The 287,591-nt window shown below is 31.5% G+C and overlaps 14 protein-coding genes and 1 long non-coding RNA gene across 78 annotated transcripts; 8 read left to right on the top strand and 7 right to left on the bottom strand.

Moving 5' to 3' along the window:
* Positions 1 to 9,676: 9,676 nt before the first annotated feature.
* Positions 9,677 to 37,237, bottom strand: LOC145329536 (uncharacterized). Its single transcript, XM_080173800.1, has 18 exons — positions 36,888 to 37,237; positions 36,153 to 36,226; positions 35,176 to 35,239; positions 34,737 to 34,808; positions 20,377 to 20,441; positions 20,098 to 20,182; positions 19,618 to 19,709; positions 19,012 to 19,129; positions 17,933 to 18,044; positions 17,497 to 17,660; positions 17,082 to 17,167; positions 16,704 to 16,766; positions 16,441 to 16,508; positions 15,923 to 16,011; positions 15,712 to 15,812; positions 11,568 to 11,679; positions 10,509 to 10,800; positions 9,677 to 9,790 (listed from the first exon to the last, which is right to left on the bottom strand). Exons 1-17 carry the CDS (start codon positions 36,978 to 36,980, stop codon positions 10,699 to 10,701), a joined length of 1,560 nt encoding a protein of 519 aa, XP_080029926.1. The 5' UTR covers positions 36,981 to 37,237; the 3' UTR covers positions 9,677 to 9,790; positions 10,509 to 10,698.
* An 11,725-nt stretch (positions 37,238 to 48,962) lies between these two features.
* LOC145329527 (polyamine-transporting ATPase 13A3-like) lies at positions 48,963 to 92,610 on the top strand. Of its 7 annotated transcripts, none has more exons than XR_013882953.1 (48): positions 48,963 to 49,062; positions 55,567 to 55,652; positions 55,962 to 56,085; positions 57,144 to 57,263; positions 57,830 to 57,896; positions 58,178 to 58,254; positions 58,652 to 58,733; positions 65,226 to 65,259; positions 66,000 to 66,069; positions 66,567 to 66,645; positions 67,546 to 67,574; positions 67,822 to 67,899; positions 68,375 to 68,459; positions 68,958 to 69,020; positions 69,197 to 69,331; positions 69,591 to 69,657; positions 69,978 to 70,132; positions 70,687 to 70,822; positions 71,537 to 71,694; positions 71,845 to 71,958; positions 72,235 to 72,309; positions 73,404 to 73,472; positions 76,558 to 76,698; positions 77,069 to 77,146; positions 77,560 to 77,665; positions 77,853 to 77,957; positions 78,201 to 78,283; positions 79,453 to 79,575; positions 80,142 to 80,206; positions 80,586 to 80,633; positions 81,322 to 81,400; positions 81,612 to 81,727; positions 82,132 to 82,200; positions 82,543 to 82,607; positions 82,739 to 82,826; positions 85,541 to 85,637; positions 85,833 to 85,954; positions 86,339 to 86,440; positions 88,968 to 89,119; positions 89,597 to 89,657; positions 90,010 to 90,121; positions 90,368 to 90,429; positions 90,565 to 90,656; positions 91,088 to 91,149; positions 91,642 to 91,755; positions 91,859 to 91,910; positions 92,368 to 92,449; positions 92,560 to 92,610. XR_013882953.1 is itself a non-coding variant. In XM_080173750.1 (48 exons), the coding sequence occupies exons 5-48, from the start codon at positions 57,879 to 57,881 to the stop codon at positions 92,604 to 92,606; spliced, it is 3,852 nt and encodes a 1,283-aa protein (XP_080029876.1). In that variant the 5' UTR covers positions 48,963 to 49,062; positions 55,567 to 55,652; positions 55,973 to 56,085; positions 57,144 to 57,263; positions 57,830 to 57,878; the 3' UTR covers positions 92,607 to 92,610. The 7 variants fall into 7 exon arrangements, 6 of the variants coding, with proteins under 6 accessions (XP_080029876.1, XP_080029873.1, XP_080029872.1 ...); XM_080173750.1 differs by having other exon boundaries at positions 55,973 to 56,085; positions 91,637 to 91,755; XM_080173747.1 differs by having other exon boundaries at positions 58,178 to 58,251; positions 58,649 to 58,733; positions 91,637 to 91,755.
* A 2,821-nt stretch (positions 92,611 to 95,431) lies between these two features.
* Hacd1 (3-hydroxyacyl-CoA dehydratase 1) lies at positions 95,432 to 100,095 on the bottom strand. The gene is made up of 8 exons (XM_080173745.1): positions 99,988 to 100,095; positions 99,490 to 99,588; positions 99,211 to 99,278; positions 98,408 to 98,509; positions 97,918 to 98,018; positions 97,411 to 97,458; positions 96,733 to 96,859; positions 95,432 to 95,860 (listed from the first exon to the last, which is right to left on the bottom strand). The coding sequence occupies exons 1-8, from the start codon at positions 100,060 to 100,062 to the stop codon at positions 95,824 to 95,826; spliced, it is 657 nt and encodes a 218-aa protein (XP_080029871.1). The 5' UTR covers positions 100,063 to 100,095; the 3' UTR covers positions 95,432 to 95,823.
* A 958-nt stretch (positions 100,096 to 101,053) lies between these two features.
* On the top strand, positions 101,054 to 108,829 carry LOC145329532 (glucose-induced degradation protein 4 homolog). Of its 43 annotated transcripts, none has more exons than XM_080173797.1 (11): positions 101,054 to 101,307; positions 101,890 to 101,985; positions 102,417 to 102,584; positions 104,044 to 104,115; positions 104,516 to 104,578; positions 104,911 to 105,008; positions 105,377 to 105,514; positions 105,739 to 106,313; positions 106,776 to 106,888; positions 107,025 to 107,107; positions 108,342 to 108,829. In XM_080173797.1, exons 1-7 carry the CDS (start codon positions 101,248 to 101,250, stop codon positions 105,438 to 105,440), a joined length of 621 nt encoding a protein of 206 aa, XP_080029923.1. In that variant the 5' UTR covers positions 101,054 to 101,247; the 3' UTR covers positions 105,441 to 105,514; positions 105,739 to 106,313; positions 106,776 to 106,888; positions 107,025 to 107,107; positions 108,342 to 108,829. The 43 variants fall into 43 exon arrangements, with proteins under 43 accessions (XP_080029923.1, XP_080029924.1, XP_080029921.1 ...); XM_080173798.1 differs by having other exon boundaries at positions 106,776 to 106,897; positions 107,041 to 107,111; XM_080173795.1 differs by having other exon boundaries at positions 106,776 to 106,913; positions 107,038 to 107,111.
* Positions 108,830 to 113,272: 4,443 nt separating this feature from the next.
* Positions 113,273 to 165,573, top strand: kuz (zinc-dependent metalloprotease kuz). Its single transcript, XM_080173752.1, has 27 exons — positions 113,273 to 113,759; positions 117,723 to 117,922; positions 118,248 to 118,666; positions 124,692 to 124,784; positions 128,972 to 129,080; positions 144,507 to 144,548; positions 147,280 to 147,391; positions 147,610 to 147,730; positions 149,293 to 149,432; positions 149,690 to 149,824; positions 150,158 to 150,234; positions 150,713 to 150,769; positions 151,168 to 151,305; positions 151,841 to 151,998; positions 152,707 to 152,764; positions 153,173 to 153,268; positions 153,558 to 153,645; positions 154,895 to 154,980; positions 156,514 to 156,597; positions 156,942 to 157,033; positions 158,100 to 158,172; positions 159,639 to 159,770; positions 161,631 to 161,745; positions 161,983 to 162,214; positions 162,672 to 162,964; positions 163,202 to 164,988; positions 165,395 to 165,573. The coding sequence occupies exons 1-25, from the start codon at positions 113,696 to 113,698 to the stop codon at positions 162,706 to 162,708; spliced, it is 2,958 nt and encodes a 985-aa protein (XP_080029878.1). The 5' UTR covers positions 113,273 to 113,695; the 3' UTR covers positions 162,709 to 162,964; positions 163,202 to 164,988; positions 165,395 to 165,573.
* Positions 165,574 to 165,697: 124 nt separating this feature from the next.
* Positions 165,698 to 171,626, bottom strand: LOC145329531 (uncharacterized). The gene is made up of 7 exons (XM_080173753.1): positions 171,516 to 171,626; positions 171,057 to 171,093; positions 170,380 to 170,436; positions 170,063 to 170,121; positions 169,599 to 169,647; positions 169,297 to 169,374; positions 165,698 to 165,861 (listed from the first exon to the last, which is right to left on the bottom strand). Exons 1-7 carry the CDS (start codon positions 171,550 to 171,552, stop codon positions 165,801 to 165,803), a joined length of 378 nt encoding a protein of 125 aa, XP_080029879.1. The 5' UTR covers positions 171,553 to 171,626; the 3' UTR covers positions 165,698 to 165,800.
* LOC145330451 (uncharacterized) lies at positions 171,564 to 183,025 on the bottom strand. The gene is made up of 13 exons (XM_080175085.1): positions 182,890 to 183,025; positions 182,769 to 182,810; positions 180,724 to 180,774; positions 176,440 to 176,496; positions 175,658 to 175,736; positions 175,237 to 175,292; positions 174,614 to 174,675; positions 173,601 to 173,628; positions 173,428 to 173,518; positions 173,107 to 173,159; positions 172,418 to 172,453; positions 171,892 to 172,001; positions 171,564 to 171,575 (listed from the first exon to the last, which is right to left on the bottom strand). Exons 1-13 carry the CDS (start codon positions 183,023 to 183,025, stop codon positions 171,564 to 171,566), a joined length of 813 nt encoding a protein of 270 aa, XP_080031211.1.
* A 4,849-nt stretch (positions 183,026 to 187,874) lies between these two features.
* Positions 187,875 to 220,700, bottom strand: LOC145329522 (synaptic vesicle glycoprotein 2A-like). 4 transcript variants are annotated; one of them, XM_080173740.1, is made up of 19 exons: positions 220,558 to 220,700; positions 219,919 to 220,281; positions 199,507 to 199,616; positions 199,046 to 199,139; positions 198,719 to 198,809; positions 198,265 to 198,336; positions 197,598 to 197,697; positions 197,039 to 197,093; positions 196,493 to 196,577; positions 196,217 to 196,283; positions 195,984 to 196,046; positions 194,379 to 194,494; positions 194,000 to 194,093; positions 192,607 to 192,738; positions 192,381 to 192,454; positions 191,949 to 192,019; positions 190,267 to 190,350; positions 189,696 to 189,851; positions 187,875 to 188,799 (listed from the first exon to the last, which is right to left on the bottom strand). In XM_080173740.1, the coding sequence occupies exons 2-19, from the start codon at positions 220,034 to 220,036 to the stop codon at positions 188,744 to 188,746; spliced, it is 1,638 nt and encodes a 545-aa protein (XP_080029866.1). In that variant the 5' UTR covers positions 220,037 to 220,281; positions 220,558 to 220,700; the 3' UTR covers positions 187,875 to 188,743. The 4 variants fall into 4 exon arrangements, with proteins under 4 accessions (XP_080029866.1, XP_080029867.1, XP_080029865.1 ...); XM_080173741.1 differs by having other exon boundaries at positions 219,919 to 220,294; positions 220,558 to 220,685; XM_080173739.1 differs by lacking the exons at positions 219,919 to 220,281; positions 220,558 to 220,700 and adding exons at positions 203,127 to 203,236; positions 203,704 to 203,750.
* Gip (hydroxypyruvate isomerase-like protein Gip) lies at positions 209,393 to 219,090 on the top strand. The gene is made up of 14 exons (XM_080173743.1): positions 209,393 to 209,593; positions 210,099 to 210,165; positions 210,630 to 210,707; positions 210,877 to 210,989; positions 213,208 to 213,231; positions 214,015 to 214,042; positions 214,365 to 214,428; positions 216,334 to 216,421; positions 216,725 to 216,785; positions 217,159 to 217,221; positions 217,592 to 217,622; positions 218,062 to 218,114; positions 218,396 to 218,442; positions 218,965 to 219,090. Exons 1-14 carry the CDS (start codon positions 209,559 to 209,561, stop codon positions 218,999 to 219,001), a joined length of 789 nt encoding a protein of 262 aa, XP_080029869.1. The 5' UTR covers positions 209,393 to 209,558; the 3' UTR covers positions 219,002 to 219,090.
* Positions 220,701 to 220,706: 6 nt separating the features above from the next.
* noi (splicing factor 3a subunit 3 noi) lies at positions 220,707 to 228,126 on the bottom strand. Its single transcript, XM_080173742.1, has 16 exons — positions 227,990 to 228,126; positions 227,554 to 227,627; positions 227,140 to 227,253; positions 226,557 to 226,685; positions 226,229 to 226,295; positions 225,794 to 225,859; positions 225,284 to 225,354; positions 224,913 to 224,986; positions 224,464 to 224,578; positions 223,533 to 223,614; positions 223,063 to 223,150; positions 222,821 to 222,881; positions 222,458 to 222,587; positions 221,969 to 222,076; positions 221,500 to 221,673; positions 220,707 to 221,164 (listed from the first exon to the last, which is right to left on the bottom strand). The coding sequence occupies exons 1-16, from the start codon at positions 228,059 to 228,061 to the stop codon at positions 221,084 to 221,086; spliced, it is 1,506 nt and encodes a 501-aa protein (XP_080029868.1). The 5' UTR covers positions 228,062 to 228,126; the 3' UTR covers positions 220,707 to 221,083.
* Cip4 (formin-binding protein 1-like Cip4) lies at positions 228,083 to 244,841 on the bottom strand. Of its 13 annotated transcripts, XM_080173735.1 has the most exons (14): positions 244,640 to 244,841; positions 243,427 to 243,667; positions 242,291 to 243,205; positions 241,932 to 242,035; positions 241,565 to 241,619; positions 239,569 to 239,649; positions 238,934 to 239,041; positions 238,179 to 238,251; positions 237,517 to 237,849; positions 236,071 to 236,147; positions 235,638 to 235,710; positions 229,563 to 229,679; positions 228,508 to 229,311; positions 228,083 to 228,235 (listed from the first exon to the last, which is right to left on the bottom strand). In XM_080173735.1, the coding sequence occupies exons 1-9, from the start codon at positions 244,741 to 244,743 to the stop codon at positions 237,764 to 237,766; spliced, it is 1,767 nt and encodes a 588-aa protein (XP_080029861.1). In that variant the 5' UTR covers positions 244,744 to 244,841; the 3' UTR covers positions 228,083 to 228,235; positions 228,508 to 229,311; positions 229,563 to 229,679; positions 235,638 to 235,710; positions 236,071 to 236,147; positions 237,517 to 237,763. The 13 variants fall into 13 exon arrangements, with proteins under 13 accessions (XP_080029861.1, XP_080029854.1, XP_080029853.1 ...); XM_080173728.1 differs by having other exon boundaries at positions 228,508 to 228,679; positions 229,241 to 229,311; positions 235,638 to 237,849; XM_080173727.1 differs by having other exon boundaries at positions 236,071 to 237,849.
* A 1,591-nt stretch (positions 244,842 to 246,432) lies between these two features.
* Positions 246,433 to 248,720, top strand: LOC145329517 (thiol S-methyltransferase TMT1A-like). Its single transcript, XM_080173722.1, has one exon. The coding sequence runs from the start codon at positions 247,492 to 247,494 to the stop codon at positions 248,269 to 248,271; it is 780 nt and encodes a 259-aa protein (XP_080029848.1). The 5' UTR covers positions 246,433 to 247,491; the 3' UTR covers positions 248,272 to 248,720.
* On the top strand, positions 248,697 to 249,295 carry UQCR-Q (Ubiquinol-cytochrome c reductase ubiquinone-binding protein). The gene is made up of 2 exons (XM_080173723.1): positions 248,697 to 248,849; positions 249,042 to 249,295. Exons 1-2 carry the CDS (start codon positions 248,727 to 248,729, stop codon positions 249,189 to 249,191), a joined length of 273 nt encoding a protein of 90 aa, XP_080029849.1. The 5' UTR covers positions 248,697 to 248,726; the 3' UTR covers positions 249,192 to 249,295.
* Positions 249,293 to 273,015, top strand: LOC145330450 (uncharacterized). The gene is made up of 35 exons (XM_080175084.1): positions 249,293 to 249,418; positions 250,007 to 250,090; positions 250,352 to 250,421; positions 250,741 to 250,817; positions 258,279 to 258,389; positions 258,786 to 258,868; positions 259,233 to 259,335; positions 259,698 to 259,974; positions 260,054 to 260,113; positions 260,538 to 260,637; positions 261,173 to 261,219; positions 261,485 to 261,595; positions 261,921 to 261,993; positions 262,371 to 262,464; positions 262,634 to 262,698; positions 262,951 to 262,998; positions 263,322 to 263,413; positions 263,909 to 263,986; positions 264,377 to 264,469; positions 264,783 to 264,871; positions 265,132 to 265,242; positions 265,747 to 265,844; positions 266,238 to 266,310; positions 266,640 to 266,704; positions 266,942 to 267,047; positions 267,997 to 268,076; positions 268,377 to 268,495; positions 268,888 to 269,031; positions 269,471 to 269,549; positions 270,158 to 270,302; positions 270,992 to 271,068; positions 271,423 to 271,530; positions 271,836 to 271,921; positions 272,228 to 272,396; positions 272,861 to 273,015. The coding sequence occupies exons 1-35, from the start codon at positions 249,365 to 249,367 to the stop codon at positions 272,997 to 272,999; spliced, it is 3,408 nt and encodes a 1,135-aa protein (XP_080031210.1). The 5' UTR covers positions 249,293 to 249,364; the 3' UTR covers positions 273,000 to 273,015.
* A 1,907-nt stretch (positions 273,016 to 274,922) lies between these two features.
* Positions 274,923 to 278,128, top strand: LOC145329519 (uncharacterized). Its single transcript, XR_013882952.1, has 2 exons — positions 274,923 to 275,451; positions 275,564 to 278,128. It is a non-coding gene; the product is annotated as an uncharacterized LOC145329519 (long non-coding RNA).
* Positions 278,129 to 287,591: the final 9,463 nt, after the last annotated feature.

The following is a 287,591-nucleotide window of genomic DNA, read 5'->3' as shown; positions in this document are numbered from 1 at the left end:
TTGCACAAGGGGAAGGTAGACACACCAACCACTGGGGAGAGAATTAACGGGAAGATCATGGGATGTGAAAAGGAAAAAATAGGTGAAAATACGTAGCGCGCTTTCAACCCCCCACCCCCCCCCCCCCCCCCATCCCCAATCCAACACTCTTCACTTCCTTATGTGTCGTCCCAGACAAATTAGATTTGACCAAATTAAATAGAGTAAGCAAATCTCGCAAAGTTTGTTAAAAAATTGTCATTTTTGATTTAAGGATTTTTAAAGTTAAATTTTGCAGTTTTATCAATAAATTTTCAGAGTGCAGATAATCAGTTGCAAGTCTTATAAGGATAAATAATAAAAGAGAAGATGACGCTTTCACGCTATGAACCTTGCTGAGGACTGATTAAAACCCACAAACTTCCATAGTTTTCAAATAAATTGGGAGGGGGTGGAGGATTGTTTTCAATACTTTAGGGCGTAATAAGGTAATGTTATAATAGGTACAGGGTAGCCACGCAAGGGTAGGGCGTAGGTCCAATTTCCCTTAATATAAGATTTTCCAATTTTGAAATGATCACTCTATTAAACTCAAATGTTATGTACATGTGTATATTAACATGGTTCACATATATGGGGAGACACTATTAGATTAGAATTATTGTTGGAGTATAATTTTGTGTTCTAATGTCCTATTTTTTTCAACCTTTTCAAGGCAAAAATAACGGACGGACCAACCTAATATGTAGAAAAGTTTCGCTTTAAAAAAATATATCATATAACACACAGAAAAGTTGTAATTTATATGAATAAGGTTAATGGCATTTGTCATGTATCCTTACCGTTAGGGGAGGAGGTTGACCAACTATTCTCAAATAGCTTAAAACCATCCTATGACATAAAATATGCTAGCCTTAAAATCAGTCCAAGGGTTGGCGAGTTCTTTTACATTGGTTAAATCAGTCGCATGCAAATGTGAAAAAAGGGAAGACATCCCTTACTCGACTTCTTATTTGGTTTGTTTTATGCTATTTCAATGACAGTCTTCGCGCTTCCCTATTATCTAGGTACGAAGCAAATAGTATCTACTAAATTAAAAGAAATAATTTTAACTTTTCCCAGCTGTGTGAAGAAAAAGTGAAATTTTTAATAATTTTCTTTCATGTAAATACTTCTGTTTGGAAATACCTAAAATTTACTGACTCATGCTCTAAATATTTTTAGAAATTACAAAAATGTATCTAGCGTCGAGCAATGATGGTGAAGGAAAGTTCCATTGGCATACGTGTTCATGGTAACATCCTTCCCTGGGAAGATGTCGGGTTTAAGTATGCACCCCACTAGATTATGCTAGAAACATCACAGATGGTATCTAATGTTGATATGTCTTGCGCGTGACACTGATGATTATGTTTATACAAGAGCTGTTTTTGAATAATAATAAATGTTTCGTTTTAAAGTTGCTTTGCTTCAACCTTAAAATTTACATTAACAAAGATAAAATTATCCTAATCTTAGTTGTAGAGTAGCTGTATTATTATTATGATCATTATGACCTTTTTGTGCCTAGCAAGAACATTACTACCCACCCTTTCCGGCCTCCTCTCTATCCTATTATATAAAGTAATAAGCTTTTTTTTGTCTGTTGGATTTTTTTAGTTGCGAAGCTACTTTATAATTCACTTCGTCTCTCCATTCGTCCGTCAGTGAATCCGTAACTCTATGGGGGAAATATGATTTTCTCAACTGCTATTTAATATAGTAGGTTGATTTTTATGTGAAGATTCCCTATACTAATAAGCATCCAGTTATAGTTTACCTTATCCGTCAGTCTGTAGGTTATACTACAAAATATAAATATTACTGATATGATAAAACGTGAGAAATGTTTTGTGATTTTTCTCCAATATATTTTTATTATTGATATTAACAAATAATCTTTAAATCTTTTCGCCTGTATTCCTGTTCATGATTTGTTTGTGCTTCGCTATTAATGGATGTTCTCATCCTTGTTTTTCCTAATGCCTAACACTTGCGGGGTTATCCTGTACCCATTACCCAATATGATCTGACTTAAAGTAGACATTTTCAATTTATTTCAAAATATAGAATGTGGGAAAAGGGGGGGGGGAGGGTTCTGGGTTTGACTGGGCTATTTCAGAAAAACCTCAGCAAAAACATTTATACAGTATATAAATTTTTATTTTGTACTTTCAAATGTCAAGAAAAAACAATTAATGTTTGACTAAGCTCGACAAAAATTGTTTTATAATCCCAAAATGTCATCGTATTTCACTGTACTTTTCAATTATATGTAAACATTATGTAAAGTAACTCTTTTTCATAACACGTTATTAGTATTATAAAATAATCCAGTTCTCTTGTTGAAAAAAGACTAAATGTAAAACTAAATGCATAAATAAATGTTTGGAATCTTTTTTACATATCTTTTAAACAAGTACAATTATGATAGAAGAACAAATCCTATGTTATTAATAGGAAAGCAATGTTTTTCTTCAAAGGAAGAGTGACCAATTGCTAAAATCTAGTGAAGTTTACTCAAAAACGTGATTAGAACGCTAAAATTACTTGTTTTAATGAGGAACGATGTAAACTGTGAAGAAACGGGGCTGAGGTGTATTCACCGAATAATTTCTTCTATTTCTTGCCATAATTTACAATGTTGAATCATTTTAGACATTTTAACAATGTTATGTATGAAATGTTCACGTGATTAGCATATTTGCTTTTTCCTATTTTACACTCTATTTAATGTCCTTTTTATATTACACCCCTCTAATGCTCACACCACCTCGATTATTGTTTAATTGGCGTCTGAAACCGTAAGAAGGGTCGAATTTTTTAGTGCGCTTCGCATCTCTATACCCTAATCCTAATAAAAAAAGAAATAAAGTGTAGAGTAGCTATTTCTATATGTGTTAATATTTATATTCAGAATCCATACATAATCACTGTGACATACAAACAGTTCAAAATTTAAGCTAACTTTAATGCCAAAAGAACAGCCTATTAGACAGATTTTTTAAAGTGTGCTTTAAATTAAATCATGATTTGGCCTAAAAATGGCTTTTATAATTTGTTTTTTAAAAGCGAAGCTTTTCTATAATTAGGTTCTGTCCGTCCTTCAGTAACGGTTAGCTCTTTTTGTTTATTTCTAACAGAAAATCTTCAGTTACAAAACAATCTGAAATTTTTCTTTATGTAATAATTTTACAATCAACTTGCTTTGTTTTCTGGCACACAGTGAAATATATTAAAATACATCTATCTGTTATGTATAAGGTTGTGTAATCCTTCACATCTAATTTGATAGTATGTATTTTATATAAAAAAAAGTATTCCTACCAATTCTTTGAATAGTCAGAGATAAACTGAAAAGAAAAAATAACAATAATGACATTATCCATTAAGCGAAGCAAAAATCATGAGTGGACAAAGTGAGTTATATAGCAGATACTCAGTGGTCATAGAAATCTAAACAAGAAATTTCGGTTGAATTATATTTTATATCAGCTCAGAAAAAAAAAATATTTTTAAAATTGAAATTTGATGTGCTCAAACCGTTATGTACAGACAAAGTAAGTTGTATAAAGGATTATGTCCGCCATCTATCTCTAATTGCAACTGAACAAAACACATTACATGTCTTGACATTTTGTGTCAATTGACCATACACTGACAGACCAAGCTAGTTAAAATGGAAAATAAATTTTTGCTTTGTTTTTTTCCTACTGGTAAGTGATATCAAATCCAAATAAAAGCAAAGACTGAATTGAAGCTGCTCTAAATCTCTAAATTATTCAACTTATCCTAGAGAAAAGCTACGAGAAAGAGATGATTTGGAGATTTTTGATTCATGTAAAAGTTTTTAACAAATTTTATAAAATTTTCTTTTGTTGCTATTTTGTGTAAGCTATCGTACTTGTAAAACAGATTTCAGGAATTGAACCTTTTCTCTGAATTCCACACTATTGTATTGAAGGTCGTCGTAGGATATTTTTTTCTAAAATAATTAGCTTTATTTGGTTACCTCTTAATTACCTATTGATCGATAAATAAAAAAAGTTTGACTTAAGTACTGTGTTTGATGAAATAAAGGGAAGTAAATAAAAGACCTTTTTTATATGATAGACTATTTGATTACTATGGTTAATATCTAGTTTTGTCAGCCTATTCTGACAATATAATGAAATAAAAAACTTAAACATAGTTTAAGGGGGGGGGGGGACAATGATTTTTATAATCTGATTTTGAGAGCGAAATACTATTATTCCATAGAAGGTTTATAACTATTTAGGATGAGGATCCCATGAGAAATACCCTGCCTATACAAAAAAAAAATATTTTTCTTTAAAATCTGAAATGGTAAGTGGAGGATCAACTTACTTCTTCTCCCCTCTAGGGTCGTAGCTGAATAAAAAACTAAATTACCAGGGAGGAAAGGAGGGGACAATGGATCTAAAATTCACATTTCTGACAGTCTTGGACTTTGGGTACCAAAACACATGCAACTTTTATTATTTTGGCAAATTTCAAAGACTTTGGGTACCAGCGCAAAGAATGCCGCTAAAACTGACCTAACCAATAAAGATAACAGCAGACCATTTGAAAAAATTTCAAAACAAGTTTATTTTGGTTTTTAAACGAAATAGTTTTCTTCTAAGAATGGGTGGGATAAACCAGAAATTCTACTGTGATACTTCTGTAACTATCCATTCTAATCAACCCCTTGTCAAATATGAAAACAACCCCCAATTATGGTGCCAATACTAAGGTCATACCTCGTATGATAAATTACAGACTATTTAAAGGAAAATAAGACAGGATAACCTAATGTTAAATACTTTTCTTTCGGTGTTTAATAATTTCTTACTATACAAATCTAAAAAAGACTGCGCTATCTAAATTTTTGGAATTTTCCAGATATATCTGGTTTTGAAGATATTGAGTTAAAACTCTAAAATTGAATTAATTGCCCATTGTCCCCTCCCTTCCTCCCTGCTAAATTACACAATTATCAGAGAAGGTCTGTATTGGACAGGGAAGTTAGAGAATGGAAGATGATTAAGGTCCCTACACAGATTAGGACGTCATACGATAGAATAACTAATGAGAGGCCAGTATACACTGTAATTGACCAATAGTAAAATTTATGCTGGCATCTTATTGGTTATTCTATCGTATGACGTCATAATCTGTGGAGGCCAACCACCATGCATTTATTTTCAAAAATAAACAAAATTGGTTAGATTTATGTTTTCATCTGTTTTATCTCCATAGCTTTACTTGAGGGTAGAGTCGCAGCCGTGTTGTTTTTTATATAAAGATAACATATTTGTTATTGTTTCTTATTTTTGTATGGATCCCGCCAAAAAAATAATGAATTTCGCGTCCCTTGACAATTTTAGGGTATGGATATATTTAGAGAAATTTAGGGACAAGAAAATTTGCTAATTTACTGAATATATTCTCAGATTTTCTATATTATTACTGTAGAATTCTGTGTATATTTACTGTTTACTCTATAATTTGATTTTGATATTGCTGCCCTACTTATAAACATTGATCAAAACTATGTCAGAGCCATAAGGAAAATACATGTATCGTAATGAATCACAGATAATTTTATAAAAAATACAAAAACAAAAAACATAGAATTGGTCTTTGTTGGGTTGGCCCAGAACATCGGAGCCTTAGAGCCAACAAAACAGGAATGAATTTCTAAAATTTTACATTTTCCCTATCAGATGCGATAATTCTTTTATCTTAATAATGTGTAATGAGAATCAGAAAAGAGAAAACTTCATTTAGAAATTATTCAGAATACTTATACTGTTTGAATTTGAAAAGCATGTTTTCATTGTATGAAAACAATATTGCCGTCTTTAACTTTAAATTTCCATTGTTGTACATTTATTCCCTCTTAATAGATCCTCTTATATTTTTGGTCTACGAAAATAATAATAGAATAAACATATGGAATAATAAACGACAACATTCATAAGTAGCGAAGCACACAAATCGAGCAATACAGACGAAAAGACATACAACATTATTTTTTTGGAACTTCAAATAAAATTGAGCCGTCTATCTTAAATATTGGCAAATAAGTTTTTTTTCCCTTATTAAGTCCAATTTCCTCGAAAGTATTACAGAGAAGCTACCGAAAACATGAGACTAGACATTCATTGGTAAGGAAGAATTTTTTCAACAAAAAAAATTTGCAATTTTTACAATTTTCCATAAAAAAAAGACAGATAAAAATGATTCAAATATTTGTCGATTATCGATATGATAAGATTTGTATAAAAAAAAAATAAGCCGTTCTTTAAAGTTGCTGAAAAAATCCCATTTCTTCTACAGACAGAGGTAAAAAGTGAGATAAAGAGTAGCTTCGCTACCAAACAAAAAAAACACGAAAGTCATAATATTAGTAAACACATCAATTTGGGGAATTATCAATTATTAATTGATTATTATTGATTCCTTTGCACATTATAATTTTTGCTGTTATTCTATCAACATAAAACCACAATAAAATAGGCCAATGTAAAGCTTTTACGAACGTAATATCTAAGCGTTTTCAAGATGTAACTAAACAACCAGCACACAGACAGCTTTCGTGATTGGTTATTTTAGATAACCCCTATAGTGGACTGAATACTCAATCATCCAAAACTCTTAAAGTTCTAACCGTAATGGTAATTAGTTACTTCTGTAATAAGTCAAGACCCACCCCTAGCTCTGACCATCAATATAGTGCCTCTGTCGTCTGAGTTTGAAGCCACAGCATATATAACATTTATAAAAAAAAATAATATTTCATTTTTTATACTTTTTTCCTTTCTCTATCATTCATGATTTTTTATTTCCTTTTAATCATAAAACTAAACTAAAACAATAAAAGCTGGAGACACAATACAATCTGTCCCGATTTTGTATTACTTTTGCGGAACATTTTTCCAGTTACGTCATATTTTTCTTTCCCGAAAAAGGGAAGGGGGGAAGAAAATCTCTTCAAAAGAGATGGGGAAAACGCCCTTTTCTCCCATATCTTTTTTCTTCCCCCCTTCCCTTTTTTTCCCCATTCCCTTTTTCGGGAAAGAAAAATATGACGCAACTGGAAAAATGTTCCGCAAAAGTAATACAAAATCGGGACAGATTGTATTGTGTCAAAGCTGGACTCACAAATAATATAAATTATAGAGTAGTTGCTCAACAAGTAATGCATTTACTTGAACTGTAAGTATGTTAATTTTATGAAAAAAGAAGCCCAACAAAATAAGATAATCTATATTAATACCAGTGCTTGACAACCGCTGCTTTTACAGTCTAGCTTGGTGGCGGTTTTTTTTTAAAGGTTTTTATTTGTAGGTTCTTAAGGCAAGGTGGCACGGTTTTAATTACTAACCCTTCTTTCAACATATGATAATGTGTTAAAAATGCGCGAACTTCCCTAAAATGCTAAAGTTGTTTTCCGCAATAGTTTTTAAACAGCATTGCTGCTTATGAAGGCATTCTAGCTTATTTTTATATGGATTTTAGAATTGGAGATTGGAGATGTTACAGGTACGGATACAAATCACGTGACCGGAGGTTAATTATGATTCTTTTCTTTGGCAGGTGAATAACAAAAAAAATGCGCCTTAATTTGATATATAAAAAAAGCTGCGGCTGAATAGTCCTGATCTAAATACACTTCTTTTAGTATTAACAAGGATAACATTCTTCAATGCGTAGCTCTCAAATGAACAAATCTCTGCATGAATATTTGGCATTGGTTATAGTGTATCTACTCTCCTATATAATTAGTCAATACGATCTTCATGTGTAACGTAATATCAGCTTAAAAGTTGTGTGCATCCAGTAGGACCTCATAAACGGCTGAACTGATAACTCTATGATTTTTTGGGAAGCTTAATACTGGCCATGGTAAGGTGGGGTTAGGAACCTCATTCTCCTATTTGAGTCTCTCAAGGCAAGGGGCAAAGAAAGTAAAAACTAAATAAACTACAGTAGTTAAATTTTTTTTATCTGTTCCTTGAGATTTCTGAAACATTTATCATTTAAAATTAACAAATTAAATAGAATTACTGCAGAAAATTTGTTTTTTTTTCTCAACAATTTGATGTATCAAAGTTTTTAAATCATTTTAAAAGCTTATAATTTTTTTAAAGTAACTTTTCATTTTTAAAGAGTAATTATTTCTTTTTTAAATAATAAAATAAAACATATAGGACCTATTTAAATCTTTTTCGTGCAAGTTTAAGATGCCATAAAAATGCATGGAGAATATAAAAATCTACAACAGAAGGGGGAAATGAAACTAAGAAATTCGTATTACATAACAGAGGTTTTGGATCATGCTGAATCGGAAGACAAGGTCTTTTTACACTTTAAAAGGCGATTAGCTTCCAGACGGCGGAGTAAAAAAAACATAAGTTTGTTTATTGAGATAAACCTTATATTAGGGCTATATAAAAAAAATCCTATTACATAAAATAGTAATTTTTTTGTCTATAGCTTAAAATTTCGATAACTACTGAAGATTGGGTTCTCCTTTTTAGGGAAGTATCCGGGCTGGTTTGAAGCTATTTATATTTAAGCTTCAAGATGGTTAGCCTCACGGCCCATTTTCTACCCACTTCATAAACCTTTGAATGTAGAGCCCCTATATGGAAGGGGCATGGACGATAGTATGTAAATATTGTAGACTCAACCGCGTGCACTCAGCCTATTTATAGAACTTTGCAATAACAATCTACTTTTATGACGGCTAGTGTAAAAAAATTTGGACAAAAAAATATTCCTTTCCATTTTCTAACATGATCCGAGATTTGATTTTACATAAAATTATATTATATTAGATATGATATTTTACATACATATATCCGCATGTAAATTTTATTAATTGTAATTCAATTATGGAATTGGAATTACGTTTATATTGGAAAAGAAGAATAATTATGTAAAACTTCAAAACTAAGGTAGGATTATTTGCATATAATCCGCTCGTCGTCGTCGGGAAGCTAAAAGGTTCGAATCTCGACCCTACATAGCTGCTATATCAGGTGTGCAACATAAATAGTGTGAGTGTGAGTAATGCCTGGGCCCATAAACAGGCGCAATTCATTATCATTTACTTTTAGGACTTCTCAGACAAAGGTCGTGCAATCAAAGGGTTAGTTGTCTGTCGGATGTTACCTAACCTAATATCCACTAGTTGGCGTTTGAGTATTGCATTCAATTACAATGATGCTCTTGGGTTCTCTAGATGAGATATGCTACTTAAAATTGACAGAGAATTTTTGAATTTTAATGTCTTGCATTTCTTTGTTCCTGTAATTTTATCAATGTTAAAGGCTTTATAAAAGTCAAGATTTTCCATTTATTATTCCTGGAGTTTGTGGCTGCCACAAAATAAAAATTAGAACTTATGTCTATCCATCCTTCATGATGAAACTCTGATGGAGAGACAGTTGGACAACATTATACTTTTCGTTCATTACCAGAGGCTCCGTATTCTGAGAGTTAAGAAAAGGTAGAAAAAGCTAAAACACATTCTAAAACTCCCAAAATTGGGGGGCACTATCGGTTCAATGGTTAGCGAGATTTTAATTGACAAAAAAACTTACTACTTTTCATATAAGAACGAGAAGAAGAAAAAACTTTAAAGTACCTTAAATCTATCTATTGAAAGCTACAACGAAAGCAATATAAATTGATTTACTATAACAAGTTGATTGTGATCCAAACAGATATAACTGACACAGATGTTAAGTGTGTATGCCTGAAAAAAATATTAATACAGATTATGATGAAGCGTAGTAATTTTATTAAGAACTAAAGACCTCTAGTGGCAATTGAGAGGGGGGGGTGTTGAATTAGATAACCCATTTTTAAAAAAGAAAAAGTAAAAAAAAGTTTTTTGAGATGGGTAATTCAGCGGTTAGCGAGATCCTTCGGTTCAGACACATACACAGAGATCCTGTTTAAAAGGATTAATTGTATCAGCTTTGTTAGAATTAGATATACTTGATAAAGCTTATATTAGATACCTGACCCTTTAGAGGATTCCTAATAGCTAAAAGAAGCAAACCTATCATAAATAAAAGTAATTTCCTTTTTTGGTTATGGGCGTTATATAGTTTGATAACTTTTAAAAGTTATTGTACTAACCCTTAAATCGAATGTTTCAATAACATGTCCCTACAATGCAATGGATCAAAAAGTTTAAATATATTTCTCGTATTCATTCGAATCCGGTGGATAGGAACCGGTTCTCATCCATACGAAAAAACTATGTCTAGCATCGAATTATATCCAGCTTTCTACGAATATAAAAGTGTACAATCATAAGATTAAAACTAGTTTTTTTAGCCCTGAGGTGCCGAAGGCACCGGCTAATTGTACATTCTATATCCGCGAAAAGCCGTTTATAATACGATGCGAGAAATAACTATTAACAATAATTAACCCCATTCTGATAATTTTCTATAAAAGATTACCTTTCCATAAAATTTGATGAGAGGGGAATATAATCTTTAAAAACATGCTTTCAATCAATTCTTACATAGAAAATTGTACAATTAAAAAAAAATTTTTTTTGCTAATTGAACAATTGGCTATTTAAAACGCACATTTTAAAGAAATGATTCAAAGATATTTATAAGATTTTGTGCCCCAATACCAGCTGATTTATCTAAGCTTGGACTCATATTCATTCATCACTTTGTCCCTCATCTCTCCGAAGGTGAAGTCAGTGTTTGGGAAGAAGTTGCCCACCTCACCATTCTCATCCTAAATTAAAAATATTCTTTTCCAGTATGAGATTGAAATCCACTGCATCAGAACCGGTTCTCAGCCATACTGAATTTACAGACAATTTTTCATGATATATCAAATGAAAAACATAAAATTAGTACCAATTAATATAAGCTATTGTCAGCCATACTGAATAATCATGTTAACATCGTATAACATAGAAAATTTTCCACGAATAATAAAATAGAAGATATAAAATATTCAATACCTTCAGCCCCTCGGAGTTAGCAAAATTGGTGCAAACCTTTAATTTTTCATTTTAATATCCACGGAAAGTTGTCTATGATACGATTACGATACGATGAATAACTATTAATTATTCCGTATCAAAACTGGTTTGCTCCTGGAGTATTTTCGTATTTGGGGCTGATTGGCATGATAGAATGGCTGCCTGCATAAAGATCTAACTTAATTACTGATCCCTATTTTGAAGCAGCTTATGTCCAATGATAGGCAAGTATACATTTTACCATTGCTTAATTATAATGGCCGATAATTGGCCATTTGTATTGCATGACGTCATTTTTATTAAGGCTCTATAAGCTGCTTCCAGTAATATCCATGAGAAATATTTGTACCAAATAGACAGGGCAGTTTCAGTTCATCATATTTTAAGGAAGGAACAATGTTTTTAAATTAAATATGATGCGTTTTTGGCAAGACTCGAACCATTTACCTCACTGACAAACAAAAAATATTTAACCACTTTAAGTCAAGTTGTTGGTTAAATAAAATCAACTTACATTGACAAAATCGAATTGATTCCATTGAATGTTGTCATTATCATCATATCTGTAGCATTGTACTGTGGCACAGTAATCATTAGATACATTTCTCAGCTGATGGGTCTGGTACCTGTAATATTATATTAGATACATTTCTCAGCTGATGGGTCTGGTACCTGTAATATTTTATTAGATACATTTCTCAGCTGATGGGTCTGTTACCTGTAATATTATATTAGATACATTTCTCAGCTGATGGGTCTGGTACCTGTAATATTATATTAGATACATTTCTCAGCTGATGGGTCTGGTACCTGTAATATTATATTAGATACATTTCTCAGCTGATGGGTCTGGTACCTGTAATATTATATTAGATACATTTCTCAGCTGATGGGTCTGGTACCTGTAATATTATACTAGATACATTTCTCAGTTGATGGGTCTGATACCTGTAATATTATATTAGATACATTTTTAAGTTGATGGGTCTGGTACCTGTAATATTATATTAGATACATTTCTCAGTTGATGGGTCTGGTACCTGTAATATTATATTAGATACATTTCTCAGTTGATGGGTCTGGTACCTGTAATATTATATTAGATACATTTCTCAGTTGATGGGTCTGGTACCTGTAATATTATATTAGATACATTTCTCAGCTGATGGGTCTGGTACCTGTAATATTATAATAGATACATTTCTCAGCTTATGGGTCTGGTACCTGTAATATTATATTAGATACATTTCTCAGCTTATGGGTCTGGTACCTGTAATATTATATTAGATACATTTCTCAGCTTATGGGTCTGGTACCTGTAATATTATATTAGATACATTTCTCAGCTGATGGGTCTGGTACCTGTAATATTATGATAGATACATTTCTCAGCTTATGGGTCTGGTACCTGTAATATTATATTAGATACATTTCTCAGCTGATGGGTCTGGTACCTGTAATATTATATTAGATACATTTCTCAGCTGATGGGTCTGTTACCTGTAATATTATATTAGATACATTTCTCAGCTGATGGGTCTGGTACCTGTAATATTATATTAGATACATTTCTCAGCTGATGGGTCTGGTACCTGTAATATTATATTAGATACATTTCTCAGCTGATGGGTCTGGTACCTGTAATATTATATTAGATACATTTCTCAGCTGATGGGTCTGGTACCTGTAATATTATACTAGATACATTTCTCAGTTGATGGGTCTGATACCTGTAATATTATATTAGATACATTTTTAAGTTGATGGGTCTGGTACCTGTAATATTATATTAGATACATTTCTCAGTTGATGGGTCTGGTACCTGTAATATTATATTAGATACATTTCTCAGTTGATGGGTCTGGTACCTGTAATATTATATTAGATACATTTCTCAGTTGATGGGTCTGGTACCTGTAATATTATATTAGATACATTTCTCAGCTGATGGGTCTGGTACCTGTAATATTATAATAGATACATTTCTCAGCTTATGGGTCTGGTACCTGTAATATTATATTAGATACATTTCTCAGCTTATGGGTCTGGTACCTGTAATATTATATTAGATACATTTCTCAGCTTATGGGTCTGGTACCTGTAATATTATATTAGATACATTTCTCAGCTGATGGGTCTGGTACCTGTAATATTATGATAGATACATTTCTCAGCTTATGGGTCTGGTACCTGTAATATTATATTAGATACATTTCTCAGCTGATGGGTCTGGTACCTGTAATATTATATTAGATACATTTCTCAGCTGATGGGTCTGTTACCTGTAATATTATATTAGATACATTTCTCAGCTGATGGGTCTGGTACCTGTAATATTATATTAGATACATTTCTCAGCTGATGGGTCTGGTACCTGTAATATTATATTAGATACATTTCTCAGCTGATGGGTCTGGTACCTGTAATATTATATTAGATACATTTCTCAGCTGATGGGTCTGGTACCTGTAATATTATACTAGATACATTTCTCAGTTGATGGGTCTGATACCTGTAATATTATATTAGATACATTTCTAAGTTGATGGGTCTGGTACCTGTAATATTATATTAGATACATTTCTCAGTTGATGGGTCTGGTACCTGTAATATTATATTAGATACATTTCTCAGTTGATGGGTCTGGTACCTGTAATATTATATTAGATACATTTCTCAGTTGATGGGTCTGGTACCTGTAATATTATATTAGATACATTTCTCAGCTGATGGGTCTGGTACCTGTAATATTATAATAGATACATTTCTCAGCTTATGGGTCTGGTACCTGTAATATTATATTAGATACATTTCTCAGCTTATGGGTCTGGTACCTGTAATATTATATTAGATACATTTCTCAGCTTATGGGTCTGGTACCTGTAATATTATATTAGATACATTTCTCAGCTGATGGGTCTGGTACCTGTAATATTATGATAGATACATTTCTCAGCTTATGGGTCTGGTACCTGTAATATTATATTAGATACATTTCTCAGCTGATGGGTCTGGTACCTGTAATATTATATTAGATACATTTCTCAGCTGATGGGTCTGTTACCTGTAATATTATATTAGATACATTTCTCAGCTGATGGGTCTGGTACCTGTAATATTATATTAGATACATTTCTCAGCTGATGGGTCTGATACCTGTAATATTATATTAGATACATTTCTCAGTTGATGGGTCTGGTACCTGTAATATTATATTAGATACATTTCTCAGCTGATGGGTCTGGTACCTGTAATATTATACTAGATACATTTCTCAGTTGATGGGTCTGATACCTGTAATATTATATTAGATACATTTCTAAGTTGATGGGTCTGGTACCTGTAATATTATATTAGGTACATTTCTCAGTTGATGGGTCTGGTACCTGTAATATTATATTAGATACATTTCTCAGTTGATGGGTCTGGTACCTGTAATATTATATTAGATACATTTCTCAGTTGATGGGTCTGGTACCTGTAATATTATATCAGATACATTTCTCAGCTGATGGGTCTGGTACCTGTAATATTATAATAGATACATTTCTCAGCTTATGGGTCTGGTACCTGTAATATTATATTAGATACATTTCTAAGCTTATGGGTCTGGTACCTGTAATATTATATTAGATACATTTCTCAGCTTATGGGTCTGGTACCTGTAATATTATATTAGATACATTTCTCAGCTGATGGGTCTGGTACCTGTAATATTATGATAGATACATTTCTCAGCTTATGGGTCTGGTACCTGTAATATTATATTAGATACATTTCTCAGCTGATGGGTCTGGTACCTGTAATATTATATTAGATACATTTCTCAGCTGATGGGTCTGTTACCTGTAATATTATATTAGATACATTTCTCAGCTGATGGGTCTGGTACCTGTAATATTATATTAGATACATTTCTCAGCTGATGGGTCTGATACCTGTAATATTATATTAGATACATTTCTCAGCTGATGGGTCTGGTACCTGTAATATTATATTAGATTCATTTCTCAGCTGATGGGTCTGGTACCTGTAATATTATATTAGATACATTTCTCAGCTGATGGGTCTGATACCTGTAATATTATATTAGATACATTTCTCAGCTTATGGGTCTGGTACCTGTAATATTATATTAGATACATTTCTCAGCTTATGGGTCTGGTACCTGTAATATTATATTAGATACATTTCTCAGCTGATGGGTCTGGTACCTGTAATATTATGGGTCTGGTACCTGTAATAATTGTTTGTGTATAAAAGTATATTGTAGTCTGTATGTCATTATGTCTGTTTGTATCAAAGCATCTCTTCATAAATAATTATAATATAGAAACTGGAGTCTTGATATGCAGCCATTTATAATCGCTATAAAAGAATAACAGAATGTCTGTGTGTCTGTCAGTAGCTTAAGATCTCACTAAATGCTGGACCGACATTGTTTCCAATTACAGTGAAGCTTTTTATAGTTCCAGAGAAGGTTTATAATTATTTCGGGGAAGGACTCAACCCCCCTTTCTTCAAGTGCTCCTAGTTCTAGGAGTTCTAGGAGCGTAGCTATTAGCTCTATTAAAAATAAAAGCAGTATTTTGCATTGAGTTCATTGATAGGTAAGAAAAGAATTATTTTTACTAAAAATAAAAAAATGTAAAACATACCATTCAGGACTCATCCATGTGACTTCATCTTTGAAGCAATTGAATTTAAGCAACTCCTGTGGTCTAAATTTTCCCTTCTCATCGATAACTGAACTTGTCACCTACAAAAAGAAAAGGATTTGATGATTGGAAATTTCAAATGTCAAAATATTTGCGCCACTTGTCTGTACACAGAACTTGGAACATTTTAATTGATATAAATATATTTTACCTTGTTATAGATACCAGACTGGATGGTTCCATACAGAACTTTTATAACCGCACATACAGCCCCGTGATTGTGGATTGGACTACGGGCTCCTAAATATTCAGCTTTAATCAGGGATCTTAAGGGGATAGACAATTGATGATAAATTGAAGTATATCCATAATGATGATACATTATCATCTCTTTTGTAGATTTGTGTAGATTTTGGTGGCTGAACGGTTGGACACTGCTAGTTTTAGCCAACCAATTAAGATTTAGCAATAACGAATGAGTGAACAGGTTTTTATAGTAATACAATATCAATAAATACAGCCTCATAGTTAGAGAATAGGGGGAATTTGTCTTGGCAAGCAATTAAAGAATGGGAAAGACTGATCAGGTAAAAAAAATTATTTCATGCTTTGAGAACCTAAAAATAATCTTTCCAAAATTTAAATGTTGGATGGAAAATTAAACTTGAAGAAATAATCTACTTTAAGGAGCTGTTAAAACTGAATTTTCATCTAAAATTTTCTCAATACCTTTTGGCCAGATCTCCAGAACATATGGAATTCCAGGGGATTGTCCCAGACCTTTTCCCATTGTAATCCTAACAAAATAATTCATCAATATGGTGAAATTAAAAAAAGTTTTTAGACTTATTTTACTTTTTGTGTATTAAAATAGCATAAAACCTGTCATGATGGACAAGCAGTTTCTTATATTATTTTAGGCTTGCAGACGCACTCATAACAAATATCTATGGAATTGCAACTTTTATAATATTACGAAAATGTAAATTTACCTAAGATAGGCTTTTGTCTTTAGGATCTTGTTTAGAAGAGCTCCTTCTGTTTCTATGCTATACCTGAAATATTATGAACAAATCATAGATTAGAATAACAAGGATGATAGATAATCCACAGATAATAAAATAAAAATAATTCTCACCAAATAAATTTAATAAGCCTGGGTATTTAAAAATCTGAAATCTATATTAGCTTAGCACCTAATTATTGTCAAAAAAAAGTACAAAGCATTCTTATAGTCAACCTTGGTTTTATACACCTACTCAAAGGTCAAAGACATATATATGCAGAAGTTGAGAGCTGTATGATTATTAGGGTAGACAACCATAGTTATTTAGCAATGGCTTTCTATTACAACAAAAATAAAAATATACCTAATTGCATCACTTAGCTTGGATTTAGAGAACCCCACATTAAACTCCATGTCCAAATCACAATTTTTCACAGTATCATACAAAACCTGTAAAAATAATCAGCAGCAATAGAAATTATTCCATAAAGTTAAATTACAATAGTAATTCTATAATTAGGTCTATGTATAGATAGACAATAGACAACAACTAACACATATTTTATCAAATTTAATTAAAAACAAGAATTCACCTAAGAAAGTTACTATAATCAAAATTAACCATCTTATAGTGGCGTTAAACAATTTTCATCTTTTTGCATGTCATTAAAACAATCTTTAGACTATCTATTATGCAATTCAAAAATGAACAATACAAAGCTTTTTCATTCTTTTTATAATCCCTTACTTTCAGTACATAGGATTGTACAGGTACCTACCTTACAAGCTGGAGGCAACTCCGAGGAGAAAATGTACATTCCCTTGTCAATAGTATTGAGTGTAGAGGCAGCAGAGTCCATGACAAATGGTGAAGGATTTACACTCAATGGCTCCTTCCTTACTTCAATTACACTCTCCATGTTGATGAAACCAGCAACTTCATCTAGATATTGAATTATCAGGTGCTAATTCAAATAATTATAAAATGGAAACTCAAACAAATAATCCCTCATGAGGATTAAAATACTAAACAATTATTTCAATAGACATTCACTTTATTTTGTATCAATCAATGAATCAGACTGTTTTCATAAGTACCAACCTGACTAAAACCAGGCTACAACATAACCAAACATAAACTGTTCTAAGAGCACAGATTAGAAAATACTGTAAGACAAATGAAGCCCTAATTTCAGAGTAGATTTATGATAATACCTGATCTTACAGACTTAACAGATCCCTTCTGAATATCACTTTCAGTTCTGTAAAGTAGGATACTGATATCTTTGGGACGTGTCTCATCATACATTGCAAACAGTTTGCTCCACTAAAAAATAAGAATATATTTAAAATATTATGCAGTGCAGATATTCTAGATTTGTTGTAAGATATCTTCTCTAATGAGGTTGACTTCTAAAGGTGATGTCAGCTGTTTGACTGAAAGCTGACTTGATATATCTGTTTTGCTGATTTTTGTGTGATAAACATTAAACAAACTAAAAAATCGCATACTGTTAGGTAATTTGCATTTTATTAACCCTTACAGATCGAGTTTTTTCAATCTCATTTTTTTTGTAGATAAGTTGGAGAGCTGTAACTTCATGACTTTTTAAGTTTAGTAATTATATGTCGGCAAGAGTTGATTTTATTAGGATATCTTGTCTGTGTCGGTCGTGGTGTCCGGTCAAAGTCGGTTGGGTAGCAAAAAAAAATAGAAAAAATTCTATATAAATCTTAATTTCTACATTATGACTTTTGTGTATAAGGTAGAAACCTAAAATTTTTTTGGTGAATTCTTAGATATCAATGACCTTCTGAGAAAAGTGGTGTTATGACCGTTTGACCGCTCCCTGACCGACTTTATGACCGATTTTTGTCCGGCCTTTACTACAGACATATATCATGAATATCGTGGCTTCTATAACAGCTAGAGACCTATAATTTTTTTTGGTAAATCCTTGAGCAATAATAAACAGATACAAATATTAATTTGCGCCGCCAACCGCCGTTTTACCGCCGTAACCGCCGAAAATAACGGTTTCCGTTATTTGCCGTTTTTCGGCGATGATCAGAAATAGTAATTCCCCCCGATCTATTAAGGTGGGAATTGGGGCCCGATCTGTAAGGGTTAACATGGATTGTTTCCATAATTGTGAACACAAACCTACAACTTTAAAAGGAGACAATAATTTCAACACTGCAATGAGATATATGACAAAAAGTAAATAAAAAAAAATTGAAACTTTAAAGGTTTTTTATAAAATTGTAGATAATTAATGAAAAATTCTACTTACTCTCTTCCTCTTCTTAGCAAGTTGTTCTTTAGTGGTAGCTCCATCAGAAAGATCACAGATGAGAAGAGTTGTTTCTGTCATGGCATAGCCCTTTCCATACTTGATAGTTAAGTTGTCTCTAAAATTAGCAAATATGTTGACATTTATTGTAATTATTGGCTACTCCCCCAGCCTCTAGGAACTTCGTCCTAATATGTAACATAAAGCTTTTTCTTCATTTTTAAATGAATGATTTTGGATTAGGGACTATTTTTCTCTTGGTCCAATATCATTAAACATTCCCTGGGCCAATAGAAAACTCCCCTTAGAATTGAAGACCAACCTGGCTTGATGATAAATAAGATTTTAGCAGACATACATATAAATTCGTGTTTTCCTCTTAGGAAAGCTTGCCATAGGCAAATGGGTTTGTTAATAATTAATTATGACTGCCAGCTAGAGATTGATTAAACATTATTTGTTTAACTTATCGACAGTCTTTTTTCCTTTTAAAAATTATGAAATAACCATTCTGATAACTGCAACTGAAGATTGTCTCAAATGAGGCTGGCCTGTTGTCAGTTGAGGTTATGGTAATTATGATAGCAGTCCATTCTAAATTACTACCTGTCATAACTGATCCAGTAAGTTTGGATTGTGTCAGGATCAAGTCCCAGGTCAATGTTGGAGACCACTTGATCTGTCTCCAGATCCTTCTCCTAAAATAAAAATAAAGGCTATTGATTTAAATTAAAAATATCTCTAACTTCAAGGATTCCCGACCCCATATTTAGAACTAGCCTCTAGGGTTCCCTTTGCTCGAAGGGGACACAAAAATAGCCTAAAACTATACCAAGACTTTTTTTATAAAAAATAAAAAGCCTTAAAACATCTCAGGGCCTATAGGAAGCTTCACTGTAAAAGGGAACCATGTAGGTTCATTAATAGTGAGCGTATTCATTCCCTACAGACAAAAAAGCCTACTATTTCTTATAATAGGATTTTTAAAAAAAGATTATGATGCTACTTTTGGCAAGGTACCCCGCAGAGTAAGTGATACCCGCAAGGGCTAAATGTTAGAATAATATTTAAAAGATATTTAAATACCTGATTGCTGGTGATTTTTTCAGTAAACCAAGCATTGTCCTTGCTAACATGCAGAGCAAAGTAGGAGTCATACTTGGTGTAGTCACTTAATTAAAATAAGAAATATAAGAATAAGATAAGACAATTACATTTAGATATTAGGACTTTCCCTCCAAATGCCGAGCATGCAAATTACACCCCTCCCACTTATCTATTAACCTATAACCTAACTAACCTGACCTAATTTGAGGGAAACCAGAGAAATATTTAAATTTCAAGTATTGTTTTCATATTACTAACCTGTCATAATCTGGGTTTCTCTGGCCAAAGTTGATAAGCAAAGTAAAAGGTTCTGTCATTCTACCCTAGAATTAAAAATTATTTACAGCATCAAAACATAAAAAATATAATAACGTACCTTGTCGGTTTTTATCTGATTGATCTGATTTTTGGAATACTGTTTAAGCAGTTTTTCAACAAATTTACTTACAATTTTATTTCGACTTTTATACATTTATATTCTGATTATCTAGTTTTGACACTATTCAATTGTTAAAGTTCGTTTGTCCTACTGTTTTAGAGCTTCGCTTTTATGGATTTTGTCATCCTTGTTAAAAATTATTTTTAAGTTCTGTAAAATCTTATGTTTAACTAAAATATTAACTTACAGTTTAATACTGAAATAATTACAAATACATTCTAAAACTTGGGTATAGTCCTTTCCATGACATCGCTCCATATGGGGCGATGATTTTCTATAGCTCCTTCAAGGAGCTATAGCATAGCCTCTTATCATATGGAGCGATGTGAAAGCCCCTTTTAAGGAGCGTTCATATCGCCCCTTATGATAAGAGGCTATGCTATAGCTCCTTCATGGCCTCTTAATAGCTCCTTTGAAGGGGCGTTAATATCGCCTCTTATGATAAGAGGCTATACTATAGCCCCATGATGGCTCCTTCATAGCCTCTCCATCGCCCCTCCGTAGTCCCTTACCTTAATTTATATAACATCCCACTTGATGGCCCCTACATCGCTCCTCCATCGCCCCTTCTCCAAATTTATATTACATTGTACTTTGATGGCCCCTACATCGCTCCTACATCGCCCCTTCATCGCTCCTACATCGCTCCTTCATCGCTCCTTCTCCAAATTTATATTAAATTGTACTGTGATGGCCCCTACATCGCTCCTACATCGCTCCTTCATCGCTCCTACATCGCCCCTCCATCGCTCCTCCATCGCTCCTTCATCGCTCCTTCTCCAAATTTATATTAAATTGTACTGTGATGGCCCCTACATCGCTCCTACATCGCTCCTTCATCGCTCCTACATCGCCCCTTCATCGCTCCTTCTCCAAATTTATATTACATTGTACTTTGATGGCCCCTACATCGCCCCTCCATCGCTCCTACATCGCCCCTCCATCGCTCCTTCATCGCTCCATCTCCAAATTTATATTACATTGTACTTTGATGGCCCCTACATCGCCCCTCCATCGCTCCTACATCGCTCCTTCTCCAAATTTATATTAAATTGTACTGTGATGGCCCCTACATCGCTCCTTCATCGCTCCTTCATCGCTCCTACATCGCCCCTTCATCGCTCCTTCTCCAAATTTATATTACATTGTACTTTGATGGCCCCTACATCGCCCCTCCATCGCTCCTACATCGCCCCTCCATCGCTCCTACATCGCTCCTTCATCGCTCCTTCTCCAAATTTATATTAAATTGTACTGTGATGGCCCCTACATCGCTCCTACATCGCTCCTTCATCGCTCCTACATCGCCCCTTCATCGCTCCTTCTCCAAATTTATATTACATTGCAACTTGATGGCCCCTACATCGCTCCTCCATCGCTCCTTCATCGCTCCTACATCGCCCCTTCATCGCTACTTCTCCAAATTTATATTACATTGCAACTTGATGGCCCCTACGTCGCTCCTCCATCGCCCCTTAATAGCCCCTTACCTTAATTTATATAACTAAGCTCCTATATGGCCTCTCTATCGCCCCTTAATAGCCACTTACCTTAATTTATATAACATAGCCCTACATAGCCTCTCCATCGCCCCTTAATAGCCCCTTACCTTAATTTATATAGCATAGCCCCTACATAGCCTCTCCATCGCCCCTTAATAGCCCCTTACCCTAATCTATATAACATAGCCCCTACATAGCCCCTTCATCGCTCCTTCTCCAAATTTATATTACATTGTACTTTGATGGCCCCTACATCGCCCCTACATCGCTCCTCCATCGCTCCTTCATCGCTCCTACATCGCCCCTTAATAGCCCCTTACCTAAATTTATATAACAAAGCTCCTATATAGCCTCTCCATCGCCCCTTAATAGCCCCTTACCTTAATTTATATAACATAGCCCCTACATAGCCTCTCAATCGCCCCTTAATAGCCCCTTACCTTAATTTATATAACATAGCCCTACATAGCCTCTCCATCGCCCCTTAATAGCCCCTTACCTTAATTTATATAGCATAGCCCCTACATAGCCTCTCCATCGCCCCTTAATAGCCCCTTACCCTAATCTATATAACATAGCCCCTACATAGCCCCTTCATCGCTCCTTCTCCAAATTTATATTACATTGTACTTTGATGGCCCCTACATCGCCCCTACATCGCTCCTCCATCGCTCCTTCATCGCTCCTACATCGCCCCTTAATAGCCCCTTACCTTAATTTATATAAAAAAGCCCCTACATAGCCTCTCCATCGCCCCTTAATAGCTCCTTACCTTAATTTATATAACATAGCCCCTACATAGCCTCTCCATCGCCCCTTAATAGCCCCTTACCTTAATTTATATAACAAAGCCCCTACATAGCCTCTCCATCGCCCCTTAATAGCCCCTTACCTTAATTTATATAGCATAGCCCCTACATAGCCTCTCCATCGCCCCTTAATAGCCCCTTACCCTAATCTATATAACATAGCCCCTACATAGCCTCTCCATCGCCCCTTAATAGCCCCTTACCTAAATTTATATAACAAAGCTCCTATATAGCCTCTCCATCGCCCCTTAATAGCCCCTTACCTTAATTTATATAACATAGCCCCTACATAGCCTCTCAATCGCCCCTTAATAGCCCCTTACCTTAATTTATATAACATAGCCCTACATAGCCTCTCCATCGCCCCTTAATAGCCCCTTACCTTAATTTATATAGCATAGCCCCTACATAGCCTCTCCATCGCCCCTTAATAGCCCCTTACCCTAATCTATATAACATAGCCCCTACATAGCCTCTCCATCGCCCCTTAATAGCCCCTTACCTAAATTTATATAACAAAGCTCCTATATAGCCTCTCCATCGCCCCTTAATAGCCCCTTACCTTAATTTATATAACATAGCCCCTACATAGCCTCTCAATCGCCCCTTAATAGCCCCTTACCTTAATTTATATAACATAGCCCTACATAGCCTCTCCATCGCCCCTTAATAGCCCCTTACCTTAATTTATATAGCATAGCCCCTACATAGCCTCTCCATCGCCCCTTAATAGCCCCTTACCTTAATTTATATAGCATAGCCCCTACATAGCCTCTCCATCGCCCCTTAATAGCCCCTTACCCTAATCTATATAACATAGCCCCTACATAGCCTCTCCATCGCCCCTTAATAGCCCCTTACCTAAATTTATATAACAAAGCTCCTATATAGCCTCTCCATCGACCCTTAATAGCCCCTTACCTTAATTTATATAACATAGCCCCTACATAGCCTCTCAATCGCCCCTTAATAGCCCCTTACCTTAATTTATATAACATAGCCCTACATAGCCTCTCCATCGCCCCTTAATAGCCCCTTACCTTAATTTATATAGCATAGCCCCTACATAGCCTCTCCATCGCCCCTTAATAGCCCCTTACCCTAATCTATATAACATAGCCCCTACATAGCCTCTCCATCGCCCCTTAATAGCCCCTTACCTAAATTTATATAACAAAGCTCCTATATAGCCTCTCCATCGCCCCTTAATAGCCCCTTACCTTAATTTATATAACATAGCCCCTACATAGCCTCTCAATCGCCCCTTAATAGCCCCTTACCTTAATTTATATAACATAGCCCTACATAGCCTCTCCATCGCCCCTTAATAGCCCCTTACCTTAATTTATATAGCATAGCCCCTACATAGCCTCTCCATCGCCCCTTAATAGCCCCTTACCTTAATTTATATAGCATAGCCCCTACATAGCCTCTCCATCGCCCCTTAATAGCCCCTTACCCTAATCTATATAACATAGCCCCTACATAGCCTCTCCATCGCCCCTTAATAGCCCCTTACCTAAATTTATATAACAAAGCTCCTATATAGCCTCTCCATCGCCCCTTAATAGCCCCTTACCTTAATTTATATAACATAGCCCCTACATAGCCTCTCAATCGCCCCTTAATAGCCCCTTACCTTAATTTATATAACATAGCCCTACATAGCCTCTCCATCGCCCCTTAATAGCCCCTTACCTTAATTTATATAACATAGCCCTACATAGCCTCTCCATCGCCCCTTAATAGCCCCTTACCTTAATTTATATAGCATAGCCCCTACATAGCCTCTCCATCGCCCCTTAATAGCCTCTTACCTTAATTTATATAATCCTTACCTTAATATATATAACATAGCCCCTACATAGCCTCTCCATCGTCCCTAAATAGCCCCTTACCCTAATTTATATAACATAGCCCCTACATAGCCTCTCCATCGCCCCTTAATAGCCTCTTACCTTAATTTATATAACATAGGCCCTACAAAGCATCTCCATCGCCCCTTACCTTAATTATATAACATAGCCCCTACATAGCCTCTCCATCGCCCCTTAATAGCCTCTTACCTTAATTTATATAACATAGCCCCTTCATAGCCTCTTCATCGCCCCTTACCTTAATTTATATAACATAGGCCCTTTATGGCTCCTGTACAGCCTCTGTAATTGTATTGCCCCTTCATTATAGAAGGTAGGGCATTAAGGTAAGGAAGGAATGTGACCCTCTACAGTTTTAAATTTAAGTTTTAAAAGGATGACAAGGATGACAACATTTATAAAAGCAAAGCTCTGAAACGGTAGAAAAAAGTTTAATGAACATTAATAATGTAGAATGTCAGAACTGAATAGTCAGAACATAAATTTAAAATTCGAAACAAAATTGTAAGTAAATTTATTGAGAAATTGCTTACATGCAGGAAAATGCTTAAGGACGTACTCACATTTTTTGGACTTGTTTATAGATATGATTCGCTTATAACATTCTATTTTGTTGTCCTAGGAATCAGTATCCCAGAAATCAGATTAATCGGATAATTTTGATACATAAAAATTTGTTGTAAGTTAATAATTAGTATGCTTAAAATGGACGTACGGATATTCTGATAATGATTATAGACTTTCTAAATCGTACCTTTCTACTACAGGAATCACATGCCTAAATTAACGAAAATAGCTAACCGTTACGGACGTACGGACTGATCCTTAATATAGAAAAGCTTTGCTTTTAAAAAGTTAAAAAGATTTTTTGAGGGGATGGGGTAATATTTTTCTTGGGGTGAATTTTCTGGGAGGGTGGAGATACCCTCCCTCGAAATAATTATAAACCCTCTATGAACTTAAAAGAAGCTTCACTGTAAAGGAGAACCATATAGGTTCAGCGGTTAGCTTTTCTGCAGACAAAAAAACATACAAAGTAGAATGATGTCTGTCCATCCGTCTGTCTGTCTGTTTGTCCGTCTGTCTGTCAGTCCCTTAAGATCTCGGTAACCACTGAACCGATTATATTCTACTATTCAGGGATTATACCTACTGGTCCTGTGGTGGTTTTAGGCTATTTTCTTGGGGGGTGGGATACCCCCAACCCCCCCAAAAACAAAAAAATCCCCCCCCATTTTTTTTTTGCTGAAGATTTTCTTGGTCCTATTACGAATTTCGCCAAAAAAATTTTTTATCACCTCTTGGGGTAAAGCCCCTAGAGGCTAGGGGCGAATCTGCTAGTATAGAATATAGTAAAAGGGCATAATTTTATTTTTAGTATTTGATTATAATACTAAACCTTGTTGTCCTAAGAAACATTACTCCAAAACCCAGATGAATGGGACAATGATATTATACAAAAAAAATGGACGTACATACTTTCTAGTAATGAATATAGTATTGTACCCAACTGTTATAGAAATCATTCTGCAAAGTTTGAAATCGATAGGATATTTATAACATGTCTAAATTAAAGAAAATGTCGTCTAACCGTTTGGACGTACGGACAAACCAATCCTTACTATAGAAAAGTTTCGCATTTAAAAAGGAAAATTATAATGAAAATATAATGAATTAATAAAATAAATATAAATAATATAATAACATAATGAAATAAAGAAAAAAAAATAAACTAAGAGAATGAAATTTTTTAGTTAAATAGAATATTGAATAAGGATCATATAATGGACAAACAGACAAAGTAAGTTATAGAGCAGACTTTAAGAGAATATGCTATTACTCAAAGATTATCACGAAACCTAAGTCTTTTGAAGCATAATTGAGAGACAGACAAAATAATTTATAGACTGGATATACATATGTCATGGGAATATTCACTAAAAATCTCAACAGTCTATCTTTAACAATAGCAGAGAAAACCACATGCTTAACTTAATGAGAAGAGCAATGACGAAAGGACTAACCCTAATTGTAGAAAAGTTTCTCTTTTAACAAAAAAAGTATTTTTTTTGGTCTGAAGCTTAAAAATTTCATAAACTGACTAAATTCTCCATTTAAGGGAAGCTTCACATAGGTCATGGGATGGTTTTTTGCTATTTCATTTTCAGATTTAAGCCCCTAATTGGTTTAGGCTATTTTTTCTGCCTCCTTACATTAAAAAGAGCGCAGCTGCAAGTGAATAAGAAAAGAGAAATATAAAAGAAGAATACATATTATCCTATTATATAAAGTAGTAAAACATAAACAAACGTTGGAGTGGACAAACCTAGGAATGGGACAATCGTCGGAGTGGACATTGCTTATGTAAAACGCAGGAGTGTCTTTAATTTTATTTATAAGATAAAAATCTTTCAAAACAAAAAAAAAATCTTGAATATCTTTTCTCACAGACTGAAATTTTAAAATCAGTCTGACAGTTTTCCAAAGTAGGTAAGTTCTATCGAAAGGCAAAGGTTTGAAACAGATAGAACATTTCATTAAACTAAAACATATTTTTTTCTCACATTGTTTACAACTGTCAAATATGTTTTTTTATATGCCTAACCCCTGCAGGGGGCTTATTTGTATATTTATATCTTAACCTAACCTAACCTGTGTAGAAATAACTAAACAAATGTTGTTGAAACCTAATTTTTAAGATATTATAGACACTTCTGCGTTTTACTTATATAATGTCCACTCCGACATTTGTCCGAAATATCCTGCGTTTGTCCACGTTAGTAAGGCTTTCTGTTCTGAAACTTAAGATCTCAATAACTACTAAACAGATTGCGCTTTCTATTTCAGGTAAGCTTAATATTTGTCTTGTAATGGCTTTAGGCTATTTTATTTTAAGTCGAGGGATGGTTTTAGGCTATTCTATTTTAAGTCCTGGGAAGGTTTTAGGCTTTTATTCATTCCCCTTTGAATACAGAGCCAATAGATGCTGGGGGCGTAGCCGCTAGTCGATATACAAAGTTTTTTTTTGTCTGTAGCAAAGGATCTCGTTTGCTCCTAAACCGATATGATGTATGTCTGTCTGTCTATATCGTAGGATCTTGCTAACCGCTGAGTCCTGAGATGATTTTAAGATAGTTTATTTTTTTTCCTTATAATAAAATAACAGGATATTTGTCCATAAAAAGCGAAGCAATATCTTAATTTTTGTTGTTGGAACTGTTATTCAGTTGATTATACCGAGGATCTAAAGGAATAAGACAATGGCCGATAAATTTTTATCCTTCCCTAATAACGATACACAAAATTGCAACACTACAACCAAAATATGACAAAAGTCCCCAAAGTTTTGAGCCAACGAATAAGAAAACTTCATTATAAAACTTTGGAGACTATTGTAAAAATTGCCTAATGTTTCCTTTCTCCCTGAGATTATACAGACTATCCTTAAACTAATATTTACATTAAAGTAACAGGATGTTTATCAGTATCAACTGAACCGATATGCTTCTCCTTTACATTGAAGCTTATTTTACTCGCAGGAAAAGTTTTCATTTTGGGGAGGGGACCAACACTTTCAGCCCCCGGAAGGTATCACTTCCCTTAAATTCTTAACCTTCCCCCTCCCCCCCCCTCTCCACCACATCTATTCATTAAAGTACTCCTAGGGTCATCTATGGGATTAGCCGTTAGTGACTTAAAAATAATTCAAGTGCAATGATATATTTACCAAATTAATACGATAATTTTGTATACATTTTTTATGAAAAAAAATTATTTTGCCAAAGGCAGCCAAAAAATAAGCAGCAAATATTTCAAAAATGCTCTGATAATCAGAGATCTACAGGGATAAGACGAGTGTCGATAAAATGATATATATACATATATACAGTGTGTTTTTTTATGAGAACTTTTTTGAAAGCAATTTTACCTTACTTATAGTTATCAGAATTTAATGATTAATGGCTTATTCTCTTCTTTTTTTATAACCTTTAATAGAAAAGCAAAAAATATTTCAGTTTTTATTCAAAAAGTACAGTAAATTAAAAAATTTAAATCTTAGGTGTCAACATCTAAAAATGGTTTTAGTGCATTTTTCTTATAATCTACCTTTGCAAGAATGGCTGCAAAACGCTTCAAAGTTGAGATATAGAGCTAAAAATTTATATAGATACTATTTGTGACATGTACTAGAACATTTTGAAATTTGAAGGCCATATCTCAACCAGGGAGGGAATACTGGCCCCCCAATGTACTCCCTCCATTCTTGGAAAGGGTAGAAGATTTGAGCATTAGAAAAATGCGCTAAAACCATTTCTCGTATTCATTTGAATCCGGTGGATAGGAACCGGTTCTCATCCATACGAAAAAACTATGTCTAGCATCGTATTATATCCAGCTTTCTACGAATATAGATATGTACAATCATAAGATTAAACCCAGTTTTTTTAGCCGGTGCCTTCGGCACCTCGGGGCTAAAAAAACTAGTTTTAATCTCATAATTGTACTTTCTATATCCGCGGAAAGCCGTTTATAATACGATGCGAGAAATAACTATTTTAGATGTTGACACCCATGTTTTGAAATTTTGAATTTACTGTACTTTTTAAATAAAAACTGAAATATTTTTTTGCTTTTCTGTTAATGGTTATAAAAAACGAAGAGAATAAGCCATTAAATTCTGATAACTATAAGTAGGGTAAAATTGCTTTCAAAAATGTTCTCATAAAAAAAACACTTTATATATATGTATGTTTATATATTAATTATTCCCATTGATGATTCACAAAATTACCCCTTCTTTAGTTTAGAATTAGTGGTTGAAACATTTAGACACTCAACTTAATGAACTAAACAATCACTAAACAATAAAAAGTCCCCAAGGTTGTTAATCTAACGAATAAGAAAACGGTATTATAAAACTTTGGAGACTAGACAGCACTCTTGGATAAGCCAACTTATAACACTTTGGGAACTATCCCAATCCTCCCTGGCGAAATGACAATGAGATTTTTTGGTAAATTTGTGGCAAACTTTATTCTTAATAAATTAGCACTTGCCAAAATTATACTGGAGAGATATTTCATTGAAGAATAAATCTTTTTTTTTGCCCAAACTTTTCGTCAGCCAATAATAACAGATAAGTTAAACATTGTAAAAATAATATAGTAACTTAACTCGAGTTGTCGAGAAATTAGGTCCTGAGATGGTTTTAGGCCTGGAAAGGTTTATAACAATTTTATCTGTATTTCTTAAAATAAATTAACAGAATCTTTGTCTGTATGTATGAATGTCTGTCTGTACCGAAGGATCTTGCTAACCGCTAAACCAATATGGTTCTCCTTTACAGTGAAGATTCCTATAGGTCCTGAGATCGTTCTCCTTAATAGGGTAGCTTCTCATAGGTCCTGGGGAGGTTAATAACTATTTTATTTTAATCCTTATAATAAAGTAACAGGATCTTTGTCTGTATGTATGTCTGTCTGTACCTTGCTAACCACTAAACCGACATGGTTCTCCTTTACAGTGAAGCTTCCTATGGGTAATGAGATGGCTTTAGGCCATTTTATTTTTAATCCTTATAAAAAGTAACAGGATCATTGTCTGTATGTATCAAAGAAGATCGCTAACTGCAGAACCGATATGGTTCTCCTTTATAGGGTAGCTTCCAATAGATCCTGGGAAGGTGTATAACTGTTTTGAAGGAGGATATAAGGGGCTATTAAGGGGCGATGGAGAGGCTATATAGAGGCTATGTTATATAAATTAAGGTAAGGGGCTTTTAAGTGGCGATGGAGGGCTATTAAGGGGCGATGGAGAGGCTATGTTATATAAATTAAGGTAAGGAGCTATTAAGGGGCGATGGAGAGGCTATGTAGCTGCTATGTTATATAAATTGGCTATTAAGGGGCGATGGAGAGGCTATATAGGGGCTATTTTATATAAATTAAGGTAAAGGACTATTAAGGGGCGATGGAGAGGCTATATAGGGGCTATGCTATATAAATTAAGGTAAGGGGCTATTAAGGGGCTATGTTATATAAATTCGGGTAAGGGGCTATTAAGGGGCGATGGGGAGGCTATGTAGGAGCTATGTTATATAATTAAGGTAAGGGGATATTAAGGGGCGATGGAGAGGCTATGTAGGGGCTATGTTACATAATTAAGGTAAGAGGCTATTATGGGGCGATGGAGAGGCTATGTAGGAGCTTTGTTATATAGATTAAGGTAAGGGGCTATTAAGGGGCGATGGAGAGGCTTTGTAGGGGCTATGTTATATAGATTAGGGTAAGGGGCTATTAAGGGGCGATGGAGAGGCTATGTAGGGGCTATGCTATATAAATTAAGGTAAGGGGCTATTAAGGGGCGATGGAGAGGCTATGTAGGGCTATGTTATATAAATTAAGGTAAGGGGCTATTAAGGGGCGATTGAGAGGCTATGTAGGGGCTATGTTATATAAATTAAGGTAAGGGGCTATTAAGGGGCGATGGAGAGGCTATATAGGAGCTTTGTTATATAAATTTAGGTAAGGGGCTATTAAGGGGCGATGGAGAGGCTATGTAGGGGCTATGTTATATAGATTAGGGTAAGGGGCTATTAAGGGGCGATGGAGAGGCTATGTAGGGGCTATGCTATATAAATTAAGGTAAGGGGCTATTAAGGGGCGATGGAGAGGCTATGTAGGGCTATGTTATATAAATTAAGGTAAGGGGCTATTAAGGGGCGATTGAGAGGCTATGTAGGGGCTATGTTATATAAATTAAGGTAAGGGGCTATTAAGGGGCGATGGAGAGGCTATATAGGAGCTTTGTTATATAAATTTAGGTAAGGGGCTATTAAGGGGCGATGTAGGAGCGATGAAGGAGCGATGGAGGAGCGATGTAGGGGCGATGTAGGGGCCATCAAAGTACAATGTAATATAAATTTGGAGAAGGAGCGATGAAGGGGCTATGTAGGGGCTATGTTATATAGATTAGGGTAAGGGGCTATTAAGGGGCGATGGAGAGGCTATGTAGGGGCTATGCTATATAAATTAAGGTAAGGGGCTATTAAGGGGCGATGGAGAGGCTATGTAGGGCTATGTTATATAAATTAAGGTAAGGGGCTATTAAGGGGCGATTGAGAGGCTATGTAGGGGCTATGTTATATAAATTAAGGTAAGGGGCTATTAAGGGGCGATGGAGAGGCTATATAGGAGCTTTGTTATATAAATTTAGGTAAGGGGCTATTAAGGGGCGATGGAGAGGCTATGTAGGGGCTATGTTATATAGATTAGGGTAAGGGGCTATTAAGGGGCGATGGAGAGGCTATGTAGGGGCTATGCTATATAAATTAAGGTAAGGGGCTATTAAGGGGCGATGGAGAGGCTATGTAGGGCTATGTTATATAAATTAAGGTAAGGGGCTATTAAGGGGCGATTGAGAGGCTATGTAGGGGCTATGTTATATAAATTAAGGTAAGGGGCTATTAAGGGGCGATGGAGAGGCTATATAGGAGCTTTGTTATATAAATTTAGGTAAGGGGCTATTAAGGGGCGATGGAGAGGCTATGTAGGGGCTATGTTATATAGATTAGGGTAAGGGGCTATTAAGGGGCGATGGAGAGGCTATGTAGGGGCTATGCTATATAAATTAAGGTAAGGGGCTATTAAGGGGCGATGGAGAGGCTATGTAGGGCTATGTTATATAAATTAAGGTAAGGGGCTATTAAGGGGCGATTGAGAGGCTATGTAGGGGCTATGTTATATAAATTAAGGTAAGGGGCTATTAAGGGGCGATGGAGAGGCTATATAGGAGCTTTGTTATATAAATTTAGGTAAGGGGCTATTAAGGGGCGATGTAGGAGCGATGAAGGAGCGATGGAGGAGCGATGTAGGGGCGATGTAGGGGCCATCAAAGTACAATGTAATATAAATTTGGAGAAGGAGCGATGAAGGGGCTATGTAGGGGCTATGTTATATAGATTAGGGTAAGGGGCTATTAAGGGGCGATGGAGAGGCTATGTAGGGGCTATGCTATATAAATTAAGGTAAGGGGCTATTAAGGGGCGATGGAGAGGCTATGTAGGGCTATGTTATATAAATTAAGGTAAGGGGCTATTAAGGGGCGATTGAGAGGCTATGTAGGGGCTATGTTATATAAATTAAGGTAAGGGGCTATTAAGGGGCGATGGAGAGGCTATATAGGAGCTTTGTTATATAAATTTAGGTAAGGGGCTATTAAGGGGCGATGGAGAGGCTATGTAGGGGCTATGTTATATAGATTAGGGTAAGGGGCTATTAAGGGGCGATGGAGAGGCTATGTAGGGGCTATGCTATATAAATTAAGGTAAGGGGCTATTAAGGGGCGATGGAGAGGCTATGTAGGGCTATGTTATATAAATTAAGGTAAGGGGCTATTAAGGGGCGATTGAGAGGCTATGTAGGGGCTATGTTATATAAATTAAGGTAAGGGGCTATTAAGGGGCGATGGAGAGGCTATATAGGAGCTTTGTTATATAAATTTAGGTAAGGGGCTATTAAGGGGCGATGTAGGAGCGATGAAGGAGCGATGGAGGAGCGATGTAGGGGCGATGTAGGGGCCATCAAAGTACAATGTAATATAAATTTGGAGAAGGAGCGATGAAGGGGCTATGTAGGGGCTATGTTATATAGATTAGGGTAAGGGGCTATTAAGGGGCGATGGAGAGGCTATGTAGGGGCTATGCTATATAAATTAAGGTAAGGGGCTATTAAGGGGCGATGGAGAGGCTATGTAGGGCTATGTTATATAAATTAAGGTAAGGGGCTATTAAGGGGCGATTGAGAGGCTATGTAGGGGCTATGTTATATAAATTAAGGTAAGTGGCTATTAAGGGGCGATAGAGAGGCCATATAGGAGCTTTGTTATATAAATTAAGGTAAGGGGCTATTAAGGGGCGATGGAGGAGCGATGTAGGGGCCATCAAGTTGCAATGTAATATAAATTTGGAGAAGTAGCGATGAAGGGGCGATGTAGGAGCGATGAAGGAGCGATGGAGGAGCGATGTAGGGGCCATCAAGTTGCAATGTAATATAAATTTGGAGAAGGAGCGATGAAGGGGCGATGTAGGAGCGATGAAGGAGCGATGTAGGAGCGATGTAGGGGCCATCACAGTACAATTTAATATAAATTTGGAGAAGGAGCGATGAAGGAGCGATGAAGGAGCGATGGAGGGGCGATGTAGGAGCGATGTAGCAGCGATGTAGGGGCCATCAAGTTGCAATGTAATATAAATTTGGAGAAGGAGCGATGAAGGGGCGATGTAGGAGCGATGAAGGAGCGATGTAGGAGCGATGTAGGGGCCATCACAGTACAATGTAATATAAATTTGAAGAAGGAGCGATGAAGGGGCGATGTAGGAGCGATGGAGGGGCGATGTAGGAGCGATGGAGGGGCGATGTAGGGGCCATCAAAGTACAATGTAATATAAATTTGAAGAAGGAGCGATGAAGGGGCGATGTAGAAGCGATGGAGGGGCAATGTAGGGGCCATCAAAGTACAATCTAATATAAATTTGGAGAAGGAGCGATGGAGGAGCGATGTAGGAGCGATGTAGGGGCCATCAAGGGACTAAGATATATATAATAGTGAAGGGGCCATGAAGAGGCGATATTTAATTAAATAGCCCCTTGGGATAAGAGGACATATCATCTCCTCTTTAGAAGGGGCGATAAAGGAGCGATAAAGGATCATTTAATCGCCTCTTAGGGCAAGGGGCTATTAAATCGCTCCTTTCAAGGAGTCATAACATCGCCTCTTGTTATATGGGGCTATTAAATCGCTCCTTTCAAGGAGCCAATACATCGCCCCTTGTCATAAGAGGCGATCAATTAAAATCATCGCTCCATATGGAGCGATGTCATGGAAAGGACTATACCCTAAAACTTTTATCAGGCAAATTATTTCCTTTTTTAGCAAAGTCAAAATGTGCAAACTTGAATTATATTCAATTTTTTTTAAGGGTTTATGTTACCTGAACATCAATGATACCCTTGAGGTATGCTTTAAATTTATCCTCAGCAAAAAATATTTGCTTCTGGGAATTCTAAAATAAAGAAAATTAAAGTAAAGTTAAGAAATTATTAACTTAGAACTCTACAGCTAGTTTAGAGCTAACAAACATGATATTAAGGTTTACTAAGCTGACAAGGACTGGGTTGTAAAGTCTTTAAATACTACTATAGATTTTTCTGAAGATTAAGATTTAACTAACTACTGAACTAATTGAGTTATCCTCTTTAGGAAAGCTTCAAATAAGTTTAGGCATGGTTTTAGGCTAGTGTTACATGTAAACATTGGGATGGTATTGGACGATATTTCTGCCCCTATCTTACCCCTTTAAATACAGAGCCCCTATATACTAGGGGTACAGCCACAAGTTAGAATTAACTAACTAAATAACTAAAGATTACCTTATTAGAGTCCATGACAAATTTTTGGGTCCTTCGCATTGTTGTTGGTCTTTTTCTCGAGAATCTTCACAAAAAAGTTATCAATATGTTTTTTCTGTTATGTATATAACCTTATTTATTAATATTGGTCTATTCTTACAATTTAAAGAAACTGGCACTTTTATATTACTAATATTAATAGAATATAGCTTATACCAACAACGAAATTAATACAAAAATCACCAAACCTATACATGATTTTTAGTTGTCGTTGGGTGGTAACACTTGGCGACCTTTTTATCCGCCCCCCAAATATTATTTCAGATTTATTTCGCTTTTTTGGCTATACCTTATTCCTGAATAGAATATAGTCTATTCTATAGATATGTCTAACTTTTGACAATTTAAAGATTGAAGTCATCTTTTATAAAAAAAAAAATCATTACTTCCAACAATATTATGAATCTAGCCCTATAAATACACTTTTAGAATCTGGTCTGTTTTATTAATATTCCTTCCAACTGACATTATTAATTAAGCAATTACACTGTAGAGATACTTGAAGTAAATGATATGAAAGAAAGTAAATTATAAACAAATATATCTAAATTAAGGTCCCAGGACGATAATTATAACTATTTTCCTACAACTTGGATTATATCAGGGCGTACTTTATGTACACCTTTGTGAGCAAAGCTTTTCTACAAATAAGGTAGTACATCAGTAAACCCAAACAAACATCAGTCGGTTTAGTACATTTTCTTGAATGATTAGTCTCCAACTATTAATGTAGCAAGTATGAGAGGATGCGTTCACATGAAAATTCATTGGGAAAGTTATTCATCTCAGGGACAATAAACAAAATTTTCTCCTATATCTTTATTTTAGTTTTAGCAGAAAGCTGGCTACTGGCTAATCATTTTTCTGTATTGCTCAGAACCGGTTTTAATCAGCGGAAAGTAACCGGTTTCTGAGCCATACTGAGAAAAAACACTTACCCCGAGGCACCAGAACCGCCATCCAGAAGGCTTTGCTCATTCTTTATTCTTGTCATATTTCCGTCCATAAATGCCTAAAACATTCATTTTTTGACACAAAAAGTTCTTTACCTGTCTCACTATTTTGAACCCAAGTATATGTCCATCTTTCCATTAATTTCCTATACATTATCTGTTTCCAGCTATACATTTCTTCAAAATTGTCCAGTCCATCTATCCATTTATCGTAGCTCAGTGATAACGCACTGAGTTACGGTGATGAGAGTTCGAGTTCTAGTCCCCATGTGACAACTCGAATTTCTCAGTTGAATACATTCACGCAACTTCCCCTGGTTGTGTAAGAAGGGGATTATTGAGTAAGTTTGGATACTTAATAGTCAAGTACATAATATCAGTACTACCCTTATCCCAAGTTCCTCTGCGGAGAGCGTCATTCATTACGGTGACTTAATTTGGGACACCTGCCATACTCGGCGAGGGTGAGGTAATAATGAGTAGCTCTCATGAGATAGCGGGTCAAGTCATAATGTGCTTGAACGTGGAGCTTGATAGCCCTAGTGGCTATACAAAAGTGTCTCAGCCTACTCCATGACTAAGTACTTAGGTCCAAACCCTAAGAAACTATGGCTAATCAATCAATCAATTATTTGTCTGATCTGTCATCTTCCTAACTATTTATCTATCTATCTATCTATCTATCTACCTATCCAACTATCTAACTATCTATCTGTATACCTCAAGAGTGTCAGCTGCCTCTTCCTGAGTCATAGAGTCTCTAGTGGCGGAGGTCCTAGCTCCGGTTTTTTTCTTCAACCTTAATCCATTCATTTTGCTTTCTTCTGAACAAGAAAAATAATTTCATCTATGCATTTACTCAAGTTAAACAAAGTCTATGGCTAACCAAGCCTAGCTATAAGACCTTGATCTTTATAATGACTCATTTTGTTTTAAAAATTGTCTAAGTTGTTCTTAAAACCTTATCTTCCCTCCCTCCGTAGGGCTGTAAAACTAATTCTAATAAGTGCTAATAAAGAAATACTAATTTGAAATAACTTTCTAAGTTCTTGCTTTCCAAATATAAGTTTATATACTGAAATAAATATCATTTTCTGCTATCAATGTTAAATTTCCTGCTTTGATAATAATTTTTATAATCAATTTAAAAAAAAACAGGGAAAAGGGAATGATATTCTGATAAACAATTCTAAAGGAAAATTTCCCCACAACCCCCTTCCCCTTTTCCTCCCCTACTTACCCACACCTCATCATTTACATGAAGAAACAAAATATAGCACAACCATACTTTAAAAGGTTTCGTGATTTTTTGTAAAATTAATTGCTAGAATAGCTACCCCTTTTCTTTTAAAACTATATAATTACATTTGTAATGTGTCCGTTAGTTTTAATAAAGAATTAATTTTTATTTAAAATTTTTTTAGAACAAGACATTTTTAGCTCCTGCGGATGTTCCTATTCTATGGGGCTCATCTCAACTTTTCTTAACCTAACATAACTCAAATATGCATCCTTATAATTATTGAAACATTAATTGATTGTCAACTTTCTTAACCCTGGGGTTAATCAATAAACAGGAAGAGATTATTATTATGCTTGATTAAAAAGCAAAATTTATATTCATTTAGGATTGTAATAATTTCAAAATTTAATGATAAACTCGATATAGAATTAAGAAGAGTCTTTTTCAATTAGGTTAGATAAAGACAAAACTAAAATTTTTAGCATTGTAGCTAGATTATCGATAATGACAATAAAATAGAGTAGAATAACAATAATATGTAATATTTGTTTTATGGAACATTATATATTGTATCGTAAGACAGGGATGGATGGTTAATGCCGGTTAATTTAATTTACAACTCTTTCCTCCCCCAATTATCATATCCTACTAAGGTATATTTTAACTTTATGATAAGTTTGTAAATGATTAATTTATGATCTATTTTCCTATCCGAGGATACCTGTATTCGTTTCCTCTGAGTGGTGGAAAAACTGACCAATTGTGGTTAGGTTAATGGATATATTATTACTTGAATCATACACCAGATTTTCATGGTGTCTAATAAAGTTTAACACGCAGCGGGCTAAAATAGCGATTATTCCCCATCACCCCCTTTACACCATCCCCTCCTTTACTAATGGATGAAGGAACTAATCAATACACGAGTTTAATGTTAGCAAGCTAAGTTGACGACAATTTTCCCCTGTCATAATATCCACGTATACTATTTTTTAAGAAACAATTTAAAGAAGAGGCGCTAATAAAAAAGTTACTGTAAAAATCATTGTAAATTTTTTATTTAATTCACACTTCTAAAAAGTTTTTCATTTTTTTATATTGTATAATGTCGTCCAGAGAGGGTAAACTTTAAAAATCATACTCTTTCATTTTTGTAAAATTTAAACTAAAATAAATCCGCTAGGTGATGGTTGATTTGTTTTATCCTTTTTTAAAATTTATTTACTTCTACGCTGTATTAAAAACAAATTTAATAAAAAATGTCTAAAGTTATTATTTTTAAAATAGAAAATTTTAAGAAAAACAAATTTTTTACCACAGGTATTTGAAAAAATATAAAAAGTTTAATAATTATTATTAATTATCTTTAGAAATATTTGATTGATGACATGTATGTGTGAAAATGAAGTTTACTCAATATATGGATGGAAGCCATAATGGCCTTACTGTATCTATCAGAGGACGTTGCTTGTGAGGTATGGCTACTCCTTTAGCTAACATGACTAATCTACACTCCTGGCCACTTATTTATAACGTTGTATTATGAATAGCTTTTATTTATTTATATCTGATGACTGGTTGTAATCCAAAGGATATTTACTTGGTTCCAAAGCCAAACTGGTTACAAATGGGAATGTTTCAGTTTGCAGTAAGCGTATTATCAATGTTACTTGTAAATGGTGTGTAAAATCTGACCATCACCTCCGCGCCTGGTGCACCATGGATAACCATCTGACGATGGCCGTATTGCTGTGATGGGTTTAGCAAGCCAGCTGTTGATAAATACATGCTCAGCCTCGAAAAAATGGACAAAACCACTAGACTACGACCTCGGACGGGAAAAAGACCTTCTGCCAGATGGACAGTAGTCTACCTGGGATACTGATGATAAAAAAATGATAAAATGGCTACAGATTGCCAGGATTGATGCATGAATAAGGTATGTTGAGCCTCAGCGACAGGTCAAAATCACGTATAGGTTTTGTAATTTTTTTTCGAATCAATTTCGTTGTTGGTATAAGCTGGGATTGATAAATGAAAAAAAAGGAAAATTTGTATATTTGTGCTATTAGCAGTAAGGGGACATTGGACTGTATTTATTCTGGTACCCAAAGTTTTTCTCCCCCCTTCTTACCTCTTTGAAAACAGAGTCCCCATATGCTAGGGGAAAAGCTACAAATAATTATTATTTCATTATAATACACTAGCGGCTTCGCCCCTAGCCTCTAGGGGCTTTGCCCCAAGAGGTTTGATCAACCTAATTTTTAGTATTTTAGATTGAAAAAGAAAAAGTAAAAAATGTTTTTGGGGAGGGTTATTTTTCATTTTTTGGGGGGGTTGGGGGTGTCCCATCCCCCAAGAAAATAGCTTAAAACCATCACAGGACCAGTAGGTATATTCCCTGAAGAGTAGAGCCCAATCGGTTCAGTGGTTACTGAGATCTTAAGCTTCAGACGGACAGACAGACGGACAGACGGACAGACAGACAGACAGACATCGTTCTACTTTGTATTATAGATACATAATAATTGATTGGTTGATAATAAGCTAAATTTCTTAGATCTCCTTATTTTTTTAAAAATACATATCAAGTTCTAAATAGCTTAGCTTCCGTCTCTCTTTTGTTCAATAGATGTTTAAACATTTCTGTTATTTCCTTTAGCCTATTATAAAGGAGTAAGGTTTTATTAAAGTTTTGATAAGTTTGATAAGTTTAGGTCATTTATTGTTACTCTAGTTTCCATTTGTATTTAGGGTTTCCAAGGATCTAAAGGGATAAGACGATGGCCGATAATTCGATGTACATCCCCAATGATGATACACAAAATTGCCCGTTCTGTAGATTAAAATTTGTAGTTTCAACTGGACACTCAACTAAATTAACCGACCAATCAAAATTTACTCAAGTCCATAAAGTTATAAACTCAACGAATGAGAAAACGTTATCATAAAACTTTGGGAACTAGTGAAATTAACAGCCCATTGTCTCTTCTCTCTCTCTGGGGTTACCACAATGCTAAGGGGCTAGAATACAATTCGTGGGTTCAATCCTGTGTGGGTGGAATTCTAATAAATACATCCTTCATGATTTAATATCTATTTTGTAGCTAAGAAGAGAATATTATCATTAAAATATTAAAAATCAATTTAAAGTTCAAAATGTTAAACCACTGTAAAAATATGATAAACTTGCTCCATTGTGTCTTAAATTTAAACACAGATAAGATTTAATTTTAGAGAGTATTATTTTTCAATTAAAAATTAAACGGCTCATAGATAATGCATCTTATAAAAAGGGAAATTCATTTTTTAGAAAGAAAACTTTTATGTTCCCTAGGGAACATCTTTTAAGGATGGATTTTCACAAATATTGCTAGAATAAGTTCGATATTAATCAATCACTTTTAATTTAAATGGTAAAAGAAGTCGATTAACCAGAGACGTGCCGAAGGGGTTGGAGGTTGTTATGTAATTGTATTCACCTCTCTGACAGAAATGAGTGGGTGGATATTCGCCCCCCCCCCCCCCACAAAAAAACCTCTCAGCCTCCCTTCACAAGGGTCTACTACAGTCCCCCTCCCCTCGCTAAATAAGCCAGTCTCCCACTCAAGGTAAAAAAAAATCACACCTCAAATTTAAGAATATGAGAATAAGAATGCGCACTTTTAACGTCAAATTTACAATAATGTGTTTATAACATTTAAGAATCCTGATTATCTAGGGGACACGAAAGCAAATAAAGAGGTGGTGTCCCTTTTTTTTATTAAGCTATTACAATAGCTTATGTATTTTTATTCTTATGCTAATTTCATACAAAACTTGTTAACCTTATCTGTTTTTAATAACAAAAACTTTCTTATAATCTTTTTCAATTTAAATGGCTTAGTCCATATTTTAGTAGTGCATGCTACTCTATAACCAGGGCCATTCCGTCCGTTCGAGTGCATTGACAAAAATAGATTTACTCAGATAATTCAAAAGATAGATGTCTTATTTTTCTATCTCTTAACTATGGGACATGTTTGATACATTTTATTTTATAACATTAGCAGCCAGACTGCTTTTTAGCCTGTATGAAATTTGGCATTTTCTTTAACATTTCTGAACTTGTTCTTTTGAAAATATAAAATGAACTGTGATAACGAAGCCTGACATATTAAGTATTTGCTTTAAATTCTATCCTGTTTTAATCACTTACAGGGTTTCTTTCCTAACCTTCTTCTAAAACGAACGTAAATACCAAGTTAAAGGGTGGCTGCACATGTAAAAATAACAAAATCTTAAGGTGTATTGACCTTCCATTGAAGGTTATTGATTTTACTGTTTTTTTTATATTTTATTTAGTTTCCATGGTTCAATAAATTTAAGAGAGCAAGGAATAGGCCATGTTAAGAAATTTTCGCTGACGTTAATCAATAAGTTGGAAACTTGAACGTCATCATGTTGAAATTTAGAAGTTTCTCATAAATGGTGTGCTAGCCTTCAACCTTTAACCTTTCTGCCTGTTAAATAAAGATAATTATACAGAACTAATAGAGAAAGAAAACAATATTTCAAAGGAAGTATTTATCTAACTAGCGGAATACTCAGAGGCGAGTTAGCTTTATGGTAAAGCTTAAAGAATTGCTATGCTATCTAAATAATGTCTAAGTGATAAATTCATCAAGAAATAATTGAAATAGATAGGATGATTCTAGCATGTCTGAATTAACGATAAGAGCTTTCTGACCCAATTTGTAAAAAAAGCTTCGGCTTAAAAGAAAACTGAAAAAAAAATATTGCTCAAATACTATTCTTTTATTCCCCTAAACAAATTCTAATGAAGATAATAATTGATTTTTAATAAATTTCATTTAAATAAATGATTTCACAGTTTTTAATCATAACATGTATTAAATTCACAAAAAAAAAACGTTTTTACAGGGTAAGACCAATGCAATAATTCCCTGAAAATGAAATACAATAAATTCCAGGGATTTCAAAGATCTTACAGAAGAGAAACTAGAACCTGATTTTATAGAATTTAAAGTTGATATCTAATCATAAAATCAATTATATATAGGATCAATAATCTATAAAATTCTCTCTCCTTATTTACTCCGTTACTCCATTTTGCGAGTGTGGATTCAAAACAGCAAAATATTCATTTGGTCGAATTTAGCCAACATTTTTAGTCAGCTGCAACAGTAAAATGTTACTGCTATATGCTAAAATTTAACCGTAGCAGCTCAAGTTTTAATTCAACCACAGCCATTTTCGGTGTTGAACAGTCTATATTTGAAAAAGTTTTCGCATTAGAAATTTTGCGGCTGCCCCCCTAGTGTGTCAAAAGGGTAGTCTTAAATTATTCAGAGTCTTAAAAATTATGGAATAGTCTAAAACCCTCACGGGAAGCATGCATTGCATTCCCGAAATTGAGTAGTTATTCCTCAAAGGTTAGTAGGATCTTAACGGACAAATAAAAAAAGAAAACACTTCCCCCTTTTTTAAATTTTCCATTGAAAAATTTGAAAGATAATACCAGACGCTTGATCTTGGGGGATGAGATTATGGATGATATGTAAATGTACATCCAAGAACGCCCAAGGAGGGGGGAGTGGTGAATATCCTCCCTACCCCCAAAAAAAAACTCAATTAACCATCCTATGGAAATTTTACATCCCCCCCCCCCAAAAAAAAAAAAAAATCTTGGACGGTCGTCAATGCAAGTTTAAACCAACTAATCAAAATCTAAGTACTTAGATTACTTTCTACACAACATAAATATTTTTTTTTCTTTAGCTAAAATAAGAAAACTGGTTGAAATATGTAAATATTTTTAATGTATTGAAATAATTAGTAATTTACCAGATATGAAGAGCAATTTTTAGAGCATTCTTTATTCAGTTGAGAAGAAAGAATGAAAGTGTTCAGGTTCTGGTATATACCTGTTCTCGTAGGTAAAATATTTTTCATTATGACTTCAAAACCGATTAATATCCGGTGGACTAGAACCTGTTCTCAGCTATACTGAAAAATTATGTATAGCATCAAATTATATTACGAACAAAGATAACATGCGAAATATATCTAAAATGATATTTGGGGGGCAGATGTAAAGGTTGTCAATTCTACGAAGTTTTGGTCCCCAACGAAAGCTGAAATTACGTATAGGTTTCGTGATTTTTTATCTTGAATTAATTTCGTTGTTGGTATAATCACTGCTCATGGAACTAAAAAAAAATGGAAATTTTATAATTGTACATTTTTATATCTGCAGAAAGCTGTTTATAATACGATTCAATAAATGACTATTCCAGTATGGCCTCGATTATTATAAGCTAGAAAAGAATAAGTTCTGAGTCATACTAAGAAATGATGTACTTCATCGTATTAGAGAATTTTTCCACACAAAATGAATAAAAAATTTGAATTAATTAATTAATAAATTAATTATTCGCAAAAAAAATTTTCCTCTAATTTATATTATCCGCTGATAAATAACTATTCTCAACTATCAAGAAGGGAAAACATTTTAAAAATTGACCAAGAAGGTTTTAAAACCGAACTCAAATCCGGGGTAAATTGTTTTTGAGTCCATATAAAAATTATATCATCTCGCGCAAGATGAATCCGTAATTTTTTGTCTGTATGATAAGATTAGTTATACATTCATTTCTTAATATTTGTAGGCAAAAACACTACGTTTGTAAAAAAAATGTAGTTAAAAGTTTCAAAAGATGTTAGTTTATTATGAAAAAAGGCACATGCTTTTACCTTTTCCACCAATTGAAACAATTATTGAATGCTTTCTCGTCATTTGTATGGACCTTAAAACCTCCAAAACAATGGTTTCCAAAAGATTTTCTTTTTGTGTATCTGTGTGTTTCTTTTTAAATTAGTGATCCTTTTGTATATTTCTTCTAGCATATTAATGTTTGTTTGATTATTTTAGTATATTTGATATTGATCCTGTTAACAGATGAAGCTCCTAGCTATACGTCTTACCTCATCAAAACTATATTTACAGTTTTATCCCTCGCCACTACAGGTAACAATTATGGAAAGGTAGGAGCTAGTTATGGAAAGGCTACGCTTTTCTGCATTTTAAGAATTGCTTTTAGAGATGATATTATAAGTCAAATTATCCTTAGAATCAATTTTTCAAAAATCAAGTGAATTTGATAATTATATCATATTAAAAAAATTTAATGATTATGAAGTTCCAACAGTCTCTAAATGTTACTCTTACAGGATTCATCATACCAAGGATTAAATCCTTAAGTAATTTCTAATTTGCCTAAATTAATGAAAGGCTTATATTATAATTATTTTCTATGACACCTAATGTATCAGCTAAGCTGTCAGCCAGTCCAACATAAATATGCTCTGAACTATTATAATTATTTTCTATGACACCTAATGTATCAGCTAAACTATCAGCCAGTCCAACATAAATATGCTCTGAACTATTATAATTATTTTCTATGACACCTAATGTATCAGCTAAGCTGTCAGCCAGTCCAACATAAATATGCTCTGAACTATTATAATTATTTTCTATGACACCTAATGTATCAGCTAAACTATCAGCCAGTCCAACATAAATATGCTCGGAACTATTATAATTATTTTCTAGGACTTCTAATGTATCAGCTAAACTGTCTGCCAGTCCAACATAAACACGCCATGAACTGGATGCTGAGAATATTTCTTGTGGCTCAGGTTCTCTTTACTGTGAGGTAATAACATTTATATCTTAAAGAAGGGCAGCATAACTTATTTAATTATGGATAACCTCAGAAAATGGCTACAATTGTCATATTAATATCACAGTTTATAATGACTGTATATATAAATATAACAGATTGTATGACTGTCTTTCTTTAGTTCATATCTCTCTAACTGCTGGACTGAGACTGTTCACCTTTAAAGACAAGCTCCTTAGGTCCAGGGAAGATTTATATATATTAGGAGACGGTTTATTCACCCTCCTTAGATAAGGTGACCATAGAATATAAAAATAATTCTGTGATATTATATGTTGGCTAAAAAACTTGGGATTAAAATTTAATTGGTTGGTTTTAATCTACAGAAGGGGTATTTTTTCTATTCTTCATTAGCTCGTTCTTTAAGATCTCTATTATATTCAATATCTCATTTCCTTATATTTTCAGGGTAGCTGTAGTCCATATTGGAGGTATATTATTGAAATATTACCTCCCTGTATGGGATGATCAACACTGGATTCTACATTATGTTCTGACTGCCAGAGGTGTTGGTCTTATTTACACCTTCTCCTTCATATTGTTCAGCTTAACTAAGGTAAAAATTTAATGTTTCCATGTACAAAGGAATAGTTTAGTGAGGTTAAGAAAAGAAAATTAGCTGTCTATCTTTAATAGCAGCCCAAAAATGACTTTGTGCCAAAAAAATTCTTAATATTACAATATTTCTTTGGGCATAAAAAGTTTTTTTGGTTCTGGGAATGTTTTTTATAATTGCATTAAAATATTAATATTATAGTCCATGGACAAGGAACCAGAATTCTTTAAAGCAATTCTAAGTGTAATCCACCCGCCCCTCTCTACCCCCCAAAAAAACTTCGTTTACCCCCAAAATTACCCCCAAGAAAAAGATTCAAATTTTTGGCTTCAAATTTGCTGTGAATTTCGGCCCCTTATTATTGGCATTAGATAAAAAAAAGTTTTTTTATCTTGAAGATATCCAATATTGTTATAAACTATTTATATTTCCAAAAACTGTTGTATATTATTTGCAGGCAGTATTCTTAATCAACCCAGGACTGGTCATAAATCTGAAGCTCAAGTTTGTTCTACCAACTGTAGCGGTAGTAATGCTTGCAATGATTGCTAGTGACATCTTAGCTTTCAGTTTGGTTTGCAGGTTTGTCTTTTGGTGCAGTTACTCTGAACAATTGTTTGTTTATTTGTTCGTCCGTTCGATCTTGATAAAAGATAAATAGTAATACAGGTTGACTCATTATATACTACCTAGGGCCTTTTCACATTCTATGCTGATTATATCGTCTGTCCTTACGGCCATAATAGCTCTTATCGTTGATTTAGGCATGTTAAAATTGCCTTATCTATTTCAAACTTTGCTTGGTGATTTCTGTTACAGTAATGTATGATTTAGATAGCGTAGCAACTCCATGATCGTTACCAGAAAATTAGTACGTACATTCAATCCAAGTTATCTGTTAACTTTGATGACAATACATTTTTGTATGGAAACAATTATCCTATTCATCTGATGATAATAATTCCTAGAAAATTAAAGTTATTATTAGCAGAGTATCTTTAAAATGACACACTAAAACTGTAAGACTATCCTTAAACAGTATTCTGTATTTGAGCAGTTTTGCAACAAATGTACATACAATTTCATTTAGATTTAAACATTTAAATTCTTTATTCCTACCGTTCTCCTTTTAGAAATGTTGTCATCTTTGCTTTAATATAAAATTATTTATTTTAGATATTCAAGTCAAGTTTATGAAGTTGATAAGAGGTTTCAAGTAGCTGCTGGTTATATTCTAGAGAAAGAAGACTTAGAAAATCCAGTAAATACCATGAGTATGCCATTGTGTACTCCAGTCAGCTACTTAGGAATACCTCTAATCCTTCTGGAGATAATCAAAACAGCCACAGTTCTTTACAAGTTCTTTAATAAGAATAAAAAGAAATACATGAATGAAAGAAAGCGGAAGCAAGTTGCGGAGTTAATGGTTCAACTATATCAAAACAGAGAAAATAATAAAATTAGTCAAGTCAAAAATAATTTTCAAAGATCAAATTCATTGACAGTATCAACCTATTCTGAGCCAATACCAAACCAAGATTTAAACCCTAAGAAATTAAGAAAATTATCACTTCAGCTAACAATAAGAAATATAAGCCAAGAAAAAGAAATCCCAGAATCGAAAACAGTGCCCACAATGATTATAGCTCTTATTACCATGAAAGACTATATTATTAGATCAAATTTTATATTTGTATTTGTAGTGACTGTTATTGCTGTCAGCAAATGGACTTCTGATGGCTCTGCTGTCAGTGTTGCTTTTAAAACTGAAATGATTGGCGCTTTTTATGTTCCTATATTTTTATTTCTCACACAAGCTAAAATAATTAATAATGTCATGAGATTGTTTCCAATTAATACATAGAATATGTGTCTATATGTTCTTGATTAATTGAAATACCCTAAAGAAAGTATAATTTAATGTTTTGTTATATCTTTGTAGTATTAAAATTCTAGTCGAAATTTAATTAAAATTGTTTTTAATTATTTAATGTTTAATGTAAAAAAAGTCATTTAAGGGGTGTGGGAAAATAAATTAGTAATTTATCATGACAGGACGTTTTTGACTTTTGACGATTTTGATTATGTAGAGGATTGACACTAAAATAACACCCTTCTTGTTGTCTAAATATCTTATAAAATGTAATAAATCAACCCTGTTTTAAACTTATTCTGGCAGCCATGGTTTCTTCCCCCCAAGAAGTTTGGTAAATGGGAAGGTTTTATCTCCCAAGAGAATTTAATACTCCCCTTTTCTAAATTCCTTTACACCCAATATACACATATTTGGTTAATGTAGAAAAGAATGAACATGAATAATATAAATAGGCCATTTTCTCCTCTGGATTGAAGAACAGTACCCCTCGAACCTTGTAAAAGGGGCTGACTCAGATTATGACGTCAAAAATATAAACCAATGAGAGGCCACTAAAAATTTTACCATTGGTCAATTACAGTGTATACTGGCCTCTCATTGGCTAATTTTTTTACGTCATAATCAGAGCCAGACACTTTTACTAGGTTATATGATGTGATGTTTCCATTTAATATCTGTACCTGCTCTGTGTACTTTTTAGGGATGCCTTTATATTTTTTTATTATCTTTTTGTCTCCTCTTTTTTTTGTTACTCTGTGGTTGTTTAACCTTGTATTCGGAAGATTACGCGCGCAAATTTTGATCCAGTCTTTATCTCCCAGCTTTCCCACAATTTGTGTCCGACCAATCCAATACAAGTGTTTAGACAAAACTAAAAATATGTAGATTATATGTATAACAAATCTTTTAAAGTAAAAAACATAAACTATATGTAAACCTCGTTTACTTGTTTTAACAAAAACATTTTTATCAAAGCCAAATTGTAATCCACTGATAAAACAGAAAATATTAATGTTCAATATGTAACCTTGTTTATTGTTTTGTAAGACCAATAAATATTTCTTAGATGGTAAATATTAAATAAAGATTGCTTAGATACTGTAAAATTTCGGATACTTCAGACTTTGTACAGAGTTACAATTGTTAAAATAAATTGCGCTCTTCCTTAAAAAACATGAAAATAATTACAAAACGATGGTTAGCTTCAGTCAATTATTTGGCAAAATTTCTTGAATAACTACTCTACATAGAAGTTATTTTATCTTAGCTAAAGCAAACTTTTGATAGTTTTATTAAAACACTGTTATAAAATCTGGTAACAGTATGTAAGAGGGGGTTAAGGGGAGGAGGGGCCGGGACTCCGCGGGATCTCGTCAGCCTCACTTACAGACCTCCAGACCGTTGGTCAGAGTCTGACAGGACCCGAGGGGGGCTCACAAGGCCCCCCATAACGCTTCCAGTCATCGTACAAGGTAGATATCCTTTCAATACTTTACAAATTATTGTAAGACTAGCAAATCAAATTTTAACCTCTCAATTTTAGAAATTTTAAAGTTTCTAAAGTCTAAATCTGTAGAATTTTAAACTTATAAAAATTTAACAGTTTCAGGTAATTAAAACTTTTTAAAAAACATCATTGCAGAAAGTTCTATGATAGTTGAATTTCGCTTTTTAAACTTAAGATTTCAATCTAATCTTTATATATTAATGTCTCCGTCGAAAATAACCATGATCAAATCAAGTTTTTTTTTCTTTATCAACCCTGTATGAGGATTCCTATAACTATTAAGTACATTTGTATAATCTTGAAATCTTAACATAATGAACATAAACATGTTGATTTTTTGACCATTTTGACTTAAATATCTTGTTCTTGAATCTATGATGATTTGCTATAAGTACGAGCTTTTATTTATTTATACATATTATTATCGTGTTAATTCAATCAAATAACAATTTCTATTCAATAAATAAAAAATAAAATAAGGAAGTAATAAGCATGATAAGGCAATTTTAAGGCAAGTTTTTAAAAAATACTTTTTAATTTAGATTTATATGACATTTACATAAATTTTTTGCCCAAATGATGCATTTAAGTGTTGAAAAATGAGCAATGCATTATTTAGTTGTTTTTCGTTTAAAATTTACCAAACACCCTTTCCTTTCAATATTATCTCTTGAGTACATCAAAGCAAAATGTAACAGAATTAAAAATTGTTATGGTGTTTATATTTAAACTTGATTGGGTTGTATGTACATTAGTAGCCTAAAACATGTCCTAGGCCAATGCAATTAACTTTCCTAAAAACTGTTTACAAGATTTTACTGGATGAAAATACATTTATGCTTCATAAAATTGGCTTGTTTTAATTTGAACTTTTATGTTGTATTTTTGTAAACATGTTACATACATTAATTTTGATATATAATTATAGAATATTCAACATTGTGTCATAAAACAAGTCATTTTTAAAATAAAACCTTAACCCATTTCCTTAACAAAATTGTAATTAAACTTGTTGAAACTGCTTAAATACACGATAATGTTTAAAGACATATTACATTTTTAGGACTTGATTATAGAGATGCTTTGCTTATTATATTGTACTTCTTGCCCTAGAAATCAGTATTCCAAAAATCAGATCAAACTGATAACATGTTTAAAATGAACGCACGCACATTTTTAACTTTTATAGAGTTGCTACGCTTTCAAAATCGTACCTAAATACTACATGAATCACCATACATAGTTTAAAATCGATAGTAAATCTAACATGACTAAACTAACGAAAAGAGCTAACCGTAACACTTACAGAGCCAAACGTTCCGTATGTACGGATTATGGCAAACGATTCATCCCCCTTCTTCCCTTTGTTTGCATATCCTGAAAAAAGGTTTTATCCCAAATTTTCGGCAATTCAACGTTGAATTTATCTGCTGATAGACTTGATAAGACTATCCTACAAAGTTCATTATTGTAATGTTATAGCACTATGTCTGCCGAGCCCAGCTTTAAACAATAAAAACCTAATAGGATAAAATTTTGAGGGTCTACATCAAATATTGTTGGGTAAAAGTAAGTCTTAGTTAGACCTGAGTTCATCCATGATCCGCTCGATAGGATTTGAATCATGGCCCTAGCCACGTTATAACTAAAGACTTAAAAAGTTCTACCTTCTTCTGCTATGTTAGAAGCTATAGTAAGAGTAGGGGGGACAACAGTCACAATTCTCTACAAAGCAACCGTCCCCAGAGGTAACAAAAGTATATTCTTTTCTTAAATTTAATACTCTTAATCTCTTCTCCTTGATTTTTAAAGTGTAGCTGCTCTATGCTTGTGATTATTAATGTCTGTATGTTCTTTTAAAGCAAAGCTTTTCTATAATTAAAGTCGGTCCGTCTGTCAGGAACGGATAACTTTTTTGTTAATTTAGGCATGTTAGAATTTTCCCATCGATTTCAAACTTTGCAGGGTGATTCCTGTAGTAGTTAGGTACGAATTATAAAGCGTAGCAGCTCTATAATCGTTACCAAAAAGTTCGTACGTTCATTTAAAGCATGTTGATTTTTAACAAAAAAAATAATTTGATATAATTATCGATTGATCTGAATTTTGAAACACTGATTCCTGATTTGAGCAGGTATGCAACAAATTTATTTACAATTTTGTTTATACTTATAAATTAGGATTGTCCCAACGATTTCAAACTTTGCATGGAGATTCCTGTAGTAGTTAGGTACGATTTAGAAAGAGTAGCAACTATATAATCGTTACCAGAATGTCCGTATGTCTATTTTAAACATGTTAATTTTAAGTTTTCTAACAACAAATTTTTATTTGATATAATAATCCGATTGGTCTAATTTTTGGAATACTGATTCCTAAGACAACAAAGTAAGTGTTATAAGCGAAGCATCTCTATAATCAAGTACTAAACATGTAAGTATGTCCTTAAACATTAATCTGTATTTAAGCAGTGTTTGTTCTACCGATTCAGAGCTTCGCTTTTATGGATGGTGTCATCCTTGTCATTGGACATTTAGGCTTCTATACTAGTATGTTAAAATTGTTATTTCTGTATACATGTTTTATAAATATACACATGTAAAATTATTAGTTGTTGACAGTACGTCAGAAGATATACACTTTAAATTTAAGATAAGTTACATATAATATAAAAAAATCCTAATTATTAAATTATCAAGGGAGGGGGGGTTAATGCAACCTTCTCGTAATCAGTGAGCAAAAGGCACTTAGAATTCTAATTTTAATCTGAAATTTTGCATGAGTAATCCTTGGTAGGTCTATTTTTCCTTAATCAAACAAAAAGTTGAAAAAGTAACGGCTAACGGCTCAACCGTTTAGCCGTTTTTTTTTGGCTATTTTTAGGGCAAATCTGCCATAAATTATGTAGGAATCAACTTTTTGAAACATATTTTGATTTAAATCATGTGAAATGATACAAAAAAAAACATTTTTAGATTTCTAGTACCAGCAACTAGCAACTAGCAAGTACCATTTGCTCACTGATTACGAGATGGTTGCATTAACCCCCCCCCCCCCTTAATAAGGGTTGAGTGAAACAAACTTTGCTAATGAACCATCCATAACCCAGGAATCTTAAAGGATGAGACATCGGACAACTTTTTGATTATAAACACAATTTTCCCTTCTATAGATTACAAGTATTGGTTGAAAAGTTTGGACATTACTAGTTTCAAACTAACCAATTACAATTAAATAAAAGTTTTTGAGAAAACGAACAAGATAATGTGATTATAAAACTTTGGGTACTATTATGATTTATAGTTCAATAACCCCTCCCTCCCCATCCATAAAGAATCTAAAGCAGTAGGTGGCTATTTAATACTATGAGTACTAACTAAAACTATAAGCAACGCTTATACCTCCTATCAAATATAACCAAACCAAAAAATTAAAACATTTCCTGAGATTGAAAATGTCATAGGTGGATACTTAATCTATAAGATTGATTAATTGTAGGTAGATATTGTCTATAAATCACTCCATATAACAGTTTGTTGTATGTCTAATTTAATCAAACAATTTGAATGTTAAAATCCATCTATAAACAAGGAAATCTGTCATTTATTGAACTTACTTTCACGTATGAAAAACACTTATTTACATAGTAGATGCGCTACTATTAAATTAATTAATATATAAAATTTGAAAATGTGTATTAAATGATTAGATGCATAGATGATGAACTTTGTCTCTTTATGATTAATTACATATTTATTTATTTTGATTATATTTGTCAATAATAATGTCATATGCAATTAATTTCTTATATTTAATTTATTTGATTGTTTACATTTTACTACTTCGCCCAAAGCTGCAAGGGTGTTTTCTTAACGAGGAGTTCCAATTTCTTAACTTCTTCGTTAAAAAAAAAACAGGTGGAGGGCAATAAGGACAAATTAAAATGAGGGAGATGGGGTTGGGGGAGTTTGACATATACTTTTAAGGGGAAAAAAGAAATAGAAGCTTTTATTAAAATCTTTTTCTAGGGTTAATTTCTCTTGGAAGGTGGAAGTACTCTCTCCCATAATAGACAAAAATCTTACTGAAAGACATAGCCATAAAAGTTAGCGGTTATTTCGCTTCAAACACACAGACAAAGTCAGAGATACATAAATAGAAAGACACACATCCTGTTATTTTCGTTTAGAAATGTTAAAATAATAAAATACTAGTTAAACGACGTTCTAAAGTCAAAGGTGAATTTAAAATTTCAATTTGTAAAAAAAAAAATGTATTTTTATTTTACGACGTTAATACATTAACACATACGAATACAGTCTCTACACTACATTAGCATTACTTTGTCCCAAATATTGTTATATGCCTTTTGCTACTTTATGACAAATTTGTTTACTTAAAAGTGATTTTCCCTTAACATTTTTCAAAATACTTTTCATTTTCTAAATATGTTTAGAATAAAGGAGAGAAAAGTGTTAAAGATAATTAATCTAGACTTCTCACTTTTTATAAAAATAATTGATATATGATATTATATATACTGATGTATAATATCATGTATTAATATATATTGATCAAGTCGGGAACACAAAGAATGGTCTATTTTTCTGTAACTTTTAAGACAAACATCTGACCAAACAGCCTAAGCTCTCATATGAATTACTAAGGTGGCAAAAATAAATAATGCACAAGTTGCGCACAATCTGCCAACAAAATTCTTTAGCTAGTTGCTGACAGTTTTTTATTGATTATGTGTGATGTTTGCAGATTTTATAGTATCGTAATAAAAATGTTATATATTTATTACATTTAGATGGTCAACTTAAATTTCCTTCCATTTTTCCTAAAGTTTGTTCCTATTGGTCTAATTATGGGATATACCATCTACACTTGCAATAATTAATAAAAATACCTTTATTTGTATGTTCTACCTAATCCAATATATATTGATATATGATACAAATTATAAACCTTTAACTTTATACCTCACCAGAATTTCCTTACCTAACAAACAACAAGGAAGAGTCTGTCTATAGTTAGCACAGTAAATTCTGTGGTTTTTATAAAATTACATATGGACAACAAACTAACTAAATTTTGCTCCTTTAATAACAGGTTAAGGTAGGCATAGGTATGGGAACCCGACAGGGATAGTAACCTCTCGGGATAAGGCTCTGCAGGGCCCAACATAAAATTTAAAAAAATAGCTAAAATGATAAAATAAAGGTCAAAAATATTGGCATCATGTTATAACAAGGCTACTAATAGATATAATTGTTCATATTAGGTTTAAAAATTTTCTATTAAATGATAAAAGAGTATTCAATAAGTTTGGTTTAAAGGGTTTTAATTAAGATTAGGCAAGAAAAAGAAAAGTTTAATTTATCACATTATATAAAGTAGTTAAGTCTTTTGGTCTGAAGCTTATGATTTTTACTGCTAAACTGATTGAGTTCACCTTTTTGAGAAGCTTCACTTAGGTCTCTGGATAGCTTTTTGCTATTTTCTTCTTTGAATACAGAGTCCCGAGATGGTAAGGGTCCAGACACTTATATGTATTAGACAAAGTGACTTTTAGCTAAGCTAAAGACAAACATTTGATATTATAATTTTATTATTTATCTAGAAAAAGGAAATAGATATATTTACATTATAATTTGTGTGGAGAAATGTAAACAATACTATTAGTTTTACATGATTATTTTATTCTTAGACACTGAGCCTCATTACATAAAAGAACAAGGATGACAATATCCTTTAAAGACAAGTTTCTCAAACGTTCAGTCGTATAAACAGTCATCAGCAAACATAGATTAAAAGTGGTTTTAGCAGGAATAAACTGATATAGCAAACCCTTATTATGGAAGCATTTTTGTTTCAATTATGTTGATTAAATCATTAATCACAAAAAAATGCACCAATTAAAAACAAATTTTTCATTTGAAGAAAAAAAATTGAATAAAAACGAAAATATTTTCTGGTAATGATCATGCAGTTGATTCGCTTTTTAGCAAGGTTGGATAAAAAATTAAAATGACTCCAATGTAAGATTAGGGCATCATCATAGCCTATAGGCATCTAATTTCACTACTACTTAATAAATATCTCATAACACATGTTAGAGCTCTTTCGCATGTCGACTTTATCGCATCTGCATTTGGCAGAAGTGGTCATAACTTATTGCCTCCCCATGTTTGTCAAAACCATCGTCATTCTATTAATATGAAATTTCAGTTGTTTATGTGGACTATAAGGCTTAAATAAAAAGTGGTCATAGCTGACATATTATCGATAGTCTATTGACATCATACCTATCTATGTATATATTTATTTTGACTAATATCTCATTATATTGACAGGGACTATCGACTGTCGAGGTTCAAAATTAAGCATACAAATTTCTTTTAAAATTATTTTTATCTTAGATTGTTGAAATAACAGCATAAAACAAACAAAAAATCTATTTCAGATACGTAGTATCTTAACGCTGACTGGCCCAGGGTAGACTGTAGAACAACAACCAGCCAGAAAACTGGCTACAATCATCTGGTCAAGGTAAGATAAACACTTTTAGAAGCGAAACTACTCTTTAACTTTAGGATTTCCTGTACCGATAAGCATTTAAAATGTAATTTATGTAATATCATTATGTATTCATACTATTATCCTGTTATAAAGTTTTTTTTGTTTTTTCGTTTCAGCAGTTAGCGAGAACCTTTGTTACAGACAAAATAAAGCTTACTACTTTATATAAAAGGATAAAAGATAATAGTAAAAATAATCAATAATACATACGTTTTAATTAAGAATGTATGTTTTTGTCAACTCTAAATGTCAATCTTATTGTTGTACCTGTAAATTCAGGCCTGTACCAGATCCAGGTCCAGGTAGCTGCCAGATTTCTGGATCTGCAGATAAACCTGGCCATCCTGGCATAGACCAGGGACTCATACAGTGGAAGCCTGATCAAAACAACATAATAATGAAGGTAATAACCTAATAACCTCTCTAGTCAAAAACACCCAAATGTGGCATGGTGCCTTCTTCATTCAAGTTTATGCATTTCCATCCCTGTCCACATTCCTATACTTCTCTAGCTGAGTCAGACCTCCACTTATAACCGCCATTATACTCCATCCTGCTGTGTTGAGGGACTAGTTGATTCTATGTAGGCCTTGTGTGAACATTTCACCACCAGCTTACATTTGGTAGACTGTATACCTATATGCTAGGTTGTCGACAGTCTTAGTTCCATATTCCTGTGCACGTGGTTTTCTGTCCTGTACAGAAAACGAGACGTCCAAGCTTTTAATTGATATCATATTTAAATATATCCAATAAATAATCATCCCATTAATCTGCCTATTCTAACCAGTTTATTTACTTAATAAATCTTGTATTTTTTAGAAATACCTTTGTTATATTATTAATATATAATTGCGCCGAAGCTACTCTATACTCGTATTCCGGTCTGTCTGTACATCCCCTCATACGTCACAAAGTTCTTAATTTGGTGTACATTAACCCAGGGAGGGAGGGGACATAGACGTCCAAGGGGGGGGGGGTAAAGGGGTGAGTACTCCCCCCCCCCAAATAAAAAAGGTTGGACGCCCCTGGGAGGGGACATTGGACTAGTCCCCAAATTTTATCATAACGTTTCTTATTCGTTGGCGTAACAACCTTGGGGACTTTTATTAAATTCTTGAAGGTTATTTAATTCAGTTGAGTGTCTGCACGTTTTGTAATCTACAGAAGTGGTAATTTTGTGTAACATCAATGGGGATTTACGTCCATTTATCGGCCATTGTCTTATATCCCTTTAGATCCCTGGCATTAACCGTATATTGTACAATATAGTAAATGACCATGCGCCTGTCGAACAGGGCAGTAAATAATTGCAGCAAACTCCAAGGAATCTTAAGGGATAAGACAATGGATTTACATCCCCAATGATGATAAAAAATTACCTTTCTGCAGAATAGAATTATTGGTTACAAGATAAAGGTCATTATCAAAACTTATTATCAAAATAAATATTATTTTTAGGTTTGATAGTCAAGATGCAAACATCTAAGCCTGATATAATCTATAAATGTAAAAACATCAAGATTTTGATTCACTACTAATTCAACAGCAAATACACATATATATATTAATATTTTAAAGGTTTATATTTTTTAAAGCAGCTCTTCTATGACTTGGGTAATTCCGTTAGTCTGACCATTGTTTGTGAAATTAAATTACGTATTTATTGTGAGTAGTACTATGATTTTTTGATTTTTTTTAGCGAAATAATTCAAATTTTGAAAAAAATTAAGACGTTTATTATAATAATGAGCGCAACATTATCAAGCAAACAACTTCAAATCTAAGAAATACAGAAATAAAAAATTATATGTCTTTAGAAACTTTACTTTTAAGCAATTCACATTTTAATATTCCAATTTATGTAACTGAACAATAGACAGAAGACTTGACTAAGATATAAATCATTTGCGCTACAAATATTAGCATGTAGAATATATGCATCATAAAATGCCCGCGGATGGGAAAAAAAGAATTAAGAATATGATTTTCTTTTTTTATAGACAATTTTTAGAAAAGCCATGCGCTATGTGTTTTTTCATCAATGCATTGTTCAGAACCGGATCTTATCCAGCGGATACTATTCGGATTCAGAGCCTTGGTGGAATGTCTGATTATATGTTTTGTTTAATATGATTATGTTTTAGTAACGAGATTAGATTGGTAGAAAGTTAGAAAAACAAATTAGAACCAACAATGAGACATAAGAGAAAGGTTAGGAGAACATTTTCACTTTTTAGTAGCGCAGCTTCTCTATAACTATGTTATATGTTGTGTATATCTATCTGACTGTCTGATGTTTTGTCATTAACTAAATAATAGGGTAATTTTTCATTGGTTTGTTCATTACTTTAGGTCTGGTTAGATCAGGTTATATTGGATACTGGGTAGTCTCGCAGGGGTTTCAAACAGGAGGAAAAAATACTACCTTTCCCAACCTTATATGCAAATTATCTTATTTCATAACATAAATGACATAAATTACTAATTTTCAGGATTCGTTGACCGACAGCATGGACGAGCTTGAGAGTGGGGTGGGAGGAGGAGGGGGAGTGGGAGCTGGCACCAACAGGAATGTTCCATACATTTATCAACCAATAGTATATCATTTACTTTAAGAAGATACGGAAAGTTTCATGTGTGACGTCATAAAAATCCATCTCTTTTTAGGGGTTTCCTTTCCCACTTCCCCTCCCCTTTTTATACTTATTTTTTTGACATCACACATGACACTTTCCGTATCTTACTTTATAAACAGGGTAGATAAATACGTTCGTCCTTCTTTCCACTGTTACTGAAAAAGCTTTCTAAAAAAGGCTGTTTTTTTTAACTGAGTGACATTTTAAAACAAAAAACAAAAAATTATATAATGTTACATCTGATTTTAAATTAGAAATAATGTTTATTAAGAGAGTAGCCACTCTATCATTTTACCCTAAAAGTTCTGTCTGTATGAACATGTATGCTAGACGGCCAACTACATTAAATAACAAGAACAGAAAGAGATGCAAAGTAGAGAAAACGGTTAATGTCGGAGAACCAGATGAAATGGTGAGTCAATTTTATGTATATTTCCTTTTTAATACAAATATGTAATCTAGCATGTTGGTTTGTTTATATTTTTTAGTTTTCTTATTTCATGAAATTATTTATCACTGGTTTCATTTTTTACATAGTTCTACTTATTAGTTATTTTTTATTAAAACCTAGTGTTTGAAGGTAAGAACAGGTAAAAACAACACTAAAAAACACATGGGGCTTCCAGTAAAACACAATTTTATCAGAAACGTAATTTCAACAATAAATGTTCAAATAAATTAAACACATTATTATTGAAATATATTTTTTCTTCTTTTTCGTCTCTAAAGCAGTGGCGTGCGAAGCACTTTGTCTAGGGGGGGGCATTTTGAAGATTTTGTAAAATTTTGCCCCCCCCCTAAATCAAAGTGCCCCGGGGGGGGCACTTTGCTTTAGGGGGGGGCATTTTGATTATATATACTAATTTTAAATAAGGGCGTTTTAAGGGGTGGGATTATTTGATTATGGGCCTTCTAGTCCTTATCCCTTTACCCCATCCCTTCCCCCATCCCTATTTCCCATTTATACCCCCCATCTCTTCCCCCCCCATCTCTTCTCCCCCATCCCATCTCCCCATCCTGCAATGATCGAAGGGAAGGAAGCTAGAAAGCATCTTCGAAAAAAAAGAACAGAAGATAATTTAACCTCCCCCCCCCGCACCACAAAACATTTTTTATGGGTGGAAGGGGATGTTATAAAATCTCAGCAGGAAGGATGAATAACCCCATTAAAAAAAAATTTTGGGGGGGGGAGATAAAAACACTCCTTTTGGAAATAATTTACCAAAAATTAACCTAATATGTAAAACTGATTTTAAATATTTCTTTATTGTATGACAACAAGGATGACAACATCTTTAAGTAGCAAAGCACAAAAAATCATTAATAAGAATACAGACAAGTAGATTTAAAGAGCATCTGTTGAAATAAATATATATTTTAGGTAGAAAAAGTCACAAATCCTGTATGTTGTGTGATGACAGTCAAAGTAAATTACATACTGGATGTTCGAAACAGCAAGAAATTTTATTTTTTTTAATATTATAATCCACAAAAAAATTTATCGTACCATAAAAACCAAAGATATAAAGAACTATGTAAAAATAAAAAAAAATTACTTGTCCTTTCATCTACAGATATAAAAATCTCTTAGAAATATGGAAAACTTTAGGGTATAGTCCCTTTTGTGGCAACGCCTCTTAAGGGGCATTTCGTCGTATTTTCATAGTAGCTTTTACTAGGTTCTTCTAGGTTAAGTTAGGTCAGGTGATTTCCCCGCAGGGTTAGGCAATTGGCCCCGCAGGAGCTATAAATAGGGGAAAAGCTACTGTGAAAATACGACGAAATGCACCTTAAGAGGCAATGTTACAAAAGGGACTATACCCGAAATTTAAAAGATATAAAAATAGCCAAAAACGTCCTGAAAAGCAGTCCCACTCCATGAATTTTTACTAGTTAATTATACTCCATAATGATGGGAATGTTTTTTGTTTTAAAATGATATATTTCAACTTTAGGAAAAGATATCATACATATTAAAATAAAAATCATGAACATTCTACATATATATAAAATTACTGTGTAATCATAATTACTATTTTAATACAACACAAAATATTAAATAGCAAAATTGTTATAATTATGAGTTATTATACAGGTTAATGTTAACGACATACGTATGCCATTTAAGAACAGGATTAATACCTTCTCATTGTTAAAAATAGATAAGATACCCACAGTGGGAAAAACATTGGACACAATGTTATAATATAGTTAAAAATCATGATAGCACATATAATGCAAATTTAGATAAAACAGTGAATAATATAATCACTACAATAATGATAAAACATCAATAATATTCAACTGTTAGGTGTGTTATGTAGATTGATAATATTTCGATTCGCAGATATATTTTATACTTTGTAGTCTGATACAGTTTTACTTAATATCTTAGATAGATATTCACTAAATTGAAACATTGATTGAAGAGGTTTAAACCATTGCTTTGCTATTGTTTCTATTTACAGTTTGTACAATGCTGTTTTCATCTGTCATACTGTTTTGGCGGAAAAATTAAAATGAAAATGCCAGAAACGATAACATGTCGTCTGCAGCTCGACGCAACACATCCAATGAAGGATGCCTTTAACTCATTTTAATAACTGGTAGATACCAACAGCCTGAGTAATAGCCAGAGGATAAACATTGAGCAGCAACCAACAAATCTGATCCTCAGCATGATTTGTTTAGTTCCGAGATATTCCCATTGTGCATGTGTGGTGTGTAAAACAGCGGTCGTCTGTGTCACCTTACATCTTGGGGATGAGGAGAAGGAAGGGGTGAAGGACCAGATCGGATCGTATAACAAGCGCACATTATAACTTGACTGATTTTTTTTTTGCAGAAGAAAAAAAAGGTGGCTTCACTGTTTTCGATGAAGAAGGCAGATTTATTTTTGATGGTACATGTTAACAACACATGAATTAGTATGGGTACCCATACAATTTTCAACCCATGTTTTCGAAGAGCTGACTGTAAGGGTAAGATTGAAAAAATTCAATCTACACAGGATTGAATATGAAGACGTCTGCTCGCCTCCATTGTCTGTTTGCTACTGATGATGGGAATGTTAACATTAAGTTTTAGCCTTCTATCTTTAATTGCAGTTGAAAAATCACATTTCCCCCTTAGCATTACGTACTGACAGCCATAGAGAATTATAGAGAAGCTAAAAAGTTATATCAACATATCCTACCCTCTTTAAATGGCACTTTAAAACTCTGTTAATTTTTCATTAAGTGGTGTTTCCAAGGATTTATAAGGGCGGTGCGTTAAGCGCACCTACAAATATTTACTCCCCCCTTTGAACTAAAATCAATTAAAGACAACAAGAGTGGCGTATTTTATCAAGTTAGGAATATAGAGTGTAGTTAGTTTTAAGGGTTTTTAATGAAAATTGCCATAAAAAAACATGTCTTTCTGTAAGCGTATGTACACAAAAAAAATGATAAACTTATCCTGAAAATAATATGACATCATATATAGTTATTCATTTAGACAGACATACAGTGTTGAGAAAAAGGCTTAGATAAATATCAATGCTGTTTTTTTTATATAAAATAACTTTGTGATTAAATATTTGTTGTTTTTATAGAATTAAAAACAAAATATACAATATGATAAAAAGCAGAAACCATTAGGAAGGGCGCAAAGCGTAAATTTTTTTCTTCAAATATGTAGGAAGGGAGGGGTTTTTGGGCTATTTATTACACTAGTGACTAGTCCCCAATATTTCATATAAAATGTTCTTATTTGTTGGCTCAACAACTTTGGGGACTGTAATGGAATTTTGATTGGTTGGTTAATTAAGTCGAGTTTCCATACATTTCATCCACTAATTGTAATCTATATAAGGGGTAATTTTGTGTATCATTATTGGGGCTGTAAAAAATTTCTTTGGTAAAAAGTTTATATTATACAAAATAAAATACTTCCTATTACCTGGTTTGTTATGTTTAGTGAAAAAAGATTATAACCTAATTTCTACACTAATTAAAAATTTGGTAAGGTTAAATGAATAGTAACTGTCTGATTGGCGCGAAGCGCCAGAAATTTTTTTTGGAGTATTTCTTGATCTTTTTTTTGGAAACTGGGATAGTTTTGCTTTTTGTAGGGTAGGGGGCAAAAAGGGGCATTTTTGTTGACCAGGGGGGGGCAAAATGGGGCATTTTTCAACATTTAGGGGGGGGCAGGGGGGGCGGTGGCTAGGGGGGGGCAGGGGGGGGCGTTTTGGTCGCTAGGGGGGGGCGATTGCCCCAAATGCCCCCTTCGGTTCGCACGCCACTGCTAAAGACTAAGCCCAAGTTATTCCTTCTTTAGCATTGAACACCTCTGAACCAATTGATATGGCCTAACAATTGTTTTGCCATCAACTTTTTGACTCCTTAACTTTGTATCTTTTCTATATTTTACTGTGTACAAGCAAAGTTATTAATTTTCTAATTGTACTTTAGTTATGATTAAAAATAACATAAAATTGGTTAGGGTAATAATACTTAATTTTTTTCTCAATATTTTGTAAAACATAGAAATTATTATTCTGGGTATTCACTTTCTTAGAATGTGAAGGTATTGTTTCCTAAACAAATTATGTTAACCAGGAATCGCTAGCCGTAATTATTAATTCTTCTTGCAGGCAGACAAATGATAATTAGATGCCAAAGCCTAAAAAAAATTCTCAGCCTGTTGTCAGCCGCTTAATTTTAAAACAACATGCAAAAGAAGGCGGCTGAATCGCATTTCTTTAATATATCACAGTTGCAGCTAAATACCCACAATTAAACGGCTGCAGAGCCCTGATATAAACACCAATATGTGTTGAGTTCGGCCACTCAATTTTTCAATATTACAAAAAGATTTCACATAATATACTCAAAACATAATTTTTCTTTTCTCTTTAGACATTTTAGTTAGAAGTTTTTGGAGTAACAAATAAAATGAAATTTTACCATCATTTATGGAATCATATAAATTATTGAATAGTCCCACCTAATTTAAAGGCCCTAAACATTTGTTTAATGGGTACAAGATACGATAATATAAGCGTAGCCACTCATAAATAGTTTTCGCTTTTACAGTCATAAATTTTTATCTCAGATAACTTTAAAATAAAGTAATAAACCTAGTACTAGTCAATATAAGAAAAAAATTGTCCTAATAATCTTCAAATATATTTCATAGTAGAGAACAGATGTATAGTAAATTTTAGTTTATTTTCATATTCTTGAATATATTTTCCTTGTTTATAGTTCGGCTTCATAGTATTTTCACCTTTTTTGAGTGAAACAAAAAGTGTAAGTATAAAAACATACATATATTAAATAATTATGTAAATGTACTTTATAGGGCAAATTTGGGGTATTTTCTTTATTATTTGTATGCATTTCTTAAGTTTGTGTGTTTTTTTAAAAGATAGATTGAAATGCATAATTTGCCGCCAATCCGAAAAACATTCTTACTAATAAGGGTCCAGAGAATAATAACATGTTGCTTTTATTTTCAACTGTATTTTAGACTAAAATATAGCAATTGATGTATAACAAATACCTTGTTATTAAACTGTATATAAATTAGTGAAGTGGGGGGAGGGGGGATTATTGTGTAGATCTTGTAACTTCCAAATATAAAGAGCACTATTCACTGTATATCTTCAGATATTTATCTTTCGAGAAACAGGTATAAGGAGGTACAATTAAACAATGTGAATAATAAACAAAACAATGCAATGACTTGCACAGAAATCTACCAGCCTTAATGCATGGATGAAAAGAAAAATTCTGGCTTATAATTCATTTTAAGGGTGTGATAAATATCATTCTTCCCCCACCCATTACAGAAAAACAAAAGAAAAAATTAATGGAGAAACTTTTATCCTAATAATTTTTAAAAATTATTAACTGGTTTTTAGACACACCTTAAGGTTAATGTATTATATAAAAAGTTAAAATGGTTTATAATAATAAAGTATATAACATAACCTGAAATCTGTCAATAAACACTTCTCAATGTGTGGTCGAGATATTGCTATTTTTTCTTTTTCTCTAACTTACTTTCTCTCCCTCAATAATACCCTGTCTTGTTTTTAGATGCGTAGCCTCTCTATAAGTATTCGCTTCTCTCACTTGCTAAGAAATATTGTATACCACTATTAGAGTAGATTTGATAGATTATATTTACTATTTTGTACTTTTTAACAGGTTACACTATAAAACCATTAGCTTACTTTTGTATTTTTAAAATGTTCTTGGAGGGATAGGGTAACAAAAATTAAATTTATATAACCCCTCCAACTCTTTTTCTTTCTCCTTTTTGTTCCTCATATTCAATAAATGTTATTTTTTCTATGTTAACTTAGTTATACATCTTCGCATCTATGATCATTTTTAGTCCTGTTATTCTCACTTTCCCATAAATCTGTCTATCTTTACTTTTGCTATGGATTTCACCTTTCATTTATATGTGTACTTTTAATATAAGGAACAAGGACAATTGCCTACATTGTTGGTAGCAAACTTATGAAACTGGACAGAGCAATTTGATTTAAACTAGCGGTTGCGCACCTAGCTTCTGTGGATTTAAATTATATAAAAGGGACAGAAAAATAGCTTCAAACAATCAAATGACTCAAATTTAAAAATGTAATGGCCTAAACCGCCAAAAGATATATGTGAAGCCTTCCTAAAATGGAAAAATCAATCGCCACAGTGGTTAGCAAAATCTTGACAGACAAACATGAAAAATCTTACTACTTTATGCAATACAATATTGAATATGGCTTATTTAAATACTTTAGTGTTAAAAAAAATAATTATATTTATTCTTATATACCTTGAAGTTTAGAATGCCCCCTTTCCTTGTTTAAATACTTCAAATCTAATAATATTCTAATTATAATTATTTTCAGACAATCAAAGGATACAAACTGTCATATGCAAAGGAACACAGCCAAACTTGATAAATATAATAAGTGGCAAAGCTACTTCATAACCAATCGATTTAGTACGTCTGTTCTTAAAATGGAATGGAACAAAAAAGCATTTACAAAAATGTAAATAATATTCTATAATGCGATATGATATTTAGGCTATTCCTGTTCTTGCAACGATACTTTTGGAAATTATTGACCTTGCTTATACGTTTTTATTACCCTTAATAAATAGCTTTTTTATCAAGACGGAAATAAGGAAAAAAATTGAATGTTTTTGTATTATTTGTAACCAATTGCATATTTTCTGATACTTAATCAAATAAACAAAAATCTTATTATTATATCTAGATCAGGAATTTAGGGATAGAAATATGGAAATTATGTGAACCTATCCACAAAGATTTTAAATTTTGCCTTTGTTAATTGAAAAAGTTGGTTTACTTATGGGTTATTAATTATTCAAACTGGCACTGTCCCCTTCATCCCTGTATAAATAGATAAAAGCAAAATAAAGAGGGAAAAACGCAAAATTTATTCTAAACCTTCTGAAAAAATACGGTACTTTAAAATCTATCTAATGATTGATATGATAGGGAGAATTGTCCGTCTGATGCAATACTATGAAGCGAGGCAAAAAAAAATAACTAATAAACACTAGGAGCAATCATATTTTTCATACAAAAATGATTTTAAATTGAAAATAAAGTTCAAGGATGTAATTTTACAAAGAAGTATGGCTGTGTTTGTAGGTAGCCCTAATATCTCTGCTGGTTATCTGTACTGGTGGCTTGGCTATAGTTCTTATCACTTGGAGAAAGGAAAATAATCCATCAAATTATTTATCAAGGCCATTTAGGACAATTTTCAAATTTGCGAAAGTTTTACTGTGGAATAAATTAATTTTCCTTATAATAAAAAGAAATTATTTATAAATTGATACGGGTATTGTCGGTTTCGTGACATCGCCTCTTAAGGGGCGTTTTGTCGTATTTTCACAGTAGCTTTTAAGAGGTTATTTTATGTTAGGTTAGGTAAATGTTAATGATTTCCTGCAGTATCAGAGCCCCCTGCAGGGGCTATAAATAGGATAAAAATACGACGAAACGCCCCTTAAGAGGCAATGCCACGAAACCGACAATACCAATTGATACTTACAATTTCCCTTTTGGAATCACATTTAAAAAAAAGAACTAAATGTTAACTTCAAAAATAATGTCATAGGTGGGTTTAAATTGTTTTCGCTTCTGTGGACTTGTGTATTTCAATAAACAGATTTTCGGCAAGTTACAAGTAAAACATGGATATTTTATGATAGGATTTAAAAATGAAAAGTATATATAAACAAGTTCCTTTGAGTTCAGCTGATAAAGTCCTCCTACAGGATAACTTTGAACAGGTAATATTATGTACTTAGAGAGTGATTAACAAGACCATTTATCGAAGCAAAGTTTTCCATAGGGTATTTTGTCTATAAGAAGCGATTAAATAACAATTTAAATACATTTGATATAAAGAAAGAATAAACTACTTTATAGTAGTCAAATCTCCATCGTGTATTTTCTTCCAGATATTTTTACAGCTTTATTGTTGAAATTGAAATTTTTACCTCGCTGTCACGTACAGGCGGACAGACATACCCTAGTCATGAAAGTCAGGATCCAGAAAAATGGAGCATGTGTAAAAAATGTGTAACTCAAAGATGTCTGTTACCGCTGATTTACCTCAATAAAATCTCTGCAGAAATCTTGTGTCTTAAAAATCAGCCATTACGTCTTAAAAATGAGTGAGATAAGAGGAGAAGTGGGAAAAGAAACCCCTAAAAAAGAGATGGATAATCCCTCATTTTTATGACGTCACATGGCTGATTTTTCAGACACTTTGTGCAGCTACGAAATCTTTAATGAAGACATTCACATATTTTTAAAATATTTGCTCATTCAAATTTAAGATTGGTTTTCTTTACATTAAATTATTTTGGTTTCAAATATCATCAAATTAAATTTTGTTAAATAATTCGATCTTCATGAATTAAATTTGTATTTTTTGTTTTCTGTCTTAGTCAAAAGAATTTATTCTTTGAGTTTTATCACGTAGAAAGTAGACTTAAATCGGTCATGTGGTGGCAAAAATGAACAATCAAACCTAAATTTCCCTAACAAAAAAGGATTAGTCATAATATCCTAAACATTAAATCATCTCTATTCTTAGGTTTACTAGATCAAATATCTAAAATAGCCTATTTCATTTTGCTTTAATATCTTCATCTTAGTAATACAAATTTATTTTCATTTTAAAGGTGTTTGAAGAAGAAGTAATATGGAACAGGTATATTTATTATAAATACTTTACATAGACTACAGCTGATGATCATGCTATATTTCGTGCTATTCATGCTATCAACTTGAAAATATTGAACTTGATAATGATTTTATACATAGTTGTATAATTTTGTGGCAAAACAATAATAATATTAGGTTTTAAGTTATTATATTCTAAGGGTTTGTTGAAAAAAAGACGTAGGGCTACCACCGAAATGAAAAGAGCTTTCTTCGATCATATTGTTCAATTTCAGGAATCGTCCATTGTATTTTATCAATAAGAAGATCAAATATGTGTGGGATGCCTCCTTGCAAACTTTTGAAAAATTAAGGTTTGTTACATTTAGTTACTATAAGAAACCAGGCATTTCATTCCAAGTACCTTGATGAGCATTGAAAGCCCAACACCCTCTTTCTTATTTTGAAAAAAAAATGAAAATAAGGAGGAGATAGTTTCATTTGTTTGTTAATTACCTACTTTAGGTCAGATTAAGAATTAGGTTTAGGCATAAGAATCAAACGCCTGTCCCTTATTTTCAATTTATTTTCAAGCTCCAGAAATCCTAATATGTTTAGGGGGAGGGGGCATTAGAACCCTCACATCAATAGTTTATTAATTACTTTTATGTAATGAGCCAGATGGTTAATAGATAAAACAGCGCTGGAATTTTATTATTTAAATCTTTGAAGTTCAAAGTATGATCCTGTTAACCAAGATCGTATATAAAACAGCATTTAAAAGAAATTAAATTTCATTGTTTTTGTTGGACATGTTAAGAAGTGTGAAACATTAAAATGTTATTTCAGAAACCTTGACCAAGGGATGAAGCAAGCAGATTTTTACAAACTACAAGAAGGACTTTCCAGATCTCAAGTAGTTCAGAGAAATTTGGTAAAAATATTTTTTTTTGCATTGATTAATTTAAAAGAACATTAAGCAGAAAAATTCAACTGTTGATAAATTCCATAAAAAAATGTGCATTGTTCAATCAAATAATATCAAACTTCCTTTTTGATATAAAAATGTAGAGTTTTATCAATATTAAAAGCGTGTACATTATAATGAATATAGAATTCTACATAGCTAATAATGTCACATTTTTGAAAATTATCATTACTACTTGATAGCCTTCAGCATTTAAATGATTATAAGTTTCTTGTTCAGGGGCGAATTTTTAAAAGTAAAGAAACTGCCTACACATGAATAAAGCTTTCTATCCAGAGAGAATCAGCTTATAGTGCATAATAAAAAATGACGTTATATAATACAAATGACCAATGATAGGCCAGTATATACCGTAATTGACCAATGGTAAAATGTATACTTGACTATCATTGGTCATTTGTATTGCTTCAATCAGAGACAATGCTTTTACTTTGCTTTTTTCAGACTTTTGGTGAAAATCTAATAAAAATCAGCGTTCCTCCTGTTCTCTACCTTGTAATTCATGAGGTAAGAGATTTGTGTCGATTATATGACATTTATATGAGTGGTCATATCTGATATTTATCAATTTTTGTTTTATGAGATTATTTACTTTACCAACAATATCACCATAATAACATATTGGGGGAAAATCCATATTACATCAATGATAATTAAGAATAACTAACTTGTTTTAATTCTAGGGCTTGAATCCATTTTATCTGTTCCAAGCCTACACTGTCATCCTATGGTCTCTACAATATTACTGGAAATTCGCGGTCATTATTGCGGTCACATCGGTCATTTCGGTCACGGTCTCTGTCTGGGAAACTAGAAGGGTAATAGTTTTATAAATTATTTATGTTTTTTATTAGTTCTAAGCTTTTTCTTCAAGTGAAATTCTTGCTAAAAGCTAAAAAGACTTTTTACATATAAAAATTTTGCTTGACATTTAAGATGCAAAACTTAGCAAAATACTTCCATTCACTATATTAAGTTTCAAAGCAAAGATAAGATCAATTATTTAGGTGATTAAATAAACCATTATTGCAGGCTCTAAAAAATTAAAATCATAATTTCATAAGATCTATTTTTTAGCAAAATCGAAATCTGCGAGACACAATGAAATCTGAGTCCAAAGTTCGAGTAGTCAGAGACGGAAAAGGTAAGTTTTATTTTCCTTAGTATAATAGTAACCTATATCTACAATGGAAAAAGAAAAAGATACATTGTAATATCTGAAACCCTATGCGATGGAAAAAATAAGCTGAAATAATTATATTATTTCTTTTCTTGTGTTTTTTCTTAAACTATCTATTTATCTACTTTCTATTTTCTACATATCTCATATAACAATCACACTATCAAGTATCTAGCCAGAGCTATGTGATCTAGTAAGTATAGAACTGTATTATCTATCTATAAATCAAGTATCCAGCTAGTGCTAGGAGATCTAGTAAGTATAACACTCTATTATGTATCTAGAAATCACACTGTCAAGTATCCAGCTAGTACCAGGAGATGTAGTCCTGTTGCCAACAACTGGTGGGTACACAGTCGAATGTGATGCTGTTCTTGTTGACGGAGGCGCTGTTGTTAATGAAAGCATGCTCACTGGAGAATCTATACCTGTCACCAAGGTTACCAATTTATGATTAACTAAAAGTATTCCAAGTATAGTAACATGAAAAAATTTTAGGATTTGTTCCTGGTTTGTTGGCCAAGAGGGACCGAAGACCTCTGCTTACAAAATAGGGATTAATCCTATTATTTTATAGGTTACTAGCGGCTTCGCCCTTGGCCTCTAGGGGCTTTGCCCCAAGAGGTGATCAAAAAAATTAAGGTGAAAATCGTAAAAGGACCAGGGAAATCTTCAGAAGAAAAAAAGGACCAAGGAAATCTTCTGCAAAAAAAAGGACAAAGGAATTTTCTGCAAAAAAAAGGACTAGTGAAATCTTCTGCAAAAAAAAAATGGGGGGGGTAATTTTCATTTTTGGGGGGGTTGTGGGTGTCCCACCCCCCAAGAAAATAGCTTAAAACCACCAGCTCTACCCTGAAGAGTAGAATCCAATCGGTTCAGTGGTTACCGAGATCTTAAGCTTCAGACGGACGGACAGACAGACAGATACCATAGCTTTTAGGAATCGGATCTTAATCAGATAGAAAGATTCTAACATTCTAAATTGTTTTTTAGGTTGCAGTACCGGATGAGGTGGCTGTTGATTTTAACTATGACTATCAGAGACAATATATCCTGTACTCTGGTACAGAGGTGATGCAGGGCAAGGTCAAGGCTGGTCAGCACATCAAGGCTGTGGTCATCCGTACAGGTACATACTAGGAATAAAGTATAGCCAACAAGCAAAATAAATCAAAAATAATATTTGCGGGGCAGATGAAAATGTCGTCAATTTTTCTAAGTGTTTCTTCCCAACGACAGCTGAAAATCACTTATAGGTTTGATGAAAACATAAAATTTCGCCCACTGGTGATTTAACAAACCAAATAAGTTAGATTTTTTAAATGCTTATTTTTGCCTTAGATATGTAATTTGATTATGACATCAATTATCAATTTTTTTAAAATACCTCATGGTTGTCGCAAACTGTAAAAATTTAATGTAAATGAATGTTTCATCAACTTAACTATAAATAAAGATGAACAACTCCATCTCATCGTTAATTCTTTATCAACTAATATCTTATCATTTTTAAAGGAAATTGATATTGTTATCAAAACACTTTGTGAAAGTTCTAGAATAACAATTTGAAAATTATTATTATTTTCCTTTAAAGTTCATATTGAGCACTTTTTTAAGTTAAAAAAAGAAGGTTGTTCTTTTTTTCCTATGCCTAACCACTGCTTGAACCCAGAAGTGACCTGTGGGTCTACCCAATACAACCTAATCTAAATAATATACAAACAAACGAAAAATAATATGTATAGACTAAAAAAGTTAGGTATGCCAATATCAAAAGATGGCTTAATACATTTCACTATTTAAACATTTGATCTTGAAGTATAGATTGTATAATTATTTTTAGGTTTTATGACCACAAAGGGCGAGCTTGTGAGAGCAATTCTATTTCCACCCCCATTGGACTTCAAGTTCTTCAGTGATTTCCTCAAGTCTGTCTATGTTTTCCTAACTCTGGGTCTTATTGGCATGGCCTACTCACTAACAATGTGGATTAGAAATGGGGTAAGTGTTCTTTGTAAACTCTTGCGAAGAATAAATTGAAGTCGGAGTAAATCTAAATAAAAAATTAAAGAATCAATTTGCCAAATTCTTGTGCAAAGCTAATTTGCACAAATAGTAAAAAATATTTTTTACATGTTTTGTTTTAACTAGGGTACAATTTCTGAGATCTTATTGAACAGTTTGGACATCCTGACCTTTGTTGTTCCTCCCATTTTACCAGCTGCACTAACAGCCAACAATGCATTTGCTCAAAGAAGGCTTCAGGTACATAATGAAGTTCAGCTGCTACATAATTAGGTCATCTCTCTATGTCAAACAGTCTGTATGTCTGTAACTTAAATATCATTTAGACGATTTTGGATAACTGTCACTTATGATTCTCACAAAGCATATTTGAAATAAAATAGAAAATTCACAAACAAACAATCAAAAAAATTATTTGACAGGATACTGTACAAATATAACAATCAAAACTTTTTCCTAAAAAATACAATGCTACTGTTTTGTGCTATAAGTCTAATTTTGATGTTATTTTTGTAGAAGAGAGGAATATTTTGTCTACATACCAAGCACATCAGTTTGTGTGGAGGCATTGATGTTGTTGCTTTTGATAAGGTATGACAATTTTGTTAATCATTAGATAAATCTTATCTTCTTGCTATTTAAATATAATAAAAGGATGACACATAATTTTATCAAATTACTTTTATTTAAAAAGTATTTATTTGTGATTTGAATTTTTTCGTATTTCCAATATTAATATTGTTATTTTACACATGTATTCTTCTTTTATTTTTACATATATGTAACACTTGTTTTTTTTACTTTATTGTTTAAAAACTGTAAATTTAATGACACATGAACTTCTACACACTGAATAAAGAGTAATAAGAGTAATCATTGTACTATTAGCTGTATCCACTAGCTTGTCATGATCAGATGAAAAATCTTAAAACTTGATGTTATTGTTAGCTTGCTCAACTGCCATCAATAAAATCAACTTTGATGTTGATTTTGGCTGGCTCTACTATTATTTGGTGTTTTTATACTACAAGAATCTCCTCCTTATCAGTGATTATATTTTGCTGCAATGACCAGCAGTGCTAATGAACAGCTGCAATAATCAGCAATAATAATTAGATCCTGTTAGCTTGCTCAATTATTATGTAGTGATGGCTAACTATTTCAACTTAATGGTGCCCTTGTTCAACTATCATATGATGATGATCCACTATAACATACTTAATGGTGCTCTTGGCTTGCTCAACTATCATATGACGATGATAAACTATAACATACTTGATGGTGCTGTTTGCTTGCTCAACTATCATATGATGATGATCAACTATAACATACTTAATAGTGCTGTTAGCTTGCTCTACTATCATATGATTATGACCAACAATTACATACTTGATGGTGCTGTTAGCTTGCTCAACTAGCTTGTGATGATCAGATTTGAGAATCTCACAACCTCCTTGAGTGAGTTAACATTGCCATTCAATCAACATATTCATCAACTTTCCAACATCAGAAGAAAAAGAATTCACCATCCAAAGAAATGTCAAATTTTGTAATCTTTTGATGTAAACTTGTAACGTTAAACTATTTGATATTGGAGCATTTTACAATTGCCATAACATGTGTAGTGTAGATGTATGTTATCTATAATTTAAATCTACTTTTATTTAACATGTTTTCATTTTTAGACTGGCACATTAACTGAGGGAGACCTGGATTTAGCTGGTGTATGTGAAATTAAAAACCATCAATTTCAAGTAAGTTTCATTTTTTCTATATTTTATACTTGCATACTGGGGGTAAATTTAAAAAAATCTGGTGGGGGATGACTTTAAGGGCGATTTATCTTGAGAAATACCCTTCCCCAAAATAGCTTGTCCCTTTTCTGAACCCTTAAGAAACTTTACGGCAAAGAAGAACCATATCGGTACAGCGGTCAGCGAGATCTTAAACTACAGACATACAAACAAAAATGCATGTATTTTATTTATTTAGAATTTTGTTTAACTTATTTAATAGTAAATACTGAGTATTTATTAATTTGTAAGTTTACAACTTTCTCCCTTTAAAGTTTCAAGTGTCTTTATTATACTCTATCTCTCCCACACATATGCACTAACGCTTACAGACAAAATTAACATCAAATTTTGATTTGTAATTCATTATTTTAAACTTTTTTGTAACAAAATGATTTAAAATAGTTACATACACACACACAGACAAATGCACAAACATTCCCCATAGACTTGAACTTCTACAGTGTCCAGACTAGTGTACAAACATCTGACTACCCAGACTAGTACAAACACACACACAAACATGCCCAGTGGCCAGACTAGTGTACAAACACCTGACTACCCAGACTGGTACAAACACACACACAAACATGCCCAGTGTCCAGACTAGTGTACAAACATCTGACTACCCAGACTGGTACAAACACACACACAAACATGCCCAGTGTCCAGACTAGTGTACAAACATCTGACTACCCAGACTGGTACAAACACACACACAAAAATGCCCAGTGTCCAGACTAGTGTACAAACATCTGACTACCCAGACTAGTACAAACACATACACAAACATGCCCAGTGTCCAGACTAGTGTACAAACATCAGCCTGTCCAGACTGGTACAAACACACACACAAACATGCCCAGTGTCCAGACTAGTGTACAAACATCTGACTACCCAGACTAGTACAAACACATACACAAACATGCCCAGTGTCCACACTAGTGTACAAACATCAGCCTGTCCAGACTGGTACAAACACACACACAAACATGCCCAGTGTCCAGACTAGTGTACAAACATCTGACTACCCAGACTAGTACAAACACATACACAAACATGCCCAGTGTCCACACTAGTGTACAAACATCAGCCTGTCCAGACTGGTACAAACACACACACAAACATGCCCAGTGTCCAGACTAGTGTACAAACATCTGACTATCCAGAAGGGTACAAACACACACACTCACAAACATGCCCAGTGTCCAGGCTAGTCTACAAACATCTGACTACAGTTCTTGACTTTTTGCTTTATAAACCTTAAGTTTCTTATTGTGCCTAAAGTTAGCTTTATTATTTCTAATTACAGTCAAATGCTTCTCATTGCAGCGCTACATTTTAAGAAAATTGTCCTTAATATTATATTTTTAAAATCAAAGTAGCAGTTTAAGGATATTTTGAGTTATAAGCTGAATAAAAACTTTCCTTTTGTTATAATGGAGCTTGTTACACCTATGTCTTTTCAATTACTTAAGATGAAAGAAGCAATGATAATTCAGTGAGGGGTACAATTAAATACAATGTTATTTACAAAGGAGGAGAAATAAGCTGGACTCATAGCATGTATCTATCTACCTATTGGCCAAATAGAAAACTCATAAGAAATATTGCAGCTGAAACCTGCACGATAAAAAATAAAATTATCCTTATAAAAAAGTAACAGAATGTCTGTTAGTATGTATCTTAAGATATCGCCAACCACTAAATCGCTATGATTCTCCTGTACAGTGAAGCTTATCATACATCCAGGGAAGGTTTAGATAATTTAGGGGAGGATACAGCAACTCCCTCCCTCCCCCCAATTTTTGTCAATTTTTCTTTTTGAAACCAAACTTAAAAGTGGAGGATACTCTTCCCTTCTACATTCTCTCTATTGCCCCTAGAAGGCCTTAGGGTAGTAGCCATATCCCCTTGTTTCCACCTGTATATGAAATCTTGACTAATTAAAATAACACTTACAATACAATACAATACATACAACATTAAAGTAACCATTGTAGAAATGGCCACTTTAACAAATGGAAATCTTCTAGGATAGAACGTCAAATACAATTTGTTTATTAGTAGCAAAGCTACTCTAAAGTCTTGTATGTTAGTCGGTAGAAAATATGCTCATATCTTAAATTACATTATTAGAGATTTATAGGTGTACTACTTATTGGCCAATAGTGGAGGAGAGTCGAACATTTATCTCATTTTTAGCAAATGAGGTGTTAACACTTTACCATTTAAAACTATAAAATTATAATAATTTTTATCACGTAAGCGTCATATTAAACATTAAACATTTTACATTGTTCTTACTAAGATACTATTAAACATATTTGTTCGTGTTAAATGATTTGTCTTTGTAAATGACCTAGAAATATTATACTTATTCCATGGATTTAAAATATGGCACTTTTATGGTTTCTTTGTATATAATTCAGGATTCTGCAGCCGCATTTTCTGACACATTCAGCCGAATAAAAAAAGATTTCGTAGCAAATATTTGGAGACCAGATGCCAGAAATAAAATGCATCCTTCCACTTTTTTGTCAGAAACTTTCTTCAGCAACAGTTACCTTTTTAAAAATTCAGTATTAAGTCAGCCATTTTAAGGTCAGTCGCAGCAAACTTTAATGCAAAAACCTGGCGGCTACACAGCCGTGATTAAGATTATATACACTGTTTTATTTCACAACATATTCTGTTATATAATAAACATTTTTACGCTTCATTTTATATCTTCGTTTACAAAAAAAGATAACTTCTTAAATTTTTCAATTAACGTTGAATATTTTTAAACATCACGCTAGTATAATATGGTTGATTTATTGATTATAGTTACTCTATTAAAACTATAATCTACAGGAACTTCCTTGAACTTCACAAATACACAAGCTTAATTGAAGCAAATGTATCTATAAGATATGTTTTTTTCTGAAAAATAAACTGTTTTTCATACCCAAACTGTTGATAGTGTATTGCTTCCTTTATTTATTTATTGAGATAAAGCAAGCTCAATTCTAAATTGGTATTTTAATTTGAAATATTTCTAAAGGAAAGTGAATCTGACCCCTCACGGCTGCCAACCGACAGCCTGCTGGTCCAGACCATGGCATCCTGTCACTCCCTCATCAAGATCAATGGGGAGTTAACTGGCTATCCTATGGATATCAAGCTTTTTGAAGCCATTGAATGGGTAACATTTTATATTCTTTCTTAAAAGATAAACAAAAAGAAAAACAACGTCAGTTTTAGCTGTAATTTATAAACCAACGTCTATAATAAATACGCCTCAAAGGGAAATGGGTGAAGGTTAAGCCGACAATTCACTTTTCATTTTCGGGTTAAAACGAAAAAGTAAAAGATTTGGGGATGGGAATTTTCTTCTCAGTACGATTATTTAAATGACCTTTATGAAGCTTTAACCATCTGGGTGGAGCTGTTAGCGAGATCATTAACTACAGTCACAAACAAAAAAGCAAACATCCTGTTATAATTATATCATATATTATATATAAAAATTAAAGGTTATAGATTGTGGTGTGACTATCTATTTCTATTTACAGAATTTGACGGAGAACGCTGGAGTGACAATAAATCCTGATTATGGAATTGCCACCCCGACATTAGTCTCACCTAGAAAGGTAAATCTTGTAAGAACATTTTATATTTTTAAGTACAATTTTCCAGGATACAATATACACAATAAAGAAAAGGACGATAATCACATTTCATAGCGCTGCAAAATTGTAAATCTAATTATGCAGTTTTGGTTTGTGATAATAACATGATGGTCAACATTAAGGTCACCTGTCTCTGGGGGGTTTATAAATAATATTATATTCAGAATACTCGCCAAGACGGGCAACATGGAGGTCACCTGTTTCTGGGAGGTTTATAAATAATATTATATTCAGAATACTCGCCAAGACGGGCAACATGGAGGTCACCTATCTCTGGGGGGTTTATAAATAATATTATATTCAGAATACTCGCCAAGACGGGCAACATGGAGGTCACCTGTCTCTGGGGGGTTTATAAATAATATTATATTCAGAATACTCGCCAAGACGGGCAACATGGAGGTCACCTGTCTCTGGGAGGTTTTGCTCCCTCAAATCTTGAAATAGCATTGCTCAAACAATATCCTTTTGATTCTGCAGGTATGCTCTTCTTATGAAATAAGTTATCTTTGATATTTTACGTTCTTAATTTTGAAAATCATTATTATTCGCTTTAAGAAAAATTGTCATGAATCGGAGTAAAATTTGAAGGCAAATAATATTTTTTCGTGTTGTAATTGGTTCATAGCTTATCAAAATTGAAATTACCAATGATATTATAATTCAGTACAAAGAATGACAGTTGTAGCCAAGAGAAAAGGAACACAGTGTTTCAGTGTATTTATCAAGGGGGCTCCAGAAAAAGTGGCTGGCCTATGTAAACCAGAAACAAGTAAGTGTTATTTTATAGAGGAAAATTAAGATTTCTAGCAAAATATTATATTCTTTTATTTAAACTGATATTAAAAAGCACAAAATGCCGGTTGTTTAAAATTCAGTGATATATTTAATTTAACAATACTTTGACTTGTTCGTTGAACCTATCTGTTGGTTTTTGATGATATAATCTGATTTTTAACACTTAGACTTTCTCATAGCATTTGATACAATTAACCTAGTTTTTTTTTTCTTTTAGTACCCTCTGAGTTCACACGACTGTTACAGTACTATACACAACAAGGGTTCAGAGTAATAGGGGCTGCTTCTAAGGATTTAAAGGTATATTGTGTTTTTACATAAGCTAAGCTTTTCAGCTATAATATTAATTTATGCGTTTGAGAAAACTTATGAAATTAAAATAATGTTTTCATTTTTTATTTGACGAATTACATCAAAAATCATATTCAAAAATATTTTATTTTTTCTTGGCTTGAAAATCTTGTAATTTTAACTGTTGAATTTATTCATAAAAGATCTAAAAGATTTTAGAGGTTAATGAATAATTTTCTTATGAAATTGAAGCCCTACTACTTAGTAATTATAATAGGATTTGAATAAAGTTTTAAACTATAGGAAAATTGTAGAGGTATAATTTTATTTTATATTTTACTTATGATTTTTGTCTTTCCTTTTTAATATATCTAATTCTTATAATTTCCTATGAAAAGAAAACCTTAAAAAAAATTTCTTCTAATTTTGAATGGCTTGCTGGCAAGAGTTGTTGATATTAAATAAGAGATTACTCACAGTTAAATCTTCAGCATTCCACACCATGAACGATCATTTACACCCTTTATTAAACTTATTCAAACATTAGATTGGTGGGGGATGAAAATCTTTCAAACAATTTTGGATTATCCGTGCCCCTTGGCAATTTTTTCTGACTGCACCTGCTATACAGAACAAATTTGTTAAGTAAATTTGATTGTGTAATATTATAACTCCTTCAAACTTATTATTAACAGTATGTGTATATTCACAATTAGTATATGTTACTTAGTATTAATATTTAGTATCCCTTTTCTCAATAACATGTGGTATTTCTATCTAATACTAGTAGCTACGCTTATAGAGGTCTCTAGGGGTACTTAGGGGAAGGAGGGTCGACTCTCCATTTTACATTTAGTTTTAAAATAAAATTTAAATTTTTTTTGGAAGGGGGGGAATTGGTTAACCAAGGGTGATTTCTGTTGGAAAGTGTTATAGACCTGTGAGAAGCTTCAGAAAACCATATCTGTACAGCGGTTAGCGAGATCCTTCAGTAAAAACACACAGACAGAAAGAAACATAGACATCCTATTACTTTAATATTTAAATTAAATGCATTTACATTCTACGAATCTACATATTCCGAAGTTGCTATTTGTATTACAGTTTTTTTTGTTGATGCAACCCTATGATATAATTGTCCTTGATCTTACACAAAAAGCTACAATTCTAACTTTTAGCCTGGTCTGAGTTGGACAGATGTTGATGGGTTGTCCAGAAGTCACCTGGAGGAAAAATCCTCCTTCCTGGGACTTATCATTATGCAGAACCTAGTAAAGAAACAAACCTATGGGGCAATTAAGGTATTATTTTAACGTTTCTGACAGGTAAATGTAGCTTATCATATAAGATATTTTTATTGAATATTACAGCATGTACATATTCAACATTAACTTCTATAATTATATCTGGCGGGCTTTTTTTCAAACACGATTTGAAAAAAGTTGTTCTGATAGATTCACAGTTTTTTTTATTTAAATGAAATTTAATAGGCCACAATTTAAATTTTTGCACTAGTGGATTATATTAAAACGGAAAGAATGTTGGCGGAAACATTTTAAAATACAAAGTTTAAATTAGACATTCAATACCATAAATAACTTTTTGTTTTAAATATATTATTTGATTATTTACTTGAAACCTTATCTTTATTTACAATTGTTTATTTTTACTTCCATATTTAACTAATTTTAGAAATTTACCTAAAATTTAAATCTGTCTTAATTATATAAAATCTGTTATGTGCAAATTCTTTGAAGGTACTTTTGATCCACGTAAACATGAATGAATTATTTTTATGTTTAGGAGTTACATGAAGCAGACATCAATACAGTGATGGTCACTGGTGATAACATATTTTTATGTTTAGGAGTTACATGAAGCAGACATCAATACAGTGATGGTCACTGGTGATAACATACTAACAGCTATAAGGTACTTCATCATTAAGACGTTAAGAAACGATTAAATGCAGCCAAGAACTAGTTCAATCATGTTAGCTTTTAAGAAGTCGCTAAAGTCCAAGTGTTAAAAACAAAAAGCTTCAGAATTAGTATCTCATATCTCTTAATGTTTAAGATATAATTTGATTAGGATATAGTTTTTATTGTATCAAAATAGATGATTAGATGTCTTTTCCACATAAGTTTAGTAGGAATGGTAACGGTAGAATTTATTTATTTCTTGTTTAAAAACATACAGACATTTTAAGACTCTTAAATTATCATACTTGTTTGTATAATATAGAATGAGGTGCACCCTCTACTTAACATATAAATTTACAATTTTTATTTTAATAATTGAATATTTGTAGTGTTGGACGAGATTGTGAGCTTGTACAGCCAGACCAGACTATCATAAGGAATAGATACAGTTATATTTAAAAGCTAAACTTTTCTATAATTATGTATTTTTTTGTGGTTCCTATAAAGCGTAGCGACTAATAACAGTTAACAGAAAGTCCGTGCGTTTATTTGAAACCCGCTGATTATTTTTTTTTAATTTTTACTTTTTCTGTACTATATAATTATCCTATCGATATTATTTTTGGCATAATGATTTCTAGGACATGTTATTAGAGAGGCATACTTATAATCATGTTCTAAGAATGTAATTATATCTCTGAACAAATCCTGTTTCTTACCAGTAATAAATTTACAATTATGATAAGAAATATAAATTATTACTTTGCTTATAAAGTTCTCCCACTTTACAGGTATTTATTCATTTGTCCCTTAGTCTGATTTTAGAGCTTCACTTTTAAGGATGTTGTCATCCTTTTTCAACTAACCTTTATTGGCCTACCAAAAAATACAGACAACCAACCCTTTAATTCCAAAAATCTGGAAGACCAAAATATTAAGTTTTAATTGACCAAGGTCAACGCTCCTACTATTACAATTCTGTCTCATGCATTTGTTATAGCAAAGTTTGCATACAATTTCTAATGTCTTGAGATAAGAAGATGCCATTTTTAAAATTCAAAAAATTACCTCCCCAACAACTGGCAATATTATTTTTTTTGTATATAAAAGTTGTATCTAAACCAGAGTAACAATTGATGACACAGCAAATAATTTCAAAGTCAACTATACTCTTCCTGAATCTGAAAATGCAAAAATAATACAGGTTAGCATTAAAACTATTAATTCATTAGATAAAACTTGTTTAGACTTTGGCAAAGTGTTAGATTAATTTATTTTTGTAAAACAACAAAATAATTTTTGACGAAAAAATAACTAAATTTAAATTTAAACATTAGTTATAGAGTGAGAAACAGACTGGCCTAATTCTTCATAGTATGATCCAAGTCACCAGAAAAATCAAATTATATTTTTAGGATAACAGACAATTCAACGCTCTGACGAATGATACGTACGTATTTGCTTGTGATGGACCAACATTTAACACAATCATGAATAAAGATCCAGAATTATTCAAGAAAATTGTACATAGGTTAGTTGCATTGTTATCTAGGCTAACCAGCGTTATGGAGCCGGAGCCGTCATCCTCACAGACGGCTCCGCGGAGCCGGAGTCGCATCAAAATCAAACCCCTCCGCAACGCTGAGGCTAACTATATTAAATCTGAAATAACCCAACTTAACCTAATCTAATCTGTAAATTGGTTACTTTGCAAATCAGGCAATTGCTTATTATCTATAATATTGTGCAAAATCAGGTTTAGGGACATCAAAATTTAATAATTGTTGTATGTATGTATTGTACACGTCCTCTAGATGATACCAATTTTACATCATATTAAGAATATCTATTTTTTTATTAATAATTTGAATTTCTTTGAAAAAAATAATCATTTTTATTTAAATTGTCATAGGGTTTATGCCATTTTCGTTTCAGAGGGAAGATATTTGCAAGAATGCTTCCAGAGCAGAAAATTCATCTTATTGAAGCTTTGAAAAATATGGGGTAAGTTATCTTTTTGTTAGTTAAACTTGGACCTTTACAAAGTTTCCTAAAATATGTGCCGTGTGACGTCATAAACATGACGGATTAGAGGAGAAGAGGGAAAGGAAACTCCGTAAAAAGAAATGGATCAATTGACGTCACACAGCTTATTTTTAGGACACTTTCAAGATGAAAAAAAAGAAGTTTTTTAGTGTAGTTGGTAAAATGTCGACTAACTGTCGGGTTCAAGTATGGTTCACATTGCGTCATACTAGAGAAGCTAAAAATGCTTTCAATGGGTTAGTGCTTGGAGAGGTCTAGAACCCGAAGCGACACCAGAAGTCATATCCATCTATATTATAGGAGACAAGTGATAATGTGTGGAGATGGTTGTAATGATTGTGGAGCATTAAAAACTGCACATGCAGGTATTGTCATCAAATCTCTTTTTTACATTCTTAAAAGCTTACACATAATTTAACTTGCACTCCTTAATTTCTTTCAAACTGCAGCCTTAATGTTAACAATCTATAGCAAGATCAACATAAACTTTTTTTAGGAATATCTTTGTCAATGGCAGAGGCCTCAGTAGCAGCTCCGTTCACATCTAGAAATGTTAATATTGCTTGTGTACCATATCTCATAAAGTAAGTGAATAAAATACATAGTTTTAGAATTACAGCTACTTGATAATTAGGATATGTCCAACTAACGGTTCATAGCCGTTATTAAATTTATCTGACTTAATTATCTAAAACAACCAAACGAGAAAATATTAATTAAAAAAGATTGCTAAAATTTAAATATACATATATTTTTATTTTACAGAATAGTGTATTTAAAAAAAAATGTTGAAAATATAATAACTGTAACATAACTAACTTACGAATGCCTTAAATTTATGCAATTGCATTAGCTCAGAACGTGCAAACGCCAGGGATGAGGGTTAATATAACCTCAATTGTAAAATCTTCCAAGAGCTTTGAAACATGTTCACTGGTGTCCTGGATAGAAAACAGGTTTTTTTTGACATACGTCTCACAAGACCTATGTAGTCATGACCGAGAGACAATGACGGTTCAGTACATGACTTTCGTTAAATCACAGCTGATCATTTTTGTGGTTTTTTTTTGAAAATTACTTTTTTATCCAAAATTTCATAGATTTTTAAAAAAAAATCTCAATTTTCTCACATTTGCTGCTTAGTTAGCCTAAATTTACGCAAGAAAAGTATAATAAGTAACAGCTGTACTGAAGATTGTGCTATCACCTATAACAAGATCTTTTAGAATAAATGGAATAAGATTTGTAGTCTAGAAATTGAGTAAGAGTTAATTATTTTGAATTAATGTTCAACAATAAATTTGCACATCAGAACTGCTTCCATAGGCTTTCACCTGGCTTTAACATGATTAAATCTATCTGACTTTGCCTTTGACTCCACAACATAAAGTTATTGCTCTCAAATTTCTTTCACTAAAACATTATCTCCTATCAATCCACATGTTAAACTTCTTGTTTAAAGATGTTAAAGTTACCGTCCCTGTCCTTCAACTTTAACAAGTATGCCTCATAATACTTTCCAATAAACAGGGTACCTCTCTCCACCCTGGTATAGCCAGACCTCTATTCTAGCCAGCTGACATGTTTCACCCAGCCTATAAATCTTGATGGAAGTCAGTTTAGAATTCTGACCTTGTTTGTTAATAAACAATTTCACACACTTTTGACTCTTTCTTTATGGCACTTGTTTGCCATTGAACTTGTGGCTTGACTTTTGCCATGTAAAGGGATAACCTCAAGATTCAGAATAAACTTTCAAGTATTCTTACTTTTTACTTCCTTTGGTTTCCTATGAACCAACTACTGTCATGAGAGATCTTTCCATGAATGAAAGACAAGACTGCCATGCATCTAGCTACATGGTCTTTAAGACTCCCTTGCCTTAGTTACTTCAGCTAAGAGCTCATATCCTCTCATTCTCTATTACTCAGAAATTCACCATGGTTTCCGCCTACTCTGCTGATTGAAAGTCAGGTGGGTCTATGATTCCAAATTTAACACCACTTGATAGACAAACTGCCCTTTATTTTTGCTTTGCTAATCCTACATTTTGGTCTTCCTGTTCAACACCTTCCTAGGTCCCTTTACTACTGGTAGCTTTTAGGAAGGGTAGTATTGATCTGCTTAGGACAAAGAACTTGCCTGTGTTTATTTTCAAATTGGATTTTAAAGGCGCAAATGGAAATCACACTTGAATAAAATCCAGTTATGATCATGTAACCAGTATTCACATTCACTCTAGTAATAAGCTACTATTATTTTCTTCCTGTCAGTTAGCTGCTCTTACGCTATCTTGACTACACTATCTTGCAAATTATTCATCCAGCTTAGAATCCAATATGTATCTATAATCATTCTGTATGTTCACCTATGTAAAACCTTCCATGGTTCTCACTATGATATTTAATCAGTAGTAAAGACAAGCAGTGTGTACAAAAGGCAGAGACTCAATCAAGACCAGCTATAGACTGGTCTTTCCACGGATTCCAAGTTCATGTCAAACACTTACAAGTGATAATCCCACTTGTTAAAAATATTAACCTTCTACTAAGCTTTTTTGAACCAAGGACTGGTTGTATATTCAATTGCAGCCTGGTATATATGGTAATATAGGACTTTAAACATGGCAACTGTGGTTGTGGATATATATGTTATACTCCAAGCAGATATTGTTTTGATGTTGAGACATCAAATCAGCCAGGAACCAATATTGAGCAGGATAACTTGTTAATATTTCAAGGAAACTTGTTTTAAAAATATAATATGTCATGAGGCATGCAATAGGAACATGAAATATTTTTTAAAAAGTTAATTACAAGAGTTGTTTAGACATCAATTCAAATATTTACTTCAAATAACTCTTATTTCATTTCTAGACTACAAATCTTAGATTATTCAAGATTCTTAAAGATTTTGTTATTAATGATAACACAGTCCTTAGTTCAGCTGTATTTATTATACTTTTCTTGTGTAAATTTAAGTTAACTAAGCTGCAAATGTGAGAAAATTGTGATTTTTGAAGGAAAAACTATGAAAATTTGGGTATAAAAGTAATTTTCAAAAAAAACCACAAAAATGATCAGCTGTGATTTAACAAAAGTCATGTACTGAACCGTCATTGTCTCCCGGTCATGACTACATAGGTCTTGTGAGACGTATGTCAAAAAAAACCTGTTTCCTATCCAGGACACCGGTGTGTTGTGCCAAAAACCTTTACTGATTATATAACAAGTATTAATATCTGGACAGCTGTTCAAGCATATAACAAACATAAAATCAAAAAATACCATTTTTGCAGAGAGGGTCGAGCAACTATGGTGTCAGCCTTTGCTTCATTTAAATTTGGAGTTGCCTTCTGCTTTACACAGCTTATCAGTGTCCTCATGGTTTTCTATGTAAGTAGCTTTTTGTTAAAAAATATCATCTCTGAAACATTTCAAACATTAATAGTCCAGAGTTTTTATTATGATAGTTTGTTTTGCATTGAAAAACAGAAATTGTGCATATAAATGCAAGAATATTTATATTATTAGGCTTTAATTTAACATTTTGTACTTCAAACTTTTTCACAATTTAAAATTTTTGTTAAGATTGGTACTGAGCCGAGTGATAACCAGTATCTGGTGGTTGATATAGGTCTGGCTGCTGTGCCTATTCTTATGATTGGAAATACAGCTCCACACACACAGCTTGTCAAAAGAAAACCAACAAGGTGAGAAAATCAACAATTTTTAAAAATGATCATAATAGAGAAACAATCAATGGTATGATAAAAAATTCTCAATTATGTTTAGTAGCAATGAAAGAATATGTATTTGAACTATTTGTTATCACTCTTAAAATAACATTTTTTGGATAACTTAAGTCATCATACAGTGTTTTAAATGATATAAGGGCAAGGCATTTAGTTGTTGTTTTTGAGCTTAACAAGATATTATAACTTCAAGAAAGCATTTGACAGTATACACTCTGCTTTTGCTATTTATTTTGAGAAAACCTAGAAATGAAACGTTAAAAAACTACCCTGAAAAACAAAAATATACAATTTACAAATATAGCCTTTGGGATCTTAACCAATTTATAAATTATTTTCTAGGCATCTGCTATCATTTCTGCCGATGTTCTCTGTTGTCTCCTTCTTATTCTTCCAGACAATCGCCTATATTTTCATCTGGTTCTATGTTCATCAACAAGAATGGTAAGAAATTTCATATTTTCATTGATGGAGTTGTGGTGGCCATAGTTCCATAGGGCTTTGACATAAAACTCACATAGAGACCAAAAACCGTATGTATTGTCATATGGTCCATAATTGCTATAAAGGCTGTTCTGTAATTAAGCAACCAAACTAATCCTTTTTCTGAAGGTAAATTTAAAAAAATATATTTTTTCCTTTTATAACAAAAAGAAAAGTAAAAATTAAAACTTAGATTTTAGTCACATTTTGCAAAAAAAGTAGAAAAAGTACAATTTTAACAGAATGCGTAAAAGGTTATTTGTAAGTAAAAGGGATTTGAATTGGCTTCTGTCAAACAAGAGTACAAAAAGGGAATGGTAGGACTGAAATAAATTGTAAAATCCCTTGCAAATTAAAGAATTTTTTTTATATTGATGCGAGGAAAATATTTTCTTTGATAAGGACATTAAAATTGATAGGGATAATTTTAATAACACAGATTAGATTATACCATCTATAAATCTTTTCAGAAATTAAATTTAAATTTTTACAGGGTTATTAAAATGTAATATATTAAAATTTAAATTTAAATTTTTCTTCTTGACTTAATGTTCTCAATTTTCCAAACAAAAGAATTTATTAAAATAAATTTGGAGGGATGTTAATTTTCCCCAACCAAAATATGTGCTGTGAATATCCACATCATACTATATGTCTCGTATTATCATTGTATAATTAAACCTTAATGTTCGTCAATTTAAACCCTATGACGGCAGATTGCCACATATACATATGCCAAATATGCATATTTAAAAATATCACGTGGAAGCAAAATATACAAAAATGTTTGTGGCACTAATATTTAAAAATTACGAGTTTTTCTTTTATTGGTGTTGTCATCATTGTTTCAAAAAGTTTACATTGTAGAAACATCAAATTTATATTTGAAAAGATAAGACAAATCAGCATAATCCCCTACAAATAGGATTAATATTATTTGAAAAACCTTCTTAAATTCCCCTAATAAAAAATCTTTTCTTGGTTGAAAGGAAATTTTCTCACCTTTTTAAATTTCAATTAGATGGTGAAAAATAAAATCCCCGGATTTAATAAATTTGATTTTAAATGTTATTACGGTGTTCTCACAAAAATAAAATAAATTAAGATGTTTCAATAGAAATAAAATTTTGAATTTTATTTTCAATATTAGTGGCTGCGACCCCACACATAAGGTGTAATTTATAGATAATAGCAGGGTTTCGGATCCGCATTGATTTTTTGCGGATCCGGATCCGGATCCTCCAAATTGGGTCAGTGCGGATCCGGAATCCTTGACAATAAAAATAAAATCACCAAATTTTTCAAAAATATTTATTCTTTAATTCGAAGTCAAAATTACTTTTAATTTTCAAGTCTGACCCTAAACCTTAAAGATTGGCTCTCATCAAGAGAATGTCTGAGATTTTATATAAATTTAGGTAGATTTTTCCATTTTTTCCGCATTTTTTTGAGTCCAAGGATCCGGATCCGGATCCGCATTTTTTTGCGGATCCGGATCCTTGGACCCAAAAATATGCGGATCCTTGCGGATCCGGATCCGGATCCAGATCCGGATCCGGATCCAGATCCGGATCCGAAACCCTGGATAATAGACAACCAAAAGAACAGAAGTCGTGAAATATCTTTTGTAATATGGTGTGTTTTAAAAATAGGTATGTTATTTAATCTAAAATCTTTCAGTACTAGCCCTAAAAGCCTTGTTTTTGCTAAATAATGGTAAAAAAAATCTATTAACATTTAGGAATATTGTTAAAACATATTATAACAAAAGAATAAATTTGTTTAGGTAATCTTGTCCTAAGTTACAAATTTTATTTAAATATATACATTTATACACAGGAAATTAACATTTAAATTTGTCTATTAACACGCAACTTTTTTTTAACAAGACTATGGTTCCCATACTGTATTTAGAGAAGTTGTTGTACAATGTACATTCTCTTTAGCCCTTTAGTTTATTATTTAATTAGTATTTTAAACATAGGCGTGTCGAATGGGTTGAACCAACCTCCTTGCAAAATTAAGGGGTTGAATTCACCCTTACACCCCCTTAAATTTAAAGGGGATGTAAAAAAATTTATCAAGGGACACTTTTTGAACTTTTGAATATGCAGTTTATGTAGGTGGTTGGACACATAGTAAGGTGTATCCACCCCATGACCTGATATAACACCCCTGTCTGTATTAAACCCCCCCCCCCCCCCCAAGCTCATACACCTCTTAATTTCGGTTTAAGGGTTTGGCAAAACTCTGTGCACGTCACTGATCAAAATCAAGGTTGTCTTTGTTGCTTTTATTTTCTCATTTTGATTTGTGGGTGTTTACATCCTTGTCTGAAACATAATTTTTAATGAATGTCTATTAGAAGGAAAAAAAGCTTTATAAATGGAATTAAATACATTTTATTTTTATTATAATATTTTTGTTTACTCATGCCTATTTTTCAATTCAGATAATTAAAGATATTTGTATCAATCTAATTGTTTAGGTTTGAAGCGTATGAGTTTGTACCGAATCTGTGGCCTCCAAACCGGAGCTACGAGCAGACAAATATATTCTTGTATGCCTGTGCAGCCTCGGTTATAGCGGCAATCATATATTCCAAAGGAGCTCCTTATAGAAGACCTCTTTATACTAATTGTAAGTACTATTTTAAAATCAAAAATAAAAACAAATAACCGGCAATTTTTCCTTGAAATGCATATTAATAGTAACACATTATCATTGAAAATTTGTTTAATTTTAGCTTTATAAATTTTAAGCCACAAATTTAAGGCAATTTAGATTTAAATACTAAAACACATTTAAAGACTTACTTAGGAGACTTCTTAAGTGCTTTCAAAAAGTAACTGTTGTTAAGGAAATGCCCCTTCCCCAATTTTTAAAAAAATTGAAAAACAAGGTATTTTTTCTTCTATGTCTAACCCCTTTGGGGCCTATACCTGCGGTCGCTAACCCTGAGAAGCTTCCCAATACATAATATTTCCTAAACTGAACAAAATCTAAAAAAACAAACAAAAATAAAAGAGGGGAGGGGGGTATCAGGGATCATCAAGGTACTTTGTGTGAAAGCGCCATTGATTAACAAATGAATTTGATGGTTGTGTTAAAATTCAGGTATAATGTCTCTGTGGACAGTTGCCGCAGTTTCTACAACTATTTTCATGGCTCTTTATAAGTAAGTGCAATTATTAAATCTATTATTAAATTTTCATTTTGACTTTAAAAATTCGAACATTTTCGAAAATCTAAACCCATCTTATCAACAAAAAATAAACAACAGCATTTAAAACAAATATTGCATTAAATTCATAGTAATTTTAACCTAATTTAATTGCTTAAAAAATTTATCAATTATACTAATGCAAGCATTGTCAGAAAAGCTGTCATATTTAAGATTAAACTACTAAGACGTCGAAGCTCTTATTTTGTTGTGGTAAAATGAGAATATTTGAGGGAGCTAAACACCCCTTTACCTCCTACCATGGAAGTGTACATTAAACTAGAATCTAACAAAATGTAAATTTTAGGAGTGATGATTTTTCTGAGAGGCTAAACTTCAAAATAGCGCCAAGCTTTCAATTTCAAGTGATTGCCGTCATTGGAATGATTGTAAACTTTACTTTTTGTTATATCTGGGAGGTAAGCATAAAGATAATGGTGGAGCAAATTTGTACTTTTCATTAGATGACTTTTTAATTTACTTGTTATATTATCTGAAAGGTATAGCACTAGACCATACATTTATGGAATTTGAACCTAAGCTTAGTAAATCATCTCATATCTAAGTAAATAACAAAAATAAACCAAAAAACAACACCAAGATTCCTTAAATATTAAAGCCTTTTTACAAAAGATTGTACACTCAATGAAATGAATTATTTTTAGATGTACATCCTTGATGGACTATTCTTTCAAAAAGTTCTACCATGGTACAAAGAAAATATCAGGTCAATAATCTTTTAAACTTTTAATCTACAAAATATATTTTTTAGGCTCAAACATAAAGACAAAAGTCTTAGGCACATTAGGCTTTAAGATTTTATCTTTATTTAAATTTACGTTTTGAATAATAAAAATTGCAGAGGTCCACATTTGGAGTTTGAACATCTGGAGCGAGAATTAATGTCCTGTTCCTCTTGGCCACCTCTAGACAAGAATAACGGACGGACGCCAGGTATAATAATATCATTTTTTTAGAAAGATAGAAAAAAGTCAATAAAGATGATACTTCACTGAACATGTGGCGCCTTGTGACGTCTTGGGGGATATTATGACCTCGAATCTCGGCTCGACACTGCTTCCTAACTAAAAGACATAAAAAATAGTTTTCACTGCTGCTATGTTAATTGCGTGACATTAATAAATAGAGAATGAGGAATGCCTTACCACAATTCCTTACCTTGCACAGTTAGGACTTCCAGACAAGGGTCATGTAATCAAAAAGTTTGTTGTCTGTTGTCGGTTGTTTGAACAGAAAAAGAGAAATTGGCTCCCACGGCGAATGAGGTAATTTATTGGTAAAAAAAAGATGATATTTTTTTCTTATAACCTAAAATCTAACAATTTTCCAACAAGATTTAAAATTTTTTGAAAATATTTTTGTAGGAGAGAAATATCCAGGATATCCATTGCCAGATGTGGCCGCTGGAATCACCAGTAAAAATCAGGTAATATAATTCTTTGAGCCAATGTAAGTTTAGATAATAAAAATTTTAAGGTGTGAAGACTGAAAGAGAATAATTAGGGTTTGTAGTAAATGTTTCATACATTTAATCAATCGAAATATTTTTAAAATGTTATTCCAGTATGGCTTCGAACCAATTAAAATCCGCTGAATTAGAACCAGTTCTCAGTTATACTGAAAAAATCATGCATAGCATCGTATTACAGACAATATTCCAAGAATACAAAATTGAAAAATCGTAAAATTAATACCAGTTATGTCAACTGGTTATAATCTTATAATTTTAATATCCGCGGAAAGCTGTCTATAATACGATGCGATAACTAATAAAGGCTTCGAGTTTAATAATAAATATTATTCATAGTTCAGACATCAGCTAACAGAGTCTAGTTCTACACTATAAATATTATTCATAGTTCAGACATCAGCTGACAGAGTCTAGTTCTACACTATAAATATTATATTCATAGTTCAGACATCAGCTGACAGAGACGAGTGCCTCAATGAAGGAAAAGTTTATGCGCGGATCCTCGAAAAACCTGAGAATGAGAAGCTCAGACGATTCTGAAGCTGCTTCAGAACTTCTAAGGTCAGTGGAAATATTTTTATTTTAAATATTTAATTTCTTCTTCAAATGTGAATATTCAAATAGTTTTGGAGTTTCTACATTCATTGATTGTTTAAATATTTAGGGAAACATATGAAAATCCTGAATCAACACCAGTTCATATAACAACAAATCAGGTAGATAAAATAAGTGGGAATAGTCCCTTTCGCAATATCGCCCAATAAGGGGCGATTCGTCGTATTTTTAAACTGCCTTTTTATAGGTTATTTTAGGTTAGGTTAGGTTATATTGGGTTAGGTGATTGCTCCACAGGGTTAAGTAATGGGCCCCGTAGGGCTAGAGCCCCCCGCAGGGGCTAGAAATAGGAGAAAAGCTACTGTGAAAAATACGAAGAATCGCCCCATAAGGTGCGATGTTACGAAAGGGACTATACCCAGTTTTTTGTTCAACTTTAAATAATTATTTTTCTACTTTTAAGATATGCAAAGACTGCAGGATTTCAAAACATTTGCATTTTCTAGACCTGAAATTTAAAGTGTCAGTTAAATTGAATGTCAGCCTATTAAATTTCTTAATTTAAAGACATCTCAAACGCCATAAGAAAACTAGTAACACCATATATCCTATTTTTAGTTTGCCGAGAATGAAGAGATCCACACCTCCATAGGAAAACTAATTACACAATATCCTGACCAAAAGTCCAATCAGCTTTCAGGTAAAAATAATTTATAATTATTGTTTTAGAATTATTAACTAAAGTAAATTGGGAAAATTGTTTTTTTGCCAGATGCATTTTGTTGAAGTTATTTTCTTTTTGTATTTCAGACATAAACAAGGATTATCGAGCCAGAGGCAAAGAGACAGCTTGTTGAAGGACACCATCTTCATGACATTACTGGTCACTGGATAACCGTTTTAGCAGTCTTTATGACAGCTAAGATTCAGTTCGCCGAAAAAAAAGACTTAGTGTCAGTATCTATGACTGATAGAAGTCCAAGGGACCAATATATAAAACTGAGTTTATTAAACATATCAGCCTCTAAGAAAACTTAACATCCATGTAAAGAAGGCAAACACTTTCATTTTCTAATCCAATCTCCAAAAGTTGCTTATTTTCTAAGTTGGAGCAACTTTTGCAATAAGTAAAATACCTAATGTCAGCTCATATAAATTTGTTCTTTCAATCTCTTCTTACTCATTGTTATTTAAATCTAAAATAATTGACATCAGTAACTTTTAATTATAGTTTTTCTTTCTCAAATCAAAATCTCAAAATATCATACCAAGTTTGACTCAAGCACTTACATGTTTTAAATCATCAAAACATTTTATTCTATTATCAGGAACACTTACTTTTAAGCAGCAAATTTTGAAAAGCATTATCTTGCTTTAAAACTTGTAGCTTATTAAGTATTTAGTTTAAGAATTACCAGAGCACAGATTTTATTCTATAAATCTCAACTAAAATATATTTATTGTGTGTTATTAATGGCATATGTACTCTACAAGTTCTTTTTCATGACTTCAAAATTGATATTTTATATACTTTTATTAAACATCAATTCCAGACTTGTGAAAAAGAACTTGTATATTTAGATTCTATTCCTATAAAGTTTAATGTTAAAATTCTACTTATTACAGCATATAATATATAACTTATTGTTAAAGTTTAAGGATGTTAAAAAAGCGCGTTACAACTAAAAAGTGAAGACCTAATGATAAACATATATTTACTGATAAGATATTTATGAATGTTATTATTATAGTATATAAGAATGTTTTAAGAGTTAATATAAATATAAGTTTTCTCTTCTCTAAATTGTATTTTTCTAATCATAATCTAAAAATCAACAATACATAATTCGCTTTCTTGGTGAATTAATATAGTGAGTACCTAACAGAACATAGGTAATGACAATGACATATATCAAACGTGATTTCAAAATCAAAAAATCTTTTTAAAGTTGAAAAAAAATTTGAGAGTTTCAAACAACAAGTTAAAAGTAGCATGTGTCAAAAGCCTTTAGAAGTCAGAAACTTATTTTCTTGTGTCAAAAGCTTTTTAGAAGAAATGAAATTAGTTTTTTTTTATATTAATATCTAGAAAATTCCTTTAAAAGTTGGGGGATAAATATAGAGGTATATCTATGGCCATAGGTAGAATTTAGCAATTGTAAGAGCCATAAGAAAATATGTGTTTTAAACAGTTAGATAATAATACACTATACAAAATGGTTATAAAACCTAAAGAAAATAATATATATTAAATATTATGTCAAATAAAGTCGTTCTACAAAGTTTACAAAATTACGAAATAGAGATTAAGGTGCTTTACCATTGTAGCAGAAAAAAAGTAATTTAAATACTTAATAAATATTTTTTCAAATTCTTAAAAATGTTTTAGTATCATTAATTTACACGACAGTTCAAGCTAGTAATAGCACAAAGATACCAAGAAATAATATTTGGCAACTAGTATCCCTATTGAATAAGTTTAGGGTTTTTATTAATGTTTACTGTTATTTTTGGCTAATATTTTAAATGGAGGTTTTAAGAGAATCTAAAGATTTGTAAGGTTTACAATAATCCATTATAACGCTGACCTAAGCACTTTTACTGAAGCCATATCAATTCTTTTTTTTTCTTTTGACAATACCAAGGACAATTAATTCCAATACTCGAAACAAATATCCAAACTTTTAAAAGAGAAAATTTTCTAAAGATTGATTTCCATCCTTTAGTTGAGTAAGAGGGAGGGGACATTGTACTGCAAATTATAGTTGAATTCAAATTTTCATAAACACAAACAATTGTTGGCCTCCAAACTTTGGGTTCTCTTATTAAAGTTTTATTGGTTAGTTCAAACAAGCAGTGTGAAAAAAAATTTCAAAAAATTATCTACAGAAAGGGCAATTTTTAAAATGCTATGATTCATCTCAATTATCATTATCACTCAAGGTCCTAGCAAAGTTTCATTCTTCAACTGGAAGGTTTTATATCTTGTGTAGGTAGGCTGAGTACCTCAAATTGGTCATTTTAGTAGGGAAACTTCTCATGAATGAGTATGTTCCTTCATACTCAGGGAAAATGTGATATTATTGGTTATTGTAATAATTGCTCCAGGTGTTCTTTCAAATCTGAGGAAACTATACATGAATGTTTAGCTTACAAAACACCGCATTCTACGAGGTCTCCATGTGATAAATGACCCCTCCCCCTCCTCTGACGAATCTGTGATATTTGTCCTTCAATAATATTTAATACAGCATTAGTATTCAGGAATAAGGTTTAATATTACATTAGATCTAAATATATCGTTCAGTATTATATAATCAAAATCAACCATCAGTTTAACAAGGATAAAATCAGGCAGACAAACGGACATTCATATTTAGAGTAACAGCTCCATTTACTATTCAATATATACCATCTAGAAGTCTAACAAAAATTCTAGAAAAATCTATCCAAAAATCATTTGAGTAGGATAATAATATAATATGAAATATTGTATTTAAAGCAATAAATCGACATGTTTAAGTTTCTGATGATGATTATAGAGATGCGACTGCGAAAATCATCATGCCTAGTTTGATAAGATAGGACGTTGCTTAACTTAACTATTAGAGCTAACCGTTGCGGACGAACTAAATTAAAGGAAAGCTTTGCTTATGAAATAATCAAATAAATACTTTAATATATACATTAACATTTTATTTCTGATACAACGAACCTATTAAAAATAACAAAAAAATTGGCTGAGTATTTAACAGATAAGAAGAGGTATTTTAAACTATGACAAAAGCTAATAATTGTGCTAATTTGTAACATTGGAATGCAACGAATTCTAAAATATAATGCATTGTTAAGCTCATTTGTGCAAATTTTGCATATTAATAAAAAATTAGTATTTTATGGCAAATAATATTTTTGTTTGAAAAAATAAAAACCTAATAGAAAAATAAAGTTTTAAAATGGAATGTTTTAAAATAAGGACTTTTACACAGGAAATCAAAGGGCAAGATCAGCAAAAATAATTCACAGGTTAAGGCTTCACAAATAATCCTTTGTATATGTGTTTTATCAGATTTTTTACTCTGTTTTAGTTTCTTTGTTGAGTATCTTCTTTCTAAAATGTAAAAAGATTGTTATGATAAATCTTAATAGAAATCATACGTGTAAATTTCAACAAAATATCTTCCGTTTTCCCATTTTATTTACACACCAAGCGTGGTCTATAAGACAAAGCTTCCCTCACTTCGAGTGTCAGTCTGTGTGTATGTAATGAAATATCTCTGTTAAACACTGTTACACTTTACAGATAACTTCAAAATTGATGAACTTTTCAGTGTTAATTTATTCAGCCATTTTTTACTCAGTAGTGTAAGTGTATTTTGATTTGGGCAAGTTAAGAGTGGGAGGAATGTAGCGTGTAGGGGATGTGTCAGGATAGAAAATATTCAGGGTTATGGTGAAGAGTTTGGAATTATTGCTACATCTTTTATTCCCTGGACAAGAAATATTCGTTCATTGCAAAAATCAGTGATTAAATATAATTCATAATAGTTATTTCTCGCATCGTATTATAAACGGCTTTCCGCGGATATAGATTGTACAATTATAAGATTAAAACTAGTTTTTTTAGCCCCGAGGTGCCGAAGGCACCGGCTAAAAAAATGGTTTTAATCTTATGATTGTACATTTTTATATTCGTAGAAAGCTGGATATAATACGATGCTAGACATAGTTTTTTCGTATGGATGAGAACCGGTTCCTATCAACCGGATTCGAATGAGTACGAGAAAATATTTCATTTACATTTCTTATGCATTGTTTTGATTTTATTAATCATCTTTGTGTTTTATGACCGTATTCGGTCTAGTTTTATTAAAAAGCGATGTGTAGTATTAGTTCAACAAGTGTCCAACCAGTGCATGGTGCATGACCGACAAATGCATCAATGTCTCAACTTTTAGAGTATTAATCATGATAAAAAATAACCTTTGAGCAAACATGTGCAAGTACATGGGTGGGAAGAGTGGAATATAGAGAGCACAGATGACGGCTATGATGGCTGGATAGTAGAAGGTGGCGTTCCATGCGTTGGGCATAGCTACACTTAAAACACCTTAACATATATTTTTTTTCATAATACTTTTATAGACTTTCCAACACGGCTCCGAATTCGATTCTTTCCACTAGATTAAAACCGAATATTCGTATTGAAAACACATGTTTCATAGAAATTGGCCACGGAAAAGAAAATAAAAATTACAAGATTACTAAAGTGAACAATTTAGAAGCAAAAAGTTTTTATTGTTCTTTGATTTTATAGTCCTTGGGTACTTATGTACAATAACAAATTTTAATCTGGTGCAATTGAGGGTAAAATGTTCCTGGTATCGATTATCATAAGTTAAAAATCTAAAAATCTTCAAGGTTTGCTTTCAACCAAAATCTACTAAACGTACTTATTATGTCAACACATCGTTGAGAAGGCAAACAAATAATCTGGAATAGCAAAGATCCAATCATGCACATATAATGGAGCTCCTGGCTAAAGTATACACGCGTAAAATAAGACTTTGTTCGAGCTTTTATGTGCACTAAAAGTTAATTGCTTATTGAGCATTCATATGAGAAACTTTCATGGAAAATAAAACGGAAAATATTTTTAACCTGAGTCCTTGGCCTCCCAAAAACCAGCAAACGAACACAATAATTCTCCTAAGATTAATCAAAGTTTTTTTTACCTACAGAAAGTATTTTTTTGTTTCTCTTGAAGTCTATAACAAATGTCGTCAAATTTTTACAGCTACATAGAAAAGTTTACCTATAGAAAATAACAATAGTATTTTCCTAATGTAATTTCACAAATATTACAAAACAAAATCGAAACATACAAAACACAAAGATTCAAATAAAAGACAAATATACTAAATTTATGCAAAACATATTGTAATTTATACATATCTAACACATTAAACATGTATCTTTGACACTCATAAACATTTGAAAAGGGTAGATTAATTTATTAGGAGGAAATAGGACTATGAACCCTCTTTTATTATCCTAAAATTACATTCAATGTCTAAAAATATGTATACAAAATCATGATTTGTGTGATAAAAATTAAGATTTATTTTGAATGATAAAAAATCGTCGAAATCATTAAAAACTTTGTACCTGAAACTCCGACTGGATATGCCACAATGAAGAATGTGTATCTGAGCCAGGTCAGGAAATAGGGAGGACTTGCCACCAACTGGATTGCATACATTGAGTATCTAAAATTAAGTTTTATCCAGGAACAAGGTATACAAAAGAAGCGAAATAAATCTAAAATAATATTTTGAGGGCAATTGGAAAGATCATCATTATCATGGTGCTGTGCCCCTCAAAATCACGAAACTTTTACAAATATTTTTTTCTTCTGAATTTATACAGTTGTTGGTTACTTTTGAGTTTAGTCATATTTTTCTAGCGCACAGATACCTTATTATTAAGGTGGCACACAGAGACTATACACCACAAATAGCAAAATTCAAATCTTCTTCATACTAACAAATAAAACACTGTAATGACTTTTTTTCATATGCCTAGTACCTACTTAGTTCGCTTGTTTTTAATGCACTACTTGTAGACCTAATTGTGTATTAAAAGATAATTAAGTTACCTAATCATCTCAGTAATAGTCCATGCAAATAGAAGACAGAAAAGGCCAAGAGAAGAACGAGTGGTGGGTAGCAGGTACAGAATTCCCCAAGTAATAAACAGTCTAAACAATAATTACATTACATATAATGAAGATACAAAACTAATCCGGGAAAGAATAGGTAATAAGTTGTCATTTGGAAATATGATTACAGATACTACTGTTTAAAGTTTAATTTTGGATCATATTGCTTTTAAGACCATTGTATAACATGATATGCTAGATATTTCTTTAAAGATATAAAAATAAACATATAATTGATACGTTGTAGAAAAAGAAAAACATATTTGACTAAGGTTCTATACCTAGATAGTTTTCATTATAAATATAAGTTACATTATTCTATTTGCTGTACTATTAGATTTACAAAATTTAAGATAATACAAAAAGAGATAACAAAATTCTTAGTTGTCTAGGCAAGTAAAAAATATTTTAAACTACATTACTATATTAATACCTATTTAACTTATATGTAGGAATGGCAACATGAATATTTCAGTACCCCAAAAAGATATAATGCTACAACATGACATCCTTAACTTTGTGTCTAATCAATTCAGGAATAGTCTTTTAATTCTAACTTTTTGTTACAAACATTAGCACTGTTCATGTAAAGTTGAAACATTTCTAAATTAACATTTAGAGCTATTAGTTACAAGGTACAAATCGAGCCAAAATGTAGAAAAGCTTCCCATAAACTAACAATTTTAAATACTACATAACATACTGGCTTTTGTTTGCAAAGATTTCATTGAGTATTTTACCTTGACTGAACTTGCTGAAAAGTAATCTGAACATTTGACCTTACAAGTCCCAGAGCTGCATGCAAGATCTAAAGTCAAGTACTGTAAATTAAGCTTTAAGAGACGAAAAACAATGAAAATAATTATCATGAATACGAAAATATTAATTAGAGGGGGATTTTAAATTATATACTAATATTAATTGTATTGTATGAGAAGGGAAGTTTCAGACATTACATTTCTGATCGCGACAGTCAAGAATGACTTGTAGAATATCATAAATATTCAAAATCTAAATACCTCTAAAGCAGCACCAGTTTGAAAAATTTGTAGGATAAGACTGACATCGTCGTACAATTGTACAGCACTGTTGTGACCATGAGACAAGCTCTCGCATATCTTGAAAGATGTTTAATGTTAAATATGAAATCTTAATTTCTGCCTTATAATTTACATATTATGAGTTGAAACACCTATCTTCATGTGCATAATACGAGGAGTGTTTGTTTATATGCTAAGACATTAGTCTCTGACTTTATAATAATCGAAGTGTATTGGCAAAGATTTACTGCACTGCACTGTAAGGAATATGGCGGTTTCCCAAATTCCCAACCACATATTACATATAATTATGGACCACTGGAAAATCGAACTTTATGATGCTTTTTTAGGTTTAGTAAAACTTTAAGAGCTCCGCAAGGTCTAAGAAAATGACTTTAAAACTATTCATAGAAATAGGTGGTTGAGATATATTATAGTTGCGTTTAAATATTCGCGTAAAAATTAATTTGTTTATACCTTGACTAACAAATATGACCAACCCAGAAATTGCAGAGCATTGTAGGTGAACAAATATGCAACCCTAGCTGACATTTTGATTCTATAAAATTCAATAGGTAAATATATATTTCTAAAGAATTTATTTAAAGCCGGTAAATGTGAAGGATAAATGTCTATAAAGTTCTATAATTAACACAAAATAAAAAGTAGACTTTAAAACCTAATTTAGATAAACAACACTATAAAAATTCTACTATTCACTGTCTATTTGTAAAATTTTGAATAATCATTATCTGACATTTAAAAAAATACTCTTAAAAAATCGTGGTCACATTTTACATTCAAGACACTTAAAAACTGAATTCTTTAAAAAGTAAAATAGTTATATTTAAAACTAAAATTCATCAAATACCATGCGCTTTGCTTAATAATCATTTTACTGTAAGAACATGTACTTTAAATTGAAATATTTGAAGCTGCCTGCCTCAAAGTGCAATCCTAGCAGAATGAAATGTCTTATCTTTTGTTATTGTTTACTTTGGACTATTTCTGCTTACTTAAAATTTCCCAGGTCTAATTGGCCTACATTTTCTATAAAACGAGTTTTTATTTTTTAGATGTTGTAAGGTGGATCTGATCAATACCTTTATTATCTGATCATATCTACAATAAAATAGGCTGATTTAGACAAAAAAGACTCTAACGTAACCCAAATTTGTTTGAAATTAGAAAAATAAAATTGCAGTCCCTATTTGACGAGATTTTTTTCTTTTAGTAATCAGATAGAAATCCAACTACTTTTTCATATTGATTACTGATGAACAGTGGAATCTAAATATAATTGTTTCAAGTGTTATTATATACTAAATCTTATGTGAGGTCAATGAAAAAATGGACAGTGAAGTTTTGGAATATTATGACGGAATACGACATTCTATATGGAATGCCGCGTATCGCGCTACAAGTGAGAGGGGGGAAAGGAGAAGGGGCGAAAAAAGCGTCTGCCTTAATTGGAAATGGAATAGATGGGGGCTTGACTTGACAGTTCGACAGACACACACACGCCCGCTCAATGACCAGAAATCAGACGCAAAAATGCATTTTGCGTCACATACGTGAGTCTGGGAAAAGTTCGAGACCCAAAAAGTGATTCTTTGTGTGTCATATGATTCGACGATAACGTTTTCTTCAATTGACATATTTATGAACCCATTAAAATTTACGTTTCATATTGTTTTATTTCAGAATTTAAATTGTTTTTAATGTAAATAATTGAATATGCCAGTGAAAGTAACTCAAAGCCAAATATCTCCTTTGCCTCCAATTAAATCAAAACAGGTATATTTATTTGTATACTTCTGTAATTAGATAAAAAAAAAAACGTGGCTTTTATTAATCCTAAGTAAGTAAGTATGTAGCATTAGACTAGCATTGATTTTTATTCATTTCTGGTATCTGTAATACCTCTTATCTTAATATATGTTTACATTAAGCAGTATTATTGAGTTATGTAGGTAGTTCAAGGAATTCAGATATTTTGTTATTATATTCTCTTTGAGATGTATTCTTGATTCCATGAAAAATGTCCTCATTTAAGATATATTGGAAGTACGTACGTATCGAATAGAATTGGAATTTGAAGAAATCATTGATAATTTACTAGCGACTCTGCGCTCTTAGCATCTGTGTGCTTGTATTTCGATGGATGGGAGAGAAAACCTTTTAAAATAGCCGAAAACTATCCAGACTTGAATTTATAAATTTAAATAGCCTTATTCCCTGCCTGGACATTAGTCAGCTTCCTTATGGAGAATCAAATCAGTTTGGAGTTCAGACATAACCTAAACTACAAAAAATCACCTACTTTATATAATAGGATTTGTTGAGAAACCATAATAACCTTTTCTTTACTTTTTTTAGCCCGGAGTAACCACAAGTCTTCTCTACAATGGCTCAAGATTTATTGGACATCAGAAATCCAAAGGAAGCCAGTATGATGTTGAAGTAGTGCTACAGGTATTGTTATTATTTATTATTACCAACCATACGAATATATTAATGAGGCTTTCAAACAGTGGCGTGCACTATTCGCCAGAGGGGTGTGAAGCCTTGTAGTTGTGGGAGTAAAGAAAGTCCTTCCTAATTTCAATTTTTAACATGGTTGTTAAAAAATATATACCTATGCATATAACACAAGTTGTAATGTTAGAAATACTAGTATGTAAATATCGCTATATGATTTCTACTTGGCCCTCCGTTTCTTTCAAACATCATAGAACAATTAAATTACCAACATTTTTGTAAATTTATTATTTTAAAAGAGAAAAAAGTTCAGTTTATTGATTTTTTTCGATGGTTAAATGGAGAAAAGGGGACTGTTTTTTCTCCCTTTTTTATTTACCTTATGTTTCTTCCTCATTTGATTTTCAATTTTCCCTTTTTTTCAGCATGTGGACGAGGAAAATGCGTACATGTGCGGATACCTGAAAATAAAAAACCTGACGGACGAATACCCTGAGATGGTGACATTTTTCGATGGGGAGATTATCAGTGAAAAACACCCCTTTCTAACACGCAAATGGGATGCAGATGAAGATGTGGACAAAAGGCATTGGGTAAGTTTGATTGTATTGTTGTAGTCAAGGACATATTTGGCTACAAGTAGGACAGCAACAACAAGCTTCAAATATTTTTGAACCAAGTTATAAATTAAACATGAAATGTGAATTCAATGGATATTCAAAACACATGGTAAATAGGTATCTTTTTACAGATCAATTTAAACCGAAACAAACAAAAGAGATAAGAAAATTATCATTCATTAATTTTAATTACTGCTATAGGGGGTAGGCTCTAATAGAGCAATTTAATAGTTCATGTACTTAAAGTATTTTTTAAAATTTTATTAAGAGTAAAGTAGTTGATATATTAAAAACACACAATAAATGCTAAGTAAAAATATAAGTTTTAGATTATCTATGTATTGTAAGTTGCTGCATCACAGGAGTATATTTCATCAAATACTGAAAATACTTTTTGATAATAGAGATTTTAAATGTTTTTTCTCATGCAGAACTTCTATCAAATCCTCTTCATGGAACTATCCTATAATGCACAATTTATTTGAAGTTCAAAGAACAAAAATCTATTTTTAAACATGTACTGATTTATACAATTGTTATTGTTGTTATGAATATAAATTAAACTTGTTTGTGTCTGAATTATAGATTGTTACTAGGGGTGGGGCTCTAAGCAATAAATTATTATTGTTGCATAGTTAAATTATGCGTATTTGTCAAGAATTATTGAAAAAATGAGGTTAAAAAATGAAGTAGCAATTGTCAAGTGTTCAGTAGCATAGTTACTCTATTACCCACTAGGTACTTACGTTAATGCTATTAATTAACTTAGAAACTTTATTAAGTGCATTAGCGGTTGCGCCCTTAGCATATACATAGAAGCTTTAAATTCAAAGGAGCAGTGAAAAATAGCTTAAAACCATTCCAGGACTTTTAAATATGAAAAATAAATAGCCATAAACCATCACGGTACCTATGTGAAGCTACCTTAGAATAGATAATTAGTTTGGTTGCTTTTGAGATCTTAAGCTTCATACAAAAACCCTATATAATGCGATAAAAAGTCATAAAGAAAAAATAGGATTAAAATTAATTTGAAGGGTTCCAGGACAAACGCAGGAGTGTTGAAATATTAATTTAATTAAGTATTTCTATACAGATTAGGTTAGGCTAAGATATGAATGTCCAAATAAGCCCCCAGCAGGGGTTAGGCATTAAAAAACCTAAAAGAAGATCTAAAATAGGTTAGGTTAGGTTAAGTGTCCACTCCTGCGTTTGTCCACTTCTGTGTTTGGGACTCCTGCTTTTGTAATAGGGCCATTTGAAGGTGTTAGTGGTAAAGCATACAGTGTACCTAGATATTTATTCAGTTTAGCCTCGTTAAGTTTTTTTTTAACTGTGATTGTTAGATCTTAAAAACAATCATGTTTTTTTAATTTTATGTAATTTTAATCTTTTACAAAAAAAAATAACTAACATTTTGTAACTATTTTAGAGTAAGTTTCTACCGTTCTGCCAATACAATAAAAATTTCAACTCTGATAGTTTTGATTACAAAGAATTACGGGTAAGTCATTTCTTATTTTCACAAATATGCCTTTTCATAACTTAAATACCCAGAGAATTCTTAAAATATTTAACTGGTCAAAAACGAAACTTTTCATTTCTCTTTCTGTTTTTCTTTTGTCTATTTTTTTAAATTTTCATCTATTTGAAATGGAACCTTGTTTGTCCGCAGTTCTATGTTTTTTACACTTATTAAAGTAAAAAAAATATTCTAAGAGAATCATTCGGATCTTGCTTTACACTTTTGACCATAACTCCATATATGATAATATAAAACTTACCCGGACCTATGATTAGCTTCTTAAAGAGTATGACGGTCAAGTTGTTGCTTAGATTTATAGCAAGAGTACACAGTACACACAGACACTCAAAGACATCCAAATTATTTGATATACTTATAGGAAAGAGACCATGTATTTATGAGGTGGAAAGAACATTTCTTAGTTCCAGATCACACGATAAAGGTAAAGTATGATAACTGCTATATTGCAAGGGAATGTCCGTAAGGTTGGCAATCTTGCTAGACTGAGTATTTATTTAAAGAAGTCTAGAATGAATGCAACTTTATGCGTCTGATTAATGCTCGAGGCATATCCACTACTCTTGTCACATATCTTACATATTACAGTATTAGGGACTTTTTTAATTGTCTTTAGGATATTGCATGTTTTGGGTAAAAAATTGAATCTACCACGGGTGCGCTATAGATTAAAGTATAAAATAATATTTTTTTTGCAGATAATGAAGATAGGAAATAAATTTGAATAGAAGATGTTAATGAGATGTTCATTTTCAGGACATAAACGGTGCAAGTTTTGCGGGTTTTTACTATATCTGTTTCCAGAAATCAACCTCAACTGTTGAAGGATATTATTATCATAGAAATTCTGAATGGTAAGTAACAATTGATTAGGTATTTATACAAATTGGGAATGTGATAGGAAAAATACAAAGTTCTTTTAGAAACATCCTAGAAAGCTAAAAATTAAAACACAGCTTCATATACCTACTTGAAAAAGAAAATTTATATTATTTAAACTAATCTGGCTCATGAACTTCATGATTACGCGGCGCCGGCCAAACGTCATACAGTAACCAACCCCTTGATACTATGACCTTTATCTGGAAGTCCTATCTGTGCATATTGATTTAGATAAAAACAAATAAATATGTATAACTTTCTTATATACCCACCTAATTAATTTTGGAAATAGATGCACTTGATGTTTTTTGATTTAACTTAACCATTTTATATTTTGTAGGTATCAGAGCCTAAACCTACGGCATGTTCCAGAAAGAACCGTACAAGTTTATCAATTTAGATAAACAAAAATAATTAAAGCAACCATTATATACCTTGAAAACATGTCTTCTAAACAGTACACTGCTATATTGAATTGGTAGTAGGAATACATTTACAATTTAAGTTAGTATCTTTTTGTAGCATTTGCCTAATTAAAGTTCAAGATTGAACAAAATGTTTAGGTATTCCATCTTATTCTTACAGCCTATTTGCCCTCAGCCCCTAATAGTTGCAGGACTGTTTCGTCAAAAGCTTATAAATCTGTCAAATGGTACATTTATATCTGACCATAATTGTAAAATTTTTAATTCCTTCTTTTAGTTTAATGTAACAGTGTACCTACACATTTTTAATTTTTCATATTTTACTACATAATTATAATATATATTATATATTTATAATTTATTGTAACAAGCCCTGTTTCTTATTAAATATTTCATTTAGAATTCTCTATTGACATTATGTACATTTTTTGTTATGTTAACAAATTTTTGCTGGTGAGAAATAGCTGTAATTTTTATTTAAATTCACCAACAGAACTTTTGTTTCTTTTCAATTATGAAACCTGAGCAACCTGACAACAACAGTCATATTTAAAACTCGTTGCCTCCAACAAAACTGGATATCATTAATACCTAAAATCATTTCAGTTGTAAACTATTTATTTGTACAGTTAAATTAAAAAACAATCCTATTTTTTAATTTCTCTAAAAACCAATGACATTCAAATGTAAAAAGAATCATGGTCTTTTTTTTTAAATTGAGTAAAAAAGTGTAAATCTATGACAACTTATTTTTTTCTGATTTAAAATTATTTTCTTTCTTTTTTTATTTGTATATTTATGAAATGTTCCATATATCCTATTATATATTTTCCTAACAAGGACTTTCTCTAGGTTAGTTTTTGCTTTGGGGGGGGGGGGGGGGGGGAGGTACTGATGAGATACTTTTTTAACCAATCTTAAAATTCAAAGGAACTAAACCAAAAACAAGTTACATAACTGAAATTTGGTAAGGTAGGAGCTTATAAGTACAAAATGAAACTGTTAAGAAACTGCGGCTGAACCACCGTTCGACTCCCGCCGAAAACTGCAGTTTTCCAAATATGTGACATGTTTGAAATAGTGTGAAGTAAAAATATGATCAAAATTTTATGGGAAAAAAATTTGTTTCAAATGAGTAAAAATTTCTTCTTTGGCAACATGAAGCATTCGTGCTATATGAAAGCAATTGTCATACTAATTTTAGTGCTGTAATTTTTTTTTTAGGCTGAGTTTCTTTTGTGTTTTAGGTGTGGTTACACAAAGTGTCTCGTCCAACCCCCCCCCCCCCCCCCCTTGAAATCGTTATAATTGAAGAGTATATGTTACTTAATTGTTTTCAACATTAAAGAGCAAACAAAACTAACTCGTAGAACGTCCTCAAAAATCCTTTCTTGTATATTTGTAATTTGTATCATGAGTCTTGAAATGTCAGAATTGTAGTTGTTCCTTATAGTTGTAATATTTCTTATTTATTTCAATTAATGGGGTAGTTCCATAGGAAGTATTTTATGGAACAACCCTTTTCAGCAAACTGGCGTGTAACTACAAAATAAACAACTTTAGGAAACAATAAAAGTAGATTAAACTTATTACATCACGTTAATGAATACGTGTAAAACAATTCAATACGCCGCCGCTTTGTTTTGGTAGGTATGTTATGGTTAGTCAAATTATCTATTATAAAATGAACTGTTTACATTATTTGAAATTTTATAATTATAAGTTACCATCCCTTAAGAAAACATATGCCGTATATCCCAAAAGTTTGCTTTTGAGTCTAAGCTTTTATGATCTATTGTCTCATCAAGTACTTATCAAAGTATAGATTAAGTTAGAAACAAGTATTTGCCATTTAGAATACTTCAAAGTATTTTCCAATCAATTTGTAATTTACTGATAAAATTTGCATTTGCATTGCACTCATTCATGCAAATTTTGTGCCAATAACTCAATAAATTGTTTTTTGTTTATCTATTTCTTTGTGTACTTATTTGTTTACTTAAATTAGATCAAGTCGGTTACATGAAGGAAGGTTACAGGCTGCCACAGCTAAACGGTAGACCTATAAATCTAAGTTAGCAGACCAATAGATCTGGTATTATAAGACAATTAAAAATCTGCATTTACCAAGACTCAAATAACACGTATTTTGAGTACGCTTTATATAGCTGTGAATTATTTGATTCTTAATTTTGATAATCTATTGGTTAGATTCTAGCCAAATTTATTATGTATGACTAGCTGTCTTTAAATTTCTTTCTAGGTAATACCTTTCTTCGTAAATCCGAACTGATCCTGTAAATACGCAAATCAATACCAAAAGATACTTATAATTTACACTTAGGTTGCGCATTTTGTTAATCTATAAATCATTTAATTTATTTACAGTTCGTATTGTGTATAAACTTATCAAATCTAAACTGGCTTTTCAAGGGTCATAAACATTTAAACCATATTGCTTAAAAGCTTCTGTTGGAAATTGAGGCTGACAAATTACATCTGTTGTTTAACAATTCATTTTATCCTCATATTTTACAAATACCAGTGAGGGAGGTGACATTGAACTGTAGATTATACGGGTATCCAAAGTTGTATTACCACGTTATCTTATTCGACGGCTTAAAAATTTTGGATACTTTTGTTAAATTTTGATTGGTTACCCTAGTGTCGTTTACTTTTCAAGCAATAATTCTAACATAATTATGGGGGAATTTGGTTTACATCATTGGGGATGTCATGTATCTGAATTTATCATCCAATGTCATATCCCTGAAGATCCCTGATAAACACACAATAATATAGTTAGATAATTTGAGCAATCATTTTTTAATAATCTACCAAAATTCCATGTTATTAATGTTAACCATTTCAATTACCTAGCCTAGGAAATTTTGTACAATTTTTATATCTTTGGAAATAACCTATTATTTGTATCAAAATTGTAATGATTTTTTTATTTTTGGATAAAATTTAGTTTTTGTTTTTTAATTGTAAATATAATTTAAAAGTATGTTTCTCCTGAAAGTTTAATAATTTGAATTAAAGTACAATATAATATTTAGCATCCAAACAGGCGAATTCTAATGAATGAAAAATAAAATTTTGATTTTTTTCAGTCTTTGCAAAAATATGTACCTATCATATTTTGAAATCAACTGTGGTTATAAAAAGGATAATATAAAATATTGATAATCTGAAAAGACTAATTTATATGTAAACTTTAAGGAGAAATATACTTAAATTAACTAAACCCAATTTTGAAATATAAACTTGCATAATATTTGTGCAGTGGAATGTTACCTGATTATTTTAACTTTATAAAAATTTGCCAGGTTATGCGGACAGTTTGAAATACATGGTTAACCAGATATATATTTATTCAAAGTCAGGCAGCTTTTCTATAATTAGGTTTTAGTATTGTAAGCTGTGACTATATGCTAAAAACAAAGCCTATCATGTACAGTATGAAGCAACTTTCAATTATCAAGTTTAAACTAACCTTCTTGTTTGATTAACACTTTAAAATAGCTCCCCCCCCCCCCCCCAAATAATTTTGATAAATTGAAGACCATTAGTATTTAGGACATCACATACCACCAGGGCCGGAAAATAGCATAAACCCATTACTAAACGTCTGAACACACATTCTCGGATATATTGTTTAATATTGGCGGACAATAATATAATTGGTATTGTATTTTTTGTACTTGTTGCTTTGATTACTTATTATTTTTTCAGATGTAATTGTGAAATGGATGAAAGGTTTGTTCAAGATCCAAATAATTTTTTTTTTCTAGATTGAATTACGATATATTTATCTGGAAATGATATTTTATAATTAGTTATTATTTATGATATTTTGATATAGGTATTGATATTTTAATTTCCTTTAAAAGTGCAAAAAAATAAAGGACTTAATTTCTTTAATTCATGATTATCAAACACATACAACTTCCTAATATTATACAACCAATGTTACTAATAAATCATTGAACCAAAAATAATGATGATTTAGGATATAGAATAACTGTAAATTGTCTATTTTTAAAAGCGAAGCTTTTTATTAATTAAAGATATATTATATGATTCTACTCTTCAGGGAAAATACCTACTGGTCTGTGTTGGTTTTAGGCTATTTTCTTGGGGGTAGGAACACCCACAACCCCAAAAAAAAAACAAAAAGACCCCCCTCCCTTTTATTTTTTTTAAAATTACCTCTTGGGGCAAAGGCTAGGGGCGAATCCGCTGGTTATCTATAATACAAAGTAGAACGATGTCTGTCTGTCCCTTAAGATATCGGTAACCACTGAACCGATCGGATTCTACTCTTCAGGGTATCTACCTATTGGTCCTGTGGTGGTATTAAGCTATTTTCTTGTGGGGTGGGACACCCCCAACCCCCCTAAAAACCAAAAAATCCCCCCCCCCATTTTTTTTTTTTTTTGAAGGAGATTTCCATGGTCCTTTACGATTTTCGCTATAATTTTTTTATCATTTCTTGGGGCAAAGCCCCTAGAGGCTAGGGGCGAATCCGCTAGTTAATTACATAAAGCAGTGCCTAAGAATTTTAGTCTTAAGCTAAAGATTTTGCGGTCCAATTAAAGCACAGATAATTGCATTGGACAAGCTAAATTTATTTTAAAATTTGAAGGAATGCCAATATAACCATGACACCTTAAATCGGTTTTACTGAAAAAAGTTGATTGTCCTTTATTTTATGTTTGTAAAAACAAGGTGTTGAATGACTCCTCCAAAGTAGTTGCATAGTACAGGTTAAAATCAAAACAGTACAGTGTACGTCGATTTACTTCCAAGTTTTATTTTTGGACCTTTTCAACTGCCGATCATTTTTAATGTAACAAAATTACAATACTTAAACATTTGTGACCCCATCGTTGTGCCTACAGATCTTATTTATGTAATAGCTTTGCATTAAAAAATATGGTGGTATTTATATCCACCATAGATTCCATGTTTCCGTTTAGATTACAACAATCAGTGTTTGCTGTAGCTAGTGGTAATTCAAAAAACAATTTATTTCTAATTTACATCAGGAGTTTAATAAACAAGAATTATCATATTCACAAGTAGCATAGCAATAACAATTTAAAACATTTAGATTAACATTAGAACTATGCATTGTTGTAATGTACAGCTAATATTTTCTATCTTAGTTTTCTTTGTAGTACCACCTTATAATGTATAAAATACGTGTATACGTGCAGCTGGCAGTTAAAAATATTCAGAAAATTTTTTTTAATATTTTGAAGATAACTTGCGGCTGCGCCCCTAGCAATTATGGATTGTAATTCAAATGGTTAGCTAAGTCAGGGAAGGACAGCTAAAAATAGCCTTAAACTATCCTAAGACCAATTGTATAAAAAATACTACGAGACCTATTTGAAGCTTCCATAAAATGGCAAACATAATCGTTTTATATAGTAGTTATGGAAATCTTTGGCTAAAGACAAAAAAACCTTAGGTACTGCTTTATATAATAGGAAATTATAGAAAACATCAAATTTAATTTTATTCACCATACTGATAATTTAATCTTAACCTTTTGGATTTCTCTCCAATTTTTACAAGAATTTCCAGTTGCAGGCATTAATTTATCCAAGAATAAATTGTTTTTTCGTGTTCAATAAGATGTCCAATCTTACATAGCTATTCATTTTATCTTTTAATTTTTTCATGTAACGTTTTCAAGAATATTTCTCCCGTTCCCTGGTTGCATGAACCACACGATAAGGTTGACTTGACACATCCTATACTCTAGCCACCTTCTCTCTATAGTGGTCAATTTATAAACATTTCCTTTTTTACAAAGATTTTTTGCCAAACTAAATTCAGGATAAATATACCTAGTTGAATCAATAAAAAGGATTGTTTTCATGATTAATCCGACATAAATCAGAATTAAAAATTTTTCTTCTGGATGGCAGGTTTGAGGCATTTTATTATGTCTTTGTACCTAGTTATTATTGTTTTTTGTTTACAAATATGGGGGAAAGAGTTCTAGGAACACTTAAAAACATAACAGAAAACATTGTTAATTTGGGGTTTATAAAATCCGTTTATGGATCAAAGCTATACATGCATCTTTAGATCTCAAGAATGGTTGAATGGTTCTAGATGTATAATTCTGTGCATACGAGTATTTGGACAACCCCTTAAACTCAAATTGATGAGGGTTAGGATTTAGTGGGTTGTAATACACAGGTAACAAGAGGGGTGTTTTATTGTTAGGGAGGTGTATATAGTGTATAAACCCCCTACATAATCAACAAATCAATTTATTGGCAAATTCATTCCACACCTCCCTTATAAATTCAAGCTAAGGGTGTGACTTTTTTCAACTTGAAAACCCCCTTAAATTTAAGGGATTGTTACTTTTTAACTGGACACCCCCTTGGCTTTATTAGGGGGGTGTAGACCCTTGTCATGGTGGGTATATAAAGTGAGCACCCGGGGGGGTTGTATCAATCTTCCCTAAATTTGTCAGGAGGGTGCACATTTGATATACCCATCTTCTTTACGCTTTGGAATGTAACCAAAGGGATTTGTAAATTTGAAAAGAAAACAAATTGAAAATTAACTAAATGTTAAAATCAGTTTTTTATGCCGGTTAAATCTAGACAATTTTTAATGCTTCAGTGAAATCAAATTCTAAATATTCTTTGTTTTAATTTTATGAATTTTGTAGACAAATGTACTATGAAAGATTATCATATTGCTGAATAGAGGCGCCTAAAGGTTAAAAAGTACCTATTAATCATGATTTCTTTTTGAAACTTTGAAATGTATATTTAGTACCGTGCAATACCACCTTATCAAGAAAAGCATAGTCTAGGGTCCTTATTCAATTTTAGTTCATGTCTATGGTTGTTTCATAATGTAATTGGACAGAAAGTTACAGTCTTTACAACCCTCTTATTTCCTTGTGATTATACTAAGATATATTCTTAGGAACTTGCTTCTTTCTGTCTGTTATTATGGGATTCGGGAAACTTCTTTCTGTAGAAATTGTTACATCCAGGGACCCGCGGAGGGTTATTGACAGGGGGAATTATTTACCTACTTTACAAGAGGGAGAGGGAGGGAGGCTGTTTAGCAATAACATTAGGGTAAGGGATGATGGCGAGTTTTGAAAAAGGGTATGGGTATGGGGTGAGTTTCATAAAAGTGTATGGAGTGTAAGGAAGGGAATGGGGGGGAAGTACAGATTTAACTAAGAACAAGGATGTCCATTTATAGTAGAAGTAGGGGAAGGCAATTTAAATGGATGGAGGGTAAGGGTGGAGGGAAGATTATGTATATATGAAAAAAAAAGTCGGATGGGGGGTTTGTAGGAAGATTCAGAAAATAGGGTAAGCATTTGTAAAGTGGTGTGATGACGATTTGTCTAAAATTTTATTGTGAAATTTAGCCAAAAATTCAAAAAATTTCAGGTTTCCATCCATACACTTATGGTATTTCGACCGACTGTCCCTCAATGAACGTTAGGACTTAAAGTTTTAACGCCTCTCCACTCTAGGCCCTGTTTGGTTTTCAGGTAAAAATTTTAGTTGCAGCGTATAATATGTTTGAAAGGCTGTATTTTTGTATATACACTTCTTAAATTGAAATACTATTTTCTAGCTAAATATATTATACTTATTGCTGAGCTATTTATAGACTTTTTTTCAAACTAGGTTAATTTTCTATAAAGAATAGCGCATTTTAGTAGTACTGTGTGATAGACAATTGGAGTATATTCCTAAAAAAGGGGGAGAAGGGGGGGGGGGGTATAATTTTCCTTTAGTTAGTTTAGTAGAGAGAGAAGCATAGACAGCTGATTTCCCGAGACCAACCAAACATTAAGGGGATATATAATACACATATATACATGTAATACAATATACACACACTCTTATACTTTATAAATATTTATATATAGGTATACCTACTTACAATCCAACATTTTTATATCTTATTTACTTTTTATATATTTTTTTCAGACAAGTTAGGAATTATGTGTTAAAAGTTATTTAAAAAATAATGGTTAAAAATAACAAGTTATTTGAAAGTAGTGATAAGTAGGTAAACAACAAAGAAAAAAGTAAATTTATAAAAAAAAGTTAAAATAATTTAGATAATGGTGATAATGTGAAGATTCCCCAAATTTGCCCAATGTGGTAAAAATGATGTGATGAGCCTTTATAGGCTCTGTACTTGATTACAGTACACACACGATGTTAGCTAATATTGTACGGCTAGTGAGCCTTGTGCTTTCCCTACTTCTTTGTACGGATGGAGGTAACACATTTTTTTCTTACTTTTCAAGGATTTAGGATTTTTAAAGTATATTTTTCCGGATGTAAAATATAATTAACTCTTTTTATAATAATGTTTATTCTTGGTGTGATTCTAAGGTTATGTCCCTCACTCAAGATTTAAAACGCCTAAATATTCTGATTTTAACACATTTAAACCTACAGTAGAAATATATTTAATACAGTCTCTACACAGCCAACAGTCTCTTTATGCTCAAAATTCTAGGTACAGAGTGACACTAAAAAATAGCAGCAAAGTAGCTCTATAATATGAGAATATTAGTACTATAATACCTATTCTCTTTAATTCTAAACTTTTTGGTGATATGAAAGGCACTTAAAGGAAGCCTGCAAGAAATACCACGCTTTAACTGCTGAAAGACTGCCACAAGTAGACCAAATACCCCAAATTTGAAGCCTTCAGCTTCTATAACAAAAAAGTTCTAGGCATTTTAAAATGACATTTTATGTACAATGAAAATTTTGAAAGAATTGCAATGCTCATGTTGAAAACTTTGAAATTAAACTACGTGGCCTAGAAACAAAATTATAAGCTTATTTTTGTCATAAATTTAGGTTTCCAGTAACTAATTATATTTTTACAATAAAAATACCCATTTTTATAGTCAAAATCATTAAAAAAAATTAAGTTTTACTTGCGTTGTACCGAATGTACTGTAGCCAATCAGAAGGCTGAATCAGCTTAACAACCAATCACAACTAAGCTTGTATTAGTTTACCCCTTTGTTTCCGCTATGATTTTCGTTTAAAAATGCAATTTAAATCGATTTTTTTTCATAAATTTTTAACTATGAAATGTGGTGTTTTTATTGTAAAAATGTAATCAGTTACAGGCAATCTAAGTTTCTGACAAAGATAAGGTTACAATTTTATGTCTTGGCAACGTAATTTAATATTGTTTTTTCTTTTATGAGCATTGGAAATCTTTCAAAAATTCCATTGTACATAAAATGCTATTTTGAAATGCCTAGAACTTTTTTGTAATTGAAGCTGAAGGCTTTAAATTTGGGGTATTGGGTCTTCTTGTGGCAGTCTTTCAGCAGTTAAAGCGTGTTATTTCTTGCAGGCGTCCTTTAACATTAATTTCTCCTTGCTCAAGATGCAAAGAATGCATAATGATGTTTTTAATATTGTGTGTATATAATCTTTGTTTCTCTCTCTGTGTGTGTGTGCTATGAATTATTACTCTGCTACTGACCTACTTCTTCATATTCTTATCCTTGTAGTACGAAACATAAAAATTTCCGTAGCTACACTACACATTCATTATGTTATGTTCGTCGGTTTGATCTTTTACGTTATCTTAATAAACATTTTTACCTTTTCATACATAGATATCTAATAATTTTCTATTAATTACAATAACTAGGGTCAAGCGGGGCATTAACCGGTAAGGGGCATTACCGGTAATTTTTTACCCACCTTAAGAAAATGACATTTTTCTCCATGTTCTAATCGACTGACAGAAAAAAACATAAAAGCAAATTTGTTCCTAATTTGTTCCAAAATTTTTTTCACCTATGTGTATAAAGATCGACCTACACAAAAATTGGTAAGACCAAGAACTGATCCGTAAAAACCTTTTGAACTAAGAATTGCCCGCTCTTTCCAAATCCGTTGAGAGCTTAAATGTAGAGTCAATATTTTTTTCAAAAATGACCAAAGTTCGCGCGGGGTATTTTTCGGTAACGTCGAAAAAAAAATTCAAATTCGATTTTTAAGATCAATTTTCAAGTTTTCTTTTGTAAAATCTAAAATTCAATATGGGCTTTTTAAGAATTAGGCCAAAAAGTGAATAGAACAGGTTTTTTTTATATAAAAAATTTAAATTTTATTTTTTAAGAAAATTTTTGTGGAAAAAAAATCGAAATTTCTCGTCTTTAAAAAAAAATGATTTTTGACATAGAAGGAATAGTCCGATCTTTATGAAAATTTTTGTGGATAATCCCTATAACCCATACTAATTATGATTATTTATGTTTGACTGGCCGTTTGGCCGTTTTTCATCGATTTTTTTTAGGTTGAAAAGACGTTACCCACAATGCCCCACCGTGGGGCATTTATCAGTAATTTCTTTGAGTCCAATTATGACAAACTTCTAAAAGTCCTAGGATAACGTCCTATTAGGACCTGATAGTCCTTTCCTTAAGTTTTCTAATGGTTTTGGTCCCATTTAAAAATATTAATATTTACCCCATTTTTTTTTCAAAAAACCAAAAAAATTACCGGTAATGCCCCGCCTCACCCTATTTTTATGCTTGCAATAAATTTTTTTTTGTAAAATGTACAATAATGAACGGTTGGCTTTTATCGGTCTAAATGGAACTGTTATCTTTATTGGCTGCCGAGAAATTAATGTTTCCCCTGTTTCTGTAAATACAGACAGACGGACAAAGTGAGCTATATACAGTTGCATTACAAAAAAACATATGAAGCATATTGTTATGTTTGGGGAAAATAGTACAGCATCTACTAAATTATTATAATTGGCACTTAAAGTGAAGTAGGAATACAACTATAGTTTTAAAGTGGACTTAACATATGTCTAGTATAGCATGAACGTTAAAGAAACAAAATATCAATTTTATTATTAGGAAGGAAGCTTAAAAGGTTCTGCCCTTCTAACGTTGATTATCCTTACGCCACTAAAAATCATTAAGATTTCATTCTTGACAAATTTGGTTGTTACTGAAGCAATTTCCATACTTGTTCCTAAAAGAATTACGTTCAATTAGTACTCTAGTACTAAAGAATTAAATAAACCTTTTTAGTATTTTTATGTTTTTTTTAATGAAAACCTACAGTATTAAATTATTGATTTCTTTAACTTAAAAGGGATAACAATATCCATAAGTAGCTAAGATCACACATTTACGGATGGACAAATTGAAAACATGGGTTTTAGGACAGATGTTCAGAAGTCACGAAAAAAAAATAACCTGTGATAGATAGTTAATCATGAGAAATGTATACATATTTATATTAGGGATGGCAATCCGTCAAATTTTTTGACCGGATTCGGATTCTTACAAGAATCCGTCCAAAAAATGGCGGATTCCGGATTCTAGCACTATTTTAAAAGGCTTTTTTTAAATAAAAAAATTAGGTGCTACATATGTCCTAAAAATTATCGTTCTTTGTGTTCTCTATAATTCACTTCCAAGAATCAAACCAGATTTTAAAAGATGTTATATAATATTTATAATGATGATAATCTTTGCCTTCAAAAAGGGGGAGTTGAAAGAAAAAACTCAAGACGCTAATTTTAGCCTACCAATTAAGAATCCGAATCCGCTATTAAGAAACGGATTCCGGATTCGGATTCCAAAATTGGCCAAAAATTTGGCGGATTCCGGATCTCGGATACGGATTGCCAACCCTAATTTATGTCTTATGTTGACTGACCGACAGACCAACGCATCAAGCAAATTATATAAATATTGGATGCTCATGGTATAGGGAATCTTCCCTATTTCAGCCGCATGTCTTTCTATGAGTCGAAAAATGACGTTTCAACATAAATATTTAAGTCTGTCGGAGCTGCTCTATTAAAAACTTGTTTTTATTGTGTTTTACAATTGCATATTCATGAAAGAATTTATGTAAATTCTACTAAATTTATATTTGTGTCGCAGTTTTTTTATTTTATTATTAACAAATGTGTCTTATTAAGATTTAATGTTTATGTGCTTTGTTTTAATTTCTTCAAGCTGAATGAAAAATGAGGAATAGGTTTTTAATCATAAGTGTAAATTTTTTTCACTTATAAATAACAATTGACTTTGTCCTTTTTCTGGGGGTGTTGGGTTGGGAGGTTTTTGAGTGGTTCAGCCAAAATCCTAAAAAATGTGGACAGCTACAAAATAGAATATGTAGGTAATGTTTAGAAAAAATATGACAGGTTTCCCTAATTTTTAAATTTTAGGTCGAAACCGGTATGAGCGGTTGAATGAGTTTATCGCGCACCACGAGGTGCTCTCCTACCCCTCGGCGATCGTGCACGCTGCGCATACGAGGCACAAGCGCGCACTCCCTGAGGACCGCGAGCATGTGCAGATTAATTTTGTGGCGCATGGTCGGTCATTCACGCTTCTTCTAGAACAAGATCATTCCATTTTTCATAAGGTGAGTTCATTTTAAATATTTTTTTTGTAGCGCAGTTACTTTAGAACTATGACAAGTCAGCCTATTTTCTTTTGTTGATATCATGAAGTTGAATACTTAAGGTAAATAAAAATTAAATAATTACTAGGTAATCTTTTTTTTAGAATATCTTCTTTAAAATATTACCTACTAATAGTCTTATTATACATTGATTTCTATGGAAAATTAACAAAGGCGAAATTGCAAAATTTGTTGCACTTTTAGAAATAAGTGAATAATAAATCAATAGAAATCATTGTCAATATTTTGCGGATTTTAAAATTAATTTTGTCTTTGTTTGTTTCAGGAGTATTATGCTGAGGGGCCGCGGGGTGAGTCCTTGGCCCACCTTGACCACACCCACTATCACGGTGAGGTGAAGGACGAGCCTGGCAGCCAGGTGTACGGCTCCATCCGTGACGGCGTGTTTGACGGTACCGTTCACACCCGCCGCGACGGTACTTTCTACGTTGAACGATCTCATAGATATCTTCCTTACACTAGCAATTCATCCATACATTCTGTGATATATCATGATAGCCACGTGAACTCGCCCCGCCAGGGCGGCGGCTGTGCGGCGGATCCTGCCACAAAGGAATGGTTGGAACGGGTGCAGAACTCGGCGGTGCCGGAGGTTGGTGAAAAACTGCCATTGGCGGCCCCACTACGTCAGACACAGCAAGAAATAAACAATAATTTGAAATCACCGCTGCCATTTATTAATAGGTACGTAAAAAAACCTTCTGTCATTGTTATTACGATATTTATTGGATCATTTTGATAAAGGTAAACCGTCGTGGTAAATTATGGGTCATTTTGCCTCCCTGCAATAAACCCTTTTATTTGAAAGATTAAATAAATTGAAAAATCTAATTGCAAACTGAAATTTAACATTTTTCATGTTTCATCAAATATATACCTACCTAAGGTGGATAAAAGTATCATGTTCCCTTTTGGTTATTTCAACAAGTTGAAGCAAGAAATTAGTGTAAGACTACCTAATTGTATAGTTACTACGCATGATAACAAAAAAATATATGAAAGACCTATGTAGTACATATATCTCATTGTACCATTCTAATTTTTTTGGCTCGTATGCCTATTTGTGATGATAGCAATTAGGATAAAAGTATTGTAAGGTAAAAGTAAAACCTTTTCCTATTCAGATTAAATAGGAAGTGTTTTACATGTTTGGCACGCATTTTTATTTTACTAGTAGACTACCAACACCTGCCATACTCGGCGAGGGTGATATAATAAAGAGTAGCTTCCAAAAGACAGCGGGGACATGTACATTGTACGTGGAGCTTGAGTTGGCTCTGGTGGCTGTACAAAAGTGTGTCATCGTCCTTCTACTACATGACTACTTTGGTCCAATTACTAAGAAACCTTGGCTACACACACACACACACACACACACACTTGAATTTTAGAAATCCTACGGTTTTTCTTAACCTCACTAATAAAATCTGAATAGGGGGTGTTTGGTTTTTCAATGGCAAATAAAGAAGTTAGTATTTTTTTACAGAAAGATACGCTTGGCATAGTTTTTCTCTGTAAGATTTTTATGTAAAAATTGATCTTCCTTATTGTAGGTACTTGTAATTTGTTTATTGCTCCTGTTTCATACATTTTTACAGCAAACAATTCTAATAAGAGGAAAAGTCATTCCTATATGGAATTCACACGCTTTACATAGCAGCAATATATCTTATTTTAACGACTCCTTTAATACGTGAATTAGTTATTTAAGCCTCGAACGACGAAAGTGTGGGATTAATAAATCATTTTCTAAGCGTAGAAACAAATGAATTTATTTAACATTGTCCGCTTCTTTTTATTTTTTGTCCTTGTTCACATTTTCAAATTTGTTTGCTTGTCGTCACTTTATATAATGTGTCACTTAATTTCCAAGTTCATATTGCGGTTGTAAGTTGTGAAGCTACTCTACTCACTGCGGATTTAGTGTTGTTCTGTCTGTTGAAGGGTTTTGCACTTGTGACTTTAAATGAAATATTTATATCTGGTGTCTCAGGTTCAAAGATGAAACTCTTTAATCTCTTTCTTTTAGCATGAAACAACTACTTTTAACGTTATCATTCTTGTTTTGGTGACAATTTTGACACTAAATTAATATCAAGCAAATCTTCTAATGAAAGAAAGCATGACCGTTGTTACTTCCGGCATAACCTATAGTACATAGCACTATGCTAGACTTGACTTTAAAGTTTCTGAAGAATAAAGCTTAATATAAATGTTTTTAAAGAAAAACAGGGAAAACTATATCCATAAGTTGCGCTGTCATAAGCGTGTTTTTGTCTATTTTTGTCTTAAGAGGGTTTAGTGCTTAGATAATACTAAAGAAAAGAATTCAAAGAGATTCTGTGTTCAAAAAGTTCTTAAAGTGAGATTGAGCACTGAGACGGACATCGACTAGTCATCGAGTAGTGCTGGCGCTGCTATTAAAAAAATCTTTCTCCGCCACTGCAAAGATTTTATTGTGAAATGTTAACTCGACATTACACACATAGTTAAATGTTTATTGCCCAGCAATTTCAGTAATTTCAGGTTAGGGTAGAGTACAACGTAATTTTAGATGCGTGACATCTTTATAAAGAAGTATTTACGGTAGCGAGAACTTAGAGCTTTGAACCTAAAAAAAAGGTTACTAATTCTTTTAAGGACATACTGAATACGTTTGTGCTCCTTAAAATACAAAGTCGCTAATCTATTAAAAGCAGAAAACAATTAAATGTGCAGGCAGTGGCGTGCACAGCGATTCTCAACTTAAGTGTTAAACCATTAGGGTGTAAAAAAGTGGAAGGCAGGCATTCATAATTTCAAATATAAGGGGGATTTTACACCTCCCTACCGCACGCCATTGTATGTAGTAATACCTTTCTTGGCTATGTCGAAATTGTTTAAAAATGTTAACTTAACATATTGGTTTTGCCTATCTTAGAAAATAGAATACCTACCTCTCTAAACCAGCATTAAATGACATATATTTTGATGGTATATAACTTTGCATTACGTTTACAAATAAAGTAAATAACAAGAATTTTCTGTAAGAAAGCATAATATTTTACAATATAAAAAGTTATAAATGTCAGAAACAAAATGAAATAATTTCCCCAAACTCTAAAACAAATAATAATCAGGTAGGTAAAGAATATATAAATATTAAAAACCTACCTATAATGTTTACTAATATTTTAAGGTTCTTTTTTTATTTTATATTTACTACCTATAATGCAGTGCCTTTCTTTAAGAATAGATTAATTAAATAAAAAAAAACTAGGATTAAACTTTTTAAAGCGGACAAGATAACATGATAACAATAATGACGTCAGATAGAGCGAAAGTGTAATAGACTATTAGGTGTAGTTTCTCAAAGATTTTTATATCCATTTTTTAATGATGCGCTTTGAAAACTAAGATTATAGTAAATGGATGAAAGGGGAAAATGGATGTAAGGAAATATTCTGATTATTATGTAGCATTGCTACAAAAATAATATTAATTGTATCGACAAGTAAACTAGGAGTAAACTATTGGTTTTATGAACTGTGCCAAGATGACATTTAATTATAAGAATCATGTCCTATCCTATTCTAGCACGAGGATAAAAACAAATTGATAGAAAGCAAAAACTAATTGATTTCCATCAAAACAGCTTTACAAATTATCTGTAGTATAAGAACAATTCTGTCCACAGTAGCGCAGCAAAGCAATTTAAATTATTTATATTATTGTCATTAACACTTGCCGTACATTGATACTAGATATTGTGGCCCTCTATAAAAAAATAACAAGCTATTTGATTGCTTGACTTTTATTTTAAGGTACCAACTGTGAATGGTAATGAGTTGCAATTTCCTTGGTATTTTCATCCATCTGTCATAGTAGAAGGATGACTTTCATCATTTCAAATTTTACCTGTCTGTACGTTTTATAAATTTCGAAGCAATTATAATAGCAACCCTATTAACTCTTTGATTTAAGTTTTGGTTACAATATTTTTTAATTATTTAACTGGTTCACGGATAGACTTAATTAAAACATGTACAAACCCCACTGATAGAGTAGCAGAGCATCTAAAAATAGGACACAAAGACTTTTATGGAGGATAATTGAAATTAAATAGAACAAAGCAAATTTTCTCACCAATAAAACAAGACCTGCTTTTTATGTCATGGTGATAGCTAATAGTTGATTTTTCGTATCGTACCATAGAATTAGACTATCCGCGGATTGTAAGATTAATTCCAGTTTTATTGTCCTCTAGTATCAAGATTGGACAGATTGGAGTTTGTAGGGTAGTAATATATATATATAGACTACAGTGTTCGTATGCTTTAAATTGAATGAATATTTAATGAACCATCCCAAACTATTAAGCATCTGCGTACTTAATAATCAAAATCTACTCACATAGGTAGGTATTGGTTTTGTTGTACAATTTCTTACTTTACTGAATTCATAGAAGCATTCCTGTCCTAACTAGTAAAATCTTAATTTTATATTATAAATTATAATTGATACCTACCTATCTAACTTTTGTCTGAAACAGAGAAATTTATTAGTGGTTACTTTTCAATAAGTGTTTGTATATTCTAGCAAAAAATTTTCTCAGTATAACAGCATGACAAGTTTTTTTGCTTCCTGAACTGTTTGTCTATGATTCATTTAACTATTTTATGTGGCTTTGCAACTACCCCAGAACTACACTTGTTTGTTTCATATTCCATATAATTTAAACATATTTTTTTTTAAATTAACTGAATATTTTGCGATTTTTTCACTGTTTTTCAATAACTAGAGATATTTGATGACATTTTTGAACCATGAAATGATGATTTTTTGTCTAATGTTACACTTCACTTAAACTTTAAAGTATAATTGATAGTATGACTTGTGGGGGGGGCGGGGTTATCCTATTTAACAAGGTTTTATATTGACTTTTCATTTGAAACATTTGAGTCATAGACATCTTCGATTTTAGTGACTTTTTTTTATTTTTGTTATAGTTTTGAATAAAATTGAGAGACTTTTAAATTGATTTCCATAGTTGTACTATAAATCACACAGAGAAACAACTCTTTGGCAAGGGAGTCAAAGGGGGAGGTATATAAGAGAGAAATTCATAGTCTCACAATGATGGCAGGGATAAGAGATTCTAGATATTATTTTGGGTATCTTAAAGAGTGAAGGGAAATGTTGCGGTCAAATCAATGTACATCCCTACCACCTTCACAATATTTACAAGGCATGTAGTATTTCATAATAAGAATTATAGGAAGTTTAAAAATCATGCATGAACTTAGTATTCAGTGATCATAATTGAAATCAAGATTAATATTAGATATTTTTATAGAAATCCCCCAAATTTGGGGCTTTTGATTTTGTAATATTATATCCCTACTCTCTGAAGATCAATGGCTATGAATGCAAAATATATAATTTTGAATATACATAGGATCAATTTACAAAGTTTAAGTGAGTGTATTTAGTTGTTTATTGTGTATTAATGGCTAAGCCCCTAGTCCCACATTATTTATTGCTTAACCTTAAAAATGCACATTTTTGTTTCAGATGGAGGAATATTCATATTTTTTTAATGCCCCGATTTTACTATATTAATACTTAACTAAAGACCTAAAGATATGGACTTTATTTTAGTAAGTTCTATTGGATTAACATTAATCGATTTATCTTTCAAACATTTATCATAAACCAAAAGATATACTTTTGGGGGAAATTCCAAACAGCCCTTCATAAAAAACTTCAAAGTGCTTGATTTCATTTGTTTTCTATAGATGAAACCTCCGTATGTCCCTAAGATATAATAATACTTAGCCTATAAAACGTTTATTTTAATTGTTATTATATATTGTATGATTGTAAAGAATGATTCTTTATAAAATGATTAAAAAATAAACAATGACATGCTACTTTTATTCTATTCAGTTTAAAGAAACAAGATAAAGTAAGATATTTACGAACATAGGTATTTTTAATCTAATTCTTTTATCAACTACATTATGATCGTATATTACTGAAATAAAGTAGATGCTCAAATAAGGTCCAAAGTACAGTAAATATATAAATCTTTTAGATAGTCTAATGACTTCGCCAATGACCTCTAGAGGCATGGTCACAAGAGAAATTTGAGTGTATCAATTTATTTATGAATGGCAGAAAAGTTTGTGACACTTAATAAAACATCACTCTTTAAAGCAGCGCAATGGAAATAATAAATCTGAATAAATAAGATGTGTTTGTGTTTGTTGATTATGTATATCACCATTAGTGTAATTGTTATTGTTCTATGTTTACAGTTTATATGTAAATGTCTGGATGTTCCTGCTGTAAATAAAATAATTCATCTTCACTGTAATAAGAGTTGGTACCCTGATAAAAACACTGACCTTATAAGAATAAGCGTTAAAGGAAATGATAGATATTATAACACCGACTAAATGAACCATTTTATTACAGAGCCTTTGTCTGTCGATGATTTATCGCTATAGATTTACTCAAAGCTAAGGTATTCTATATATATTGATGTTAAGTGTATAAGATAGCAGTTTTATGTTCCCCGTTTTTTATCATTGGAAACGGTTTCAAATTGAACTCGACATCTCTCCTAAAATCATACGGTGCTTTATAGTTTTAGTGGACGAAATTAATCTACTTCACTAAGTTTCTTCATGGAAAGTTCCCTTTTAACTTGATATAAATATTTCAGGAGAGAGGAGGTTCCAGAACGAGATCCTGACACCAAATACAGATGGACAGAAGAGGCAAATACAAGGAGTAAGAGAAGAATACCTTCCAACAAGTAAGTTTTATATAGTAGCGTAGCTGCTTTACTCTACTCTTGTCCGTCCGATATTGTGTTCAATTTTAGAATTCAATAGCATAGCTACTTTATACTAGGAGTAAGTGTGTATATATCCGAAAGTTAACTTTTTTGATGAAAAAATTCTGTATTGCTAGGCAACTTGGTGGCATAAGAGTCTTGTATTTTTTTGTTAATTTAAACTTCAAGCAGGAAGTTTATATGCTATGCTAGTTATATATTCTATTAATAATCAATATAACTTTGTTTTCAAAACAATGATGGTAAAATCAATATAGACAGTCTGTTACTGACGGACGAAAAATGACTAATATATAAAAGCTTCCCCTTAAAAAAGAAAATCTTTAAAATGACAATGTTAATGGCCTTTCGACATGTCTTTTTGTTGTAATATGCATCATTTAAACTAAAAACATCTCTTCAGACATAAAGAATGTCATAAAAAAAACTCTGATTTATCAACAGACTTATAACTACTAAAGTTAAACTCACTCACTAACATATTAATGGTAGAATCATGAAAAGTAATAAGCTTTTTTGAAATTCAGTGATTTATTGATAATACTTGCCAAAATAAAAATATAAATTTAGTTAGATCTTTTTTTTATCAAAAATATTTTTGTTTAATAACTGCGATAAGTACTGCTTATTTTATTTCTGATTAATAAAGATGTTCTCCTTTTTGATGTGATGATTCATTCGCGTTTTTTTTCCTTATTTACACCCACTTTTAAATGTTTCTCCTATCTTACTTAATAATTATCCAAATTAAATAGCAATTAAGATTGTTATATATTTTCAAATATTTTAAATCCACCTTATATAAATATTGTCATGAAACCTTATTATAAAACTGGTTTAAGCCTATATTTTTCATTTTAATATCCGCTGAGCCGTCTACAATAAGATGCAATTAAATAACTTTTAATGTAGCTCATAAATTTGGCGCAAATTTCAGGCACTTTACCAAAAAAAGCATAACCATTTTAATTGAATCTCGACAAAAAGTTTCTAGTTTTTACTAACACTTAAGCTGCAGTTTTGTATTAACATTTATGTTTGACTTAACATTAAATTCTTAACATTCTTTAGACCAACGCAGACTATAAAAAATTATTTGAATACTTAACTTTCATTCTGATTTTGTTTTAAAATAAAAAAAGTATTGATTTTTTTTATTTCAGCGCAGATACTTTTTAGATATGTGTATGTGTATAAATTTCAGATGGTCTGTCATTCATAAAATGTTAAGTAAGATTATAGCTTCTGTGTAGACCACAGAAAATAAAAACATCCCTGCAGGATGTATAATTCATTCAATTATTACATTTACTTGATAAATCTTTTAAATCTGAAATATTAGTAAATATTAACAAGTTTCTACGGACTCAATTAGGTGTTAGACAATATAATGCCATTCTTTCATCTAGCTTTTGTTTTTACAAACTTAGGTGTAAGTAGCGGAGCTACACTTTATTTAGGGTCGTTATGTACTTATGTAATTACATGATTTTAGAAGTACACATTTAAATTGCTTCATATTAAATGAAGGATGGTTTTGTGATAATGGGGGACTAAAAAGACGGAAAACTCTCCATTTAAGGAAATCCTATTTGTTAATATTATGGATATACATGTTTTTCAATAAAAAGTGTTGTTTTGCTACGCTTTTTTACTTCAATCTCTTTGTCCTTACTAAATTAATTGTATTCATTGTTAATTTTAAAACAATAGTCAGTATGAAAATTTTAGTTAATGCATTTTTTAGGCCATTCAAAATTGTCTGGAATTTATTTTAAAGTCAAATCAATTATGTTATCAGTATCGAAGCTACTCCATAAATGACTGTGTGTCCGTCAGCTCATAATTCTATGAGGAAAATATAATTTTTGGAATTAATTTTTTATACATACCATTCCATGTCACAAAAATATGAATATTAAAACATATTTACATCACTTTGTCCATATTCCCCTCAATTAGTTTTCTTGTGCCTCGCTTATGGATATCCTTGTTATATTCTATATAAAAGAGTTAGACCAATATATCTTAAAACACCTATACTATTAATTTAAATTATTTACACGAATGCTGAGCTTTTACAATTAATTTGTAATGTCAAAATTGTGTACTTTTCAGCATAATCTTATGAGAAAAAATATTAAAAAGGATTTGATCAATGCAAAATAAAGTCTTAACAAAGTTTTGATTCATTTTGCAACAAAGAAAAAAGTAAATTCAAGTTCACTGTTCTTGACAATATTTTTTAAAGATGTTAATTTTAATTTCTAATATAGTTTTAGATTAGAGTACAGTATTACCTAGGCTTACAAGATTAGAATTAGCCACTTGTTTTTTCCTTTAGCCCAGAATTTCTTGCATAGTTTTAAGTTTAATCCCATATAAAAAAGTTTTCCCTCGCATACACTATAAAAATTATGTTCATACGATGTAATGAAAACTTCAGCTAATAAATTAAAAAATCCGCATGGAAATATTACCTTATTGTACCGTCTACAGTCAAAAAGTTTGGTTTAGTAGGAATATTTGAGGACGTAAATTTTTTATTTTGGTTGATTTTTTTTGCTTTGCTAAATTTTTTATTGGCGGATTTTTGGAAATGCCTAAGAGGATTTGATAATACTTTGATCCATTTATTTCTTTCATGTCTTAATTTCTTTATGTTTCAAACTCAATGTTTTATTCACATTTCGTCGTATGTAATTTTGTACAATATATTTTATACCTATTGAAATATAATTTTATGGTTTAATTCAAGTGGCTAGAATTTTATTTAAAGGATACATTTCTTTTTTGAAGATTAAACTCCACGAGGCTGATGGCACTGCGATAATATAATATTCTTAAATTAATCATTGGTCCCTCAATAAGTATTGCCCTTATTATTTATCATTAACTCGTGTCTACGCCCCTTGAGGCCTCTGGGGGCACTTAAGATGAGGGGGTGGGAATTAAATTTTTTGTGGCGTCAGTTTTTTCTAGGAGCTATTTCTCAAGGAAGGTAGGTTTTACCCTCTCCAAAAATAGCTAAAAAGCTTCCCAGGACCCAAGAGAAGCTCCATTGTAAAGGGGAACGATATCGGTTAAGCGGTTAGCGAGATCCTTCGGTACAGACTGACAGACATACACCCTGTTACTTTTATATAAGGATATCTTTGTCTTTTGAAATTATTGATTTTTACATAAAATTTTTGAACTAGGTTTTCCCCAGTAATTTATATTCTGTCCTTTCTTAGTCATGACAAGGATAACGACAAAAATATATATAGAAGCAATATCGTTATTTCCTATTTATAATTTATTTAAAAGTGCAGAAATCTCTTTTTTCAATATATCAGTTTTCTGCCACGTTTTTAATCTGAAATTTAAATGGCTTTTTAATGCTGTGCTTCTAATGACAATGAGTAACTTTCAAACAAAAATAAAAACACATGAAGTAGCTACACTACTTTAGTTTAATATATAGCAACAAAGCATAACGGAAGTATAAATATTATCAGCTGATTTTTAATATAAAAATCATTTAATTTGACAATTAAAATTAATGTGTATAGAGACTCACAATTTAATTGATATTTTTATATTCGATTGAATAACGGGATCCTTTTTACATAATTCAATGACATTTAGCTGACTTTGTTTGCGTTTTTGTATTGATTTATATGACTTTATAAATATCAATATATTATTGAAATTTTATGTTAAAATACTAAATAAGGATATCAAGTGGGAAAACGAGTAAAAGCAAAACTCGATGGTAAATTTTACATCTTTTAAAGTACCTTTAGTTTTCATTAATTCAATTACTTACAATACATGCAAAAATAACTTAAACTTTCTCACTTCTGCTGCGCTATTTATGGTCATCCTTTAATATAAAAAAGTAGTAAGAATTTTCCTGTCCGTAGATGTCTTGGTTATGAATGGTCTAAATGTGTTTTGTTCTTCTGGGACCCTTTTTCAAACCATTAAGATGGTTTTAGGCTAGTTTCCATACAATTCCCCTCGTACCCTAAAGTCTAGAATCTAGTAATAAAGATATAAACAAAGAAATATTTCAAGAATTCTGTTGTTGAATCATATTTGTCAATGTTAAAATATTCCGTATATTGGTTTCAAACTAATATTTTTCTTTTCTATTTCAGGAAATCTTGTTCCTTATTTATCCAGACAGACCCTCTGTTATGGAAGCATATCTGGAGACAGGAACGGCTCCGGCTACCTGACAAGAACTCGTCTGAAATAGATGCCAAGGAAAATTAACACATCAAACAATCAATAACATAAGTATCAATATTAAAATCGTAAATAATTACGAATGCATTTTTTTTTTCAGGTTCATGTACTTTTTTAATTAAAATTATCTCGATAGTTAAATGAAATTATCCAGTTAATTAAGAAACATCAAAATGCTAGTTATTTGTTAACCATTAGATAAAACGCCCAACAAATTTTAGTTGCTTCACTTCAATAAAAGCTTGATGCATTAAGGAGTATTTTTGAGTATTTTAAATGAGTATCATTCTGAAGGAAAATTGGTTGATAAGTATGCTTCAATTAAGTAGGATACAAACCAAAATTATGCTACCTCACAATTTTATAATAAGGCCTAGGTTACAATAAACAAAAACAAGGATAACATTTCCATATTTATGACTAAACCAGTATGGCGACTGCAATCTAGTACATCGAAGATGTATTGCTTTAGTCAACGAATAGATGCTTAAAAGTTCTATAGTACAAAATAAGAGTAAGTTAACATAACAGACAACCTACCGTTGAATGTCACATAGTTTGTTCAAAAGTTTAAACTGAGCATAATTTCTAATTCAGCCCTTATTTCTTCTTTATTCCATCATATGACTGGAAGAGTGGGTAATAGTTTTAACTTTTCTTTCTATGTGCAAATGTCTTTATATAGTAGCTACGATATAAAATCCGTAAGTGTGTGCAAATGTGTGGTATTATCATGCAAAAAATTGCAAAACTTTTTTTGTTTTGTAAAAAGAATATTAAGAACAATTCTTATTCTCGGACACACAAAGTTTTAGGACACTATCAGACTTAGGCTTTTCAAAAACTGTCAAAACAGCATTTTTAAGAGTATGACATTAATTGCAATATTCACAAAAAAAATATCCACAAGGGAAGGATGAGAAAATGTCGGCTAATAAAATTTATCGTCTTTGGTCCTTTGTATGATCAAAAGGTGAACCCATAAATTTTGCTCTGTTAATATATTGGATGGCATATAATCAAGATTATTAAACAGAAGTTAAGTTTTGACCATAAAAAAAAGATAATAGTATAGAATCTCTTTAAATTGCATATTTTATACCTACATACAAATCAGCACTCGAATGAAAAAATTGTCAAGGAAGCAACAAGGTGTATTATTCTCACAATAACTTCTAGTTGCCAAAAAAATCAATATACATTTTTTTTATTAAAAAACAGGGAAAACGTTAAATCTTAGAAGTTGAAATACTAAGTTATAATTGAGCACAAAAGAAGTGATTATTGCATGACACATTGATTTTAACATTTACTATAGTTAGAATTTAAGACTTGAAGATTTGGTGTGTTATATACCTAGTGTTATTCTTGTTCTACTAAGCTCCATATGAACTCATTATTTTACATCAAGGGGGGGGGGGGGAAAGTTTTGACACATTTGCGTAAACCTGGCACCCAGGCTTTATCTTTAGACTGAGAGGATAGGTTATTAATGATAAAATCATTCTTATATGATGAATTTCACGAAGTTTTAAGATTTTTTTGGATAGGCGTCCAGGTTCCGGAGCTCCAGGCCTGCAGGTGGTCTCTGTACAGGTAAAAATGAAAAAAAAAAATTTTAAGTTACAAATCAACTTATAAAACAAAATATGCATCTTTTTTCTTCAAATATGTGAATAATATTAAAAAAGATGCATATTTTGTTTTATAAGTTGACCTGTAACTTTAAAAAAAAATTTTTTTTTTCATTTTTACCTGTTCAGAGACCACCTGGAGGCCTATCCAAAAAATCTTAAAACTTCGTGAAATTCATCATATAAAAATGATTTTATCATTAATAACCTATCCTCTCAGTCCTAAGATAAAGCCTAGGTGCCAGGTTTACGCAAATATGTCAAAACTCCCCCCCCCCCCCTTAATTTAACTTCTGACCAGAACTCATAGAAATCTTAAAGAAATAAGTTTACATCACTTCATGGGAAATATAACCTATCGAAGAATTAAAATTGATACTCCTTAAGTTTTCTCTAAAAACAAGTTGTATCCAATTTCAATTACATTTAGTTAAAACTATATTCTGTATAAAAACTTTTACTTTAAGATTTTGGTTAGGTAGTTAATATAGTTTTTACTTTTTCAGCGATAAAAAATATCTTTAGAAAAAAAATTGTAATTTTGGGTGAATAATCTATAACTAAGGCTATATAATGATCTTAAAAAGAGGTAATTTATAGAATTGAAAATATATAAAAAATCAACCTATGAATTTTTACTTGTTATTGGTGCTGTACTCATGAATATAATTATTCTTGTTAAAACTTGTTGTTACTCTAAATTGATATCTAAAAGGATGTAATTTGGAAGCATTTTTTTTATAAAAAAATTGATGGGAAAATGCTTGTTACTTAAACGCATGCAATACCAAAATTTTGGTCAACTCAATATTAGATTCATGATCAATTTAAAGATTGGCAGATTCCTTTAATTTTAGAGTGTATCATATTACATCACCTGCCATAGTGAGGCGGTTTTTTTTAAGGATGGTGGAGTCACAATATTTTGTGATGATAAATAACATTCATAAAGGATACTTCTTTAAGGACATACTTACATTTTTAATACTTGATTATAAAGATGCTTCGCTTATAATATTATACCTTGTTGTTCTTGGAATCAATATTCAAAAATAAAATGAAAAGGAAAAATATAACTATCATACAAAAAATGTTGTCAAAAACGTTAAGATCAGCATGTTTTAAATGTAGGTACGGACTTACTATTAACGATTTCTGAATTGTACCTAAGTGCTACAGGAATCGTCATGCAAAGTTTGAAGTCTATAGGACAATTCAAACATGTTTGAATTAACTCTAAGAGCTAACCATTATGTATGGTCCATGGACGCACGTACGAACAGACCCTCACTAAAAAAACCTTCGCTTCGTGTATCTTAATGTATGTTTTCAAATTTTCAATTTTCCATCTCATTATGAGTCATATCTTGCCTTTTCCGGTTTTACAGATTTCTTTTTAGAAGTGCGGATACTCTATAATATGTTTCATTCCATTCGTACATGAGTATGGCACTGATGGACATAAAGATGATAATAAATTCAAAAATCTTATGAAAAAATTAAACAAATGTGAATTTTTAGTGGTTATTATTACATTTGTGAATACTTATATACTCTTTTTTTGTGTTTATGCTGCGCTGCTAATAGTTTTATCATTCTTTTCTTACTTTTCAAAACTTGAAATGTCCTACATTGAAAAAGAAAATCTAGTAAATATTATTTATTTTGATTGGATGAAAATTAGAGGGAGAAATTGTTTAACTTTTTCTCACACACAAACAAAATTTGTGTGATTTTAGTAGCGAAGCTTCTCTCTATACTTACTGTCTGTCCGTCGTTTGTTATTTACTAACATCAAATAGAAATTTTAATGTCAAATTTATACATAAGTAGCACATAATATTTAAAGTTAAAACATAAACTATAATACAGTAATTTTAAATCGAATAGGTACTGTACACTCATCTAATCTATTTTACTTTTTTTGTATGATAAACATAATTGTCCTTGTTTAAAAAATAAAAAAACGTTAACATTTAAGTTTATATTTATACATATGTATGTATTTATTTTTAGATAAGTGAAAGTATAATCGTTACTGTAACCAAATTTGTGATTTAGATTTTATTTTGTTTATCATTTGTTATAGTTGTTTAATCTCTGATATTATACTTACTGATAGCCCTAGTGGCTACGGCCCTAGCCTCTAGGGACTTCACTCCTCGAGGTTTGCAACATACACTTTTTGTTGGGGGGGGGGGGGGGGTGAGGGAAGGCCTGAAGACTAGAGCCCAATCGATTAAGCAGTTACGGAGATCTTAAGCTTCAGACAGACGGACAGACATTTTTCAACTAAATTTTATAGACTATTAAGTATTATAGTTAGCATTGCTACTCTATAACTAACGTTCAGAAGTCTAGACTCTGTATTATCCATTAATTCTAGGCATTCTTACTGTACTACAATTAACTGCCCTTTTGCTGAACCAAATTCTCTTTATTTCACTAAAATTTGCATGCTTTTAATTGAAAACAGAGATAAACAAAACCTGAATTGTTTTTTTTTGCCGGGAGATTAATTTAAATCCTTACACTTAATATTATGCAATACTAACAACTGCTTTTATAAGACTTCTCAATTCATAAAACTACAGGAAATAGTGATATGTAGATTTAAACAATCATTTATGATCAGGGCTTTTCTTATTTTATTGTTAATAGTTTTATTTTATTCTAGTAAAGTAACTTTATATTATCATTTTACACACAAAGAGAAAACCACTTTTACTCTAATTTCTTATCTAATTGCACTAGATCATATAGAAATACGCTGTATGACTTATGTTTTTAGTTGCTGAACCCTTCCCCTGTTTTTTCCATATTTTATTTATGTAATATAATATAGGTAATCTTTTTCACTTTATCTTTGATTAAAGTAATTGAAGTAATTTTATTTGACAAATATTTCGGCCATGGTTTGAAAATAAATTACAAATTAGAACTATGTCTGTCTGTCCATTCAATATATCGAAGGAGAAAAGTCGCCATAGTAATTTTATAAGATTTTAATTGCGAACAAAATCCTGGAAAGTTTTCATAAGATATCTTTAACAAATTATTTTTGTGTGTGATTGTCTGTTGGTGTTTATATACACTTACCAATTAGAGAAATTGCTAGTTATTCTTCTATTTTATATTAAAATGAAGGCAGGCCACATGAATTTTTCAATTTTAATTTTTTTAAAAAATGGATAGGGCTTTTTTGGAGGCAATTTCTCTTGTAAGGGTGGTGGTACCTTCCAAATATTTTAATTAGAATTTGACTAAAACGTATTTGATCTGTATGCGGCTAAATACTTATGAGAAATATAGGTATTCCATTCAAGTATAAATTTTTCTAAGGCTAACCAGTGCAAAATTATTTGCAACCTTTTTTGCGTGAACATCTTGGTTTAAGTTTGGATTGGATTGATGATTATCAACCACTCTCAATTTTCTTTTTTCTGTCTTTATCCAAACCTGCTAAAATTTAAATAAAAAAGTGGCAAAAAGGAATTGATAATTTTAAAATTATAGTAAAAAATAAAACTTTATCTGCAAACTGAGATTTTTTATGTGGGTTATTTTTTAACAACCTTTATAGTTTGAACCCAATGGAGTCCTACAGAAAATATATAATGGGATATTCCGAGTTCTGAGCATAAATTGTTATGCTAATCAATTTTGACGTATTATTAATAAAGTATATTTATAAAAGCCTTAAAGGTATCTAGATTTTTGCTCAACTTCAAAACAACTTTTCTTTTCCCTTCATATTTTTCATCCTTTTCTCTCACACAAAGGATTAGTTTGTGTGTGTGTGTAGCCATAGTTTCTTAGTGTTTGGACCTAAGTAGTCATGGAGAAGGACGAGACACTTTTGTATAGCCGCTGGGGCTATCAAGCTCCACGCCCAAGTACATTATGCCTTGACCCGCTGTCTCAAGGGAGCTACTCTTTATTACCTCACCCTCGCCGAGTATGGCAGGTGTCCCAAATTAAGTCACCGTAATGAATGACGCTCTCCGCAGAGGAGCTTGGGATAAGGGTAGTACTGATATTATGTACTTGACTATTGAGTATCCAAACTTACTCAATAATCCCCTTCTTACACAACCAGGGGAAGTTGTGTGAATATGTTCAACTGAGAATTCGAGTTGCCACATGGGGACTTGAACTCGAACTCTCATCACCGTAACTCAGTGCGTTACCACTGAGCTACGACGCAAAAACAAAAACATTATAATAAAATGTTAAATATCAGATTTTCTTATTCATATTTAAAATCTTTTTTTTTGCTAATTTTCAGTTCAATAGGATTCAAATAGTCATTATCGTAGTTTTGTTGTGGGATTTTGATTGTAGGGATGTTTAGGGAAGGAACCCAAACCCCTATAAAATGCTTTACCGTATGGATCTCATTTTTCGCTCCCAGGGTTTGGGACGAATCAAAATTCTCTCAATTTCATATTACTTTCATTTTTTAAATGAATTTGAAAATGTAGTAAAGGTAATGTTTTGGAAAATAGGAACTCTAGATGCAGGGAAAGGAACAATATTTATAAATTATTAATATTTGAAAATTAATTGGAACCTTTTTTTGTATAAGGTACCTTAGTAAAAGTTTTTGCTTAGAGTCATATTATAATTCAATAAGCCACCTACATTAACTATTCACACAACCATTTGAAGTTAAAGCCGGCGAAATGCTTTCTGGTTTGACAGAACACAAATATTAAAGAGAAGAAAACTATCTCCTACCTCTATTGCTAAATGTCTGTAATAACTAATTTTTCTTTTTTTCTTTAATTTGTAAAGTATTTTTCCCTATTGTATGATATGATGAATACATGACACTATAAAATTTATATGTATAATCCAATTTAACCAAATTGACATTCTACATTTATTCACAAGGACCATTGTGTTCATGATTGTGAAAATAAAAACTAAAGAAAATAAATTAAGACAGATTTGATCCCTTTTCTAGTAATAATGATAATATTTCAGTATACACAGATTATTGATTATATGCGGTTATTTAATATTTTTGACATGGAAGTATTTTTTTTGCTTAAATCCATCAAAAATAAGAGAGAGAATAAATCAAGTTCAAGATGTTTTTTTTTATAAAGATAAGGTCAGTCATATGCCTCGTAAGCATCAGTTTTAATCTATGTTTATGTTTATTCAAAAGCGCGTAAATATCAAATATAACCATAAGTAGCGGAGCAATTATAAATACACTGCTAACATTAGATTTTTGTTATAACTGTTAGTTATGAGCATTTAATATTTAAAGATTAACTTCTTAATTTTTCACAATTTTCAGCTATCAGAATTAATCTATTGACATACCTAGTAAAAGATAAATTACAGAATTTTTAACTTTGATGATTATGCAGAAAAGTTAAAATTAATTATCCCGAATGATTAAAACACCAGAAATTGAATTGAAGTGTGAACAATAGAGTATTGTCTTTGTGTCATCCAAGTTCAATGTTGGTGCTCTTATCAAACCGAATATACTTTCTTTCATAGCTAAAACTCAAAAATAAATATTTCATACAGTGTTGTACTTACAAATCAAATAAATTTATCAGGAAAGGCAACAATTTAATTTACATCCCTTTCAGAATTAGTCAGGAAATATGTACCTGAAACGAAAAAAAATATTTTTTTTCATTATTTTCCTCTATTTGTGTTAATGAAAGAGAAATAATTTTTTTCTTCAAAAAAGAAGTATTTTAGTTAAAATATGTAAATCTCCGCTTTAATGCATGAACACTCGAATTTAACTTCCTTCAACACTCTTTTCTATGTACCAATTTACAATAGACTTATGAATAAGACTTGTCACCTCAATATTTACACCAATTCAAATTATAACGATGATAAAAATTCAAATTTAATTTTTGCTTAGAAAATTATAAAACTTAAACTTTATGTATGCTAATTAGATATTCTCCGTTAGCATATGTGTAATTGTTAACATTTTTAACATTCTCGTGAAATTTGCTTAAATTGTATTGCAACATTTTTTCTTATCTTTTTTTCTAGAGAAAAACTTTAAATTATTATACAACACTCAATATTACATAATTAACATATACTTTCTTTTGCAAACTTTACGCCTACCAAGATCTTTAGATATCTTAATTAGAATGGTGAAGCTCCTTATGTAAAAATAGTGTCTGTGCGTCTTTTTAAAATTAACTTTAAAATATAGGTGACCATTTATGTCATTTTCTTACATATTTGTTATATATATATTCGAAATGTTACTTGTTTTTTTCTATTGAGTTGCGTTACATTAAACAATTTTCGTTCTTATTTTTAAGGCAACAATTTTTTTAATTTTATTTAAACTTTAAATAGCTGTTTATTAATGTCAAAACAAATCAAAGAGTTTCTCTAAAAGTAATCGCCGAGTAGAAATTATTTTTGAAATATTGAAAATTTGTTATGAAATGTTGTGTGAAATAAATGTTGAACCACTCGGCGCTAAAAACCAGAATAATTACATAATACAAATTGTGTGCGTGTGTGTTTTTCTAAAATCTTTTAAAAAATTTGTTCCCAGTGAAATAAATCTGCCAAAGATTTTAATCCCAGTAATGACAAGAATGTATTTATCATCAGTGTTTAAAATGTAGTTATCAAAATATGATATATCAAATGGGAAAATTGAAAATTATATCTATAAATATAATTTCCCTTTTTTTAAACTGACTAGGTAAGCTTATTTCAACGCTTTAGTTGCTTATAGATATAAGCATTTTTTTTATGGCTCCTAATGATATTCTAAATGCTGTATCGTATAAACTCCATTCTAAATAATATATTGTCTGTCTGTCCCATATTACAACATATTAACAAGGTAACACACGTTTGTGCAAATTTAGCTACAAAAATAGCAGTTTTTTGGTACTAACAAACAAACAGTTTAATTTCACGATATTCGTCTAAATTATATTATATACTGTGGCATTCATACAACTTGTTCTCTAATTAGCACACTCCTGACATAGCAACAATAGGGTCCATTGTTATGTTTATAAGTTTGACCCAATCATAACAAGCAGAATTGTATATCTTATGTGTTTTTGGCGTAAACGTGTGAATACTCATGTAGCAAGCTTGAATGATCTTCACTACTGTGCCACAAAACGCTTTGTTATCAACAAATTCATAAAAATCAGGTCATAGATCTTAATGCAAATTTAATGATTAATTTGATAAGAATTAAGACTGTTATACAAAATTTATGACTCAAACATGACGATTTACATTTTAAAATCTATTTTAATGTATTACCCTCCCCTCTCTATTATTTTTCGTTTTGAAAGGGAAATTGTTTGAGGTTAATTTTTTCTATGGTAGGGATTCGAACCTCAACTATGATCTTGATTAGTCACTAGTTCCTTGCTTTTCAGTAAATTAAGTCTGACTGTTTCTGAGATCTTACTAGACAAACATCTTAACATTTATCTACTTTGGGATACAGGATAAAAACAGAATCATTCCTTTCTTTGTGTGATAACAATTTAATCAGAAGAGCCTCCGACAACAAAAAATAGACAAAAACATTTACCTGAAAATAAAGGTAGACCAACTTATTCCTATATTTCTTCATCTTAAGAAAAACTGGAACAAAAAGCATGAAGGTGCAGACAAAGAAATAAAGTATAATGTAGATGTAATTTGTTTAGACATACTCATGAAAATAAGTAAACAACAAGGACAATTATGTTCAAACCTATTCTGAAAAGTGTCGGATATTTATGCCTTTATATGAATTTTTGGTTAGATCTCGGGAACCACTTGAAAATTACACATTTTAATAGCTTCTCACTTAGGCTTAATCATATTCTGGTTTTAAGCTACTTTGGCCCTTTTTACTTGAAAATAGATCTAATAAAATGGAATTTATTTTATTTATTGAACTGCAATCAATTGACATACCGACAGACAAAAAATGTTGAGAAGCTTTGCTTATAAAAGAAATTATACTTAACAAAAAGTATGATTAAGCTGAATGTAAAAAGAATAAGATGTATTCTAAATAAATAATATACATGAGTAATGCAATTCATATTTTTCTAGACAGATGTTTTTTTTGTTAAAAACATAAAAAAAAATTGTGTTTTAACATGTGCAGCATATTATATTATTTTAAGGTTTAAGTCATTATTAATAATTACCCCTTTATATATATAAGAATTATTTTATCAATTTTATCCTTATCATTATAAAAATTGAGTAATGTATTTTTTGCTACTTTATCATTAATTTCTAAGTGCATTTATTTTATACAATATTATTAATTATTCTTTTGGAGCAGCTATTCTATAGCTCACTCAACAAATGACTTCTTAAAAAATTAAGTTTTCCTAAAAATTTTCTGTCTTAAAAAAATATCTTCTTGAAGGAACGATTTTAATTAATAACAGATAAAGAATGTCAATAAACAGTACCTTTTTACCAATAATGATCAATGTTTTTTTTTAAGTGGTATAATTGGTAAATTTCTAATTCAAAAGATTTTTTTTGAAAGTGCTCTACTTTTAGGCCATATCCATTTGTACAGTTATGTCATTGTTATTTAAATGATTTTGAGTTTATGTGAAGTTATTGATATATTTCCAGTACCTTCTAGCATACTATGCTATTTCCATAATACAAAAGTTGTTATTCCTGTGCTACTAATGGACAAACATTTTATTTTAACATTCTTGTTTCTTGGCTTTCATAATATACTAGAGTTGGCTCGATATAAAACTATCTTGCTATTGGCTAGTGTTCTATAAGTATATATCTATTTATCTATTTCTCAATAAATCAATTTTCCGCCCCGCCATTACTATCTAAAAGAAAGTAGTTAATAGGTATTTAATAATTTAAATGATTTTAAGATTTCTTCAATTATATTTTTTTCAGCTTACCATCACCAAAGGGTTAATATGATTAAAATTTTAGTTTCAATATTTGAACACACAGAAAGTGTCGCCACAATCGAATTAATTTAAAACAGAGTTTTCTTAAATTTACTATATTATAAATTTTGATTTTCTTTTTTATGATTATAAATTAAATACATCAATATAATGTAAATAGCAACATGAAATTAAAAATTGAATTTATATTTAATAAAGTAAATAATGGGTCTTTTCGTTCTGGGCAATGAGAGTTTATTACGGATTATGGGAGCACTATGAGTTTTATACGATTATTCCTTGGAAAATTTGAGCTCATTTATAGACATTTATTTCCTATATAGATCTGTCATGGATCTTGAAGCAATAAAGCAGGCCCTTTTGTAAATGTTAAAAATTAGAAGAATCTATTAAATAAAAGTTATCGCAAATATACTTAGTAAATAAAAATCATTTTATTGTACATCTTTTTGTGTGTGTATGCTGGTTTGACTAAAAAACTTCCCCAAAATATGTATATGTTAATATTAATGGTCTGTAATAAACTTTTTCTGTGGACCAAAAATATGTATCAACAGAAAAAGTGTGAGTGTGGTAAGATAAAGAGAGTGTTTCTAAAAAAAAGGAAATGAAACAATATTTTCCGCTTGTTCTTACGACTTTTCACCCTAGCCTATTACATTAGCTTTGAATTATATTGCTGTGATTGATAATCGCTATTAAAAGAGCCTAAAACCAACCCTTGAATCAAAATAGCTTCTTTATATTAAAGGACATGCTTTGCCTTTTCAGGGTGTACTGAGTATCAATAGCCATAATTGGCAAACGTAAAATTCATTAAAGAAAAATCAAAACGAGATATTACAGAATATATCTAATAAGTCGTTTTGTATAAACATATGAACATGTTAGACAAAGGAATCTTAAATTAGGAACAAGGATTTAGGACAATTAGGCTATTTAGTCAGTAACTGATACCTATATTATGTTGTTTCTCCTTTGCAGCCAAGCATCTTAAAAACAAGGCTTATTTTGTCCATAAATAGCAAAGCTATAACAAAGTTATGAGGATAGAAAACAGTTATATCATTTAGGTATACACATCTTATGACTTATACGTCTAACATTAATGATTTATGTCCTTAGATAACACTGAATTTAATTGGATAAGCAAGGGCGCAAATTAACGAGAACTGTTAAGAAAAGCTGCGTTGAAACGATCTTACGGCTACACTGACAGAAACACATTCTCTCGATCAGTTCTTTTAATCCAAAGGCACTTACAAGCTGGACCCCTCTACCTTATCCTTCAGAGCCATTCTTTCTCTTAAAGTTACACGTAAATAAGATATCAAGTACTTTATGACAAGATGAATAAATAGAAATAGTTCTATTAGTATTTTATAAACAAATTTATAACCAAAATAAAAAAGACAGCTGTTTATTTAGTATAAAATTTTGGTAATAAACAACATGTATGTACATGTACAAACTCTAAAACTGATAATAAAAGTCTGAAGATATGCATAAAAAAAATCAACATGCATATGTTGTCAAAAAAATTAGCACTGAAAAATATTCAAACAAACAAAATGTTATAATCCTAATCGATATCCAAAGAAAAATAAATTTTATTGAAGTGTCCTCATTCTTTTTTGTAAGTATTTCTTCCATTGTCTGATTATTTTACAGAACATCATTCCATTTCCCTCTCTGAACCATCTGACTAACTAACATGATATCTAATTTTATATCATGAATAGAAAACGCCAATATCATCAAATAATACATTTTAACATTGTATTGTTGTTCTTTCAATCCAACCCAAAAAGTTTTGGCTCACTACTAAGGAAGGGTGGTTACTAACCTACCCACTCCTTTATTATTGTAAAGATTTTTACGTCCTGGGCCATTTCATTTCTAGGACTAATATAATACTTCCCTTTATATTAAAATGACTGAAAACAGTGTTATGTTTTTTTCCGGAATACAATGAACAGTAAAATAATATTCAATTAATTCTCAATTACTGCATTTAAGTAGGTAGACATTTTTAGGGAAAATATAAAAATTGGGTCAAATTGCATCGTCTTTCCCTAATTTTGATTTGCAGTTTTGTGTGAATTTTTCGCTCCGATAGCCAAAGCTCGAAATTGGCAACTTCCGCGTAATGAAAAATAAGTGTTTTTGCAAATAAGAGGGTTTACTTTTTTGGGGGTTAATTTACCTTGTTGGTTGAGAATTAAATTAAATTAATTCATACACTTGCAAGCATCCATGAATTTTTGAGGATTCTTATGAGAATGTTATTTAATTTTCAATTTTGTATGCACACTAATGATAAATTAAATGAAAAGGGAGTGAAGAAAGGAGTTTGACAGTGAAAGTAAAATGGATTATTCTATATTTGAACCAAAAAGGAAGGAAGTGGAAGGATTTGGATTAAGTAGAAAACTAGAGTAGAAAAAGATAGATAAACAAAAGAGAAATCGGTTCTCTCCTCAATTATTTTAAACAACAAAATATGCTTTATGGGAATTATTAACCCTTAACGGTCGGGGGGGGGGCGTTGAACGCCCCCCCTACCGGTTTTTCTTATCTCATTTTCTGTTTTTGAAAGATAAAGAGCCCAAACTGCGTGACTTTTTAAGTATGGGTATGACACATAACTGAGAGTTGGAATTTTTTGAATATCTCCATCCTGGCGGGCACAGGATGCCAGCAAACCTGGCAGGGTCATCCAGGTAAAGAGCAAAAATATTTTTTTGACTAAAACAAAGCATTTTATCATACCAAAATACTAAAATATCCTCAAGTAGTACATCCTGATAATAAATACAGGTGTTCAAGTCTTTTTCAGGTTCCAGGTATGATCCTGCAGGTCCTGATCCTCCAGGTCTCCAGAAATCTTTAAAAGGCTCCTGTGGCCGCAATTTTTGACTTAGAGACTTCAAATTTTAAACTTAAGCTTTTCTTACATGTCTAAATAACGTATAAAAATTTCATAAAGATCCGCCGCCGTTTTCCCGCCGACCGCCGACTGCGGCGGCTGGCAGCTGCCAAGTACAGCTGCGGCCGCTGAAATTAATATTTTGATATTTCTAATGTAAAATTTACATAAAAATAAGCATTTTTTAGAAAAAAATTTTCTTCTAGCTTCAAAAGTAAGAAAATTACAGCCGTTTGAAATTTTTAAGTAAAAAAAGACCTAAAAACAAAGGTTGTTAAATAAAAGGGTGAAGGAATCGAAAATTGACTTAGACTTATAAAAGGTCGGAAATTCACTATCAAACAGGGGACTTGCACAAAAAAATTTAGCCCTCTAGCTCTAATAGGAACTGAGATAATAGGGGGGGGGGCGTTGAACGCCCCCCCCCCCCCCCCCGACTGATTAAGGTGCGGCAAGGGGCCCGACTGTAAAGGGTTAATATATGTATATTTAGTTTACATATTCCTTATCTTAAAATACTAGGTATATAATTATATATTATCGCACTGTTTTATCATTTTTATCTGGTATAGAACATAATAAAACTTTAAAGCAGATATTTACTTCCGCACTTGTATCACATTATGAAGTCATAATAATCGCATAATTTTAGAGTTTCTTTTGTAATTAAAACGAAGATAATTGCAATTGATAGGATTATGGACAATGAATTAATCTGCCCCAAATTTTATTATTCTAAATTCTTTCTTTGTTTTCATTTAGATTTTATTTCTAGAATAATTCTAATTATCAGATAAATGCTGAATTATACATATATTTTGATAAATTATTCAATTTGAAATATTGAATACAAAATGCATAAAAAATTTGTGAGTAGTTAATGTCATTGTCAATTTTGTAATTGCTTTAATTGGGCACATTTCCTCAAGTAGCATTTGAAGTATCCTAGCTACTCTTTTTAGCTAGAGTCTGTCCGTTTAACTGACTGCATTTGACTAAAATTCTGACTTTAAAAAGAGACTATAATTTTATTTTTATGTAACTCAAACTACAGCACATTTCAAAGAGTAGCTTCTTTAATAAAAAGTATTAAAAAGAAATTGGAATTGACTAAAGCATAAACTTTAATAGCCCTCACAACATGTTCAATATACATTTCTAAGATATTAATTTCTTACTGTAACAGTATATTTTATTTCCTAAATTGTTGAAGATTGGCAAATAACAGCAACTCAAGGCTAAAGCTTTGTAGCAGGTCCAGTGGTTCTATTCATCCTATATTTTACAGACAACAAACTCGCAAATAATAATAAGTTGATCTTTTTAATAGGCCAAGGCATTTCTCCTACTCATATTACTTTTCACATAAATATAGAATGTAATATGTTAAATTACTAAGGTCATTAGTTATGACGCATTTTGTGTCGCTGTGTAATTATCGCTATTGTTTGTTTAACGAAACTGCTTTCTTTCCATATTTTATGCTGAATTGGAATTTCTCTGCAATTTATTTCCTTAATGGAATGTTTGCATTTTTATACCCAGTTAACTTTCATATAGTAGCTTTTTATTAATGAATTTTTTTAATTAAGAAAAATGAATAACTTATTGTTATGCAACATAAAGAAAAAAATATTTTTTTGTTAAAATAACTCCTAAACTCCCCCCTCCCCCCTAAAAAAAATAATGATTAAGGCATCTTCAGTAATATTATATATCACATGGGACAAATTTAAAGCAGACTAGACACAAAAAGAAAAACATTTTTAAAATTTTAGATAATGATTAAGAGGTAAACTTTGAATATTAGTTAGAAATGAAAGATACAAAATTAAGGGATAAAGAACTACTTTTTACTGCCCATTTCTGTTTATATAAGAACAAATTTAGCAGTATAAGATGACAGAAATGTTTATTTTAAAATTGATGTGTTAATTATTAACAGACTCAAGAGGAAATTCTGTCACTGATAGCACAACATGTTAAGGTAAGCCATACTTTTTTAGTAGCCACGCTACTGTACTTAAATTCAAAGGTTTTCACCACCTATATAGTTGTCCTTATTGATTTTATGCTTATTTTTAGTTAAAAACTATCTATAGTAAATAGTTTTTTCCCCGTTATTAACAAGAAAACAAAGACAAAGAATTCTGTAAATTGAGAGAAAGAATTGTCTATTTTCTTATTCTATTACACTATCCTGTCTTTTTGACTCTCTTGTCCTTGTTTTGTGCATAAACAAGAGATAAAACTGAGAAAAATAGAAACATTTTAAATACTTTGACCTCACATAAATAAATGCAAATGTGTCATGAATAAAAAAAAGGGGGGAGGCGGATGTGCCACTTTTTGAAACTAAAATTCTACACAGCAGTTGCTTTTGTGGTGAACAATATGGAACTGTGAAGGAACGGCGGCGGAACCGCCGCTCCCGCCGAATACCGCCGAATTTTTTTGCCTTTTCTCGCCATAATAGACAATTTTCAATCATCTGATATAAACTTTTTTTTTCTCATAAAAATTTCGCTTACACTTTCAATTTTTTTTAATATTGACATGTTTGAAAGTGTCACGTGAAAATATAAGGGAAATTTTTATGAGAAAAAAAGTTTATCTCAGATGATTGAGAACTGTCTAATTTGGCGAAAAAAAGCCAAAAAAATCGGCAGGAGCGGCGGTTCCGCCGCCGTTTCTTCACAGTTCCATATAGTTTTCCACAAAAGCAACTGCTGTGCCGAATTTCATGGGCTAAGATCATGCACGTTTTACTTTTGGTTTCAAAAAGTGGCACATCCGCCTCCCCCCTTTTATAAGTCAAGATTTTTCATATTTGTCTGCATGGCTCGTATTAAAAAATATTGCGAATTAAGAAATATTTGCTTCTGGGACAACGCATACCAAAATTTACTTACCTAAGCTAAAATGTAAATGATGATTGTCTACATATAATTGACATTTTTAGCCGTATTTCCTACATTCTTAAGATTCGTCAATTACAATTATGTCCAAAAGTAGGTTAGCAGCTATGATGACAAGTGAGTAATATTTTTAAAAAGAATAGGTATTTAAGTCAATTTTGACATGTGTTAATAGATAAATACATAGAAATAACTTATTATTTAGAAAACTCTCTTAGAACTTTGTAAAACGCACTGATTTACATTAGTTATAAAAGTCTATACTGCTAACAAATGTAAAATACTAATAATATTTTTATTAAAATTAAAAGTATACACTGTGGGCTAGAATTGAATCAAGACAAAAGTAAGTGCCGAGCCCTGAGACCTATGTATGGTGAAAATAGACATAAAACCATGATGATTCCAGGTAAAACCAAAATATTTCAGCGGGGGCTTTTTGAGAAAATTAGATTTGAAAATTTCAAGTTCAATTTGCACCCCCTAGGAGTTGCCGCAAAATCAAGACAAGAAAAGCAAATATTATTTATTTTAAATTTTGAACAACTTTGTTATATAAAGTTCTTCATAAAACCACTCCTGAAGGGAGTTAATAAATGGCCATTTTTATCACTTGCTTTGCAAAGGTCACGAAAATTCAGCCTAAAATAAATCATATATAGAGAGGTTTTAAGAAGGACTTCATAAAAGCAAAGTTGTTCAAAATTTAAAATAAATAATACTTGCTTTTCTTGTCTTGATTATGCGGCAACTCCTAGGGGGTGAAAATTGAACTTGAAATTTTCAAATCTAATTTTCTCAAAAAGCCCCCGCTGAAATATTTTGGTTTTACCTGGAATTATCATGGTTTTATGTCTATTTTCACCATACATAGGTCTCAGGGCTCGGCACTTACTTTTGTCTTGATTCAATTCTAGCCCACAGTGTATATTGACTAGGTATAATCTTAATTAAAGTGATAATTAGCGATATTAAGTATTTATGTATAGCAATTATAAAGTAGTAAATGACCAACTGTCAAGAAATTTCGCATATGATGAAACTAGCCTAATGTGTAACATCAACACCGCAAATTTTATCAAATCTTGTAGATTAGTCGTCATTTCATTTCAACTAAGTATTAATTTACATATTCTTATTCAAAAATAAATATTCTGTCTTGACTTTTTTTCTAATTATTTAATAGAAAGGCGACGTTTTTTGGAACCTTTTAAGAAAAGTGTTCAATGTTCATCATATTTCATATACTTTTACTGTTTTCGAGACCTTTATAATGTTTAAACTGTTTTGTATTCACAAATATGAATGCATAGTTGTTAACTTGACTTTACAGATGTATTTCTGTCTATTCAAAATTTGGGTTGATTTTACATTCTGACAGATAAAGTTGGTTGTTTATGTTAGAAAAGGAATATGAAAGTTATATGAAAGGAAAACTAAAAATTGTGGCTTTGATGTTGATCAAAACTAGCTGTTAATAAAAGTAATGATAATTCTTATTTTTTTAAGACTTGTCATATGTCGCTAGTGTGATTATTACTAATTTTAAGTTTTAGCTTTTTTCAATGAACGCTTTTCATGACTCTTATACATAAAAGTAGATTAACCTTATGTTATGATTTGAAGGGTAATAATGTGTAGGAAAATATTGGTTTATAGTCAAACTAATTGCATTCTTATATTGGAAAAAAACTGCAAAATAATCAATCATCTATGGAACCCAAGGGCATCATCCGCTTGTAATTGGTTCCAATACTATAACGCTCACTGGTGGTTGAGTAACATTTTATTTCATTATAGGCTGTGAACAAGATCTACGGGGACACTGAGTTCGATGCTGGGACTTTTAGCCATACGGGACACACTTTTGAAGTACAAAGAATCAAAATATACAATAATTCAGACTGCACAGGTAGAAGAAATTTTTTTATGTAAAATAGTGTTCGTTAGGTACTGCTTTTATTGAAAATTAAATAAAGAAAAAATGATTTGCTTACAAATGTTAATTTCCATATATTATTATTATTTTTTATGTATGCTACACGGACGGACGGACAGACATCAAGCTACTTTGTATTATAGAGTTAATATTAATTTATAGATGGACTAAAAATTTTTTTTTTGTGTCAGGTACCCCAGGGAATGAGTCCAATCATTTCTGCTTATCCAACATTGATGTTTCAAACTTTCTGAACCTCCATAGCAAAGAAAATCATGAACATTTCTGTCTTGCCTATGTTTTCACTTACAGGTAATAACAGATTCAACAAATAACTAAATATTATAATACATAGAGGAAATAATAAAAGAGAGGAATCGAGGTATTTGAAGGACTAAAATAGGTAGTGGGCCTTGAGGCCTATATTGAGCAATTGCCGCGCTGAATTTTAAATGTTATTCCACCACTTTTCAAAATGGGAATATCTTAAAATTAAATGTAATTTCAAGACAATTATAGTTGCTGTTTGAAGCATACATCTGATTTTTATAGGATGATATAGAAATATTTTGAATTATCATCCATTCTGATGAAACCTAATGAAAGAATATAAAATTATCATTATTAATTTTTCATGACTTTGCTACTGACTTTAATCATAACACTCATTATTAGCTTATAAGATTTATATTGCAGTCTATCTAACTTTTATTTCTTAATAAATAAAATTTTCACAAATTTAATATGAACATTTGATTGTAAATTATAATAATCAGTTTTTCAGTGCCATCTAGCTTTGGATATAGAACTAGAATATCAAAGCGTTCATCAATTTTTATTTTGCCTGTATTTTTCTTGTTTTGGATTTTTGTCACTAAAGGGCCAAACCCTGAGGGGTAAATAACATCACTTGAAAATGTTAAAAATATTGTAAAAACGAGTATTGTCTTAGAAAGAACATAGATAGCATTACAGATTATTCACTTATTTAGATTATTCAGTTATGAAATTTTTTATTTAATATTTAGCCTTAGTTTTAATGTATGTCTTTGAAGTAGACAACTAGCGAACCTGGTGGCTGAAAGCTAAACTATTAATTTTTTATTAGTAAACATTTTAAAGTTTTATCATGTTAATTAGATTTAAATATTACATTTAGGCTAATTTGAAAAAAATAAATTTTTGATCATAAAAGGTGAACCCTCCTATTTTTAAACTAGGTGAAACATACTTTTCTGCTGCACTAAGACCGCCCACGGCTGTTTGTTTTTTTAAGATTCTAAATCAAATTGTATTTTAAATATTTTCTTTAATTTTTTTTTAAATTATACCTAATAAATTAAAGAAAAATAATAATAATTAATAAGATAAAAATTTTTTTATTTTTTTTTTACATATATAGGTTATGATCAAGATGCAAAAAGCCGCGGACGGTTTAGATAAATAGCAGACAAATTATTTTACTAGGGGGGAAGTAATATTTTACAATGAAATTGGGGTGAGTATTCATCCTCTTATCCTTTTTCCTTATGTTATAATATTAATCTTATGACTTTCAAAAAGGGAAAGAAGAAATTTTAAGATAAGGACTATTTTTGTCTTCAAAGGCATCGTATGTAAAAGCGAACAATATTTAAATCAAAGATAAGTAAACTGCAATACAGAAATAAAGTATACTAAGACAATTAAAATGTAACTTGTTTTTGTGTTTGTGAAAAAGTAGAAGCTACGTATGAGTTGTAGACCAACAAAAGTACAGATTTGTGAAAAGTTATAATAAGTATTAAATCTTTTTTTCACCGTGATGAGTTCATACAACTAAAATTTTACACAACTTATATTATGGGATGATAAATAATATGTATGATTTGCAGGGACTTTACTGGTGGTACCTTGGGCTTGGCGTGGGTGGCCAGTGCGAGTGGCGCCTCTGGTGGCATCTGTGAAAAGTACAAAACCTATGCTGAAAACATCAATGGAATTAATCATAAAGCTAAGCGTAGTTTAAATACAGGTGAGTGTTCATAGTATATGTATTATATTTTAAAGTTTAATTTAAGTTGTCGAAAACAAAACTTAAAGCTTTGGTGGCTTTTTTAATGATGATAGTCAATAAAAATTATCCGTAATATCATTAAAAATAGAAATTACAGGCCTATTGAGTGTTACTTAAGTAGTAGATTTTGAGATATTAAGCCACCCATTAACCATTAAAATTCATTATTTTTAATTTATTTTAACTTAAATTATTACCTACATCTTTTTATGCAGGCATCATCACCTTTGTGAACTACAACTCTCGAGTTCCCCCCAAAGTGTCACAGTTGACTCTTGCCCACGAGATTGGTCATAACTTTGGTTCACCCCACGACTATCCTGAGGCTTGCAGACCTGGCGGATCTAAAGGCAAAGAAATGTACATTATTTTTTAATACGAAAATAGGTCTGTTTCCCTGTGCCTATTCCAGCATAGAAGATCCCCCCCCTCCTTTTTATGTGCCTGTGTTTTACTTTAGGCCAGGTTAGGCAAGGTTAAATTTTGGACAGGATAGCCTCGAATGGTTAGGGCTCTGCAGGTATAGGCCCTAAATGATTATGGTCCTTCCCAGGTGTTAGGCATAAAAAAAGGAAAAAAACTACCACCTCTCCTATCTTCTTATGGTTGGGGGTTCTTTAAGGGAAAGCACCAAAAATGAAATTCTTTTCTTTTAAAATATAAGAAACATTTGTTTGTGTCAGGAAACTATATTATGTTTGCTAGTGCGACATCTGGTGACAGGGATAATAACAACAAATTTTCTAGCTGCTCTATACAGGCATGGTGTTTAAAGATGAAAAATTTCCTTATAGTTAAAATAATATTAAATGAGATTATGTTACCTAAAGTATATTATTATTTTGCCAGATTTAAGGTTAATCCTTGATAAAAGACAAAAGGAATAGAAATATTCAAATATCGTATTTTATTTACTTTCTCATTGGCTATTGGCTAAGCCATAGAATTAGAGGCTTCTATGGGCGCTTGAGCTTTAAAAAATAAAAAAGAAAACAAATTAGGGGGTTCATTTGTTTCTAGGGGCGATTTCTCTTAGGAGAGTTGTGGTATCCTCCCCCATAATATTTATAAACCTTTCCAAGACCTAGGAGAAGCTACATTGTAAAGGAGAACCATAGAACTTGAGCAGTTAGCGAGATCCTTCGGTACACAGACAGATAGACATACTGTTACTTTTATATAAGTATAATAATGAAAAGTCAATACATTGTGAACTTTAAACATTAAAATTTAATCAGAATATCTCTGCTGTGTTGGATGCTGTAGAAGAAGGAAGAAAAACAAACTGCTTTGAGGTACTAAATTTATATTTTCCAGATAACTAGGATGTATAAATAGGTTTTAGATTTTTTTTGGAGGGGGAAGAGCGGCATAGAAACATTAAAAATGAATTTTCAAACTAAAAAAAACATATACCTATAGGTACTGTCTCTTTTTTATTTACATTATTTGTATGCGATTAAAGAAATCCAAAACTTAGGTTTCCTAAGAAGTTTTTATTCTGGCCATCACGTGAGAATATTAGTATTTTTCCATTGGACTAAAAATATTTTTTTGCTGGGACTAATAGAATATATTTTGCAGTCGTTTATTTTGGGTTGTAAATAAACCTAAAGATGATTTTTAAATTAAAAGTTTTCATGAATCTAATCTTGTCTTTGCTAACCTTCATTAATAATAACTTTTTCTTTAGGAGAGCGACGGAGCTTTTTGTGGGAATAAAATTGTAGAGAAGGGTGAAGAGTGTGACTGTGGATTTGACGAGCATGAGTGTACTGAACAATGTTGTCATCCACGTATGAACAGCAGTCTCAGTGAGGCGGAGAATAGGAACGGATGCTTTTATCATTTTTTTATATTTATTTAAATGTTGAAATTTTGAAATGGAATTGTTAAAATGATTCTATGTAACATAATTATTTTATAATAGCAAGAAATAACTTACAATGTTTTACCACCTAAATGTTAGATATGTAGATTATAAAGAAATATTAGTTGCAAATATCTCAAGCATTTTATACATGGTATTAAATAAAGAGAACAATTTTAATTACCAATCCAATTATATAAAGTAAGAAGGTTTTTGGTCTGTAGCTTAAGATAACGATAGTTACTGAACCAAATTTCACCTATGTAGGGAAGATTCATATATTTTTCGGGATGATTCCAGGATATTTCATTTTTATATTTATGTATGAAAATGGTTGTAGGATATCTTTCTACCCCTCCCTACCTCTTAGAAAAAAGAGCGTCTAGATTGTAAAGGCGCAGCAGCTAGTTTTAGATTAAAGTAGACAAAACTTATTACTGCTCTGTTTATGTCAAGGGCAAAATAAAAAAAAATATGAAAGTATCCTCTTTGAAGGGCTAACCGTTGCAAGCGCAAAGAGGACGTACAATGCTCTCCCAGCGAGGGTAAATGTTGTACCAACAGTTGTAAGTTTGTACAGGCTAGAGAACAGGTTCTGTGTCAGGATACGGGAGAGTGTACAGAGGCCTCATACTGTCGCGGTGACCAGGCTACGTAAGTTTTTTTTGATTTAACAGTAGAGCCTTTATTTCTTTAGTCTCTTATTAAGAGTTTTATTACCTCTTTTAGACCACTTTTATTGGAAGTATTAAGCATCTTCTACAAAATGGTATAAAACCTGCCCATACTTAAACTTTCCTAAATATTGTTAAAGAAATTGGGTGGTACCCCGAACGAAAATTAAGGGTGGTCCCTCGCCACATCAAAATTGAAATTATTTCCTTCAGAAAGTTATCCAAATAGAAACCTAAATAAAAAAAGAAATTAATATTACCCGGGACAAATATAAATTCTTCTAATAGAAATGTTTGATTTGCTTAATTCTTTAATACAGCAAAAACTACTAAAATTCCATAACATTTACTATTAAAATATTGTTTAGAATTACCTCTTTTCCATAGATATCTACTTTTAATGTGTGATATAGATTGTTTAGGGACAAAAACAAAGTTTTGCTCCGTAAACTTTTCGTTGGCAGAAAATTTTTTTGCATTCTGCACTTTTAGCAAATATAACATATTGTCCAATTTATACAGAAAACGGGTATTTATCATATGAACCTACGCAACTTATATGTTTCGTAATTAAGTTCTAAAAATTCCCTTTTGAAAGTTTTAGGAGTGCATCTATATAGTCATTAAGTCGACCTTGTCCATTTTAATTTTATATTATTCAATATTTACCTATTTTTTATTGTTTTAGATGTCCAAGTCCTACAAACAAGATCGACAACGAGACTGAATGTAACGAGGGAACTCAGGTAATTTTACTGTCATTAACCGTTTCCTCCAGAACCAATTTGGCTTTATTCTACTGTGTTGGAATAATTTACAGGATAGACATAGATTTAGGGGTTTGAATTTATCTTTACCAATGTACGTATAGGAAAACTCCATTTTGGCCCACGATTTATTTCTGCCGGATTAAAACGTGTTCTGAACCGTACTAAAATAACATATATCGTATCGATTTATTATTATTTTGTTTGTGTGGCCCATCTCCTATCTATACATTCATGATCACCATTTTCACTTGTTACTAGGTTAAGGAATAAGGACCACCGAAACTGGGATCAATTATACTTATGATTTCTTTCATTATTCTTTTTTCCGTGGACAACTGTCTAATGTCTTATATCACAAATATAATATTTTTTTCTGTAATTAAGGTATGTCAAGCAGGGGAGTGTAAGGGAAGTATTTGCCTCAAGTATGGTATGGATCAATGTTTTCTATCATCTTCACATCAAGGATACACCACCAGGAAAAATACTTGAAAATTAATATTTCCTACATCATATGTTACTTCTAAGTGACGTTTGTCTTGTAGTCCTAAATTAAAAACTATAACAATAAGCCTGACGATGTAGCAGTTGTTACTCTCTTACCAAAAAAAAATTAAATAAAGGGGGTTCCTCCAAATTTTTGGAAATATGTTAATTTTCTACCCCTCCCCATACAAAATATACCCCCAAAAATTCTATATGAATGATTAATAGAATATCTAAAAATATTCTTTAGTGAATTATTAATTTAAGTATTTGTGAGCGCAGGGACCTGTGTGAGTTGGCGTGTATGTCTAGGGGAGTAAATGCTACCTGTAAACCTACAAGACTTTGGGCAAAAACTGGTGAAATTAAAGGTAGCTAACTTTTGCACAATTCAAATAGACTATTTTAACTTTGAAAGACTAATTTTGTCCTAAAATATATATCGCTACATTAACAATTCAATAACTATTTAATAGAGTTAAAATTAATATGTGAACCTTCTTAACTTAGATATTAAGAATATAAATTTGCCTTGACATAGAAAAGTTGTCATATACAGTTAGTATGTGGGTGCTCTATCATATTAGTTTAAAAATTTCTGGCTTTATATGTTTCTCATATTATAGAGTAAGGCGCGTTCAAACATTTATGCCAGATTGAGTGATCGAAGCCAATCTTTTCATTTTATAAAAGCCAAATCAAAGGATTGCCAAACGTGTTTTTACACTAACCTAAAATATGAAATTGAGGTTGATAAATTGGGTTGTTTACTAAATGTTAAGATGTCTATATTTTCACAGCTTTGTATTGAACATGTTCTTGTTTTAAAGGATAATTCTAGAGTTAGGTCAACTAGTCAATATGTAAATTTGGCCTGAAAAACTACCCTTTCCCACCTAAATAATTATTTTTATCAAGTGATTAAATGGAGATACTACATTAGATGCAAATATTATTAAAATGTTGATATTTTTGGCAACGTTGAATAAATACTCTTGCACTCGATATATGCAGAATTTTACATTGCACATTTTTATTAGCAATATATTATACACAGATCATTTCAATGGTGCGCCAAATCGGGGTGCGCCGAATTTTAGCCAATCACAGCGCGGCATTTCGTAAATTGCTGTGCTCTCTTTGGTGGAAAGTTGGCTCACCCCGATCTGGCGCACCATTGAAATGATTTAAAGATCCAGCTCAGAATACACATTTGTTTCAAGTGTATATTTATTATTATGAGTGTCATTGTCACTTTAAAAACTTGTATTTCTAATTTCTATTAATAGAAATATAAACTAGAAATTATATCAACATTTATTAGTTAATTGATAAATAATTTTTTACTGGTTTGAGGGCTATATAACGGACTGCTGCGAGTGAATATTCGCTTTCAGTTTCCAAGTTTGGCTGCTGTAGATTATCCAAAAAATGCTACGGGTTCAAAATTTGATGGTCTGTGGCAGTTGATAAAAAAACAATTTATGTTCATTCATATTTAAAAATCATTAAATTATTGGTAACATATTTAAAAATAACTACTTAAGAAATAACTTCTTTGTATACATATATGTCTAAATTTTTCAACTACAATGTTTATATGATTACAATTTTTCTCAGGATTGACTGATGGAATGGTATTGCGTCCAGGTTCTCCATGTGACAACTTCCAGGGATACTGCGATGTTTTCTACAAGTGCAGACAGGTACACTTTCATTAGGGATTGGGCAATACTGTATTAGTTATTTCTCGTATCGTATTATAAACGGCTTTCCGCGGATATAGAATGTACAATTATAAGATTAAAACTAGTTTTTTTAGCCCCGTGGTGCCGAATAAAAAAACTAGTTTTAATCTTATGATTGTACATTTCTATATTCGTAGAAAACTGGATATAATACGATGCTAGACATAGTTTTTTCGTATGGATGAGAACCGGTTCCTATCCACCGGATTCGAATGAATACGAGAAAATAAATTCTTCATGTGCAGTGGTATTAAAATTATTGGGTAAAAACTTGGGAATGTTTTTTTTTTCATTGTCAGCAATGATTCAACCTTCCATATATATGTCATCCATTATGTTGTCTCAATGGATTATAATCGACATTAATGGCATTAACGACATGACAACTGAGTTCGATGTTCGAAATATAAAGAAGAAGAAAAACAGTTCGCTTATAAATTACTTTTTATTACAGAAAATAGCACAATTATAAACATTATTCTATAGAATTATAGAATAAAAATAAAAATTAGGACAAACTTTTTGTTTTAAGCTGCTTTTCAAACTTATTTTCATGAGATTTGAATAGAGGAAAGTTTAAAGGAATGATTGTGTAGTAATTTCAAATAAACAAATCTGTTGTGCTTTCAAAACTGAAAAGAACAAGGAAAATTTTGCCCTGCAGTAGCGCTGCAATAAAAAAATAAAACATTAAAAAGAATAAGTTAATTTTTTGCCAGGCTTTGTATAATTAGGGATTCAAACTTATTTTATTTATTTGTAAGATCCCTCTATAAACAAGATAGTTTCAGATAATTAGACGTGGATTCGTAATACTCTTAAACGGGAGTAAAGGAAACTCATTTTGAAGATTTAATTTGCTTATAATCATGATTTTCTTTTGGGGAGATGCGCGAAAAAAACTGGAATTTATTTAATCGAAACTTAAAAATGAAATAATGAAATTTCATTCAGAATTAACTTATTCTATACCTTTTTTTGCTGTAATAAATGACCATTTCCAAATGCATTTTATTTCCTATTTCATTCTATAAAGCATAAATAGCTGTATAAATATACCATTATACATTACAAAATGTAAGCAAGCTTACTTCTTGCTGTTTCAATCTTTAGATAGAATATTTGAGTACTAGAGTAATAAAAAAAGACAAATGTAGCTGAATTGGTAGCGAAACTGCTTTTATATTCTATTATTCACCCTTGCTGGTCTGTCTCTTACTTTAAAAGGCTTCGATAATCTTGGACATTATTTTTCTTGTTTTTTTCTTGCTGGTAGCTTTGACCCAAGTCTCTTTAAGCTTCACTACAAGAAACGGGTGGATAGGTGGTGCTACCCTCCCTTTCCCCGGACTTATTGGAGCTTCACTGTCGAGGATAACCCTATCAGCTAAGCGGTTAGAGATTCTTCGGTACAGGCAGGCAGACACACATAGATCCTGTTACTTTATATTTAAGGATGGTTGGCCTTAATTCTAACATTTGATATTTAAGGTTGATGCTGAGGGACCTTTGGTGAGATTAAAGAACCTTCTTTTCAACACCAAGACTCTTTTAACTATCAAACAATGGGTTACGGTAAGCAAGATTTATAAATGCAGATTCTTTAGAATTACGGCATGTTAATCCGACTGTCACTCAATGACGCAAGTTCTTTTTCTCTTCACAAATAACATTAATATTGTTTTAGCAAAGATAATCTTCTGTATGTTCAAACCGCTTGTTCTAATTATCGTTTGACTTAAATGTACTTGATACATCATTAGATAAAATATAAGGCCTCATTCATCTCAAATGCTGTTAGCATGTTGTTGCTGCACTACTTATAAACAAAATAGTCTTTGTTTTATTTAAAAATAAAATTCATTTATTAATTAAAACTTTTTTTTAACTTTGCTAATTATTTAAAATATTTAATTTAGAATTACTGGTACGCTGTATTATTGATGGGAATGGGATTTGTGATCTTCATGGCCCTGTTTATCAAATGCTTTGCCGCACACACACCCTCCAGGTAAGGATGAGTCACACACACACCCTCTAGGTGAGAATGAGTCACACACACACCCTCCAGGTAAGGATGAGTCACAAACACCCTCTAGGTAAGAATGAGTCACACACACACCCTCTAGGTGAGGATGAGTCACACACACACCCTCCAGGTGAGAATAAGTCACACACACCACCCTCCAAGTGAGAATGAGTCACACACACACCCTCCAGGTAAGGAAGAGTAACATACACACCTTCCTATATAAATTAATAATATGTATCTCATCCCTGTACATTTTGATATATGAATTAATATTGCTATGATATCCAGTGATCTTGGGGATAAGGCAATGGACGATAAATTAACTGTTGAAAACTTTTAGACACTTCTAATTTGTAACAACCAACCTAAGATTTAATTTAAGTTTTAGGTATAAATTTTTGCACCAGTATGTCCCTTCTCTCTCTGATAATATGTTGCGCGCCTGTCTGTTAAGTTTAGGACAGATTGTCAGTGAGTAAGACAGGAAATGGAAATAAAAAGTGCATTTTGATAATTCAATATCAAACAACTCAAGGAAACAAAGAATTATACAACTCTATGTTTCATAAATTCTGCTAAACTTTTAATTTCTTTTGCTCAGATATTTTTTTTTTCTCCAAAAATAAAAGCTTAAAGTTGAAATATGATATAATTATACAATTGGATTAAAAGTAACTTTTTAGAACATTTTTTTTTGTATAAAAACTTAAAATCATAAACTGATTATGTTTTGAGAAAAAAACATTTATAGGTATCAATTTGATTTTCCTTGTTGCCTTAAAGAAACACTTATTACTACAATCTATGGCTGTAAAATTCGGGGTTTTGTTGGTATTTCATGACAAGTATTTACTTTTATGCTTAAATTGAATTTGATAGGTAATGCATAGTATTCAATTCATATTATATTTACTATTATTTACACAGTGGGACAAAGTGAGCTATTATTTTGTGGATTTTAGCGGGCTAGGAACTTGACTAATATCCAAGATATTATTTTTTTTGAATACTTTATTTTTTATTTTTAGTTTATTCTTTTTTTCAGCAATCCCAAGATGCCAAAGAACAGAGACATAACAAAAACTTTAAGCAGACCCATGAGCACGTTGAGACGAAAGGTAGGCCGGATTTTATAGTTTTTGTCAAAGAAATCAAAGTATGATTATTGGAGAGAAATTGTGAGTCGAGAAATGAATTAAATATTTAGGCTAAATAATTGACATAAGGAAATCAAAATGGTGACTAAAACCAGTTAATAATGGTTCTTGACCATCGAGAATCATATATATTTCAATTTGGACTCGTAATACCTTTGCCAATGAAGCTTCATAACTTGATTACGAGATCTCTACAATAATCATCCCACCCTTTGTAGTAGATAGTTCAAATATGTTTTGTTTGGTATATAAGTAACTGTGAAGTTTAAGATATAGAATCAAGAGAAAATATACAGTTTGTTAGATCCACTATTGGAGGATTTTTAAAAAGTATATAAATCCTCCAATATTTATACACTTAATAAAAATGTTTTTAAAAGTTTTATCATAGTAAAAAGTTATCCATGAATATGTTGTAATTAACAGTCACATAATACCTATGTTTAGCCTACCCTATGTGTATATATACTTGTTTGTAGTGGGTATATGGTTGTGTACGAATACATTTATTTATCAGGGATTTAGTCTCAAAACAAACCTATAATACAAAAAATAAACAAGTTTGGTATATGATATTTTTAGTAACGCAGCTATTCTATGATTTAAACAAAATGAATGTTCTAAAATTTGTTGAATAATGAATGTAATTTTCAGAACTTTGAAGTATACTACTTATACTACTGATAACACATATGATAAGATTATTTTCTGATATCTTGTATCCCCTATCGTTGATTTACTTACATTGATAACTTTGAAAGCAAGTACAGTACTGTCACAAAACTTGGTTCAAGGCGGAGATATAAAACAACCTAATTATTCTAAAAAATAGGCAAAACATAAATCTTGAACTTCTCTTTCCTTTATTTATGTTGAACTTTGTCTGTGCTTATAGTTTGAAGGACATTTTAAATGCTTCTCTAGTTTCAAGATAATTTTAATTATAATTAAAATTATCTGTGAGATTAATAGAAATTTTAAGTTGCATTGGAGGATATATGAACTAGGTATGTTAATTATCCTCTACCAATTTTTTTTATATGTAAAATTAAGTTTGATTTAAGCTATTGTATTGTAAAAAGGGTATATTTGTATGTAAATAATATTAATTCATAATTTCGACAAAATTTAAGTTTTCTAATATGAATTAGTACGATTTGTCTTTAATTAAAAAGTATGAATCAATACAAAGTATTTATATATTATGTAATAAAATGTTTGGTTTTGTAAAAGGTTTGGTGATTGTTTAGTTCAACCATAAACATAAAAGGGGGATATACGAAGTACCAGCTTAATCTGTACGGAACAACTTCAAAAGCGACCCATTGTTTCTTTATGCTTAGCTAATACTGCGCAAGTCCCTCTTTTAAATATTAATTATTGTGTTTTGTGACAATTAAGTTAAGAAACATTTATTTATTATCCAGGGCCAATATGTTGGATCCTGGGTCATAGGAGGTTCACATGGGGGTTTAGTGAGGGGCCACCCTCATTCAATGGGTGGGCCACCACTCCCTGAGCCACCTCCACACAATGTGGCGGAGTATAAGATGCCCCAGGTTTGTGTGTAACACCCCCCCCCCCCACATCTCATTTTTTTCTAGAGAGAAGAGGTTTAGCTTCAAAAATTCATTTTTAAAACTTGTAGGGATTTTGTTATAATTATAGTAACAGTAATTTATGCTAAGTATAGGTGAAAATATCTAAAATTGGCGAAAAAAATTTCACTTGTTTGAAAAATACACCAAATTGTTTTGGAATGTTTTATCCTTTAGTAGAAATGAATTTACAAAGCTATAATCCTTAACATCTCTGACAATATCCCCAAATATTTATAAATACACAAATCCTGTTACTTCATAATGCTTGCATATTATATTTTTATGTTATGTTATTATTTTTTAATTTCTACATTTTTTTAAAATTGCTAGTCAATGAAAGCTTCATGAAATTGTTATGTATACGAGACATTATTAGTATACTAAAAAAATTTATGAAAAGCAAATATTAACTTTGAAAGTAATTTTATCCCACTTAATTTCTAACTGATGGGATAGTTGTATGAAGTGTATTTCAGAAAAATGATTTGAAGCATAAGTTACCAGAATACCATCTAACATAAATGATTTTGTATTACAATAAATAGCAATCAATTAGGCACCACCAAAAAGTCATCATGCTGTTTTTGTGAAAACAGGACAGTCATTTATGTTCTATATCCCAAAAATTTCAATTCTTGCTATTTTTAAATTATCTGGTAGAAAATTGAAACTTTTTCAAATATATGTCCTATTGATGTAGTTTAAACTATTGAACTGAAAAAATATTCAGTTCACTAAATTCAAGTTCAAAATACCCTTCGTGCAACCACTCTTTTAATTTTTTTCATACACATTTTTTTTATATTAATTTACTCTTTGATTTTCATAATATAAATAAATGTAAGAATACATATTTTTAAAGTTGTATTTATATTTTTATTGCACACGATATTATTGATTCGCTTGTTAGTGTTACAATATACCTATTCTGTTAATTATTTTTCTGTTTGTCACATTTTTGTAATGTGCATTTTACTAAGACAGAAATGCATTTTATTTTAGGACAAGTGATTCCTAACAATTCTGATTCTATGGCTTTTAGTAATATTAGGATTTGAATAATTTAAAATTAAATAGTTTTAAATACAAGTAAATTATCAAACTAATTTGATTTATAGGTGTCTCTTGTCCTTAAATTCTGCCCATTCTATCTGAAGCTATACTATCAAGAATTAATATGTTCAATTATATTTGTTCATCCATTATTAATTTTTACATTTATCTTACTGTAGCAGGGATTTTAAGGGATGAACCAGAGGACAATAATTACCCCCATCATTAATCCAAATATAGATTTAAATTATTGGTGGAAAAGTTAAGAGTCAGTATTATTTACAGGAAGGAGGAGGAATAGAATACTTTGTTAAGTTATTTTGTCCAATGTAACATTCTGGTCTTCAGGATTGAAGCATTATCTAAAGTCTAAACTTATCAACTGGGTTTTAAAATAACATTTTTTTTGTTTTAGCTAGCATGATATTTTTTTCATGTTTGATGTTTTTTCTTATAAGTGAGCATAAACATTAAATAGGTTTTATGAACATTTTCTTTTTTTATAATTTATTACATTATTTTTAATTTTTGATGGATTTTACACTGAATATAGAAAGGTTACATTAGTACCGGGAAAGATAAAAAAGTGAGAACAAAATTATGAGATTGCTATAATGTTGCTAAATATTCATCATTAAGTCATTTAAAAGCCTTAATTTAATTGAAACAAAAAAAAGGTTGACTTAAGTATACAAATTACCAAGTTTTTAACAATTTAATCAATTTTTATTGAAACTTCTCTGAAAGATAATTTTTAATATTTAGCCGCGGCATCACCAGCAAGTTCCTGGAGGCCAGGCAGCTCCAGTTTCCAGGTCTGGAGCACAATCCAGGTCAGCTGCTCCGTCAGGCGGTCATCCAAGATCCTCTGCACAGATAGGTAAGGCTTTTATGATATAATAAAAATACAACAATTATTAGTTTTTTTTGTTTTTAATATGAGAAACTATGATGATATCTTTGGGGCCTACTCCACCGAAAAATAACTAAAAGATTTAGATTCACTGAAAATGAATAACCAAATGGACAAGCCGTTTATAAGATTTTAAAAGACACAATAATCAACATCATAACTAATTTATAGGAAAAGAAATAACTCCAAAAAAATATATTTTAGGTTCTGGAGCAGTGCAATCAAGACCTGGTCCGCCCCCAGTTGGGGTTCCCTCCTCAAGTCAGGGGGGCCGAGGGGCACCTCCAGCATATTCTATACCACAGGGGGGCCCTGGACACGGGTATGGTGAGGGCAGGGGGCATTATAATAGGAATAGAGGTGAGGCTCATGCTGTAGGTGCTGCAGGGGGATCCAGGGGTGCTAGGTCAGCATGTAGCAGTAGTGCTAATAACAGGTACATTATTTACAAGAAATTTTTCCTTCTCTTATTAACTTTCACACCAGGCTTCCATTCGCAATTTTTAGAGGTTGTCCAATGAGCAAAATTATCAATGTCTTGTTTTGTGTTTTCAAAAATAATGAACGATAAATATTTAATTAGATACCTTATTTGAAAGAGTTTTCATAATAAATCATCCTATAGGTTTGAAATATATCAATCCCATTATTGGAACTTTCTTCCAATAATGTTAATTCTTAACAAAGGACGAATTTTGTCTATCTGAACCTACTCTTTATTTTCAAGTAAAACTGGCCATTTTTTTATTTCCTTTTTAAATCATCTGCTTTTAGTGAGCTTTGTGTCTTAAACTAGCTCCCTATAGCTCCACTGGTTCTCGAGTAACCCTCTAATCTACATTCCTCTTGTTATCCATATACTGTTAAACTAAATAAATTTTCTTTTGTTTCAGAGGAAGCCGAATAGAAATGAAAAATATGGGCAGATAAACATTTTTAAACAAAATTTGTATCATAAGAAAAAGCATAAAAACAATAAATTGGCTTTTTAAAAAGTCATAAGTATATAAAAAAAGATGCAATTTAGAATAAATCTTCCAAAACAAATTGTGAGTCAGTGATAAAGTGATGACAAAATTTAATATTCTGACAATTAATAATATTTATAACACAATTTATATAAGTTGGAAATATAAATAATATTTAATAATTGTGTTTTATTTAAGTGTGTGTATTTTGTAGCTAGGTTTCAACTTTTTATAGTGATATCAAATTATAACAAATATCTTTAATTTTCTACTTTTGTTTTTTATCTCCATATTAAACTTAAAATTCTTCAGAACTTGTTTACTTATTCAGCTTCAAAAACTATGATTTTAAAATTTATTGGGTAATTTTTGCCTTGCTCAGTATTACTATAAATCTCTCATTATTGGGTAAGGCTATTTTTATTGCTTTTTAAAGCAAAAAAAGAAAATAAAAGATATTTGTTACTAAAGCTAACTACTTGCCAATGTTTAAAAAGAAAAAAATATAGAACTCAGTTTATTTCATTTTTTATTTAAAAAATACAGCATTTTATTAAAATTAATTTTTTTTTGTTTTAATCTAGCTCAATTTTTCAAAAATCTTACCTCTTAATAAAATTGCAATGTGTGAATAGAGTTAAAATTAGAAAAATTGAAGTCACTATTGCACATAAAAAATATGCAATTAACAAATAAAAAAGAATCATTATTGAATTTTATTTTCGATCAAATTCGAATGATTCAAAATTTTTTGGGCATATTATAAAGGGATAGTTCTATGAAGTGTATTTAAAGAGTTAAGGTACTTAGAGTAGTGAACTTTTATATGTCTTAGTAGAATATATTAGGCATTGGATAGATATGATTATATGTTAAAGAATTTTTAACATTGACCAGACCAAACTTTTTTTATTTGACAATATCGAAAAAAGTTAAAGAGATTTGCCACATAAATTACATGAGAATGGTCTATTTTTTTCCAAATATGTATAGCCAAAACACCAATTTTAGATAATCTTTTTTCACATATTTCACAAGAGTTATAAAAAAATTGAACAGGGGTTCCCCTTGGGACAAGTTACTTAAAAAACATAAAAATAACGTCCGGTTCACTATAGGACAGGTTTTCTATAGATTCTTTTTAAAAAAATAAAGAAAACCGTCCGGTTTTCTTACAATATACACATTATCTCACGCGGAAATACCAGCTAACCATACAACATATATATATATAAAAAGACCATTCTCATGTAATTTATGTTGCAAATCACTAACTCTTTTAGATATTGTCAAATAAAAAAAGTTTGGTCAGGTCAAAGTTAAAATTCTTTATCACAATCATATCTATCAAATGCCTAATATATTCTACTAAGACATATAAAAAGATCACTACTCTAAGTACCATGCTGAATATTTTATTGGTCATTCTTTGTTGTTATGTGTATTTTGTTGTATAAAAAGTTTAAAGTTCTATTAACTAGTAAATGCTATCTAAAGTTGTATTTATGACAAAAAAGTTTTTGCCATATATAACACGCAACGAAGTTGAAAATAAAAAACTCATTTTTTAAGGAAAATCCCTGGTAAAATCTTTTAATTTTAATCAATAACTTTATATTATGCACTACTACGTTATTCAAAATAGAAAAAACTTACAGTTCACTATTTTTTTTTTAAATGCACTTCGTGAAACTATCCCTTTTATGATAATTCATTCTTGTTTTTAATTAATAATGTATTTTATATTCTTTTACAAAAATGTATGTATTAGGAAATAATTTTATAAGATCTTGTATTTTTCTTCCTATTAGGTATTATATTTAATGATCTCTTTGTAACATTAATAAATGTATTTAATATTTTAGGTACATATTACATAATAGGTTTTTAATTCCACTAAGCTCTTTTTTATTTAGAACTTTTAAAAGTTGTCAAATTCCTGTACAAGGAGCCAATTTTTATGTTTCTTTTTACATAAAAAAATCTATAATTTCTATGAATTCAACTTTTTTCGAGCTTTTTGATTTAGTTCTTAAAAAAAGCTTTTTTGTGACTTTTCCCGGACTGATTTTTAAAGTGCAAAAATTGTAATATGAAAAATATTAGTTTTTATTAAATATTTAGAGCTTTTCTATTATTCTTATGTATACAATACAAAAAAAATAATGTATCATTTGATATCAGTGATAAAAGCTAAAATTAAATGAATAATAATTCAGAATAATGCAAAATATTAAATAGAGTGAATTATAAACGGGGAGTTTTGATTTTTCAAATATCTTGTAGATCAAAGGAAACTCTTTCAAGAAAGATAAAATAAATTTTGGTTATTGGGTATTTTTCATACGAGATATCAACATTAATCATCCCTCCTTTTAAAAATTTAAATTTTTATTTTTCTGCTTTATCTTGAAGAGGGCTATCCATAGAGGGAAAATGATTTTAATCAACATAGAAAAAGACAAATCTTCAAATGTCATATTTAAGTCCAAAGCACAGTAAATAAACAATAGCATTTACTCTTTAACAAAAAACTTCTGATTATTTTATACAAAATCTCATTTATGAATAGTCCTCTATGATAGAAAGTAATAATTCTTTTTGATTTACCTAATAAATAAAAATTCTGAATAATTATATTTCGTGAGAGCCAAAAGTTTTTAACTAAAATTTGTGATTTAATTGTGTGGCTATAACAGAATGCTACAATTGTCGCCTATAGTGAGTGAAATAGAGGCTTTATAATTTATAAATTTGATTATTATCATTATAATTACATAATATGTAGCATTCTCCTTTTATTCAAATAAATGTAATTACATTTTGATACTTATTCATTTTATAACATCAGTCTTGCTAAGTTACTCATTTGGACTAAAAAGTTATTTTAGAGATTACTAAATAGTGTTCCATTTAGTACCCTCTAGTAGAAGAAAAAGGAAAAGAGGTGTGAATTCATTTTGATATTTATTGAGATTCTGACATTTTTTAACATTCCTAACAATTTAATGAATTAAACAAATATATCTAATCTTAATGACAGCTACTCTATAGTTACGGAGAAAAGTTGAATCCACAAGGCTGTAAAGTGTATTGAAGACGAAATCCTCTTTCTCTGAAAATATAAATAATGTATTTAATCAAAATTATTCTAAAACCGGTTTTTTTGGGGGGTAAACAAACACCCTTTAATTACTTCCCCTTTGATGTTCCTGGCTGCGCCACTAACATTTAAGGGAGGAAGGGCAATAAAATTGCATTGAACCATCCAAAGACTAAAAACAAACTAACTTTTAAATTCCGGCCTAGTGTGAAGATGATTAGGTTCAGTGGTTAGCGAGATATTAACAGACAAACAAAATCCTGACAACATTATATTCAGACTGGCCAGAGTGTACGTTTTGTACGTTACGTATCGAATCTGAGTACGTTCTGGACGTTATATTGAGATGTGTACGTAACGTATTTTGTATTTTTGTACGTTTTACGTTTTTTTTTAAGAATAAGAATCAAATATTAGTAGAAAAGTAATTTGTATGTTTTGTACGAAAATTTTTGCAAAAACAATAGGTGTATTATATCAAATAAATTCAATAATATCTTCAATTTTTATAGAACAAAAATATGTAGGTAAATTATGCATAGGTATATGTTATAAAATTCTTTTTCTTTTTAAAACTAAAATTAAAATAGTGGGGTCGACTACCAACCCCCCCCCCCCCATAAAAAAATTCCCCCCCCCCGAAGAAATTTTTTTTATATTTATTTTTAAAAATCTAAATTACGAAAAATTGGTTTGATCAAACCTCTTGGGGCAAAGCCCCTAGAGGCTAGGGGCGAAGCCGCTAGTAAGTATAAAAGTATTTCAATTTGTATATTCATTTGTATTTGTACAAAAAGTATTACAAAAATAGTATATTATCTATAATACAAAGTAGAATGATGTCTGTCCGTCTGCTTGTCCGTCTGTATATCAGAAGCTTAATATCTCAGTAACCACTGAACCTATTGGGCTCTACTCTTCATGGAATATACCTAATAGTCCTGTGATGGTTTTTTGCAATTTTCTTTGGGGGAGGGACACTTAAAGCTTTTTACTTTCTACTAGGATTAGAGGCTTCGCCCCTAGCCTCTAGAGGCTTCGTCCCCTCTTTTATAGAATCGTTTGTTGGAAATTTGTCAAAAAAAAAATAAAAAAAAAGATTGTGATTATTTTTTTCATTTAGGCTTCGCACCAGGGTGCAGTGGGGGTTCCCCCACCCCGCTGATTTGTATTAGTTTACAAAAATAAATTGAGGGGTGGTTGATTTTTTTTGGGGGGTGGGTTTCCCACACTCTAAGAAAATAGCCTAAAACTACCACAGGACCAGTAGATATATTTCCTGATGATTAGAACCCAATCTGTTCAGCGGTTACCAAGATCTTAAGCTTTAGACAGACGGGCATTGATTTACTTTGTATCAAAGACTAGTATTTTCTGAGATCTTTAGCAATAGACAAAATAACCCTATATCCTATTATATATTTATCCTATAAATCCTTTTTTTCTGTAACGAAGAATCACGCTAACTGCTGAACCGACATGATCATTGTGAGGTTGTAGGCTATTTTCTCTGTCCTTCCATTTCCCTTCAAGAACCTGTATTCAAAATGGTAGAAAATTAGCCTAAAACCATCTCGGTAACTGTATGAAGTAGTTATGAAAATCTTAAGCATCAGACAAAAAACTTGCTACTTTATTTAATAGAATATACTTAGTACGTAATAACAGGATGTATGTCTCTCTGTCAGTTTATTTGTACCGAAGGTTCTCGCTAACCGCTAAACCAAATGGTTCTCCTTTACAGGGTAGCTTCTCATAGGTCCTGGGAGAGGGTACAACCACCCTCGCAAGAGAAATTACTCTTAGAAAAAATCACCACCCTTCCCCTATTTTCTCTTTCTTTTTATAATTGAAATCAGAAAAGGGGGGTGGTCTACTCCCCCCTCCCTCATTAAAAAATTTATTAGCAAAGCTACTCTATAATCACTTTGTCAGTCCGTTATGCTATCGGAGAAACGTGATTTTCTCGGCTCCTGTTTTTTGATGGAATAAGTTCACATTCTACATATTTTCATTGAGATTTGCCTTTTGGTTGGGGTGCTAGATCTATTCCTAGATTTTCTTTTTTTCATAGTTTTCTCGACTTCTATTCAAGATAGACGGCTGATATTTTCAGGGAATAAATAAATTCACATTCTACATATTTTCAAAAAGTTTCTTTAAGTTTTGTCTATTTGTTGCAGTGCTAGATCGATTCCTAGATGTATAGGTTTTTGTGATTTTCTCTACTCATATTCCTGATAGACGGTTGTAATTTTCAGGGATTGGTTTAGTTTTCATTCTTAATACTTCCACTAAATTTCTTTGAGATTTGCTTTTTGGTTGGGGGACTGAATTTATTCCTAGATTTTCACGTTATTATATATTTTTAAAAGGTTTTGTGATTTATTTAAATAAGTTAAATGCTTATTTTTTACGACACTACTCTATAGTTTATATAGTTCCCAGATTTCCATTCATAACTTTTGAGCTTCACTACTTAAGGATGTTGTCATCCTTGTTTTTTACTTTTTATTTTTAAATAAAAAAAAATGGGTTTTTAATTCAACTCCCCCCCCCCCCCTAATCAAGTTCCTCTAGAGGCCTCTAAGGGCGTATTCGCTGGTCCTTATAATAGGATATACTTTGTACATAATAACAGGATGTCTGTTTGTTTGAACCAAAGAATCTCGCTAACCACTGAACCGATATGGTTCTCCTTAACAGGATAGCTTCTCATAGGTTTTTGGAAGTTTTATAACTATTTTGGGGAAGAGTATCACCATCCACCCTCCCAAGAGAAATTGACTTTAGTAAAAAACTACCTCCTCCCCCCAAAATGAATTTTAATTGCTCACTGATTTTAAGTTAATTTTTTTCTAGATGTCTATAAATAACTTTTGAGCTTCGCTTCTTATGTATGTTGTCATCCATGTTTTTTTATTGAATTCAACTCTCCCCTCCTCAAGTGCCCCTAGAGGCCTTTAGGAGCGTAGACGCTAGTTCTTTTAAATAGAATAATAGGATATCTTGTGTCTGTCAGTTCGCTATGGTTCTCCATTACAGGTAGCTGCTAGTAGACTTAAATGTATTGATATTAGGTAACTAGGAAATTATTTAACTTATTTTTTATTAGGAATGTACGTTTTTGTACGTTTTTTAACTTTTTTTTATGTACGTAACGTATTTTTTTGTGTACGTTATGTACGTTTTTTATTTTCAAAATTGGCTGGCCAGTCTGTATATTACAACAAAGCAGTAGAAGAAATTACCTCAATTATCAATGGGCCTAATCCTTCAAAATTTCTTAAGCTAGCCTAGAAGTTTGTTTCCTATGGCTTACATCTATAAACACAACGATAAGGAAACCCTAGACTATCCTAGAAAATTGTAAAGGATTTGACTCAATGTCTTGAATATAGCACGGCTTTCGCTGGATTTAAATCTGTCCTGTAAGATGTTTCCTACCTTTGATTAATAATATCTTGTTGAAGACTTGTATTATTTATACTCGTAGCTGGTTCTACTAATTCTCCAGTAGAATATCTAAATATTTAAAAGTTTTAGAATTGCGAATTTTTCTATTCTCAAAAGGGTTGTATGTGTTTTCCTCAAACTTATTTTTGGACCACTGCACTGGAAAGCCCTCCCCCTTATTACTTATTATTAAGATAAACATTTTTAAGCCACTGCGGCAGTTCTTACCATGCGGGGCTATTTTGAACAATTTCTTATCAAAATCTAGCTAATATAAGTTCAGAATAACCCACCTGACTCCATCATCAGTATGAACAAGAAACACAAATGGTCCTCCCATAACTAAATTAAAACAATATTAATTACGATCACAAACACAAAAGGCAAAATCCTATTGATTTCACAGGTTAGATATAAGGGAATATTTAGAAATTAGAAAACTTTAACGCCTGGGCTATAGCTCAAAAAATATTATGGGATTGAGCCCAAAGTTAAGTTAGTGTATATTTGCACTGTAATTATACTGCTTTCCAAAGTTGGCTCAAAAACTTTAGAGACTTTTATTAAATAGGTATTTATTGGAAAAGGGGCAATTTTGTTTATCATAATTTGGGTTGTTTATCAATTTATCGTCTATACATTTGTGCACTTAAACTGGTTAAAAATTTATATTGTTGATTTTCCAGCATTTCAGGCACATTTTGGTAGGATTTTAGTTAGAAATAAATTGCATCAATTTCTTGTGAATGTATTTTACCTGTTACAGCGTTAAAAGTAGATGTGTTGCTTCCCCCGCAATAAAAAGCATCAGTTACTCTAAAAATATGATTTAGAAAATATCAGTAAATAGCTGCAGGAGAAATCTTAATAAAAGGACAGGGAACATAGATTCTGACAAATATGCTTTATGGCTATTTCATGTTTCCAGGTGTAAAAAAAACAATAGTTTTAAATAGAAACAATGCGTAGGTACATTTCTAAATTTACAAAGGAGAAACTGAACGTCACAACCTTATTTAAGTCCATTCCATATACATTGTGGCTTATTATAGAAAAGCTTTGAATAAAAATGACCTTGCTGATGTTCCAAGTATTGAAGAAGCACCAAGGGCTGAGATGTAATCATTAGAACTAAACCAAGAAAAACTATATCCATTGTAAATATAAAAATAAAAACTATTTCTCGTATTCATTCGAATCCGGTGGATAGGAACCGGTTCTCATGAATACGAAAAAACTATGTCTAGCATCGTATTATATCCAGTTTTCTACGAATATAGAAATGTACAATCATAAGATAAAAACTAGTTTTTTTAGCCGGTGCCTTCGGCACCACGGGGCCAAAAAAACTAGTTTCAATCTTATAATTGTACATTCTATATCCGCGGAAAGCCGTTTATAATACGATACGAGAAATAACTATTATTGCTTTCTAACGGTTTCGCCCCTAAAGGCCTCTAAGAGCACTTGAGGGAAGGGATGTGGGGGAAGTCGACCCTCTACTTTCAATTTTGCTATTAAAAGTAAAAACTGATAATACGTTTTTAAGTGCAAGGTGTGATTATACTAGGGGGGGGGGGGGGGAAGGTAACCTTCTCCAAAATTGTTATAAACCTTTCCTGGGTTGATAAGTAGCTTCTCTAAAAAAGGAATATCACACTGTTCAGTAGTTATCGAAATCTTAAGCTACAGACAAAAAATATAAAAACAGCTTTAAATTATAAAAAAAATACTAATTTGATCTCATTTACCTATTTGTAGCTGCTGATAAACACATTGATCCATCACCTATTATCACATATGTTTTAAAATGAATTAAGATTTTTTAAAGAAAAATATTTTCCAGTACGGCTTTAAAACCGATTAATACCCGGTGGATAAGAACTGATTCTCAGCCACACTCAAAAATCATGTATCATATCGTATTATATCCAGTTTTCTACGAATATAAAAACCAGTTTTGTTAACCCATGCCTTCTGCATCTCGGGGTTAACAAAACTGGTTTTAATCTTAGATTGTACATTTTTATATCTGCGATAAAAAAACTATTTTACAATTTGCTTTATTACTATTTTTATGTTTATGTCGTCTATACTCTATATGGTCAAGGCTGACATATCTTTTTCAATAAAAACTGTGGACATTATTTATTTCGACTTATTAAAAAATCTATTGGCTGACATATAATTATACTAGACAAAAGGTATACCTGGTAGCACATTGTTATTGGCCAAGTTACTGTTCATCACAAAATTACCTACTTCGGACTCTAGCTAAAATAAACATTGATTGGCAGGTAGCAAAAATAAATCATTCAAATCAAAAGTAGAATATTATGGTATAGTCCCTTTCGTGACAACGCTTTTTAAGGGCGTTTTGTCGTATTTTCATAGTAGATTTTAATAGGTGATTGCCCCGCAGGGTAAGAGCCCCCCCTCCCCCTCACTGCAAAGGGCTATAAATAGATAAGCTACTGTGAAAATACGATAAAACGCCCTTTAAGATAAATTTTTGTGCAAATGTTGACAAATGTTTAAGTTAACGTCTTTTCTTATATCAAAACCCAAGACAACTAGTCTCCTTGCCTTAACACCACAGGTGCCAGTTTGTCTCCTGATACAGACATGATACTGTGTGCCTGCCAGGTAGGGGCTGCCAGCTCCAGACCCATAATTCAGGCTTTCAATTTCTCCATCTGAAAATTAATTTCTCAGACTTTTCTAGGGCGCTTGATACTTACTTAAAGTAAGAGGTTTATTGTATGTAATCCGTGTCTCTTTTTAAAGACCTAAGAAAGATCGTCGTGTAATACCTTACAGACAACCAACTTAGTTACAGGACCTTATTTGAAGTCCTACCCAATATGTAAGTTAAGGACTTGCGTGTGGTCAATTTTTTAATGGAAAAGGCATTTCATATGCAAACAAAGCAGCAAGACGCCAAGCTGGTATATATTGATTCTAGTTCTTTTTCAATATATATTTTTATTAATCTAGCATTTTTATTTTCTTTTTTGTTGGCCGGGATAGGAACCAGTCATATAAAATTTTCTTTATTCTATCCGCGGAAAATATAAGATGCGATAAATATAGTTTATAAATAAATATATACTTGGTTCAGTGAAGTATTGTAAACATCCATCCGGTGCTGAAATTTAACAGAAATTTTAACAATTAGAAATAAACGCATCTTTTTAAAACTAAAACTACTAGTAATTGTAGATTAATGACAAAATGTCTGAGGACGGTTTAGCTATTGTAATATAAAGTACATTTCTCTCTGCCTTGAGAGAACTATATGTACTTGATAAATATAGCTTTAGTCTTGTGTTGTCTTTCTCGGAGCAAGGTTATTTGCTCTGCGATCTGACACAGACCTAAAGTGATTAAAGTGTTGTAATAGATATTATACCTATTTTATATAATTATATGTAATTGGATTAATACACATTATTAGTAGATTTAACTGTTTGTTCTATTATACTACACGTCACTATCTTAGTAACGGAATTAATTTTGTTTGCAACATTTACATTTGCATATGTGAGCACTGAGCAGGTTCATCTAAAAAGCTTTTTAAGAGTGAAATGCGAAGCTCTTTATAGTGCCTAAATATTACGTAATACAATTCAAATGACCAATGATAGGCCAAAAACAAAGACTAAATTACCAATGGTAGGCCATTATGACTTCATTTTTTTATAGGCACTATAAAAAGCTTCTGAAATGCAGCTGTTCAGACTAGTACAGACATATTCAAGTTATGGAGTCAACGCGCTACCACAAACAAACAAAATTTACCTCGTAATTCGCTCTCTTTGGAACAGTCTATCATTGTTGATTTAATATTCCATCTGAATGATAAAAAGATAGGACACGGTGCTGTTGTTATATCAACAACAAAAAATAAAAATTATATAACCACAATATTTAATTAAAGTCGACTATATGGCCTGGTATTTGATATAAATGCCAGTGTTAGATGTATGTATATTTGTCAGCATACCTATATTTAGCAAATTATTGTCAAATTTACATCCAAACAAACAATTTGACAAAAAAAACATCCGCTCTATTTCTGCCAGTTGTAGAAACGACAACGTCCCAAGCTTCTATATTTACCTATAGGAATCTCCATTAGACCCAACAAAAGCAAATATTCTAACAGGATCATGGGCTGTTGTAGCGTCCACAGGAACATATATGTGCTGACCTTACAAAATATTTCAAGTAAAAATACTTTGCTAAAGTTAAAAATACCAAAATATATATATATTTGAATGAATATATTTTACCTGTCAAATTTCCACACACAGTATTGCCCTAAATGTAAAATAATGCTTGTTTACTTAAGTTTTGTTAAAAAACAGTTACAATATAGACATTAATAATTGCCCTCCATAAAAACCCGCGGCAATTAGCATAACAATAGCGCGGATCTTCTTGTTTTTCCGATTGGAATGAACATTTCAATCGTTTGGGGACCACTATCTCAAATACCAACCTAAATAACTGGAAAATGTATGTAATAGTTCACTCATTTTATATCGATAGACACAATAAGTTATATTGTGACATTTTTCAGATATTTAAGGTATTTCTTCAATTAACCCTCCCTTCCCTCCCTTTTCGGAAATTTACACTGGCTATTTATGAAATTGGGGAGTTTGCATTCTGTTATTGGTCAAATGTAATCACCTAGCCATTATAATTTAGGCTATCATTCTTCAAATAGAATAAATTTGACCGTTTGACTGTTTTCTGGATTCTGTTTATATCACATTACCATTCTCAAATGGATTAAATTTGACAGTTTCTAAACAATAACATAAACAGTCACAGAATACATCCTCCCCAAATGTGGTAGTATCTTTTTGTAGGTCCTCCGGCCCGGAAACAGCAACCTTTATCTATTGCAGGAATAAGGGATTCTGAATGGTAATGACAAGAGATGGTGTGTGTCCCCTATAGAGAAGGTTTATGATTCGAGACTGGACCATGATATCATACTGGAGACGTAAATATAAGTACATAATGATGCTTAGAAAGATTAATTACATAAATATTTCATTTTCAAGTAAAAGGAATGCATTGGCCAAATAACAACAGCTTCAACTCATTAACAAGCACAGTTAAGACTTCTTCAATACAAAGGTCGTACAATCAAAGGGTTGGTTGCCTGCTGGGTGTTACTTTATCTAATAGTATTTGGACTTGGTTGTTAGGCCTGATGTTACAGTCTCATTAGGAGCAGCCTAGCCCATTGACAAGGCAGGTAGACCCCATAATTAATAAACAAAAATGTCACCTGATATAATCCAAGATTTTGTTGTGCAGTAAATATTGCTAAGCGATCACTGTCACAGTCACCTACAAATATATCTTTACAGTCAATACAAATAGTTTTTAAACCTTCAAATATTTATTATAGTGCACATTTATTCCCCTCTGAAAAATTACTCAGTCTAATCTGTAATATTCAAAATTAGATACTTTTTTAAATTTTACTGAAAGTATAAATGATTAGTAAAGAGCAAATTGAGAGTGATTTCAGAATACTGTTTTTTTATTCCGGGGGACTTTGGTCTAGGTGGGCATTTTGATTTACTTTACACAATTTCAAAAAGGGGTTTCAGGATTTACTTAATGATGGAAAAAAAAAACATTTTAGACATTTGAGGGAAGGGGAAGCATTGCTTATGTTAAGAGGGGAGCCGTGGGAAGGCAGTTTTTCCTAAAAAGTCCCCTTCGAAAACTGCAAATGGATACAAAAAAATAGTGAAGCACTAAATTAAATAATCTTTAAGTTTTTTTTCTACACAAAAATGCATGATTTGAACATTGGAAAAAGGAAATGTATGATATCCTCCTTTATACTTTAAGATGATAATTAATATGTAATTGACTTAGATTGTAAGCTTAAATATTTACCTATAGGTGAATGAGTAAGGGAGGGTGGTGGAAGCTCGAATGTTTCAAAATCTAACCTAAAATGTGAAATAAACAAGGATGACAACATCCATAAGTAGCGAAGCTTAAAAATTATGCATGGATATCGGGAATAAATTTACTATAGAGCAGTGTCATCCAATATATTTGATAAAATAGTGAAATGACGAAAACTTTAAAATCACGCAACCTTTAAATCACGAAAAATTTAAAATCTAAGAATCGATCTGTCTCTTACGGAGAGACGGACATTTCAAATTATAGAGTAGCTTCGCTACTAAAAACTAGTACATACTTAGAGAACTGCAAAAAAAGCATGCAGAAATTCAAAGTCATTACTTGTTCCCAACTGGAAAAAGTTAACATTCCTTCATTCTATTGGCAAAAGTTGGTCAAAATTTACCTAATTTGACAAATATCTGGATCTTCAACAACAACACTGAATGTACAGAAAGATTGAGAGGTGTTAGTCAACGGCCAACCTGAACAAAATTTATAATCATAGCCGCCAGGGATAAAAGGGGATAGGACAATGACCAGTAAATTGATGTACTATACATCCCAAATGATGATAAACAAAATTAGCTCTTCTGAAGATTAAAATTATTGGTTGAAACATTTGAACACTTAACTTAATCAATCAACCAATCAGAATCACTGAAGTCCCCAAAGTTATTAAGCTAACGATTAAGAAAACGTTATTAGAGGACTTTAGGGACTTGTGTAATGTGTATTAAACATCATCCCACTGTCCCCTCTCTCTCTGAATCATAGGAAGGTTATGAGATATGTAGGAGTTTTCACTCCTACACCTTTAATTAAAAAGATTGAAAACAAGGAGTGAGGTATAGTAGTAGTTTTTGTTTGTTTGTTTATTACTTTGGGTAATAGGTAGCCACGCAGGGTAAGAGCCCCCAGCAGGAGACAGTCTAGGGACATTGGATAAAAACAATTTCACTGTTAATGTGTTTTCATGTTTTGCAATTAGCATAAACTGGATGATTTTTTTTTATAACTTTAGGGACTAATTTTCATTTTAAGGACTTTTCATTGTAATTGTGTGGAGCGGTAAGTTTTTTTTTGTCGACCTTTAACCTATAAAAATGAGCTTTTAAAAAGTTAGTTATAATGATTAACTTATGTTCTCTTTGAAAATAATCTAATATCTAATGAAAACTCACTAACCTGGATTTGAAAAGTAAGAAACTTTTTCTGTTACTCTGCCATAACAAGATTCTCTGACTAAAATTAATTTAATATTTTGTTGTATGACCAGAATTTGAACTTTCTATAAATCAAATTTATTGGATGAAAAGGTTAGAAATTGCTAGTTTGAACCAACCAATCAATAAAAGTAACCAAAATTGAATGAGCGAACATATCATGAACTGGAGCCTATCTTACATGTCTACATAACAGATATAAAGTTTTGACTTTAATTACTGTGCTATAGCAATAATAAGAGATAACCAAGGAGAGTACTTTGGCCGTGTCTACGTCGCCTCTCCACCACAGCAACAGCAACAACACCAGCAACCGCCTGTGCCAAGAGCCAAAACAACCAATTTCCTGCCCAGCCACCCACCATCTGCAGTTTCAACTACATCAGTCCTTTTTTAAATCACGTGACAATGAAGCAACCTGCTCAGCTACCTCGAGTTTTTAACTAGGTCGACAAAGGATAAGGCAACACCAGCATGCCTTATTCAGCTCTTACTAATACGTGCTGGTATCGAACAAAACCCAGGTCCGCCCTGGCCATGTCATCTATGCTCGAAACCCCTAACACCAACAGCCGTAGAATCCACCAACTGCCATCAATGGTTGCATGTTAAATGCTCTGGCCTAAAATCAACAAAAGAACGTCAGAAACTTAAAACCTGGAGAGGTCCATGCTGCCCCCCTGTCACCCCTCCTGTCCCCCCTCCCGTCCCCCCACAGCCCCCCACCCCCCCTGCTCAACCCCCTCCCCCACCATCAACCCCCCATCACTACTTAGACTTCCCAATACTACAATATAATATTAATGGCCTCAATAGCAAACTAGATGAACTTCTCCACCACTTGGACAAAAACAACATCAAAGTCGCAGCAGTTCAAGAAACAAAACTGACCTCTAAATCAAAACATCCTAAAGCAAAGAACTACACAAGAAGACATCCCACCAAGCTTAGCCAATGACCCCCACCTGGAAACCTTGACAATAAACATACCTGGCAAGGATGGTGACCTAAAAATACGCAACATCTACATACCCCCTCAAAGTAGTTGCCAACCAGGATATGTCCCACCCATTGACAAAATCTTTGACAACCTTGAAGGGAATGCAATGATTCTAGGTGATGTGAATGCACATCATGAATTGTGGCATTCCGAGGCAAACACAGATGCCCGAGGGAATCAATTAGCTGATACCATTGCTGATAAACCATTCGGCATTCTTAATGAAGATCAACCAACAAGAATCTTCAATGGAACCAGCACAGCTCCAGATATTAGTATAGCGTCCAACTCACTTCTAGCCTCCAGTACCTGGAAAACAGAAGTAAAAATGAGTTCAGACCACCTCCCAATCCTCATTAATATTACAGCTGACATGAAAAAGAGGAAATCACAGGACAAATTATACATAAACTTTGCCAAAGCCAACTGGTCAAAGTTCACTGAAGCAACTGAAAAGGCTCTTTCTAATGCACGCAACATAAATGTTCACAAAGATGAAAAGTTTCTTCGAAAAACCATCATAAATGCTGCAAAGAAACACATTCCAGCTGGAAGAATCATGAGAACTGTTCATGAGATCCCAACAGAAGCAATGAAACTCATTGAAGAAAGAGACCAAATCAGAAAATCAAATTCCTTAGATCCTAGACTAAAAGATCTTAACAAAAACATAGATACCAAGATCAGAGAACATAAACAACAAAAGTGGAAAGATCACCTGGACAGTTGTCAACCAAATTCCAAAAAGCTGTGGACAACCATCAAAAATCTTAACAGTCAACCACCACAACCCAACAACCAAGGAATAAAGTTCAACAACAAAATACATCACAACCCCAGGAAACTAGCAAAAAAATTCAACAGCCAATATACACCACACTCTGACAAAAAACCAAAACAAAAGTCTAGTAAAGTTCTTCGCCATCTGAAAGTCGAACCAGCAGACCCTAAGGTAAAAATTTCAACAGCCCAGGTTAGGGAGGCGATCAAGAAAGCTAAAAATTCCAAAGCACTAGGACCTGACGACATATCTCCGATTATGCTAAAACACCTTGGTCCAAAGGGAATCCGCTTCTTGACCAACATCTTTAATACATGTGTCAACACAGCCACCATCCCTTCAATCTGGAAAGTTGGCCGAATCATTCCCCTCCTTAAACCTGGAAAACCAGCTGATGAAGGTTCCAGCTACAGACCAATCTCTCTCTTATCACCTATGGCCAAGACTCTGGAAAGTGTCTTACTACCAGAAATCTCAGCTTCCATAAAATTGGCTAACCATCAGCATGGCTTCCGTAAAGCACACTCAACAACAACTGCCCTACAAGAACTAAACATCAAAATAACCAACGGCCTCAACCAAAAGAAACCTGTCAACAGAACAGTTGCCATTGCCATCGACTTATCTAGAGCTTTTGATACAGTTGATCACGACCTGCTCCTTGAAGACATCCTAGAGCTCCAACTAAATGACAATATCAAAAGGTTTCTTTGTGCTTACCTTAGGGGGAGACAGACTTATGTAGAATTCAGAGGATCCAAATCTAGTTACAGAAAGATGCGCCAGGGAGTCCCCCAAGGAGGAGTCCTCTCACCTGTACTTTTTAATTTGTACATGGCCAAGATGCCACAACCTCCAGAGGGAACCAAACTAGGTACCTAGGCAGATGATACTACTGTCGCCAGATCTGGTCCACTAATTGAACCAATATGCCAAGAAATAAATGTCTACTTAAACACACTTGACAATTGGTTTAAAGAAAGAAATCTATTTATATCTGCACCAAAATCAACAGCAACCATCTTCACAACAGCTCCAGGAGAAGTTAACACAGAACTTCCTATCTTTATCAACGACAACAAAGTCCCCACTGTTAAACAACCAAAAATCTTGGGTGTCACATTTGACAATCTCCACACTTTCAGACACCATGCGGACAACGTTAAAACCAAAGTACACTCCAGAAATAATATTCTCAAAGCCCTGGCAGGTACTTCTTGGGGTAAAGATAAAGAAGTGCTAATACCAACATATAAAGCTGTAGGACAATCTATTATTAACTACTGCAGCCCTATCTGGAGCCCCTCTGTATGTGATAGTAAATGGCAAGAACTCCAAGCAGCACAAAATGCCGCCTTGAGGACAGCCCTTGGATGTGTTAAAATGACCAGTCAAGACCATCTACATTCAGAAAGCAAGATGATGCCTGTCAAGGATCATTGTGAAATGCTTTCCCGCCAATTTCTACTCAACACACAACAAGAGACACATCCTAATACTATAAACCTCAATCACAGAGCTCCACGGAAAATGAAGAACACTTTAGTTACAGAACATGGTAAATACATCAAAAAACTCACCAAAAACAACAACCACACTGGACAAAACCATAAAAAGTTACTAAAGAAAATACACACAGATAGCGTTGCCAGAACAATATCCAACCAAGCAGTTAACCCTGTCCTCAACACTCCTGCACCAGCAATTGATGATTCAGAGAGAAAATTGCCCAGAAAAGCTCGCACTAAATTGTCTCAATTAAGGTCAGGCTATAGCTCTATGCTAAACAGCTACCTGTCCAGAATTAGAAATGATGTGCAAGATATCTGCCCAGATTGCCAGTTAGAGCCACACACCTCTAAACATCTATTCAATTGTGTGGCCAAACCTACAGACCTAAAGTTCGTGACCTTTGGACTAAACCAGTTGAAGCTGCCAGATTCCTTGGCCTCCTTGATGGCCGAGAATTCGATGATAACGGGTGAGAGCTGCGCCAGGCTACAACAACAACAACAACAAGAGATAACCAACAAGCAAAATAATATTTTGGGAAAGATATACAGGTCGTCATTAAATTAAGTGTTGCCCCCCGAATCACAAAACCTTTACGAATACATTTTCGAGTTAATTTAGTTATTGGCATGGAATAAGAAATTATCTTAGTTGGTTGTTGGGTAAAGCTGGTGTGTTATAGTTAGAAGTTTCTAGCTCTATCTGAAGCTAAAATAGTAGTGGGAAGAAAGCTTTTATATTACTAATAATTGTCTGGAAGGGGCCTAACTGTTACGGGTTATCTATATATTACATCAAAGTATGAAAGATAAATAATCTTTTTGTTTATAACAAAATAGTTGACATTTTTAGTGAGATTAGGATTGTACTGCTGTTTTAGAGATTTTATTTGACAAGCAGATAAACAGATAGACATCCTGTTATTTTAGGCTTTAGTTATAAATAGAACTTACACAAACAACAAGTTCCAAAGCCAGCAGCACAAGATATTGTTTGAGTTCCACCTAAAGAAAATTAGCTAAAAACATTTAGGGATACAGGAATAGGGCAGTGGACGATAAAACAGTTTAAGGTTTCCTTAGCCTTAAATATTTTTAAAAGCGAAGCTTTTCTATATTTAGGGTCGGTCCGTACGTCACAGAGAGATAGTTTTTTTCGTTAAATTAGGCATGTTAGAATTGTCCTATCGATTTTAAACTTTGCATGCTGATTCCTTTAGTAGTTAGGTACGATTTGGAAAGCGTAGCAACTCTATAATCATTACAAGAAAGTCCATACGTCCATTTTAAACATGTTGATTTTTTTACTTTTTTAACAACAAATTTCTATGTGATCTAATCATCCGATTGATCTGATTTTTGGTATGTTGATTCCTGGGACAACAAAGTATAATGTTATAAGCGAAGCAAATCTATAATCAAGTCCTAAAAAAGTAAATATGTCCATTAACATTATTTTCAACAAATTTACTTACAATTTTGCTTCGACTCTTATACATTTATATTCTGATTATTCAGTTTATGTCTAGGAAATTTTATATGATTTTGCCATTTGTCCAATTATTTTTCATTTATCAATAGAAATTCGAAGTTAACTTAAATTTAAAAATGAATGCTATGTTGATAAGACTTTCTACAATAAGATGTGTTGTTTGTCCTTCATAACCAAAGTAACGTATTGCTCATCTTTGACATGGTTAGTCTCTGGTATGCATGGAGAATGGAGATTCCTTTATTAAAACGGTATGACCTGGGTAGTTTAGTAACTGTATTATTTATAAACATTTTCTGGGGGAAGATACTATGCTACTATCTATAATATTTTTTGTAGCGTATTTACTCTAGAAATATATTCTTTTCCAATTTTGTCACCTACTAAACCATTAAGGTTAAGCTGCGCTACTAATTATAGATACAACTATCCTTGTTTTTAGTTCAGACAAAAAATCTTTTTTGTTTTTTTTAATTCCTAAATATTTGGCTCTATTACACATCTCTTTACTTTATAAATGTAGAAGCTGGGTGTAAAGCCTTATTTATTTGACAGATATTAAAATAAATTTTATAAATTATTCTTACACTAAGGTTAAACAAAACATTAATAATATAATTTTTTTCTTACAAAAGTACAAAACCTTTTTGTTAAATTAAAAAGACCTTTTTAATATTAACCTAATTTTATCAATAGTTATTATTACTAAGGTATTGTTTTCTAATTTTAACGTTTCGTAATGAACAAAAGATAAATAACATTAGTAAGCAAAAACAAGAAAAAAATTATCAATCTACGAATATCAAATTAAATTTTAAGTTTTTTTTATAGTAATGTACAAATATAAATGATAAAACTGATGATGTAGTATGGAAATGGAATACAGTCTTGAAAAACTTTGGGAACAAAGATACCATAGCTGGAGAGTAGCTGCGCTAATAAAAACTGGAGTGGGGACAAAACCGCGACAAACAAAACCGCGACAGGGACAAAACCGCGACAGGGACAAAACCGCGAGTGACAAAACCGCGACAGTGACAAAACCGCGACAGTTAAAAAATAACAGAAATATAATTATGTAGGATTTTTTTTTGTAGAAATACATGGCCGCAGCGCTCGGCCCCCTGGCCTGCCTAGCCGCGGGCGCTCGGCCCCCTTGCCCATAACCTAACCTAACCTAACTATTGTAAAAACATTTAAAAATTTGAAAAAAATCTACCAACCCCTTTTTGTAAAATCCACGAAATTCTAAACTATAAATAAGTTAATGTACATTAAACATTTAAACATATAGGTTAGGTTATAGGCAAGGGGGCCGAGCGCCCGCGGCTAGGCAGGCCAGGGGGCCGAGCTCTGCGGCCATAACCTTCTAGCATTAAGATTTTTTTATTATAGATTTTTTTGCAATGTCGCGGTTTTGTCACTGTCGCGGTTTTGTTATGTCGCGGTTTTGTCCCTGTCGCGGTTTTGTTTGTCGCGGTTTTGTCCCCACTCCTAAAAACTATACCTCTGGAATCACATTCTTCTTGTGTATAACATATCCCAGTTTCTTTACCAGAGTTAAAGTTCAATTTTATCAATATTGTAAATAAGATTAGTTTTTAAGAAATATTCAGTCATCAGACTGCCTGATTTATAAGATCTCTCATATGGCTGGACCAATTGTTCCACTTTTTTCAAGTTCTTGGGGCCTTTTTTGACTTTTTGATATCCATTTTCAGAAAAAAAGACCGCAATACAATAATCTTTATTTATTCTGAACATTTTCCTGTTGTGTTTGTAGATTCTGCATGAGTTGTATTACAGGCTGTATTGCTAAATCGTACCCAGTTAAAAACAACTGAACAAAAATAATAAATACATTTAAAGTTCTATTATTAGCTGTATTACTAAGATTAACATAACTTACTAACCAAAATATCAAATTCAATAAAAGATGTTTAAATGCTGTGTAATCAAAGGAGGAGGGGGGAAGTTTTGACACATTTGCGTAAAACTGGTGTATAGGCTTTATCTTTGGACTGAGAGGATAGGTTATTAAAGATAAAATCATTCTTATATGATGAATTTCCCCCAGATTTAAGATTTTTTGGATAGGCCTCCAGGTTCCGGAGCTCCGGGCCTCAAGGTGGTCTCTGGACAGGTAAGAATTAAAAAAAAAAATTTTTTCAAGAGTGAGAGGTCAGCTTTTGAAATAAAATATGCATGTTTTTTCTTTAAATATGTGATAACATTCAAAAAGATGCATATTTTGTTTTATGAGTTGGCCTCCAACCCTTAAAAAAAATTCTATTTTTTATTTTTACCTGTACATAGGCCACCTGGAGGCCTGGAGCTCCGGAACCTGGAGGCCTATCCAAAAAATCTTAAATCTGAGGAAATTCATCACATAGGAATGATTTTATCTTTAATAACCTATCCTCTCAGTCTAAAGATAAGGCCTATACACCAGGTTTACGCAAATGTGTCAAAACTTCCCCCCTCTTGTTATTAGATAAAATAACTAAACAAATTATTAAATACAATAAAAATTGTATTTTAAGCTACATATATAATGTTTTTATTAAGGTAAACATAACACTAAAAAGTATTTTATATTTAAATTCTAACCTGATTGTGAATTTAAAACAAAATTCTACTTACATTTTCCATTCCTAGTTCCCTGAACAAGTTGTCTACTTGAAGAAAAACTTATTTCTATCATGAGAAGTCCTTTTTGATGTCAATATATGGCTTATTTTTAAAAGCTAAGCTTTTCTATGGATAAGGTCGGTCCGTCCGTCCGTACGTAACGGATAGCTCTTTTCGTTAATTTTTTCATGTTAGAATTGTCTTCTCGATTTCAAACTTAGCATGATGATTCTTATAGAAGTTAGAAAGCAAAGCAACTCTATATATGGAATACTGATTCCTAGGACAACAAAGTACATTGTTATAAGCGAAGCATCTCTATAATCAAGTCCTAAAAATGTAAGTATGTCCTTAAACAATATCCTGTATTTTTCAGCAGATTTACTTACAATTTTCCGTTCGACTTTTATACATTTATATTCTGATTATTCAGTTCTGACACTATACAAGTGTTAATGTTCGTTTGTAATTGTTTATTTAGTTTTAAAAATAATTTTACAATTAGCCATGAATTTCCTAAAAATGTGATAACTGGCAAACATTTTACAATGCCCATTTTTTTCTTGAAACTAAAAAAACAATAGGTTTACAAGAGATGAAATAGGTTTCGCACAATTCTATCCTTTTATATCACACTGTTAGTGTTAAAAAAATCATTGTCCCTTTAAAAGGGAAGCTCGGCTTTAATGAAAACGCCAATTCATTATGGACATTTTAATTACTTTTTAATTACTAGTATAGCGGTAGTACCCTATTCATCTAGCGCTGTATTCAAAGAGGTAAGAATTATAGCAGAAAAATAGCCCAAAACTATCAACAGACTTTAATTTAAAAATGAACCCCAAAGATGCTCGGGCGCAGCCGCTAGTTACTTTATATAATAGGTTAGCTGTGTTTTTTGACAATATATAAATGTAAATCACTGATATAGAAATCAACTCAGATTTAATGTTTAATCAAACAGAATGGTCGTTGGTATAAAACTGACCTTTCATTATCTTATCAAGTACAAAACACACAAAAACAAACAATTAATGGTAGATTGTAAAACAAGGAGAATTAAGTCCATTATAAGCACAGCGAAATAATTGCAGAAAAAGTACAATCCCTGGATAAACAGCTTAAAGAATATTAGTTTTCATAAAAACTGCATTTTTTATATGAAAACATTAAGAAATTATTTTCTGAAACTTACAAGCTAAACAAGTTTGTTTTAGATGCAGATCAAGGTAAAGGTAAATTTGTAATATGGAATCATAGCACCCTTAACCTCTAAAATGACCTTCGATTAATAAAAACTAACCGAAAAGCTTTTGCAATTGTTAGAACCATTATTCTAGCTGCACTCTAGCTAAATTTAGAGTACTTGAAAAGAAAGTAAAACAGTAAAAGTATATATAAAACCTATAATATACAACCTAATTATGAAGTAGCTTAACTATAAAGTTTTTGCCCATTAAGACTTACAGAAAAAATTTATACAAATTAAAACTAAACTACCCTCCCCCTGTTAAAAAAAGGTTCTTCCGAGCTTATATAGATTAAAGAATTTTTTATTTTAAAATGAATTTTAAAGAAGATTTGCTGAGAACAAATTTAGACAAGGCCAAAGGTTTGATAATGAATAATAAACAGCAGAGAACAATTAAACAATGAGTCATGAACATTCCTTTACTTGTTTATCTTACTTTTTATTTTTGTTGTTAGTAACGTAGCTACTCAATCAAAAATATGTACTTTTGACTGTCACTTTCAGCACTTACTTTAATAAAAAATAATAACGTATGGGATGATCTTTTCAGGGAAACTTTCTAGTTGTCTGAAGATCTTGGTTTTCAGGTATTTTTAAGCTTTTTAGCCCCTAGAGGCTGGTGGCAATTAAATAAGTTAACACTAATGAATATTTATTTGGATATCTCTGTTATTATAATGAAATGTATATTCTAGTATGTGTATTCACTTTCGTTAAAGAATCACAAATTAAATTTTTAAAATTAAATCTATTCAGCATAGATGTACTTTCTGCGTTGCTCCGCTCTCATTAACATCCCTTTTAATTTATTTCAATTTTGTATTTTTACTGATAAGAAACATTATGCGTAAGTGATTGCGCATTGCTACTGTCTATTAAGAGATATAAGTTTTCCGGAATTGTAATGTAGGGAGTGGATTTGAAATCTGCATCAAATTTTAAGGATTTTTTATAAAATTCGTTTTTTGTAGAATTCTTTATATAAAAGCGGAAATACAAATTAAGTTAATTAATTTTGGCATCCGTGATTGGTGGATTTAAAAAATCTGCGCTCTGATTGGATGTCGTACATCATTCAACCTATTAGAGCGCAGGTAGTTTAAAATCCACCTATCCTATTGGTCAAAATTAATTAACTTAAAATGTATTTCCGCTTTTAGATAAAGAATTTTACAAAAAACGAATTTTATAAAAAATCCTTAAATTTGATGCAGATTTCAAATCTACTCCCTACATTAAAATTCCGGAAAACTTATATCTCTTACTGTCTATAGAGTTACTAAATAAATAAACCCAGGTATAATAAGTCTGAAAGTGAATGGTTTAAATCAACAAATCAAAGTTAAGGATATTATCAGAGACAACAAGTATTGCAACATCAAGATCGGCGAAGCTGAACAAATGAAAAAGAAATTGCATTTTTTGTTGCAAGAAATTGTAAAATTTTTTAATAATTTACCCTACGTAAGGGGGGGGGGGGAATTTCGTTTTTTTTTTTTAAATGGGGTAAATATTAATATTTTCAAATGAAACCGAGACCACTAGAAAGCTTACGAAAAGGACTATCATGTCCTAAAAGGACTTTATCCTAGGACTTTTAAAAGTTGGTCGAAATTGGACTCAAAGAACATACTGAAAATTACCCGGGAGGGGGGCAATTTTGGGTAATCATTTTCAACCTAAAAAAAATCGATGAGAAACGGCCAGTCAAACATAAATAATCATAATTAGTATAGGTTATAGGGATTATCCACAAAAATTTTCATAAGGATCGGACTATTCCTTCTATGTTAAAAATGAATTTTTTTAAAAGACGAGAATTTTCGATTTTTGTTTCAAAATTTTTAAAAAAAATTAATATAAGAAAAAAACGTATATTATTACTTTTCAGGCCTGATCCTAAAAAAGGCTCACATTGAACTATAGATTTAGACCAAACAACATGAAAATTGATTAAAAATAGACCTCAATGATCGAATTTGAAGCAAAAGTGTCATCTTTGCAAAAAATCTTGACTAGGTACATTTAAACCTAAAAAAAATCGATGAAAAAAGGCCAAACAAGCGTAACAAATCATAATTAGTATAGGTTATTGGGATTATCCACAAAAAAAATCAAAAACATCGGACTGCCTCCTATGTTAAAAATATTTATTTTTCAAAGAACCAGAAATTTTGATTTTTTCTTCGCAAAATTTGCTTCAAAAAATAAAATTAAAATTTTTTTGTTTTATATCCGTTCTATTAATTTTTAGGCCTAATTCTTTAAAAGTCCATATTGAATAATAGATTTGACCAAAGAAAACATGACCTTAAAAGTTGAATTTTAATTTCTTTTGAAATTACCGAAATTTGCCCTGGCGCCAACTTTTGTCAATTTTGAAAAAAATATTAACTCGATTTTAAAGCTCTCAACGGATTTGGAAAGAGCGGGCAATTCTTAGTTAAAAAGGTTTTTACGGATCAGTTCTAGGTCTTACCAATTTTTGTGCAGGTCAATCTTTACACGCCTACTAAAATATTTTTGAAGAAAAAAAATTTTCGTCCGACTTTGAGACCCAATTAGTACCCTTAATATTCATCTCACAAAATTTTATGTTTTTTTCTGTCATTTGAAAGGAACATGGAGATAAAGGTCTTTTATGAAGGTAGGTCGAGATTACTGAAAATAGCCCCTTAACGGAACTTCCCCCGCCTTACCCTAACCATACTAACATAGACAAAAAATATCTTTTTATATTTCTTAGTTTTTAATAAATTTTTAAATAAATGCAGATATAATACATAGGGTAAAAATTGACATACAATTAAAGGATAAAGATCTATCACAATTTTTTTTAAATAAATAAAATTCTAAAGAATTGTATGTAAAAAAAAATCTTTTCTAGTTCTAAAGAAAATGTGTAAAAACAATCCACGAAAGTGCAAAATTAAAGCCAAGAATGTCAAAACTAAAATTGTAATAAAAATACACTTTGATTATCTGAATATATATTACATAAATATCTAAATCCATTGACAATTGCACTATATGACAAAAATGCGTTCTACGCTATATGGCATTGTTTCGGAGCCGTTTGATTTTTTTGTGCGGCTCCGGCTCCGCGGAGCCGTATCTGGAAATAAGGCTCATGCTCCAACCTAAAATCAAGAAAAACTCAATATATATTTTTTTCCCCATAAAAAAATATTTTTTTTTTACTTTTGAAGGTTTTAAAAGTTCAATTTTTGATAAAATGGACTTGAAAAACTTAAAAAGGGCATTTGCACTTGACAAAACAGAGTTACCAAATTATAATTTATAAAAAATCTCTTTATTTATCTAGTCCGGAGCCGGAGCCGTTTTTAACGAAAATTACGGCTCCGGCTCCAGTAAATATGGCGGCTTCACGGCTCCCGGCTCCGAAACACTGCTATATGGAATAGCAATGTTTTGTTGACAAAGTATTAATTTCTATCAAATTGTAATGTATTTTTATTCCATGGTTTTGGTTAATCTTGTCAAACATGGTGAAAACGACCCCCAATCTTTTTGAAAAAAAATATTTATTATAAACATTACATTATAAATAAGATACTTTATGATATAAAATGAAATTATCACAGTAATGGTTTCTTTGTTGTGTTGGGTAATAGTAAACTTAACAATCCTCCAACTAAAATAAAATAATATTTATTAGTATTTTTTTCATTATGAAAAGCAATTCATATTTTATAGAAATAATTGGATCATGGAATGAAAACGAAGTAGCGGGTTTCGTCGTATTTTCACAGTAGCTTTTCTCCCATTTCTAGCCCCTGCGGGACAATTTTCAAACCCTTCTAGGCAATCAACAACATTTTCCTAACCTATCCAATAATAACCAATCTAAAGCTACCGTGAAATTACGACTAAACCCGCTTGGTCGTTTTCATTCCATGATCCAAATATTTCTTTTAAAATGCAGTCCATTAAAGTATCTAAGCCCATTTAGATCTAGTAGAGAGCTGGACCAATAGCTGTTTAATCTTTTATAAAAACCTGACAGGTTTTCGACTACTTCAGTCCCTAGAAATAAAACTATCCTCCAATATTTTTTTTTACTTTCTTTAAAACTGGCGGCTACGCCCCCTAGAGGCCTCTAGTGGCACTTTAAATGTTTTTGTATGTTAAAGTCTCTACGACAATTCTTTATGTTACGGATACCTCTTTATGTTACGTTGAAGTCTCCCAGATATTAAGAAAATTTTCAATTTTTTGTCATTTCTCTTGGGAGGGTGGTGGTACCCTCCCCCAAAATAGTTAAAAACCTTCCCGGGCCATATGAGAATCTACCCTGTTACTTTAGTATAAGGATAAAAAAGAAATATACAGAAGAGGTACAAGGAGGAGGGGATGTAATCACCGCCCCTCCTAAGGAGAAGCCACTTGTGATATGAAGAAGGTTTTGAAGCTATGATACAATGTAAAACATAAACTCAAAAGTTTTAAACATAATTTTCTATAATTGGGACATTCAAACTTCATTAAAACAAATATGTACCAAGAAAGAAGATGTAATAGAAAATTGACCTGCTAAAAGGACAGCTACAGAAACAATGGGTATTGCACAGTTGACCTCCACCAGGTACCCAAACACCAGCTGACCAAGGATGGCGCCCATCCTGGCGGCCACAAGGGTTATGGCCATGGCTGTGCCCCGCACGGCTGTAGGGAAAAGTTCGATACCTATTATGAGACTTAAATTAGATTTAGAACATTGAAAAAGTAGGTTGTCTGTCTGTCTTTCTGTCAGGAAATTAATTCAACTTGAGTTTACAGAAAATTTGAATTTGAATAAATTGGGATGAAATTGGTTTTGAGATAAAAATAAAATATTATACTCGTGGAACATAGGAATGTATATTATGCCTACAGTAAAAACTCTTATTAATACTATCTTATTCGATGCATGTAAAGTCTTTGGGGACTTTCACTAAATCTTAATTGGCATGTGCCATACTTTCCAACAATTATTTAAATCTGCAGTAATTTTGTTCATTGTAATTGGGAGTGTACTTTAATTTATCCTATATTGTCCTTGTTTTTAAATAAAGCACAAGAATTTTTAAGAATATAATCTACTAAATTAAAGCTAACTTACTTAAGCAATCTAAGCTGTTGAATCCCATAGTTGACACGGCACCGAAGACACAGCTCAGAATCAAATTTGAAGTTTGACTTTTAACTAGATGATTATAATTTAAATTAGATTAGATACTTATTTTATGAGACACATAACAAAAATATTAAAGATATTAAAACATTTCACGGTTGGTTTTTTATTAAATGAATAAGTTAGGGTACAGTGTTTGGCACTTTCGATATAAGTAAATGATAATAAAAAGCCCATAGAATGCGATAATAACTTCAGAAAAATCGAAGAAAATAGTTTTCATACTTAATTAACGTTTTTAAGTTTTTTTTGTAAATATTATACCTCCAAGAAATGGCTATACTTCCCAATCATATGTTGTGTGATATTTAAGAGGAATTATTTTGATATAATGTCATTAAAATATTCGTTGAAAAAAGTGCTATTCTAGCTTATACTTTACATTTTAATGTGTATGATAATTCAAATAAAAGATAATGAAGATTTATATTATATTTAATTGTTATAATTATAAAGAAAAACCTAGAAACAGTAAAAAACTGACTTTATTTTATTGACGTAGGGAAAATTTTGTCAAATATTTGAATAAAAAAACAATAGGTATAAAACAAAATAAATTATTTTTAATATAGTCACAAAAAGGCTTAATGAGTTTAGGAAATATTTCATTCACTAATCATGTCATTTAAACTCTATTACACAGAATACAGTGTAAAAAGATGTTCTCGTTTTAATTTTAAGTAATTTCAAATGCATTTTAATACCTTTTAATGATTTATTTTTTGAAACATCTTTTTATAAAATGTTATTGATTTTTGAATTTATATGTTAAAATATTTTTAAATTTTGTTAACATTTTGTTTTAAATGTAGAAAATTGGTAATTCTAAACATTCAAAAAATGATTTTATTAAATTTTCATCACTTAACTTGCATGTTTGATGAAATTTTCAACTGATAATTCAAGAAAAATCGTTTAAGTTTTATTATATTTTACTTTGAAATGTTAAAAAAATATAATTATTGTCAAAAATGTGGAAGTTATACTTTCCTCAAAAAAAGACCTAAAACATGCAAATTAACACGTGTAATGAGATTTTTTTTCTTTCAGGTTTAATTTTAAGTAATTATTGATATTTTTTGTAAAAAGGATTTTATATAAAAAGTTTTAAAACTCGAGTTATGTAGTGGTTCTAAAAAAGGTTGCGAATTTATGCAATTTTCTTGCAAAAAAAATTTTCTAGGATTTTAAAAATAGCAAAGGGTGTTATTAGACGTACTTACAGATACAATTGCTAAGTCATTTTGGCCAAACACTAAAATAAAGTTTTTACATCTGAGGGTCCAACCGTGATTTATAGACAAACAAAAATTACATTTTTTATTAAATTCTATATAATATATCATTTTTTGTAAATAAAATTTTTTTTTTTAAATTAATATGTTTATGTGATTTATATTTCTTTAAAGGTAATCAGTAGGGTAATTCGAACGGCTATAACAGATCATACAACATACAAGTCGAGATATCATTGTATAAAAAAAAGTAATAAGCAAGCCTAACTATTAAATAAAGAATGAAGACATTTATAATTTTCTAGGCTCTAATAGAAAAGGAAAAAAAACCTTTTATGAAAATATACCTTCTTATAATTCAATCAAAACGCTTACCTAAATAAATGAAAAAAGCACAGGCCCCAGATAAAACCATAGAGCTACTCAGAAAAAATCTTCTACCCAACCTAAATTAAAATATAATTACTGAACACTCAAGGTAAACCTAGAAATGCTAAGATCTTAACATATAACCGTCCAACTGACTAAAATAATATGTATACAATAAGATAAAATAGCATTTTTGCTATAGCCCTTTTCAACATTAAGATAATGAGCGCAAATTTAAAACATTTGGCGATCAATGCATTGTTGATTTTACAACCTATCCAAGATATTTGACAATTTAGGCGGTGACCCACAAATCAATATATTTAATATCTAATAATTTAAAATAAAAATCATTAGACACGAAAATTAAAAATAAGAAGTCTTAATTAAGAAGCTCAAAATTAAAGTGGTTTTGATTTCTAAATAAAAATATCTTACTTGTCCATACAAAGAATTGTCCAAAGATTGCTGGGTGCTGCAGAAAGAGAGATAATAAAACTGTCAAGAAAAACCTAAAGCAATATTCTATCAGTAATGTTTTTTTTTAATATACAAATATAGTTACACAATACTACGAGTATGATAAAATTGGCAATAGGGCTGCAATAAAAAATAGCTCCTATCATTTTCATTTAATATTTAAAATAAATAAAAAAAGAAATACCTCATATGATGGAAGCGCTCTATCCTTGCAGGACTCAGTCATACTCGCAATCGCCTCATCAATTGTAGGGTGCTCGGAATTTATCACTTGACACACGCTCATTTCTGAGTTGGGATGGAGGTCAGCATATTCCTACAACAGTATATAAGGCTGAAATATATCTATAATACAAAGTAGAACGATGTCTCTCTGTCCGTCTGAAGCTTAAGATCTCAGTAACCACTGAACCGATTGGGTTCACTCTTCAGGTAATATACCTACTGGTCCTGTGATTGTTTTAAGCTACATTTTTGGGGGGTGGGACACCCCCAACACCCCAAATAAATGAAAAATACCCCCCCCCCCGAAAAAAATTTCTTTTTAAAACTAAAATTAAAATAGAGGGGTTGACTAACTCCCCCCCCCCAAATTTTTTTTTTACTTTTTACGAAAAATTAGGTTGATCAAACCTCTTGGGGTAAAGCCACTAGAGGCTAGGGGCGAAGCCGCTAGTATTAGTATATGTTAATAGAGGATAAATTGAAGTTCACCTATAATACAATAAACATAACTGTATTCCTCTAGTGTAAAAGGGGGGGGGGGTTAATGCAACCATCTCGTAATCTATGTACAAATGGCACTTAGAATTCGAGTTTTGATCTGAAATTTTGCATGAGTAATCCTTGGTAGGTCTATTTTCCCTAAATCGAACAATAAGTTAAAAAAGTAACAGCTAACGGATCAGCCGTTTAGTCGTTTTTTTTGGCTATTTTTAGGGCAAATCTGTCATAAATTACGTAGGAATCAACTTTTTGAAACATATTTTTGCTTTAAATCATGTGAAATGATACAAAAAAACATTTTTTAGATTTATAGTACCAGCAACTACCGGCTAAACCGGTTGAAAACGTGTTGGAGCGGAAAAGAGTATTATGTGTAGATAGGTTTCGTGATGGATTTCCCTTGAAAATAGCCGAAAAATAGCCAAACGGCTGAGCCGCCAGCCGTTAACCGTTACTTTTCCAACTTTTTGTTCGATTTAGGGAAAATAGACCTACCAAGGATTACTCATGCAAAATTTCAGATTAAAATTCGAATTCTAAGTGCCATTTATACATTGATTACGAGACGGTTGCATTACCCCCCCCCCTTTTTACACGCCTAGTATAAAAACTCAACGTTGTTTAATAAAAGTCCTCAAAGATTTTAGGCCAACGAATGGAATAATGTTTTTATTAGTCTTTGGGTACTAATACCTATAGTTTATTGTCAAATGTCCCCTCTCTCTAATATTTCTAGGTGTGCTAATATGAATCAAATGAATGAAAAATCAATTTTTAGATCAACTGATCTAATAATCAAATACTTATGGATATAAAAACAAAATCATTTTGCAAACTTTCATTAAAATTACCTTTAATTGTGTAAAGAGAGTTGGAAACCAGAGCCAGAGACCATAATATCCGAATTGAATAGAGAAGTTTATAATTATCATAATACTTGTGATCCTAAAATTTAAATTAATAAAATAATTATGTTGATAAGTAGCGTAGCAAAAAAGTGAATTGGTAACGTGTCTATTTAGTAAGCGTATTAGAATTTGCTTTACATACGGACAGAACATAAGAAAATATATTATCGAATGAAGGAAACATATTTTGAACAAAGGACGCTAAATTAATCTACCCAGGACACAAATTTTGCCTTTGGTAACTTATTTTGGGAGGGGGAGGGGGGAAGATGTGGATTAATACAATCCTCAAACGAAATTGCCTTTGATAAAAAAAACTTACCTGAAATGTCTTCTATTGAATAATTTAGCTGTGTTTTTCAAAGTTTCGTTGACTAAACTCATCATGGAATGTTGGGGTGGCTTCACAACACTGTGTGGAATGTCGTCGGTTTCTAACTAAACAATTAATACCATCATATCAAAAGTTGTTGTCAACAAAATTATACAATTTTTATGTTTTAAATGGAAAAACTGACTTAAATTTAAAATGTAAATTATAGAAATGCTAAGCTTTCTAAAGGGGTAGTTGCACGAAGTGCTTTTAAACTTAAATTTAGTGTCTGCATAATTTTTTTTCTGTTCAATTGTTTAAACTACATCTATAGGACATATATTTGAAATAATTTCAATTTTCTACCAGGTAATTTTAAAAATATCAAGTCTTGAAAATCATATTTGAAATGGCTGTGCTGTTTTCAAAAAACAATATGATGAATATTTTGGTGGTGCCTAACTGATTGCTATAAATTGTAATACAAAATTAAAAATTATATCTGTTAGATGGTATTCTTGTAACTATGCTTGCAACCAGACTTTTTAAATTAAATGTACTTCTCGCAACTATCCCTTATGTATCTATCTGTTACATCATTCAAATTTACAAAAGATAGGGCGATTCTAACATGTCTCTAAACTATTGATTAGAGTTTCCCGATTCGGATGGAATTGAAGATTGTTCGACCCAATTAAAAAAACTTATAAATAAAACATAAAATAGCAAAACAAAAGCCAGAAATTATAATATTTTAAATGTAATAGCACTAAGTACAAAGGGAATTTAAGCAAATATACTGATTGGTCAGAAGTTAATAAACCTATCTCCCAGATCTGTGGACAAGTGAAGTCAGAGAAGAGTTGTGTTTTGGTAACGGGTTTCATCACAATACAAATTAGATCCTATCTCTCATAGCAGCGTATAATTCGACCTAGGATATGTATTTTACTAAAGTGTTAAGGACACAGACAGTCGGATAAGCAAGTGAATAAAGTTTAGGTATAAAGAACGGTACACAGGAAACTAAATATAAGCTTACATGTTAAAATAAAGAGGGAGGTCATTTTCTAGTAAATCCCGTAAAGGTGTGTGTTATAAGGCCTAAAAATAGTAGTAGAACGATAAGGTGCTCTATATATTTGTATTTCCTATTGAATAGAACAATAGGGAAGAAATTTTTTTTTTTTTTTTTTGATAACCATACCTGGAATATCTTGAAATTTCTATCAAACGCTTTGTTTGGCTCAAACTGACACAAATAAAAAAAAATATAATTATAATAAATCAACCTGTAAAGAATGACTTCTTCCTTTGTTTAATGGTATAGATTGTTCTTAACCTTTACCTTGTACCTATTGAAAACATTATTATTATAATTATATTTTTTTTTAATTTTTGTCAGTTTGAGCCAAACAAAGCGTTTGATAAAAATTTCGTATTTTTTAAAGATATTCCAGGTACGGTTATCAAAAAAAAAAAAAATTTCCCTATTGTTCTATTCAATAGGGAATACAAATATATAGAGCACCTTATCGTTCTACTACTATTTTTAGGCCTTATAACACACACCTTTACGGGATTTACTAGAAAATGACCTCTCTCTTGTTTCACCTGTAAAACTGGGTAAGTAGATTCTGGTTTACCAGTATTACTGGAATACATTTGTCGTAAAATCTAAAACAGAAAACAAATGTAGTGATAAAAAAGCAAGAATGCATTAGGAAAGCAACAGGTCTTACAATATTATACTTGCAATAAAAATTACTCTATTTTAAATGTTGATATTTTATTCATCTTAAAGACGTATTAAAAAAAATCTAAATTTTTTTTTTTATAAAAATTACCTGTAAAGCTTCGTCATGTCTTCCTTTTGTTAACAGGAATTTTGGCGACTCAGGCAGAAATAACAAACTAAATACAATTAAAGTATAAAGAAGATTTGCTTCACTTATTTGAATTTAAATATTTTGTCTTTAACAGGGATTCAGAAATAATGCAATTGACAACAAATTGTCTTTCCTCCCAAAGTCGGCATTTGGTGGCTGTTAAAATTATTACCTAAATGAAATAAGAAAACTTTGGGTATTATCTAAATACAACAAGAAAACTTGGGGTATTACCTAAAAGCAACAAGAATACTGGGGATTGCTGAGAGCACTACAAAAATTCTCCACGAATTAAATTTAAATCCTCCTTCTTCTATGCCTAAAAAACATCCAATTATAATTTCCATAGAAAAATCTAAATTGGGAATGACATCCTATAAAAAGTATTACATCCATAATTAGCAAAGCATAGAAAAAAACATGTATGAAAGACATTCGACAAATAGCAGATAATTAGACAGAGAGAGAATATGCGATCAATCACACAAAAAGATCACGAAACCTTCATAAAATAAAGATATCTAATTTTGGAGCATGACCGGTGGACAGACGGTCCGAGCAGGGAAACACCATCCAAAATTTTGGCCAATTATCACATTTCCCCCTTAGCGTTACGGACCAAAAGATAAACAGTCATTAAGTCATGATAAATCAGTAAATCCTATTTGCTATTTCAAACCTATAAGCAATTCTTTTCATTCATTAAAAAACTGTACAGGGGCCAAAAACGATCAATTGATAAAATAAATTAGAGAGTAGCTTCATAAACTGTTGGCTAACCTATATGATGTGGAATGATGGCCCAAGCTAAAGCAGCAACACTAATGTTTCCAATCTAAAATCATGATTTGGTTATTATAGAAACTACATTTCATTTAAACTGGTTATTATATTATTTACTAAAAAATTGTTGTAACCAAACGAAATCCGCCGTTACGTCGGTTTTCGTTGTCCCTCAACTAAAATATACACCATTTAAAGTCATTTCATAAATGAAACTATTCTTGCAGTTTGGAGTATAATGGTTCTTCTTATCATCTTTGCATACTTTGACCGTAATAAATCTTTCTCCTGCACTTTATTTTGGTGTTATTGTTCTTTTTACAGGATTTGGAATCTATGCACTTGATTTTTGCTTATATTATTATTGTGAGACCTATGTACAAACGAGAGCAAGTGATTTTAAGCACCTACCATAAGTGATTTAGAGTATTTTTTGGTAAATATACTAAGTTTATGCTTAATATACCTACTTAAAAAAATATCATCGAGATGCAAAACAAAATAACACGACAAAACATCATGAAATGCTGTAAAATGTTCTCATTTAATTCCTTACCATCCAAAAAGAAGCTAGAAAGCTGAGTGCTCCACCCCTCTTTGTATAAGGTTGAAATTCAGCAAAATAAGTCCAAACCACGGGAATACTTCCACCAACCCTTAATAAACAGGATCAGTTTAAAAACAATCTTTACAGCACAATGTAAACAAATGATGAGAAATTTTTGGACAGGTTAAAAGACTTTTGTCTATAAATGCCGTTTTAGAGGTCTTTAGACCATCATTTTTCTCTCTATCAAACTTGGAAAAATATAGAAATAATGGCTGACATAAACTTTGTATTCCTTGTAGGGAGATAACCTAACCTAAAAAAGCATCTTTATATTAGAATAATATAATTACAAAATTTAACTATAATTGGTAGGTATAGTTCCCGTAATATGGATAGATGAGAAAAAAATGTACAATCTCGAAGAATAACCACAAAACCCAAATATTTTTAAATGGACTATATAATATGCTTGTTATGGGTTTGGATGAGTTTAATGTCTTATACAAAGGACTTGAGACAATTATTGTTAAGTTTAAATACTTGAGAAACCTCCCTTACACTAAACTTTTAAAGGGAGTATTGTATGTGCTATCTCCTAAGCTAGGGAGTACCTGGCAGCATTTAATAAACCCTGTCCCCATTTCTAAGTTTAAAAAGTGAAATATAAACCTACCCAACTCCGCTAATAAATCTCATAATTAGAAAAGTATAAAATTCTTGAGCAAGACTGGAACCTGCACCAGCTGTAAAAAGAAAATTGCATTAATTTCTACTGAAGTAATTGAAGGCCTGTGTTTTTTACTTTTTTATATTTGAAAACTGATGAAATACAGTTTTATGTTATTTTGCATCATAAAACAAAATTATTGATCTTTATCCTTATCTACAAACTACACGAATACTAAGAATATTAAGAAATTCAAAAGAAAATATGTAAAAAATATCAATTTTTACTCATTTTTAAGCAATAACGAAATTACAATAAATGACAGTTAAATCAAAATTAGAAGGAGGTATGGCAAATAGAAAATGATATGTAATATGTTGAGTACTTTACCTCCACAAGATATTTTGTGAGCATACCTACATTTCATACTAACAAAGGTTTAAGAATGCAATGGTTTCCTAAAGCATTTAGAATCATGGCGTAAATGAGACAATTTCTTCTGCCAATACTGTCGCCCAATGATCCCCATATGTACCCCCCAATCATCATACCTGAATAAAAGAAGTATATAGAGGAAATTATATTTATAAGTAGCGCAGCAACTAACAAAAAACATTATTTAAATGCAATATGGTCTTTTGGAATAGATACTGTAAGGTCATAGAAATCTATCTTTAATCACATGGAAAACATCTAATATCTCCCATACACTTTACATAACGGACGAATAGACAGTAAATACATTTGTTATTATAGAGTGGCTTTACTACTAAACATTGAAACCCACCAATAAAGAGAATAGCAGACAGCCATCCTTTCATTTTAGAATCCAGGTTCAGGTCACATTCTGCTGAGGGTAACAGGAAGGATATACAAATTATCTAAAAATAAGAACAATTTTTTCAATAATTGGCAGAGCAAAATATGTTGACAATAAGTTATATTCCAACCAGGAAAATTATGTCCTTAGGTACCACAACATCATGCTCTCGTGCACAGATATCCACCAGGCGAGTGTGAAACCTCTAGCGGGAAAATAAAAGGGAAGGTAGTTCTTCTTAATTTCTTGTTATAGGAAGTGTTGACACTCCATTCCAATGCCGCTAATTAAAATAACAATAAAGTTTGCTGGGAAATTATTATACAATACATATTGTGTGAATGGTTTGTATGCATGAACTGAACAAGAACATTGAAATTTCATTGTGTAAAAGGCCACGTAATCGACAACGCAGCAATACACCTCACCTCAATCGCGTCACTGGCGTTTGCCCATCCACAAATGAGAAGTAGAATGTAATGAAATTTTCCATATCCAGTTTTCAAGACAGCTTCCTCGTAGTTTACTGCCTCCTCATCTAAAAAAAAGGTTAAAAGTAACAAAAAATTTATAAATTACCTAGCTAATGGCTTTACCCCTAGCCTCAAATGGTTACAACCCAAGTGACGGTACATTTAATAAATGTTAAAAATAAAAATATTTCTAATGTATTTATGAATATTTTTGTTTGTGGGGAAAGGATATTTTCATGAGGGGGTTTCTAAGTCCTACTCACCAAGATATCATAATAGAATTGTATGACTTTTAGGGATATTCAATTATTATTATTATTTGTAGATGAAAAGAATTTTTAACCAACTAGGTAGCTTTATATGGATCATAAACATTCAAAACCAACTAATAATATAGTTAGAGATTCCAGACAAAGGTTGTGCATTTAAATTTGTAGATTTTTCAGCAACATTTATATAAAGCATTAAATAAAGTGAATAGTAGGGTTAGGCCGGATATCCGGCCATTTTCAATATCCGGCCGGATACCGGATATTAAAACTATCCGGCCGGATATCCGGCAATATAATCTTTTATATTTTACAACAAAAATCTCTGTTTTTTAAAATCATAAATGGCTGTAATTTTCTTATTATTGAAGCTAGAAGAACAATTTTTTCCTTATGTAAATATTATATTAGAAATCTCAAAACATAAATTTTGGCGGTGGCAGCAGTACTTGGTAGCTGCCAGCCGCAAACCGACGGTTGGCAGGTAAACGGCAACGGATTTTATGAAATTGTAATATGTCATGAAGATATATAAAAAAGCCTAAGTTTAAAATTTGAAATCTTCAAGTAAAAATTTGCGGTCACAGGAACCGTTTAAAGATTTCTGGAGACCTGGAGGTTCAGGGCTTGCAGGATTATACCTGGAACCTGAAATCGACTTGAACATCTATATTACATATGAGGATGTACGACTATAGGATATTTTAGTATTAGATAACATGAAATGCTTTGTTTGAGTAAAAAAATACTTTTACTTTTTACCTAAATGACCTTACCAGATTTGCTGGCATCCTGTGCCCGCCAGGAAGGAGTTAGTAAAAAAATTTTAACTCTCAGTTATGTGTCATATCCATATTTCGAAAGTCACTCAGTTATAGCCCATTACCTTTTATACACAGAAAATAGGATATAAAAAAAATAAGGGGGGGGGGGGAGGGCAGGCATTCAACGCCACCTCCCCGCCAATCCTCCAACCATTAGGGGTTGATATTACAGATTGAGGGTAGTAATAGTTGATTAGGATCATGGAAAGAAAACGAAGTTGCCGGTTTCGTCGTTTTTTCACAGTAGCCTTTCTCCTATTTCTAGCCCCTGCGGGGGGCTCTAGCCCTGCGGGGCAATCATTAATATTTACTTAACCTAACCTAACCTAAAATAACCCTTCAAAAGCTACTGTGAAAAATCTCGCTAACCGCTGAACCGATATGGTTCTTCTTGAGAGTGAAGCTTCTTATAGGTCCCAGGGTAGTTTTAGGCTGTTTAATTTTTGTAAAAAAAATCGTTGTAAGGTTATACGTTATTTTTCTGCACTTTCATGTACCTTCTAATATCCCTAGACGCAGTATAATATAAAACACCAGTTTATGAAGAAATTTTTTTTGCGGGATAGTCCATTTCGTGGCAACGCCCCTTAAGGAGCGATTATTCGTATTTTCACAGTAGCTTTCCTCCTATTTCTAGCCCCTTGCGGGGTACTCTAACCTTGCGGGGCCAATTGCCTAACCCTGCGGGGCAATCACCTAACCAATATATATAACCTAACCTAACCTAAAATAACCTATTAAAAGCAATTTTAAAAATACAACGAATCGCCCCTTAAGGTGCGTTGCCACGAAAGGGACTATATCCTTTTTGATACTTTAATATGTAGTAATTTGGCCGGTTATCCGGCCGGATATCCGGTAATTTGGCCGGATAACCGGATATTTGCCGGATATCCGGATATTTGCCGGATATCCGGGCATTTGAAATCAGCCGGATATCCGGTATCCGGCCAAAAAAATATCCAGCCCAACCCTAGACTGAATAGTAGCTCTCGCAAAATTCCGGAAAGTTGTGAGTAAGATTCCAGTCAAATGCGCTTATTCGGCCAAACTGTTTTTAAATATGCATTTAATTATACTATGCGTTTGGTCAACATTAAGGACAATTAGACTTAATAAGCGCAGTTAACTGAAAGCTTACTCTCAATTTTACGGAATATTGCGAAAGCTACTATTCACTTTGTCATTAAAAATGAAAACAGTAGGTAATCAGTATTCTTTGTGGTTTTAGCATGTGTGTTGCGTCAACAAATGTTGAAGAGAATGTTTAAATGTACAAATGTGTACAGATATAAATTTTGTAATTCAAGTCAGATAATCATGTAAACATTTTGATGAAGTCAAATCGAGGTAAAATTTTTACTCTGAATTTTAATCCATGGATGACAACATCCATAAGTAGCGAAGCTAATGAAATAAGAATGAACATCCGAAAAAAATGAACTTCTATATATAGCTGTCTATCTTGAATCACGTTTCTCACATAGCGTTACGGTTTCAGTGATGGACAGACAGACAAAGTAAATTATAGAGTAGCTTTGCTACTGAAAAACATTATATGGAAGTAAGGTGGCTATGGGTAAATTGGTGATCTTAAACAATTCACAATTAAATATGCAACTTTCCTTTTCTTAAAATAAAACACTATTTTCCCTATTTGATTGAAAAACAAAGAAAATAAGTAAAAGTTGTGTACATTACTATGTAAATAAGTAAAAGTACAAAACTAATACTTTGACCTAATTTTAATTTGAACTTAACAATTAACAACAAAAATAATGATAAAAAATGGAAAGAAATTCTATAAATAATAAAATGCATTCATGGTAACTGCAAGTAAAATTTTCAAAAATTACATGTATAGTACACATAAATAACACATTTTTTAATGAAATTAGGAATGTGGTGGTTAATTTTTTTCTTAAATTAAATAAAGACGTTGGTTGCTTAATTTGAACCAACCTTATTTTCTTTATGCCTAACCGAGACTAGGAACTTAACTAGATAAATATAAAAAATCTATACCTTGCAATTTAACGACATAATCTTATATTAACATCAAATGCTTTGCCAAACCAAACAAATTGACAATGACAAAAAATACAAGCTTGTGGAAAACTTTGTATGATTTTTTTGCTTTTATGAAGTTACCGATAGTAGTAAACACTTTGGAACATAGAATGTAAACGAAGTGGCGGGTTTTCACAGTTGCTTTTGATAGTTTATATTATTTTAGGTTAAATAAGGTAAATGTTAATGATTGCCCCGCAGTGGCTAGAAATAGGAGAAAAGCTACTGTGAAAATACGATGAAACCCACTACTTCGTTTTCTTTCGTTGATTAAACACTTTTATATAGGATCTCTCCTCTCCACCTTAGTTATGAGTACAATAAATCCAAAACAGATTTAGAAAGGAAAAATTCTGCGCTACTTATGATCGTAATTATCCCTGTTAGTATTTAATTAATGTGAATGAATTACTTCTATGTGAGGATTTATTTTGTTGACTTTCTCTGTCCATGTCCGAAGTTAAACTGTCCCTTCTGCTAGAAGTTCCGTAGCTAACATTATGATTATTTTTATCATCACTGAGGAGCAGGGAAAGAGGGACATACAAACGGACCGAAATTTGTGATAAGAGTTTCCAAATAATTTCATGCTTTATTAACAGGCGCTTGCGCAGATACAAAGTGGAAAGCAAACCATCCCACTCTCCTTTGGTCATATGGCTGAAATTTCCTCCCGTCTAGGTGCCTTAAACAGCGTTTGAAAATGTAAATTTTTCACCACTGTAACAAGATTATTGGTATTTGAAAATTGATAAAGTATTAAAATACTAATAAGTGTATTTGCAATTAACTGTTCAACATGTTGAGGGGTACAAGAGTGGGGGGGGGGGGGGGGGGGGGCAGGGGTTGAACACTAGAGGATTGAAAAAATCCCATCGCTAAAACCGCTTTAATGCTTAAAGTTTAAAGAGTTTGTTCTATTCTTATATAAAAACTGTTTTTATTTCAATTCATAGTTTTTTTCTCCATTATTTATCCTTCTGTCCCTGCTAAGCAAACTAACATTTTCTTCCTCGTTCATTTTTAAAAATAATTCTTACATCTAAAAATGTTCGAATAGGTAGGATATATGCATTGAAAAAAAAGCAATAAAAATACAACAGCAAAACAAAAGATATATTAATTGTACAACAACCTAATAATCAAACACCATCAAATAATGTGTGAATTTTACCCTTTGGAGATCAGTTTCAAAAGGGGAAATTGAGATGCAGTAAAACTACCAGATTAGAGATTAAATAGGCTAAAATCAATAGGGACCTAAATGTAAAATAGGGCATTTTTGTATCAGGAAAAATCAGTTTTCAAAAATTATGCCTAGTTCCTTTTTTTGAAGATAAATTGACTATGACCAATTTAAAGGGTATACAAAAATGCGTATATTTTTTTAATTCAAACTGCGTGGCTTGCATTAATAGTAAAAAAATGTTATGCATACTGTTAGAATCGTCATAAACTCTAGTATCTGGAAATATAAGTACCATTTTTGTTCTGTTTGTAGTTTAGGAGCTACGTTCAAAAAGGTGAGAAAGGTTAAAAAGTTTTTAAGTCAGTTGGAACATTTTGCCATGAGTTGCTCCTATACTATACGTAGCACAGGAATGGTTTTTATATATCCAAAACCTTAAAATTGGTCATTGTCCATTAATCCTCAAAAATAAGGCACTTTGGAAAAGCTGGTTTTTAAAGCATAATTTGTTGAAAACCATGATTTTTTTCCTGATACAAAATGCCCTACGTCAATGAAGAAAATAAGATATTGATTATTACCTTCTGTCAATGGTAAGTGGGTTAAATAAAGCCATACTTTTGTTCCATTAAATAAAAATACGCTGTATTATTAAGAATTCAATCGGATCATAGGTTAGCAAGTCTTAACGGACTAACAAAAACCTTTACATCTTCATATAATAGGATAAATCCATAAGTTAAACAGTTAGTGCAATAATAATAATACGTTAAAGTTTTACAAATACACAAACTGACACAAATTAATCTGTAGAAGCTTTACTTTTAGAAAATAATTCACAAATATATTGTAAAATTATTATGAAATGTAAAGCCGAAACTAAATTTATGAAATGTAATAAGAAGCCTTACTTACACCACAATAAGACGTTTCTAACATTTAACATAAACTTTTTTTAATAGCAAAATATCAAGTAGTTTATCGTAACTATGCTAAGGGGGAGGGGGGGTTGACACATTTGCGTAAACCTGGCACCTAGGCTTTATCTTTGGACTGAGAGGATAGGTTATTAATGATAGAATCATTCTTATATGATGAATTTCACGAAGTTATAAGATTTTTGGATAGGATTCCAGGTTCCGGAGCTCCAGGCCTCCAGGTGGTCTCTGGACAGGTAAAAAAATAGAAACATTCTTATTTGAAAAGTTAGAGGTAAGTTTATGAAACAACATAAGCTTCTTTTAATATATTATTTACATATTTGAAGAAAAAAATTACAATCGGCAGGTGCTGCAGGCCTCCAGGTGGCCTCTGGACAGGTAAAATTACAATCGGCCTGCAGCACCTGAACCTGGAGGCCGATTTTAATTTTTTCTTAAAATATGTAAATAATATATTAAATGAAGGTTATGTTGTTTTATAAACTTACCTTTAACTGTTCAAATAAGAAATTTTTATTTTTTACCTGTCCAGAGGCCACCTGGAGGCCTTCAGCACCTGTACCTGAAGGCCGATTGTAATTTTTTCTTCAAATGTGTAAATAATATATTAAAATAAGCTTATGTTGTTTCATAAACTTACCTCTAACTGTTCAAATAAGATTAATATATTTTTTTACCTGTCCAGAGACCACCTGGAGGCCTGGAGCCTATCTAAAAAATCTTATAACTTCGTAAAATTCATCACATAAGAATAATTTTATCATTAATAACCTATCCGCTCAGTCCAAAGATAAAGCCTAGGTGCCAGGTTTACGCAAATGTGTCAAAACTTCCCCCCCACCCTTGTTGATTGGTAGTTATTTGTTTACTTTTAATACAGCAATTATATATAGAGGTCTATCCGTCAGACTAATCCTATGTCATTGAATTTTAAAAACATATTTTGATCATTAAATTGCAATTTACAAACTAAAGTCTTTTATAAATGTTTGGAATATTTTGTGTCTCAATGTCACTAATTTAGGACTGTACTGTCCTGGTTTCGTCAAACATACATACATGATTTTGCTCTATAACTTAGGTGTTACATACAGTAAGACCCACAAAAAAGTATGTTCTCTATGCATTTCAACATCCGAGGATATAAAAATATTTTTTTTACATCAATTAACAGAAGATATTTTTGAAGCCAAAGTTTGAAAAAAGTGATCGAGAAACTGGATATTGCTAAATATTTCTTAGTTTTTTTTATTAGTAGGTATATTACATGTTTTTCAAATACAAATACTTTATTGTGGGTCTCACTGTGTTTAACGTATAGTATTCTAGACAGTTATCTAGTGAAAATTATTTCCACTGTATAAACACTTAAGAATGAGAAAGGAGGTGTAATATGAGTTTTTATAGATAAGAAATCGTCCAACTAATATTATATTGTCAATATTTTCAATACTAAATTCAACAAGGCACGCCAGCCGCCGCAGCCGTAGTAGTTGACCGCAACTTAATTTAAAAACAATTTTAGCCTTTGCAAGAGTTTTTAACAAACCACAGATGATAAGATGACATCTTTCTTTAAAACTACTTGCTAATTTGTTTTACTTCCCAGTCGTTTCTCAGGACAATTCTATCATGTCTAAAATAACAATTAGGGCTATTAGTTACGGACACGTACGGACAAGCATTCCCTATTTATAAAAAAGCTTCGCTTTTAACAAGATCAGTAACTGTAGGTATATAGAATAACTCTAAATATTACAATTAGATTCAAGTGCCAAAATTTTTAACATCTTTGTTTATTGGCTAATAAAATGATATTCACAAAATTTCATAAAATCTAATTTCACATGTAATCTTGAAGATTTAAGAATTTACTATCACATATAGAGATCTATATTTAAACTAAGTACTACTAATGTGATATTTAGATCTGTAAACATACTATTCATTAGGTCTTTATATAATTCAAATTATGTAATATGTTTATCAAAACTTATCTATTTTATATATATTTATGCTTTTAAAAATTAAAATCATTAAAATGCCATACAATTTATATTTTATTACTTTACAATATAAAGAAGAAGAAGAAGATGACCAAAGGAAACGCAGACCTAACTATTTAATCGAAAAAGATCAATGAAGTATGTATGATAGATAGGTTTTCTTTTTAAATACCTATCGAATCCAATTGTAGACATTTTTCTAATTGAAAATTTATTACAAAATAAGGAAGTGATAGTTATAGAAAGTGTTAATTAAGGACAGCTTATTATAAACTAGCTATACTACTTTGGAAAATTTATTTCTATGTGATTTTTTTACTCGTATTAAGAATTTAATATACTAACCTTTTTTCTCAAGAAGCTTTAGATCTGGAAACTTTAAATTATACCCCCCAAATGATGATAACAAAATGGATTCAAATTTTTTGTTTAAAAGTTTGAACACTAATGATTTTGTTCCATTCATCAAAATTCAATAAAATCATACAAATTTTTTAAGCCAACTTATAAGTTACAGTAATTACAGTCAGATGTTCCAAAAATATCTGATTACGAGATTTTTACACCAGTCACAGCCCCTTGATTATAACATATAAGGTGTCTTAATCTTAAAAATTAAGTACCGGCGCTACTTTAAATTCAAATTGTCCTTGTAGTCCATGTGTTTTTACACGAAGAAAAGTTTTATTAATTTACGTAAATTTCTAGATAAAGGTATATTATGACTTTGTAAATATCACAGATTAGAGGACTCTAACTAAATTAAATAATAAACAATAATGACAACATCCACAAGTGGCCAAACACAAAAAATCATAGATGGACAAACAGAAAGAAAATCACGAGACCTTGAAAATTAAGGTTTATGTCTTTTGGCCGACAGACAAACGAACAAGGCAATATTAGATTATATGCGCATATGTCAAAGGAATCTTCACCAAAAATATAAAAATATAAGATTTTATGTATTAATATTTTGAATGAAAATCATTTTAAAAATTCTAACTTGTACATTTTCCTGAAATATTTAATTCCTAGAAACTTGAATTTCAAGAGATAAACTTGTATAGTAGGTACCATTAACTTTAAAACGTTGATAATAAATATCTAATAATTGCAAATATTAAGTATATAGTGTACAAATAATAATTACAGGGATATTTCTGCAACTATACAGATGAAAACACAATTTCTTTAGCCAAAGTATTCTGCCCAAAGCAAATTTGCTTTTCTTTGTATAAGCGATGCTTTTCTATAATTAGGGTCGGTTCGTCCGTCCGTAAGGGACAGTTAGCACTTTTCGTTAGTTTAAACAGGTTAGAATTGTTCTATCGATTTTAAACTTAACATGATGATTCCTGAAACAATTAGGTATGATTTAGAAAGCGTAGCAACTCTACACTCGTTACTAGAAAGTCCGGACAAGGCCTAAAAATGTAAGTATGTCCTTAAATAGCAAATATCTAAGCAAATTTGCAACAAATTAAATTACAATTTTGGTTAGACTTGTGCATTAATATTCTGCATAATATTCGGTTTTGACACTCTACAAGTGTTAATGTTGTTCAGAGCTTCGCTTTTATGGATGTTGTCACCCTTGTTTAATCAAAAAAGCTATCTTGATCAAATCTAAAAATCATTTACTTTAGCTATATTTTGTAATAATTAGAGCAGAAATTAAGAAGGGGTATGAAAAAACCATGGAAATATTATTGATTAACCTTTTTGAAATATTTAGGAATAGCTATTTATCGCATCGTATTATAGACAGCTTTCCGCAGTTATTAAAATGAAAAATTATAGAAACCAGTTTTGTTATCCCGGTCATTCGTATAAATCCTATGTTTTTAATTTTAAAAAAGGTGGAAAATTATCTATTATACAATGATATACATGATTTTTTAGTATGGTTGAGAACCGTTTCTAATACACTGGATATTAATCGTTTCGAAGCCATACTGGAAAATTATTTCTTTTCATACTTCTAAAAGTTATTTTTTTTATCAAAACATAACATATGTGATTACTTAAATCCTGTACATACATAATACATGTGTATATGAAATTAAGGGAGTTTTATAATAAAAGTTTATAGCAGTTAGTTACAATACTCGCATATACAAACATTAATACAGCTTATCTACTTACACATATTATATAATCTGTAATATTACACAAATAAATTAAATGAGTAATTTTAATATAATTAAAGAGAAACAAGGGTGGTAACGTCAAAATTAGCATATTTAAAGTTTGGGAGTTTGCAGTTCAACAGTTATTTGTTACTGTTGATAACACACATTATGAAAACAAGATAACATGTTAAAAATTCGCGAGTAAAGCTGAAAAATTGCATCTGGCGGCTATCATTCAGTTGCCAAACCGCCAATTTAAAAAGACAAAATTTTTCATATAGAATATTCTTAGACTGACAAATAGCAAAAAAAATAGAGCTCTATCGTGTATAGGGGCATCAGAGCGCACTGTTTACGTGAAAGTGTACAAGCCCCCCCTCCCCCTTTATTGCAAATACCTGTCGAAGTTCAGATCATGTATTGTTTATGTGTGTGCGTTTAACGAATAGCCAACAAATAGAACGTCCAGAATCTAGGACATGTATAGTAGCTTCGCTACTAAAAATACGTTTTATATATATTTAAAATTGACTTTTGATCTTATGATTCTAATTATCCGAAGTTTCATAAAAAATGTTGACAAACTTAAATCTTTGTGCTAATTTAAGGTAAATAAAAGTTATTCAACTAAAAAACTAGGATGACTATATCCAACATTGGCAACCCTTGTTAATAAACTTTTCAAGTCTGAGAAGTGACTTTTCTTATCACCTTTGTGACTCAGTTGAAACATGTGATCAAATGCAGGGATCTAAAGGGATAAAGAAAATGGACGATAAATTGACGTACATGCCATATGGTGGTTTTTAAATTAATATCTACATCAAAACAAGAATGACAATATCAATAAGAAGCAAAGCACAGAAAAAATGTGAAAAGAATAAAATGATTTATAATATAGAGCTGATGTTTAGTTGTCATAACAGCAAAAAGAAAGAAAGCGAATATGCAAAAACTCAAAGAAAATCACGAAACCCTTGAAAAAAGAAGTTTTATATCTTTTAAACCAAGACCGACAGACAGACGGACAAAATAACGTAGGTATAGACATATAAAATAATTGAGTGACTTTGATACTGAAAGATTTATAACTAAATTGCATTTCATATTTAGTTTTATGTTTGGAGAATATGAGGATTTGTTGGAAAGATATACACAAGCAAAAAATTGTGGATTTAAGGTAATATCTTTATTAGATTTCCATTAATAAATTTTTGTAATCAATTTTTCTAAGTAAGCAAGGACAAAAATATAAATAGTGGATCAATAAAAAGCTACTTTATTTTCATGCAAAACAGATTGCAATTGATTTTTTGAAGGCATTGCAAAAATTATTAACTATCCGCCAAAGAAATTAAAGTTATTTTAGCCATTTCTGTACAGAGATATAAACGGAACAAACACATTTATAAAGGATTTTCAGAAAAAGGAATAGTTATTTATCACATCGTATTATTAACAGCTTTCCGCGTCTATAAAAATCAACAATTTTAAGATTAATGACTCAGGGCTAACAAAACTGGTTTTAATATTACGTTTGTACAGTTTTATATTCAGTGTGGCTTAGAGCCAGTTCTGATCCACACTGAATCGGTTGCGAAGCCATACTAGAAATAAACGTAACAACTTGCTTTAATATTACAGGCAGTTGAATGTGCGTTTCCTTACAATATACCAATAGATGTTCTTAGGACAAAATTACAAGAAACTGGTTTAAAACAGGTATTCACAGATCAAGTCTCTATGTAGCCAAAAATCTTCTAAAAAGTTTAAGATCTTAAGTAGTCTTAAAATATTTATTTGAAACACATATTTTTTTTTTTTGGGGGGGGGGGAGGGGATGGCGCCACCCTTTTGAGTGAAGCCACTAGTATAACAGGCTGCATGTTAGGTTTTACTAAACACAGAACCAGGCCAAAATTTGGGCTATGCTGGAAGAAAAGGGGAAGAAGATGCATTTATGGAAAGTTTGAAGCTATCTTTGCAATACTGCGAAGCAACAGGGTAAGCTTGGTTAGATGCGAAGCATCTCTACAGTTTATGGTCATACATACATTTTTCAACATGCAAAAATAGATTTTCGATACAGATTTAATGTTTCTAAAATCGAAGATTTTTATATTGCATTATCCCCAAAGAATTGACAGAAGTTTTGGAATATCCTGATATATTGTTTAGAAATATTTCAACATAAAGGGGGGGTTAATGCAACCATTTCGTAATAAATATATAAATGGCACTTAGAATTCGAATTTCAATCTGAAATTTTGCATGAGTAATCCTTAGTAGGTATATTTTCCCTAAATCGAACAAAAAGTTGGAAAAGTAACGTCTAACGGCTCAGCCGTTAAGCCATTTTTTGGCTATTTTCAAGGCCACATGAAACCTATCTCCACATAATTCTCTTTGCCGCTCCAAAACGTTTTCAAACGGTTCTAGCCTGTAGTTGCTGGTACTAGAAATCTAAAAAATGTTTTTTTGTATCATTTCAAACGTTTTAAAGCAAAAAATGTTTCAAAAAGTTAATTCCTACCTAATTTATAACAAATTTGCCCTGAAAATAGCCAAAAAAAAACGGAGTGGGGACAAAACCGCGACAGGGACAAAACCGCGACATAACAAAACCGCGACAGGGTTAAAACCGCGACAGTGACAAAACCACGACAGTTACAAAACCGCGACAGTTAAAAAATAACAGAAATATAACTATGTAGGATTTTTTTTGTAGAAATACATGGCCGCAGCACTCGGCCCCCTGGCCTGCCTAGCCGCGGGCGCTTGGCCCCCTTGCCCATAACCTAACCTAACCTAACTATTGTAAAAAATCTACCAACCCCTTTTTGTAAAATCCACGAAATTCTAAACTATAAATAAGTTAATGTACATTAAACATTTAAACATATAGGTTAGGTTAGGTTATAGGCAAGGGGGCCGAGCGCCCGCGGCTAGGCAGGCCAGGGGGCCGAGCTCTGCGGCCATGACCTTCTAACATTAAGATTTTTTTTATTATAGATTTTTTTGCAATGTCGCGGTTTTGTCCCTGTCGCAGTTTAGAAATGCTAAACGGCTGAGCTGTTAGCCATTACTTTTTCAACTTTTTGTTCAATTTAGGGAAATTAAACCTACCAAGGATTCAGGTATAAGGTATAACCAACAAGAGAAAAAATATAAAACAATATTTGGGGGGCAAATGGAGAGGTCGTCAATTTTACAATGTGTTGCCCCCCAACAACAGCTAAAAAACAAGTATAGGTTTCGTGATTTTTTTCGAATTAATTTCGTTATTGGTATAAGCTGCCAAGGATTACTCATGCAAAATCTCTGATCGAAATTCGAATTCTAAGTGCCATTTATACATTGATTACGAGATGGTTGCGTTAAACTCCCCCCCCCCCCCCCGGGCCCCCATACACCATGATGACGGGTAATAAAAATCTTAAAATTGAAATGACGCAAATGACGCAAATTCTGACGCAAATTCTGAACGCAATTCTCACGTTTATCTAAAAATGCAACATATAATAATAGCTATTAAAACAATTTTCATGCATAACTTTTATCTTATTAGGATAACAATTAAATAAGAAAAATATTTTTACCATATGAAATTCGTGATCAAACACCTAATTGAAAAAAAATACAAGACATAGCTTTTATTTTAAGAAAGACTAGGGGCAACGGACGCCCCCAAGAAGCCTCTAGGTGTTCTTAAGGTGGGAGGGGGATAAGTCAACCGCCCTTCTACTTTTTAACTGAGTTTTAATAAGAAATATTCAGAAAAAAAATTTGGGGGTGTAATTTTAAATTGGGAGGGTGGAGATACGCTCTCCCAAAATAGTTAAAAACCTTCCCTGTACCTAAAAAAAAGCTTAATTGTAAAGGAAAACCAAACAGATGTCATTTTTTAACAATTTTATAAAAAAAAACATTGGCGCACTTGTATAAACACCTTATCGCTAACAAGTTTTGGAATAGATAATCCAGAACCATCCAGTTCAAAGGGAATGCAGAAAGAGAGGGGGTGATTCTAGTTTGAAGACATCCGAAAATAGTTATGATCGAGATCTCCCTTCATCATACACCATATCATACTTAAATTTAAGACAATCATGATTTTTATTTCATTTTTTACCTTACTAATAACCAAAATATTTAAATGTTGTTTTTAAACTTAAAATCTATAGGTGATACTTACAATTAACATTAAATGTTTTTTTTATAGAGCTGGACTACTGCATATAATGAGGAAGGAAATGAGAGAAGCTTTTATTTACATATCTTAACAGATAAAAATTCTTGACATATCTTTTAATTCTTATGTAATCTGCGTTTTCTTCAGTGCAACAACTCTATAATTTTTAATTGTCGGTCGATCAATTCCACCAATTAATTAATAGAATTTAAAGATCCCAATAAATAATATTCCTACATTTTTTGTCCCAAATTATTTAATGTTAAAATCTACTATTTTAACCTGAAATTGCTACCTATGTATATAATTTTCCTTGTTCTTAATTAAATATGTCAATTTGATTTACTAAAATATGATTATTAAGAAGTACTACGTATTATGTCATAATTAAATAAAGGACAGATAACAAATAGTCTTCTTGTATCATAGCTATTCTTAATTTTTTTCAATATGCCCTTAATCGTTTTTGAACATTTTTATTAGAAAACATTAAGAAACTGTCCTAAGTTAAAGTAGCTGGATATGTGTCCAGGAAGATCTTGGATCTATTATTTCTATAATATTTGGACACATTAATTTATTTGTAGATTTTTAGCTACTTACAACAGAGAGCAGAGAGGCATGTAACATGCCCTACCAGAACAATTTTAAATGCTAAAACTAAATCTAAACTTCATTTTCTTAGATAAAGCCCTTAGTTTAATAAAAGACAAATGCATATGCTATTAGAGATTTTTTATCCTTGTTTTCTCCTTAAATAATTTCGAGAAATAATTGTAATTCTAAAATATTTAACTACGATTTTTTCAAACAAAATAAAGCTTTTCCTTATGTTAGTGGAAAGAAACAAGAAGGCGTGACTGAGGTAGTATACAATATTTTTGATAGCGCAGGAAGTATTAGTCCAACTGTACAAGGATGGCAATAACATTGTGTTCTGCAATGATAGGAAATGTCTCCTGTAGCATAAACTACAGACCAACAGACTAAGTAATACATAGTTAATGTGCTCTCATTTGTATTAGGAATCTTGACACAAAAAATATCTTCAATAGAAACAGAGAAAAAGTTTGTGACGGCCAGACGGACATTTCGAATTATTGAGTAGATTATAATAAGACTAGAATAATTTATTATATTCACTGTCAAACACAAAATTTTAATCATCTTTAGCTGATAATATTTAGGAAGAAGTGAGGGAAACCCTTATCAAAAACCTTGTAAAAGCTTTGCCATTACTTAAAGAAAAGGGTAAGAAAAAGGGGGGGGGGGGGGAAATGTGGTGACTCGTGCCACGATATACCAGCAATTTTATTTTGGGTGCTACTCCCTTAGTTTTAGAGATAATTGGGTGAAATCTTTTGTGCTGGGTCACTAATTACCCCAACTAGTGGTATCTTTCAAAAAAAACGGCGGCGGGTCCGCCGCTCCCGCCGTTCGCCGCCATTTTCCGCCGCCGCCAAAAAAAATTTTTTATTGCATTTCTCGCCGAATTAGACAATTTGGAAAAATAGTAAAAAATATTTGAATAAAAAATGGCGGCGGTACCGCCGCCGCCGCCAAAATTTTTTTTATTGCATTTCTCGCCGAATTAGGCAATTTGGAATCATTTGAGACCATGTTATTTTTTTCAAAAATTTTTCCCCTTATAACCAACCGTTTATCAAGGTATATCTTAAATTCAGTGCCTCTCCTAAGCTTTTAAAGATATTGAAACAAAACCTTTTGAGGTAGATCAGTAAAAAATATTTGAATAAAAAATGGCGGCGGTACCGCGGCCCCCGCCATTTTCCGCCGCCGCCGCCAAAATTTTTTTTATTGCATTTCTCGCCGAATTAGGCAATTTGGAATCATTTGAGACCATGTTATTTTTTTCAAAAATTTTTCAAATTGCCTAATTCGGCGAGAAATGCAATAAAAAAAATTTTTTTGGCGGCGGCGGAAAATGGCGGCGAACGGCGGGAGCGGCGGACCCGCCGCCGTTTTTTTTGAAAGATACCACTAGTTGGGGTAATTAGTGACCCAGTCCAAAAGATTTTACCCAATTATCTCTAAAACTAAGGGAGTAGCACCCAAAATAAAATTGCTGGTATGTCGTGGCACGAGTCACCACATTTCCCCCCCCCCCCCTTTAATAATGTAAAATAACATCAATTGACAATAGGTCAAGACATCGAATCTAATTTGATTTCTAGTAGCATAGCTGCTCTATATTTACATATGAAGCCATTAGAAACTGTACACACGCAATCTACAATGAACAGACTATGCACAAACTATATACCTTATTTTTATTAGCTTATTGTTACTGCACTTCTTTTTAGTTTAAATTAGGGATGGCAATCCGTCAAGTTTTTGGACCGGATTCGGATTCTTACTAAAATCCGTCCAAAAAAAGGCGGATTCCCGCGGATTCCGGATTCTTATTTTTGGCGAATTCCGGATTCGGATTCCGGATTCTAGCAATATTTTGAAAGGCTTTTTTTTTTAAATTAAAAAATTTAAGTGCTACATATGTCCTAAAAATTAATATTCTTGGTGTTCTCTATAAGTCACTTCCGAGAATCGAACCAGATTGTAAAAGATATTATATATAATGATGATAATCTTTTGCCTTCAAAAAGGTGGAGTTGAAAGAAAAAACTCAAGACGCTAATTTTAGCCTACCAATTAAGAATCCAAATCCGCTATTAAAAAACGAATTCCGGATTCGGAATTTAAAATTGGCTAAAAATTGGGCGGATTCCGGATTCGGATTGTCAACCCTAGTTTAAATGCAAGAAAAATGACGTACAGAAAGCAAATTATGAAGTAGCTTTTCTACTTAAACACGAGACAGATGCACTAAAATAAAATTTTTCCTTTTTTAAACTATATCGCCAATAAGTCATCTTTTTTTGCTGCAAAGCAACTCTAAAATTGGGGTATTTCTTGCTAACTTCAGCGTGGCCACAACCAAAAATATACTGATACTGAACAAAAAAACATGAAATACTGAAAATACTTAATCCTAAAATAAGAAAAAATACTGAAATACTGAACAAAAAAATACAAATACTGAATATTTTTTTCCTCATTTCAAAACTTTAAATCTAGCACAGCTTTATAATTATGGGTACATCTTAAAGATCCTTAACATTTCTTTATTTTTCTAAGGTGTTATTGGATTACTGGAGCCTATAAACCAAAACTCCATCCCAGGATACAATATGGATAATTATCAATTAGCCGCTGGAATTATAAGGTGGGAATATCTGTTGTTTCCAAAGTATTTGGGTGTGTGACTCGTCAGATCTCTAAAATGTCAGTGTTCACCTTTTATGGCCTGGGAAAAATAATCATCTTCCAACCTCTTTTTTTTTTATAATTAACCGAAAAATTATGATCGACAGTGCAGTGATAAAATAGAAATTTAATGAAAATTAGGTAGATACCTATGCAAAGATAAATCTTAGGTATATAGACAAAGAAAAAAATCTTACTATCCAATTTTTTTCTCCAAAATACATAAAAAGATTAAATGAACGAATGCTAAATTGTTTATTAGGGAATTAGATGATCCAAATCTACGGCTTCAGTTAGATGTATTTCACATGCAGCAAATCCAAGTAACATTTTCTTAATAAGGGGGCCGGGGGGGTATTCTTTAGAGCAGTACAGACAGACTGACGGACCAAGTTAGAGTTCACAAAAAGTCGATTGACTAATGACTAATGACAGCAGCTGAGGAAATCAAATTTTTCCTTTAGAAATCAAATGACCGCCTGGGTAATACGATAGCCGGATGGAGTAAATTATGAATTGAATTTTTAAAAGAAAAATTTAATTATACAGTCTTTTATCTCGAATAGCAACTGAGAAAATCAAGTTTCCCCCTAAACGTAGCTGCCTGACAGACAGACGGGCATTTATAATTATAGAGTAATTTCACTACTTAAAAAGTATCACTTTGCCTCTATTAAATGAAGTTTGAATTTAAAGGGAAACCTAACCAAATCCATGGAAGAGTTATTGCCTATAACTGGCCACATCCAAGTTGCTCAGGTAAACTTTTAAATTGATGACCCAGGTAACCGTTTTTTTGTTAGGCAAAGGGAAATTTTATTTTACAATCCTTATAATAAAGTATAAGGATCTCTGTCTGTGTAAGTGTCTGCCGGTACCGAAAGATCTTGCTAACATCTTGACCGATATGGTTCTCCTTTTACAGTGTAGCTTTTCATTGGTCTTGGGAAGGTTGATGGCCCTCCCAAGAGATATCGCAAAAATATAAAAAAATATTTTTAAAGTCCCGCTAGGCAGCGCCAATATAAAAGGGTGAGAGGTGACTTCCGCCCACCCCCCAATACAGCATGCAGTCAAATCATGAATACTTTTTTGAGGGTAGCAATCGTTTTTTTCTGGATATTTTTAGGTACCTGCCAGAGATGAACCTAATAGGCCAGGTATTCTCATATTTTAATAGTGGGAGAGGACAATGGCAGAATTTCACGTGAAAGAATTGGGGAGGGAGAGTTGATTAATTCAACGTCCATTGTCCTACACAAAATCAATTGCAAGCAAATTCAATAAATTATTAATTATACCCGCTCTAAGCAATAATTGTTTAGTACCAATCTGTTTATCAAAAATATTCTTTTTTTTTCTTTCAATACATACCTAGGTAAAGTACCTATCCAAAATCATTAAAAAAATTCTAAATTTAAGAAAGAACCCAGTAAAAGAATAAAACTTTTATGTATCATTTTCTTTATTGATAACAATCAAAGCATGCTTTATTGCCATATAAGATACAGAAAAATATTTAATTTGTCTATAGAAATATTTATGATAATAAGAAAGTTTCTTGAGATGCCATAGCTTAATTATTAAATAACATTTTAGGGGAAACTGATTATAGATATGTTTTCGACCTTCTCAAGGAGAAAGAGTACAAGGTAAAAGATTTTTAATCTTAATAAATTTTTGATGGATTTAATTCAAACCTTAGAACTTCTTTAGCAGTGCATCTATTCTATACAATTTTGTTATATTTTAAAGCTTTCTGTATATTGAACCTAACATTTAAATTTTAGTTAATATCTTTTACAGATGTAATTGACTTGATATGACACCTTTTTGTTCTTGCTAAAAACTTTAAAGTTAAATCGAAAGCCCGGCATTATTGAAAATTATCGCCCCTGCTTTATTAAACAATTAAAACTATTTTACTTGTTAGGGATGGATAGGATTGGAATATAAGCCCAACATGGACACAGTAGAAGGAAAACATGCATTAGTTTTAATTAAATTTTTACAAAGCATTCTACTAGTCGTAAGTTGTATCTTGTTGAGTACGTACCAAGTATATTTAAAGCTTAATCTTTACATAGCTTACTAAGTTGCTACACACAAAAATGCGTAGTAAATGTTGGAGAAAAAATTAATCTAGTGAGTGACATAAAATACCTACCTACCTAATTTCAAATTCAATAATTGAATATACCTACAAGCTACTCAAGTTAAAAAAAAACCAATCTTTTCAAAATTTCAATAAAAGATAGTAAATACAGTAAACTTAATTACATTTTTACACATAAAAGAACGGTTTAATGATAATAAAATGAAACTATATGCATAAACTACAAGTGGAGGAGTAGCACAGCTACTGTAAGCATAGATGTTAGCTTAGTGCTACTATGTAAACACGTAGCATTTAGCCATTTTATTTAATTTGTCGGACTGAGATACCTACGGAATAAACCAAGTTTTTGATTGGCAGCACTTAAAATAATGCATGTCTACAGGTTTGGTATGGATTGAAGAAATGGGCCTAAAACTTTGATCATCATATATTTACTAAAAATGTTTTGTAATCGTAAATAAATAACATAATAACATCCTGTAATAAACAAATAAAACTTTACATGATTACCTAGATAAGAGGGTGGGAAGTTCTGACACATTTGCGTAAACAGTGAGTATAGGCTTTATCTTTGGACTGAGAAGATAGGTTATTAGGGATAAAATCATTCTTATATGATGAACTTCCCCCAGATTTAAGATTTTTTGGATAGACCTCCAGGTTCCGGAGCTCCAGGCCTCCAGGTGGTCTCTGTACAGGTAAAAATGAAAAAAAAAATTTTTTTAAGAGTAAGATGTCAGCTTATGAGACAAAATATGTATGTTTTTTCTTCAAATATGTGAATAACAATCAAAAAGAAGCATATTTTGTTTTATAAATTAATCTATAACTCTTCAAAAAAAAATCTTATTTTTAATTTTTACATGTACAGAGACCACCTGGAGGCCTGGAGCTCCGGAACCTGAAGGCCTATCCAAAAAATCTTAAATCTGGGGGAAATTCATCATATAAGAATGATTTTATCCCTAATAACCTATCTTCTCAGTCCAAAGATAAAGCCTATACTCACTGTTTACGCAAATGTGTCAGAACTTCCCCCCCCCCCTTTGATTTTTTTACTCAAACTTTTAATAACCTTAGATGTATAAACAAAAAAGATCTAATTTGGGTGTTCATAAACCAGATCATGTCTCATTCTTTGTCTGCAAGTCCTAACAAAACAAATAAATTACAACGACTTTAGGAAGCGTTTATCGGGTCGTGAAAAGATCTTATCACATTCAAACTAGCGTTCCCGTTCTCACTTTGAACTAAATACCAAAAACGCATTAAAGAAATGAACAGACAAACAGAGATATAATTATAGAGTATCATTACTAAAGCTTTGAAAACCAAACCTGAGTCGGAGTCGAAATTTTTCATAAGTAATTTAGTTTCATGATCATCAGTGTTAGCCGCCATAACTGGGCTACGGTTTGACCGCATCACCGTATTTTGATATGACCACTTTGGCATAACCTTTCAATTCTTAGATTATCACATTTGAATTTTAACTAAACTTTTAAATTTTAACAGCCAACCCATTTTTATTCTTCTGAAAGCAACAGTCATGATTCAAAGACAGGTCTTAAAGATCTTTAATTTTGATTAAAAAATATGAACATCCCTTTTTGACCGCCAAAAATAAGTAGTGCAAAAAGCCCCAATTTTTTCACCTTAAGTAAAATTTCATTTTACAAGGTATTTATCACTCTGTGCTTCTGGATAATGAAACTTAAAGGTGGATCCTATATGATAAGAAAACTCAACTAGTTGCATTTTTACTATTATTTTATCTGCTACCACTAATATTGTTAGCTACGTTTTGCAACTTCCCAGAAGTATTTTTTAAATTTTAATTAATCTTTATTTTTCAAGAAAGCATTTCCGTTAAAATGCTATCTATACATTTAGAAAAATCAGATAGAATTTTTGTTTTCATTAAGTGTTTTACTACATTCTATAAAACTCTAGTTTGCTGATAGTTCAGGTGCCACCTTTAACTTTCTCCAAACAGACACACGACGTGTAATATTTTTTTTACATATACTATGCAAATAAAAAAAACCTTATCATTTATTCATTTTTCAGAAAACATCTGAAAGTTGTGATCCATCAAAGAAATAGTAAATAACAATGCTAAAAGTTCATGATATGAAAAAGTGTATTTCAGGTAACAAAATACAAACACACAAAAAAATGCTTAATCTTTCTTCTTACAATTGAGAACACAGTTTTTTTTCAATACAATTTGCCACTTGTCCACTTTGAGGACAATCAAAAAAATTAATTACATAGGAAAAAGGGAACTATTTAATTATTTTAGGTTCTTCCCAAACAAACTCACAAATCAGTTAAAATTAGAAATATCAATTTTCCCCTTGTAAAAAAAAACATTTTAGAGAATATAATCTGATTAAAAGATTGCTTGAAAAATACGTTTCAACACATTAGCATTAAAAAATAAGGTACATAAACAGGTTTTTCTAAAATTATTATTTTCAACAACAAGAATATAACTGTTCATAGAAGCCCTTGTCTTTTCAAATCTTCATATGTCTTCCTGTTCACCACATTACCCTTGCTGTCTTCAAACTCTTCCTCCTTTACAAAAAATATATTTTTAATCGTCACAATTGAACTAAGAATAAATTTGAAAATAAAAGAAAATGACATTTTTGCTTGTTAATGATAAGCAATAACAAATGTCTGGAGAAATAAACTTTTGTAATAAGAGCAAAAATATATTATAACATTATCTTGGTTTAATTTTCAAGAAACTGCTTAGGAACTAGAGATTGCGTATTCTTCACAATCGTTGAACTGTGTCTGATTGTGGACAAAATCATGCAATAGAGTTGCTGTGGTTCTAAGAAAAGCCTAAAGTTTAAGGCAAAAAGGACATTAAAAAAGCATTATTTGAACAAAAAGCAACCTACCACTTCAGGTTTCCAGGCTTCCTCCTGTTTCTGAACCTTCAGTTTGTCCCACAAAGCCATAGCATCCTCGATCTGGGTCACGTTGGCGAAATGTGCCGTGTTGGGGATACCCAGACACCTCATTCCGTGCGCGTGACGCCACTCTGCGAAATGCCGCTGAAAGGCTTTTGGTCCCTGAAAATTGTATAAAATGTTTAAAAGACTATTATATTTATTTAGGTAACAGATTACTAAAGCATAAATGAAAAGAAGAGGTTACGTCTTCCTTAATATCTTCATTATAAAAATGGTTCCAACAAATGACTTAACCCCGAAAATAAAAGCCGGCTCTAAAAAAAAATGCAAAAGCATCCCGAGAACTATGCAAAACAAACATAAAATAAAAAAACTTAATAGGGTCAGTGCAGAGATTAGCGAGATCTTAAACCTTAGGCACTACTTAATTTCTACATTCAAGATAAATACTAACCTTGTACGTTTGATTTCCACAAATTTCACAAGAGTAAGAGATGTTGAGACCATGAAGTTTGTACAACCAGTACGGAATTGGCTTTCCATCCCAACCCAAGGGCAGATTCTAAAATAAATAAGAAATACAATATATTGATATGCTTACCTAAAAAAAATACGGGATACTTGTATCTTTTAATTATAAGACATAATGTTGGCATATAGTGGCTAAAAATTGGGACACCTGCCAAACTTGCACTAATATTTACAAATTATAACGAAGCCATAGTTTAAAATACAATTCTGAAAACTAGAAGGTTAAAGAATATCTTTTAAAAAGCAGGGTGTGAACGTGGAAGTGTTAAGATAAATTATTTTAAAATAACTTTAGAACAACAAAAACAAAAAGTAAGTGTAAAAGTAAATTATAATAGTGTTAAAGTCTTGAAAGTCATCAATGTTGTAAACTGTCAAAATGTCGTTATTTTTACTGGAAAAGTCGTCTTACCTTTGGATTGTATGGAATGTCGTCGTCGTCATCATCATCTCCATCTTCCTCAGACATTTCACCATCACTCTCTTGTCTCTCACCCTCTGTTCTAGCCTGCTTTCTCTCAACGTTCTCAATTGTATCATTTCTAAATAAATAGATTTTAATAATAGTTGGATTTTCATATGAATGTCCATCCATATTCTACTTAAAGATACTTTTAACAGTTGATCTGCTGAACATATCTTAAGTTTTGAGTGAAGCTCCTTTTTGGTCCTTTTTAAGTACTACGTTTTTTTACAGTAAACTACATAATATAGTTTGTAACTCCTTATAATATTACATCTTTTAAGTTTAATACATTTTTTAATAAAAGTTTACCTGACTTCGCCTATAATTTCTGCCATTTTGACGATCTGTGCCTCAATGCCTGCCAACTCCTATGGCCAAAGATAACTATTGTCTACAGGGACTGCAGTAGGTAGTTTATTTTGTAGAATTTAGCCAAGAAAAATAGATATTTAATTCAATATATAAAACAAGCCGTACTTTGTTGCACTAGACTGACATTTGACAAAACATTAAACATACGCGATAAAGCTATTCCATAGTTATCTTTTCCTTGTGTTTTGTGTTGTCAGGTTTGCCAGCTTTAACTCCTGGCTTAGCCTTGGCAAATATATGGGCAGGCAACTCTGAGACATCTCTTCCCTAAAAAAAGTACAGGACAAATTTAGGAAAATGTCTTTACTATTATTAAGTAGTCATACGCATTATGCCTTTCCTAATCCTATGCATACTCAATTCGTCTGTAATGCATTCATATTTCACATTTATATTAGGTATTTTGGCTGAACAAGCAAAAGAGGAAAGGAACTCGACAACAAAGGAATCGAAGTTTAATGTATTTGTATCCTTCTCTGATCATTCCCTTCTTTGGTTATATTTATCATATCCTTATCTATCCTGTCTATCCCTACGCCTTTCTTTTCTTTATGTTTACTCATACTTTGTCTAAATCCATCAAAATCAATATGACTCCAAATGATTATAGTTTATAGCATTAATTAAAAACAATTGGGAGTTTTCTAACCTTAGTCATAAACAGCCTATCAGCTCTTTCTTGCAGGGTACCGCCACATTTCAATCCAAGAGCCATTAAACCAGACTTCAACCTGATAATTGAATAAAGTAAATAAAGACTAAATAGCTAACGTTTAATGTTACATTTCCTTTAAAAAATCTACAAATATTGGCTCTGTTCAGGTTTATATTTCAGAGGAGGGATAATTCCACCTGGCCCATAATAGACATTTATTTATGAAAGTTTTCAAAGTCCTTTATATGTTATTGTTACTTTTTATTTCACTAGCGGATACGCCCCTTAAGGTCTCTAGGGGCACTTGAGGAGGGGAAAATCGAATTTGATAAACCAATTTACAGGGGTGTATATTCTACATGGGATCCCCTGCTCAGGGGGGGGGAAAAAAATAAAAAATAAGTGGTTGGAGGGAAAAAAAATGTAAAATTTAAAAATACTGGGAAAAAAATTCCATTTCCCCCCCCCTCCTTGGTGAAAAAAAAACTTTTAAAAATGTGTGGTAGGAGGGATAAAATAAATAAAATACAGAGTTCTTTAAATATTTTTCCATTTTCCCCCTACTTGGTGAGAAAAAACTAGGGGGGGAAGAAAAATAAAAAAATTTGTAGCAGGGGAAAAAAATAAATCTTGTGCAGAATATACACCCCTGCCAATTTATTAATATAGATTTTAAAAGATAAAGTAAAAATTGGGGGGAGGGGGGGGGGTAATTTTTTTCTAGGGGCGATTTTTCTTGGGAGGGTGTTGGTACCCTCCCCCAAAATAGGTATAAACCTTCACGGGGCCTATGAGAAGCTATCCTATAAAGGAGAACCAGATCGGTTCAGCGGTTAGCGAGATCATTCGGTACAGACAAACAGACAGACACAAAGACATCCTGTTACTTTATTATAATGATAGTTATCCAATATCCAAACTTTACCTGTCAAGACCCAGAGAGGCCAATTCTTCAGATGTGGAAAAGGCTGACAGGTCCAGGTGAGCTCCAGAATGGGCCATAGCTCCATGCTGCTCCTTGCCCCACCCAGGGCATTCACCTATACAATTAATGGGGATGTGAGATACAATTTAATAAAATCAAAAATGTGATTATTTTTTAGCGACTTTGCTTCTATGTTTTCGTCAATAACACTACCATCTTGCTTCTTATGGACATAATTTTCCTTTCTTGTTAAAAAGTTAGGGAGCAAATGAATTTAAATTAAAATAGTCTCTATCAAAATGTTTACTCCTCTTCCTTTTCTAATCCAAAGATTTGTCTAGGTAATGCCTAATAATAAAGAGCATAAAAGTTTAATTTTGAGAATCATTTCAGACAGACTTCTTAATGCTTATGAAACTATGCTATATGTGAAACAAAATTGAAGGTACCTCTTTCAAATTTAGCATCCAGATCCACAAGACAGAGAGCTAACTCCTGATCAAGTTCCAACAAGGGTTTAGTCCTGACAAAGTACAATTATTAAGAATGGAAATTTATTATCAACATCCAAAAAGCGAAGCAAAAAAAATTAGACTGTAGGACAAACAAACATTTATACTTGTACACTTGTGTAAAAGTGTCAAAACTTATTATGAAGAATATGAATTTATAAGTCTAAACAAAATTGTATGTAAATTTGTTGCAAAATTAACATAGGAGCTATCCGTTGCATACGTGCGTACCTACGGAAAAAAAACCTAATTATATTATTAATGCTTGTCATTTAATATGATTAATTCCATATATAGTAAATGTATGCCTTGATAAGAAGGAGTAGAGATAGTCTGTGAGTGTTCGTAGATAGGTGCGGTAGTCTCCATTCTTTCTGTCCTGAAAGAATAATGGGTTTAGTATTCTACATACAAGATTAGTTTACAAAATAATCTAACCTATTAGCAGGGGGGATTATTCTGCAAGGAAAAAAATAGGAGGGGAAAAAAATTTGCCGCCAAAAAAATGAATCTTGTGCAGAATATACACCCCTGCCTATTAGTAATAGTAAAGCCATAGCCAATATGTATTTGGTCTTTTCACTTGGTTTTGAGACTAGAGGGGAGGCAATTAAGTAGGTATTCCACTTATTGGCTGCCTTAAAAACTTTGGGTACTTTAAAATGATTTTTTGACTCAGAACTAGTAGGTTCCTAACTTTTCAACCAATAATTTTAAGCTGCATTAGAGGTAATTTTGTTTATCAAAAATGGGGATTTACATCAATTTATAGCCCATTGTCACATCCCTTAAATCTCAGTGTTTGTCCGGCGGCATACCTTGGGTATTTCAGCAAACTTGTCGAATCTCTGGATGAAACTGATATAATCAATTCTGTCCACACCCTAAAATAAATAAAAGTTAGCAAAAGCAATGAAGAAAACATTAGAAAGTTACGATGCTAATATATTTAAACAAACACCATTACATATAACTAAGACAGACGAATGAACAAAATGGGATATTTCTATGATTTTTTTTGTAGTTGGTAAAATATCTGGATATATGTGTTTCCGTTTCAGGATTCCCGTATAAAGTAGCCTTCGGAAAGAAAAGCGGAGCTATATTTGCATATACCTATACAGTAGATTTTCTAATTAAACCAATTTGTACAAAAAAAAATGTAGTAAACAATGAACTGTATTACTAATTAGAAGCCCAAATAATGAGAATTTTCCTGTATTACAGTTAACTGTTCTTGGATAATCCATTACCTTGATGTTTATGTATTTATCGTAACATTCATGTAGATCCAAATATTTGCCATAACCCTCTTCATCACTAAAAAGAATGAAAATTGTATTGTTTTAAATCTTTGATAGAATTATTTTTTCGCGTATTGTAGTACCTAGATCTAACTTTTTTTTTAACGAATTGAACCAAAAGTTGCAAGTTATGAAAAAGGGCGTCGTATTGTGACGAAAAAATACCTAATATTTATATTAAATGACACTTGAAATCAACGTTTATACACAATTTCGAATAGGACACCCAAACCCCCTTCTAGGCCGTACGTTGATCTAAGCCACCTCTCTACGTTACCTGAAATTGGTAGCATTTTGTTCTTCAGCCGGATTTTCCCGGAGTTTCTTCATTTCCTCAAATTCAATGGACATGGGCACACATATTTCTCCGGGATGCCTTCGGTGGAACTCTTTGATTCCTTTCAATCTGAATAAATAAATAAAAAATTATCTCAGGTAAAATCTCAAGACAAGCAATCTCTAGAAATTGAAAGTTATTCAGCTGTCTCGTAATATTTAAGAAGCAAGCAGAGTATTAAACTCCATTTCTGCGTTTTTTAGTTATAGGCAACGCCCTCGTCTATCTGCAGAAAATCAAATTATACGAATAAATTATACGAATGAATTATACCTAGTTTTTTCCTTACTTTGTGCGTGTGATTATTTCCTGACTCAATTAACACGACAAATGAGTTCCTTGACTATGTAAAATTATACTGAAAAGTTGACTTTATTTATAAAATTACATTTAAGATATGTTAAAGTAGGACATCTGCCGATTTTAATATTATTGTATCAAATCCCTTTACACGAAAGTTATAGTCACAAAACATTTAGTCAATATATTCTTCATTTTACAATGAAAAATAGGTGTACCATACCTGCTATAAAATTCTGCAAACTCGTTGGGTCCACTGAGAGCCTGAACCTCCTTTTTCCTTTCTCCATCCTTATCCTCATAGATTTCTCTTAGATAGTTTGTACACTGCTCGTACCTACACAAAAATACAAAATACGGTTACCTACCTATTTTATTTTACCATTTGATAGATAAGTATTTTTTTATATCTAATATTTGTCTGATTAAATAATACCAATTAAATTTTCATTTGAAAATGCACTATTTAGCATCTTTGTCCTAATTGCTATTGTGACACAAAGAAAATAAAAATTAGGATAAACATGGAGCATGTGCCTTCACACACAACATATTTTTATATTTTTAACTTAGGTATATGAGACAAAGACCGTTATAACTGTCAACCCTCTAACCCCAAAAAATAATTTTGGATTACCTGTCAAACATTAATTTTTGTCTGTGTTCAGAATTTATCGTTTCTTTGTGATTTGTTCTTGTCATTAACCTTTCCTGAAAAATAAAATTGGATTGGTAAAATTGCATAAATCATATTTTAGAAAATAAGGATAACAAAGTACATAAGTAGGACAGTAACAATAAGCAAACAAAAGATAATAAAACAAAAGATAATTTAACTTTTAGTTGATACTGTAGGTATATAACTATCTTTGTGCTTTAGATATGTACTATTGTAGCTTATTTTGTTTATAATATTTGTTTATGAATGATTTCTGAAATAATATTCATCTAGCAAAGTATCTCATCCATTGATATATACACATTCTAAAATATTTGAGTAGAGTTAGCGTTGTATTGACGTATCTACCCTAATTAAAGAGTAGCTGCGGTGCTAATAATAAACAAGAACAAACCTGGACCAACGCATCCATTAACCTTTCCCTTTCCTCATGATACCTCCGCTGCTGTTCTAGCAGGCTCTCCATTTTATTTTATACTTGTGTATCTCTGATTAAACAAGATAATTTATATTAACATGTGTCTGGTAGATTTTTTACAGGCTTCACACCCAGCCCCTCCTCTGCCCACATTATTCAACTAGGAATTTCAGTTATGGCAGCATAATAACATGATAACACAGTTCATTTTTGTTAAGTTATCTTTTAAGGTCAAATATGAAAAAAAAACCTTTAAAAAGCAATTTTATGTTTAGCGTAATGTAAATATATACAGTTATTTCAGGTTTATTTTGCAGACAAAAACTGCCAAATCTCCTCTCGCTTAAAAAAAAGAAAAGACAAAAGAATTTGATGAATCTAAGTTGATTTCATGCTATTTTTACACCTAATCCATATTTGGCGTTAAAAACACCTTTTGTCTTCCCACTTTTACGTAAATTCTTATTTAAATTATTTGAAATATTATGATTCACCTTTTAAAATAACTTAACAAAAATACTGTAATTTTTAATTACAAATGATAGTAATAATATAATCATCAGGATGACAAATTCTAATTTCTATACACAACAATAAAAATTAAAAAAAAAACTAAAAATAGTTAATTCTAACTATGGAATGTCTAAAATATTCTACTTTGGCCGCCTTTAGAAATCAATAAAAAAAAATTCTTCCTTCATTAGTTCAATAGGTATAATATTTCTATTTTTTTTGAAAAATATTTGGGCATGTGTAAAGCCTTAAACATTGGGGATAGAACAGTGCAAGTTTAGATTTTAATTTAAAAAATCAAAGAAAAGGAAAAATTTTGATAGAGATTTTTTATAACTTTTCAATTATTTATTATTCCGTTAATAAATTGAACAGGGGTGTATATTCTGCACAAGATTTATTTTTTTTCCCCTGCTACAAATTTTTTTATTTTTTTTCCCCCCCTAGATTTTTCTTAAAAAGTAGGGGGGGAAATAGAAAAATATTTAAAGAACTCTATATTTTATTTATTTTATCCCTCCTACCACACATTTTTTTAGTTTTTTTAACCAAGGAGGGGGGCGAAATGGAAAAAATGTTTTCAGTTTTCTTAATTTTTACATTTTTTTTCCCTCCAACCACTTATTTTTTTTTTTTTCCCCCCCCCCCCTGAGCCGGGGATCCCATGCAGAATATACACCCCTGAAATTGAATACATCTATCCAATGCAGCTACTTTTAATTAGAGGATTGGTATATTTTAGCAAACGAATGAATATGAAGATAAGAGGTATGTGCATTTGCATCCTTCCAGCAAGGAGGGTTACTACTAAACAAATAAGGTAAGTAACAAAAATTTATTCGAATCTTCTTTAGGTAGGTATATGAAGAAAAAAAAATATACCTTTCAGGATATTTTCATATTTCAAAATAAGAAAATATTCTGTATTTTTACAAAATAAATTGGGTAAAGAATAAGAGAGGGATGTGAGGGCCGGGAGAGGAAAGAAATTCAACTAGGTTACAAAATATACACCCCTGCAACCCTCTTAATTCACCTTAATACTGAAAGAATGCAAGTGCACATCCCCCTGTTAACTATTTGTAGATACAATTGAGATAAATCACAGAATCCAAATATCATTTGTTCTATTGGCATTTACAAATGCCTGCTGCTATTTTATAACAACTTAAATAATAAAATAAAACATGAAAACTTAAAGTAAATACCCTTTTAAATAAAATATTCAAAATTCTAGATACAATACTAATCACTCGGTGGTGTCTTTTCTTTATAATACTTAAGATTCTATATAATATCATTGATCATATTAAAGGGAGAAGGAGTACTATTCTCATTGCACTGAGAGTACCATAATTACACAAGAGTTTAAAACAAAATCGCTATATATGCAATTTTGGCACATCTAGTGCTAATCGAACCTGCCTTTTTACCTAACCTTTTTTTAAAATTTATAATTACTATTGTAATTTATTTATTGGTAATTTAATGGAATTGTAGTTTGATAATAATTTTAGTAATTCAAATTCATACATTACTTAATTTTCTATTCAAATATATTTGCTAGGTAAGTAGGTTCAGTTTGGAAATAGTTTATGTAAGGTTGGATATGTAAGATTTAATATTGAAAAATATAGATCAGGGGAGGTGTAAATTGTAATTCTATCATTTCATTTTAAAAATTTCGCAGGCCATGGTAGTCCTTGGAAGCTAAATTGAACCCCCCTACCTTTAATTTTAAGAAAATATTTGTTGGCGGGGGAGTTAATCAACTTTCATAACCGATGACTGCGTTTCTAATTGTAATAAGGGGGGGGGAAGTTCTGCCACTTTCGCGTAAACAGTGTGCAGTGGACTAGGTATTGATTTTAGATTATAGGTTATTTAGGATAAAAGTTTACTTTTGGGTATTAGTTCACGTATATTTAATCATTTTTTGAATAGGTCTCCAGGTTCAGGTGCTGCAGGCTGGAAGGTCGTTTCTGGACAGGTAAAAAAATTAAAAATTTTTTGTTTGAAGAGTTAGAGAGCAACTTATAAAACAAAATATGCTTCTTTTTGAATGTTATTAACATATCTGCAGAAAAAATTAAATTCGGCCTCCAGGTTCAGGTGCTGCAGGACTCCAGGTACACTCTGGACAGGTAAAAATTAAAAAAAATTATTTGAAGAGTTAGAGGTACACTTATTAAACCAAATATGCATCTTTTTGAATGTTATTACCATATTAGAAGAAAAAATGACAATCGGCCTCCAGGTTCAGGTGCTGCAGGCCTCCAGGTACACTCTGGACAGGTAAAAATTAAAATTTCTTATTTGAAGAGTTAGAGGTACACTTATTTAACCAAATATGCATCTTTATGGATGTTATCATCATATTTGCAGAAAAATTTAAAATCGGCCTCCAGGTTCAGGTGCTGCAGGCCTCCAGGTACACTCTGGACAGGTAAAAATTAAAATTTCTTATTTGAAGAGTTTGATGTACACTTATTTAACCAAATATGCATCTTTTTGGATGTTATTACCATATTTGAAGAAAAAATGACAATCGGCCTGCAGGTTCAGGTGCTGCAGGCCTCCAGGTACACTCTGGACAGGTAAAAATCAAAATTTCTTATTTGAAGAGTTATAGGTACACTTATAAAACAAAATATGCATCTTTTTGGATGTTATTACCATATTTGAAGGTAAATTGACAATCGGCCTCCAGGTTCAGGTGCTGCAGGCCTCCAGGTACACTCTGGACAGGTAGAAATTAAAATTTCGTATTTGAAGAGTTAGAGGTACACTTATAAAACAAAATATGCATCTTTTTGGATTTTATTACCATATTTGAAGGTAAATTGACAATCGGCCTCCAGGTTTAGGTGCTGCAGGCCTCCAGGTACACTCTGGACAGGTAAAAATTAAGTTTTCTTTTTAAATGAAGAGTTAGAGGTACACTTATTTTACCAAATATGCATCTTTATGGATGTTATCATCATATTTGCAGAAAAATTTAAAATCGGCCTTTAGGTTCAGGTGCTGCAGGCCTCCAGGTACACTCTGGACAGGTAAAAATTAAAATTTCTTATTTGAAGAGTTAGAGGTACACTTATTTAACCAAATATGCATCTTTTTGGATGTTATTACCATATTTGAAGAAAAAATGACAATCGGCCTGCAGGTTCAGGTGCTGCAGGCCTCCAGGTACACTCTGGACAGGTAAAAATCAAAATTTCTTATTTGAAGAGTTAGAGGTACACTTATAAAACAAAATATGCATCTTTTTGGATGTTATTACCATATTTGAAGGTAAATTGACAATCGGCCTCCAGGTTCAGGTGCTGCAGGCCTCCAGGTACATTCTGGACAGGTAAAAATTTTAAAAAAATTATTTAAAGAGTTAGAGGTAAACTTATTAAACCAAATATGCGTATTTTTGGATGTTATTATCATATTTGAAGGTAAATTGATATTCGGCCTCCAGGTACAGGTTCTGCAGGCCTCCAGATCCATTCTAGACAGGTAAAAATTAAAAAAAATTATTTAAAGGGTTACAGGTACACTTATAAAACCAAATATGCATCTTTTTGGATGTTATTATCATATTTACAGAAAAAATTCAAATTGGACTCCAGTTTCAGGTGCTGCATGCCTCCAGGTACACTCTGGACAGGTAAAAATAAAAATTTCTTATTTGAAGAGTTAGAGGTACACTTATTAATCCAAATATGCGTGTTTTTGGATGTTATTATCATATTTGAAGATAAATTGACAATCAGCCTCCAGGTACAGGTGCTGCAGGCCTCCAGATCCATTCTAGACAGGTAAAAATTAAAAAAATTATTTAAAGGGTTACAGGTACACTTATAAAACCAAATATGCATCTTTTTGGATGTTATTATCATATTTACAGAAAAAATTCAAATTGGACTCCAGGTTCAGGTGCTGCAGGCCTCCAGGTACACTCTGGACAGGTAAAAATTAAAAACATTTATTTGAAGAGTTAGAGGTACACTTATTAATCCAAATATGCGTGTTTTTGGATGTTATTATCTAAAAAGAAAATGGCTAAATTATAATAAATTATAATATAGATTAATAAGTGTACCTCTAACTCTTCAAATAAGAAATTTTAATTTTTACCTGTCCAGAGTGTACCTGGAGGCATGCAGCACCTGAACCTGGAGTCCAATTTGAATTTTTTCTGTAAATATGATAATAACATCCAAAAAGATGCATATTTGGTTTTATAAGTGTACCTGTAACCCTTTAAATAATTTTTTTTAATTTTTACCTGTCTAGAATGGATCTGGAGGCCTGCAGCACCTGTACCTGGAGGCCGAATATCAATTTACCTTCAAATATGATAATAACATCCAAAAATACGCATATTTGGTTTAATAAGTATACCTCTAACTCTTTAAATAATTTTTTTAAAATTTTTACCTGTCCAGAATGTACCTGGAGGCCTGCAGCACCTGAACCTGGAGGCCGATTGTCAATTTACCTTCAAATATGGTAATAACATCCAAAAAGATGCATATTTTGTTTTATAAGTGTACCTCTAACTCTTCAAATAAGAAATTTTGATTTTTACCTGTCCAGAGTGTACCTGGAGGCCTGCAGCACCTGAACCTGCAGGCCGATTGTCATTTTTTCTTCAAATATGGTAATAACATCCAAAAAGATGCATATTTGGTTAAATAAGTGTACATCAAACTCTTCAAATAAGAAATTTTAATTTTTACCTGTCCAGAGTGTACCTGGAGGCCTGCAGCACCTGAACCTGGAGGCCGATTTTAAATTTTTCTGCAAATATGATGATAACATCCATAAAGATGCATATTTGGTTAAATAAGTGTACCTCTAACTCTTCAAATAAGAAATTTTAATTTTTACCTGTCCAGAGTGTACCTGGAGGCCTGCAGCACCTGAACCTGGAGGCCGATTGTCAATTTACCTTCAAATATGGTAATAACATCCAAAAAGATGCATATTTTGTTTTATAAGTGTACCTATAACTCTTCAAATAAGAAATTTTGATTTTTACCTGTCCAGAGTGTACCTGGAGGCCTGCAGCACCTGAACCTGCAGGCCGATTGTCATTTTTTCTTCAAATATGGTAATAACATCCAAAAAGATGCATATTTGGTTAAATAAGTGTACATCAAACTCTTCAAATAAGAAATTTTAATTTTTACCTGTCCAGAGTGTACCTGGAGGCCTGCAGCACCTGAACCTGGAGGCCGATTTTAAATTTTTCTTCAAATATGGTAATAACATCCAAAAAGATGCATATTTGGTTAAATAAGTGTACCTCTAACTCTTCAAATAAGAAATTTTAATTTTTACCTGTCCAGAGTGTACCTGGAGGCCTGCAGCACCTGAACCTAAAGGCCGATTTTAAATTTTTCTGCAAATATGATGATAACATCCATAAAGATGCATATTTGGTAAAATAAGTGTACCTCTAACTCTTCATTTAAAAAGAAAACTTAATTTTTACCTGTCCAGAGTGTACCTGGAGGCCTGCAGCACCTAAACCTGGAGGCCGATTGTCAATTTACCTTCAAATATGGTAATAAAATCCAAAAAGATGCATATTTTGTTTTATAAGTGTACCTCTAACTCTTCAAATACGAAATTTTAATTTCTACCTGTCCAGAGTGTACCTGGAGGCCTGCAGCACCTGAACCTGGAGGCCGATTGTCAATTTACCTTCAAATATGGTAATAACATCCAAAAAGATGCATATTTTGTTTTATAAGTGTACCTCTAACTCTTCAAATAAGAAATTTTGATTTTTACCTGTCCAGAGTGTACCTGGAGGCCTGCAGCACCTGAACCTGCAGGCCGATTGTCATTTTTTCTTCAAATATGGTAATAACATCCAAAAAGATGCATATTTGGTTAAATAAGTGTACATCAAACTCTTCAAATAAGAAATTTTAATTTTTACCTGTCCAGAGTGTACCTGGAGGCCTGCAGCACCTGAACCTGGAGGCCGATTTTAAATTTTTCTGCAAATATGATGATAACATCCATAAAGATGCATATTTGGTTAAATAAGTGTACCTCTAACTCTTCAAATAAGAAATTTTAATTTTTACCTGTCCAGAGTGTACCTGGAGGCCTGCAGCACCTGAACCTGGAGGCCGATTGTCAATTTACCTTCAAATATGGTAATAACATCCAAAAAGATGCATATTTTGTTTTATAAGTGTACCTCTAACTCTTCAAATAAGAAATTTTGATTTTTACCTGTCCAGAGTGTACCTGGAGGCCTGCAGCACCTGAACCTGCAGGCCGATTGTCATTTTTTCTTCAAATATGGTAATAACATCCAAAAAGATGCATATTTGGTTAAATAAGTGTACATCAAACTCTTCAAATAAGAAATTTTAATTTTTACCTGTCCAGAGTGTACCTGGAGGCCTGCAGCACCTGAACCTGGAGGCCGATTTTAAATTTTTCTGCAAATATGATGATAACATCCATAAAGATGCATATTTGGTTAAATAAGTGTACCTCTAACTCTTCAAATAAGAAATTTTAATTTTTACCTGTCCAGAGTGTACCTGGAGGCCTGCAGCACCTGAACCTGGAGGCCGATTGTCATTTTTTCTTCTAATATGGTAATAACATTCAAAAAGATGCATATTTGGTTTAATAAGTGTACCTCTAACTCTTCAAATAATTTTTTTTAATTTTTACCTGTCCAGAGTGTACCTGGAGTCCTGCAGCACCTGAACCTGGAGGCCGAATTTAATTTTTTCTGCAGATATGTTAATAACATTCAAAAAGAAGCATATTTTGTTTTATAAGTTGCTCTCTAACTCTTCAAACAAAAAATTTTTAATTTTTTTACCTGTCCAGAAACGACCTTCCAGCCTGCAGCACCTGAACCTGGAGACCTATTCAAAAAATGATTAAATATACGTGAACTAATACCCAAAAGTAAACTTTTATCCTAAATAACCTATAATCTAAAATCAATACCTAGTCCACTGCACACTGTTTACGCGAAAGTGGCAGAACTTCCCCCCCCCTTGCTATACATTATATGAGTTTTGTTTGAGAAGCCAGAGTGAAAGGCAAATGGTTATAGAAAAGTGCCCTTGATTACTTGAATGATTGAATAATGGAATTGTTAGAAATACTTTATGTTGTATGTCTTTCATACATGGTCAGAAGGTATACTGTTAAATGTGACAGGAATTAGAATCATAAAAACAAATAATAATTTGGCTAGGTAGGCAAAATGTTATGAAAATCGATTTTACATATTTAAAAACAATATTTAATGACATGAGCCTATTTTTATATGACTATTCACAACTTTTTTGTATCAAAACCTAAAGACAATGTTAAATCAAGCGGTAAAGGCAATAAATAAAAATGAACAAAATAACTATTTTTCAAAACTTACTGAATTTAATAAGTTTTAAGTATTATTTGCTCATTACTAAATTTTGTCTTGTTTACGCTTTTTGGCTTCCCCCTTTTACATATGATATGCTAAGCCTTTAATAAATTCTTTGTTTTTAAAATACTAATGCCTGTCCAATGGAAAAAGTTACTATCAGATTTAATTGAATAAATACTATTTTCATGATGATTAGGTTAACTTTGTAAACTTTGTAATATATGTTTATGAAATATATATCATATAGCACTCGGTAATCATGTGTTATTGGTAATAATAATAAATTATAATCAGTTTTATCAATTCTAAGCTCAACTATTAATATTGTACGTAGACATTTTTATGTTTATAGTTAAGTAAATAAAGAGACCATTTTTGACAGGGATGAGACAGAGGGCGATAAATCAATCCCTGCACTTTTCATTTTTGAAGTGTGAAATTTTGCCTTTTATTTTAAGGCATCATAAAAGGGTGCACATTTAATTTAGCGCATTGCCCTTTCCTGTCTAGTTTTAAAGAATCAAAGCAAAGTTGCTTTTGTAAAGTCTCTTTACTTACTTTTTGATTAATTTGTAGTTAGTAAAAATCAGAAAGCGACAGGAATATGATAATAAATCTTGGCTGAACAGCTAGTTCCAAATGAATACATTACACTCAGTTTTCCAATACAAGTTACACACCAGCGGGTTTTTGATTATAATCGGATGAACAAGGGTAAATAAAATATCACTTTAATATTAACAAATAAAATAGTAACAATAAAAATAAAGATAATGCATAATAACTGGTAAAATCAGATATCTTCAATATGCAAAAAAGAGGCCACATTTCGATTTACAACACGCAAAACGTGTTCTGTATAGATTAGATTTCCTCACTCTGTATTTCTGTCCGTCGTTAGAGCTTAGCTTATTTCAATCTCGTGTGTTTTAGAACAAGTATTTGAAGGTTATTGTTCAAACCCAAGCAAATATATACCAATATATTGCTTGTCATTTTTAATTTGTTTACTTTTTAGGTCATCTTTGCTTGTTATGACCATATTTGATCGATTTTTACATTGAAATTCTTTAAATTTGGTGAAGTAAATCTAGATCCTTAATAAGAGATAATGTTACTAAAGTAAAAGAGAACTAAGATTCACAAAATAATGCAATAAAAAGTATAATTAGGGACAGGATCATTGCACCCGAAGAAAATATTCTTTTCCTCCAACTTTTCATCAGTATTAAAAAATTGCCTTGTTTTACATAATAATTCATTCAAATAGTTAAAAAACTCTTCTATCTCAAAAATGATTGTTTAACTGAAGGATAAGCTACTTGGGAGGCAAAATTGTTTTACTTCAGATAAAACAATCCTTTCCCCAAAATAAAATACTCTGCAACTTAATTTCACATCTAAATTGCAAAATCTTAAAATAATTTTAGAGTAAAAAATAAATGTAAAGCTCATCATTGAGCAAAATCTTAAAAAACCTTAAACGATTTCGGGAAGACAGTACATGACTTAAAGAAAATGTAAAAAGTTTGAAAAATATTGACAATTACACATAAAATCAACGTACTCATGATAATACAATATTCATAGATATGGCAGTAAACGAATATAATTTCATGAAAATAAAATTTTTCATGTTCTTTTTAATGAAAATATTTGGCTAACTGTTTAACATGTAAAAATGGATAAATTATATTTTTGTCTTTAAGACATTGTTTTTGTTTCTTCTCTGTTTTTGTATTTTTAAGCTGTATTGTGACCATAGGTTAATTCTGGTGATTTTATGTTGTCTTGACCGATCCATGACCGAGGTCATTAGCTGCTGATTAAACTGGCTGTGGCTGGGCAAACTTGTCATAAATTTCAATGTAGGATGTTGGAACGAATCCCTCGGGCATGCTGTCACCCGGATCTAGTAAAGAGAACATGTTTGCATTTCAGGTGATGGGTTCAAAGTTTCAAACCAAAGTAAAATTGTATCTGCTGCTATTTTCGATAGGCGACATAATAGTAAATCAAAATTCCTTAGCTAAATAAATCAGTTCTAACTGTGCAAATAGTGGGTTTAAAGTCCATAATAAGTCAGAACTAGAGAAACAATATGGTTATTTTTTGTTTGTTTAAAAATCATAATTATAGGAGTGTAAAACAAGATATATAGTTACAGTTAAATAAACGTTTTTAAAAAGTTCTTGTAACTTGCACTTTTCTTAATTACTATAAAATGTGTTCTTCCTGGACCTGATTGAATCCTTCGAACTCTTGTCCATCCATCCCCTTGATCCATCTCAATTAACCACAACTCTTCACCATCCTAAAAAATATAATGATAATTAGATATACTAACCAACTTTATATCCATCCATCATTCATAGTACTTAAATAAACCCACTCCAGTCAACTCTTAGCAAAACAGCTAACTTACATTTTCATTTATGTATCCGCGGAAAAGTATGTAGAAAATCACGAAAAAAGATGCATTAAACACAGCTCCGAAACCGATTAGTTGCCGTTAAATTAAAAACGATTCTGAAAGTTGATGAAAACACGTGTATCCTATGGTTTTAAACAGTTTCCACGAATAGGAAAGTATGAGTATAAATCTAAAATATTAGTAGCATATGATAAATATTCACTTAACATTACACATGCACAGTACGGGACTTCCAGTCAAAAGTCGTGGAATCAAGAGTTTGTTTGTTTGCTCTAGTTGGGATGTTAGTGCCTTCCGACCTAAGGTCTAAGTCTATATTGTTTTTAGCAAGACATGCAGTAATTTTCAGCTCCTCAGTTGCGCTAGGTGGCCCCTCTCCTCCCTTTTATAAGGTGGCTCTTTATAAGGAGGACAAAAGTTCGGCTTTACTTGGGTTGGCCTCCATAAGAAGGACAAAAGTTGGGTTTCACTTGAGTTGCAAAAACCCAACTAATGCATGTATATTAGATATATAGAAGTTGCTCTATGAATTTAAAAATTCTAATGCATATATAATACTAACCTCCATAGGAATACTGCCTTCACTACTAGCCTCAAATGAATACAAGCCCCTACATCTGCCGAGAATTGGTAGCGGTTCCACATCGTAAAATTCGTCATCATCAATGTCCTATTTACAGAGAAGCATTAGTATTCAAGAAATCACAAGTATGTGTTTCTGCGTGTGTACTGTACCATGTACATATTGTGGTCTGCGTAAGTGAAAATATAAAAATCAATCTTGATTTAATGATTTAAAAAAACATTATTTTCACATAATCTATATAATATTGTTCCATAAAAATAGATTGAAATTCAATACCTATTCCATTATTGCATGATATTTAAAACTAGAAAAAGCATTACTGGTGTCTAAGTAAAATAACACAACTCAAAAATGTTTTTTTTTAACATTAATTTTTTAAAAAGTGGCAGGATTTATTCGGACAGTTCGTATCAAAGTATCTTTCTAATGATTTTTTTAAAGGATAGATGTACACTCAACCCTCCCCATATAAACATCGAGGACCTATAAGAAGCTTTCTTGTAAAAAAAAGAGCCATGTCAGACAAGCGGTTAGCGACATCTTTCGGTACAAATAGACAGACACAACTTGCCTATTTTATATAAGGATACACAAATTAAAATGTCTGTTACCTGAGTAACTTCATGGTGAGCTAAACTTTGAGCTGAATGAGCTATACCACTCTCAGGACTGTTGGAACTACGCCCACCCTGTTTCAGGTTATTGGTTAATATAATATAGTTGTAGTAACTAATCTAGATATTTTTTCAGGGGTGTATATTCTGCACAAGATTCATTTTTTTCCCCTGCTGCAAATTTTTAAAATTTTTTCCCCTTCTAGTTTTTTCAAGCAAGGAAGGGGATAATATGAAAAAATATTTTCAGAACTCTTTATTTTATTCATATTATGCCCCCTTCCACCACATATTTTTTAGTTTTTTTTTCGCCAAAGAGGAGAGAAAAATAGAAAAAAATGCTTTCAGTCCTCTTAATTTTAACATCCCCCCCCCCCCGGACCACATATTTTTTATTTTTAACCCCTCCCCCCCACCCCTCAGCCGGGTCAAATTTGCAGAATATAAACCCCTGTATATTTTACTTACATTTTACTTCCCCAAAGAATACTATATTTTTTTCATAAAATATACAGGGCGTTTAAAAAAAACTGCGTTTTCCAAATTTGGGAAACGACCATTAGGAGTACAAAAAAAATAATTATATGTCAATATTCTCTATAAAAATATGCATCGAAATTGTTACAGGTGTTTTTTAATATCTCTGAAAATAACGGCGCATTTTAAAGCATAAATATTTCAAAAGATGCGTATGATGCTTTTTTCTGGTAGAATTTTGTGCCTTATGGTTGGTTTTCAAAAATTTATTCACTTGAAAACAACATCTTAATACGGCCAATACAATTTTCTACCAATTACACTAAAAATTTCATTTAAAATTCCCTCACTGAAAACAAATATTCAGTTTTTCTTTTTGTATACTTAAGAAACATGACCTTAAAAATTGCTCATGTTCGTAAATCCCCACCCCTCATTTATTCATATAATCCTTTAATTTGATTGACAGGTTAAGGTATAAACTCATAACTTATCCATAATTTGTAATTAAATGCTTTAATAAAAAAAATTCAAACTTCAATAGGTAACTTTTTTGTCTTTAGAGATTTTTTTATCAAATAAAAAGAATTTTTTTTCTTTTTACTATAATCTACGTTACTAAAGAAGATTCTTTTACTGTAAATGCATCACAATCAAGAAATGTGAAAAAATGACAAATTGCAGTTTCTTAAAAATGCTTTTGTGAGGAGCTAAAAAGCATTTCACCTTTAAAACTCATTAAGGTACTTTTCTTATACCTTTTTCTAAATTAATATTGAAATTCTACGATTTTTTTATACATAATAAAAGAGTTATTTTAATTTTTCTTGCACAACATTTTTCACATAAAGCATTTTTGGAAACTATGTACCTATCATGGAGGCCGTATTTTTAGAGATAATGAAAACACCTGTTATAAATTTGATGTACTTTTTTAAAGAGAATAAGGACATATAATCGTTTTTTCTGTATTCCTTCTGGTTGTATCAGAAAAACGGAAAACGCAGTTTTTTCTGAAACACCGTGTATAAGATAGAATGCAAAGACAAATCTCCTAACCAAAAAAAAAGTATTATTTTAATTGTATGTACGACGTACATTGTACGTTAGGGGTGTATATTCTGCACAAGATTATTTTTTTCCCCTCATAGTTTTTTTACAGCAAGGAAGGGGATAAAATGGAAAAATAGTTTCAAAACTCTTTATTTTATTCATATTACCACCCTCCCACATATTCTTTTAGTTATTTTCACCAAAGAGGGGAGAAAAATGGAAAAAAATACTTTCAGTTTTCTTAATTTTTACATTTTCCCCAGCCACATATTTTGTTATTTTTTTATCCCCCCTTAGCTGGGTCAAATTTGCAGAATATACACCCCTGTACGTACAGTTAAGTATAAAACTAAGAAAAGGTAACTTGAATGTGACAACAAAACAAAAAAACAGGTACTAATTTTCAACTTTTATGCCTATTTTACAACTTTTTTATTTATTGATTTAAAATTAACCGTTCCTGACTAGTCAATGAATTCTTGTTATTAGCTTGGTTCACTGAAGAATCACTGTTAGACCTAAATAGTGCAAATAAGTTCTCAATAATCTACCCACCAATCTTCCCCAAATATTAGCTTAGCTTAATAACTGTTAGGATTAGGAGATAATGTTTGCTTGATCATTTAAAAAATGAAACAAGGACAATAAAATGCAATGAGAAATACCACCTTCGCCTGAAAGTATGATTTTAGCTTTGTCATGATAAATTACCCTCATTTTATTTTGAAAATTACGCATATGATATCCCGGCAGTAGGTATTTAAACCTATTAAGGCATCAACGTGTTAAAGGTCGAAAATTAAATCGATCCTCTACCCGACAAGTGTTACCTTGACAAAGATTGCACATCATCTGAGACAGAGCTCCGTCTAGGGCTTGTCCGGGCAGAACTCGCAGGACTAGACGTTCGGGCATCACATTCTTCTAACCAAACCTTATAACAAATTAACAGTGAAAGTGGGTATCTTTATAATAAGTTTGATAGGTAGCCTATATGCACTTTGACAAAATTATTTATAAGGAATTTATTTTTTCTGCGTATATAAAATAATAAATATGGTTTTGATAGCAATGATTGCCTATTGAAAAATATGCTCTTTATACAATACTATTTATTGTTATCCAAAATGTAGGTTCATTAATTTCTCGGTACCATGCAAGCTTTTGTTCTTTAGAAAAAATGGTATACCTGATATCTACGCAGATCAGACCTAAGTTTATCCAAAATCTGACCGTTTTCAGTGAGCTGTCCCTGAATGGACATAGGATCACCCAGCGCTGGATTAGCTTCATAAACTGTTTTCATTTTCATCAAGCCGTCCCGGGCTGCTGTTTCTTGACAAATTTTCGACGTAAGTGCATCTAATTTAGACTGCAACTTTTTCCGCCGCTGGTTGGGTGGTAGTTCTGAAAAATCATCAAGTCCGTCTCCAAGTCCAGCAAAGTTTTTAGTTTGCGCAAAGATGCCCAATAGTCCGGACCGCTTGCGCAGCTTACCTCCTGTAATTGTGCCCAAAATTGATAATTTTTTGTCTGATGGAGTCGGCGGTTGACTACCGCTGTTGTTTGCTAGATTTGTTGTTGATGTAGCATTAGAAAGATCCTCGAAAGGCATATCACCCGGCGGATGAAAGCCGCTCTTATGCTTATCTATAACAAACAGAGTATCCTGCTTCTCGTCAATAGAATTTGTACATTTTTGAATCCCATCAAGGCATTGGGTCACAATCGGCAGGACGTCCTGCTCTATTGAAGCCGACTTTTGCATATAATTCTTAAGACTAATGATACGTTTCTCTTCCAAATCTTGCAGCGTGCTGAAAACACCAGGCAGTAGGTGATTATAATACTGCCGCTGATAATCATTTGTTTTCTGTAACTGGTTGGCGTATTCATTTTTAGCATCATCCATTTGCTGGCGCTTCACATTTGATGTCATACGATGTTTATCTACCTCAGCCCGTGATAAATTCATATCAGCGTCAGCTTTGTTAAACAGCTCCAGAGCCTTTTCACTGGCCCCGAAAGCTTTTTCATATTTTTCTTTTGTTTTTGTCAATGCATTTAAAGATGTTGAAAGTTGGGTTTGAATTCTTGCTCCTTCCTGAAAATAAATAATATTTGAAATATTTTATGAACATGTTCTAACAAAAGTAAACTTTGTACTATACACAACTGTATCTTTTATACAAGTTATAATAATGTACAATACAACGTTTAATTCTTAATAAAAATTCATTTCATACTTAAATTACTATGGTTGTATAACATCTCTAGCATCAATGCAAACAAAATAGCCAACGTAAAAACAGAAACAATATTCACCTGTAGTTGTTTTCTTCTATCATCCTTTAAAGATCTAATAAGTGTGGTCAGATCTGACACAACAGCTGTCGACAAATTCTCGGCTATCAACTCATGTTGACCAGCTAAATCATTGATTTCGTTCAGCATCAAGGAGAACGCCTTGATCCCTGTGAACTTGTAATCATCACCTTTCTGTTTTGGTAAATAATTCTTGGTGAGTCGCCGCAACTTTTGCGCATATTCTTGTTCTATTTTACACCTACAAAATAAAATAAAATCAATATTTGTGATAAACGCGCAAGATCTTTTATTACTACCAAAGTAGGTACCTACCTATTGTTGGATTCAAATTACACTGATAATATTATTACAACTAATCTTTTAGTAACACACACATTTGCAATTTCTGATGAAAATAGACACATTTAAGAGTAACATATTTTATGAGCATATTAAAAAAAAATCCTATTTTCTTAATGCTAAATAGTAGAAAGTTGACAATCCTCAACTGTTATCATAAAATAGAAATAAGGACTAGGAAAACAAATCAATTGCATTACGTGCATTTTCATATCTAACTTATTACTTGATATCTTTAAACAGAAATACTTAACGACAAATAAAAGATAATATATTCGATGTGACAAATACGCAAAATAAACATTAAATGTGAAATAATAAACAAGTTATTTGAGCTGAGAGGCAGCGGACATTGGACTGTAAATTATACTGGTCCTCCAATTTTTTTGATCTACAGAAGGGTTAGTTTGTTTATTATAATGGAAAGGGGGGGGGGGGGGGGGGGTAACATAGATTTATCGTCTATTGTCCTAAAATCCCTGAATTTTATATAAGGATTTATAATGTTTTATTAGAGATTTCCATAAGTGTGCGAATATACCTAGCACTTCAATAAAAGCCATTATACTAGTAATAAAGCTATATTTATTTAAAAAGTGTAACAAGCTAGATTACATGCATTTGCATAAACGCAGATAAGCAGGGATTAGCAAATGGAAAGTGAGTTATATATAGCAGATGTTAGTTAAGAGTCAAAAAAAGAGAGAAAAAGATAAAAGACCATATATGATAAAATAAATAAAGTTCTACAAAATAACGACAAAAAAATCAAAAACTCCTATAGAATAAAAAAGTTCAAATACCACACTATTTATGTAAATTATGGTAATGTTATGATGGAAGTGTAGCTACAAAGAATTAAAAAACATACCTTTCATCAACAAATCTTGAATATTTTTCAAGAAAATCAATTCCCTTCTGTGTGTGATGGGCAATTTGATCATACTGATCCCAGAGTTCTGTGCCCCAGCTCATTTTTTTTACGTTTCCCCTCCCCTCGCGCCCAGTAAGCGAGTAATTTTAACAAAAATTTAAAGATCTGAAATCAATATACTATATAGGTACATAAAATATTAATCATGAAAAAATACAAGTGACAAGTATAGTCTTTTGTTAATTGCATGTGTTTTGTATAAAGTTACAATGTAATAAAGGCTTTCACCTCAATCTTATCAATAAAAATATGCACAATACATTTCAGCAAAGGAACTTTTTCTGCGCTATGACTTTACTTTATTTGAATTTCAGACGGAGATTAGAATTCTTACACATAATAATAACCAATGCAAAGTCAATTATATTTAATGTTCTTTTTAACTAAGCTATGATTAAAATTGCAAAATTCATTATCAAAAAGCAATTAATAAATTACATGATAAGCCAAAGAAATTTTTTTATGAGCTTTATGGTTGATTTTCGTATCAAGAATGGAAGTAATTCATAACATATTTGCACATTTAAGTGAATATAAAGTTTAATGTAAAGATTTTATGACAATAATAAAATTATCATATTTCTGGTAATACGTACGTGTGATAGGACATTGACGTTTTGGAGTGATCCTAGCGTTATATAAGGAAAATGGAAGATATTTTTAAAATATTGATAGAGCGGCTTGACACATTAATCAGTTAAGGGGAGGAGAGAGAGAATCGATCGACGAGCTCATTAAAAATATGGCCCATTAAACGCTACTTTTAAAATTTTTCTCATGCAATGTGTATGACATTCACAGCGAGTGTAAATAAACCTTCTGAAACGAACAGTAATTTAAACGTATATTGAAGTTTCTTCACCTAAAAATAGTCGATAATATTAAATTTTGTGGCCTTTTCAAGTATTAAAACAAAATCTTCATAATATTAAATTGCATTAGTATCCTTTCAATGCATCAATTTTTAATAACATTTTATTACAAAATAAAAAACATATTTAATTTTCACTGTAAATCACTGTTACTTCCTCATAATTCAATTAATTATATAAAGATTTTAAAGTAAAAACATTAATTTGTCCTACATCCAATCATCAAAATTGAAACGATCGGATTTGTTTTAAAGGTTATTGTAAATTATTCAAAATAGACATCATTTTAAAAAAAATACAAATAAAAACCGGTTAAAAGCTTTGGTTTACTATAAACCGATAAAGGCGTCTACAATCACAATTTACAAATGTCGTCGTTTATTATTGAAGGTCGATAGAAGGAAAATGGCAAACCTACAGAAATTTAGCCTTTATAAGTATCTTAAAATAAATTGAATCTCAATATAGTTATATTATATTAGAAATTGTATATTTCATTTAATTAAAAAACCCAAAATGTAAGTTTTAATAATCATAAGACATAATTCCTTTCTAATAGCTATACGCGGCATGTTCGCTCGAGTCCCAAAATTGCTGATAGTGGACAAAAACTCTATAAATGTTTTGTCCCTCAAGAAAAAATATCAAGTAGAACAAGATTTTATTATATGCAGATAAATAAAATAAATTTAGTCAAATGCAATGGTTGAAAAGATAAATATTAAAAATATAACTAAAATTTAAAAGTATTTGTTGTCAATGCGACATGAGACAAATGAGAAAGCAGCCATTTTTTGTGTGAGGAATTCTGACAGAGAAATTATAGCTATCAAGGCAGAGGTTAGCCAAGGCAGTTTTTAGATTATACACTTATGAAATCATAAAAAGTTACCTTTACATTTACAACTGATCTTCAAGACAACATAATATGTAGTGAAAAGTGACTAAGAATAGTATTTTTTTTCACAATACATTTTAGGTATTGATTGGGAGAAATTACAAACAAAATTTACGTTTACTAGGAAAGTACAAGAAACGTATATTTAATTAACCTTTCATCGATTCTAAAAATACATTTTCCAGCTTTGGCAGAAACTGAAAATCATATGTTAAATTTTTTTTGCAATTCACATATTTTTTCTTATTCTTTAACATTTGTCTTTCCGTATAAAGATTTCTATTAAAAAAAAATAATACAAAAGCCTTTGTTCTCTTTTTACTCGCAACTATTTAAGTGGCTACATCTACGTCCCTAGATTAGCCTCCATGGGCACTTTACTTTTACTTTTGAATAGAAACATGTAAATGCATGGAAATGTTTTGTTTGGGAGGGCTTAGAAACCATCTCCTCAAAAAAGAGTTATTAATCTGCTCAGCATCTCATAAGCTTATGAACCTTCACTGTTTGAAGTTTTGAACACGACATAAGTTCAGCGGTTTGCGAGATCCTTCGCTTCACCTACACAAACATCCAGTTATTTAAAAAAGTAGAGATTTTCAGCATTAGTTATAGTAGAATTCTTTTTTATCTACTAATTTAAATTCTTTAATATATCAGCATTCTAGCTTCACTAAGGATTTTCCTTTCAAATAAGTTTCTTGTTAATAAAGAGCCCGGCTCATTTATCTTCTCTATGTCATTTAGTAAAAACTTTGATAGTTTTTTGTCCTTTCTTAGTTTTACCTTACCCTCTCCGAACCCCCCCCCCCCCCCCAAAAAAAAAGTATAACCTTCAAACTGATATAGATCAAAATAAAGCTTACCTAAAAATTTGGGATTCAAGCCATTTACATTATTTGACAAATATGTATGTATAGTTTTTCATCTGCCTCTATTATGCAAAGCTTGTTTAGGATTAATGTTATTTGTATTTTAATTTCAGACAACCTAAAACTCTTTACAACTATATCTAAAAAATGTTATTCAAATGTTTGATATTGACATTATTACTCTTAGACCTAAAACTATTTGCCATAACAATCTTGAGTATTCACCTCATACTTTTGGCATTAGATAAACAATTCTTCCCATTTCTAACCGATGCTTGTACAGAGGGCTACAACGAAATGGCAGATCCTTTCAAAAAGAAATTATTCCAAGAGCTTCAATCCATGAAAAATGGTTCTACTTCTAAACTCAGGATTCTAGAAGTTGGCGGCGGTTCTGGGGCTAATTTGAAATATTATCAAGTTCCAGCCATCATTGACATCCTAGAACCCAATCCAAATTTTGAATATTATTTTAAGAAAAATGCTGCAAATTATAAAGAATTGGAAGTAAATCCACTAACCCAAGGATTTTGTGAAGATCTTTTAGCTGCCGGGTTTGACAATGATTGCTTTGACATTGTTATTTCTACTCTTGTCTTGTGTTCTGTAAATGATCAAAACAAATGTTATGAAGAAATCCACAGAGTGCTTAAACCAGGTGGAAAATTTTTGTATGTTGAGCATGTTTATGCTGAGCAAACTTCATTTCTAAAAACAATGCAGAAAGTCCTCATGATTGGAAATTTTTGGCAATTTTTGAATGACGGCTGCTGTTTAGACAGAAACACAGACTCAACTATCAAGGCCTTTTCCAAATGGAGCAAAGTAGAACAAGAAAAGTTTGACCTACCATTTTCATCAAATATGTTTCATAGAGTGTTTAACTGGCCAATCACGCCTCATGTTATGGGTTATGCCCAGAAGTGAAAATTGTTGATGACGAATATATTAATTGAAACAAAATTTTTAACTTCGATTTTGATAGTAGGTATATTGTTATTTAGAAAAATAACGCCATATAATTGCTTTAATCTAGTAGCAAAATCTTAAGAGCTTAAATGCAATCTAAACTGTGTTATTAGTATTACAATGATTTTTTGTGAAAATATTTGCCAAAATTATATTTTATTGAGATTTATATGAAAATACGTTTTGTGACATACATACTCCCCAGATAGTATATATCTTTACTTTAGCGCGACAGTCAAATAAATATATGGATTTTGATGTTTTTTACTGTGTTTTAAATTTGTAATAATTCACGTTCTTTTGTATAAAAAGTGTGTATGCTATTTTAAATTATAATTTAAGCTTATTTATAGAATATATATTTCTAATCCTACCATTCAGGCCTATTTATTTTTATTTTTTTCAGACTCAAAATGAGAACCTCTCTGATTAGAAATGGACTTGGTTTCGGTCACCTCGGAGTGAAGATCCGTGGAACCACCAAATACCACCTCTCTCCCATGGAGCAGAAGGCTTTCGCAGGCGCTATCTCACAGGCACTGTAGTTTTTGTCCTAAATTTTTACAACTTTAATCTGAGTAATTTAAATTCAACATTTTCATAAAGTGAATCACAACAATACAAATAATATTTTAGGTTAGGTAAGTTTGAGCATGAACACTACACTTGGTTTAACAGTACCAATTGATTTTAAGAGTAGGCCAAATTGACATAAAACTACTGGATAGGGAGTGCCAAACACCCTGTGGAGAATCCGCAGATCCCTCCTGACAGTTGCTCCCCCATTCATCATCTCATATCTCATCTTTGAAGCCGCAGAGAGTGAACACAACAGACTTATGAGAAAGAAGGAAGGCGAATTCGATCACGAAGTTTAAATACATTTATTTTAATTTGTTTTAAGTTGGTAGTCATTTAATAAAATAATAATTAATATTCTTATACTAAATATGTTAAAGACGTCGATTTGTTTCTTTTCAGATATCTGGATGTAAAATCAAGCATGAAGATAATTATAAAAATGTTTGCGAGTTTTGCCAGATCAACGTAAATGCCTGTTAGGGCTAAAGCAGTAAACACAATGGTGGAAAAAAAGTCGTATCAGGTAGGATTAGATATCTATAATACAAAGTAGCTTGATGTCTGTCCGTTCGTCCGTCTAAAGCTTAAGATCTCGGTAACCACTGAACCGATCGGATTCTACTCTTCAGGGAATATACCTACTGGTCCTGTGGTGGTTTTAGGCTATTTTCTTGGGGGATGGGACACCCCCAACCCCCCAAAAAACAAAAAAATCCCCCCCATTTTTATAATATAATATACTTTAATTGATAAGATCTTCTGATTTTTCTTGTTATACTTATATACTCAATCTGTTTTACAAATGGTGAAATAGTCAAAATTTTAGATATTTTATAAGAGTTTATGCGCTTTAATTTTTATTTTTGTCATTTAGATTCAACACAGAAACATCTTTCTATTTTGTTTAGTGTAATAAAGTATTGGGGTAAGGTACAACCACAGGATAGAACGAAATATTTTTGATAAGGCAAATTGTCTTATATCAGATGGACTTTTGTGACACTGTATATACTATATATTATGGAACTATCTAACCTTACAACTATGAGAAAGTGCCCTAACCACTGACCAATTGACCAACATCTCTTATTTATGTACAATATGTATTTAGGCTCACCATAGAAATATATCTGGTCTATCAGAGATATCAATAACTCTTGATCCAATCAAGAGAGAGGATGGAGATGAAATCAAGGTGATACTTTATATTTTATTTTAATACCTAGTAAGAGTACATAGAATTCCTTGGCAAATGATTAGTTGTATCTCATTACAATTCACAATTTAGACATTCAGACATAGGTTGTGCCCTAGTTTTGCAGGACCAATGCGAGACTTTTGTAAAATTTATAATGCTTGCCTAAACAGGAATCTAATTTGGTTTATATTTAGCAATTCTTATCGGAGATACAATCTGACACCCATGCAAAAAATAACTATGATTTATATTTTTTAGGTTGTGTTCTTACTTGACTCATGGACTGAAAGAAATTCACTTTTTGATCTCATACATCGATATCTTCAAGGTAACAATTTTACGTTGTCTTTAGGAATTGTTTATTATTATTTTAAATTTTAATTGTTTAGCGAAAGTGTCATATTTGATGATTTATTGACAGTACGTATCAGAATGTAAAGATTTGTTTTAGGTGGGGTGCACCTAATGTATTTATGAAACTAACTTTGTCCGTCTGTGTGTCTGTAATACATTAAATTGAGCATATCATATATGTACACTAATACTGACTTTGTCCGTTTTTTCATATAATTTTTTCTAGTAATAGATGTTGTCATCCTTTTTTTATTAAATATTTTTTTTTCACTATTTGTATACCTATTGTTTAGATGGTCAATCTGACATAGCAGAACCTGCACTTTTAAATCATCACTGGGAACAACCTCACAGAGATTGCCAAGGAGTGGTAAGACATTTTTATACATGCACAATGTGTTGCAAAGAGCTTATATTCAATTAATCTGTTACATGTAGTTCTTCTGTTTAAAAATAATAACATGTTTAATGTTGATTCTTATGATATATATGATGCTTTTCCAAATCATTGAACTTATTTTTTTTTACATTTTATCTTATCATCCCGTGATTTGGCTGAATTAGACGGGGTTTTTTTTTAAATAGGTTTGAAGTTCTGCTTTAAATTAATTATCAAAAATTCTTACATACCTAGTCATAATTAAATTAAGTTATCTGACCCCATATTTTGTTGGTTTTATAGGGGATTTGATCCTTTATTTAGTTAAAGCTTTTTGAATATAATACTTATTACTATATTCATAAGTTGTTTAATTACTTATTGCTTTATAAGTTTTGTGTACATAGATAAATTATACTATAAACTCTTCCTATACAAGGATTTAAGGAAAGTACCATTGTCGTTAATTAGACATCAATCTTGATTCTTTTATTTGAAAGTATTCCTGTAAAATATAAGGGTTGCAAAGTAACTTAATCATCATTGTCCATTCCCTCCCTGCTTCCCATTAGAAAGTTTACAATTTGATTATGCATAATCCTTTCTCCAGGGATTGCAAGGATTTTAAAAGATTAAAAAATTTGAAAGTATATCATCCCCCACCCCCCTTAAACCAACCATTTATGTTTAAAATTTTAAGGTTAGGGTTTAAAGGTACTTGACCATGACGTGTCCAGCTTCCCCGAGCATGATGGACAAACTTTTCAGTCATTTTTGAGAACTTAATTAAATTATTAAATCTTTTCATTTCATACTTGTACAAAAATATATATTTTTTCTTTTCAAAAATAAATATAAGAAGACCCCTTTAAATTGTTAAACATGTTGACTGAAGTATTATTTTCTTTTCTGTTTACATTACCAATACCTTAAGCTTTGAATTGACGCAGGTTGTATAGTTTCTACGTCATAATGTTCAAAGAGGACTTTAACTTTATTTCTTAATTGCAATTTCATAGCTTTAACTTTCATCTTTTTAAAAAAAAAAACATGTTTTGAAGTCATTTTTTTATCATAATAAACATTAAATAAATGAGTTCATTAAAATAGGAAGAAATTTTCTTAAAAACAAAATAAACTTTTGCAAACATTGATTTGTTTACCTATTCGAATTTTATCGCAAGTTCAAAAAGAATGTGATACCTTTTTAAAAGCCTAAGCGATTTTTGAAACCGTTTAAATACCAAAATAATAATAGTAAAAGTCATATGGGTTGACCTCGTTTAATAAATAACTTTGCAAATTTAATTGTTCCCTCCTTTCTTTGTTTTCTCATTCTTTAATTTTGTTTTTCCTAACATTTGTCTCTGTGTTGAAGTTTGAAATTGCACTATGAAAGTACAAGGAAAGTCTTGTTGAAAAGATATTATATTCAGAGAGAGAGAGAGGGACCATGGGCGAATTTGTTACACTAGTACCCAAAGTTTTATAAAAACGTTTTCTTATTCGTTGGCCTAACAACTTTGGGGACTTTAGTGAATTTTGATTGGTTAGTTAATTAAGTTAAGTGTTCAAACTATTTTTAATCTACAGAAGGGATAATTTTGTGTATCATCATTGGGGATGTACATGAATTTTTTTGTCAATGCTTTATTTCTTTAGATCCCTGTATTATATTTATGTTGAGTACTCGCTTGCAAGGGATATGACACCTGATAACAATGGGTGTGCCTACACTTTCAAACATCCATCAAAATGGTTAATAAATTCATATTTGTATATTATTACAATATCACAAGCTTTACCTTTACATTTGATTAATAAAAGTCACCTCGTATTTGTATTTTTGCGAAAATAAAATATGCGAATGTATGAATATAAATAAGTACATGCACTGAAAGAATGTCAAAGTTAATGATAATTTACAATATAATAGCATATTTGTAAACAATAATGATATTTCTGCAATTGTTATATGCAATGGACAATCCAGCTAAAGAAAACCAGAGAGAGAGGGGACATTGGGCTGTTTATTACATTAGTCACCAAAGTTTTAGAATAACGTTTTCTTTTTCGTTGGCTTAACTTTGAGGACTTCAGGGAATTTTGATTGGTTATTTTGTTAAGTTAAATGTTCAAACGTTTTTACTTTTTACAATGAATTTTAATCTACAGATGGGCGGTACTTTGTGTATCAGAGTTAGTTGGGAAAGTAACTCTATTTTTCGCTCATTGTCTTGTCCATTCATATCCCTGAAAGAAAACTTATTATTGGGCAAGGATAAATACTTAATAGCTGCACTATCCTCGTACAATTCTAGTTTATTCTTACTAATACTAGCTACAAAAAAAGAAAGTTTTGGATTTTTTCCTTTAAATTGCATTAACATAAAATGTGCAAAACGTTAAAATTTGGTTCAGTATATCTTGTATTAAATTGTAAAAACTAAAGGAGTTGCAAAGTTAGCATGTTATCTCAAAACATAAATGCAATGGATATAGTACTAATGGAAATTGTGCCAGATTTTAGGAAAATTTACCCTTAAAAAAAAACTCTTATAAACGTATTTCATTTTAATTTCCTTCTTTCCAACCAGGGTGTCGGAGCCGTATAATTTTGATCCGGCTCCAGCTCCGGCTCCGGCTCCTACCTTAAAATTAATATATAAATTTTTTTCATTATTGAATTTGATAAAATAAAATAAATAATATAAAATATTTTGCTTTTATTTGATTAAAGCTATATAAAAGTAGAAGGATGTGTGTCTATTTGTTAAGTAACAATAGTTTTTCAGTTTATTATATGGAAATAGACCGTTGCCAAATTATAATATTACTTTAAAAAATCATTTTTAGCTAATCCGGAGCCGGAGCCGTTTTTAACGAAAAATACGGCTCCGGATCCGGCTCCACCAAAAATGTTGCTGCTCCGGCTCCGGAACACTGTTTCCAACCCATTAAAAATTCCTTTACTTTCGCTTATCACTCGCCTGGTTATAAGTTCAAATTTAAATTATCTTTATGCTGTTTGTTTTGTTTCTGTAATATTGTATCCATAATTTCAACATTTTATTTTTAAAAGCAAGAAGATTACATTTTGTGCACTACCAAAATACAGTGTGTTTTTTTTATGAGAACTTTTTTGAAAGCATTTTTACCCCACTTATAGTTATCAGAATTTAATGATTAATGGCTTATTTCTTCGTTTTTTAATGCAATTAATAGAACAACAAAAATATTTCAGTTTTTATTTAAAAAAAATACAGTAAAATCTAAAATTCAAAACTTAGGTGTCAACATTTAAAAATGGTTTTAGCGCATTTTTCTCATGCTCAAATATTCAACCTTTTGCATGAATGGCTGCAAAACACTTCAAAGTTTAGATATAGAGCTAAAAATGTATACAGATACTATTAGAGACATGTACTAGAACATATCAAAGTTTAAAGGACATATCTCAACCAGGGAGGGAGTACTGGCCCCCCAAAGTCAACTACAGAAAATCTAATTTTTTTCTTAGAAGATTTAGGCATAAGAAAAATGCGCTAAAACCATTTTTAGATGTTGACACCTAAGTTTTAAATTTTAGATTTTACTGTACTTTTTTAATGAAAACTGATATATTTTTTTGGTGTTCTATTAATTGCATTAAAAAACTAAGAAAATAAGCCATTAATCATTAAATTCTGATAACTATAAGTGGGGTAAAATTGCTTTCAAAAAAGTTCTCATAAAGAAAAACACACTGTATAAATGTATGTGAACTTAAGAATAAAAGGGTAAGTAAATGTGCCAAAAATATTTCGTAAATAATAATGAAATTATTTTTTCTATAATGCAAATGAAATTTAGAAGTGGTTTTTAGAATATGAGCTACGCGTTACCCAGCACATTTTTATGTTTAATTGCTAAAGATAGCGTTTCTGTCCTAATTCATAGTGTCATTTGAACATAGGTAATTTTGACAAACATGTTGATTAATACAATACCTCGCACCTCCCCCCCCCCCAGTTTTTTAAATTTTTGCCTATACAAATAATATAAGGATTTTTTTTTTATAGATTTTTACCCTTCACTGTTATCTCTATCGTGAACTTGAATATGAACACTAAAACTCAACAGTTATTTTCCTTTATGGCCAACAACAATGCAATTTTAACTCTTTACAGTGCAGCCACTTTGTAAATTATAGAATTTCTACTTTTCTTATCTAGAAATATTAACATTGAAATAACTTGAGTCTGTGCCTCTACAATCCATGGGAGACAGGGAAGTAAAACAGACTAAAACCAATTCAAGACTTTAATTTAAAAGAAATAAAAGCCTAAAGCCCTTCAGTGCCTAGGGGAAGCTTCCCTAATTGGAAAACTCCATTGTTTCGGTGGTTATCGAGACAATAATAAACAAACAAAAATTGTATTTCATTTTATTTAAAATAGATAAAACGAGGACTTTATCTTCCACAGTAAAATAACTCAAAAAAGTAGGGAGGGGGATTAATTAAACCATTACATAATCAGTAGGTAATTAGAGCCACTTCGGATCCGAATTTTATGATTATTGCAGGGATGGGGGATAATTTAGTCTATTGCTTTCCCCTTAATTAAAGAACATATAAAATTTTTTTAGAGAGTGGCTTCGCTTGCAAAAACATTTAATTTTGTGCATTTATAATATTCATATTAAATTTTGCAAAAGTTTTGCCTCCATAACCTTACAGAGACGGGAACAATTATAATGAAAAACAAGGATAATTTTGTCTTATAAGTAATAAAAGTTTTTAAAGGAAGCCTGCAAGAAATACCACGCTTTAACTGCTGAAAGACTGCCACAAGTAGACCCAATACCCCAAATTTGAAGCCTTCAGCTTCTATAACAAAAAAGTTCTAGGCATTTTAAAATGACATTTTATGTACCATGAAAATTTGAAAAAAATTTAATGCTAATGTTAGAAATTTTGAAATTAAACTACGTGGTCTAGAAACAAAATTATAAGCTAATTTTTGTCATAAATTTAGATTGCCAGTAACTAATTATATTTTTACAATAAAAATACCCATTTTTATAGTCAAAATCAGTTTAAAAAATTAAGTTTAACTTGCGTTTTACTGAGTGTACTGCAGCCAATCAGAAGGCCGAATCAGCTAAGCAACCAATCACAGCTGAGCTTTTATTAATTTACCCCTTTGTTTCCGCTATGATTTTCGTTTAAAAATGCAATTTAAATCGAATTTTTTTCATAGATTTTGACTATGAAATGTGGTGTTTTTTTTATAAAAATGTAATCAGTTACAGGCAATCTAAGTTTCTGACAAAGATAAGGTTATAATTTTATGTCTAGGCGACGTAATTAATTATTGTTTTTTTCTTTTATGAGCATTGGAAATCTTTCAAATTTTCATTGTACATAAAATGTTATTTTGAAATGCCTAGAACTTTTTTGTTATTGAAGCTGAAGGCTTTAAATTTTGGGTATTGGGTCTACTTGTGGCAGTCTTTCAGCAGTTAAAGCGTGGTATTTCTTGCAGGCGTCCTTTAATGACAAGCTTATAAAGCTACAATTAGACCCATACAGATAAATGCTGTGTAGAGACTTAAAATAGTTGGGTATTATTCTTTCTATACAAGAACCAAAGTTTGTTTGTATTGGTTTCTGTAATAATAATTTTTAGGAATATTTATGTCTTGCCTGGTAGCCAATCCAATAAATTCATGTTAATAGTCTATATTCAATCAAAATTGGCATTGGGGATAAAGGGTGTTTTCATACATCGAAAGTTAAGTTTTACAGTATTTTAATAAAGCAACACTGCAAAAAATGTATCAAGGTCTGTTGAACAGACCCATTGCATAAGTGAAGTTGGGTTGAGATACATATTAATATAAGATTAGGTTTGTTTGGCTGTTGACGGGTAGACTATTTAAATGTTAAAGCCCCCACAAGGTTAAATAATAATAAATAATAAAATCATATACCATTGAATGTACCTTCCCGACTCTTTTCATTACCTATTTATTTATGATAAAACAAATAGTAAGATATTCCAGATCTAATGCATTTTAATTTCCTATGTAATACAAATGATCCCTTTAAGAATAATAAGAATAGGTAAATTAAAATAAGTTTACCTACTCATCTGTAAAAGGAGCAAGTTTATTACAAGTACCTGTACATTTATCGTGCAATATATATGTTAACTGAATATGACTGAAGACATAATCTATTTGACTTTTTTCCTTTAAAGTGAAGTTAGCTTTTTATCCTGACTTAAAAATTTATCTTGAAGTTTAACAATCACTTTGAAATTCACAAAACATAAAACCATGTATATATAATATTGAAGGATGTTAGAAAGATTACTAATCATCAATTCAACATTTCTTAACAAGTTGAGATTAAAGTGATAAAGAATTATGTAACTGTATGTGGTGAAATTCTTTTATCTTCATATTAATCAAAGATTACCTACTTAACATTTAAAGCATGTCCGTGCGTCTTTCACCTTGCTTGGTCATGTTTTTATTAATAAATAATGAATATAAGCCATCTAATTTTATGAAATGCATTTTTAAATCATAATTTAAGTAGAATATAACTAATTTCCTTTTTTTTTAAATGATTTTAATTTTTTTATCGCTGCTTTTTTAGCCTTTTTTGTTCCCTTATAGTCCTTGTTTAAGTTTAAAGTTCTAGGTATGATTCAATATTTTATTATATAACGTTATATTACAAAGAATCAATGACGTCAATAATATAACTTGTATTTCACATTATGAAATACTATATTAGATTGTCAAAAACAATGAGACCAGCTACTTTGTTACTTTAGCAATCCCACTCTTTAGACTTCCCTCTCAGTATTACCTTTACTATTATGCTTTTGTTCATTATGGACGTTATCCATGATTGATTCATATCTTCATGGAGTCACTATTATATTATGATTAATTATAATTGAACCTAATAGCCTAATACACTTGTTGGCAGGCCAAGAATAATTTCATGTACTTGGAAGAGCAGCATTCAATTTCAAGTTCAGGGGCCGTGATTCAGCTTAATAATTCCATTTGAAGATACATAGTTTAAATATTTTAGTGGCGTAATGTTGGTATGAAAAAGGGAAGTGGATAAGAAGGGGGGGGGGGGTAGAAGAAATTGAGTTGTTTTAAAATTTCCACTTAGAATTGTTTGTCAGAATCCTAGTACCTTGTCCCTGTCTAAGTTCTTCTTACACCTGAAAGTGGGTTATGTTTTGATTAATACAAACTATTTTGAGATATTGTGTTGCATTTATTTTGCTGAAAGTTCAGTAATATAGAAATAGAGAAATGCTCTTTCTAAACTTGAATGTTACTTTAAAATACAATTTTTTCAGCAGAATAATTATCAGTATTTTAATGATTATGAATCACTCAACATTTTCCATCAAGCTAAAGATTTAAATAATTTAGGAATGTGTGCACTGTATAAAGATATCTCACCACCAGATGAGTGGCCCTGGAGTCAAGGGTCATGACAGACGGGCCAGTGAAGACAATACTCTATCATCCATCGTTACTCAGGAACGGATACTTTAATCTTGGTCTGCAAAAATTATCAGGGAGGGTGGGGACAATGGGCTGTTTATCACACAAGTCCCCAACGTCTTATAGTATTGTTTTTTATTCATTGGCCTAACAACCTTGGGGAATTTATTAAATTTTCATTGGTTGGTTTATTTAGTTGAGTGTTTAAACGTTTCAACCACTAATTGTAATCTACAGGAGGGGTAATTTTGTGCATCATCATTGGGAATGTACATTAAATTTACGGATATTGTCTTATCCCTCTAGATCCCTCAAAAATTACCTTTTTTTGCTAATTTTATATGGGAAGTTTTTCCATTAGTCATCAGATAAACAAGAAAATATATTTTTTGTATATTTTGAGTAGAAAAAAGACATAATTTTGATATAAAGTATCGGGAACAGAACAAGCTCAAGTCTCGACATGACAGCTTTGGCAGCTCTCTGGCACCTGGAAACAATGAAGGATATTTCAGGTAGTTACCTGGATATATAATAAGTACCAACACTGCGAAAGATACCTAGCCATTTGAAAAATGGAAAGCCATAAGCATTATGGCTTTTTTTTTAGCATCCTGTAATAGTAAAGATATTTTTTGTTAGTTATCTAATAGAAAAAAAAACTAGAAAGATGAATTAGTAAATTGATTTGCAGTATCATTTTGAAAGATATTTTAGGTAGCTGGACAAAAAGTATAAGTCACTGAAACCTAATATGAATCATGAATATGATTCTACATTAAGCTAAACAATACCCTTGGTAAATAAAAGGCTAGCTGGTTGTCGAAAAAATCATCTGTAAAAGTATTGAAAATATATCTAACAAAATATATATTTTAGGTTTTTCATTGATGGATGTCCTTTCCGGTTGATGTTGCTCAGTAAAGACAAACAAAACTTGTTAAAAATTGTTACTTTTGACTTCCTAGTCGTTTGTATGCAGGTATTATCAAACAGATATTTATTTAACAAGGAATAATAAAAAGGAAAATTACGTCGTTAAGTAGCACATAAATAAAGTTTAGAATATATTAGAAAGTTGCAAATTTAAAGAATTTATAAAAAAAATCTTTTGTTATCAAAATTTTCCGTGGATGTGTGTCAAAAAGGAGTACCTAATGAACCAATAACGAAAAAAGTTAATTTTTATCTAGTATTTGGACATCCAATATAACAAAAAGTTAGTTTCTTTTAAATGGCTTTTAGGTCAACTTCAACGTTATTAAATGCCTATTTAATGACATTACCAATATTGATATCCTAATTTACTAAAAGATATTTTTATCATAGAGTTTTGTTATTAAGGTGCAAAGAAAGCCTGGTGAAACAGATACAAGTCTGGATGAAAATATTTGGGAATTTGAGTGGAAAAGACTTGAGAAACATTCCAAAAAAATTCTAGCACCTGTCATTCTACTAGGAAACAACTCTTTTATTTATTCTGTAGCAAAGCAAATCATTAAGAGTGAGAGGCCTATTTTGTTTAAAACATTCTACGCACCTTTCTTCCCCTCCCCAGCTTTCTACTATTTCATGTACTATATATATGTATATTCCACAAATTCGGTAAATAGATTAGTAGGTATTACCCATTTCCAGAAGATTTCCAAATGATTTTGTAAAAGTTTAATATTTGATTATTGAATTGTTGTGTTACTCAGGATATTTTCGAGATATATTAAAGTTAGGACAAATTGGACACGGGGACTCTCTACCCCTAGGTATCTAAAACAGATAGGTAGATAGTAGATCTATAGATAGTAAGATAAGTAGATACCAATTGAAAATTTTCACTAAAAATGACATTTATGAATGAACATTAAAACTTAAATATTTGCTAAATCTGCAAATATTTAACACAAATTCTTATTTCACACGCTACATGAAAATTTATTTCAATATATTTAGCTAACATTTAAATGCGTCCGTAGTAAATAAGGTCAAGGTGGGTTCCAGACGTGGCCCAAGACGTGCCATCATTTCCTATTACTTACTGCGAATTTACGACTTCCATATAAAGGCTGTGCAGTCAAATAGTTAAAAGCAGTTAAATATAGGTTTCACGTCTTTACTTGAAGTAACATTTAGCTTTTTCATATCAAAAAGCTAAAGTTTTAGTGAAAACTAATCTTGTTTATATTTCAGAAAAGATTATACTTGACTCAAAGCTAAGCTTACAACGAACTTGCCGTAAATACCATGCCATCCCAAGATTCTGTGATTTTGTTACGGGCTCTAGTCAGGAAATTATATTTAAATCATTTCAAATACATGTTATCGGAATTAACACACGCATTGGCATCTAGGGTATTTGCTTTCGGATGGGTAGGGAGTTGGCAGAAAAAATTGCCTAAAATGGAAATGTCAATCGGTTCATTGGTCAGCGATATTTAATGGACTTCCTAAAAATCTTATTATTTAGAATAGGATAGGTTAATGATTTTTTTCTTCAAAATACCCTTGTGTGATTATTATTGTTTAGTTCCCAATATTTTAGTGATATATTTACCGGCTACGTGTTTATAAAAATTAAAGGGAAAAATGCACGAACGAGAGCAAGTGAATCTAAGGACCTTCCATCAGCGAACCTACATATTTTTTATCGGAAAATATACGAGGTTTATGCTTAACATAGTCATATCGACTATAAAAATTCACCAAGGTTTTATATGAAAAAAATTTTGAAAGGTGCTTAGATTCACTTGATCGTCCGTGCATAGTCCCCTTTAGACATGTATTGAAATAGAAAAAAAGAAATGAATTAAATATTAAAATCAGGAGCTGTACAATTTATTCTTCGACCTACGCAAACTTTTTCAAGAAACAGGTAACATTTATAATTTATTGTTTTTTTTTTATTTGTCTTAAATATACATGTACCTAGTAATATTTGTTGCTTCACTATAAAACCTCTTCTTTAATTATAATTATTGACTCTGTTAGTTAAATTGTCAATATGCGGGAGTTGTTACAGTTTTATATTATAATAACTTTCATAGAACATATTTTAATTTATTTGATACTTATAAATGAAACAAACAGGTTATTTATTGCATTTTTTCCACCATTTCAAAATTTTATCTTTTTTACAGGATACATTCTGCAACAATGTGCTCTTGCCAACAATATTCAACATTTTAAAATGGTCATGGAAAGTGTCAGCTATAAAGAAGAGGACCTTTTATATACAGACCCAGAAACAGGTGCATTTATAGATAGATTGATTGATAGACAGACGGACGGTGGACATAGTCACAGATATATAGATAGATAGACAGACAAGAATAGTCATAGGTATACACCGACACCTAGACTGATAGACATACAGCACTTTGGGAAGGTTGTGAAAATTTCAGCCATAAAAAGAGTACCATTTATTTGAAGATAAATAGACATACAGACAACTAGAAGATCGATATAGAAAGTATATACTTGTAGATCAGTAATAATTAGATTAAATTAATAGCATTCATAATTATCTTTGGAAAAATTCTTTTTTGATCAGTTTTTACTTGTGAAATTATTAAGGAGATAATCCTGTGATGATAGCAGCCAAGCTGAGACATAAGGACTTGGTTTCTGATGTACTTAGAAGTCCTAGGTACATTTATTATGCCTTTAAAAAAAGTCATTTTCACTTCTTTCACCACTTTAAAAAAAAATTTTACTTTATATTGCTTTTCCCCAATTAACTTTGAAGAATTTATAACAACCAAATAAAGTCTGATAAATTAACAGCCTTAAAGAATATTTCACTTTTGAATAACAAAAATACCATGCTATTGTAAAGATCTCGTAAATTAAAGTATTAAACATAATATTATCAAGATGACGCAATGAAGTGAATGGTTGCTTTATTGAAAAAAAAACTCAATTTGTGTAACATTAAAGATCTTTTTTTCCGTCCGATAGACGAACACTGATTAATAACTAATAACCAATTATCTATTGGTAATAAAATACTATCAAACTTTTTAGATTTTCTCGCAACGACGATAGCGAGTTTTTGGAGAGCTTTATACACAGTAGAAATAAATATGGACAAACTCTACTACATATGGTTGCTATACAGGTATTAATATTTTTCCATTGTTGAAAGGATTTGTACTTTTAACCATCATAATTAACAAAACATAACAGTATGAAATACTTGGAACTAAAATCTTAGCTTCATAGATAATAATTATAGTTAGTGCCATTTCTACGGTTTAAGTTTATAAGAAATATTCTTAATGTTTTAGGGTCCAGAGTTGGAGGAACAGAAACTTTTGATACTCAGAAAAGAAATTGAAATACATTGCTTAAGGAATTTATTTCATTTTGCTCAACATTATTTTGTATCTAAATGGTAACTTAGGTTAATCTTTTTTAATCAAAACAAAAGTATAAAATATGCAATTTTAATATAATGTGTGTAAGTAGTTGTAAAACTGGCCCGAAACTTATATAAACTTATCTGTTTTACTTATTGATTTATGCTTAGAATTTAGAAATAATGATTTTCTAAAAAGTAAAATCTAGATTCTAGAACTTCGTCCAAAATGAAATAAATTATTAGTGAGTTGACTCATGAGGCTGACCAGCTGCAGCTACAGAGATGTTTAAGGTAAATTATAAAGCATTTTTGAAGCTTCGATTGGTCTATAAATTATAAATATTATACACATATTGGATAATTTTGATTTACCTAGTGTTTCTCAATTCCGAATAAAATATTCCCTAAATTATTAAGGGGAAGGGCAGTTGTGTATTTTTTGGAAACCAAACCAAAGGAACCTGATAAAAAAAGAAATACAGTACTGAGATTTTGTAAAGGAATTGCTTTATGAGTTACGTTGTAAAATTGCAAATAAATTGCAGCCGCCTCCTACTGCTGAATTTGCCATTTCTCGCCGAATAACACTATTAATATTGATTTGTTTATCTTAGATCTCAATTAAAATCCTCAGCAGAGTCGGCCATAATAAATGAACAGTGCAGAGCTCTTCAAGGAATACCTAAGACTCCCAGAGAACTAAAGGGAAATATTACATACAAACTATACCTACACAAAATGTTTTACCTAATTGTGAAAAACAAAAAATACAACTATTATTATTTAAACATTTTAATGTTAACCATTGTTTTAAACATATCAAATAACAAATATAAAATTTCACTTTAAAGCACTATTAACCAACACACTCTTTGTTATGAAATTAATTGAAGGGGGAATAGTTTTTTTTTGTGTTTGTTTATTTATTTAGGTCGGATTAATAATTTGTGGTACTGGGTAGCCCTGCAGGGTTAGTGCACCTTAGATATAGGCCCCCCAGCATGGTTTTTGGCTAGTGGAAAAAAACTACCAATCCCTTATTTTCACACTGCCAAAAATATTTTACCAAAATGTGAAATTACAAAAATGAAATCTATTTATTTTTTGAACATTAATATATTTATTTGTTATTACAAAATCCCTTGTTTAAAAATTATGAGAAATAACACAAAACTTGTATGAAATATTTTATTTGCACAGGCTGAAAAAGGAAAAGTTTGGTCACGACTCTTCTTTTCCACTCTCTTTCTCTCTCTTATATTTAACGCCATAGACACAGGTAACAATAAACTTTAATACAGTGGCGTATATTTCCAACCTAGTTTCATAATAAATCACTAGCTATGTTGCATTATATTTTTTGGTTTCATCACCCTAATATTACCTAGCTTCTAACAGTTGTTGGTTGAACATTCGATTCTCATCCAGTTTTGTGATATTACCAAAGCATTTAACAGTATACATACTGTTGCTATGTCAGTTGTTGGGTATGCCTTATCCTACATACTGGAAAAATTCACTAGGTACCTTCTTGCACAGATAAAGGTCGGACGATTAAAGAGTTCTTTTCATGCAATAATCAGAATTAATATATTTCACGAACCTCTAGTGCTATTAATGTAATCTGATGTTTTTTTTATGCTGATTATTAACAGGATTATTTGTTAAGGATCTGATATTCTAATTATGATCCGGTATTTTAACGAGTTAATGGGGGATCAATCTACTTCTGCTAACACTTGCAACACAGATTTTCAGTCAGGTACAACAAATATATATGATTGTACAAAGTACATGAACATAATCTAACTTTCCAGGTTCTTAAATTTCATGTAGGTCAAATCCCGTTGGACTCTTATATCCTTACCAAACGCAGTTCTTTAAAAGGATACCTTACATAAGCATATATTTTAGCTGTTTTTTCAGCATGAAATCTAAAGTAAGTTTGGTTATAATGCCCTGGCATACAAAAAGGCTAAACAAATTGACATATTGTATTGTTATAACATCTTTACAAAAAACGTGAAATCAAATGATTGAAAAATAATCCCCAAACAATAATAATTATATTTCAGAGGAGCAAAGTAATAATACAACATTGAGCTGTAATCGAACAACCTGGGACATGGGTCAAGATTTTACCATCAAGTGTTTTCCACTTACGGTATGGAACAATTTTGAGTTGCGATGCTATTTAGTATTTCTAAGAACGTACAAGCTTAGTTTTCGAGGGTGTAAAATGAGGGTTTTCAGAGGTTTAAGGGGTTAATCTAATGTATTGTTGAAGGGGGTAAAATGCAGAGTTTTATCGTTTTATAGAAAAAAATTCTTATTCCAATCTCCTTAGTTCCAAGTCATCAATAAAAAAGACTGAGGTTGATTAATCAATAGAGAAGCTGCGGTAAAAATTCAATATTATTTTAGATGGATCCGCAGTCAAAGTTTGGGTACACCTTGTTTTTCATCCTGGTTCCCTGGCCATTCTTCATCTACGAGTACTTCACCAGTAGGCATTATGAAAATATGAAGAACAAGGTAGGTTAACATTGTTACTCGAGTTTTTCAGTATGGCTCAGAACCGGTTCTTATCCAGAGGATATTAACCGGCTTCAAAGCTAACTGGATTCTGAAATAGTTATTTATTGCATCGTATTATAGACAGCGTTCTACGGATATTAAAATGAAAAATGTAAGATTAAAACCAGTTTATTATCCCCAAGGGACTAAATGCCCGGGCTAAAAAAACTGGTATTAATTTTATGTTGTTGTTTTTTTATTGTATTATTCGTTAATATTGTTTGTAATACGGTGATATACATGATTTTTCATTGTTGCTGAGAACCGGCTCCAATCCAGCGGAAATTAAAAATAGGTTTCGAAGCCATACTTGAAAATTAATTTTTATTGTCAAAAAATTGCCTTAGGTTTATTTGTTCAAATATGATTTTCATCTTTTTCTGTATTACTTTATAACTTAGTCTTTAATTATGTTACCTATTGATCAGAAAATTTAAAAGTGTAATAGTCCATTTATTTTAGTTTAAGGAGATAATAGACGAGATGTCCCAGTGTAATGGATTAAAATCTATAATTACATGCTATCTCAAGCTTATTCTTCATACCATCACATTTGTTAGGTATGACTTTTATTTATTAAAGCTAATCTTTTCTACTTTCATCCGCTTGCACGTCATTAACGCTACATCGTTAATTTCGGCAACAGTCCTCTAATTATACTTACTTCAGGATTCTTGTATCAAAGCACAGTAAATTCATTAATTGATCTTGTTTTTATTTTAAAATATATCATTTTCATCTTTTTAACGTCAAATTACTACATACATGATGCAACTATTGTATAAGCTTGATTTTTAAAAGGTATTACCTACTTGTTTGATAAGCAAAAGAACAAATATAAGTAATATTTATATCAAGGACTTATAAGCTATCCTTTTTTTTGGTTGGAAGGAGGAAGGGATAACACCCCCCCCCCCCCCTTACTTGGACGTCCCTGATTTATTTTATTTTAGTTGTGTTGCATTTTGGCCCATAGCTGTCCTGTTCATCAAATATTATGAAGATGGAAAATACTATCTGTCAAAGGTGAATTATTTTAGAAAAAAATAAAAGTTAGGTGTAATACAGAAAAATGAAAGGATTATACAATGGATGATGAATTAAAGTACACAACACCCCAAATTATGATAAGAAAATTTTAAGTAAAAAAAGAATAGACACTTCTATACTAGTCAAACGAAACAAAGATTTTTTTTTAAATAAGCCAACTAATGAATACCTATCTAATTTTAATACTATGAGGACCAATATAATTTACAGTCCAATGTGACGTCCCTTTCTATTCATTTTTAATGCTATAATAATAAATTTTTTATTTCTTTTTTCTCTTTAGTTTTGTATATTTCTTATTTTAGGGAGCAAAGAAGGTTGACAGAGAAAAGAAAATAGAAACATCCGAGGTTCTCTACTCAACTGCTAGGTAATTAAACATTTATAACATGAATATAAACGCATTATTCGTAGTTTAGCTAATACACTATTTAGTTTGTCGGAACGTCAGTCTTTTAGCATTTAACTTATTGTATGTTTTTATTTGAAACGATTTTTACATTCTTTTGTACATATTAGTTATGTATACAAATTTGAATTTATGTGAAGAAAAAGTTCTAAAAGCTTTTGTACGTGGCTTAGAGGATAAAACCTTTCTGTTTTTAAGGGTAATGGAGGTCAGTTTGGAGTCCTCTTTCCAGCCAACCATTCAGCTCTACCTTCTATTCCCAACTCTTGTTCAACAAGTTGAGGGAGATAAATTTGTCTTTCAGGTTGGTATTTTATAATTTATCTATATATATGTACATCAAGAAATCTTAAAAATGGAAACTATGCAAGGAAGATATAAAAAAAGGGGGGGGGGTTTTTAATGCAACCATCTCGTAATCAGTGAGCAAATGACACTTAGAATTCGAATTTCGATCTGAACTTTTGCATGAGTAATCCTTGGTAGGTCTATTTTCCCTAAATCAAACAAAAAGTTGGAAAAGTAACGGCTAGCGGCTCAGCCGTTCAGCCGTTTTTAGCCTATTTTCAGGGTAAATCCAACATCAATTACGTAGGAATCAACTTTTTAAAACATATTTTTGGTTTAATTCATGTTAAATGATAGCAATAACCATTTTTAAAACTTCTAGCACCAACAGCTACCGTGTAGAACCGTTTGATAGCGTTTTGGAGTAGAAAAGAGTATTATGTTGAGAGAGGTTTCGTGACTAATTTGCAATATAGATATCAAAAAAATGACAAAACAGCTGAGTCGCCAGCCGTTAGCTGTTACTTTTCCAACTTTTTGTTCGATTTAGGGAAAATAGACCTACCAAGGATTACTCATGCAAAATTTCAGATGGAAATTCGAATTCTAAGTGCCATTTGCTCACTGATTACGAGATGGTTGCATTAAACCCCCCCCCCCCCCCCCTTTGTAAATCGATTCCAGTAACATGAAATCTGAATTGATTTTTCGAACATAGTTAGCTGGGCAATGGACTAATTAAATTGAAGCAAGGAGTTAAAGTATCTGTTTTGGGAAATTTTATTATAGAACAATAAAAGCTTGATTTGGACATTTTCCTAATAATAGCAACTAAAATGCAGGTGATTATTTTCTTCAGAAGAATCAATTTAATAATTTTTTCGACTGTTGATATCGTATATCTAAATATCTATAAACATATTTTCTGTAAACAGGAACTATTTCTATAACTAATTATATTCTAGGTATTCACTGTTTGTAAGGCAGGAACAATTCCTGTGATCAAACCAGACCAAACCATTTCTATCATCACATCAATTCTAAGGTAAAATCATAATATGCTTTATTGTGTAGGTATAAACTTTATTTAATATTTATTGAAAAGCTAAATTTAAAACTGAACGAAATTTGTTTAGATATACCTATAATGAAAATAAATAAATGAATTAATAAGTATTAAGTATGCCTTGAGACATTACTGTTTAAGGGACGTAAGAATTTAAGGACATTCACTAATTATGAAGTATCTACACTTCAAAAACTATGAGTGGTTAGTTAACTAAAGATTTCATGGCTTTTAGTAAATTAAGAGTGTAATTATTAACGATAAAATATTTTTTATTAGTTTATCCTGGTGTTTTACAGCCTACCATGCAACCTTAAAGAGAGGAGCTCTGGATAAAGATTTGGCAGCTCTGTTCTACAGGGCTGTTCTATTCCTTTCTGTTCTCTTTCAAATATTAGGTAATTTGAGACCTTAAAATATAACTGACCTTAATTTTTTTTTTATAAAATCAGGGAGCGAGGGCACATTGGACTGTAATTTTATTTTATTTATAACATTGTTATCTTATTTATTGGCTCATATACTTTGTAGGTACTTGTATTAAATTTTATTCGTTTGATTTAAACTAGTGTCCAAACTTTACAACCAATATTTTAAACCTACAGTAGGTTTAAAAAATGACTGTCTGCAGCAGTGCAAGGTGGCTGCTGATTTTCTGTTGCTAAAAATGGCGATTAATTCAGATGATTTAAGATTTTGTGCATTCAGTATTGATGGCTGCAGACGGAATAAAATACAGCTAATTTTTTTTCGGCCGCGAATTATTGACTTGTGTTTTTTTTCTTCTCAGGTCGCTTGTTTATTCTGGTGTTCTTTGCGTACTCCTTCGGACCAGGAAGATATTTCCCCATGTTGATATTCCTTGGCTCTCATATTCTTCTCATGTCTTTCCTTCACTTCATATTCTCAGATGCTAAGAAATACTGGCAAAAAGGTAATTAAATTAAAAAGGTTATTAACAGGGAGGGGGCGGAAGTGACACTTTTTAAAACCAATACTGAAAGTCAAAGGAAATTAACTAAATAAAGAGTTACAGCTCTGAGATTTGACATGGCATTTGCTTTAAAGAGGTACAATATGGAACTGTGAAAAGAAATTTCGGCATGAGCACGACTTTAAAAAATTTACTGTCAGAACAGCATAGTTGCGTCTGCATACCAAGTTGTGTGCTGTGTGCTTTGAAATAAAACAATGTTTTTAATTTTCCCACTTAGAAATGTGATACTTGTTCTTTGTATGAACTTTACAATACATCCCTTTAATTGGTATACCATTCAGCGAAAATATTTTCCTAACAACTCATTATTACCTAACCCTGGTATTATTCATAATGAATATTACAAACAGAACTCTGGACTATTTGAATGATTTAGGTGGTTTCTTGAATCTCTCCTTCTTCCATTATCTGATTGGAAATGGGTTGGCGAATATTTATATTCACAATTGGATCAGGTTTGTTATTTATATGTACATTAAAGAAAAGCTTCTCTATAACTAATTAACAGTTGGTTAGTCAAAGATAAGATTGGAGTCGTACAGAAGGGTGAAAAAAAACAATAAATCTTTTTTCTCGTAATCATTCGAATCCGGTGGATAGGAACCGGTTCTCATCCATACGAAAAAACTATGTCTAGCATCGTTTTATATCCAGCTTTCTACGAATTTAGAAATGTACAATCATAAGATTAAAACCAGTTTTTTTAGCCGGTGCCTTTGGCACATCGGGGCTAAAAAAACTAGTTTTAATCTCATACTTGTACTTTCTATATCCGCGGAAAGCCGTTTGGCGTTTATAATACGATGCGAGAAATAACTATTTTAGTCTCTAGCAACTCCTTATTCATGTGTAACTTCGAATAAAATCTGTTCTGAACATAAAAGATTTTGAAGCATTTCACTTTTGGCTCTAAATGTGCTATTATATAATGACTCAATGAGCTGGGTCGAATGTATTATTAGAATATAAAAATCAATATTTTTACCAACTTTTTTTGCTCTTATAGCCTGTTCTTCGAAAACTTACTTCCTAACCCGACATAACCTAACCTAATGATGTTTAGAATGGATCCCTTACTGTTACCATGGAGTAAACCCTTACAGCACGTTTCTACACTGGTTAGACAGTTCTTATTTGATCTCATATTTATCATGGAGAATGTTGTCCTACTCGGCATTGCTCTCAATTCTAATATTATTGAACTAAAGGTAAACTATAAGTTATTTATCGAAACCTGGATGATAACATCAAGAAAGGCGAAGCTAGTCTCTTTAACGAGAAGACTAAACTGACTGTTTCGTCTAAGAGTAAATTAATTATTAGTTGTAAAGGAACTCTATAAGCGGCTTTGTTTATCTGTTGGTAATGTTAGGTGATTTCACAGGGGTGTATATTCTGCATGGGATCCCCGGCAAAGGGGGGGGGGGGGGAAATAAAAAATAAGTGGTTGGAGGGAAAAAAAATGTAAAAATTAAGAAAACTGAAAACATTTTTTCCATTTCCCCCCCTCCTTGGAGAAAAAAACTAAAAAAATGTGTGGTATGAGGGATAAAATAAATAAAATATAGAGTTCTTTAAATATTTTTTCATTTTCCCACCTACTAGGGGGGGAAAAAAAATAAAAAAAGTTGTAGCCGGGGAAAAAAAATAAATCTTATGCAGAATATACACCCCTGTGATTTCATTTAAAGAAGTGCAGAAAATTCGCTTTTCTTCACTCACCCATCACTTCCCGTCTCTCCTATACCACCTCTCTTTCCTCTCTCTCCCTTTTTTTATTTCCCTTCTTATTCACAAATCCGTCACTATATCTTTCAAACTTTTTTTTATCAACGTAGAAAACGGAGACTCTCTAAACTGAACACAGCTTTGACAACTAATGACCTTTTTTATTCAGGAGAGTCGTGTAACCTATTGGATAGTTTTGATGGGTTTTCAACTCGTGGGTCTGATACTTAAATGTGTTTACTACAGGTAATTTTTCATTTATGGTTCTGTTACTTAAATGTGTTTACTACAGGTAACTTTTCACTTGTGGGTCTGATACCTAAATGTGTTAAGAACAGGTAATTTTTATCTAGTTAGTCTGATTCTTAAATGAGTATACTACAAGGAATTTTCAACTTGTTGGTTTTATACTCGAATTACATGCTTCAGATAATTCTTATTGTTTAAAGTCTGTTACTTACATGTGATTATTTAACAGTTAATTTTCAACTTTTGGGTCTGACACATAAATGATTTGTTTACTGAAGATAATTTTGTACTTATGGGTCTGATACTTTAATGTTCGCTGTAGTTTATATTTTGACCTTTTTTTATCTTTAGATATTTGCATCTGTGGGCATGGTTGATAATGGACTATACAACTCTGAAAGAGGATGGACACTGGAAATGTATTCTTTTCTCAAATATGTTTCTTTGTGGTGAACTAAGGTAATATTTTGAATATTGACAGTGCAGTTGGCTAATGATATTTAACGAGTCTATCCATTAAAATATTGAGTTTATGTAACACTACTATTTATTATAATTCATGACACAACTAACATAACTAACATTTTAGTTTCAACTAGCACGATCTTAATATTCGTTTCTTTAAGTACATGGTAATCAGTCGTGCCAGTTTTTGTGCCAAGGCATTATATTGTTGCAGTGTAACCAATTGATTTCCTCAGTTATGTCACAAACGTTTACCTTATGAATGAAATGAAAATTTTATTCATTTATTTTAATTTAAGGCAACGAAAGTTACTGCTGTGCTGCATTCCGCGCCCATGCTTCAAAATTTTAGCTTTCTTTTTTGGAGAAAGAAAATTGGGATCAGGTATCTGATTTTAAATAAAAATGTAATCTATAGTAGGTAAAACTTTTCTATTTTGATTATAGATTTTAAAATATTTGAGTATACCCCCCCCCCACACTCATTTTTAGAAAATAAGGGGGGGGGGGGTTATCGTTTGTTTATTACGTTAGGCTATTGTGGATAATGGGTTAGGCTTCTTCCCCATATGCAAATGCATAGGAAAAAATTTATCCCCCCCCCTTCCCTTATTTTCATAATTCATTGAAAGGCACTTTTAGGGAAAGCATCAAATATTGCCAGATTTTAAACATATTTATTTATTATCAGGTGGATCCTGCTCAATCTGCGGCGCACTCTTCAGCTGTCTGCTGTTCCCTCTGGCGCTGGCCCTTGCCCTGGTGGCCCTAGTGGCAGTGCTGATTATAGCCATCCTGTTTATGCCAGTATTTATTGTATTCTACCTCCCCTGTCTAGTCTATGCTAAGTGCAGGTACAAGTAAGGATTTCATCATTATTTAGTACACTTAAATTGAATTTTATTTAGCATTTTTTTATCTTAGGCTTTCCTTTGGTTCATCAGATCGTAAATGTAAAGTAACTTAGGGTCTAGAAGTATTCCATGGTTTTGAAAACGGCTGAATTTACCCGAGACCGTAATGTGGAAGGGCCATCAATACCATTCTTGATTACATTATATCAGGGAGGGAGGAGACATTGGACTGTAAATTACACTGGTGTCAAATGTATTAAAAACACTTCTCTCATTCGAAGGATTAAAAATTTGGGTACTTTTATTAAATCTTGATTGGTTGGTTATCTAGTTTCCAGTCTTTCCATCCAAAAATTATATCTTTAGGAGGGGTAATTTAAATATCAATTTATCATACATTGTCTTATCCCTTATGATCCCTGCATTTTATGTTTTAAATTATTATCAAAACTTGCCTTCTTCTGTTGTAGAACGGAGAGAGCTCACCACCAAATAGTGAAGATAACAGAGAGTGAGAGCAAGCCAGATAATTTTCTTCTTGTAGAAGCGGACAGGAACTTAATCATTCATCAATATTCCTCTCATGATAGATATAACATTCAATGCTAACTTTTCATTATCTAGGTCAGTTTTTAAAAATGTTTTTAATTGTTTTTAGAGTTTCTCCTTACCACATAATTTACTTGCCTTTAACATAGATTGTAATTTTTTTACTAGAATTTTTCACTAATATTGTACCTTTTTTTATTCTACTCTTTTATTTCTCCTATTTTTTTTATAAGGGATAATGGGTAAGGTAATACGTCAAATATTAAAATAACTTCTTCAAACTACTTGGAATATTTTTTTCTTGAGATAACTTTTATAAACAACTTCATTCTTTATTTTTTACAACCGACAGTTCTATAAGACATTATATTTTTATTCATTTATTTTTTTCTAGTTAATTTTATTTTCAATAATCCATTGGTTGGCGCATTGTTTGGCCCTTTATCCCAATTTTTGCCCCAATCCATATGCTCATTATTCTAATTACTGAGATGAATGTTGCCAAGCTTGTAATATCAGGATATCAATGGGTGATATGAAACCCGATACCAACTGCACCAACTTATAAGAGAGAGAAATTAATTATAGTTCTGTTCCGAAGATCATAACTAGCAGGAGAGAATAAATTTATTTTACACATGGAACACAAACTTCAGTAATAAATAATAAACATACAGGAAAATAAAATTTATCATCACAGAAAAATTACAGTTTAAAGGATAAACAATTTTGCATCTTTAAATTTTTAAAAATATTTTTTCATGTAATATGAAATAATTAAAACTTTATTGCTGAACTGTTTATCCTTTAGTAAAAGTATAAATAAGTTACATCATAAATTACTATCATTCTTATTGTATAAATGATATAATTATGCTCTATTCCATTCTCACCCTCCCTTACCTTCCCTTATTTAGCAATACAAATTAAATAATCTACAAGTAATATATTTATTAGAAATATAATATAGTAATACAAACATTACCAATAAATGACATCTTCCATTGTATAATAACATAAAGTTAGTATAAAGTATTTAAGATACCTATATATGTGTTATCAATGAATTTAAGTATTCTGATATTAAGAAATATAAATCAAGCAATATAATCTACTTATTTAGAATGATACTTAATAGTAAGATTCAGAAACTGTAATTTCATAAAAAAAACTATGTTTAGCATTTGTGAGAAAAATAGAAAATAATAGGATATTTAACTCTTATATTAGTAGAAATGTGCAAGTTTTTAAAAAGATCTTAGGATTCGACTTTCATTTCTTATTTAATCATTTTAAAAAGACAACAATTTACCAAAAATGTGAAATCTTAATTCATTAGATTTAGCCAAAGAAAAAGTAACATGAAATCGTAAATTGAAATTTAGGGTTAAGAAATCATTAAGAGCTCCTGAAAGTTTACAAAAATTGAAATTTAAAACAAAATTCACATGTTTTTAATCATTAATATGTAATACGTATTCTCAATCAAATACCTACCTAAGTAAAAAACAAAAATCAAATTTGTTCTTGTTAATTTTAAAACCTGTTGAAATCACATTGAATAGCATTTATAAAAAAATAATGAGAAAATGCAAGAAATAAAGTTGACATTCCATTTCTAGCACTCTTAGAGTCCTTAGTCAGAAAAAAACAACCAAAAAATATTTGATTTTTAAATCTTAAGTTTTAAGTATTAGATAAAACAGGGTATTATTTTCAAATAGGGGTTTCTTTAAGCACAATTGGAAATTGGCATGTTAAAAGGGGGAAGCGAAAGTGACACTTTTTGAAACCAAAACTAAAAGTCAACAAATTAACTCAACTAAAAAAAGAGTTACAGGTCTGAGATTTTGCATGGCAGTTGCTTTATAGGGGTAAAATATGGAACTGCGAAGAAACGGCGGCGCAACCGCCGAAAACCGCCGTTTCCCGCCGAAATTTTTTTTGCCGTTTCTCGGCGGTTTTCGGGGATTGCGACGCCGTTTCTTCACAGTTCCATGTTGTACCCCTATAAAGCAACTGCCATGCAAAATGTCAGACCTGTAACTCTTTTTTTAGTTGAGTTCCTTTGACTTTTAGTTTTGGTTTCAAAAAGTGTCACTTTCGCCCCCCCCCCCCCCTCTTATTTTATAAAAGAGGGAGAGGGGTCGCTCTTTTTGGGATCTGATAAATATAATTAACAAGAGTACTATATTAGCCCCCACTTCATTTTTTAATTAGTGTGCCAAGCTCCTTTAAATCTAAAAATGAAAGAACTCAAATTATATTTAGCTATTAAAAGCACAAAATCAACCAAAATTATAGTATTAAAAGATGATTCATTCAGAGAATTATAATTACGTAGTTACTTACAACAAAAAATAATTATTGTTCCATGACTTCTAGTATTTTCAACATAATAAAATAAATATGTAAATAATATAAATTTGATTTAATATGATTAAAAATATTAATAATGTAATTATTAATTAGATAATTTTAATAAGTAAATGAACTTAATCAAAAAGAAAAGGTGATTATTTATGAAAGAGATAAGAAAGTTTCTACACATAGTAAAATATTTGATAACATATATCAATGTGTAAAAACTCTCAGAACTCTTCAATAAATAGTCTCAATTTCAGTAATTTTCAAAAATCTTTAATGAGTATTACCAACAAAAATGAATGTGTTTAAATAGTTTTTAGAAATTCAATAGTACAAAGAATAGTCCAAGATTCTCTTATAGTCAGATAGATATAAATACACACTACTTCACTCCTATTCAATTTTTTTAGTACATTTACCATTTTTATGTACTCTTTGATTTAAGCATTTAATTTAAACAAGAATTTTTAGAAAAAATGAAATGATTAATATGGCTTCTTTTGTTTTAAGATTATTTAATAGGAAACATTATAAAATAAAAATAATGTTTATTTTGGTTAACCCTGTGCATTTTTAAAAATCGTCAACCTAATAAAAATTTTTTTTGGGGGGTGGAAATGTCTAGTAATTTGAAGTAAACATTGAGCAAAAGTAACTAAATCATACAAATCTATACTTTTGTTAAATGAAACTAAGCAAAAGGTACAAAGACAAAATAAAAAAATATAAATTTCTTCTTTCTGTAACTCAGTGTTCAATGTTTACGCCAAGTTAGCATATCCTTCCCTCCCTTATGAAATAGTACCTATTAAAACTAGTACATGACCTTGACCAAGCCAAGCATATATCCACATGCAGCAGTACACTCAGTTCAATATACAATATCATATGACATAGATGTTCTACCCAAAGAAAACTGTATTTTTTCTTCAAACTTTCTGCGATTTAAAAATAACTATTTTTGCGATAATGTTGTTTTTCTGCATCTTATTGCACAATTATATGTTGTTATTATGTTAAAGAACAGAAATGAGCATTATTTTAAAGAAACTGATGTTAAAACTGTCTAATGAGAAAGTTTGAGTAAAAAAGATTTTCCAAGGTTCACAACCCTGTTAATAAAAATATAAAATAAACAAAAATTAACACATTTTATTTTAAACAACAACTTTTTTACATTTTTATTTACCATATTTTTTCATTTTAAATGACATGCTGTGCTTTTAGTTAAAAATACTTAAAAGATATCGCCAAACATTTTATAGTATTTATTGAACAACTACTGGCTTTGTGCAATCATGAAAAGGTTGTTAATTAGTTGTATATTACATAAAAGAATAGTTATTATAGGAAAAGACAAATAAATAACTACTTATATCAATGACTGAAAATGTTTTTGAATGTCAAGCACCTTTTTTTCTCTCGTACGAAGCAACATATACTTTATATTATCGTTTAACCTAATCAAATTTTAATCCCAAGAGCTGTAGAACTTTTCTTTATTAAGATAGCAAAACCTAATTTTTTTTACTGTGAGCATAACGTGTCATATAAATATGAAGAAGCAGTAACATATTATATATGTTTAGAACACAAAGCATTTTACTTAAATTGGATGAGCACAGTATAGAGTATAGAGTAACACAACCTCACATTATTTATGTATAGGTTAATTATTTATTAAAGTGGATAGTTCAGGAACAGTATCTTGTTTGTGAACTTATTCAACACAAAGCTATGAGACTGGACATGACACTAAAACAAAAATTTAACATGAATTTAAATATCTGTTTTAAATATTTTTGTTCATGAAAACCTTTTGATTTGCGGGTTTGATAGGTCAAGAGTGTTTAGGAAATCTAAGTATTAGGCATGCTATATGTAATTTGGGGGAGGGGTAAGTCAAAAAGCCTAAGAGCCATTGTTCCAGAAAAAACATCATGGTACTGTTCATTGAATGTCCTCTTATTCTGTAGTCTTGTGCCATTTTCATGTACCTTACATTGTTTCCTTTCTAATAATACATTTTAATATATTATCAGTATAAATTTTATTATATTTCTAGTTATTTGTCATTTTTTATTGTATTGTTTTTTTTCCACCAGTTTCTACAAAATTTACATCACAGTTAATTAAAGTTTAAAAAAATCTCGAAACCTTTGCTTTAATTAATATTTTGAAAATTTTTATAAATGTTAGGAAAGGAACGTTGTAGATATCTTTTAATCTTATATTTATGTGCATACGTAATCCATATTTATTTGAAAACTTCATTATTTAATCTACTCTATGTCGGAAAATAACACTTTGATGTGTGATACGAAAACTTCAATAAATCCCCGCCCTACCCCCCCCCCCTTAACTGTGATCAACAAATTTTGTAGAAACTGGTTAATTGTTCTTTTTATACATTCGTTTTGTAACATTTTTGATTTGTTTTATTATTGATTGTCAATATTTTAAATACTTATTCAATTCATTATTATGATAGTGTCGCTACTCTATAACTCGTCGGTAAAATTTGTAAACTCCACCAGTATATGTAGTATAAAACCTATAGTTACTACTGTCTAGACTCTACTATTGCTACGCAATTTAGACTTAACAGAAATTTTAAAATCTAATTCTAGACTGCAGAATATTACAGCTTGTTGCTGCGTTACCTATTGCCATTATTATTCTTGTTATAATATTAACTTATTTTAGACTGTTTAATTTGGTATAATTTGTTTGTATATTAAATTGAAATGTTAAATATTACATACACACACAAATATTATATATATCTCATATCTTATTCAATAAATTCAATTGGATTTCAATATTTTGTTATTTTTATTGGCATTTCTATTTTACATGTATTATATGTCCGTCTATAATTTAAAAACGGATAGCACTAATAAATGTTACTTTAGTATAAGGATAAAACAGCTATTAAAAGGGAATCTATTTATTACCAACTTATGCTCTGAAAAGTAAATACTAGTTCTGTGTCGAGGGGGGTCGGATCTGACACTTTTGCGTAAACAGGGAGCATAGGCTTTTAGGAGTGAGAGGATAGGTTATTAAAGAAAAAAGTGTATTTTTCTTATATTTAAAAAAAATATTGGGTTTGGCCTCCGAGTTTAGGTGCTGCTTGCCTCTAGGTTGTCTCTGGACAGGTTTAAATAAAAAAAAAAAAAAATTTTAAGAGTTAGAAGTCAAATTGTAAAACAAAATATGCATCCTTTTGAATGTTATTAACATATTTGAAGATAAAAGATGCATATTTTGTTTTATAAGTTGAACTCTAACTCTTCAAAAAAAATTTTTTTTCATTTTTACCTGTCCAGAGACAACCTGGAGGCCTGCAGCACCTAAACCTGGAGGCCGAATCCAATTTTTTTTTTAAATATAAGAAAAATACACCCTAAAAGTAAACTTTTTTCTTGTATAACCTATCCTCTCACTCCTAAGACAAAGCATATGCTCCCTGTTTACGCAAAAGTGTCAGATCCGACCCCCTCTTATTACTGATCTTTCTTAACCCTTTCCTATTTCTAATGTGTGTGAATATTAGATAAAAAACTCTTTTTATAATAATGGTTCTGATATACGTGGATGTATTGACAGGGGAAAATTTGTCGTTAATTGAGCTTTATAATATGGATTCCATTTATTGGTTAGTACGTGCATCCAGTATCTTTATTTTAGCCGGCTGCGAGTATTACTTTGTCAGAGTACAACAAATCTGGTGCAACATACAAGTAATTAACGATTTTTAAAAAGCAAGGTTTCAAACATTGCACATCGAAAAATAAAAAAATGCTATTGATTCAGTAATTGTTGCAGATAAATTTAAAAAATAGCTAGCGCCAGGGACACATTCACTTATAGAGATCTTTACTACTAATAAATGCAAAATTGTCCATGCTTTGCTTTATTCTATCACATGGTTTATAGTAAAATATGCACTTGGAACAATTTGTACAAAATAGACAAATAGACATTAGACAAATAAAGAAAAGAAAACTAAGACAACATTTAAGTCCTTAAGTATTGCAGATTGAATAAGGTGACAGTGGCTCGCACAGTGATTCACGAGAAAAATAGGGGAATATAGGCACTTTCAATTTTAAGTTAATGCACGGTAACAACATCTGAGAAATCAGAATTTTACACAGAAGGATCAATGGAGGGGCGACCCTCTTCTAAAAATCCGATTAACAAGAAGAAACTGATCAACCAAATATAAGAGTTAAAGAGTATCTACACTGTTATTCTAAAAAACTCGGCAAGACTTGGCAGCCATAGTCGTATTTTTTGGATTACATGAAAATAGTCTTGATGATAGACATAAGCTATTATTTTGCTATGGAGAAGCTACATCCGCCAAATAAAGAAGGCCACAGCTACATATTTAGCCACGCTTTAATCTTCAGTGAGCCGCAACCCTTGCGGCTACAGGTGCAAATGATAAAAAGTCTCTAGAATAACTCGATTGACTGTAAGGTGTGTAAACTTGTAAGTAATTTCTATTAAATCAAAAACATGATTAATTTTCATTTAAAAATTTTGATTCCTTTTTATTAAGTGCATTATACAATGTATATGCATTGGAAAAAGCGATTGGTCAACAGGTGTATTATATCCTAATAGGCTCAACGAAAAAATAGAATTCAAAATCTTAGTTTCAGAATACATTTTTTTGCAATTTTAAGTAAGACATAAATTTCTTTACAGGTATTAGATTTTAATTTTAAAAAAGACTATAAAATGCACATACAAGCAAATGAGGAACGATTTGTAAAGACGTTAACAAAGATGACAACATCCTAAGTTAGAGCAGCAAAGCAAATGAAGGGAAAAAGTAGAATTACAGATTGCGAGATGCAAATGAACAGACATACAACCACCTTGTTCCTTATGAATTCTTATTATGACATATTAACATAATCTTATTTGCTTAGCTTGTTAATAGAAGCGAAGCTACTTTAGTATTCCAAATACCCGTCAGAAAATATTTAGGAAATTAGTTTTTTAAATGCAATGCTAATTGGATAGATAGATGTTTGTTTTTGTTAAGATATACATATGATTTTGATTCGTTAGTCAGTTAGTAATAAAATATTGCTGATATGTTTTCTAGTATGGCTCTGAATCAAATTCATTTCACTGGATCAAAACAACTTCAAATACATTTATTGTATAGTATCATAGAAATTTTTCCAAAAAGAAATTAAAAACCTTGTTTTGTTGCCCCTCAGGACCAAAAAAACCGGAGGCTCCACGTATCTGTCATCGATATTGAGCCGTAAAGGACAACTTTATTTGCCGGAGTCTGGTTTTATATTTTTTTCGCTCCAGGAGTAGTTCATCCGCACTAAAATTAGCTGCTGAGTTTTTTTTGTCTTTCTTGTTAATTTATGCACTTTATTATATAGAGAAAATATTGATTTATTTTTTAATGTGCAATAGAAAACCGAGTGCAAAAGTGATTTTAACTCATTTCTAAAACAAGGATGACAAATCTATTAAAGCGAAGAAAAAAGGAATATTAACAAACGATTCACCAGGAGGTGTAAAACCATTAGGGGAAGAAAAAGGTAAGGTTAGCCCTCACAATTTCAATTTTATGGTGGGTGTTCACACTTTTATACACCCCATACCACACGCCATTGAGTGGCAGTGCTTTAAATATTAAAGAAATTTTATTATTTTTACTATATGAAAATACTAGCGGATACGCCCTTAGCATCTATTGAATTTGGGTAGGGAAGGGCAGAAAATAGCCTAAACCCAAGACTTAAATCCAAAAAAAATAGTCTTAAACCATCCTGGAATCCTTTCAGATCTAAATCGGTTCAGTATTAATTGAAATCTTAAACTTCAGACAAAACAACCTTTCTTCTTAATTTATTTGGATATTACAAATTGGGATGTAATATTGCATAGTGCCTAAAACTTCACAGAAATCACTACGCCAAAAATGACGGTATATGATGATTAAATCATATGTTACATGACCAATTTAGAAAAGCTTCGCTTTTATACTTGAACCATTTAGGGTTTTATGTTTGAGATTTTATGTATATTTGGTGTCAATGCCCGCTTCTAAACTCTTTATTATTTATCCACACATATACCCCCCCCCCCCCCTCTTTTTATACCTCGCTTAACCCTACCTTCCCAGACTCCTTCAAAACATATATATTTATTTTCACTATGTCCACCCATTTTGGGGCCCCGCAGGGATTATTTTTCTTAAATAATTTATATATCTTACAAATTAATAAGAAAACAAATTATTTTAAATATTAAGAAGAAATTAGTTTTTTTAAGAATCCTATTTATCCCTGTTATGCTATCTTCAATATTTTTCAACCATATCTTTGCCTGTTGAGTTGTTTGTGCATGGATAGGGTTAAGTATAGGCAGTTCCTACTAGGAGGGAGAGACACTTGTAGAGTGGGGAGGGGGCAAAGCATGAGATAGGATATAGGGTTATCATGGTACTCAGACCATTGCTTTGGTGTAGACGCATGGGGGAGGGGTAGGGTGTGGGTGGAATTTAAGAAGGGTTAAATTAACCATATAGAAAGAAAGCAAAAAATAAATGCTTGTGTGTAAGTTAAGGCATGTGGGGGAAATGTTTGGGGGAGTGGGGAGGGGGGTGGTGTAAGTATGTTGCTTCAAAGGCTTATTTTTGTAGTGTCTCGCCCGCGCCTTAAGGGTTAACACATAACTCAACATGCAGTGATAAAATATGTGACAAAAAAATTCTTTTTGGGAAAAATTGTATTAAAAATAAACAGAAGTGTTAATCGAGGTATGTTTATTTTTATTTTCTTGGTATTGAGGCATAGATGCTCTATTACTATGTCCGTACTTCGGTCAATCATTAAACATTGGCCACATCTTTCGTATTACATTTTTTTTATAAAGTTCAAAATCATATAATGAATTTACCAACGAAAATGTCAAACTCAGTGATTTGTTGGCTAATATTTATATATTTAACTTTGTTTTTCTTTAATGTTAAGTAATTCCTATTGCTACGCTACTCATGGACATAATTGTCCTAATTTTATTAAATTGTGCATGAGTTTATGAAGTAATATTTAGGGTAGCCAAAGCCTCTTTTTATCTTTAAGTAAATAATAAATTTCTTGCCACCCTCCGATTTTTATTTCTCCCCTCGCAATATGTAAACAATTGACAATACTAAGAGTATTCTTATATTTATCTTCTACCTTTAATTATCATATTCATCAGTAGTATTTTCTTTAATTAGAAAAAAAATTTATTTCGTGATAGTTTAAATAAATTGATGTTTATTTTTAAATCCATCAAAAACAAGGAGGATACATCCACATAGAATATATACTTACTTACGTAAATGAGAATTCTCTAAAAGGCTAACTTTTATAATAAACTAGCGACTGTGCCCCTAGATGTCCCTTGGGGAAGAGGGTAAGAATAAAATTAATCTTTTTATCTCGGTAGGGTGGAAGTACCCTTCCCCAAAAAGTTGTAAACCTTCTTGGAGCAATAAGAAGCTAAAGGAGAAGATATCTTTACTTATATTATATATATACTAGCGGCTTCGCCCCTAGCCTCTAAGGGCTTTGCCCCAAGAGATGATAAAAAAAAGTTAAGGTGAAATTCGTAAAAAAATAAGGATATATCCGACAAAAAAAAATGGGGGGGGGGGGGTTTTGGGGGGGGTTGGGGGTGTCCCACCCCCCAAGAAAATAGCCTAAAACCACTACAGGACCAGTAAGTATATTCTCTATTGGTTCAGTGGTTACCGAGATCTTAAGCTTCAGACGGACGGACGGACAGACATCATTCTACTTTTTATTATAGATTATAATAATGAAGGAAAGAAGAGTAATAAAGCCTGTTTAGGGTCTGTCTAATAAAACTTGGTGTATTGTAATTACTAATTTAGCAAATAAAACAAATGTATTTGGGTCAAATTAAGAAAATTAGGCTTTTTCATTTTAGTTTATCATAGTTAAGATAACTTTTTAGTGATAGCGTTTATCAATTTGTGATTTTATAGGTAGGCATCTTTTTTATAATAAATGTGATATTTTGATATTTTTTATTAGTAAAATCAAAATTAAAGAATTTGTCTATTAAAAAATCTTCATATACCCTAAAAATAGCTGTTTTCAAAAAATCTAAGTATTGTTTTATATCCAATTTTTTTGTCTAAAGCTTAAGATTTCTCCATTTTAGGGAAGCTACACAAAGGTGATAGATCTAAGGTATTTTCTATTAACATTTATGACATGGGATAAATCTTGGGAAAGATTTAGACTATTTTTCTGCCTTCCTCCCCCCCTACCCCTACCTCTTTTAATATAGAGCCCCTAGATGCTAGGGTTCAGAAACTAAAATTTATATGAAAGGAAAAACTAAATTTTGGTCTTTTTTTACGCAGGTCAAAGTTTCAATAGCTGAGGTAATTTTTTTCCATTGTGCAACCTAAATAATAAGATATTAAAGTTAAAGTAAAAGTTAAAGTTAAAGTAAATCTATCCTTTAAAAATCCTAAAAACATATGAGATGAGTTTAATCAAAAATTAGTTTTGTGTGAGAAAATTGTAAATGTGTAAAGTATAAGGTTAAATTCACCTGTTGTTTATCGATTATATTTTGATAAAAATAATATTAGATATGCCTATATAGCCTACATGTATAGTACCCAAAATATTGCGGGGAATTTTATCAAAACATATAGGTATTATTTATTATTGGCTTGTGGTGTTTTTACAATGTTGCAATTTTTCAAAAATTTTATAGCACTCCTGTTTTATGAGAAGATAATGCATGTCCTTTACTTTTTGAAAAAAATCAAAATTTGTTGGATTTTTGGTACATCTTTTAACTAATATAATTCTTTCTAAAAAGTTATAGTTTCTCAATTTTTTTGTGGGGCTACTTAATCAGCCTTGTTATTTTATTTTTATTCGAAATATGATTTTATGCCGCTTTGATTCTCAGTAAAAAATATTTAGAAAACATAGTTATTTTGCTGAAAAAAACTTTAGCTGTTTTGTTTATTAGGCTAGACTTACCTGTACTTACCCTAAGGCCATTGCATATATAAGGGTTATGTATTTAAATAAAAAGGGTTTGGAAAGGCAATAAGGACTGGTATATGGGAAAGGAGTGTTTTTTTTTAGGGGAGGAGGGGTACAATACAATCAGGCAGTATGTTTATAATGCATGTAAGGGTTAAAGAATGTATATATGGATATTTGGTTTTTATAAAACAGGAAAGAGAGCTTGGATTTTTAAGGGGGGGGGGGGGATTAGGGATCTTAGGATGTATTATTAGTCTGAGAAGGGTTAAATAATCTACAGGTTTAGAAAAAAGGGGGAGGGGATAGTAATGGTTGTTATTGTATGCATGTTATTTAGGGTTAAGTTAAGGTTATTGAACCTCTTATTATACACTCACACACACACATACACGCATATTTATATATTTTGTTTTCAATTTAAGCCTAAAAATTAAAGTCATTGACCTATCCTGAATCTCACCCCTCCCCCCCCCCTAATGGGTATGAAATACAAAACAATAATAGATAGATAGATATAAACAATATAAAGAGTTATTTGTGACTTTTACCAAGATTAGCTGGACAGATAAACATTTTGTTTTTAACTAAATGTATGTTTTGATGGACAGATTTAAGATGGATGGATATAATTATTATATTTTTAATTTCTATATGTGTTTTGGTAATTGGTTATAAATAGACAACTAACAGACATTTCATAGACATAATTATATAATATCATGATAGACGCTCAAATTGATTTGTAGAATGTCTTTGCTTAAAAATATTATTGACTAAGCAAAATTACAAGTTTTTGAATTATTTCTACTTCATATTTTGAATTAAAATATTGTAATAATAGAGTAAAACTAAAATTCTTAGGATTTTATATTGCAAGCAAATCTCAAATGTTTATCAAGTTCGATTTGTAAAAAAAACCTAATTTACCTTAAAATTATTATAGCCGTCAATTGCCTCAGAAAATAGTTTGAAACCTTTCGGTTGATCGGAAGGTATAATTGAGAGGTTTACAAGATCTTAATCTTTATACAGACAGGCATAATTCACTGTGTATAAAAGATGAAATAGATATTGTAACACACTTGAATGTTGATACCCCAGCGGCTGTGAACTTGATGACAAGTAGACACAAGCACCGACAGGGATATTGCACCCAAAGGAAAAAAGTTTTACCACATTTTTTTCCCGCCGGTTATAAAAAGTGTTTCTTAAAACTCTGGATTTATTTTAATATTATTCTTTTGTTTATTTATCTGTAGAACATAAATAATTTTTCTCAATGTTGGGGCAAAATAATTTTCGTTAGGTCGAGCCACTTCTGTTCCACAAAAAATACACAAAATAAAAGCTAAAATTATGAATATTATAGATAAAAAAATGTCAAAAGTCCAATAGGTAATAAATTGTAAGTTGTTGACTTGTAAATTTGCCATTAATATGTGCCTACTCATCTAACCACCACCTTTAAATCTTCAACGCTCATACAAAACAACTGAAAAAACGCAATGTTGTAAAAAGAAAATAGATTGATCCTATTTTTCAAGCGATTTTGATCTATTTATCTTAGATATTAGGTTCTTTATTGTACCTCATTAAAAGTCTTTTGATACAAATTGAGTATTGCAGAGATTACTTATTTTATAATAAAATTTTACTGTTTTGATGGGTTTCTAGCAGTTGCAGCTTCCTAGAAATTATATTGAAAATTATACTCCAACCAGGCTTGCAGTATTTTATAAAATTTACACATTACACATTTTTTATTTACTTAATAATCATGTATAGCTATTATTCTACTATGTGTAATATTCATTGTTAGTTGCGTAGCTGCTCTATATTTATAGCATGTTATTCAACTTTATTGCAAGACCCTTGGTTTTAGCGGATTTTGAAAATTAGAAAACATATCGTTTTTAAAAAAGAGCTCTCAAACACTATTTTTAAAAGTCCCAGAGAAAAAAAATTGTTTTTCCCCTTTTTCTTGTGTCCTACTTATGAACACAATTGTCCTTGATTATTTAAACATATACACACAATTATTCATGTTATAAAAAATTAGACGTGGATTAAACGCTGCAAATTTGTCTTGGTTTGACTACAATTGATTTCATTGTTTGAGGATTGAATTTTATAAAAAATATATAATCTTAGACAACCTTATTTTTCCTCAGTATAATTTGTCATTGTCTTATGTAAACAACATTCTAATAAAATAAATCTAAAACTATCTTTGCTGTGGTAAAACCACGTAAAAAATGAATCGTATTTATCGTAATAGTTTGTATTAGAATTGACTCTGTATTGAGAGCTCCGTAATAATAAAATACAACCATATGCTACAATATTTAGATCTTAAAAGAAGACTACATTTTTAAAGAAAAAAGATTAAGTAAGATTTTTTTATTGGTCTTTTTTTTATATCTTTTTACATTTTACGGAAAGATTTATCTAATATATTTTCTTTCGTTAAACTCTTTTATAAAGTTAAAAAATCAATGTATGGACTGTCCCTTTGTACTAAATAGTTAAGTTTGCAAGCACCCCTTGTTCTCCATGCATAACTAACTAGCCATGTCTCATCTAGAGGCTCATATTCTCAAATTATGTTTGATCAAATATCTATGAAATTTGCAGACTTTGGGTTAAAAACTGGGGTAAAATACATAAATCTTTCTACCAATCTTTATTAGTAGAATTTTGCTTTTGTTGGCTGATAAATGTTTGGCAGAAAAAATGGATTTTTGACTTTTTTATTTGTTTTTTGCTCTCCCCCCGTTTCTGCTATTAAACTTAATTTTGATTTACAAACATGGGAAATGGCAAAAAAAATGAAATCTAAGATAGAACATTATAAAATCGTCGAACCAATAAAAAATGTGAATAATTATTCGTGTTCCATGTGTCTGAACTAACTATAAACGTGCACAATAAAACAAGAACGATGCATTCTTCGATAGAAAATTTGTCAAATTGTATTATTTCATATAAAGATTATAAACATTATCTAAAAAATACATTGATACCCACTGCGGAGATCTCTGTCCCTATGTTGTTGTAACATATATGTACTAATATATTTTGATTAAGAAAGGGAAACCTAAAAAATGCCTAAAAACAATTGTTTCACTTTTTTAGCTCTATTTACCTTTATTGTCCAGAAAATGTCTTAGATATGTTCCAACAGACCTAGCCTAAAACTAAACGTAGC

The sequence above is a fragment of the Acartia tonsa genome, chromosome 10 (genome assembly GCF_053477335.1).
Source record: "Acartia tonsa isolate MP-2025a chromosome 10, ASM5347733v1, whole genome shotgun sequence".
Lineage (NCBI taxonomy): Eukaryota > Metazoa > Arthropoda > Copepoda > Calanoida > Acartiidae > Acartia > Acartia tonsa.
This window is presented reverse-complemented; position numbering and strand designations above follow the sequence as displayed.

Coding starts and splice junctions, on each gene's coding strand:
- LOC145329536 (XM_080173800.1), bottom strand. CDS start 36,980: ATGAATGGATTAAGGTTGAAGAAAAAAACCGGAGCTAGGACCTCCGCC. Junction 20,183..20,376: donor AGAAACCCAGATTATGACAG/GTTAGTAATATG, acceptor ATTTTAATTAAG/TGACTACACCAAGTATGACT. Junction 19,130..19,617: donor TACTGGATCAGTTATGACAG/GTAGTAATTTAG, acceptor TGCTAATTTTAG/AGACAACTTAACTATCAAGT.
- LOC145329527 (XM_080173750.1), top strand. Junction 70,823..71,536: donor GGCTGTGGTCATCCGTACAG/GTACATACTAGG, acceptor AATTATTTTTAG/GTTTTATGACCACAAAGGGC. Junction 71,695..71,844: donor CAATGTGGATTAGAAATGGG/GTAAGTGTTCTT, acceptor TGTTTTAACTAG/GGTACAATTTCTGAGATCTT.
- Hacd1 (XM_080173745.1), bottom strand. CDS start 100,062: ATGTCAGCTAGGGTTGCATATTTGTTCACCTACAATGCTCTGCAATTT. Junction 99,279..99,489: donor AAACTGGTGCTGCTTTAGAG/GTATTTAGATTT, acceptor ACTTGACTTTAG/ATCTTGCATGCAGCTCTGGG. Junction 98,019..98,407: donor ACTATTACTGAGATGATTAG/GTAACTTAATTA, acceptor ACTTAATTTTAG/ATACTCAATGTATGCAATCC.
- LOC145329532 (XM_080173756.1), top strand. CDS start 101,248: ATGCCAGTGAAAGTAACTCAAAGCCAAATATCTCCTTTGCCTCCAATT. Junction 101,308..101,889: donor CTCCAATTAAATCAAAACAG/GTATATTTATTT, acceptor TACTTTTTTTAG/CCCGGAGTAACCACAAGTCT. Junction 104,116..104,515: donor TTGATTACAAAGAATTACGG/GTAAGTCATTTC, acceptor ATATACTTATAG/GAAAGAGACCATGTATTTAT.
- kuz (XM_080173752.1), top strand. CDS start 113,696: ATGTTAGCTAATATTGTACGGCTAGTGAGCCTTGTGCTTTCCCTACTT. Junction 113,760..117,722: donor ACTTCTTTGTACGGATGGAG/GTAACACATTTT, acceptor TTTAAATTTTAG/GTCGAAACCGGTATGAGCGG. Junction 161,746..161,982: donor AAGATCCTCTGCACAGATAG/GTAAGGCTTTTA, acceptor AATATATTTTAG/GTTCTGGAGCAGTGCAATCA.
- LOC145329531 (XM_080173753.1), bottom strand. CDS start 171,552: ATGAACAGTAACTTGGCCAATAACAATGTGCTACCAG. Junction 169,375..169,598: donor CATACTGATGATGGAGTCAG/GTGGGTTATTCT, acceptor TTAAATATTTAG/ATATTCTACTGGAGAATTAG. Junction 165,862..169,296: donor CAAGATATTATTAATCAAAG/GTAGGAAACATC, acceptor TTATATTTTCAG/AGAAAGAGGATTTCGTCTTC.
- LOC145330451 (XM_080175085.1), bottom strand. CDS start 183,025: ATGTTCAGAATAAATAAAGATTATTGTATTGCGGTCTTTTTTTCTGAA. Junction 182,811..182,889: donor TGAGAGATCTTATAAATCAG/GCAGTCTGATGA, acceptor ACTCTGGTAAAG/AAACTGGGATATGTTATACA. Junction 172,002..172,417: donor ACAATACTTCACTGAACCAA/GTATATATTTAT, acceptor ATTAATTTTCAG/ATGGAGAAATTGAAAGCCTG.
- LOC145329522 (XM_080173738.1), bottom strand. CDS start 203,370: ATGACCAAAGGAGAGTGGGATGGTTTGCTTTCCACTTTGTATCTGCGC. Junction 192,739..193,999: donor CTCTCTTTACACAATTAAAG/GTAATTTTAATG, acceptor ATACTGTTGTAG/GAATATGCTGACCTCCATCC. Junction 192,020..192,380: donor ACAATTCTTTGTATGGACAA/GTAAGATATTTT, acceptor ATTTTAATTTAG/GTTGGGTAGAAGATTTTTTC.
- Gip (XM_080173743.1), top strand. CDS start 209,559: ATGTTGACAAACTTAAATCTTTGTGCTAATTTAAG. Junction 210,166..210,629: donor CAAAAAATTGTGGATTTAAG/GTAATATCTTTA, acceptor TTAATATTACAG/GCAGTTGAATGTGCGTTTCC. Junction 216,786..217,158: donor TTCACATGCAGCAAATCCAA/GTAACATTTTCT, acceptor TTGAATTTAAAG/GGAAACCTAACCAAATCCAT.
- noi (XM_080173742.1), bottom strand. CDS start 228,061: ATGGAGAGCCTGCTAGAACAGCAGCGGAGGTATCATGAGGAAAGGGAA. Junction 223,615..224,463: donor GCCTCTCTGGGTCTTGACAG/GTAAAGTTTGGA, acceptor TTCAATTATCAG/GTTGAAGTCTGGTTTAATGG. Junction 222,588..222,820: donor GAAATTATAGGCGAAGTCAG/GTAAACTTTTAT, acceptor CTATTTATTTAG/AAATGATACAATTGAGAACG.
- Cip4 (XM_080173725.1), bottom strand. CDS start 244,743: ATGAGCTGGGGCACAGAACTCTGGGATCAGTATGATCAAATTGCCCAT. Junction 241,620..241,931: donor GATGTGCAATCTTTGTCAAG/GTAACACTTGTC, acceptor TGCACTATTTAG/GTCTAACAGTGATTCTTCAG. Junction 238,252..238,933: donor AAGGCAGTATTCCTATGGAG/GTTAGTATTATA, acceptor TATATTTTTTAG/GATGGTGAAGAGTTGTGGTT.
- LOC145329517 (XM_080173722.1), top strand. CDS start 247,492: ATGTTATTCAAATGTTTGATATTGACATTATTACTCTTAGACCTAAAA.
- UQCR-Q (XM_080173723.1), top strand. CDS start 248,727: ATGAGAACCTCTCTGATTAGAAATGGACTTGGTTTCGGTCACCTCGGA. Junction 248,850..249,041: donor TCGCAGGCGCTATCTCACAG/GCACTGTAGTTT, acceptor ACTACTGGATAG/GGAGTGCCAAACACCCTGTG.
- LOC145330450 (XM_080175084.1), top strand. CDS start 249,365: ATGCCTGTTAGGGCTAAAGCAGTAAACACAATGGTGGAAAAAAAGTCG. Junction 250,422..250,740: donor CATACATCGATATCTTCAAG/GTAACAATTTTA, acceptor CCTATTGTTTAG/ATGGTCAATCTGACATAGCA. Junction 262,699..262,950: donor ATTGAAATACATTGCTTAAG/GAATTTATTTCA, acceptor ATAAATTATTAG/TGAGTTGACTCATGAGGCTG.